The following is a 268,218-nucleotide window of genomic DNA, read 5'->3' as shown; positions in this document are numbered from 1 at the left end:
CAAGTAATTTCAAAGACATCAGTGTGATATATTTTCTTTGCTCTCCAGCTAATTTCTGCCATAGCTCCTCACTTTGTTTTCCATCTGCTGACTGAGAAATACCGTATTTCACAGATTATCAGTGTCCCAGGCAATAGGTGAAGATGTGTTTTTCTGAAATGAAGGGACCCCACCGTGCTATTCTTTCAGTGAACAGTGTGGCAGGAGTTGCCATGGGACCAGGGCTCCTGAGGACTGTGCAGGGCAGAGCAGTACATTGACATTGGGGAAAGCAAAGGGAAAGAGGGAAGAATGAACCAGAGGCAAGAAACATTTCACATCTGAAGTATTCATAGTGTAAACTCTATCATTAGAGATAAATAGGCCATGTTAGGAGGCAGCTCAATTTGTCTCCACACCCAGGGAGTGTAGAGTGCCTGCAGCTTGCTGTCAGGAGAGGTGGATCCTGCCAGATAAAACCATCTTGTACCCTGGGAATGCCTGCCAGCCATCAGACGGTGGGAGTTCAAAGAAACACGTTCACTGAAGGAATAATCTATACACTGAATAACCCTTGTTCCAGCCTGACGGGCAGAAAACTGGCTTCAGAGACATTAATTGAAGCATCTAATTTATATGACATCCATAGAATTTCCTTACTCAATACCTTGTATGTGCAACAAGAGCAGCTCGTATGGTTTATCCATTCGTCTATCCACATACCCATCTGTCCATGGCTTTAATAACCTTACCTCATAAATCCATGATGAAAGCTGTAGGCAAGGTGGGTAATGGGAAGGGTAATGACTGAGGTCTCTGAAGTACTGTGTAAATCTCTGCTGCTCAGAGGCAGCACCAAACATTTCACTGGTCATCCCAATTCATGAAAGTCCTTAAACCTGTGTATTCATCTCAACTCAGCAAAATGTTTATGCTGCTCTCCTAATCTGGTGTTGCATCAGCAACATTGCTCTGTGCAACTCTGCACAGTGAGTATTTGGGAATTCAACAATGCAGCACATTCACAGGGCTGCTTGTGAAGGCAATTCAGAAACTGCCTCTGGCCCCCAAGGAGAGGATGTGTCCAAGCAGATAAATTGGGCAGATGTAGAATTGTAGAATCATAGAATTGCTCAGGTTGGAAAAGTCCTTAAAGATCATCAAGTCCAACCACAACCTGACCATAGTACCCTAACAACCCTCCGCTAAATCATGTCCCTGAGCATCACATCTAAACAGCTCTTAAACACATCCGGGGATGGTGACTCAACCACCTCCCTGGGGAGCCTATTCCAGTGCTTAACCACCCTTTCTGTAAATCAGCTTTTCCTGATATCCAACTTAAACTTACCCTGGCACAACTTGAGGCCATGTACTGTGTGTAAGCTTTGAATCAGGCTGTGAATATTTTGATATGCAGTTTTGCTGTTGAAAATATGATTTGATTCACCTTGGGCTCCACTGGGCTCTGAGGCATGTCTGGTAGGAACAAAGGAAATCTGAGCTGAGGAGGAGTACCCCCATGCCCTGCAGGGAATGGCCCTGACATTTGGCTTGACAAATGACCTTTGGCTTGACAAACGGTAACGATGAAAAGTTCGTCCACATGACAGCCCCGAGGTAATGCTTTGTCAGCCTGATGTCCTACAAGAAACAGCTCACTAATTTACATAGCGGCATGGGGAGCTAGAGGCAAATGATATAAAGATAAAAAAAAAACACCACAGTAGAACTGAATAGGAATATCTAGTCTAGACAATCAAAAACATGAGGAAGCCTGTGTGAAGCTAGCAGTAGGACAGCTGAGCTACTTGAAATTCTCCTTTACATGAAAGATTTCCTTAACATTACGATTACTGGGGCCTTGTTTGCCAGTCCTGCTGTACTTTGACTGCACAGAAAGAAATGTATATAAATTACTTTCCCTATATATATATATATATATCCCTATATAAATCCAGTATACAGACTTGCTGAGCACTTTCTATCTGACTTACTCACACAAACACAAGGTATTCCCACTTACGCCAATCTGTTTCAAAACAATATCTGTAATTATTCTGGATATGCACTCAAGCTACTAGCTTATTCTGTTCTTGTTGTGATATGTACTGTGATATTTAGCTTCTCCTTTGCACTGCCTGGTACAACCAGCCCCAAGCGATCATCTGCAAATTCTGCACCATGAATGAGTACGTTGCTCTGGACTCCAGCACACTCACTGGTGCTTGTGTGACAAACCGTCTGCATTTAAAGTTGTAAGATGTATTGATGAAGAATGCACAGCACTTGTTTTTAATTTAAAGCCGATGTGTATCTGAGTTCTTGACTGAAAAGACATTGACAAAACTCACCTCAGAAAACTGAGCTAAAACAAGATGAAGTTAAGCAGCAGTCTGTAATGCCAGTGGTGGCCTTGTTTCTCCAGCTCTCTCTTGAACAGAAACAGCACCATCTGTTGCTCTCTGTGCCATCAATCACAGCAACTTTTTCACTGCCCAGAGGATGATAAGAAGAAATCAATCATACACAACAGAAATTAAATGAGGAGGAAAATGTTTGCTCTCAAGGTATGATCATACTGGAATAATTTAACCTGATCCGTCTGACATGTCAGGATGAATCACAGCTGCCTTTTCATTTTACAGAAACAATGGACAATCCATGTTGGTTTTTTTTCAAAAATCCAGTAAATGCAGTACTGATTTCACATTTCTCCGGCAGTTTTCCGGTGTAGGAATGACCCTCATAAAATTATAACCACCAGGAATGGAAAATACGTTCTCAGTCTACTCTGATCCCTACATGTCAGCTTGAGATTTCTCAAGATGCATCTTATCCAAACAGCACCATCCATTATTTGGTTGGTCGACACAAGACATTTCCCCAGACTGCTTTCCCAGAAGGGTTAGATGACACTGTGCTGAAAACCCTGCTCCCAGCTGGAAGCTGTTTTACAGCAGGGCTCTCATGTTGCTGCAGCTGAACCCTGGTAGCAATGGTGGAAAATTTCTCTTCATTTTCCTCAGTTCAGTGTGAGTCAGTCAGTCTGTGAAAGAGCATCTGCTCTGGCACACTGCTGATTTGTGGCCAACGTGTCGTCCACCAAAACACCCAGGTCCCTCTCTGCAGAGCTCCTCTCCAGCAGGTCTTCCCCCAGCCTGTACTGGTGCATGCAATTATTTCTACCCAGGTGCAAGACTCTATGCTTGCTTTTGTTATACCTCATCTGGTTTCTTACCACCCAGCTCTCCAGCCTCTCCACTGCTGTTTGTCCCTGTTTTGCTCCCATTTCACGTGTCTCCTCTCAGTGCAGATGGTGTAGGTGCCAAGGTGAGCCTGGAAATCTCTGCATACTCACAATAACCACGTATGGGAGAGGGGACCTTCAGTTTCCATAGGTCTGCAATAAAGAGCGTCTTACAGTATAAGCTATTATGAAAAACAATAGGCAGTTACAGTCTTCGTTATTACCCATTACACGCATGGCAAGGAAAGATCTTTTGCAGTCAGTGCAATAGTAATATTGTTATCCACCCACTGCACCATATGCTTGCCCTGGGCCTGAAGCAATGCTCGAGAGCTGTTTCAGGACGTAAGTGTTGTGCTCACCCATACACAGTCCCAGTGTAAGATACCAGACTCCATGGGATCTTCAGATCCACAAAGCAAACTGGAGGAGAGCACACCCCATTCACAGCCTTCTGTATTCCCTTCCATGGGCCTACTGCCAGTAGTTTCTTTTATTTTATATGAATGTTGAAAATGAAGTGAGAAAAATAAATTACTCTCTTCTTAGTGATTGAAGGAGGGGGCTGAAGGACTCAAAGGAAGCTGGCAGCTGCTGCTCTCTCTCACTGTTAGAGTTGTATATGGAAAATTGGACATTAGGTTATGGTCAAGATACCCTAAGGGTGCCTGGTGGAAAATGTAACTTCCTCCTCTCCACTCTTCTTTCCTCATACTCAGGTGTTTGGTTTCTTTATATAAAATATCAAACTAAAACTGACATTTGTTTCACATCAAGTCTTGGTTTCCATTTCAAGAAAAAAGCAGTTTGCTTTAGCTTTTTTGGAATAGCTTCTTTTCTCATCCCACGGGGAAAAGTGTGAAGGTATTAAAAAGGGGAAGATATGGCAGCTTTAAAAGGAAGAAACAGTAAATTAAAGACTGCAGTGAAACTAAATGTTGCTTTCCTTGTTCTTTAGCTGTTTCTCAAAACTACATTTGGCAATTTATATTTTTTTTCATGCTGATATTTTTGTCAAAAATCAAAGCTTTTCCATAAGGTGTTTAGACATCAACTGCATTGCAGACTCTGATGAAAAAATATTTCATATTTGATGAAAAAATATATGAAGAGCTCTTCCCATGCAGACAGAACTTGTGAGGGCTGTCTGAAATTGGCAGCAACCCTTTGAAACATCGTGTACCGCTGGATGAGTACAGGACACCCAGGCTAGCAGAAGGAGTTCGAAGTGGATTTATTTTTTAGCCACCCCCTTTAAACTTAATGGTGATAGCTGGGGAATTTATCAGCTCCTCTGAATGTGCTTTCATTTCAGAGCTCTCAGTTCATGATTCTTCATTATTTCTGCAGATAAACCATGTGCAGTTGGGCCTTCCCCTTCATCAACACTGCCCACTGCAGCACAGGGTATAACCGCAGCAAAATATCAACTTCCTAACTTGTCCCCATTAGATTAGGAAGCAACTGCTGCTAGAGGATGAAACAGTTGTGCAAAGTTGAGTTAATGCACTCCAGACATAAGTGCATAGTATTGATGTGTTAGTTCTTCCTCTGCGGGGTCTGGAAAACCAAGGAAAGTGTCTACATCAGTGCTTGGCTTTTCTTTATTCTGCTTTTTATTGCCAGCTACAATAACGGGAATACCTCTGAGAAAACCCTCCCCACAAGATTATCAAGAACACTCTGATCTCCAGTAATGATGCATCCATTCTGCAGGATGTGAGGCAACGGCTAATGATGGTCTGCTCTGGGAGAAAACAACCCTGGAGGCTGAGGTGAGACTGACACATAGAAAGGATGGCCAGACCAGAGGTGGTAAAAGACACAGGAAGCTCCGTGCAGCAGACTAGCAGGGTAGTGTAGAAACCAGAGTAAACTCCCTCCAGAAAATCATCAAGACTGTACTTTCCAAAATGCATAAAGCAGAGACCCCACCACTGCTAGGGAGTGTGCGTGCTGGGAAAGACATCTGGGAGGTATTATAATCCTGCAAAGTGGAAGACTGAAAATAATTAAAAAAAAATAAAACTGGGAGCAACACGCCTATTGCACAGAAACCTCTCAGTTTTAGGCCTCTTTCTTAAAAACTAGTGATGTTCATATGAACCTTCTGTCCACCACTTCACTTGCATTTTCCTGATCCCTTTGGGAAATGATGGTCAGATCTCAGGGAAAAAATCCACTTTTCAGTATAACTCTTGAAGGGAAGGAGGTGGATGACAGATTGCTTATAGTGGGTGATCAGCACTGTCTGAATGTTCCCAAGTGCTTCCTCCACAGCACCAGCCAACATCTCTCACTCTCCAACCACTCAGCACTGTTCTCCTCCACTCAGGGTTTCAGTACCTCTGTGATCAAGGGAAACTGTAGCCTGGCTGAGGGGAGTCCCACAGAGCTCAGCCATGCCTGCAGGCAGACCTGAGCCAATCTGTATTCCTTCCCAGTCAATTTGGGCTGTATATTCCTGCTCAAATATGACAACCACAGGCTCCAGTGTGATCCCAGAGGTACATGTATTTCTTAAGACACCTGGGTTGGCTGCTGATGGAGTTATATTATATATATCCATATATTATATGGATATATATAATTATATATATTATATATATATATCCAATATAACTCGGTTATATTGGACCAACCACAGTCCTTTTCAGTACTTAAATTCCAATGTATTCCTCTTCATATGTGTCTTAGACTAGCAAATTCATTATAATCTGAAAAGCAATATTTAGATAATCCTACAAAGCAGTAGAAATGCACACGCTGCACAGCAGAAAATCAGCATCAGTAGATTTTGACAAAACAGTCCCAAGAAACTTGAGTTCCAAGTTAATCGGCACTAGTAAAATGAATTAGAATGATGTATGAAACAATCCCTCTCTCTGTACTGGTCTGAGTGCCGCAAGGAATCACTGCACATACATCTACTCTGCTAGTTCAAGCTGAATTGAGAGCCCTGTAAGACCCTTTTCCACCAGCCATCACCACTTTAACTCTCAGCAGCTCCCCAGCTCCCCTTCTGTAGGCAGTTCATTGGGCTTTCAGATACCAACACCAAAAACCTGATCTATCTCCTCCTGATGCCTTCTGCAGTCACCCATGCTCTCTACTGCTTGCCAGAAGAAATGAGCTCAGGACAGCAAGCCCATGGCTCAGCTCTCTGAAGGGAAGCACACAGAATTTTAGTCAAGAAATGCACAATACAGCATAGACTGCAGTGCTAATCTCAAATTACAAGATAGACAGGGCCTGGAATTCACATGACCAGAGCAAGCTGTGAGCAGCAGCAGTAGCTGGTCTATACTACATATCCACATACTTCTAGGCTCATTGCTGGTCTTAGTTTAAAGAAAATAATCTCTCACAGATATGAAGAGAAGCTGGCACACATGTACTGAGCATGTTCACAGAGGTGTTTTCTCAGTAGGACTGCAATAATTACTTCAGATTAAGTCTAACAGACTGACATAACCACAGATGCACACACCTGAACACAGTAGAACAACTCCACAACTGCACAGCTGTAAATGTCTTCATTTACTGTTACTAACTGGAAGCCTGGCTGCAGCTCCCTAACAAACAGGAGTCGCAGTGTGTCTGCTGCTGATGCTGATGACATTACAGACAGAGTTCTAAGAAAGACTCACATCTCAGAAGCTGTATTATAATTTCAGGTGTCACAGAAGTTCATTTCGTCATGGATTCCCTCCTACAAACTTCTCTACTTTTCCCCATGTCTCTCATGTTCTTACTGCACATCCTCCTCTACCCAACCTGCTGTGTTGATGAGAGGCAAATTGTGCACACCGTCCTCTCTGCAGTGGGGATTTATATGGGGATTTATATATTATACACCTCCCTCTTTGTGGGATATGCAGTGCAATTTGAAATAGGGAGAAATCCCTACAGCTGATAGGTGTATTCCTCCTGTACATTTCCCTATCCTTGTAATGGATGAATGGGACACTGCTGCTGCCTCTGCCTGCATTGCTGAAGACTTCTCCACCATACCTCTGACATTACTCTGGAAAACACCAAGAAAGCCTCAAGTTTCCCTTATTTTGGCTGTAACTGAAGCTGAGTGCAGTGCTCAGCCTGAGCCCTTCCACTGTGCGACTCACTCCTGCAGCAAAAATAAAGGCAGATCAACTATTTATTTCATGTGGGTGAGCCATGTGCTTTGAAAGGTTCCTGGTGGCAGAGAGGAGCTCTGGGAGTGTGCTTGCATGTGAATGCTCCCTGCTTATGGCAGGAAGGAGACCACAGGACTAGTTTAGCCATAATTGTGTAGGGCCCAGACTGGTGACGCCTACTCCCCAGGTACCAGTTAAGTGAAGCAATTAGTGTTATAGATAAAATGAAGTATAATCTACAGAAAGATTAAATGTCTGGTATGGAATGAATCATGATGGAAGATAAGGTCCTCATTGTCTAAGCAGAAGTGGTCACTCTCCATGTTCAACAGGAAATCGATTGGCAACGGCAGCACTTCTTATTCATCTGCCTTAAAGTGTCTGGAAAAATGAATGTGCTTTGCTTTCACATGAAGATCTCCTCAAGATCCACACATACAGATAGTGAGGGGCAAGTGCCTCTGCAGACACTGCGGCACGCTGTTCTCAAAAGGCAGTATCACTGCCAAGGCATGTGGCCAGGAATTCCAGTGTGTGGTGGAATGGAGCAGGAAGCACAAGGAGATTCAGTGGGGATCTGGGAAGGGGCTGTTTTCAGGTCTCTGCAGGAGTTCATGTGGCAGGGAAGTCAATAAGTATGCAGATAACTTCCAGACGCGTGATGTTCACTTGACAAATTGGAGCAGATTCCTTGGAGTTAGGCCAGGCTGTGTCTATGGAACATACATTCTGGGTGAGAAATGCAGGCGAGGTTCTTGCTGCTTTGAAACCTGGTGCCTGTCAGTAATTCGGAGCCGTCCACTCAGAGGGCTTTTCTGGATATTGCAGTTGTTCTTTGGAAAAGAGGCACACTGTGAAAATGTTATAAAATTACATTCTGCTCACACAAAGCAATGTTAAGTAATGCTCCACGGTATTTCTCCCTTGCTGTGGTGAGGACTCCAAGAAATAATGACTCTTCAGGTCAGAGATATGTAGATAAGACGCACAACTGTTGCATTAATACATTACATTAGGTTGCATTATTACATTAGGTTAGAACCATCTTCCTATAATCCATTCATGCATCACAAGATACAGTCAAGACAAGGGTCATTTCAAGAATGCAACACAAGCTTAACTTTAAATGAGAGCTGTGAAAGAGCCCTTATTCCCTGGAATTTTGGTAGTTCACAGATTGTTCACAGAGATTTACTGTATGCAATGACAGTGTATCATAAGGGCTCTCCAATTAGGAGAGAAGGAGCCAAGTCTGAACATTTGCATAAGAGCTGAAAATAATAGGATCAAGTCTGCTAGCATGAGACGTGTAATCTCCTTCGTACAAATTAACTGACAGCAGAAGACAGCTCTCTGTACATCATAAATCCAGTGTATATTTGGTGCATATATGTACAAGAGATGCTCCAAAAGTAATGCCTCCTGTTTCATTATGTTGGCTCAGAACATCAGAGGTGGAGTCTGGTGGTATGGCTGTAGGGGCTGAATCTTCCCTCCAGTATCCCATTACATGCTGTTGCTGTGTGACAGATGGCAGCAGAGGGGCAGTCTGACAGAACAGCATCTGACATGGAGATGCAGATGAAGCAAAGGTGTGTCATTGAATTCTTATACACAAATAATAATAATAGTAATAATCTTTTTATTATTATAATCACAGGGCAGCACGTGCTTGCTCTCAGTGCTTCTTGCTGGCCTATACTGGAATGTACTAGCATGGCGACATCCTCACACAGCTGTTCCTTAAGTGTCTTAATTCAATAAATACATAAACATACATCAGCAAATGTCTGAACATCCTCGGTATTTGGATATGGAAATTTGGACATTTGGAAATTACAGATAGCATCTCCATTTCACAGATGTACTTCTAGCTGCCAGATCCCTGGATGTAACCATCTCTGAATTTAATACAGCTTTACTGCATTAATCAGGCTGTATTTACACAGCATGTGGTCTTGAAATACTGGGAACTAAAGGTAGAGAAAGCCCTAAAGGATACTGGACAGCCTATGGAAACACAGGAGAGTGTATAAGCAGCAGAGGACAGAATACCCCTGGTGAGAGGTGGAAATGGAAGAACTGGAGTTGTAGGAAAGGGGCATTAAGAGCCCTTAGCACAGTGCAGAGACAGGAATGGGGGCACACATGGAAGAAAGTAATGCTACCAATAGAGCACAACATGGTGTCCACACAGCCGCAACACAGGGCAGTGAGTGGAGGGGTCATGGATATCCCAGAAGCAGAAGCAGGCAAGAGAGAAACTCACACTGAGCATGTGGGAGGAACAGAAAGGAGCTGCAGTTGCAGGTGATAAGCATGCCTTGCACACTGGAGCACACAAGTCTTGCTGCATCTTGAGGATTTTGAGCAGTTCAGGTGGAGCTTGAATGGATGAGCTTTGAAGAGATGTGGTCACATCTGTGAAGTGCAATGTTGTGTGCTCCTGGGAGTGTTAACTGAGGACTTCCCGCAAAAACAATCCTTCTTGGCAGATTTTAAGTATTTCATTTTATTCCAAATGTCACCCTTCTGTCATGGGATATCAGAAGATGTGGGACCTGTGACTCTGAAGGCATAGATTAAGTAGGTTGTTTTTTTCTTGAGAGTTCCATAAGCATTTGAAGAATGCTTTTCTATAACCATCTGGACACTGGTGTCCCTGTGTGAACATGGGTTGGAGCAGATGGTCTGTGATGTCCTGACTTTCTGTGGTTCTGTGATTCTAGGTCTGAGTGAAATAGGATGACTGCATACATCTGCATGCAAAGGGGAACTGCAGCATTTTCTGAGGGTTTCACTCAATCACCAACAATCGTTCCACAAATCAGTACTAGAGGGATCTAGTTACATCTCTTTCCCTTCTTCCCAAAGTTTTCTTCCTGATATCCTGTCATAGAAACACGTAGATTTATTTTTCTTTTTCAATTTTTATTTCCTTGGCTAATAACCCACTCTGACAATTCCATACATTAGTATTATCTTTTTTAAAACATAATGGAGATTGTTACCAGGATGTCTCAGGAATGAGGAGGTATGAGACAATGTGCAGAGCAACACAAGCTAATGGGCAAAGGGCTCTGAGAGGCTGCAGTACTTGGTGCAGTGCTTGCATTCGTCAGGAAATGATGAAGGGCTCTGTTTAGCCAGAATGTCTGACTGGAGCTGGAAAAAGGCAGGCTTGTAGTGCTTTGGTGTTTCTAATGGTCTGTGAGAAGTCTGGGAGGTGTTTCTTTAGGTCTCTGGAGAGGCAATGAATCCTGATGATGAAAAGCTTGGTTTGACAGCACGAGAGGCAGCTGCCAGCCACACTGAGAGCTCACACAGCCAGGCAGGGCAGAAGGCCAGGCCCTGTGAAGGGGGCATTTGTGGAAACTTTCTGATCCCAGAAGGGCAAAAGTGACTCTGATTTCAAAGGAGAGCACAGGGCTTCTCTGGCCAGGCCAAACAGCCTTGCAGCTCTGGGAAGGGTGCTCCTCCTGCTGCTGGCAGGTCTGGAGCATTCTGTTGGTGTGGTCCTTGGGGCAGAGCCAGCTGTTTCCCAGACATCAGCACTCCTCCTTTACCATGGTGGTGCTGCAGTAAGGGGATGTTTTCCCCAGGATTGTGGTGGCAACATCAAAACAGCATGCTTTTTGTTAGCTTTTCCTTCTCAAGTCATTTTGCAAGCCGTGACAGCACGGTTCTGTAGTTGTTATCTGACAAGTGGACAAATTAAATATAAAAAATAAGACAGACAGTTTCCACACTGGTCTAAAGCAGTGCTATAACTCAATCCTCAATCTCTCAGCATCTCTAGCTACTAGGACTGAAATTTCACCCTTTCTCTAGAGTAAAGTTTGAAGGAAGCACAAGAGCTTCTTGAGAACAGAATTTGCAGTGATTTTATACATACAACAGTGTATCATGAGCAGTTACATAAATCTAAAAGTATAATTTACCAGAGAAATATAACTACTGAGAACAGCATGATAGCTGAATTTCACGCTATTTGCTGTAATCTTCTCATTTAATATGGCACATATATTTCAGAATGCAAACACTCCAACAGGCTTCTCCTTAGATTTTGAATTGGTAATGTAGTCCACATGACAAAGAGTAGAAAACATGCTGCATATTCATCTGTATTTGCAAATCTGTCCCGAGGACAACCAGGAAAGGTGTAAATATAGCACACAGAACTAATCTTTTCCAAAAGCTTTCATATCATCAAGTAGAAAAATTCCAGAGGCAAAATTTCTAATACTACTGTACTTATTTTGGAATTGCCCTTTAAAAATGTATTTCTAACACAGTTAAAGCAAATGTACAAAGCTATAGACCAAAAAACCAACTCATTTTCTGTCCTAGAAAATTCTGGCAGTGAAACAGAACAACGGACACAGCTCAGCCAAAGCCCCCAGGACAGAGTTAAATCTGTACCCAATGGATAACAACACATGATCAGTGAAGTCGTTTTCATCCTATGTGTAGTCTTAATGAGCTCAGTTCAGGAACTGTGCTAGCAAGTACGCCGGCAGTGTTTTTGAAGGTTTAGAACAAACTGGAGAAGAAGGTCATGAAATTATTCAGAGTGTCTTTAAAAATAACCTTCCTTCACCTCTTTTTTGAAAAGAAAATTGAGTCCTCTCGATTTTCTTTCATATATTGTTTAAAAAACGGAGAGAAAATATCAGTGGGCAAACGCATTGTAAGAACTTGTAACTAGACCATAAAACCAGGTGAATTCAAATCAGAATTATAAAACTATGAAAGTAGAACCTTGTCCGGTGCTTTATATGCTTGAAAGGCATTCTGCTGGAAGACGTGAATTCATATTTCTTCATCATGGAGGAGAAAGAAGTTGTTGTGGAATGGACTAAGATACATGGATCAAAATAAAAGCCACCCCCAGTCTATTCAGCACGTGTCAACAGATCGGTAGCTCTTGTAGTGATCACACCATTTATCACAAATGCCAGTCTCAAGAGGAGATGAATTGCCTTTTAGAGTTGTATTCGTCTGTTGTTTGGAGTAAGAAAACAAACAATCTTGATGCCTAAGCCTCTGAGTAAACTATGCACGGTGAGTCCCAGCACTGCTTGATGGCTCCTCTTGAGCTGAAGGGACCAGGTAGACCATTGCAGTCCTTACTCAGCCATCACACATCGTTTTTGTTTGGCCTCTCTGTTGGTCATGTGGGGAACAGTCACTCCTGGCTGTATTTATACATACATTGCTCAGTATGAACAGATCTCTTGCTTCAAATCCTGCATCCTTCTGCACTTCAATCCTTCTCAGCTTCTTGAATCTTCCTATGGTCGCTCACACTCCTAATCAATGAGACCAGCAGGTACTTCAAGTACTAAAAAAGCACAATATAACTGCTAAAACCTGGTGGGATAATTCCCATGACTGGAGTATGGCTATCAATAGCCATAACCTGAGCATCCACAAGTCTCTGGGTCCCAATGAGATGCATCTAAGAGTCGTGAGGGAATGAGCTGTAGTCCCCAAGCCACTCTTCAAACAGCCAAAGTCCCTGGTGACTGGAAAGAAAGCAACATCACACCCATTTTTACGAAGGGTAAAAAGGATGACCCCAGGAACCACCAATCTGTCAGCCTCATCTCTGTGTCAGGAAAGATCACGGAGCAGATCCTCCTGGAAACTATGCTAAGGCACGTGGAAGGCTGTGAGGTGATAGAGGAGAACCAGCATGGCTTCACCAAGGGCAAATCCTCTCTGACCAACCTTAGTGGCATTTTATGATGGTGTCACTGTATCAGTGGACAAGGGAAGAGCCGCTGATGTCACCTATCTGGACTTCTGTATGCCAGCTGTACCCTGGGCTGCTTTCTAAGAAGCATAGCCAGTAGGGCAAGGGATCCTGCCCCTCTACTCCGTGCTGATGAGGCCTCACCTGGAGCACTTTCTCACATCCTCTTACACGTTTTCTGTAGACCTTAATTTATGCACTGCTTCTCTGCCTTACTGACAGGACACATGAATATTGGTGCCATCTGGCACCACAGGGCTTCATGTTCCTGTGAGGCTGCCTCACATGATCCCAACAGGAGGAGGCCCAGGGCCACCAGGAGCCTGATGTGCTCCATAAGGAAGTATTTCCACTATAATTTCTACCAGAAAGTCCTGGAAAACAGGTGTTTAAGAAGGGGCTCCAGAGCAGTGCTGCAAGACAGTGCTCTATCTCCCTCTAGTGATGCTTGGGAGCAAGAAGGTGGGTGTCTTGGTTCAGGTTCAGTGTGGCTCACCTCCCAGTTTGCCTTATGGCTGAGTCTGGGAGGGCTATTCATCTCTGTAGGACCTCACCTCTCTCCATGGTTTCCCTAAGCATCTTATCACCCTCTTTCCTACCCTGAAGGGGTGATATCAACCATCAAGTCTACAAAAAGGATAAGCAGACCACATTTGATTTTGCAAGTCAAACAGAAACAAAGTAGTTTCACCCTCAGCCCATGCCACAGATGCATCGCACAAGGGTATATGTGATAACACAAGAACCCAGACCATAACCAGACCTACTTTTCCTTCACAAACACATGGTGGGAAGCCCAAGTCCATAAGTGATAAATGGTTTTTATCTTTGTCTCCAGGACAGAACTCTGGCCAAGGCTACATCCATCTAGGCCACATCTATTCGTGTGGGAAGACATCAAATGGAAGAGCTGCAGTTTCTTAGGCAGCCTCATCTAGCAGAGGCCATGTCAGAGCTCAAGCCAGCTGCTTCTGCCAAGGTCATATAGCTGTGGAGATGACTGCCTGTGAAGGTAGTTCACAAGGCAAGAAAGCAGAAGATGCGAAAGAGTCTCACATCTCAAGGGAGTGTGTCCAGTCTCCTTGGTACCATGCACTGGCTCTATGTGATGCACTGCTCAGAAAATACCTTAGATTACTTTCCTTGAGCTGGAGATCTCTCACACTTGCTCTCTCTGTATATTAGCACTTGACAGATTATTGGTGTGGTGTCTTGGATCACACCATGGTCACACATTGTGGCACAAGACTGAGTGTACATCCTCCTGGGCTTCTCTGTGTGCTGGAATGATCTGTCATGCTCCATCCTGTACAGAAGCTGGGTACCATCCACTGGGCTGGGTAATGCAGAGTTAGTGACAACTCCAGCTGAAAATGCCTGTGGGACAGAGCAAGGAGGGTCACAAAGCTCTGGAGATGGGCCAGACCAGGCCAATCTACCAGCTAACTCAGGAAGCAAACAAACGGCACAGCCGCTTCCAGCAGGCTGCTCCAGAACGCACCGGGTCTCCCTTGCGTTTGCATGACAAGCAGAGCCCACTAGGTGGCAGTCACAGGTACACGTTGGCCAAGATCATAGCGCAGGTTCTCAGGTTTAGCTCTGAAGGACTATAACATACCCAAGTGACTGCACCATGAGCACAAGGCTAAATGGATTTCCTAATATTTCTTGAGTGCTTCTTAGGGATAATTCTCTATTAAATGTGAGATTTTATTGCCATATGCTGAATTAGAAGTGCTATGCTTTCCGATTTGTCTCCATACTGGAAGCTTTGCCAGAGTGCAGCTACGTATCTGTTAGAGCTCCCTAGAGAGGCTGCTGTGGCTGAAAGGAAGAAGTCACCTTCTCTGCCTCATCCCTCCTACCTTTAGAGATATTCTCTTCACAAATCTACTTTTATTTGAAGCATACAACACACTTTTTTGGTTGTTTTTCTTTTTTTCCCCCACCTAGTTGCATTCACAGGTATAAAAAAAAGCCAGTTTTGACTTGGGAGGGACATCAAAGTGTAGATCTGGTCCAGCACACCCTGTTCAAGGCAGGTGAGATCAAGTTGCTCAGGTGCTTTTTAGTCTGAGTGTTGAAGATCTGCAGCTATGGAAATTCTCTCCATCACTGTTTGCTGTTTCAGTGTTTGTTCCCGTACACACTGTCACGGGTTACTTAGATTTACCTATGCCCGTGACAGGGGAAGCCACCCCACGCCCCCCCCCCGGGGCCCGGAAAGGAGGGGGAAAAGGGGACTGGGATAAAACAGCGACAATCTAAGGAGGAAAAAACTTATTTTACTAAATATGATATCGAAATACAAGATAACACAATATAATATAATTGAGGCTAACAAAATCGAACGAAACAGAGAGAGAGAGTCTCCGAAAACCGAGAGGCCTACTGTGAACTCTAGGCGACACGGCTGGAACGCTTCCCACTCTCCGAGAAGTTCGAGAGAAGAAGGAGGGCACTCCAGCCTGGGAACGAGATTATATAGAGTCCTGGTCCCGTGACTTATTGTTACTCCTGTTGTTCTCTGGGATATGTAGTCTTCTTCTGTGGACTGCACATTCAACAGAAGTATCCATACTTGACATGATGTTATGATGTGGAATACTGATAGCAAAATTACAAAATTACAAAACCATGACATTCCACCCCTTATTCTACATTATTACATCATGGTTAATATATACATATATATACATATATATACACGTATGTAAAATTGTGATAGCTAAATAGTAGAATTGCATGTAACATAACTAAATGTACAACTATAATAACTGAAATACACTACACATGCAAACATATATATATATATATAGATACATAAAATTATTGACTGCACTCCCCCAGCATCAAATTCCCTTGTGGCACACATTGAACATCCCCATCCTTCTGCATTACCCACCAAGTGCACCCAGGTCCCTGGGCAAAGACAGTTCCACGGATAGGTTTGCCCTTTCCAGAAGCTGGAAGGACCCAAACAGCTTTTCCCAACATGTTCTTTACATGTATAACAGGGACCTTATCTCCTTCTACAGTGTGTAGGGGGCTAGATTGACTAGGACCATCACGATTGACAGATCCTCTAGTATTGACCAACCAAGTGGCTTCTGCCAGATTCTTCTCCCAGTGCTTAAATGTTCCACCACCCATTGCTTTCAACATAGTTTTCAACAACCCATTATATCGTTCAATTTTACCAGAAGCTGGTGCATGGTAGGGAATATGATAAATCCACTCAATGCCATGATCTTTGGCCCAAGTATTTATAAGAGAATTTTTGAAATGTGTCCCATTATCAGATTCAATTCTTTCTGGGGTGCCATGTCGCCACAAGACTTGTTTCTCAAGACCTAATATGGTGTTTCGAGCAGTTGCATGGGGTACTGCGTATGTTTCAAGCCACCCAGTGGTTGCCTCTACCATAGTGAGTACATAACACTTACCACTGCGAGATCGTGGCAAGGTGATATAATCAACCTGCCACGCCTCCCCATATTTATACTTTTGCCATCGCCCTTCCTCCCAGAGAGGTTTCATCCTTCTGGCTTGTTTAATTATGGCACATGTTTCACAATCATGAATAATCTGCGCAATAGCGTCCATGGTTAAGTCCACCCCTCGGTCTCTGGCCCACTTATATGTTGCGTCTCTTCCTTGATGGCCTGAGGTCTCATGAGCCCATCGAGCTAGAAATAATTCACCCTTATTCTGCCAGTCCAAGTCAATTTGAGCCACCTCAATTTTGGCAGCTTTATCTACCTGATGGTTGTTTTGTTGTTCTTCAGTAGCCCGACTTTTGGGCACATGTGCATCCACATGACGCACCTTTACAACCATATTCTTTGTTCGGGAAGCAATGTCCTTCCATAGTTCAGCGGCCCAAACAGATTTTCCCCTCCGTTGCCAGTTATTTTGTTCCCACCGCTGTAACCACCCCCATAAGGCATTTGCCACCATCCATGAGTCAGTATAAAGATACAGCATTGGCCACCTCTCCCGTTCAGCAACATCTAAGGCCAGCTGGACAGCTTTTACCTCTGCAAACTGACTTGATTCTCCCTTACCTTCAGTGGCCTCTGCAACCTGTCGTGTGGGGCTCCACACAGCAGCTTTCCATTTGCGATGCTTCCCTACAATGCGACATGATCCGTCAGTGAATAGGGCATATTTCTTTTCATTTTCTGGTAATTCGTTGTATGGTGGGGCCTCTTTAGCACGTGATACCTCTTCTGCTGGTGATGTTCCAAACTTTTTATCTTCAGGCCAGTCCATGATTACCTCTAGGATTCCTGGACGATTGAGGTTTCCCATTCGTGCTCGCTGTGTAATCAGCGTAATCCACTTGCTCCAGGTGACATCGGTAGCATGATGGGTGGAGGGAACCTGTCCTTTGAACATCCAGTTCAGCACTGGCAGTCGAGGTGCCAAAAGGAGCTGTGTTTCAGTCCCGACTACTTCGGAAGCAGCCCGAACCCCCTCATACGCGGCTAAGATCTCCTTCTCAGTTGGAGTGTAGCACTCTTCAGACCCCTTATATGATCGACTCCAGAATCCCAGGGGTCGGCCTCGGGTCTCTCCTGAGGCTCTTTGCCACAAACTCCAAGTGGGGCCTTTCTCTCCAGCAGCAGTATAGAGGATGTTCTTTACATCCTGTCCAGTCCGTACTGGCCCCAGGGCTACAGCACGGGCTATCTCTTGTTTAATCTGTTCAAAAGCCTGCTGCTGCTCAGGGCCCCATGCAAAATCATTCTTCTTCCGCGTTACCTGATAAAGGGGGCTTACAATGAGGCTGTAGTTTGGAATGTGCATCCTCCAAAAGCCCACTGCACCCAGGAAAGATTGTGTCTCTTTCTTGCTAGTTGGTGGAGACATGGCAGTGATTTTGTCGATCACATCTGCTGGGATGTGACGACGTCCATCCTGCCACTTTATACCTAAGAACTGAATTTCCTGGGCAGGTCCTTTTACTTTGCTTCGCTTAATAGCAAAGCCAGCTTGTAGAAGAATCCGGATTATCTGCTCTCCTTTTGTGAAAACTTCTTCTGCTGTATCACCCCACACAACAATGTCATCAATGTACTGCAGGTGTTCAGGAGCACCACCCTGTTCCAGTACAGTTTGAACCAACCCATGGCAAATGGTTGGGCTGTGTTTCCACCCCTGGGGCAAACGGTTCCAAGTATACTGAATGCCCCTCCAGGTGAAGGCAAACTGTGGCTTGCATTCTGCGGCCAAAGGAATAGAAAAGAAGGCATTGGCAATGTCAATGGTGGCATACCATTTGGCTGCTTTTGACTCCAGCTCGTACTGGAGTTCCAACATGTCCGGCACAGCAGCGCTCAATGGGGGTGTGACCTCATTCAGGCCACGGTAGTCTACTGTCAGCCTCCATTCTCCACTGGCTTTACGCACTGGCCATATGGGGCTGTTAAAAGGTGAGTGAGTTTTACTGATCACTCCCTGATTCTCCAACTGGCGAATCAAATCATGAATGGGGAGCAAGGAATCCCTGTTGGTGCGATACTGCCGTCTGTGCACTGTCTTTGTAGCAATCGGTACCTGCTGCTCTTTTACTCGTAGCAGCCCCACAACAGACGGGTCCTCTGACAGACCAGGCAAAACAGACAGCTGCTTAATGTTGTCCATGTCTACAGCAGCTATCCCAAAGGCCCATCGATACCCCTTAGGATCCTTGAAATGCCCCCTTCTGAGGTAATCAATACCCAGTATACATGGAGCCCCTGGGCCAGTCACAATAGGATGTTTTTGCCAGTCTTTGCCAGTGAGGCTTATTTCAGCCTCCAGCACAGTCAATTCTTGAGAGCCCCCAGTCACTCCAGAAATATGGATTGATTCTGTCCCTTCATGACTGGAGGGCATTAGGGTGCACTGTGCACCGGTATCCACCAGCGCCTTATATTCCTGTGGTTCTGATGTGCCAGGCCATCGAATCCACACAGTCCAATAAACTCTATTATCCCTTTCCCTCCCCTGACTGAGGGCAGGGCCCCTCTATTGGTTACCTGTGATGACTGGAGCAACTCCACTGGTGGTTGGTATGTCTAGTAGTTCTTTCACCCGTGCTCGTAGTGCAGACGTGGGCTGATCATGCCACTTCCTCATGTCTTCTCCACGGTCACGTTCTCCGTGAGCAGCTACGGAAAGATAACACTCCGAACACTCCCGTAACGAAGCTCTTTAAGAGCAAAGAGAGAGTTGTTCTAAAAGCTAAAAAGCTCTATTGCCCGCATTCTCCACCAAAAAATCTGTCACGGGTTACTTAGATTTACCTATGCCCGTGACAGGGGAAGCCACCCCACGCCCCCCCCCCGGGGCCCGGAAAGGAGGGGGAAAAGGGGACTGGGATAAAACAGCGACAATCTAAGGAGGAAAAAACTTATTTTACTAAATATGATATCGAAATACAAGATAACACAATATAATATAATTGAGGCTAACAAAATCGAACGAAACAGAGAGAGAGAGTCTCCGAAAACCGAGAGGCCTACTGTGAACTCTAGGCGACACGGCTGGAACGCTTCCCACTCTCCGAGAAGTTCGAGAGAAGAAGGAGGGCACTCCAGCCTGGGAACGAGATTATATAGAGTCCTGGTCCCGTGACTTATTGTTACTCCTGTTGTTCTCTGGGATATGTAGTCTTCTTCTGTGGACTGCACATTCAACAGAAGTATCCATACTTGACATGATGTTATGATGTGGAATACTGATAGCAAAATTACAAAATTACAAAACCATGACACACACTCACAATGTTTTTTTTCACCTAAATTAAGATTTTTTTATGCTCCAGCTTGTGCCTCTAATCTTTCTTGTCCTACCACTGCAGACCTCCAAGAACTTATAATTGGCTCGCTTTTAGCCTATCTTCAGACAGTTGTAGGCAGCAATAATACCCCCTTCTTCCAAATAATCCACTCCCAGAGGAGTCTTATACCAACAGAGTTCTGCTATCAGATATCATCATGACTGCATTTTGCTTAAAATTATGCTTTCCAGTCTCTAATTAGAACATCTTGCGAAGCACTGGGTAGTTACATAAATAGACCTGGTTAACAGAGAGGTCCTGAAGAAAAGCTTCTTACAGCTCTTCAAGAAAACCAGTGCATGCTCCCCTCATGCTGTTGGTAGGCTACACCCATTCAAGGAAGTGCAGTTTGCAATGCTAGCAGCTGACACCCACACATAAAGCTTTCATGAGTTCAGCTGGGCTGAGGGCTCTAAGCCACAGACAAGGTCTTACCACAAGTTGGGAGAGCTGACCTGACTACTTGCCCCCTTTCACCCCACTCTCTCTCAGAGGTCCCCACCCCAGAGCAGGCCTGGTTAAAAGTCTCCTTAATCACTTCCCAGCTGCCATAAGCTCTAACCCAGCTGTTTATGTGTTTAAGATAAAACAGCAGCAGTCCTGGTTTTCTTTCAAGCACAAGGTCTGTAATTTATTACCCATGAACTGCTTCAACTCCTTGATTATCTGGAAGTTGATGGACGTCTAAAGCTTCATTTCCAGACTCACGGAGCTCTGATAATCAGAGCGCTGAATCATACGGGCTGTATTGCGATTGTGGATGATGTGAGCTACAAGGAGCAGGACAGGTTATCACTGTGCTCACAGACAATGAATCAACAGAGAGACATCATTAAAGAACTAGAACTGAGGGAGGAGAGCAGAAGGAGTTCAAAGTCACTTGAATTCACTGATTATGTTCAAAACAACCACCTGGGAAGTGGGGAGTTCTGGGATACTTGCAATTAACCTCAGCAACATAATATTCCTTCAAAAACAGAGCACAAAATGAATGTTACCACGCTAAAAAACAGTGTTGCTGTCAACTATTTCATTTAGTGTCTCAAATACGTCTCTGTGCACAGGTGCAGTGCAACAGCAAAAGCAGCAGCCTGTCATTCAGAGCTTTTACTCCTGATTAATGCAGAACTCCCATTGAAACGTAAAAGTTTGACTGACTGTGACCTGTATGTAAACATGGCTGTGGTCAGCCTGAAAGATACCCTAAAACAGGAAAGGGAGATGAAAATTTCCCCGAATTGCCATGTTGGTCTGTAATTCATACCATGACATCATGATTCCAGGCACCAACGTTTGCACTCCCTGTCATGTGCTGGATGAATGCTGCACCATTTCACTGCCCCTTTCCCATCTTTCTTGTGCCTTTGATCCAGGCACACAGCTGTGGCAGTGCTAAGTTACATCTGTAAGGAGAAAATTCACTTCTGCAAGAGGCTTGAAGTTTTTTTGATTGATTCATTTGAAGATGAAATAAACGTTCTGGATTTTTGTTATTAAAAACTAACAAACAAACAAAAACAAAACAACAATAAACCAGCACAAACCCCACGTTGTCTCAAGCCCATGCAAATCTCATTTTAATTGACTGGAAGTGCCTGCTTTCTGTATTGCATTATGTAACACACAAATATTTGAATGTTCAAAAAAAAAGTTGAAGGAGAAGTAGTTTAGCATACAAACTAGAACCATATGTTGGAGCAGGATTTCTTCTTCAGTAGTTTGAGCTGAAACCTCAGCAAATTCAATTTCATCTCAAAGAACGTTTCAAATTCCACAGCTGGGCATATTCTTGCCATCTCCTCCACCACAGCTTGTTTCATCCCTTCCACTGCAGACCTCTGGTTTCAGGACTGCTCTGCAACACGACTGGAGTTACAGGAGTCCTTTCACCCAGCATTTCTGTACATGGGGTCACATTTTCAGGGGGATTGTTTTGAGCAAAGCTGCACAAATCTGCTTGCAATGACAACCCCACACAGGTCTGCTCAGGACACAGGCCAGCTCTGCCTGGCATGCAGTGTAGCACAAATGGAGGCTTTTCTCAGCTCTTATAATCGCAGCCAGACTCTGTGCTGCTTAATTTAACAGCTAGGCTTTGAGGCCAAGATTTTCTGCTAGCAGAGTCACGTGGGAATTGTAAAATGCTCCGAACATCTCAAAATCGGTCAGTTTATTCAGATGGCTGAGCAGTGGGCCTCAGGGACACAGCTTTAGGCAGGCAGTTTCAGAAGTCTTGGCACTACCAACTGTAAAAAGGTGATGAGTGCTCTTCCTTAATATGGCTAAAATAAATGCAAGTATTCAAATAAGTGGGTCCCATTGCTAGCTTTAGAAATCTGGCCTTTAATCTAGTGCATGCTGTATTGTCCCCCTTTCATTTGGGTAATCATAATTTTATTGTGCATAAGACAGCCTTTATTGGGGGATGGAAAATAGATCAGAATGAGCCCTTTAATTGTCATTTCTTTATAAGTGGGGAAATTGTTTTCACTGCTACATTCTTGCCGAGCAGAAACTAGAAGTGATATCATGGGAGTGTGTTGGCATGGAGAAATGGTGTTAAGACGAGGAGGAAGCCTCAGGGGAAACAGGGAAATAGACGTTAACATAAGCAGCAAGAGTGTTCTTCTTTGGTCACCTCAGTAGTAAGCCCCAGAAAAAAAACTGTGCTCTGTTCATGACTTCCACCACTGTTCTTCAGGATTTGTTTGAACTGTGTACTTATAATTCTTTATTATTAGAGCAGCTGAGGAGCCCCATCCCTGGAGGCACACAAGGCCAGGTTGGTGGGACCCTTGGCAGTCTGGTCTGGTGGGTGGCAATTTGCTCTTGGCAGGCAGTTGGAACTGAGTTTGCTTTATGGTCTCTTCCAATCCAAGCCATTCTATGATTCTATGGATCATATAGTGGTAAATGTAGTTCAGCTCAGGCAGCAGTGAACAGAGAAGTACAAAGGTGTCAAGAAGTCTGATTGCACTGTCTTCTGGAAGACTCAAATACAATATCCATGCCAAATGATTTCAGTACATGGATTAAGAAAAAATCAATTTACTACTTTTGTTTTTCCTCACAAAATGTATACACTGAAGCCCCATGTCTTTTCAGTAGTATGGTATTCAAGTAAAACAACTAGAAGACTAAAAAGGAAAATTCTAAGACATCGCAAGAATCCACACCATTCCCAGGCAGAAGCATTTCCAATAGAGAGCAAAGCAGTTGAGAACTCCGGGCTGTTCAGGTTTCTTAGCACAAACTAATTGACAGTCTTGTACACGAGCCTTGCCAACAGCCCTGCTAAGTGGTAAATATGAGGAATAAATACCAGCTTCTCAGTGGGAAGGAGTCAGCACTGACTGCTCAGGACAAACAGTTGCAGTCCTCTTCCTCTGCATGCAGGGCTCCAGGCAGTGAACTCTGAACTCATTCAGGAGATACGATATTTATCCTTCTGCAACGCCCTGTAACAGCAGCAAGAGCCATTTCAGTGTGAAAAGGAGCAGCTGAGTTTCACTGTGATTCCCACTGTCCACATGAGCCTGCTCCACAAGCGTTTCAAAGCACTGCTGAGGAAGAGGAAGGTCCCCTTGACAATATGCACAAGCTAGCTTGTACAAGGCATGTGCATTTTATTCACTCTAGTTTGCAGAATGGACATGTTATCTGGGAGCTCTGGCAGACTGCAACTTGCCATGTGCCAGATGTGCCATCCTTGTGCAAAAATACAAGAGCTACACTGAAGGGTAGTAAATATGATCCAAAAGGAATCATTCCCCTCCAGTGAGCACTGGCAGAGCTTCACCTATAGAACCTGTGTCTGTTTGGGGGAAATTATCATCATACAAGCCAGAAACTAAGCGCTGTAGGGATGCCAACAAGAGTAATTAACTGTCTATAGACTGTTACCTTTCCAGAGAAGTTAAGTAATGGGGCAGGTGGCCTTAGGAAGCTGGAGGTTTCTAAAAATAGAGAAATTTTGTCGGAAATGGTTAAATTATATCTGATCTTATCTTGCAACAGAGGAAGGGACTAACTGGCCCTCCAACATCCCTTCCAGAGCTATTTTTGTGTTTCTATGGCAACTCTTCTTCAGATACAATTTTTCATTGTATCACTGGGGTATTCTAAGGTGACTCATGGAAGCAGCTTATGGGGGTTGGTATTTAACACCCACTTGTGAATAGCTAATAACATTTTTTCCTCTAAACTGATCCTCCTATGAATTCTTTGGAGACACTCACTTTCATATGAATCTGCTTTGAAACTGTTTTCATCATGTTTCCATCCCCCTATTCAGCCAAAGATGGGATGACAGCAGCTAGAGCACACCCACTTTTAGTAGGACTGAGAGGGAAGAATAATTTTCCTATAGTTACTACCAAAGGAAGTTCCTTTAAGCAAGATTTTCCAGCTGAAATTTGCCCAGGTATTCCAGTCTCTACAATGCTGCTCTTAAAATTAATTAATTAATTAATTAAACTGCCACAATATAAGAAGAAATGGCCAAAGAAGAAGCTGCAGTCTATTAGAGCACACGTCAGCCAGGACTGATAAATACTCAGTAATCAAATATGTTTGGCCAGAGAGTGAGCTCTTAGGAGAGATTTTCACAAATAGCACTAGCATAAAGGGTGGAAACTGCTACCAACTGGGAGCAGGCTGACAGTACAGGTGTGGAGGATGAGGTCAGATACAGCAGGTAAGGGAGGAAACACACTTTGCCTTTTAAAGACAAGCTGAAATATTCCTCCAAAATTCTACACCCTTCTTAAGTAACTGTAGGAAAATGTTGGTTAAGCAGACTGCTACTACCCTGAGTGATCGCCTAACTGGCCTGGCAGGCAGCTTGGCAATTGCCTTGGATTCAAAAGTCTGGATGGAAAACTATGAAACAGAAGCTGCTTGCCACATAGCATGTTGGCATCCTGCAGAAAAGACTTTGGCTTGAGATCAGGTACTTCTGAGTAACAAAACCAGACGTAGGACAAGCTAGCATCGACACAGTGCATTTCTAATTTGCATACTGCTTAAACAGTTGTAGTTGGTACAGGAGTATTAAGGTCATACAAACACCTAGACAGGCATGAAGACAGTAATTACATATGATGTTATGCATCCATTAAAGAAGCAACTCCTTGCCTCTCCCACTCTCTAAAACTTTCTAATTTTTATTTTTTTTTTTCCCACACATCATGCTCTGGTTTCACAGCAGCTTCCTATGCAGTCAGCCCTTGCCATACATGCACACAGGACCTACTGGGCCTCCAGCATGTGTACTGTGATGTTGTGCAAATCTCACATTGAGGTGCAGCAGCTCAGTGAAAGTCAGTCCATTGGAGCTAGGCAAGGTGTATTCCCCTCCTCCATTCACTCTTAGTGAATCAGCAGGCAGCACTGGTGGTGGGAGGAGGATTCACATCTCACTTGAACTAACATTTCAGTTGGGAATGCATTGCTATGCAGCTGCTGTACGAGAGGTCAAAGTGAGCACAAAAGGAAATACAGAATGGAGGCAGCTCCAGGTCAAAGTCATAGGAAAGGCACTGTGATGCTTAATTGCACACATAGTTACTCTATACATTATACCATACAGTATGTTCTTCCTGCTCCTCCAGGTGGCCAGAAATCCAAGACTAAGTTGCAAAGGAAGTGGCCTTTATGGCTGTTAATTCCCCCACCTGTCAGCAGAGGGGCTTGTGGGATGTTTAATCACGCTGCACCTCTGGGACAGTCATCACTATGCTCATTGCCATCCTGTCTCACTGCTTTTTAAAAGCAACCCTGGCACCCAAGGAAAACACAGAAAGGGAAAATGCAATAGGCCAAAAGGCAGTGGTGATTCCTCCATAGCAGTGTATAGAAATGAGACAAAGTTTTATATATATATTTTAATTATTATTAAGGGTTTTTTTTTGGTTGTTGTTTTTGTTTTCCATATCAGACAACATGCAGGGAGCATAGTGCATTCTTGGTCTGCACTTCTTGGTATTATTGAGAATGAGGGTTCCTAGCTGTAATTCCAGCTACTTCACATTAGGTACCTCTGGTATAAGGGACTTGTTTTGATTCCTTGTGTAGCCAACAGACAGAATGGCAGCTGCAAAGGGAGTGATTCAGCCCACCCTAAAATAGATGGAATGAGTCATCTCCAGACAGGCTTATCGCCTGCTACTGATTATAGGGAAAGACCAGACGAATCACTTAGGTGAGATGCCATGGCTTTTAGATGGCTAAAATTAAATAGGTGGCATCACACTTTGTGGACACAAAGGTCTTTACATTTTCTGGCTCAATTGTTCTGTACATACCTACAGTGAAATGATACCCAGTGCTTTTGCATATTTTGAAAAGCACAGTCCAAACAGAGGTTTCAGCTCTCAGAGCAATTAGCAGGAGCTCCAGAGGAGGATAAATAGAGCTCCAGGCAGCTGACCTAAAGAAAATGCAAGCTAAGTTATCTGTGGTCCACAATCATTTGTCAGAATGCTGAATATTTATTTTTAGAAAAGTGCATTTTGCTGGGACATCTTCCTTCAGCCAACGTGCTCATTGAGAACATGGGAGACAACAGTGGAAGCAAGGATGGGTTTTCCTGGTTCTGAACCACCATGGTGTGAGCAGCACAATGCAAAGCTGAGTGCTGCAGCAGAGGATCCCTGGAGGACATGAGCACATCTGCTGCCCCTGCATGGGTCCCCAGCATCATTTACCACTGTAGTTAAACGCATCACAAGATAGACTGCACTCCAGCACCATTTTCCCTTTCTCCTTTCTGAATGCCTTTCCACTGCAGCTGTGCAGAAAAGCACACATTTCACACAGTCTCTGACCTCCCAACAGCGGACTGCTGTGGCAGAATAGAAATGCAGTCATGTACCTTCTTAAAGATTCAGCTTGTTTTACAGAATGATAACTAATGGGCCATTGCACAGCTGAGGGCGAAGCTGTTAAATCAATTTGTTTCTGCTGGTTAAGGTATGGAGCAGGAAGGTTATGCTAGCAAAGTGTTACAGCCCAGAAAATAAGGGAATGGTGGGATGGAAGGGGTGAGCTGAACTTTTGTGCTGGGGCAGGGAGCAGAAAAATACTTTCACACTGCTGAGCACATTTCCTGCAGCACTGATATTTGCTTTGGATTGCATTTTCCAAGTAGGGCATGCCAAGGCTGCAGAGCTGTAGTAGCGTGAAGTCAAGGGACAGAGGCAGTTTCTGCATGGAGCCTGTGATGGAAGCTGAAGTGTCCCAGTGTAAACAAAAGACTTAGTACTGCAAAGGTCACAGTATCAGCACTGATGAGACGAGGACTGGCACAAACCAAAGCAAAGAAATTTCAACACCGCTGCATTGAGACCAGAGAGGTTTTCGTCTATCCAAAATCTGTAATAGCTGTGAGGGTACAGATGTTTCTGCAACAGCTGTTATGATTTGAGGTGTTGACTCCTGTGGTGATGGACATCCCCATCACTTCTGAGGAAAGGAACAGTTAAAAAAACATCCCACCCTTCCAGAGCTGTTTGAATCTGGGAGGCTTGGACCACCTCACACATAGCTACGTAAGGGAGCAATCCACTGACCAGCTGCACCAGGAAGGAGTTAAAATTGTTCCTTCCCCTTCCTCTAGACAAATAAATCTACTTGTGGTTGCCTTGAAGGAAAAGCAGGCTGTGGTATGTGGGCTTCTGGGACAGACTGAGGCCACCCTTTGTGCTGAGTGTGCTGGGATTTAATGTCTCCGGCATCCTACAGTAGGATGAGATAGGCTTGTCTGCATGTCCTTACTTTGTATTTACCTACCCACCTCTGGAGTCTGCAGCAAACAGAAAAATGACCACAGACAAATCTCATGGAGCAGCACTAGAGGGGGAAAAAGAAAAAAAAAAAAAAAGGAAAAAAAAGGAAAAAAAAAAAAAAGAATAATGAAACCAGTGAATTAACAGCACTTGGAACTTCCCTTCCAGGGGTGCTGGGTGTGTCATCCTACTTGTGCCTGACAGTGTTTCTCTGGCATTACAGGGACAAGGGCAGTGGCACAGACCTCAGGGCTCTGTGCATGTTCTGTTCCTGGGACTGTGCTTCTGTGGAGGGGGCTCTGTCTGAAAACCCCCTCATATCAAAGTAAAAGAAACAACACACTGTGTTAACACACACAGAAAGTTGTTTAGGAAGCTCATCTCTGCCAAGTACAGAAAAAGGCATTTCACCTAAAGGAAATGATTCCTACCAGACAAGGAGCTATCTGATCCCTTCCAGATGGAGTCTGAAGCAGCAGCATGCCCCAGGGAAGTGGGTTACAGAGCAGGAGGCATTGCCTTGGAGAGAGTGGAAAGGTTCAAGCAGCTCTGGTGTATGAAAAGAAGCACAGGGAAGCCACCATAGGACTTGTTTTCTCCCAGGATGAAACAGGGGCAGTTAAATAAGCTGTAGGCACAGGCAGGAGTCCTAAATGCAAAACTGAGCAAAAGAATAATGAATATGGTGCAGTAATTGCAACCCTGAATACCATGAAACCCAGCTGTATAAATCATAGAATAGGTTGGGTTGGAAGGGACCTTCAGTTCCAACAAGCCTGCCATGGGCTGACTGCTACCCCCTAAATCAGGCACCAGATCAGGCTGCCCAGGGTCCCATATAACTAAGATGCTAGTGCTATTGCCATAGCTGTTATATGATCTGCTTCCTCTTTAAAGAATTCTTCCAAGAACAACATTCCTACCCTATTATCTTCTCTTTTCTCTCCTCTCCTCTTCTTCCTAATCCCTTCTCCACAGACCAGACATTTGTCACTGTTTCCTCTGGCTGAATTCCCTACCAAACCCTCCTCCACTGGGGCCTGCAGGTTCCATGCATAGCTGCCCTTGAAGCTTCTAATACCTTGCCACTCTGCCCTCTCCAAAACTGCACTGTTACTCTCCCAAAACATATACTGAGGAATTAAGAGGGCAACAGAATGACTTGTAAATATCAGAAAATCACAGCACGGGATACTGGAGAAGCAGGGCAGGAGTTTGGTCTGCTCCTCTCTGCCTGCAGCTTGCCCAGGTTTTCCACACTAGGCAGCTGGTTGGCTTTTAAAACAACACAACCATCTTGCAACTCCTCTTTGCTTTTTCTTTTGCAGGATGCTGTAAATAACACTGGGTATCTTCTAATGAGAGGTCAGGTATATGGCTTGCTAGTTTTGACAGATGGATCATGAAGAGCTGCAGAGGCTGAAGGCAGAGGGGCAGCCTCACCTCCCTCAAATTCAGTTCTGCCTCAGACTAGGGCTGTTTGCCTGGGAAAAGGGGGCAGGGAAATGAGAGAAACTAGTTTATACACAGACTATTCCAGCTGTGATTTTTGTCTCTCAGGATTAATTAACTTCATTGAAAGCAGCTCTAAGGTACACTGCATTTGCAAGCATGAAGAACAAGAAGTTGCCACTACTCCTCAAGAATCACATAGTTGAAACCAGTTGTCATTGCTCACAGCTAAGGTCTAGAGAGCACGCTTTCATTCATGTCTCTCTGATCAACCACAGCCCACAGCTAAGAAACATCCTTCAGGATGTGGAGGAAAAGTGCCAAGGGCTCTTGCTTAAACCAGCCTGGTGCTTGCATTGCTTTAGAGGAGTCACCCTAACCACCACACATGAAGCAGAGAACAAAGTCAGACCCTCAGGACTTGATCTCACTTCTTGTGAAGTAGTGAGTAACCTGCTAGGTATGGCTGTGGTGGGATTGCTGCTGTCCACAGCTTGCCCTGACCACAGGCTGAGAAGGGCTCTTGGAACAGCCAAGGAGTGCAAATACCATTCATTCTTCCCATTTATCCTTCCCAGCCTGAGCATCTCACCTCTGAACTTCCCAGCATCACTGAGATACTGGATGGAGACTGGGGAGGGAGAGGGCAGAAAAGCATGGAATTAAGTCTTCCGGCAGTGAAGTTTGAAAATTCCTCTTTGGGAGACCCCAGCTCTCCTTGGGCTGAGGGGAGAAATGTCCATCAGGAGTTGCACACTTTATTCTGCAGGCAGAGATGAGACCTTGAACTGACCTTAATTTCTGAAAAATGAGAGCAGGAAGGTGGAAAGACAAAACTTGTTTCATAACATCTTTTGTGCTCTTTGTACCTTAGGACTTCAATTTGTCTAAAATGGGGGGTCTGAAGCTCATATTTCATTTATTAAAGGAGAGTTAGACTGAAACACTCACCCTTTCTCCCTTTCCGATTTAGTGTTTGGAAATGGGAGTCTGCATGTTGGAAAGCCCCCTGCACTCCAGCAGTGACAGAGAAGTCTGGAACACTTCCCTGTTCCTGGAAATCCCCTGCCATCAGCAGCAGTCCAGCTGGGGGTGAGGCAGGGCTGATACACTGGCAGCAGGGCAGAGAAATGTGTACTGCAAAGCAGTAGGGCTGGGGGCTACAGGGACTTTTCCTTCTTACTCCTTTTCCAGCAACCCTTTTGGGACAGAGACACTGGAGTTCATCTGAGACATGGCAGTGCATCGAAGGGACCAGCATCTGCTTCCTCTGCCTTTTTGCTTTGTTTATATATGTACATTACTGTCTGGAAGAAATGTCCTGTACATTCCAGACAGTGATAATGAAATCCATTCGAAGAAGAGGGAATGGGGGTGTTGGGTAAGACAACAAAGGTGGCTCAAGACAAGGCTTCGGCAGTTCATAGGCAACAGAACAGCAGTTCCACATCATCGCTGTGCACCATCATACACAGACATACATACACAGACATACATACGCAGACATACCTCCCTTCCCTTCCCTTCCCTTCCCTTCCCTTCCCTTCCCTTCCCTTCCCTTCCCTTCCCTTCCCTTCCCTTCCCTTCCCTTCCCTTCCCTTCCCTTCCCTTCCCTTCCCTTCCCTTCCCTTCCCTTCCCTTCCCTTCCCTTCCCTTCCCTTCCCTTCCTTTCCCTTTCCCAAGGGAACTCAGGAAGACACAACTCATCAGCATGGGACTTACTCAGAATATTCAGGATCCCTTTCTCATTAGGGTTTTTAACATCAAATTGATATGATAAACGTTTTGACCTTTGCATACCACTGATAAACTCTGGAGGCTGTTCACCCTGCCTTTACCCTCACTGTAAATATCTTGCAGATGCTCTGCTCATTTTTCTTCTATTATAGCCAGCTGGCAACTCTGTTGGCATGCCAAAGAATTCCAGTCATTGTAGTAAAGCAACCTTTTAGTTTTTAGCCCTGGATGTTTTCTTACAAATAGTCCAATCAACTGATAATTTTAAGATTTCTATTTAATTTGGCCATTAGAACAGTGGACAGAAAGTGTTACTTGGAAAACAAACCTTCAGAATAATCATCCTCTGAAAACTCTGTCCACCCGAATGAGAGAATACTAAGCAGACACAGCTGTGAAAGACTATGGAAAAGTCCAAGTGAATTTCACTGAGTGTTAGTGCATTTGAACAAAAAATCAAACCAATGTACAACACCTAATAACAGGGGTGGATTTTTCACTTATATTCCTTAGGTGGAGTTCAAAGTTCTCCTGGATGGATCTCACTTAGTACTGAATTTTCATTTGCTGGGTATATCCTAGATTGGTCCAAATTTGTTTCAATATTATTTCCATTCTTAATAAGTGTAAAATGTTTTCCAGAGGGGGAAAAAGAAATAGCAGCCAGCAGGAGCTACTAGGTAGTGTCACTGCAGTGCATGCAAACTCTGTACAGTCCATGAGACTGACATCCAAAGAATGCACACAAAATCACGGGAAAAATGTTCTGGACACAGTTGATGTGGAGCCCCTGTGGTGCTGTGCGCTGTGAGAGGAAGAGAGCCTGCAGGAGAGGAATTTAGCTCTGTCCATGCCAGTGGTGGGACAAGCACGCAAAGTACAGGGGAGGGTTGCTTGAGGCTGATGCACATCCTGTTGTTAATAGAGCTTGTTAACTGGAACTCTAGGCCACACAAACCCCATCATACACAGCTTCCGGGCAGCAGAGAACACAGGCAAGGCAAGGCAAAGCTCCGTGCGGAGGAGTGCCCAGAGCAAAGTATTTGTCTGAAGGAAACCAAGTGAAGCCTGTGGCTTTCCAGCACACCCAGCACTCATTTGTCTCCGAGCACTGCCCGTGAGTTATTCCCATGCAGCAGCCCAAGGAGCTCAGAAGCAGATTGAACAAGCAATGCCTTTTTCTCCTTTTCGACCTAGGCGTTTAAATTTTAGGAGCTGGCTGATCTGCTCCAACATGTAACACATGTGACACCAGAAACACTTGTTTTAGCATGAAGAATGAGGAGGCATGAGGTTGACACAATCAGGAGTGTGGGTGGGAACTGGTTAGGCAAGTGTAGCTGTTGGGAAAAGCGTCCACGAGATTTGGCTCGGAGAATGGAGAGGCTGATCCATGTGTGGGAAGTCTGAGTGAAAGACAGAAGGAATAGCAATGTGAAAACCAACCTATGATAGAGCAGAGAGACCAAAGACCAGATCACCGAGGGAAATGGGAATCCAGACAGGAAGAGTGGAAGGAAAATCAGAGTTGCCTGAGGAGTGCCAGTAGAGGAAGTAGAAGGAAAACCAAGGCAGGAAAGCTTACTGAGTATGTTTGGTGAGGGAGTGTCAGTGAAGTGAAAGGAGTGGAACTAAGATTGATGGTACATCAGACAGGTCTGGAAGAGATGCATTTGAGATTAAATTATGGATTCTGCTCTTGAGGGAGACGATTTATTTGTGCATCACTGTTGCTTTTATCCAGCCTATGAAATGAAAGGCTGTTGCTGTCACAGTAGGGCTCAGGCATTTTCAAGGACCTGGCCTAGGAGACACGCTATGCCTGTACATCTAATACATGAATGGAAGCACCAGTAAAAAAACAAAACAAAAACAAACAAACAAACAAACAAAAAAACCCAAAAAACTAAGACTGGATCCAAATCTTTAGGGATGCCTAGGTAAAAACTACTCGCACCTGCCCTTCCCTGCTCCACACAGACAATATTTCTGTCTTCCCTTTCCTTTCCAAATACCTTTTCTCATTGACTTGAGGGCTGGATAAAGAGGCAGTCATAGCCAGACAGAGGCCAAGAGATACAGGAACTCTGGCTGTCCAGCTGGCTACTGGCCCCTGGCAAGCAGGTTACACAAATGGATTCACAAGCCACGTATGCACACTCAGCCACAATCTGAAGCATGGATGAGTTACTCACTTTCCCTGGCTCAGCACCACCTCTGAACAACAGACCGATCTGTCAGGTCCTGACAACTGAAATATTATCTCTGAACTCTCCTGAGATTAATCCACGTTGTGCTGCACTGTCAGTTCAGAGCCACTCTGACTGTCCCTGTTGGCATCAGCCCTAACCCAGGGATCTGGACAGGAAGGGCTGAAGCCAATGGGATGATTGTCCCCCTGTACTCGGCTAGGGTGAGGCTGCATCTTGAGTACTGTGTCCAGTTTTGGACCCCTCACATCAAGGCCCTGGAAGGTGTTCAGAGGAGGGCAACAAAGCTGGTGAGGGGTCTGGAGCACAGGCCTTATGAGGAGAGGCCAAAGGAGCTGGGAATGTTTAGCCTGGAGAAGAGGAGGCTCAGAGGAGACCTTATTGCTCTCAGTAACTTCCTGAAGGGAGGTTGTAGTGAGCTGGGGGTCGGCCTCTTCTCTCGTGTCATTAGTGATAGGACCAGAGGGAATGGTTTCAAGCTGTGGCAGGGGAGATTCAGGCTGGACGTTAAGAAATATTGCCTCTCAGAAAGGGTGGTCAGGCAGTAGAATGGACTGCCCAGGGAGATGGTGGAGTCACTGACCCTGGGGGTGTTCAAGAAACAACTGGATGTTGTGCTGAGGGACATGGTTTAGTGGGAGCTATTAGTAATAGGTGAACGGTTGGACTGGATGATCTTGTAGTTCTTTTCTGACCTTGGTGATTCTGTGATTCTATTATTCTATATCACAGTCCTATTGAAGCCATGAAGCTTTTTGTTGGCACAAGAGAGGCCAGTCGAGCTGGAGAGCTGTAGCAGGGTCAGGAGGAACACCTGAGCCTCATGGGCTCACCTGGTGGTGAGGCAGGAGATACAGGAACATGGGCTGCAGGAATTAGAGGTGAGGAACAGAGGATGAAGAAAGATTTTTGATTTTGTGTACTCACTGTAAATTTGTTTCCAGTCTTGTAATGCAAAGCCAGATTGTGTTTCTTCCTGAGTAAACTTTTAATTCTGTCTTTAACCTCACATTTCTCTGAAGCTGGAGAGGACAGTGACTGTGTATGCTCATAGGCACTGTTACAAGCCCCATGCACTGGGGACTGGCCCTTAGCAGTCCACAGGCACGCACCCAGTCAGTCTGCAAAGTTCCTGCAATATCTGCAAATATCTGCAAATGCCTTTTAGTAATTACATCACTGAATTTGCACCTGTAGCTACTAAAAACCTGATGTTTGATTTGATGTAGACTTACAATATATGTATAAAAAAGCCAACAACTTCCTGATTGCATACAAATGTAAACCAGGCTCTCAGGCCACGTATTTGAGTCTGTAACATATTTTATCAAAAATGGCTTTAAATGTTTGACACTTTGCTGCTCTATGTTTTGTAGAGCTCTTAATGTTCCTAAAAGATCTTTTCAGGGAAGCAGAAGTGACACCAACCACTTTAGGAATGGAGGTTTTTCATCCCTCTTCTCTTTCCCTGTGTACTATTCTATCAGCTGCGAGGGAACCAGCAGTCACCCCCCATAAAGACACTCACATTGTGAGCTGCTGCTGCAGCTACCATCCAGATCATAGAATCATACAATCATAGAATCACAGAATCGTAGAATCATAGAATGGCTTGGGTTGGATGGGACCCCAAGGATCATCAGGTTCCAACCCCCCTGCCATAGATAGTATCACCAACCTCCAGAGCTGGTACTAGACCAGGCTGCCCAGAACCCCATCCAACCTGGGTTTGAACAACTCCAGGGACAGCGTGTCCACAACCTCTCTGGGCAGCCTGTTCCAGCAGCTCACTGAATGACTCCCCCCTGACACCCAGTCTAAACCTTCCTTCCTTGATCTTAAAATCATTCCCCCTTGTCCTATCACTGTCTACCCAAGTAAAAAGTTGATTCCCCTCCTGCTTATAATCCTCTTTTAAATCCTGGAAGGCTGCAAAGAGGTCTCCTCGCAGCCTCTCTTCTCCAGGGTAAACAAGCACATCTCCCTCAGCCCATTTTCATAGGGGAGGTGCTCCAGACCTCTGATCATATTCATGGCCCTCTCCAGACACTCTCCAACAGCTCCACATCCTTCCTGTATTGGGGGCCCCAGGCCTGGATGCAGTACTCCAGATAGGGCCTCATGAGGGTCCTTTCTGGCCATCCCTCATCTGATGCAGCCCAAGACATGACTGGTCTCTGGGGCAGGAAGAGCACGCTGCTGGCTCACATACAGTTTTTCATCCACCAGGACCCCCAGGTCCTTCTCCACAGGGCTACTCTCAAGGAGCTCTTTTCCCAGCTTGTATACATACCTGGGGTTACTCTGACCCAAGTGCAAAACCATAGGTTCACATGGCCCACCTCTGGAGTTTGCTGAGGTCCCTCTGGATGGTACCGCTTCTTTCTAATGTGTCAGATGCATCACTCAGCTTGGTGTCTTCGGCAGACTTGCTGAGGGTGTGCTCAAGCCTGTCACTGATATCACTGATGAAGATGCTGAAAAGCACTGATCCCAAGGCTGTATCCTGGGGGATACTGCTCGTCACCACCCTCAACCTGGACATACTGACATTCAACACCATCTGTCTATGGACTTCCAACCAATTTCTTATCCACCGTACAGTTCACCCCTCAAATCTGTATCTCTCCAGTTTAGTGCTAAAGGTGTGGTGGGGGACCATGTCAAATGTCTTGTTTAAGTCCAGGTAGATGACATCAGTTGCCTTCCCTTTGTCTACCAAAGTTGTCGCTTCATCATAGAAGGCCACTGTACTGGCCAAGCAAGACCTTCCCTTGGTAAAGCGATGCTGGCTGTCTCAGATCACTTGCTCAACCCTCATGTGCCTTAGCATGTCTTTAAGGAGGATCTGTTCCATGGTCTTCCCAGATACACTGTAAGACTCACTGGCCTGTAGTTCACCAGTCCTCCTTCCTTCCTGTAAATGGAAGTGATGTTTCCTTTTTTGAAGTCCCCAGGGACTTCTCCCAACAGCTACAGCTTTTCAGATATGATGGAGAGAGGCCCAACAACCACATCAGCCTGCTCCTTTAGGACCCTGGGAATGAGTATGCCAGTTACTCCTCAGTAAGGCAAAGTGTAGTGTGAGTCCTGTGAAAGTTGTTCTTCTCGTATTTAGACAACATTTTTTAGAACAAATTATGTATCTCTTCCCTATCCCTATAACTTATGAATAGAAAAAGGAAAAATAAACATATTTCAGTGTCCTGGATATGGGCCTCACTGGAAAAATCTAAAATGCTTCTGTGGCCTCAGGAACAATTTTCACTTCATGTCTTTGGACTTCTTAACAGACCAGCAAAAGCATTTAACACTGGGAAAGTAAGATCTCTTAATGGAAATATCACAGATCTGCAATTTGCTTAGGCATCAGTTTCTGCAAAAAGATTTCTTACTATTCTAAGGAAATGAAAAACATATGTTTTGTGTTCATACAAAAAGCACAGTTGTTGACAGAGAAAGGCCAGTAAACAGCAAGAGTGTTATAATGCTATTTTAAGGGTGTTTGGGAGCAAGTACACACTGCTCTGCTGAAGGCCCACAGACTTCTGTGGACAAGAAATTTAGCTTCAAGTGTAATGGATAAGATACTCAATATTAAATAAGTAATAAAACTGGTTCATCTTTAAGTTGGACTTCACTTTGAGCTTCACTTCTATTTCCATTTACATAATGGTAATTTCCTTGTCATCAGTGCTGTACTCCAGAAAGTGCAAATCAGAACAAAACCTTTCACTGGCCACATTTAACTTCTATAGTATCATTAAGCCAGAGAGCCTCGCAGAGAGATATTAACTTCACCTTGCCCAGCTTGCTAAAGGGTAGGGGTAGCTAAATTAACGTTTTTTTTACCAAAAATAAATGTTTTTATCTGGCCACCATTAGGATTGCAAGCCAAAGACTCACTGCTTGTGGTGCCGGAATCTGGGGCCAGCCCTGTGCTTATAGGATTTCCTTAGCAGATATTAAACCATAAAATTTTAGTTGACATCTCTAAGTGATTGATGTACATTGTATTGCTGGTAACACTGTAAAGCAAAAACATAGAACTGTGCACACTGAGTTAGGTGTTCAAACAATTAAAATGTGATAGATGAGTTTTTGTGGATAAAATCAGCTTTTCTCTTTTTTAAATTTTTTTTCTTTTTTTTTTTTCTTTTTTCTTTTAGTTTTGTTATATCCATCAATTCTCTGAAGCAATTCAACTACGCGCTGCCCACCACTAAACAGTTCTGTGGAGGAAGAGACTTTTAAACAATGATAAGTGATTTGAGGTGTAAATTTCTCAAGAAAAGCAGGATATTCAAAATGTTTCAAGCACCCACGTCAAAAAAGTCACAATCATTAATTTTATCTCATTTCAAAATGCAGTCATCCAAAGTCACCATTTTGTAATTAAAAACTTGGTTTCAATTCTTTACAAAGTAAAACTTTGTTTTTTAGTTCTGAAACTGAATCACTTTGCAAAGTTTCAGCATGTCTAGATCGGGACACATAGAAGTGGCGCCGCTGAAAGGCTTGGAAAACAATTGAAAGATGGCCAAGGTCAGAGTGCTGGTGAGAATCCAGGTTTTTGATTCTGGCTCCTCTCGAGTTTAAACCCTTTATTTGATGAATTTACTCAGAATCATGAAGGCTGGATGCTACATATGATGGTGGTTATGCCTGAAAAGCAAAATAAATATTTTATCCATGAAGAGCGTACGTTGTTCTTGTAGGAATTTAGACTGACTTCTGCCATTTTTAAGTCTCTGAAGAGAATGCTGCTGTGACAGGGAAATGAGCCAAGCAGAGAACTGCGCTCTATCTGGAATAAAAGCTTTCTGACAACTGAAAATCACCTCAAGTGGGAATTACTTAAATAATATTCTGAGCTAACAGTGAACAAGTTCATATCAGACAGTTAATGGTTTTAACACCACCTCATTTGCTTGCCTGCCCAGCCCCACGCTTTCTACAGTGCCTGCCCATGCTGCTCAGACCGTAAGTTCGCCAGTTCTCAGGCACACAGTGCCTGACCGAAGCCACATGGGACGAGCTGACCGATGGCATGAACTTTTCACGGTGGTTTCTGTGATGTCTGGACCTTCTGGAATGTGAAAGTTTCCTGTTTCACCAGTGTACCATGACTTGCGTTTTGGGCAAAGAAACATGTAAACATAATTAGGGGGCTGGCAGCTAAAATTCCCTTTTAAAACACAGTCAAACACCATGGCTTTCCTTTCTGTTTTATTTGGGACAGATTAATCTGATGCTGATCAAGACAAGCTTGCCTATTGCCTTAAGAATTTGGGAGTTTTCCAGCAGACTGTCTAAGAGTTGAGTGTGCCTATCTGTCCAGAGCAAAGGTGAAGAAAAAATAGGCTGATTTTCAAAAGATGAGCAAAGAATTGTGAGTTATCTTAGGAGGCTACGTGCCCTTCAACTTCTGACTGTCTTCCCACCTAAGCACACAGCTTTTACATTCCCACCAGCAGCAGGGTCCAGGCTTTAATAAATCAAAAAACGTGTCGATCTCCCAGCCACGGTATGGGATGAGAACTATAAACCTGGTCTGGCAACATCTCCTGTGTCTATCAGTGCTGCAGTTGTCTATGGCAGGCTGAGATGTAAGGCCGCCAAATTACTGACCACTTTTTGAGTATGCATGAGAAGATGGAGAGGCTTAGGGGCCCTAGGGAAAGGAAAAGGGAAGTGGTAAGGTCTGTGGCTAAAGACCACAGACAGCCACAGCTGTAGTTAGACAAACACTATCACTTAATTGTGCTAGAAACTACAGACAAAGAATTCCTTTTTCTGCAGAGTCAGGTAGGAAACACGAAGTCCTAGTGTTGCTGACTTGTATGCAACATGAGAACACTGGAACTTGTAAGGATGCTAAAAGTAGTTCTCTAAGGCCAGTGTCTGGAACTAAATAAAAATTTACTGCTCTGTCTGTGATGGGGGAGGAGTATCACAGACAGATTGATTTCAGTGCTTGAGGAATTTCTGTTTATGGAGCCTGTGATTGCATTGAAAGGACAGAGAGGTTTTTCCAAATTGCTTTTCCAGAACACCAAGGAAGGACTTTTGAAAATTAATGTGTGCAATGAGGGTATACTAATTTATCTCCAGCACAGCACTGCTGGTGGGGCTCTGGAATCCAGCCTACAAGAAACTCTTCACACCCAGCACCAGTGATATACATCAGCACCTGTGGAACACAGAGGAATGACCTACTCTCATTTCTTCTTTTGTTGCATTATGCTTTTGTCCTTATACTGATACATATAGAAATGCCATGTAAACTCTGTTTTGCTTAGTTTAGAAGTCCATGTTCTTCTTTCCATTTGTAAATTCTATGCTTGTATTACAACTGCATCACTAGGTCTTAATGTAGATCAGCTCCAGCTTGCTAGTTAGTTTGGGATGCCATACCAATACTGGCAATAGCTAAGGTTTGTTTGTCAAGCAGCTGGACCACAACCTTTCATTTCTCTTTAGTGTTTGCACTGCTTTGGCCTGTGCTAACCTAGGTTAGCAACAAGAAAAAAGAAATGTTGAATCTGTGTTCAGTGCACACTTGTGGACTGAGCTGGTATTTATATTTCAGGATTACTTTTTCATTCACACCCAGAGAACCCACACCCATTTCATTATGTATTTTCAGTGTTAGCTGAATAAAGTTATGCACACAAACAAACAGCATTAAATTTCTGTTTATGCGTGCACATAAGAAATATATTTTTTGTTCATTTTCTGCTTTTGCTGACCTTCCTAAATGTTAATAAGATCAGAAAGTATAAGCAGAAAAAAATCTGACATTCTGCTTCTCTCCCTTCCTCTGTCCCTCTCAGCTACAAATTTTCATGTAAAGCTCAGGGTTATTATGCCGTGTTTATAAATCAAACATACACAAAGGTCAAAATACACAGGCAGCATCGCTTTGAGGATGGAATTTCACATCATTTCCACTTTTCCTCAGCAGTAAGGCCAGCATACAGAGTTTCCATTACACACTGCAGCCTGGAACTTGGGCTTACAGCTCACAGTTTCTTGAGCCGAGCTAAGACAATTACCTTTAAGGCCACACTGTACAGATTTTGTACTGGTATTTATGAAGATGGTGCAGTAAAAGTCTCCCCAGTTTTCAGAAGGCAGAGCATTTTTTTTTTTTTTTTTGAAGCATATTTTTAGTGTAGAGGTTTTATTGAGGAATGACCTTTGTATTTTTATAACTGACTCAGATCTGTGATATCATTAGCTCATCGTTATCTTCAAACACACCCTCCTCACTCATCTCCTCTCAGGCCACCACCGCCTGTAAAACCTTGTACCAGCCACAGAGGAAACTTTTGTTTGAGGCTATGTTGTTTCACTGTCTCAACAGGTAAATTTTCAGATGCTTCCCTTAGCTGATATTCCATCCATTCTGAATATCTACCTGTCCAGTGCTAAAGCTTAAGGAAATCATGATCTAGGCCTACACTCCTGAGAAACTTTTTTTTTTTGATAGAAAAAGAAACTACACTTGAGCGAACAATTTAGTACAATAGGAGAGGTTTTCCAGGCTTATCTGTTTTTACTCATGCGTTTTCATTATTGCTTTAAAACATATTTACAGAGCATTCATAGTGTAATTTCTAAGTTATCACGTATTGCTGTCTCCCGGATCATAACTCTTCTAAGCCAGTGGAGGCTGGAGTGGAGGAATAGAGGCCAAATGGGAAGGACAAGGACTCAAACCCCACAGAGCTGAATTAATCACAGTACATGAATAGCAATGATTTCATCAGTGACCTCGGTGTGAACATGAAGTTTCCATTCAGAATCTGCTTTGGAGACACGTGAGTTTATAAATACAAAACTAGCTTTCTTATTCATATCAACAGTCCTGTGCATAGCTTTTCCTCCTATTTAAGCCTTACTCGTGATTTTCCATGTTAATCCTGTTTAAGGGTAAAAAGAATGTTATTACATCTTTACCCATCTATCACCGTTAAAATGCTGTACCTTTTATAGTTTTGGGGAATCATAAAAATAGAGATAAAGATCTACAAAAATAAAGTATGATGGGTGGATTTTTATGGTTATTAGTTACTACTGTGAGCATTCCATCACATCGTAGGTGTAGTCTGTGCCACAGAATTTCCCCCCACTAACTTCTCCCCCCTTGCAAGGCACCCGGCTCCTCCTGACAGCTCTTGCAGAGCTGGAACTGAATTCCAGGGGCCAGTAACTACTGTGCTCTAACACTCCACCACCTCAGCCTCAGATATTAATATAATTTACAGCCACTCAGAACTCCTCTCTCATTGGCAGAGCTATGTATAGGAGACTTAATGTAAATGCATCAGAGTTCCAAATGCATAAATGACTGAAGACACACTTGTATAAGAGGTCAGCTACAGCTACCTGATGAGCTGGCCAGAGAAGCCCACGGCAAAATTTTCTGTCCAGCCCTAGAAATTCTGCCCACTCTGGCCTGGTAGACAGTGGAAATTTATCACCAGCCTTGGGATATTTTTCACATTCTTTTGACCTTCAGGGAATGCTCATGGGGCTGCTTCTGCTTTCCTAGGTAATTAATGGTGGAAGTGAGGAGATCTGGGCTTTGGGAAAACAGCATAGTTTTCCACTGTGATGGATTGGATAAACAGATTAACTGGTAAATAGAAGCGTATATTTGGCCTTTATAAAGACTCATCTATGATCAACAGCCTTAGAAAAACTGAGTCACACTGCAATTGTGGTCTTTCTTGACATAGTGCTTGAGAAGAAATGGTGGGTGAGTAGATAGAGTGGAGAAGAGAAGCAGGGTGTTAAAATCAGAGTGGGAGACAGTGAGACAAACAGAAAAAAGAAAACACAGGTTGTTGAAAAGTGCAAAGGGGTGACAGGGGATATAAAGGAAAAAAAAAGTCCAGACAGAGAGCAAATGAAACAGAGACAAAGATGGAAGGGAGGGAGTGAAAAGGAGAGAAGGAACAGGATAAACTTATTCCATCAATTATAGTCATAATGAATGGAAATATCTAAAAAAAACCTGATAGATGAATTGTCCTTTCGAAAATGTACATGTGTTCCATGGGAAGATGAATACAGGGCACTTCTTTGCATGTGTGGCTATGAAGCCCAAATTGTCCTCTGATCAGTGAAGGGAACTGTCAGCATAAATGATATTTAATGGCTGCTCTTGACATTAGAAATGATTGCCTACACGCTTGATTTATGACCTCAAGGGGATGGTCTAAGAAAGAATCTTATACTCTGAATTTCCTATTTAGTAGACGGTGCTCCAACATTCAATATAAATGCTCTTTCTCCTATGAATTTCATCTCATCTCAGAGCAGTAAAATCTTAGGTCAGGTTTGTACTGATTAAAATTTAAATTAACATAAATAGGTCTTATTGATTAGCTAATCTATAAAGTCTCAGCCTGCTACTACCAGGGGATTTGATGAGAAGTATTTGCTTGCTTTTGATCTTTAGATCACTTGGGCAGGAAAGAGAGGAACATTTTATATTAATATGTATTCATGAAGTAAAAGGATTGAGGAATACGAACATCTGTTGCAATATTTTCAATTAGTTGTAATACACATATAGTTACAGGCTTTAGCTATTTGTCAGATATTTAGCCACTTCAGTCCTTTTTTATATCTGTAAACCATTTTGTTTTAATAGAAACATTTGCGTGAGAATAAGCTATCTGAGTAAGAAAATGTTTCCAGGTTTGGCCCCTAACTGCTTTTGGTATGGTTATCAACACTGGCCATCTGTGTTTTTTCATTTTAATTCCATAAATGAATGCCTTCCCTTTGAGAATTTCAAGGACCAGGAAATAGCTATAAACCTCTTTTGCAGCTCCAGACCAAATACTCCAACAATTATTAGTTGATGTATTCATATTAAAAAGGTGTTGGTTTTTTTTGTTTGCTTGCTTCTGACACTACAATATATAAATGCAAATTCTTTTTGCTAAGTCGTATAATATCTCTGGTGCAAAGATGTGGCTTACTTAACTGAGGGCTTAACCGGTTTTGATCTGGTTTCTTGTGATGCAACCTAAACAAACAGCAAGTACATAATCAGGTAAGTAGCTCTGCATTAACGGCATGTCCTGATTCAGGAATATTAGGGCTTTTAGTAACTTTTATTTTGTTTTACAGACTGTAAATTCCAAGCCTGTATTTTGCAATTGGTAATTAAGAGGAATTAAAAACCCACAACCAATGAAAAGCAGCAGTCCAATCTGCCATCTATACTGGTATGGTTGGAATGCTGGTAAGAATACAGTCATCATCATGATGATTCAGCACTGACTCAGCTTTTGTTAACTCTCCCATAATTAGTTTCAATATTGAGATAAGACCTAAGGATCCAATCACCAGACTGGTTTTAAAATTACTGTGATCTGTAACTGTGTAAATGAAAGCAGATCTGTCTCCAGGAACAGGCACCTACTTAACATTAGCTTAAGGAAAGCATAAGGACAGATTCTTACTTAAAAGGTGAGTCTAGCAGTGAAAATGTAACTGGATCACTTTTAAGGAACTTTGTGTACAAGAAACAGCATAAATAACTCCTATAAACACAAATTAAAATTCAATTATTGTATTAGGTCTAATTGGCAAAAAATTAAGATTTATATTTTTTCTGAGAGTTCTTGACTAATAAACATTTTTGTTAAATATAAAAAGTTTGTGTTAATGAACCAAATTTCCACATAAAGTACGAGGCTCACAAAGCCAAATTCTGTGCTAATGCTTTTATCTTGAGACTCAGCAACAAATCTCAATTTCTCAAGGAAAGAAACTGTTCTCTAACTGTCCGTAAGAGGAAAAATGAGGAAAAAATGAATTATATCATTTTGTTTTCTAGTGAATCACAAAACCATGCCTAGCAAACCAATGCTTTGTTGGATATCAGTTGTACAGAGCAATGCATGTTTGTAGATTAAATTATCCTAAGTACTGATGTAACTGTCATAAATTGAACTGGGGTTGGATTCAGTTTAATGTGATACAGTCCTTGCACACTGATACATTTATTGTGCAATCCCACCTTCTTTCAGGCAGAGAGGAGATTTGGACAGGCATTTGCCTGCATCACAAGATAAAGCAGCTAACCCAGTCCTGATTCTTAAATCAAGGTGAAACAAACAAATTTAAAGTAAGTCAGGAAAGTCTGTCTGCGTCTATGTCAATATTTTGGTTTGATGTTATTTGGTGTAAATCTTCCATCATGTTGGTTCGATATGCAGAGCAGCTTTGGTGCATATGAATTAAACACAGAAAGATTTCCATTCCAGATTCTCATTGCCTCTTGTATTTTAGATATTTTTGATATCCCTGTGATGGTGATGCTTTTCTCAGAAGACCAGAATGAATGTGCCTGAAGGAAAAACTCATAGCTGCATGCAGTGTAAGTCCAGGAGCTTTGAGCTGCTGCTGTTCTGATCTTGCACCAAATAGTTTGGAGAAGAAGGCACACCTCATTCTCAGCCTGGTGTGGAAGTCTCTTACTGAGAACTTCTATTCACTTGTGTAATGGGCATTTCTTATAGAGGGGAAAAGGTATGGTTTGACATATTCTAAAAGATATTAGAGGAAAGGTCGGTTTCTGGGACCATCAGAATAGCCTTGGGACCAAATGATGTTAATGAAGACAGAGGTTGAGGGAAGTTCAAAAGCTACACAAATGCTCTGTCTGAAATAAAAATAAAAATGAAAATGAAATTCAAAGGCAAGGCTGCCATTCCCAAGGGAATTTCTGATTCCTTTGATTACATTAATAGAGTTTTTCAAAGCAGATGGACTGCAAATGTAATCCTGAAGACAAATCTCATAAAGCACAAAGCATGTTAAAGGAGGTAGACAGTATCAGAGATGGTCATCTTCACCTGTAGGCACCTGATTGCAGCTGCCTACCATCTCTCTGCAATCTCTGAAGAACGAATTTTCCAGGTATGGAAATATGTGAATGTCGTTTCATCATGCAGGTTTCTTCATATGTAAGCTGGACTTACAACTTGCAAGGGAAACATATAGTGCGAAACATATGCAGGATTCATGAGTAAATACTGACAGAATTTAAGAGTAGCTGCATGAATCTATAAGTGATGGGCTTTGAGATTAGCAAAACTTGCTGGAAACATCATGAGACAAATAAATAAATAAATAAAATTACAAAATATATTTTCGTGTTTTAAAATTTGAGAATAAAATAAAATGTCAGGCAAGTACCCAAGTAAGCTATTCCTTCCTAACTATTTTTCTGTAATTTACTATTACACTTCATTGTAAAAAGTTCCATTCCTACTATCATACTTTTAGCCTGAAGGTACAGTTTCTTGGCTTTTATTTTAAATGCATTTAGATTTAATTAATAAACTATAGCCATATATCTCAGTAGTTATGTTTTTCCTTCCAAGGCAGCAGAAAGGACTAACTTGCAATTGACTAGAAACAAATGTTGACTTTTTATATGTAATGATGTTTATTCTATCTGAAAGCCAAAGGAAGTAGAAGCAGCACCAGACTGTCAGCTGGGCTCTCGCAGTCATGGCCTACAAGAAGAGACTGCTGCACCCAGGGCAAAAACTTACAGGATCCAGAGTCTGGCTTTCTAAAGGTAGGTGCTGCTGGACCTCTTCACAACTTTCCTGCATAACCTGGAACCCTTTCTAGAGAGGTGTTCTGCTCATATTTCTTGTACCTAAGTTCAAATTCAGGGAAAGTTTGAAACTGAAAGTGCTGGTATGAGTAAACCTGAAATTTTTGTTTACTGGTCGACTACAGTAAGACACTCCAAAGTGTTACTAGACTTCTAGGAACTCTGAGTACTATCCATCATGTCAATGTGCTTGCTTTGATAGTGGTTATGTACACAGTTTGTCACCTCTCAGCATAAACTTGGTTTGGCTTAAATCTGAGAGCATCTAATCTGGCATCAAATCAATATAGCTACAACATGGTGTTCACATGCAAAAAGAGTACATTGCTGGGTATCCCCTGCATTCCACTTCCTACTCAACAGCTAATGCACTCTGGAAAGTCTCCAAGCCTGCAGTGGATTGTTGCTCCCCTCCCACAATCTTGGCCATTCATTTTGTTGAGTCCTTTTGAATTGCCAGCTCCCAGATTCTTGCCAATTATAAAGAAAATGTCTGCTTCTTGAGTGTCTTCTCTACCAGTTTCCACCTGTCCAAACAGAGAATGAGTGGTTTACGTAACAATCCATGGCAGAAAAAATTCTCCATTCCTCTATACCACAGAGTCTGTTTGGTGGGACAGATAGATCTGTCTGTCTGCCCAGATCTTCATTTGTGAGGGAAAGGGAAGCAGAGGAAGAAGCAGTGATGTTTCCTAGGAAATAAAGACTCATGGCATGGTTGGCATAATGGGAAAGAAAATATGGGTTTGTGGCAAGAGCACACTGGGGCTTTTATTGCACGTATTCCTCTGATTGGGAAAGAAGGGTAAGATTCGGCCTGGACTTGGTAATGAATCTACAGTGGGTCATAAAAGATGGATGAGCGCTAGGGAAGAAGACAGGAATCATTCAGCTGGTGACTACTGTGGCCTTTTGAGGTAATTCTGTGCAGGATGATGTGATCCTGTGAGTCATTACAGGGCTGCAAAGATATTCTGCCCTGAAGGCAAAGGGAACCTGCGTAAGAGACTGAGGCTACTTTGATTGTAGGCCATGAAATGTCTGAAATAGAACATGGAAGTGCCAGTGCAAGTACATAAGATAGAACTGTGAGAGTCAAGAAGTTTCAACATGTCATTGCACAGATGAGCTATGTTCCACATGGCAAAATTCTGCTGGACTAAAGATATCACTTTAAAAATGTATGATCTTTTTCTATGAGTGCAATGAATTAATAGCAGTTCAGGTCTGTGGAAAGTATCTTTGGTTTTTTTTAACCTTGTTATGCTAAACCTAAATCTCATCAGTTCATTAAATTCAGCCCTTGGCTCCACAATCACAGTCTTGCATACACAACTGCATTCCTCCGTGATGTTTTCGCTTGTCACATTGTCTAAGAACTGGTACAATATATCAAAGACTGATCAAAGACTTTCTCTCACTGCTTTGTTTCCTACATATTTGGTGACAACTGGGTGCTTCATCTGTAGAAGCCCCTATGCAAAGCCTCTCTGTTGAAGTAGGACTGCATAAGATTTATGCATCTGTCCTTCTGCAGAGTGCAGAAATCTCCAAGATTTGCATATTAAATCAGAGTCTTAACCTTGGATCCCATCACACTTAGCAACTATTTGCTGTTTTCTCCTTATGATCCAGCATGTACACAGAAATAAAAAGGAAGGTATGTTGCTCATTTACACCAAGTCTGTGTACACCTGGTTCTTTGAATGCACCGCTAGTGAATTAAATGCAAACAAACTGTTGGTTTGGTTACAGAGATACAAAAGAAAGCTTCTTCTTTTTCTGTTTTTCTTTTCGAGAAGTCAGGTTGTTACTATACATAACAAAAGAAAGAGCGCTTATATGATTTTGCACCTCCACAATAAAATCGGCAGCACAAGTTGTGTCGCATGAATAAAGCATGGGATAGAGCTGAAGTTTCAGCTTGCAGATGCCCAGCACATTAAGAAATCCTGTACAGAGCAAAGACATAAAAATCAGCAGTTTGAAATGCCATTTGCAAGGTGCTTGGTTTCTCTGCAATGCAAATAGACATATAAAATATGCAGGAATGTGGTTTTCTTCGGTTTGAATGGGAAGAGGAAATTGATTTACGAATCTTGAATGGAACAGAAACTTTACAGCAAGAGAAGAGACAAAGCAACTCTCGGCATGGTGTGGAGTATATATGCAGTATAACTGCCTCTGCCTGTGGGAACTGCTTTGACTTTTGTGCTATTACAACATAATCAAGGTGCTCTCCAGCGTAACTGAATACTAGGGCTTTACTCTTTAGTGATCCTCAGATTAGTATAATCTCTGTGGTTATTCTTGGGCAACTGGCCTTTCAGGACTTTCAGTGATGGGCCTTCAAAGAACCCTTTATATTTACTGAGAATTTGAAGTCAGCTCTCTGCAAGGTGTGTTCTGCCTGGCTTCCAGTAGCCTGGTAGTTTCACACAGATGTTGCAGGATTGTCAGCCCTCGAGTTTGCAGAGAAGTCTCTGGGTTGCACAGATCCTGGGATGGAAGAGATTTCCTCACGGGTGCTCTTGGTTCCCAACTGTTCCTGGATTATCTGCAGTGTTGAGCAATGAGAAAATCTTCTTGCATGTGGAAGAAAGAAAGGGAAAAAATTCAGCAAGCCAAATCTCAAAGAGTTTCCATAATTCCTTACACCATTAGCAGTGAAGGTGAGGTGCTGTCTTAGTTAAAAAAAAAAAACCAAAAAAACCAAAAAAAAACCAAGGCAGGGATTGCTACACCAGTAAAGTTCATACATAGTATACAAAACTAAAATAGGCCTATTTGATTCTGGGATTTTTAACAAAGCTTTGTTCTTTACCCCCAGAGGTCTTCCCCCTGGTTTGGAGAGCTGCCTTTCTGCTTGCTGAGTTTTTCTGAAAAAAGATACAAAGCATTTTCTTTTTTTTTTTCTTTTTTTAAATTATTCACATAGATCCACTGACATTTTAGGTACAACTTGTGGAAGAAGAGCTTAATCCTCTTTTGTAGTTTCCATGGACTCGTGTTTTGAAAATAATTTAAGAATGAAATATGTTTTGGAGATAATTCTGTAGATGAGTCTCTGGGAAAACTGCATTATATAATCAGGCTCACCACCTTGCAGCTCCAAGCTGTGGTACCCACAGGGAATTTGCATAAGACAGTAAACTTACATTACACTGGATGTTAGTGGAAAGGCCAGGAAATTATTTTTCTCCTAGTAAAGCATAAAGAAAGCACATTCATATCAAAGACACTAACACACAAGCACTAATTTCCATAATAATGTGAGAAAGTGAATAGGAAAAAGAGGATTTTTAGTCTTTGTAGTTAAGAAGGATTGTATTAATTCCTTTTGTATAACCCAATGGGTAAAACTAAACTGAAGAAAAATATATATGTCCAGAGGCAGATAATGTCCTTCTTCTCACAGGGAGAGAAGAGTATACTACATTTCTTGAGAGCTGTTCTACTTCCTAACTGGAAATGAGCTCAGGCATTTATGCTTCCTGTTCCATCCAGGTAAGACTACGTTTTAAGGCATGATCTCTGAGGTCCAGCTGATCTCTGCTGCAAACCCCAAGAAAAGATTTAGCAGTGATGAGAACAGCCTATTTTAGCTCCTATGGCAGATGAGAAATACACAAATTTATGGGATACAGCTGATGGAGCTGATAGCCTTTCCTCTCAAAATATTGTCTCAATTAAGAGCCCTGTTTGAACAGCTCCAGTTGCGACTTTCTTCACTCTTCAGTATTTTCCTGTGCTGCCCCCATACCTCTTTATGCATCAGAAGGACACTCTGCTGCTGCTGTGTGAGTTGCACAGAACAGTAAAGGAGAAAAATTCCTCCCTGGGTTTTCTGAAATGTGCCATACTGTGAACTGAGACACAAGAGATGCATTTACTAACTGGGCTAGCAAGTTATTAAAAAAAAGAAAGCGCTCTGGTGGGAACAGATAAATGAAAAACACACTTTTAAAGTCTCTCTCATTTGTTATGACAGAGATTCCTGCATTTATGAGGGATATCTGTCACAAAGGGTGAAAAAAATATTTCAGTGTGAGCAAAGAAGAACCCAGGAACAAAAGCACACCTCAAAATATAAAAATAATCTTTCTTTAAATTGTTCTTCAGCAAAAAATAAGACATTATTATCAAAACAAGCTATATTCAGACTGCAAGCAATCAATTCAGAACAAGTCCAATGTGGAAAGACAATACAAGACACTTAGAGATAACAGAACAAGTTTCAGCTGCTTTCAAGATAGAAGGGAAGTAATAAACCAGTTCAGGAGCACAATTTCTTTTACAAATAATTTTTAAGAGGAGAAGTGACTGGAGCTTTGAGTACTGCAGAAGGCAATAGCCAGAAGCAGTAAAAAAAAAAGGGTAACAATGCCAAGTAAGATAATTAGCAGATACTATCAAGACAGTAGAGCGATAAGGTGTGATTGAAGACATCTTTAAGCCACTTACGGGCCCCTCCTTTTGGGAGAAGTAGATAGGAAGGCACAGGAGATTTCATTACATCCTCACTGTGGTGAGCAGTGGCTCCAGGTCACTACTGGCTGCAAGCACCTGACCTTTTCCAGGAGGGGCTGAACAGAAGGCAATACTGTCTTCTTCTTTCACCCCCCTTCTCATGTTCCTGGGATAAAGGATTGGAGAGGTATAGGGCATAGCCAGTGTGCTATGTGATAAGCTAAGCTTCTTCCATTTGTATTGAATGCACTCCACCTTGTGAGTTGCTGAATAGACTGTCTCCATTTTGCTGACAACTTTTGACTGTTCACAGGTAGCATTTAATAACTACAGGTCTCAAAGTGCTGCTGTTACAACAGACGGGCAGACAGTAGAGGCACAGGTGGGAAAAAACAGCTAATTCAGTGCTCTACAGCACACAAAATCTCCTGACCCCTGGTCTTGTGCTCTGCCTGGAGAGGTGTGAGCCACAAAATATACATAGGAGTTTTTAGGCAATGCCCTTGGAGAGAAACACTAAAGGGAGCTCAGGGAAGGAAAGGTGAAGGCACTGTCTACCATGGAATGAGACTAGACTGGAGGGCACTCAGGGTCTATGAGGCATCAGCTTAGTTTAACAAATTTAACCTAGCTGCTGCTACAAAGCCCAAATTCTTCTTCTTGGATTGCAGCTTATAATACAGTGAAAAATGCTTCTCTGGGAATTAGTAAATATCATATTTTCCAGTTCTCAAGAACTGTTTTTTTTTTTTCTTTTTTTTTTTTTTTTCTTTTTAAAAATCGTACCACGGCCAAAATATACTTAGTACTAAAGTGATGTCATATGTGACTATCCCATGCAAGCATACCAAACCCATCTTCACGATACTCTGGCACTGAAAACAGAAGTAGACGTTCATAATGGTTGAGACACTCAAAGAGATTGTACTTAAGTATTAAATCATGCTCGTGTTTTGCCAGCATGGGAAGAAGTGGGCAAGGTATTTTCTAACCTCATTATACGCACACACATTACACCAGAATTAAAAATAATTGCATAATAATTGCAACACATTTTGTAGCTGCAGAGCTAACATTGCTGGGCAGGTTGTTTTTACCTATTTTCCTTCTTTCTGTGCAAATTACGTTTTCGGCGTTAACTTTGTTAGGTTAACAGAGGTGTGCGGGTTTTTAAAAGAAAAAGGAGAGGAAATGGTGCTGGCACAATTATGGCCATTCTCAAAGGTGAAACACATGTAAAATAAATCGGCCAGTGTAAGGACTGCACATAAACAGAGGAAAGTACGCTCCCGGGTATAATCAAATGTATTTATTCAATAACAATACTTGCCACCATTACAATACCGGCCTAACATTTTCAAGTGCTCATTTCCTCTCCGTACTGTTTGCCACTTTAGAAGGTGTGGATGGTTGGGAACAGAAAGGAGAGATGGCAAAGATTAAAGGCGAACAGTGAGGTGTGGAATGCGGTTGTTGTGGAGGGACCAGCAGATGGGTTTTGGCGATGGGGTGGAGGGACCAGCAGATGGGTTTTGGTGATGGGGAGGTGGGGAGCGGGCTGGCACCTCTGGTGGTGGAGGAGGTTCACCAACTGGCTGGGACAACTGGTAGGTGAAGCATCCTGGTTTATTGTACAGGGAACGGGACGGTGGTGTTAGAGGTGAGACGCAGAGGTGGGGCAGCGGTTGGCTGCTGATGGCGGTTCAACTTGGAGGAAGAAGACGACTTGTGGAGGGCACCCAGCGAAGCGGTACGTCGGCACAGCCATAAAGCCCACTTGGGACCGTAGAACTGCTGGGCTCCTGTGTCACCAAACTCCACCGTGGTTCAGAATCCAGACATTAAGAGAAACCCACTTTTGTGTTTCCCTTTTGGTGCAGCCCAGGGCTCTGAGAAAGGGGAATCCGAGCAGCGGAGAAGCGCTTGTAGAAGCCCCCACCCCCCTATACGTGACCGCGGAATGATGTCACGCCCCCCGCCCTATCCGCGTGGAGCCGCTGAGTGTCCCGGGGCGCGCGGCGGCGCTGCTCCGCCCTACACAGCGGCGAGCGGAGGGGGACAAGGCTGCAGCCTGCGGTGAGCGCGATGCGATGCGAGGGGGAGGCGGTGTGCTGTGAATAGGGGCTTTGTGCGCGGCGACCACCTGCCCCCGCCCCCGGTAGTGCTGGTGCTGCTGGCGGTGGGTGTACGCGGGGAGCGGCTCCTCCGCGTGGAGCAACAGGAGGAAAGTTCTTCCTTCTCGCCGCGGCCGGAGAGCACGGAGGGGGGAGCGTGGAGCAGCCCGTGAGTCTCCGCCGTTTGGTTGTTCTCCTTGTGTTTATTTTATGTGTTTTATTATTTCCGTGGGGGCTCGGCAGGGCTGACAGGCGGGGGTGGGCGGCGCGGGTCCTCTTTCCCCGATCCTTTGAAGGGAGCGGTTCCGGCGGACCCTGGACCGGACCGGCGGTGTCGGGCGGTGCTTTGGTGGAGCTCTGAACGGCGGCTCCCGAGCCGGGGTCCCATTGCCCATAAAGACCGCGCCGCCCTCCAGCCCTGCGGCCGCAGCGAAGCTTGAAAGGGAACCTCAGGGTTTTTTTTGTGTGTGTGTGTCTGCTTCGAAATACAATTGAGAAAATCCCTAATCGCATCAAGTCCAGCCGGAATCCTTCGCTCCCAACTTCTCACAGAGTTCGCGGGAGGGCTGGCTTTCTCTTGCACGGCGTTCGGCAGCGAGAAGCCTGGAGCCGTCCACTTGTCTCAATCTGAACTTTCCTTACGACTGCCAGAAGTTTGCTACGATTTCTGCTCTGCTGGCACTGTGGCGTTGGAGCGAATTCTTGTCAGTGTTTCTACAGTGAGCTTGCTTGCCGCAGAACTAACGCCGAGCTCTTGCTTAGAGCTGCTGCTGTACAAGCTGGAGGGAGGCCTTTTCTTTCTTCTTTTTGCTTTTTGTATCCCAGCAGGTTTCAGACCAGTGTTTCAATTTTATGTTGTTTGTGTGCATGTCATCTTAGAAAGGCCTTCTGGGTTAACTGGGAGTAAATGAATTTGATAAATATCTGTCACTGACCTGCTTGGCTCTTGTCTCCGGACACTCATTGACTCAGCTGTCAATGGGATTTTATTTACTAATAGAAGAATTGCATAAGAGCTGTATGAACCAGAGTGGAAGAGCTGGATATTAGCTCATGGTTCTCTTGAGTTCAGGCCGAGCTCAGTGCCAGTAAGTCACTGTGCAGTAGCAGGCATCTGTCTGTCCAACCTCTAAAAATATCAGCCCTGTGCTCTTCCCTCTTCCAAGACTGCATCTGCTAGCAAGGCAATAAAACCTCCTCCCCTCTCCTTCCCCAAACCAAGAAACAGTGCACACTGATGGTAGAAGGGACGTGGAAGGAGTCTGCTGATCTCACAGGTGATGCAGGCGTTTCACAGAAGAGTTTACTCATTTGCCCCATCTTTTACTTTTTCTTTTGTATGCTCCCTGCTATGTTGCTTTTCTCTCTCATGGGTAATTACTTCATGCCTCTTTTAAGTGAGAAGTAGTGGCAGGAGGCCACAAAAATGAACTTCTTATGTGAGATGTTAGCAGTTTCTAAATCCCACTGCAACAATACTCTGATCACATTCCTTTTGTGAGCTGGTTGTGGGCTGGTTATTTTTGCATAGGGCTAATACTTGAAACAGCTGTAGAGGAAAGCCAAGCAAAACTAGAACAAATCAGTTGTAGGCTCTGTGCTTCACTTAGTGGTGGAGATAGTGGACTACTGAAAATCCTAGGCAGCTTTTATTAACGGGGTGTTGAGCAGGAACATAGCAATCCATAACATCTTCTGTGCTTATAGATTTGAATAACTGGCTCTCCTGCTGTCTGTATACTTCCTGCTTGTCTGAGAATCCTAGTCCCTGTTACATGTTCCTTGGGGTTGCTGTCTAGGTGCCTGTGAATGCATAAATACTGGTGGTAACTCTGCATGTTCGGTAACTTGGAGATTGTTTTGGAGTTGTCAGTCCTTGCTGAGAGTCACCTAATAGTGCAATTTTAACCTGTAGAGGAGATAGGGCAAGTAGCTGTGATTCAGGTAATATTTTATATTGAAGTTTATTACTGTCAGACTGCCAGAAACAGATGGAAGTCTGTTGGTAAACTGTGGAAGTAATGGAACATCTCCACTTGCACTTAAGATTGTAAGACACACTGCAGAGGAGTGTCAGAGCTTGTCCAGAGTTTGTCCAGTTATTAGGAAGAAAAAACTTGTATGCAAGTCTTTCTATGACCGTAGGTAGATGATGTTCCAGTTTCTTTCCTCATAGATGCTGAGGCTCAGGAAGCTACTGGGAGCTATTGCTGGTAGGCATGCAGAAAGAGTGCCTCACATCTGAATTACCAGAGGCACTGGAATGCCTTGAGATGTCTGTGGGAAATTTGGCACTCAGATGCTTTCTTAGAACCTGGTATGTGAGGTCTGTCTGAATTCCCACCAGGATATCTGTTAGGGCCTTCTAGATGTTCGTAGGTGTCTGAAGCAGAGAAGTATCCTATGTGCTGCACCTTCTCCAGTACCTGTCTAGTGCCTAGTACTGCTGCTACTGAACATGAGTTCCAACAGCATAAATGAAATCAGATAAAATTGATTCGATTATCACTAAGATGTGGATACTGATCTTGCTGATGTTCTACTCATTTATATCACTGACAGTCTTTCAGGGCAGAAAAAAAATCTGAATTCCTAATCACTTTTATGAAATGTGGATGTACTAAATTTTTGGATTCTAAACACATCCAGTTCCCTTTCATTTTCAGACAGTGTTTAAAAATGTAGTGCGCTTTGATCAGCTAAAATGTTTTCCCACCCAAAAACTTGGAAGCTGAATAGAGTAGCTGTGTTATTAGCACCATCTCTGAAAGTATTTGTAGTCTAGAGAGGTTTTCAGTGGGATATTCTTCCAAGGCCTTTCAGCAGTGTAAGGCCTTAGTTAATGGAAGTGGGGTTGGCAGGTGTTTTTGGTAACCTAAATCAGTGTTCTTCTTAGCTCATGCTCTAGTATGATGCTGTTCTGTGTTTGGCTATTTCAGAGTATTTGTCTATAAATTGATGCAGTTGTCTCTTTTCAGACTGAAAGTTTCGTCTATATAGACTCTCATGTTTACTGATTTTTGAAGTGCAATTTATTGAATAATACAGAAATTAGGAAGTTAGTATAAACAAGCTCTCGTTGTTATCTTCTTGGATTTCTCATTTAAATAACTGGCGTTTGCAAAGTGGAACTCTGCAGCCTTTTTCTCTATTTCAGTTTGGATTTGTATGCTTAAGTTCCTGTCTAGTCCTCTTGGACTAAATATTGAACACGGAAAAAGTCTTCAGATTTGCAGTGTGTCTTATCTATGATGAACTGCAGGAATATGGTCTCAAAATGGAGTGACACATAGTGTGGGGGAACCTTTTAGTTTGGAGATGTGGAAATTCAAAGCAGAGAAAGATAACGGTATGTCCTAGTTTATGCAGTAAGTCTTGTCTTGCTTTGAGCTCACCTTTGACAGATAGTTTGAGACAAAGGAACTACAGTAAGAACAGTGAAGTTGTAGCATAATGATTTAAATGACAAAAGTGCTTGGGCTTCACTTGAGATGCAGTTTTGCCTGGAGTTCTGTCCAGTATGTCAAGTAAACAAGTCAGAGCTGTGTCACATTTTAATTATTTCTCTAATCTTCTCTGTAATTAACTACGTACAAAGCCTTGCTCGTACAGACTTTCCCATAGGAGAAAACAGTTTAACAGATTGCACATATCCTAGATTGATAGTTGAGTATTGGTTTGTATTAGTTGTATAACATCCACGGAAACTGGCTATAGCTGTGTCCATTAGAATGAAGTAAAATATTTGCAGTTTTTGAATGTAGAGGATGTATGAGAGTAGAAAGCTGAGGAAAAGCATTCTGGAGGAAGGAGAGATAACTACATTTGTTAGTGATGCAATATCTGTGGAGTTCTTAACTTCTGAGCTCAAATGCTTAAATTTGTACAGTTCAGCACATCCTTGTCAGTGATTTGTGAGCAGATTGAGGGATTGTACTAAGTTACCCAAGGCCCCTGCTATCTCTTATGTCTGATTCTGTTCTGCATGGGATTAACGGTCTATAAATCACTCCCATTTTTGTATAGTATTTGGGCTTCTTGGTGCATTTTTTCAGTATGTTTTCATTGGTAAGTAATAGCAGATTAACCAAGCCAAGAATTATTTGTCTTTATAGGTGACACTAAGTTCCATTTGCTTTTTTTCCTATGATAGGAATAGGAATATAGATTATTCAAAATGGAAGAACTGAGGTGTGTTGACAAAGGCTGTGGAAATGTTCCTGTAACTCTTGATCTGATTGTCTGTTTCTCTGCTTTGGACTGAGAAGTAGAGAAATATGCTCAGCTGGGTGGTAATTAGATGGTAATCATAGATGGAGTGCTTAGTGGATTTCTAAAGTTTATTTACTTTGAGGACACTGTGGATTTACTTGTGTTCACATGCAAACAACTGGAGAGTCTGGGTAGCTGCTAATGCCTTCAGGTTGTCCAGTGGCTTTGGAGAGGCTTGTGTTTTGGCATGTTCTTGGTATAGGTTTGTAGGTCAGGGGAGCTCAGGCATGTGAAGTGTTTGACAAGCTGGGTACAGAAGATGGGCAGCGGCAGAAATGCTGGAGCTGAGAATGCCTCTGGCAGCTCTGCAGAGCTGACTGCTTCAAAGGCTTGTTCTCCTGGGTCACATCAGGGCTCGTGCAGAAAGATGATGATTATTCAGGGAATGAACGATGCTGTTTTGTTGTAGTTGAAGTGACTTCTGGGACTTCTTATTTTCTCCTTTGAGAGTAGTTACATTCACACAAAGAATTATATAGCAGCAATGGTACTTCTCTAGACTTTTTTTTGTTTTCATATGCATCATTTTCCCTTTATGTTGACAGATCTTGCATTGAGTCTCTCTAGTCTGTAGCCACATAAGCTGGAAAAAAAAATCTGGAATTTTTGGGAGTGAATCGGGTAATCAGCTGATGTTATAAATGATGCTTTGCTGCAGAAGAGCATTTTGAGATGGAAACTCTTCAGCGTGTTCTGAAAGATATGCAGGCCCTTTAACACTTAAAATTAATTAAATTCAGCATGCACTAATTGTTAAAGGGTAGCAGTCATTACCATGAACAGTATGCACTGTGTATCCTGAGGCTGTTTTACTATTACATCACTGAATCTTTGGTCATTCAATGTATTAATTGTAGCATCCATACTGGGTGGAGGACCTTGCTTAGGTTTTGCAGCAAAGTGTTGAAAGGAAAAAATAAAAATAAAAGATCAGTACAGTTGTTTATTGTGGTTTGCCAAAATCTTACTGTAAATCAGTGGGGAAGATTATCTTAATCTGCTTTCTACATTTAAACTTAAAGATGCTAGTCTATATAAAAACAGAATTTCAGTGAAATTATTGAGGCTGAATATTACTAATGCATCAATATATCTTGCTTTTTCACTAGATAGGTTTGCCATCAACCTAGGGATGTTTTCTGTGACTTGTGCTCCTGAAAACTCTTTCTTGTTATTATGCTGAGGGAAGATGAGATGGAAGATATTTAATTTTAGATATAGTGGTTGACAGCACGTGATCAGCATTAGCTGTAGGGAATCTCTGGAGTTAAGCAGTTCCGTACTGGTAACTTGCAGCTACAGAATGACAGCACTCAGCATTTATTACACAGTTATTTTGATAAAGGGGGAAATGCCACAATAGGTAGAACTTGCTTCTTGTTAATAGCTGTGATTCATTGCAGAAATAGTTTTGAAGTGTCTTGATTCTCCCTAGTGAATTTCTAGTTGTCATTTCCTGTCTTGTAAAAAAAAGGAGTTTATTAACGGTGCTTCCTTTATTTCCCCCTCTGGCAAATGAGCGGTTGTCATAAAGCTCTGCTGAATCAGGATGCTGACCTCTTTTTGCATCAATTCCAATAATTACACCCTTTGAGAGGTGACTTCCTCCATAAAGCAGAGCCAAGAGAAGACAGCCCTCACTGCTTCATGGGTTTTTATCTCTACAGCTGAAGTGTTTGCGTTTAACTATCTTTTAAAGAAAATAAATATAGATATAACATGCTCTGAACTCAGAAATAGTTTTTTGTGTGTTTTTCCATGCTTCTATTATTATTCTGTGGATTTCATTTTCAAATCCTCTGTATAGAGTGCACTTACACAAGAAGTGAAGTAACTTGTGGAAAAAAATAAGTTGGCTTCTGATGGCATCACAACTCACTTCCCTTCTTCCTACCTCAAGATGGGGAAAAACAGCATACTGGGAGTGCTAACAAAGCTTGTTGATTAGACTGCAATAGGTTCCTCCCCAAAAGAATTCAGCTTTGCATCTCTTCTGAGCATGCATCTATAAGGAGCTACCATTTCTCTTATCACCCCAAAGATGACTACTTCATTTCCATGGAAGCTGTAACAAATATTTTGTTCATGGGAGAAAGAAGAGGTGAGGGCATGGGAAGGGGAAAGACAGCTTATAGCAGACTGTCATCTGACAGTTTGTATACGGTAAGAGATCTGTTATTGATTTCCAGTGCAAAGTGTTTGGTTCTACTTTTTTTTTATTAGTTGGTGTAATTAAACTTTTTTTTAAATTTTTTTTTATTTTTTTTTATTTTATTCAGATAAGCTTAACTTTTAATTTTTAAAAGACCTGTTAAGTTTGTGTTTTGTTGGATATTGCCTGATGTTTCTCAGCCTTTGAAATCTCTCTTGATTTTTTTTTTTTTTTTTCTCCTAGAAGTTTATCTGGTGGGCTATATATATAAAGAAGACCTGCTAACTCTAAAGGCATTTTTCTTGTCTGTACTGTGCCGTTTCTAGTCTTTGTGATGCCCATAATCCTTGGTGATACTAGAGAATGAGTTAGGAGATTATTGGGCTCTTCCTGGGGTTCAGGCTCATTTCTAATGCAAGTCATGACAGCTGTTGTATAGTTTCATGCTTTCTTCAAAATTTCTGTAGGTGTAGCAGATAAGTTCAGCCCAGGAAAATACTAAGGGACAGTCAGTCCAGGGTATGAAAAGCTCTGACAATTGTTTTCCTCCCTTTTTGCATCATAAAGAATTAGACAAAATGCTGCAATCTAGTTTTCCTTATTCTCATATCTTGAGATGAAAAGCAAGAGCTTACAGTAAAACCCTTTCATATACATGGAAGCAGTTAGGAATCTGATGCTACTTTAGAAAGATTATTTAATTAGACTTAGAGTCATATAATTAGAGTTAATAATGTTTTAACAGCCTACAGAATTATCCCATCAAAATTACCTATTGAGGTCTGTATTCTGTGGGAAACCTATTTGTGTATATATAGTGCATGGTGTTTTTTGTTTGGTTGTTTTTTGTTGTTGTATTTTTTTTAAAGAAATGTACTTGTGCATGTCTTAAATGGCTGTCAATTAAGTATGAGGTTGAGCTAAATTACATGTTTACTTAGTTTTAATTCTTCTTCCTGAATGGTGCTCAGTGCTGTGCTTTGTGAAGTGTTTTCATACACTATACCAAGAGTGAACAATGAGGTTTCCTTTTAAAACCTCTTTCATACTCAAGGGAGCATGTAGAATGTAGCAGCATGTTTTCATAACAGTAAGGGACTTTCTCTTAAGGAAGGTGAGCTTTGGTTATTTCATATCAAACCATAATTAAAGGTTTCTGAAGAAGGATGCAGCACATCAGTGACCCACCGTGACCTATTAGAATTTTTAGTCCTCTTCTTTAGTGATTTATCAGCTAGGCTTGTCCTATTATAGATGTATAGATGTATATAGATGTATAGATGCCTTTTTCCTGTCCTTAAGTATATTTCTCTTCCATTAAGTTTTTCTACTGTGGTCTAGGAATAAATACATTGCCCTGCTACTTTGTTGTGTCTTCACTATTTGCATTTATCTTCCATTGTTACATGCTAGAATTTTCCAGGAGTTGGAACTGGGGCCTGTCCTGTTTGGTATCTTTATTGATGACCTGGATGAGGCTATTGAGTTGGATCCTCAGTAAGTTTGCAGATGACACCAAACTGGGAGGACATGTTGATCTGTCTGAGGGTAGGAAGGCCCTACAAAGTGATCAGGACAAGCTGGGTCACTAGGCTGAGACCAGTGGGATAAAGTTCAATGAGACCAAGTGCTGGGTTCTACACTTTGGCCACAACAACCCCATGCAGTGCTTGGGGCAGAGAGGCTGGAAAACTGTGTAGAGGAAGTGGACCTGGGAGTGTTGGTTGATGTTCAGCTGAATATCAGCCAGCGCTGTGCCGTGTGAAGAAGTTTTTCTTGCATACACATAGGGTTCTTTACAGGGAGGAGCATAAAAGTATTCTTCCAGTCATTAACCCTCTTCTTGCTTAGATGGTTCCATCTGTTATATTGTGTTGAGCTGTACTAGTATGTGCCATATATGGTTTACATGTTAGTTTTGAATTAGTGGTTAAACGTGTACGTGTAGTGCTAGTTCTTATAGAACTGTCATTGTAGGGTAGTGAAACTTTAGTTGAATGACTCAACATCCATCTTTCTGCTTCTACCATTTTATAAATGGCTGCCTTGATGTTAATATTAAATAGACTGTGTGCGGAGAGATGCAACATGTATGAACATGTCAGTAATCTGTTTATAGCAAGAGGTAGCTAGTATAAGGTAATGCACATTTGAGATTTTGCTAATGGCTCCTCCTGTTTTTCTGTGGTCAGATTTAGGCTTGCTTTTAAGTTTGGAAATACAGAACATATCTCTTAGCTTGTTGTTAATCTTTGTTAGAGCTTGAGGGCTAAACCCTTGAATGGTAATATATGTGTGTAAATTCAATTCATATTTGTCTGCCTGTGAGCTGAAATATATCAAGTTGAAATCTTCTTTTTTTATTTCTCTTAGATATTGAAGAAGGATTAAAAAAAAAAAAAAACTTCTCAAAGGTTTCGAAGATTGAATGTAACCAGGATGAAGAGCTTAAAAGCAAAGTTCAGGAAGAGTGACGTAAGTATTTCTACTGAGTCTGATTGCTGGTTTCCATGCTGGAAACAAGTTCTTCACTCCCACCTTGATAAGGTGGCAGGTTAATGAATTACAGAGAGGAGCAACTTTTTCCAAAGCACAAAGGCATTAACTGAGTGTAGTACTAGTAGGCTTTTTGAAATGTAGTTCTATGTTAAGTAAAGTGTTTCACTACCTCACTTCCTTCTTAGAATAACCAAATCAAGCATTTACTTGGGGCCTGCAGAATTTCTGTTCAATTGTGCTCATGCATGGATTGAAACTTCATCCCAGGTACAGGATTAGGCCTGGTAAGGACTTTACTGCCCAATTGTATTTCAGTCTAAGTATAAAACCATTTTTATCAGTGTGATGTTTGTGCACGTAACAAAAGGTCTCCTTATCCTGTGGCAGGCTTTTTTTTTTTTTTTTTTTTTTTTTTTTTGGTCAGCAAAGAATACAAGAACCAGCTGTGCAATTAAGATGCAGTTTATCAATTCCAGAGTGACAGGAGGTGTGGATGGAAAGCTCGATCAGTGAAGACAGCAGGCATAAATGTGGCAGTCTGTCTTAAAGTGGACTCCTCAAAACTGTTTATAAAGTAGCAGGCACTTCACATATTGTGTATTGCTAATGACAGTATCAATAGTGACCGAAGCTTGAAGTTGAACAGTGACCCTCCAGATCTGGTTCTGTCCTTTTCTTCCTTCTACTACTCATTCCAGCTTCTTGCTTTTTACTCATGTTGATGCTCATGTGATAGGGCAGTGTATAGTCAATGAAATAAATGAATTTCAAGATCTTACATAGAATTTGTAACAAATATTCATGAAAAATGTGATGTTTCATCTTTCAGAGCAGCAGATAAGTTGGAGAAGGAAAGGATGTTTTTTGTTTTTTTTTTTTTTGGGCAGATTCTCACAGAATTCTAGGGTGGTTGTGTTTGGTGGAGATTCGTTAGTTTTAAAAGTGGAGCTTCTTTAGTGAGATTGGTATTTAGGAAAATTGCCACACACTGCAGGCAGGAGCAGTCCGTGCTGCTCTTTGGTGTGAAGATGATCTTGTAGTGCACTGTTAAAGTGGTCTCTCTATTCTAGTCATCTCAGTTTGTAGCACGCTTTAGTAGCTACGAAAAAGAAGCAGCTGCTGTTACAGTGTGATACGTAGATATGAGGATTACTGCTTACAAAGTAATTGAGCTGCAAGTTAGTATTTGTTGCTGGCAGCTGTTGTACTGGAATCCTAATAGTAGCCCTGTTGGTCGATCTACTTATTCAGATAAGGAAGAGCTCTTCCTAAGGGGACCAACTTTGTAGCCAAGCTCAATATGTCAACCAACCTTTGGGAGCAGAGCTAAACATTTAACTTTCAGACATGTTTTACTTCTGCTAGTGATCAAGCCAACTTGGTTCAGCATCTCGTGCTGCTCTGCAGCAAATGAACAAGTCATGAGTCTTTGGTGTCTTGTCTAGCTGAGTATGCCTCAGTCTACAGTTGCTTATTTGGCGGTCAGAAGTTGTTGCTATTGTGATGAGTAGCAGCAGTCACTGTTTCAGTTCACCTAACAGCAGTTAAAACTTCCTTTAAGCGTCTGTTTAAGTAATGAGAGCAGTCCCTTTGCTAATGTATGGACATACTTGGTATTATGGAAGTTAGGTGTGCCTGTGTGTTTGGATGACTTCATTCACACTTTTATGCTAGTTGGCTGCAATGCTGCTCTAGAGCAAAGTCTAAGTGACATGCTTATGATGCAACTAGATCTTTCTGAAGCTGGTCCACCCACTGCTATTCAAATGTTTCTCTTGTTCCCTACTTACCTGGCCCTGCCTGCTTAATCCCCACCTTTCCCCCAAAACCAAGGAAGTCTGAAAGTAATTGTTGTTTAGGTACTAGGGCTGTCTACTGTCTTGAGACAAAGTTGCAAAGCTGACCACAAAGGATTTTTCAGATAACTAATGGTTAGATACGTGGCTCTAAGAGCACAGCAGCAAAAACTTGAGGGGGTCTGATTTTCTCTGTGTTGAAGCCAAACCTCAAGGGCATAATTCAAAACAGCCAACTAGAGCTGTTGTGTGTTTTGTGCGTGATAACCAAGGAAAATTATCCTCCTTTTTAGTTTCCATATGCTTCTCATAGTTATAATTCAGGAGAAAGAGGAGGTAGTTCTAGTGGAAATTATTTGTATCTCAATTTATAAAGTGTGGTAACTTTCAGGATAAGGATAAGAGGAAAGCTGGCAGGGATGGAGGGGCTCTTTCTCATGCTGGAGGAAGTCTTTAATGTCTTATTAGCTAGAACTGGAAATGTCTTGGTGGAGGAAATGGTACCTTTCCTTTTAGTCTCACTTGTTTGCATTAAATAAATAGGAAGAAGGGGAGGAGTAGAAGTAAGTCTTCAAGGTATGTGTGGGAGACAGGGGTTAGTCAAACAATTCTCCAGGTGATAACATAAAACTGTATTCTAAAATGAACATTGGGTAGGCAACTTCACTGATGCATTAAAATTCTCTAGGCTGTTTTGAAGTGAGTGAATTGAAAGTGAGCACTACTGCTGGTATTTATGCATGTACTAGCTGTCTCCCCGCTGCAGAGCTTTGCTATGGTGCTATTTCGATGTCATTCTTGAAGCTTCGAGAGAGCCAGACCTGCTCCCTTTCCTATTGTCTCTGCCCTTTTGGCTTTAAGGATACCTGACTCTCAGTGAGAGATTCAGTAAGTCAGCTCAGGATCATAAAGTTATGGAAAATTACTTTGTGGGGTTGGTTTTAGCTGATCTAGCTGTTTAACTCCCTGTTGTGTTTCACTGTAGGCCAGCTCTGAGAGAAATGGTGAAACTGGGGAGGAGGTGCAGCAGTACTTCCCTTTCTGCAGCTGTTTTCATGGCTTAGCTGTGTTGTCAGATCACACCTTCAGATTTCTGGCATAAAAAGCTCTGGGTTGGGCATGCTGGCAGTGGAGTTCCGGGAACATACAAATTTATAATGCTGCAAATTCTGAATTTAATAAAAATTGGTGTAGTTTGCACCTGAAAGAGGGGAACGAGACTTATCTTCTGACTTTGAGATTCATGTTTTTGCTACTCAGCTTCCCTGTACCTTACCTGATTCACTGTGTGTGTAGGCAGCTCTGTTAACCAGGAGTCTTTTTTTCCCTTGACACATTTAACTGCAGTGAAATCCTTCCTAGGAGTGACTGTTGCCATGTGAACATGTGTATTTGAGGTGGAGGCGTGAGGTTTAGTGCTCTGTCATAAATGAGTTTTTCAAAGTATGATGTATGTTTACAGGAGAATGTACATAGTCTAGAAATCTGAACAGGATGCCTAAGTGGAGCAAATACTGAAACTAGAAAGTAAGTTGTGAATACTTGAAATATCTGTAGACAAAATGATAGAAATTGCATTTTCATCTTGATGAAGAATTAGGCTATTTTTCTGTCCAAGGACCCATATTTTCTCCACTCATTCTTCACTTATTTGATTAGTTTGTCAAACTAAAATCTACCGCTGATAGCATCTAAAAGCAGACTAAATTGTTGCAAGACACCTCTTACATGTAACAGTTAGAAAAAGTGGTGATATGAGCAGGAGCTATCACTTGAGAACTTACATTTATTTACGGACTGTCAGTAGGAATTTTATCTGTAGGAGTAGGCTGTCTGTAGGAATATTACGCAGTAGAGAATGCTTGTCTCTAAGGATTAAGACTGAAGTTCTTCAGCATTTCTGCTCAGAGAAGTAAAATGTGAAATAATCCAATTTAAACTAGTGCTAGCTACCCATCTGATTGGGCCTCGTAATTTTAGCTAACATTTGTGATTTTAACACCTTCAGTAATAATTAGTTTGTGGCCTGGCTTCAAAAACAACTAGAATCTGCAACAGGGATATGAAGGTCAAGTATGTTTTAAGATGCATAAACATATCCAACCTGTCTAAACATATTTTGTCTGTTTCTTAAATATGACAAGATGCTCATTTACCTTTCTAGGCACCTAAATACATTTACGTATCTAGTTCCTTGACATTAAGGTATTGTAGGAACCTAAGTGATTATTTTTAACTGTGTTTGTAATTCATAATTTCTCTAGAAGAAGAAAATGTGTGAAATTTGATAAGGGCTGAATTGTTTTCACTCTTGACTTTTATCAGTGGGAAAATAACTGAAAAGTTTTAGGACCATTTCTTCATTATTCTGGGAATAATGAAGAATATCAGAAAACCTTTTCCTGGAATTTGACAACAGATTGATTTTCTACTTATTGCTAGGCTGTTGTCTGGGCAAGAGGGAAATTAGAATTGGGATGTATTTCTGAATACTTTTAATAGTGAAGAATTAAATTATTAGGATTTCTTGATTTAAAAAGTTGACTGTGTGATTGAGCAGGAAAATTAGCTGTTGTCAGAAGCAGAGGCAAGACAGGCTGGGGTTTCCTGGTGCTGGTTGCCAGCTCAAACTTCTGGTATTTCTGGAAATTCCTATTTGTTGTGCTATCAAATGTGGGAGGAAAAGTTTTCTGTTCTTATGGAAATTTCTTCTTTTTGGCCTCTAGTGTAGTGATTGTTCCATAAATCTCAAAATAATGAGGCAGTTAGGTACGGTACATTGCTGTGTAAAATATGTCAGTCTTAACCTAGAGGCTATGCTAATTAAGGCTTGGCACTTTTTTAATGCCTAATGTTTTAATTAATAGGTTCCTATTCAACAATTTTTGTAGTATAAAATGCTTTCTGGGGGTCTGGAACTGAAAGTTTACTGTGATACATTCCACTGAAATCACTGTGTTCCTCTGTGCTCTGGAGTGAGTGTGTGGGAGAACAAAATTTGGGTGGGGGAACTTTAAATGAGATTCTGCTCTATTATTTTTAAACGGTCCTTACATTCTTCTATCCTCTGAACACTACGAGTTTCCTAAAAAGGAAGATGGCATTGTTTAAAACTGTAGTATCCACCCTGTGAACATGTGTTACCTCCAGTTGAGGTAATTGTGACTGAAAAACAAAATCATACAGAATTCACTCTGACTAGAAAGTGGAATAGCAGTGCTTTCTGAATGCTCTCCCCAGCTATTTAGAATATGAACTTATGAAACTTGCTTTTGCAAGTGTGGAATCTTGCATCTGGGCAAGAACAATACCAGTACCAGTATAGCCTGGGGACTGAACTGTTGGAGAGCAGCATAGAGGAAAGGGACTTGGGGGTCCTGGTGCACAGCAGGATGACCGTGAGCCAGCACTGTGCCCTTGTTGCCAAGAAGGCCAGTATGATCCTGGGGTGTATTATAAGGGGTGTGGCTAGTAGGTCAAGAGGGGTTCTCCTCCCCCTCTACTCTGCCATGATGAGACTGTATCTGGAGTGTTGTGTTGAGTTCTGGGATTCTCAGTTCAAGAAGGACAAGGAATTGTTTGAGAGAATCCAGTGCAGAGCCACAAAGATGATTAAGGGAGTGGAGCATCTCTCTTATGAGAAAGGGCTGAGGGAAATGAGTCTCTTTAGCTTAGAGAAGGTGACATGGAGAGGTGACCTCATTAATGTTTATTCATATGTAAAGATTGAGTCAGGAATATGAAGCCAGGCAGTGACATCCAGTGATAGGACAAGGGGCAATGGGTGCAAACTGGAACACAGGAAGTTCCACGTAAATAAGAGAAGAAACTTCTTCACAGTAATGGTAACAGGACACTGAAGCAAGCTGCCCAGAGAGGTTGTGCGGTCTTGTTCTTTGGAGTCACTCAAACCTCACCTGGACACACTCCTGTGTGACCTGGTCTAGGTGTTCCTGCTCTGGCAGGGAGATTGGACTCGATGATCTTTTGAGATCCCTTCCAATCCCTGACATTCTGTGTTCTGTGATTTTTCTAGGTGTCCTGGGAGCCTCCTGTACAGTATGTAGGTTGAATCTCAATTTCAGGATTGTATAGGAAATTCCCAACCCCCTCCTCCTCGAAAGATAAGCTTTTTCATTCTCTCTCTCCTGTAGTGACTCCTGTTTCCATGTTCTTCTTTCTGGAATTAATGGCTCAACCCTCCACCACATTTTCAGCTTGGGAACTGTTTGGCTTCATGCCTTTTGTTCTGGACAGCATACAGCTCTGCTCTGTTGAGCCTGCTCTCCCAAAGAAAGCTTAAGTGCTTGTGCAGGAAAGAAGTCAAATGTACTTGAGTCCTTCTGTATATAGAGTAAAACATGCTGCCTGTTGAAGTACACTCAATATGAGCATCTTACCATTGCATAGTGTCTTTTGGTTGGGACAGAAAGAAAAGGGAGTAGGTCAAATGAGAGCCATATAGTGTGTAAGAAGTTATGGGAGAACATGATTTGGAGTTGGCTAGCTTTAAATAAACACTTATTTCCTAGAACAGGATTATAGTCTGGAATGTAGTGGAAAATGTTTTAATTGGGTTCCCAGATGAGCTTTTTCAGTCTACAGCAAAATGTCTCATCAGCTACAAATTCATGATTGCTTTGGTGCTGGTCCTTCGTCTGTTAAGTATGCATTGTCCTCTCAATGGATTGGGCTGGTTATGTACAGTTAAAATCCTGGTCACCTAGACGTTTGGACTAGATGATCTCGTAGGTCATTTCCAACCTTGTGATTCTATGACAGCAAAACACTTTGCAGCTGTGTTCTGCTCATTCCAGGGTGGCTGGAATGGCCATCTTCGTGTGATTCTCTCATTAAAAAGAGCATGTGTAAAACCTCTGTGGAGATGAAGAAAAAAATTCCCATTTAAAAAAAAAAAAAAAAGTTTCAATGGAGTTACACCCTGTAGCAATATGCAGCATTGTGTTAGTATGTGAAACTAGCCAGTTTAATTGACATCTCATTACAAACTCAAGTTCCCAAACTAAGCAGCATGAAGTGAGGGTGGTTAGGAAGTAGAAAGGCAAATTGTCTTTTATTTTTTAATTTATTGCAGCAAGAAAGGAATTTTTGCTGTGTAGAAACATGTCTTTTGTGTCTCTTTAAACAGAGCACAGAAGTTCAAAGCCTTCAGCTTGGAGGAGTTGCAAAAAAGCAATTGTTCTATTTTTTTTTCTCCATTTATTTGTTTATCTTATGCAAGATTTAAATATTAAGTAAAATATAAATAGGAATTAGCTGTCTGTGTTCTTACTGAGGTATGCTGTATGTATGCTCTTCTTTTTTTGGCACTATTTGTACCTAGTGTGATTTTAACAACAAAAAAATCTGTCCAGCTGTCGGTTAAAACGCATGTAAAAGTATTTAGTGAGTGGTCTAGTCTTCATGTCTTCAGTGTTGTCTTATGTCTTACTAAGAATAAAAACATTTGTTGTGAGTAGGCACTGTATGATTAATTAAAGGCTAAACCTCCTATACATCCTACTCTACTGAAGACATTTGAGTCTTTTCATCCCATGCTAATATTTTGAGAGCGTACAACAAATGTTATGGTGTTCAACAAACTGAAGTAGGTGTACTTTAAATCTTGGTTAGCACAGCTTTCAAGCCCTGTTCTTCAAAATGTTGTTCTCCTTGCTTGTTGTCAAATACCCAGATGAGTCTAGCATTAGGGGCATGTTAAGCCCATCTCTATTTCTTTTTTTCAGAGCTATGTAGAAAGAGAAACAAAGCTGGGTGAGTGTAGGGCTTGTGGAAAGTTATTTTTTTGGTAGTGAGAAAATGCTCTGATGTGACAGAGCTTGTATGCTGTAACACAGTGGTGAAAGTGAGTTATGAATGACTACTTAAGTTTTGCTGCCAGAGGATCTTCCTTAATGAGCTTTTGAAGTGCTAGAGACTCTTGAATATTTTACATAATTATGAGTTGATGCAGAGCTAATAGTTTACAGTCATTCATAGTGGGGTGTGATTTGGTTGTATAAATATTCAAAAGCTGACCTGGCAAGATCGCAAGCAACTTGCTTTGGTTGCCCCTCTTTTGAGCAGTGAGGACCACCGAACTTGGCCCTTTTGTGATTCTGTATGAAGGTTTGCTATTTGATGATATTTGGATTTGGGAAGATGACCTAACTTGCAAAACAATCTGAAATTCAAGCTAAACAATGTATTGGAAGCTTGCAATGGTACAGATTCTCACAAAAGATACAAGGTAATCTTAAAAGAGAGAGAGAGACCAAAGCTGTTCTCAGATGACTAAACAAAAAACAACTTCAGGGTTAGCCCAAGGGTGTCCAACCCATGGGCTTCAGGCTGCATGCGGCCCAGCTCTGCTTGCAATGCAATGCAGCCCATCTGCTGCCCTGTGCCACCACAGTGGCAGCTCTGCCCTGGGTGTGTCCCTGTTGCTCATCAAACCATCAGTTTGTGATCCGTGCTGTCTGGGCTGGAACAAGGGGATGAAAAGGATGCAACTCATCGCTGACCGCTATGTCCCTTATGGCAGTTGCATGCACTCAGTTGCATCATGTCCCACATGTATTACATGACACACCCTTGAGGTTCTTGTTGAGAAACACAGCAGTGATTGCTGATGTTGGTATTTGGAGTTGCCTTATGGCATCTCAGTAGAAAACAAAATCCAGGAAAAGAAAAACCTTGGACTAAGGAAGAGAATTCAAGGAAAAATAGACAGGTGAGTACTTTTTTGCTAAGACAAATAATATGGCGGTATGCTTAATTTGTAAGGAAACTGGGTCAGTTTTTAAAGATAACATTTTGAAAAGACATTATCTACAGAAACATGCTGCTAAATTTGATGTGTATCGAGGCGTACTTTGTAAAGAAAAAATTGTGAACCTGAGAAACATGTCTACCATCTCAACAAAGTCCTGGGAAAAAAAAAGTTAAAACTTAAACATGCTCAAAATAGCCATTTATGTAATAGCAAATCTGATTGCAAAAAAAATCAAAACTCTTTACTTATGGTGAGTTTATTAAGCAGTGTTTGGAAAGTGTAGCAAATATAATTTGGCCTGATTAAAAACAAGGCAAAACCAGGTCTTTCTGAAACCAGTTTGTCTCATCAAAATGTCACCAGATGAACTGGAGAAATAGAAAAATCTATCAAAAGAAACATGAAGAGTAAAGCTGCCAATTTCAAATGTTTTGCTTTGGTGATGAATGACAGTTTGTCTCGTCTCAAGCCAAAAGGCTGGACATCAGTGGGCTAGCCTCAGGCAAAGCTATGGTGTCTTTGTCCACATGTTAGCAGTATAACTGCCTGGACTTGTGAAATTGTTCCAACACAGGTATCTAAGGAGGTATCTTAGTTTTACTTCTTGATCTAGACTATCTAGAAGTGGCTATGGACCTAAGCTTTTAAAAGTACTCTTGAAGATGTCTGTGATTGAATACCTTTAACTACAACTGCAGGATGCCTTTTATCTCTTTGACTAACAGTTTTTATTCACATACTCTTCCCTTACTATATTTTACTTTAGTTTTTACCTTCAATTGTTTTGAGGTATCAACCTCTTTATGTGTTGCTCTTGTGCAGTATCTAACACTGATGCTATTTGATGATATTTGGATTTGGGAAGGTGACCTAACTTGCAAAACAATCTGAAATTCAAGCTAAACTCACTGCTGTACAGCTATCTGGGGAGTCTCATTCCCCAGACATGCTGCTTGTGCTTGTCTTAGGTTCAATATACAGTTAACTGTCCAGAACACTTGTGTGCTACCAGTGATGACGGAGACCAAGGTCTTTTCGTAACTTTGCAAATAGTGTGGTTACTAGTGCTTATGTATGTGTCTCATGTGCCCATTTTCCTCTGCTCGCAGGTGTGTGCTTTTCTTTCATCTTTGCTTCTTGTACTGTGCGTGGTGGAAACCTCATAGGAATCCTTTGGGAACTTGTCTGCTTATCCAGAGACTGAAATAGGGCCCTTTGAAGTCAGATAGCAGATTCCAGCCTACTTGACTGAGCTTTGAATGAAAAATTAGAATATTGGTTTTGTGGTAGCAAATGGTGGGGCTTCAGTAACGTCTGGAATTCTCTTGACTCTAGCATAGGAATACATTTACCTGTTGAGAATATCCAATGTGACAAATTATCCTTTAGTGATTTCTTTGTGAGGGCTGTTTTTCTGTTGTTATTTTGCTTCAGGGGGTGATCATTTGTGATCCAACATGAATCTGTTCAATAGGAACTACAGCAACCTCTCACTGACCTTGTGCTCATGATGTGAACCACAGATCTATTAATTATAAATTTGTTAGAAGTCTAAATGAAGTGCACCATTTCAGAAATAGATGAGATGGGGAATTGTATATAAGCAACTGTGTGAGCTTACGGAGTGTTAGTCAGGGCACTGCTTGAAAGAAGTTATATTGCACGCCCCAGTAGTGAACAGATTGCTGTGTTTTTAAAGGAGAAAAAACTGTAACATACAGTCAAACTTACTAGCCAGCTATATGGTAGATCAGTGATGAGAAACTAGTGTAGTATCAGATTCATGTCCTCAATTGCTTTATCTTTGCTGCTTCTTGTCAACATGCATTTAAACATCAGGGGAAAGTTGTGTAGCAATGCAGTCAGATTTGAAACTATGAATCTGAATGCAACCCATTTAATGAGGGAAGAGGAGATTCAGTTGAAGACAGTGATTTGAGAGTGCATTTATAAAGCTGTTTAATGTGGAGGTTGGGTTTTCAATGCATTTGAAATATGGGTTGACTAAATATTTCTGTGTATTTATCAGGTGAAGCTGATTTTTTATTTTTTTTTTAAATAATTCTTCTGGCTATGGGTATTTGAATAGTGTCATATGCTTATGCCTTCTGTTCTTGCTTGAGAAGGCTGCAAATTTCAGCTATCTTAGGGCATGTGTTAAGTGCATTTACTACACAGTAACAGCATACTCAAGGGTGGGATTTTGGTGAATTTCTTTGTGCCCAATCATTTATGTTCCTGTCCCACTTGCTACACTAAGTGGTACAAAGCCTGTTACTTTTTGTTTTTGCTGGACTTCTCACAGTTGTCACCTGTGTCAATGTGTGACGACAATTGCAAGCAGCAGTTATGCACCCTTGCAGTTATGTCGGATTGGTGTGGCGAACAGGACTAAGTATGCCAAGTGTTAAACAGCAACAAAGCTTCCCTGGGCTTGATGTTATGCAGCTCTCTTTTTTGCAGCAGTGAATACTACTGCTTAATGCATATATTGTTTGCTGGTAAACTTGAAGTTGCTCAGACTGTTTTGGTTTTGTTATTCTTAATGTAGGTTCCTTGTTTGCAAGCCAGGTCTCGCTTCAACTGGATTGCTGTGCTGGTTATTTTGCATGCTGTGCTTTCAAGAAGGAGGTTGTCTTATACATGTTTGCGAGGAACATCAGCTCAGATTGTCACAGCAAAAATTTCTTGATCGTTTGCTGTAGTTGTGCATGTCAGCTATCTCCATTAACTCAAAAGATGGTAAGATGCTTGAAGTCTGATGAAGGCTGGATTTTGTTGTGTTTGTGAGTAGTGTTGCTAGATCATTTGAGGTAGAAAATCATTTATATAATGCTGGCTAAACTGTAATACGATGACTGAAATGTGGCAAATGTAAGCACTGTGTGGGGAAAATGGCTACAGTGGAATTTTTTATATGCTTGTTGAAGGGTGACTATCAGTTTGTGCTGTATTGAATAGGACCTTGGGTTAGTGCATAGTACATTACTTCTCATCATTTTAAAGTATGTGTGCTTGCTTTGTTGTTATACGTGAGGTGATAACCACCAAACTCCCCCTTTTTTTCCTTCTTATTTATTTATTTATTTATATATATATTTTTAAATTTGGTGTAACACAAGGCTATGCTGTGGCTGTAGTAGCTTATTTCCAGGCTCTTGTCCTTCAGTGTCTCATTGCATGGTTTCAGGCAAGCAAGTAACTGTGGCTGTTTCAGTTTACAAAATGTGTAGTATCTCCTTTGTATAGCTGTACCATCTTAGTGAAGAGGAGGCATCAAGTCCATTCTATGATTTTTCTGATGAAATGAAATGGAAGAATATTAAGTAAGTAGTCTGCAGGGAGCAGGAGGGGAAGTTTAGTGAGCTAACATATAGCTGAAATGTGCTTGGCGTTGGCTGATGTTTTTTATTCTGGTAGCATAAGAATGTAATTGTTCTGCCATGGTGTATTTTTTCCAATCCATGCAAGGGAGTTTCTGTGTCTGGAGTTTAGATTTATAATTTCCTTTGGCTTTTTGGTGGGGCATTTATTTATTGTTTTCAGTGCATCATTTTCATTTTCCTAGGTTTATGTTTCTATTTTTAAAAGTAATTGCAGTTGTTTTCCTGTTTTGCCCAGTCTGCATCTTTGATCTGTAGATTACACTCGTATTGCTTAGTAGTTTTGGTTTTATGAATGTAGAATTGTCAGTTCTCTGTACATACAGCAAATGCAACTAAAAAATTTCATTATTTGACATAAGCAATGAAAACAAACCAAATTTAAGTTCCTTGTGCATGCATTGAAGTCAGCTGTAAAATATAGTACAGCTTCTTTGAGACAAGGTGAATGGTGTTTGTAAATGTTACTGTCAGGACTCACTTAAGCTGCTAGGAGAACAGCATGTGAACCGAAGCTAGTGTAGTAGGGGAAGGAAAGATTAGAACAGTTCAACCCCTCATTTTTCAATGCAGATTTCTGTGTATGTACTTGTTATTCCACTTTTGCATATTTAAGCTGAGAAAGGAGGTGTGTAAGAATATTTTCGTGGGGTAATTGTTTGGTAACAGAGCAATTGCACAGTGCTCAAATGCTGTGGAAACATGGAAACATGGGGGCTGCACAAACTCTCCTTGAGACAGACAGTTCCTACCTTGTCCAGCTTTATTTCTCACTTAACTCTATGTAGCTTTAGACTTAATAGCCTGTTTTGACTTGATATATCGCTGGCTGTTACTGTAAACTTTATGGCCTTCAGAGGTCCGTTCCAATTCTAAGGATTCTATAATTCCAAGATTCTATGTATGGAAGCCATCATTGACCATAATTATAAAATCTCCTCTAGTGATCTTAGGACCTTGAAGAATAAAGTTTTCTGCATCTTAATCAGTTGTTTTCAGTTACCGCTCCCAGTTCCCATCATTGTGGGATCACAGTCTAATCTGAAACACCCCTCCTGTTTTTTCTGCATGTGTGGGATTTTAGATGAGTTATTAGTTTTCACACAAACAGCTGAAATGCATCCTCTTTTCAAGTATGTTTGAGTAATCCATAGCGATTAAGCAAAACAAGGAGGAAAGAATGTGATCTTGCTATATTCTTGGTATATTCCATGATTGTAATGACCCCCTTTGGAATAAATCAGTTGTCAGAAGACTCATGTCTGCATATGCACATGGCATAGCTGCAGACAGGAAATGCCCTAGTCCGCTGACCTCATCTCCTAGGGAAAATCAAGACTCTCATTAAATTAAAAAAAAAGAAAAAAAAAAAAAAAAAGAAAGAAGAAACCAAAACCAACTTGACTTAGTTGGAGACAAAAGGAATAGTATAATTTTTAATTTATTTTGAGTGTGTATTCTGATATTTAAATTGCTTTCAGTTTTGTTTTGTTTTGTTTTCTAATGCAGCTGAAAAGAGTGAGGTCAGACATATTTTCTTAGGGCTATATTACAGTCCACAAGGATGTAGAGGAAATGGTTTAAAGGAATGCCAAGAAGCCCCTATTCCCTAACCAATTTCCTTGTCGTTTTTTAACCAGCTTTATTTCACACTGCATTCTTCAGCTCCTGTGAGCATTTCTGTGTTTAGAAGATGGGAAGATTTCAATGTGTTCTTAAGTTACATCACTCAAATTCTTTTGCCTGCAGTTTAAAGAAGAAAACTGACTAGATTTTAATACATCTATATACAGACCAGGTGTGGAGAAATTTAAATGATGATTTCATAATCTTTGATCTTTTAGAAGCTTTGGGAATGATATCTTATTAATATCAAAAAATAAAATAATAATAAAAAAAATGGTGCTAGTTTAATGCAGCAAGAATATTCATCTCAGTGCCTAGTTATTACCACTGGTCTCAGGAATTTACAGCTTGAATTTATGCAGTACCAGTCCCATTTACTCACTTTATTCCATTAATTTTATTTTTTATGTTTCTTGCTAGGTTTTTCTTCAAAGTAATCTGATAGTTTTAAAATTCTTTCAAAGACATTTTAAACAGAAGAAAGCAAATCAAATGCTGCAAAATTAATCTTTTTATGAAGTATTAAAAATGAACCAACAACACAAAACACTGGATTTCTGTTCGGTGTTTTTCTACTACATTTTTATTTCTTTTCTGCCTTATCACCCTCATACAATCATAGAAAGGTTTGGGTTGGAAGGGACCTTTAAGATCACCTAGTTCCAACCCCCTGTTATGGGCAGGGATACTTCCCATGAGACCGGGTTGCTCAGGTCCAGCCTGGCCTTGAATGCTTTCAGGAAGGTATCCATAACCTCACTGGGCAACCTGTCCCAGTGTCTCACCACCTTCACAGTAAAGAACTTCTTCCAAATATCTAGTCTAAATCTAAATACCTAGTCTAAAATTAGAGTAAGTCTTGAATATCCAGATCAGATATACAAAGGAAAATCTCCTTGTAGCAAAAAGGGAAGTAAATATTCCAAACTGCTGCAGGAAGAATAGTCTGTTATTTGGAGGTGTGGTGGCTTCTATGCAACGTGGTCTTATACTTTCTGATCCTCATTGGTATGATGGTCTCCTTCACTCTCATGAAGGTTACTTGCTAGGGTAGGTCTTCTTTTTTTGAGGCTTTGAACAGGTAACAAATGCTGTTTTAATACCTGCCTTCTAGTTCATAAATCTCTTCATATTCAGTGTGGCTGCTACAAGTGTTGTGAGTGATGGTTGTACAAGGGCTGCTCTGAAAGTAATGTTTCCCTATGCTAGTATCTTGGCTTAAGACGTCAAAGGCAGATGTTGGTAGTTTGGCAATAGAGGCTGAGCCTTCCTACAAATATCCCATTGCATTTTGTTGCTGTGTGACAGATGGCGGCAGAGGGGCAGCCTGCATGGAAGTGCAGATGAAGCAAATATGGAAAAACTGGCACCCACTGACATTCATCTATGGTTGCTGTGGTCTCTATGGTGGGTGGTGTGTTTCAGCAGTGGTGACAGCGCCAGGAAAGACGAGCCACATTCTGGATGGCCAAGCACAGCTGCAACACCACAAAATGAAGAGCATCTTAGCCAGCTCATCTGTGCAGATTTATGGATTATGATGAGGGAACAGTGTATGTAGTTGAATGTTGGTTTCAGTGTGTTGGAAATAATGGTGGCAATGTTGGAGTACTGCAAAGTTTTGCACCAGGTGGGTCCTACAGATATTCACATTGAAACGGAAAGAAAGTGTCTGCAGGTTTGTCAGGACCTGTTTGAGCCATTGTGAAAGTGAAGATGACAGTTTGCTGGGTTGCGTTGTTGTTGGTGATGTGATATCACCGCTGTGCTGGAGTCAAAACAGCAGGGGTGATCCTTTTGTGCTTCCTGGAACACAGGCAAGCCATCCATTCTGATGATTACATGCTGACACTGATTAGACCAAAGGTTCAAACATCCAGAGTCAGGCTAGAGAAGAAGACAACTTCTCTCTTGCAGCATGGTAAAGCCAGGCCCCATACTGATTTGAAGACTGCCAGTCTTTCTTAGACTCTTGTATCATACCCACCAAATAGTCGGCCTTCTGACTTCCATCTGTTTGAATCAATGAAAGATAGGTTGTGTGGGCAATGTTTTCCTAGCAGTGATGCTCTCATATAGCAGCTGTGAAACAGCTGATCACCTCTGCTGGTGCAGATTTTTACAAATGCAGCATGCAGGATCTTGTTCATCACTGGCAGAAATGCATAGCAAATGGTGGTGACTGTGTGTTGAAAAACAGTGTTCTATATCTGGGAATTTGCTCTATGAGATACTGTTCTTATGTTTTTAGTATCTTCTGTGGTTTGTATGGAAACAAATAGGAGATACTACTTTTGGAGTGACCTACGTATCTATTGTCCAGCTTATAAGGCAAATACTTCACATACTTACTACCTTTTCCAGAATGCTGCCACAAAGAGTTCAAGGCTAAACCAGAAATGTACTGAATTCCTTTATGGTGTATTTTTATAGTCTTGTCTCTTTGTGAGTTTTCTGAAAAACATATGCATAAGTGTAAGTTTCAAAACTAACCTACTGCTTATCTTAAAATATCCTTAAATAGTCACATCAGGGATTATTGTGTGCTCCTACAAACTTGAACGTAAGCCCAAGATGTATGAAGTATGGCAAAACTAGATAAGCTAACTTTTGTAGTGTTTGTACAAATTCAGGAGTTTAAACTTAGTAATGTTTTGCTCCTGTCTTATTCAGAAGACAAAGTTGTAACTTTTTTTTTAGTAGCTCTTAGACACCTTTTTTTTTTTTTTTTGGCTTTCCAGAATTCAGCAGCTTTACTGACTGCCTGACTTAGGTGATCTGCCTTAACAGGGTTTACAGGAGTCCAAAAAATTCATACAACAGTTACTATTAAGGAGAACTGGTTGTGAAATCCAACACCTTTAACAATAATTAGTGTTGAACGCTGGTTGCTGAATGCTCTTAACTCACTAGACATGCATGCAGGACCTTGTAATGAGATTAAAAGATCTTCTTCAGTCTTTCTGATACACATTTTAGTTCTTTGCTAACTGTTTTCCATGCTACTATTCCTTATCAAAGCTGTTAATTGTTGAAGCTTTGAGTTGTATGGGAGACTCCAAGAACATTTGGTGTTACATCAGTCTCTCCCAGTCATTCCTGTTCAGTTTTCTGTTTGCTTCAGTGCTGTCGTGGTGGAAGGGAAGACACTGAATGAGGAAGCAATCTACAACCTTTCAGTCTGCTTCAGGACTGCTCTAGTGAAGTGCTGGAATCACCTCATCTGAATCTCCAGCAGTACCTGTCTCCTACAAGGAGATGAGGTCAGTTCAGTCTTCTTCCCCCTCCAAAAACAACCACCCTGAGATGTTTTAGATTGTTTTTCACAACTAAGCCCTTGAGAACAAATATTGGTTGAAAGAAAAACAAAAATCTTAAGAAAAGACGTGCACTGACACAAAGCCTGAGGTTTTATTTAAAATAGAAAAGTATTATCTTGCACAGGCATGAATATCATCCAGATTCTGTTTCTTGTTTTCTCTTCAGCTGATCATGGGTGGAGTTCTGAAATATTTCAAGCTAACTCCAGAAGACACTGACTTTGGAGAGAGCTTCCATCAGGCTGGGCCTCCATTGTCCTAATGTAGCTTTGAGGATATTTTTGGCATTTCTTCATGTGGCTTTTTCATGCTGCTCTTGAGGCACTGTGCTTACCAATAGATCTTCATTATTACTATAATTAAAGCCGTGCTGCCTTTCCTCTTTCTGTATTCCTATGTTTATTATGTATCTGTAACACAGCAAGCTAGTACTGATCATAGATCTCACTAAGCTTGGTAGTGTTATTTTTATTCTTCTTTCTTGTCTTTACAGTTTGAATTCTATTTTTGCAAAGTTTTGAAAATAAGAGCTACATTTCTCTCTTGTAAAACACCAAATACTTTTCATCATACCTAAAGGAGATGCTGTATGTTTTGTTGAGCAGCGGGTGAACATAATTCGCATTATGCAGACTTGCTGAGAACATTAATAAATTCCAATCAGTGAAGTTGATGAAAGGCGCACATTATCTGTTTCTGGCAAGAATTATTGTGTTGTCTAATTAGTCCCAACTTTAGGCCATGTCATTTCATGAACAAAGTTAATTACAATGTTCTTGGTCTTTGTTACAAGAAAACCTAGTGGTGGGGAGAATCAGCAGTTGATGTTAATTTGTGTTCTCTTACTCAATGCTTAGCTGTCTCAATCTTTCTGTATGTAAGCTTGCCAGACCTGCAGTGTACTGCAGTTGTTGGGGAGAACATAATTTCAGCTGATGAGAATGACAGGGAGAGGATATTATTTCCAGTAGTTGAAAGCAGTGTGGTTAACTGTCTAGTGTTCGTGCACTTCTCTATCTTCAGTGGCAAAATAGAGAGAGTGTTCTTTGAGGAAGATACTTAAATGATTTTGTGTGGAGTTGCTGCTTTTGGTATATAAGACCAAAATCTTTTCCTTCAGAGATTTCCCATACCTTCCTCCTTAATCCAGCAATTTTAACCAGGTGTGTCCAGTATGGCCTGCAGTCCACATGTGGCCCAGGGCAGCCGGTAATGTAGCCCCACAGGGCTGAACTTTTACTGTTGTTTGATTTTTGGGAATATTTTTCATGAGTTGATTGCATGTAGCTTGAGCGTGGACAGCAGAACTGTGGAGGGGATGGTGCAGTGCAGTGTTAACTTTACCTCTCATGCCTGTCATATGCTCAGTCAAATCAAAACGTGTGTGTGGTGCACATGAAATGTACTTGTGCCACTTGGTGAGTACAACAGTGATCACTGTTAATAATATTTAACCTATCTACACATGTGCGCCTATGAAGACGTGTTTTTTGTTACTATGCAGGCATGTAAGTTTTCTTATTGAATTATTTAACTTGAGCAAATCTAATATTGACAGAGAATAACCAGTCAGTAAGACTTTTTCATACAGACTAATAGAATATTGCCTGCTAATAACAAAAATGGATTTGCAATCAGAAATTAACCTCAAATTAAAAAATGATCACATCTCTTTACTAGACTTTTATGACCCCTGTCTCACCAGAGAAAATTGTTTTTCAGCTCACAATCATGCCTTATTCATGTAATTGCTTTTTGGCAGTATGTGTGTTTATGACCAATTGTTTCAAGGATCTAATGCAGGAAATGCACAATTTCATCAAAAATCTCTGACAAACACCTTGAGAACTCACTAATTGCATCCACTACCATGGAGTGAGACATGGATGCATTAGTTTCACAAAACCACGATCAAATAATAAATATATTAAACTACTGGGATGCGGGTTTTTTCTTTTACAATTTTAATAAAAATATAAAAAAGAAGTTTTTTTATATAAATCAAGTGTATTATATATTTTATATGTGGCCTAGGCAAGGCAACCTTGGATACCCATGATTTAAACCTTCTTTCTCAGTACAGTCTATTTGATTTATATTGTAAGTATGACTACATATTTTGTAAAAGCTGTAAAAAAAGAGTAAGACAGCCCTTTCAAGAAACACCATATGAACATTTTGCAGTATTTCTTGAGATTGAACAAAGTCAATCTTAGCTTTCTTAAATTTCACAAGACCTTTCTGGAGCAACAGAACTGGTGAAGCCTGGCCTACCCGTCTAGTTGTTTTGTATTCCTTCTCTATTTCATCACAGTGCTTGTGGCTTTTCCAGTCTGATCTTCCTTGCCTATCCCTTTTGCTCTTTCTCAAGCATATATGCAGAGACAGCTCTCTGCAGTGTCCTTCCTTGGGCCTGCTGGATGTCAAGCAGTGCCAAATTGCTAAAACAGTGCATTTAACTGTTGGTGTTTGTTGGATCAAACAGCTTAACTCATACTGCGGCCTTTGGTGGAAGCACTGTGTTATTCCTGTTCATGTAATCATTGGTTTTCATGGAACTTTATGTGAGCATATTTATCTTGTAAGTTGCTTCCTAGCTGTAAATAAACTGAGAGTAGAATGACTGCATAAACATCATTTTGTGAATGAGATGGAAGCTCAGTTGTGAAACATGAACAGGACCTTCAAACCTTTACTTCTAAGTTTACTCAAGCTAGCCATAGCAAGGGACTGTAAGCTTCTCAGACATTCGGTCATGAATACCATCCATGCTAGCAGAGAGCTACCAGCTGGGTCCAGTTCTTAAAGCTGTTGATTTATATTTAGGAATGGGGATGTGGCTTCTGTCTATGACAGATAAACTTGTAAGGAAATATGATTCCACTCTGAAAAACAGAAGGAACACTAAAATAGCGTTGAATAGAACTTGTTTAATAAAAATACTTAAAATAGCTGTTCTGGAGACTATCGACTTGGGTAAGGATCTATCTGTATTTGAGTATAAGTGTAAGTAGTTTGTTCTCAGTATTGCTGTGTGCAATAGCATTTTCAACCATGACTCGAGCCCTGACATGTTAGGATAATATGAACTCTTAACATGTGTCTAATAGTGTGGTTTCTAAAAGAAAGATATACATGTATCTCAATCTTCTGCTGCTCTGCCTGACTTCTTGCATGGTATGTTTATGGGTGTATCTTCTATCCAAAAGGATTGTGATGTTCTGTTACTGTCTTCTTTTGAGAACTCAAATGGCACATCACTCATTTTTTGCTACTCTTACAGCATTAATGCAGACAAGAGATAAGAGAACAGAGTATTTTGAAATTATCATGGTCTTGCTTCATTGTGTTACATGGAGTTTTCTGTTTTGCCCTTCGAGGATGGAGACTACTGACTCACTTATGTCTGAAGATCGAGTCTCTCACATCCACACCAGTGAGAGGCATTCAGGAATGCTGGCTAGCTAATGTCTGCTTTGTCCATATTCCTGCCTCTTCTAATCCATCTGAGCAGCAGAGGTTTTAGTAGAAAAGAAGAATTTGTAGAGGTTTATTTCAGGAAACTTTGGCTAAAAACAGAAAGTGATTAGATGGCTCACTTGTGAAACCTGCATGTTCTTTACAGGAGATAGGCATAGCATTCTTTCTGATTTGCTCAGGAACTTCTCCTGCAATCCTGTTACCTGAGCAGGATGCAGTAGTATCAGCCAAGATATGCTGCTCTTTTAGTGTCAGACTGATTCCTGTGTCTTAGATAAATATAGATGAGGGTTAGACGACTTGCAGCACAGATTCTTCTGGAGATAGCTTGGGAAACACTCTGTGAGAATGAGCCCTCCTTTACCTCCTATAGCTTCCCTATCTGTCTTTTGAAAAGACTAGCAAGTAAGATGTTCTACTACATGGTACTGAAAATGGTGTTGTTCGGAAGTGCTAACCTGTATAATCTTACTCTGTCAAGTACACATATGGATCTAAGTGCTGGAAAAGATTGTTTAAGCAGAATAAAACAGCTACGAGTTGAGGTGCAAAGAGGTTTTGGCACTATTCTGCAAGGAGTTGTTGGGACTTGCAATTAAGTGCATCAAACCACAGTCTGCATAGCTTTGAGGAACAGAACACAGTTGTGATACCATCTTATTTGAGCTGTACTGTTTCTGCTTGTGTTTCAGTAGTGCAGTTGTTTTGTGAGCTATGCTCTGGAATGGTTTAGAGCATGTGATTGCCCATTGAGTCATCTGTGGCAATGCAAACATTGCAGCAGGAGAGTATGTTCTAAAGCAAATGTTGAAAACTTGCTTTCAGTGGTAAAAGCAGGACTTCACAATCAGTTGGTTGCCTCTTCATTAGTACACTTAAATGCCTGATAAGCTATAAAAATAAGACAGTACAGACTTCTGTAATGTAAAGCTGAGTTCACAAGGAAAAGCTGTTTTCCATTTTCATTCTGAAATATGAACTCTGCTTTACATTCCTGACCTGTAACAGAGCTATTCCAAAAACATGCTTTTTGTCCACTGAAGCAGCATGTGTTGAATTAAAATGGCCCATTCTGCAGTGCAGACCTTTCAGTTTTAAACCAGCATGAACTTCTACAAGGGGGTGAAAGTTCAGGGGGAGAAGGGAACTTAACTGAGAAACTATGAACAGAAATACGTTCCTTTCCAACTGTCTGCTCTTCAGAGCATTCTTACTAAAATTAAAGCCAGAAAGAATTTCAGAACATTTTTTTTCTTGAGGAGAACTTGATGCCTATCTGAATTTTTAGAATATAGGTCATGAATTAAGAGCCTTAATTCAAAATACACTTTTGAAGACTAAAGGGGCTATGTAATTGTATACAAAAGATAAAGATAAGTAACTATCTTTCTTAGCCTTGGCATGCCAGCCTAGAGCAAGGGGAACATCCTGCATTCAGTGCTTACTATTGGAAATGCTGAAGTTCTTCACACCTTGCAAAGAGTACTTTCTGCAAGTTATGTGGATGTAAAGCTAGTTAATTTGGGCTTTGCCTGTATCTGTTGCTCACTACTTGACTGGTTCTGTTCCAAGCAGAAACTGAGCTATTTGCATAATGGCATGTAAAACTCTTGCTGATGCCTTCTGGTTGCAGCTTTCAGTGTGGCCTAAGCAGTAGCTGCTGTAGTAATAAATGTAAAAAAAAATTCTGAACTTCTGAAAATCTTAAGGATGGGGAATTGGATGGGAAAGTCTTGTGCAAATACATGAGGTCGTGAGCTTGGGTGATGATGGACTGTGGTAGAGTGCTAGAAAACTCTGCTGGGCTTCCTCAAAGAAAACCTTTTGTTTTTTGTTTTTGTTTTTGTTTTTTTTGCACAAGTGTCCTGATCATGATATGTCTGTTACAGTAACAATTCCATGTGTCACCAAGGCAGTGGAGATCCCACATGACACATTGTACATCCTCAGGCAGTCTTGTCAAACAGGAGAGTGTTATGTTGTGTGAAATACTATTAATAGAGGACACATCTCTGATGAAAGGATCTAGAAGTTCTGTTTGACATCTCTGTGCGCAGGATTAAAACAACATGGTGGAGCCATCTGTTTTCCTAGAGTATGACTTGTGCTGGAATTGACTTCTGACAGCAAGAGAATTTGGTGACAAAGATTCCTTTGCTTTAAAAAACTATAGCTTCCACTGACCCCCTTTCTCTGGTTTAGGGTTCATCCCTGTGATGTGCAGGGATGCATGTACCTTAATTGTAGGTTAATTTTATATGCCATCTCCCTATGGCAATTTCAAAACACATGCATGGACGTGTGTGCTTTTTTATTTAAAATGAGTGGTTATAGCATCCCATTCTGCACCCTTCTATAAGAAATCTGTTTTAGCAGGGGAAGTTGGACTAGACGGTCTCAAAAGGTCCCCGCCAACCCCTGTGGTTCTGTGATTGTGTAATTCTCCTATCTGTTTAGCTAGTTGTTGTTAAGCTAATGTTTTTTTGGGGTAAAAATATCCTTTTACCTTTTTGAAAGCTACTTGTAGTTGACCCAGCTGTACAGAATGCAGTTATGTGCAGACAATATGGTTAAAATTTCATTGTGGGGAATAGGTCTCACTCCATCTTCCCATGTAAACGGTTAAGGAAACTGGTAGCCTTTAGCTATGTGAATCAAATGTATCATAGCCTTTGATTTATTTATTATTTCCTTCTTTTCAGCTGCTGGTGCAAGAAATTCCCCCTTATGTTGCCTTGAAACAAAATAAGTGTTCTTGAATATGTTATATCATTGTGAATGTGTTGATCTCCATTTTCATAGCTCTTTTCAGTCTTCAGGTGACTGTGTTTGTTGTGGGGCCTTTCAGTGCATTTCACAGATGTAAATTATTTTAGGCTTGGTCTAGAAGAGATAATGTCAAAAAAGATTGCTTTGCTATTCTTTTAAAAATAAACATGAGTCTTCATCAACTTTCTCTCCCTGTCACAGAGATTGTAAGGATTAAATGAACAAAATAATCAGTATATTTTCTACAGCTAGTGGGAAGGTAACCTACACTGAGTATTTTCAGTATCCACTTGTTATCTGCACAGTCTATAACAAACATAATAAAACAAGAAAAGCCTTTGTTTTTAGCAGGTTCCTATTGCACCACAGTTTTAATAGTCCTTCATATACTAGGATCTGGATGCTGTGCTGGGATACCTTGGTCTTTTTCCTTTGTGCTGTTATTCTCTGCTCAAGCACATGGAAGTTATCTGACTGTATCCAGCAGAGTGATGCATTTTGGTTAAATATATCCTGGGAGTTCTGCCAGAACTGCCTCTGAGTGGTCTCCAAGGTAACCAGGCTTTTCGTGGCAGAATGGCTTTGGAGGTGACTGCATTGGTACAGTAGGAGGAAGTGCATAATTTTTAATTTAGATGAAGTAACTGGCTTTCTCTCACCTACATGAGGCAGGAACTGTTATGTCTCTGAGTAGGTTCAGAGTTTAGTCCTAGGTTCATGGTGCTGGAAGAATCCAAGAGTTGAACTGTAATCAGTTTATAGCTTGACAATAAATCTTTGTATGCTTGTTTATTGAAGCTTTTTTTACCCTTAGCCAACTGAAAAAATTGTATTGCCTTGTTACGGTGGGAGGTATGTGTGGAGGCAGTAAAATATGTAATGGAACCTATAGTGTTGCAAGTGCTCTCTTACATTTACATTTTTCTTTTTTTTTTTTTTTTTTTTTTGACGTGTTTGTGAGACTAACATTATATTTATTGAAAAGCCATTTTTGATGGTTTAAAATAATTGAAGTGCTGTCCTACAGCATCTTATTTTTCTAGGTCTGCAGATATGCATGAACTATTTTATTGCCCTTTTGCTGTGTCTTGCAGTCTCATGCAAACATAAACAATGCAGTTTGTTATTTTTGACATTACATTGAAATTCTATTGTTTTTATTTGCAAAATATTACTTCTCTTAAAATAGCATTAGCATGACTGGTTTTAGAGCTTGCAGTAATTCAGAATGTGTATATTGTGTCAGGATGTATGGAGTGTGTTGATAAAGCTCAGTTGAACTGGCTGTCATCCACTTTCCACTTCAGTTTTCCTGTTTGACATAAAACGTTTGGAAAACTTTTTGCACAGGCATAGAAATAATTGAATGACGCACTTTAAAATAAAACAAAGCTAAGGAAGTGGCTGGCTACTGATGGGGCTCAGCATTCAACTAAAACTTGTAATTTGTTTCCAATTAATATAATAGTCTCAAGATTTTCTTCTTTCACCAACATGTTTCTTACCTTCGTTTACTTTTATGAAGGGCAACATAATACAACCAGTTCAGTGGCACTGCAGGCATTAGCAAGCAGCCTGGGGCAACGTGTTGTGTCTAAGTATGAAGCCCAGGACAACTGCAGCCGTTTTATTTACAGCATTGTTGCAGTGTGTGCCAAAACTTCCTTCACTCCCAACACTTTATGGCACAGTCACTCAGCTTCATAGGGCTGTTTGGAGATGCTGAGGACTTCTTTGATAATTCCCCCGTCATCCCCCAAACAGATAGAATACTTTGTGGTGTGATTACAGCAAACTGGATCTTTGTCTTTTTCAAAATTAATGATTTGATTCTGAAACCAGTCTGTTCGCACTTCACTATGATTTCTGGAGTTACTATGGTAATACTACTTATGTATTTTGGTAACAGCAGTATGTTTTTCTTTTCTGGAAAAGTAACAGGCGATAAGTTTCATTTTCTTAGCTTAATCCCATTCCAACAGCATACTAAACCAAAATGCTTGAAATTTGATTTCTTGGAGGTTGTTGTAGGGCAGTTGCAGAATACTGTGCGGAGTTTTCCAAATTCAAGGCCTTGATTTTCAAGTACAGTAAAAGGACAAAACTGAACCTGTATGTGGTAACTAATATCTGATCATTTACTGCAGTGCAATAAAAAGATAAAATAGATATGCGGTAATTGATATTTCAGCTATTTAAAGAAAATAATTTTGCTAATATCCAGGCCAAGATTTTGAGAGTTTCCATTTCAGCTCCATATTTAGATGCAACAAGATAACCAGCTTTAAAAATGGACAGGTGTTCAACAAATAATTCAGTATTTCTATATCTGGACTTTAGTGGCACAAAATATGCTTAATATAACATACAACAAACCACTGAGGTTGTGTTGTTCCATAGTATAGGTGTAATGTCAGCCTCTGTCAGTGGCCATTTTATATGTCCTATGTTTTTAATTCACTCCTGGAGTTATAAGTGTGGCTGCAGCCTCTCCTCGGTTTGTACTTCAACCCTTGACTCAAGTTACCATTACAAGCTCTTGCCAGAAGGTGATAAGAATGGGTGGCTGGTGGCTGGGGTATGTGAATATCATGCAGTCAAAAGCTTTCCAGGCTTCTGTGAGTGTAATTCTCTGTGATTAAGGCATCATGGCCAAATTTGGTGAATTGAAATAACTTTTTTTTTTTTTTTTTTTTTTTTTTTTTTTTACCTACAGTTTTCTTGTAAGTGTTGAGTTGATATTATGGAGTTGGCCTGCTGAATTCAAGGTTATGGTTTTCTTCTCCCAGTTAACTTTGGATTCTTGAAGAGACTATTTGAGTGCAGAAGTTTCTTACCTAAATATGTTGGTGAGGTGAAGCACAGAAAAGGGTGGTGTTTTAATTATTTTTATATTATTATTTAATTATATATATTTATGCCTTTCTGCCTGTTACTGAACAAGAAAATTTGTGCTATCGTGAGTAATTAGCTGCTTCTCTAAGACTATGCTTCTATCATGATTTTATTCTGATGACCATCAGGCTTTAGGGAGGCCAGTATATTTTCTGTTGCAGAGTGGGAGAGCAAGTAAGAAATGTGAAGTTCCTAATGTAAGCCTGTTCTATCCTGTTGCTTCTAGCAACACAATGATTAACAGTTCAGCTTGAGGATTCTTCTGGCCTAATATCTTCAGTGAATCTTTCTGCCTGATGCAGAGTGGGTTTCTCCTTGAACTCACTCATTTATAAGGCTTGCAACTGCAGCATCCTTTGAGTGGAGTTCCACAAGTCAACCACTGACTTTACTATTTGGTTTTGAACTGGTCCCACTTTTATTTGCTGGTACTTCACTGTGCCGGAAACTAAACAGTTGATTCTCATTGACCTTCTCCATGTTGTTGGTAATTCTGATTACCTCATTTCCTCCTTGCCTATCTCTGACGCTAAGGCATCCTAGCCAGTTCATATAGATTCTGTTTTGGATCATCTTTGCACTTTTGAACCCCTTTCAGGTCTACTGTCATTTTAGAAATGAATGGCACCAATACTGCCTGCAAAATGCAGTATTACTTACAGTAGGTGTACAGAGATCATTCCTAAAGCTTATTGACTTGACAAAGATGGGATGCTTTTCCTGGCTCACTTGTTTACTCACTTGGCTTATTGGTTTCTGCTTTATCTCTGAACTCATGCTGGAGTGGTTAAGTGTGAATTCTCTCAGGGAGAAGGATAGATAGTGCAGGACTATGCCTCTGTTGGGGAGCAAGATACCACTATACGGGGCTGAGGGAGGTGTCCTCAGTTAATGTCTCACCAATTTTGTCGATATGAAAAAGGAATGTTCTGCTGCTTATCATTTTCCTTACGTTGATGGAATTGGTTTATTTTTTTCTGGTAGCCTGATTTGAATTGTGTATAGCTTTAAACTAGTATAATGAAAGACATTACAGGCTCACTTAAGATATCTCTGCAGACCTTTTAACATGGAGCCTTAAATACAATGACGTCCAGAGTCGTTAAAGTCTACCAAATAGTCACTGCTAGTTCCAAATGATTATAAAGCACACGAATATTTTTGTTGAGTTCTACTCTGTATGTTTTGATAATAAATAATTTGAGAAGTTTATTTGTTAGAGCTGATGGCTCTGATATATTTCTTAGCAATTCTTTCTGTTCTGCCATTACACCACCGCTCAGTTTATGTCTGCTCTTAAATTATGTATATGCTTTCCCTTTCCCTAGATTTTTTAAAAGGTAAAATTCTTTTGATTTGAAAATAGTCCTTCAAACTCTTTTCTCTGAAATTTTCATGCTCATTGAGAATGGGGCAGTAATCAAGCAAAGACTGTTTTTGAAACTTATAAGTGGAATCTTTATAAAAGATGCATTCTTGTGGAAGTGTGTAACAAGTAAGAAGTTTGTTACAGATATTTAGCTGAACTGTGTTTGTAACAGTAATTAATGATTGATGCATTAGTTTGGACTTGAGGAGATATGCCTATTTCTTTTCCAAGAGAAGACTTGAGAATATTTATGTTGGAGACTTCTAAAAAAACCTTTTAGAAATAGCTAGCCAGATGGATCCAGAGAATGCTTTTGCATGTCACATATGTCTAACGCCTTTCCTTCTCCTGGGACCAAACTAGATTACATCATATTTTATGGTTATGGGACTGAATTTTAGTGGAACTTAGCCATATGGTTGAATCATCTGTTCTCTTCAGTTTTGGAAGGATTATACTAGCATCTTCAAAAGGCTGTTAAATTTATTGGCCTCTTTTAACCCATAAAATTTGGAAACCTTCTGCTGTTTCTGGCAGTGAAAAACACCCAATTTTCAGCTTATTTATACAATTTGCAGTTACTAATTAATACGTTAAAGTTGCTGTTAGGTGGTACAAAAAAGATGCTCGTATCATAGGTTAACCTGGCTTTTAATGTATTGTGAAATAGAAGGGAACTCAAATGTGTATAATGCAGATACTTAAAAATTATACTTTCTTTGCATTTTTGTCATGACCCATGAAGCTCTAAGGATATATCTCTTCTTCTTCGCAGTCTTAAAACCTATTAAAAATCCTTGATCTCTTTCCCTCTCTCTTCAGCTTGTCATATAAGTTACTGAAAAGAGTGAATTTAAATCTCTGGTGACCATTTGCTCCTGTGAGTAGCCCAGATTCAGGGGTTGTTTATTTGTTGTTGTTGTATTAGCTGCTCTCTGCAGAATCCAGCACAGCCTTGGTGCACATTCTCAGTTTTTGAGAAGTATGTAGAGTAAACATGATGGAACAAGGAGTTTGAATATTTAGGAGTATTTGTCAGACCACTCATAAGCGTCAAAGTGGAACAATGGCTTTAAGGGACTGTTTAATGAGATTTACATTATTACTCCATTTTTTTTCCCTCATTTCAGTACCTCTGTGGGCTGTGATAAAGAGGTTCCAGCTGTAACAGGGATGCTTTTTATAAGTGTAAGGGGCTAACAGCACAGTGGGCCCACTTACTTTACGCAGAAATGCTGTGTACTGTGCTGCCCTTCAGGATTTTGTACTTTCAGCACTTTTTCATTGTATCTTTTTAAATTCACAGTGACTTTGTACTGGGAAGATGAAAGTCTCCAGGTAGTTTAGCTGAACTCTCTTAATCCACAATCTGTGCATGGAGCTTGTGAAGAGATTACAATTTAAGACAGGCAGCCCTGGGAGAATTCCTTAGTGTAGCAGCAGTGGTATTCCACACTGCATCAAGACTGCACAGTCAAACCATTGTCAGCCCTAATCTCTACTAACAGTAAATAGTTGGTGGCATGTAAATGTAATTTGGTTTAGGGATAATAGGAGCTGAGTGAATGTTTTTTAATAAAAAAAATAACACACTGAATTGTGATTTCTGTCATTTGTGTGAATGATCCTAGAGTGTCTGGCAAGGTGGAGGTTATCCAAATGAGCAAGAGCATGATAGTGATAGTGCTCAAATAAATAACACTTAGACAAGAATGTTTAGATGTGAAGTGAGGGTTCTTTATGTGTAGGCTAGTCCATTAATGCTAGGCTGGAGTAGTTGTGACAAGCAGCATATGGCTTGATCACTGTTTGAACTGACAAGAGTTAAACTCCTCAGTACCCTGGGGCAAATAGCTGAGTTTCCAGAGGCAGCCTGAAGGGTAGTTTTCTAGCTGCAGCCCCGTGGGATGAAGGATGAGGTCATCTGTGCCTGACAAATAGAAAATCTGCATAAGGGGCATGTGATGCTTTATTCACTCCTGTAGAGAAAGGAAGGAGCTCCTTAGGCAGATGAGCTGTTTCTTTATGGAAGAAATGGACCTGGGAGGTGTTGATTTACTCTCAGCTAAGGATGATCTAGAAGTGTGCTCAGGTTGCCAAGGAAGCCAGTGGCATCCTGGCTTGTATGAGATTGTGCTGCCAGTAGGAGGAGGGAGGTGATCATCCCTCTCTGCTCAGCTCTGTGAGGAGGCTGCACCTCAAGTACTGTGTTCTCACTGCAAGAAAGACATTAAAGATGAGGCCCTAGGGTGTGCACAAAGAAGGGGAATGAAGCTGGTGTGGGTTTTCAAGCACAAGTCTTATGAGAAGCAGTAACCTGAAAAGAGTTTTTGGCAAGGTGGAGGTTAACCTCTTCTCTTGTGTAAGTAGTGACAGCACTAGAACAAATTGGTTCAAATTGTGCCAGGGTAGGTTCGGGTTGGTTCAGTACTAGGAAAGAATTCTTCTCCAAAAGAGTTTTCAGGCGCTACAGTGGGCTGCCCAGGGAGGTGTTGAAGGAACACTTAGATATTGTACTAAGGGTCATTGCTATGGGGAAATATTGGCGGTAGGTGGATGGTTGGGCTGGATGATCTTGGATATCTTTTCCAACCTTGGTAACTATGTGATTCCTTGAGACATGAGGGAAGAAGGTAGTGCGAGTGCCTGCTTTTTATTTCTTCCTTTTACATAAGGTGTCTGCCATGCTTGGGGAGTTGATGTGCGTACAGAGAATCTGATGTAGAAAACCTTGTTTGATTCTCAGTGCATGTCATGTGGAAAATAAATAATGTGAGAAGGTGTGGTGCTGTGAAATCTTTCGTGCTCTTTTTCCCTGTCTGCTTAAGTCAAATTTAATGTAAAACAAAGCTTTCCTTCCAAATGTTTGAGACCTACTGGTAGTGTATTTTAGATATAACTGCCTTATGACTCTTAAATTATCCTTCTGTGCACCGATGCAAGTTAAAACAGATAAGCTTGGCTTGCTAATTTAATATTGGATTTTTGAGACCCAACAGATATTAGATCTAGAGGTCAGTCCATGACACAAATATCTGTCAATAGTCTGTTGAAGATTAGAAAGGTAATGAAATATATTTGCTTTCTTTTGTAGTCATGAAGTACTTTTAGAGACTGAGTTGAGCCCTTAGAAGACTCCAAACAAAATAATTTCTTGGCATTGGGATTCATCTCCATTTATGCGCTGTGTTTAGTTTGGCAATACCATAGGTTTCAGAATAGAAGGCTATAACCCAGTAACTGTGAATAAGTCATTACAAGAGGTATCAATTCAGCTGTAAATAAACTGCTTATCTACTCTGAATAGTTTTGGGATCTTTAACACAGATTTTGTTAGGAATTATGAAATTTTATTACTTCCTAGGAGCTTAGTAAGTGTCAAAAAGAGCGTGAGTTGGTTTGAAAAGCAGCCATCCAAGATGTTTTCTGATGCTTACAAAGAATGGTGGAGATGGTGGATTTTTTGTCAAGTAATCTACTCAAGTTTTGTTAACAGAAAGAAAGAACAAAGCAAAGTGGAAACAGCCTTTATTCTGAGCTGTTGCTACAAGGTAGACATTCGTAAGATTGAAAATGAAGTGCTCTAGTGACTTGTGCCTTACAGCAGTAGTAATATTAATCAACTTGTGTGATTTCTGACTTGGAGCAATTCTACTTGTTGCTGGTGACATTTATTTTTGTTGTCTTCAGACTTCATAATTAGCCTTTGTCTCCCTGTTCTGCTTTACAGAATAATGGGGAAGAAAAAAGGGCAATAGCCCTGAAATTAATCAAAATCGCCTTTATGCAGAACTGGCAACATGAGCAAAGGTTGGAAAGGTTTGGGGGTAGGCAGGAGAAAACACAAAGCCATTTTTCAACAAACTGCCAGTCCTAGGAAGTGAGGTAATATTGCAATTGATTGTGTTTCAGCAAGGGTGGATGTCCTTTTGCTTGTCTGGAAGGAAGAATATCCATCAAAAGCCTGTGGTCTCTGGCTAAGTTCACTAGTCAGCAGAAACTGGAAGATGTTACTGAAGATCTGAGTACTTATAGAGAGCTTAGGTGCTTATACCAGAAAATAACTGGTTCTGATTTTTGAGAACAGTCAGCTAAGGAAGTGGTATGTGTACAGCACTGTATTTTCAAAGATCAGTGGCTGGAGTAGAGACGGTGTTAAGAACACATAGTTTATGACTTGGTCATTAGGCACACTCTGATCCTCAGAGTCCATTGTATCTAACACAGTATGGTGGAATGGAAAACAGTCAACACAATAGCAAAATAAACAAGCTTTGCTTGCAGATGGTTGGCAGTGTCCCTGTATCCTTAAGCCTGTTTATCACTGAAAAATACTTAACAGATTAAAAAGTGAGATTAGATTGTCTAACCAATTTCAAATCTCACAGTTTCTTTATTCCAATGGAAAACAAAGCAGTTGTATAACAGACTTAAAAGATTAAATATCCTTTATGTGAGTTGCAGTTTGACCTTGATACTAGGTAAAAGTCTGTTGATTCAGTTGTTCTTCAGTCTTAAAACTTCATTATAAAGCAGTTGTCTTTCAGGCTGAAGATCAGTTCTATTTATAATACTAATAATGTTATTATAAGTGCATAATATGTAGTGTGTAAGCATATAATAAGTGTAAGGAAAACCTGAAGATTCTCTATGGTCTTTGGCTGGCAATTAAGGAGGTAAGTTTTTTTTTGTAGGTTTTTTCAGTTTTTTTTTTTTTAAGCCCATGTTCTGATACCTCATGGATTTATTTTTTCATTATTATTATTTTATTTATTTTATTTTATTTTTTTTGGAAGTGCTGACATGCTCAACAGTAAATAGTCTGTTAGTCTCATTTTGGGTTTAGTAACATTTATGTAATAATTTCAAGGTGAGAGGAATTATCATCTGAGTGCATTGTAGCTCAAATCCTTAAAATTATGATTGAAGGCAGAACAATGGGAGATGGTAGTTTCAGAGTTGTTTTTACTCTTGCCTTGGCTGCAGTAACCATAAAATAAGATCCTTAGGTCATCAAAGACAATTTGCTGCAAACTCAATACTACTAAAGGAGGGATCTATTTAGCATGGTGTCATGGGAGAAAGACTTGTATGCAAGATGGGCCCAGGAAAGCTGGTCAGTATTCAAAGGACCACCTCCTCCATGCCCTAGAGCAGTGCGTTTCTAAGAGAAAGGAAGAAGGGGAGGAATGCCAGGAGGCCTCAGTGGATTGACAAGGAGTTTATTTGAGCACAGAAGGAAAGTCTATAGGGAGTAGAAGTAAGAATGGGCTTGCTGAGAGGAATGCAAAGAGGCTGCTAAGGCAGCCAAAGACCAGGTCCAGATAGTATTAAATTTAGTGAGGAACATAGAGTGAAAAAAGAATTTCCACAGGAATGTTAGTGATAAAAGGAAGGCTAGGGAAGATGTGGACGCTCTTTAGAAGGAAACTGGAGAGCTGGTCCTGAGAGATGTGGAGAAGGCTGAGGTGCTCAATGACTTCTTTCTCTCAGTCTTCTCCAGTAAGGGCCGTAGCCATGTTGACCAAGCTGCAGAAAGTAAATGTAAGAACTTGGAGAAGTCCACCCACAGTAAGTGAAGATCAGGTTCAAGACCATCTAAAGAACCTGAAGGGTGCACAAGTCCCTGGTGAGATCCATCCATAGGTACTGAGGGAACTGTCAGACAAGATTGCCAAGCCACTGTCCATCATTTTTGAAAGGTCATGGTAGCTGGAGAAGTTGGTAAAGTTCTCAGTGATTCAAAGAGGGGAAACAGGATCCCCATTTTCAACAAGGGAAAAATAAAAGTGGCAGGCCAGTCAGTCTCGCCTCTGTGCCTGGCAAGACTGTGGAACAGACCTAAGGCATATGGAAAATAAAGACGAGGTGACTGGTGGTAATCAGCCTGGCTTCATCAAAGGCAAATCATGCTTAACAAACTTGGTGGCTCTTATTGATGGTGTTGCATCATTAGTGGATAAAGGAAGAGCAACTGACATCATCAACCTAGACTTGTGCAAACCATTTGACACTGTCCTGCAAGACATCCTTGTCACTGAACTGTATTAAAATGGATTTGATGTATGGCCACTCACTGGGTAAGGAATTGGCTGGATGGTCACACTCATAGAGTTCAGTCAGTGGCTCAGTGTCCTAATGGGAACTAATGACAGGTGTTGCTCCTCAGGGATTGGTACTGCGACCAGCATTATTTGACATCTTTCTGGAGACATGAACAGTGGGATCATGTGCACTAGATATGAGCAGTGTTTGAGAGCTGTGTATGTCCCAGCCTTCTTAGAACCCCACAGTGTGTTGCTAAGTGCACTAGATTTGGGCCAGCCGTTTTCTTTGATCTGGCTGGACATATCAATGCATTGGTTTTCCTTGCAGTTTCTTGACTCAGCCTTTTCACTTTCTTACTCTTACATAAATGAAATCTTACACTGAATTTGTGAAGAGGCCACGAATCTCTGTTTTATTAATTGTGCAGATTGTTACCAGTGACCTTATGGCTACCCCGCTTATGAAGTCTGACTGAAATTTGTCAAAAAGTAATGAGAAATTAAAAAAGAATTAAATATCTCAGCTAGGCAGTGATCTGTTATATGCATCTCTTTCCATTTGCATTGTTCTCTTGTGTATTCTTGGAACACAGCTCACAAATGGCCACAGATTCCAGTCATGAATTAAGCAATACCACACTAACTTTTCTCAACATGTCCTAAATTATTTTTTCTCTTCTGCAGGCTTACAGTTTCATATGGCCATTTTTATCAGCCTGTTCTCTGCTGGTGAAAGACTCTTTTATGTCACAGCATGTAGTCACCTTTTGCTGGGAGACTTTCAGGGCAGTCCTGCTGGCTGATAGAAGTGCCCTGCTGAGTGACTTGCTATTCAGTTGTATCCTTCTGGGGGTCAGCATTTAAAAAGGTTTTCTTCAGTAATAATCATTTCTTTATCCACAGAAGTTACTCAATGAATGAGTAATTATCAAGGTTTACTGTCAGTCTACCACTAGTCCCATGCTAACACTGGTGATTTATTCACTTGACTGTTTCCTGTGTCCCGATGAAGTTTTTTCGCTCCTATTCAAATGGAATTTGTGCTTTGACACAAATATGGTCCCTAGCATTAAACGGATCTTGTTCACTTTGCATACTTATTCCAACTGGGCAGTGTAATAGAAGGAGCAAGAGAACAATTGAGTAACACTTCTTATTTGTAGCAGGTTTCACAGAATCATAGGATCACCAAGGTTGGAAAGTTCACAAGTTACTTGCTTTACCACTACTGTTTCCACTTGTAAACTTGTGAACTGCAAATGTTTTTTGTTTGTTTTTTTTTTGTTTGTTTGTTTTTGCTAATATAAATATAATTGATATCATTTCAGGTAGGGAATATGATTGGCCAAGAGAAGCTGGAAAAGACTTTCTGATACAGCAATTATTAATGTACAGATAATATCACTATGAGTTACCTTCAAGGCCTTTGTCACACTTTGCCTTTTTGATAACTTAATTAGACATCAAGACATTATTTGTGGTAAAGTTAATGAACATAGCATCTCTTGGCACAGTGTACAGGATACTGCCTCAGTGGGGTGTGGTGCGGTTAAGGTTAGCTTCCAGTGTCTTTGGAGACTAATGGAGCACCTGAGCAGATTTTGAGTAGTATTTAGGAAAGTGCTGGTTCCCCATCAATTGGCAGGGTTCTTGAAAGTAGCAGCTTCTGGAGACTACTGAGCTCTGAATGTCCTGGGAGCTACTGCTATAGTTTTGGACAAGCTGTTGTTGATAAGTTCGGAAAATCCTTGCCATTCTGCAAAGCAGATTTTCACTCACACCATGCTTGTTTTGCTTCTGGACAATTCAGTCTTGGGAATGGAGGACAGGGGCAATTTTAGATTACTTTACCACTTACTACTGAGTGAAATGTTTTCAGATAAGGCATTCTTTTGAGAAAAGCCATCGTCTGTTATTTTAACTTTGAGAGATGTTTTGTACAGTGAATGCATTCCCTACAATAGCATTGTTCTTAGGACCTCTTGGGAAATCCAGCACATGCGGACTTTTGTAGATGACCTTGTAATGCAGTGGTGTTCAGGGTCTTTGCCATGCAATTGTGACGCCAATTTTTAAGTATTCCTTTCCTTTTCAGACAGCAAGTTGCTGAGTTTGAAGTTACCAGGGATTTCAATTTGCTACTCAGCTTCCCTGCAGTTCTGATTTCAGTGGAGATAATGTAACTCTGTCTCCAATAGGGTTGTAACAATGCAAGGTCACTTAAATCATCTCCTGTAGGCTGCATGCCAAAGATAAAGAAACACAGTTGTTGTCCAATTAATGTTCGCTCGAGCCTTTGCACATGCAATACACTGTGTACAAGTGCTAAGTAGAACTGTCACCTTTTGTTTTATGCTATTGTTTCTTGTGTGGCATTTACTTGTAATCTCAGATTATTGAGAATTAATATTGTGATGTGATCGTGATGGAAAATAAGAAGGTATCTTTCTTAAGCATTTTTTAAATTCTTGAGCTTCTGACCTGGAAGCAAAAAATGTTCATTTTGTCTGAGAAACAAAAACAGTGCTTAAAATAGTTAATGCAAGATTTAACAACAAAAAGAAGGCTTTGATATGAAGGTTTATCTTTGGACTCGAAACAATTTGCCATCTAAGCACGCTGTGTGCGATCACAATGGCAAAGGATTTTTAACACGCATTTCCAGCACCATACAGTAACTATTTGATTAAATGACTGCAGGATACTTATAATTCCTGGGTTTGTAGAGGAGAAATAATTTCTCTGTCTGTGGCTGACGGAGCTGCAGCTGGGACAGTTACACCTATCCTGAAGATTGCTGATGAAGGTACTGCATACGCTTTGCTTTTGTATCTGGTGCTTTGCCCTTTTTAGTGAGTAGTTATAGAACAGTTAGTCAGTCCCCTCCTGCCTTTTTCCTCACTCCCCAAACCTCAGTCTGATGGTGCCTCATGAAGGAGTTCCTTCCCCTCCTGAACCTGCCTTCTGTACTTCTTTCTCAGGTTCCTAAATGTTCTAACATGGAAAAATTTGGCTTCTGTCAGCGTTTCAGCTAGGGCTACTGGTGAGGGATGGATCTGTTCCCCTATATAGATACACCCTTGTTAGTAGGAAGAGATTGCGTATTTGTTACCAAGACAGAAAATTTCCTTTCAAGCAAAAGCGTGCACTTCCTGAGTATTGATCACTATTCATTTCTCTTCATATCCAATGAATGCAATCATGACCTAAATTTAAGAGCACACCGATGTTTAAAAAAATAAAGGGGAGAGAGAGCAGCTGGTAATGTGCACTTTAAGATTCTAGTTCTTCTATGTGAAGCTGAAATATGTCTTATTAGTTTAGTTTTGCATGTTTTTACAAACCATTGTTATTGCAGAATGTTAACTGTTCAGGGGACTTTGATTTGTTCCTGTTGAGGGAGGGATAAAGAAATCTCACATGTACAGTCTTTTCCATGGGGCTTCTACCAGCTTTGCTACGTGGAAATATTTGCCTTTAATACCAAGCTGCTCATTTTTGTGTTGTTATGGTTTTTTTTTAATCTGCATATAGCATGGTGTGCCATAATGTCCAGGTTGCTCAACTAACTTACAAATTTGCAGCAATCTTCAAAAAAAACACAAACAAAACATCCTTTGGCTTTATTGATGACAAAATGCATTACTTAACTGCTTGAGTCTGACAGTTTTGTTACTTTGACATTATACTCAGGAGATTTTCAGAAGATGCTATTGCTCTTCTTTGTTAACATTAGCTTGTGCCTTATGTGAATTTGCTCACTTTAACATATTTAACAGTGACCTGGATTGTGGAATCAAGTGCACTCTCAGCAAGCTTGCAGATGACACCAAGCTTGCAGATAATGCCAAACTAAATGTTACAGTTGATATAATAAAGAAAGGGATGCCATGCAGAGGGACTGGGGCATGCTCAAAAAAAAAAACAAACGTGTATGAGCACTGAATGAGGTTGAACAAGGTGTTGCACTTGGGTCAGGGCATTCCCAGCTAGCACCTCTTCTATAATCATAGAATTACTCAGGTTGGAAAAGACCTCAAAGATCATTAAGTCCAACTGCAGCCTAACCATAGTACCCTAACTCTAACACTCCTCTCCTAAATCATGTTTCTGAGCACCACGTCCAAATGGCTCTTAAACACATCCAGGGACGGTGACTCAACCACCTCCTGGGGGAGCTTATTCCAGTGCTTAACTACCCTTTCTGTAAAGAAGTGTTTCTTAATATCCAACCTAAACTTATCTTGGCGCAACTTGAGACCATTTCCCCTCATTCTGTCACCAGTGAGACCAGCCCCGCTCTTGCTGTAAGCACCTTTCAGATACTGGAAGAGAGCAATAAGATCTCCACTCCTTTTCCCCAAACTAAACAGCCCCAGCTTCCTCAGCCTCTCCTCATAAGGCTGATTTTCCAAGCCCTTCACAAGCCTTGTTGCCCTTCTCTGGACCTGCTCCAGTCCATGTCTTCTTTGTACTGAGGTGCCCAAAACTGAACACAGCACTCCAGGTGAGGCCTCACCAATGCCGAGTACAGGGGCAGGATGACTTCCCTAGTCCTGCTCACCACACCATTCCTGATTCAAGCCAGGATGCCATTGGCCTTCTTGGCCACTTGGGCACACTGCTGGCTCATGTTCAGCTGATTGTCCATCAGCACACCAAGGTCCCTTTCCGTCAGGCAGCTGATGGAAAGGTTGAGAGAGCTGAGCTTGTTTAGCTCAGAAAAAAATGCAGGAATACCTAATTGAAGCCTTTCAGTACTTATGCTTATGAACAGGGGCAGGTAGTGCTAGGACAAGAGGTAGGGGTTGCTGTGAAACCTCCACTGATTTAATTTCTCCAAGTTTGTTCCAGCTATGGGTGCAGTGTCTTTCTGAGCGTGTATTGTTACTTCCAGATATTATTTTCCTGAAGAGGATGAATAGTAGAGCTAAATTTTCCTACAGGAGTAGGTATTTTTTAGAGTCTGTTGTATGCCATTTATTTATTTATTAACTGTCCCTTTAACTTCTGGAATGCATTGTACAAGGCTGCTGTGGAATGCAGTGGAGAACTAAAAACAGCTCAGTTGTATTAGAGAAATACTTAAGCAATAGTCGATACCTGCATAGTTTCTTTTTCTTTTTTTTCCTGTTTGGACAATTATCTTCCCCGTTCCATTTTACAAATTTAAACAGATTTATGTAACTTGCATTATAGTTAAAGGTGTATAATTCTCAGATAGCTTGAAAAGAAACTGGGTCTTTCATCTTTTAAGAATCTTACAGAGAATACAGCTATTTTAATTTTTTAAATGAACCTGTTACACAATGACAAAGGGAAATTGTGTTCTTTTGTCTTTCAGGAGCAAAACAAAAGAGCTGATATGATAGCATTAAAGATGTAGCATCACTAAGGAAATCTGAAAACATGCAATTGAAAAAAGTACAGTTGGATTAAGTATTTGACTGCAAGACTGGTTATTTCTGCAGCAATTCTTAGTCATGCTGTTTGGAAGAAGTGGTACTAATTAGATACAGAATTAGCGCCCTGAAAACAAAGGTCCAAAATGACAGATTTTCCTGTTTTAGTCTCTAGTCTCCATGGCTTTCCTCTAAATAGGGAAAAGAATTACCAGCATTGTGTAAAAAATAAGGAAATGAACATTGGTGGCTGTTCTTTGATGCTGAGATGGAGTTGGTAAACATGAGTTTTTCAGGGTCTTCATAAGAAGCTCGTAATTAGAGCTTTGCCTAACATCTTGTCTGTGATTGACTCTGTTTAATCCATAGACACATGGGATTCTGACAAGAGGTACTTAAGTTAGGGTTATCAGTTACCTGCTGCCTCCTCATTTCTGAAGACTTGGGGGAAAAAAGGTGTGGGATTTAGGTGCTATTAAAGCTTTGTGGTCATCAAGGGATTCACTAAGTATTGTCTATTTAAATGTCTTATATGACTGCATAATAAAAACCCCACAGAATCAGGGACAAGCACTAAAACAAAAGGCACAATGTGTTGTCAGAAAACTGTTAATTTTAAAGCATTTTATTTACAATGAAGATATTTTTTCCTTAACATCTGTTTTTGATAGTAGGCTCTCTTTAAAAGGATAAAAATTCCTAACTGAAGAATATGCAGTGAGTTTCATTTTAGGTGGAGCCTGCTGCTTGAAAGGGTATTCATTGCTTTGGAGTCAAAGTATTGCTAGGGGAAACATCATTTTTTGCAGACAAAACTCTTGCTCTGCAATCTACAGATATATATAATCTTGTTTTATAAGAATAAAGAATGTAACCTGCTCAATGCAGTTACCCACCAGTCATAACAGTGCCATAAGCCTGCAATTGTTCTTTGTCTTCTGCATGCAACATTCTTTGACAGAGCAACTGTTCATATTTTTGGTTCCAGGTACTGCTCTTTCAACTCCTGTCTACTTTCTTGCCTGCACTGTACTCTCACATTAATGTTGTGTTGCTGCTTTTTTAAGTTTGTTTTCTTAAAAAGAAACAAACAAACCAAAAAAATCCACATATTTATTTCACTTTTAATAGCTAGTAAGGTGGAATGCTTTTCTTCCCTTCTACTTTTGAGAAAGTGCAGAGCCTGCAGAGCTGGTTTGTACCAGTGTGCAGCTCATACATCTTTTCTCACAAGCCCACGGCAGAGAATTGAACGTTTTGTTCAGCTAGTGGCAAAAAAAATAAAAAATAAAAAAAATAAAAAAATCTCTACAATGTGATAGAATAGAACAAAGTGCTCTTTAAGCTGCATATTTCTCATGGAGCATATTATTACGATTTCAGTCTTCACCAATGTTGTTTGTGCAGAAGTCCAGTACTCATGAACAGAGAGTTATGCTGGAGATGAGCTAACTGATGTTGAAGAGAAGGCTGTAATCTGTTGAGGATACTTTACTGAGTGTAGCGGGATGTAGTGCTAAGCCAAAAGCAGCTTTTAATTGCATGTGCATCGGATGTTCTTCCTGAAGGCTGTGCCTTATTGTTAGCCCAGTCTAGAAAGCATAGCTGGAACTTTTCCTGAGCTTTATTTTTTTGATGTGATTACATGGGATATAAAAGGTTACTTAGTTTTCTTAGTAACTTTATAGATTCTGGTTACAGATGTGGTAGAAGAAATATGCCATGTCGTGAGAGCCTGGAATTCTAGGGGGCATCATCATATTAGGAAGCAGTGTCCTTTCATTGATACAGGCAGTGAGAATCTCCAAAGAAATATTAGTAAACTGTGTTTAAATGTAAGGTGCTTGTCTTTTGCTTTCAGTAATACTGTGGATGTACTGTCTGTTGTAGCTTGATTCCTTTGTTTTGAAGCCAGACATGGGGATTAAAAACTCAGTAGAATTAGTTACAGCTAGCAAAGGTAAGTCTCTTGGCCTGTTATGCTCCATGAAGTCAGACAATGGGAAAGACCTGAAATATGTAAAGTTTGGCTGGCCTGTGTTTGTAGGGGAGGATGTGAATCAGCTGAGGTAGCTCATCAATTATTCATCTGATGTGTGTGATGAAAATCTTATCGGGCAATTACAGCTCCAAAATAGAAAACAGGACTCGACAAATGATGGAGAACTCTTTCAAATAGAGTAGGAGCAAGTGGACTTACATCTGCACTGCTCTTCTACAGTGTTTCCTAGTTAGAGGTCATCTCTGGTGATGACTTTAGGTCATGGTTTGAGCCATTGACTTCCTGGAAACTTGTGCTACACAGATTGCGATTTTATTTAATGCAGCTTTATCAGTGCCTTCCTTGGGCTTTTGATTCAGCTTTCATTGGTGCTGAATATGTGCAAGATCATTCCAGGAAGCCTGTGCACAGTGCAGGTACTAATAATGTTTCTTTCTCCTTTACAGACTAATGAGTGGAATAAGAATGATGATCGTCTACTGCAGGCAGTGGAGAATGGTGACCCTGAAAAAGTGGCTTCATTGCTGGGTAAAAAGGGAGCCAGTGCCACCAAACAAGATAGCGAGGGCAAAACTGCGTAAGTCTAACTTAAATTTGACATTTAAATATGATAATGGTGAAAAGTAGCCTTGGTTGTGCATGCCACTTCTAAGAATGAAGAACCAGAAACCATTCTGAAAACAAAGGTACCGTTTTTTAATCAGAAATCTATTGAACTGAATTGAAGCTCATATGCTGGACAGATTGATCCTATTTTAGTACAGAGTATTTTGAAACTTGGGAATTTCATGACACTGTACAGATTACACACTCCGAAAGGCATTAATCTTTGGGTCTATTTTTTCCTATGAGCATTAGCTTAATGACATAGAACTGAAGATAATTTTTCTGTTTAATGGTTTAGTTTGAATTAAAGTTTTTGTTATAATTTAAAATCTTGCAGATACTAATGGCTTGTGCAACTCTTCCTTGTTTTGATTGAAATTTGGCAATGAAAGTTTTGTGTGAATGAGATTTCTTTCACAGTCTTCGTATGTTTTGCAATGAGACTCAGTGTATTATTTTCTTCTGTTCTTCCTCCTGTTCTCTGATGAGCAGTCTTAACTGTGGAAGATAAAAGATTCCAGTAAGGAAGTTACAACACGGGATTGCTGTCTAAGCTTTCTTAGGGGACTGGGAGATGATTAAATAAGTGTAAAATAGGCTTCCCATGAGAAAACCAAAACCTTCAAAAATTCTGGATATATGGAGGGAAAGGAAAACAATATTTAGTCTTAGGATAGACAGAATGGGGTGGTTTATAACAAGTGGTAAGTTCTAATGAACTACCTTTGCATAATTTATTGAGTCACATTCTGTTTCTTGCTTGATCTGTTTTGAATTTTCTACATCTGCTTTATTTCTGTTCTGCATCTGAGGAAACTAAATGATGGCAGCAACTCATAATGATCTGCAGCTTCTTACTGCAAAAGTCCACATCTCTTAATTACTTTAAGTGGCCTTTCTCCACACACAGTTTGATTTTTATTTTAAAAGTTGCATGTGTGTGTTTTTCTTTTGAAAAAGACATAATCAGAGCGTGACTTCTTTCAAGTCTTCTGAAACAGAGCTATATTTAGCATTTTGTCTTTTTTCTAGTCAATGTAACCTCGGTGCTGAAGTCTTAAGCTGCGCTGTGTCCAGTGTAACAACAGTATTTTGCAAGTTTTATGTATAATTTGATACTGATTTTTTTTTTTTATAGGAAGCCAAGCAAGACTGAAATTATCAATAAACATACACGAGCCTTTTGACTCTTAATACTGAGATTGTAGCTGTAGGGATTTGGTGCGATGGCTTTCATATTTACAGAAACACACTTGAAAAAGTCAACTATATATTTCTATTGATTACGCAGCTACTAATTATGTAGATACATATACTATTAATTTTGAAATATAATTAGATTGATTTTAGTTCAGAAATATGAATTAATGCTGTAAAGATCTATGTTTTTACTAGTTCAATATACGCAGCTAATTATCAGTTACTTTTAAAGTATTTCTATGTAGTGGCTTAAAAAAATAAAGTTGAGAGAATGCAAAAAATACCACTGCTGTGATACAGAGATACAGCTTGTCAGCTCTCATTCTGTTTGCATTGCTTTGAGAAACTCAGCAGACCTGCTGGAGTTATTTCTTCTTCAGTTTTGAAAGATAGAGACAGACAGGTATAGAAACCATGACACTGATATGGAGAGGTACAGCTACCAAAGAATACTGTGATCCACAAGTGTGTCCTCTAGTATGGCTTATTACTAACAGGCAATTTCTTGTTTTAATTTTCCCAGTTTCAGAGCCTTTTTAATTTTTAGTGTGTCTGTATACATGTATGCTCTAAAACTGAAATACTGTTGCCTAAGCAACATTTCTAAGTACAGCACAGCCATAATTTCCATCCAGATAGGCTTGTGTCTCCTGTGCTTGCAGTGTGATGCCAGGGCTTCATACCTGCACGGTGAATCCTGGGTGCCTAGCACAACTGTTCTGCTCTGCCTCTGGATCTCTGGTTATAGGCGCAGACTTACCTAAAGCCTAGCACTGAGTCTCACAGTGTCCCACAGTAGCATGGTAGTTTTTGGTCAGCTACCTCTTCTGGAGCATGGGAGGCTCATGCTGGGAAAGAGTGATCTGGAGAAGTCTTTCTGGGACAACCCAATACAATTATGCTCTACTAATTAGTTTAGAGTGTGGTCTGCTACGTTATTTGGGAAGGAAGCTTTTCAAATCAGTGGTCTATTGGTTGATTGATCCCCTGTGAGTTTATATCAATGCATTTGTTTATTTAATTAGGCTGGAGGTGACTAATTGGAAGAGTATGATGGATCCAATTATGTAACAACTTACATAATGTGATTACAGCTTTGGAATGTGCTTGAAAGCACAAAAGGAAAAACAATTTGTTTAGCTTTTTGTTACCCTTCACTTAAGATGCAGAGTGATTTTACTTCAGTGTTTTCTTTCTTGTTCTCTTTCTTAATAGTTCTTCAGACAAAATTATTGATATTGCTCAGATCTTTATATGAAGCATAGTTTTTAATATTTATTTTAAGCAAAAGATGGAGAAAACTAATACATTTCAAAGGTGGTTGGCTTTTTGGTGGTGTTCTTTTGTTTGTTTTTGTTTTGTAATCAAATGGTTTCTTAATATAAAATGCTTGATCTAAGAGGAACAGAAACAACCTACATTTTTCTGCATCTGTTCTGTTGGATATTGTGTGTGTCATTCTACTGAGTCCCAATCCAGTGTTCTGCAGTTTTGGCTCAGGTTTGGATATAACTATCTAAATTTTGCCTCTATCTTCGTTTGCTTCAGTCTTACCAATTCTTTTCTCTGTGCATTGCCCGCAGATATATTGTGTGGAGGCAGTGTTAACAGATTTTCATCAGGCTTCTCAACTCCCCAGTAGTACCTATTAATAAAAAAAAAAAAAAAAAAAAAAAAGAAGAAAGAAAAAAAAAATTCAAAGTAGTGAAAGAAGGTTTTTAAGTCTTGCCTGACATCCCTACCACCACCACCATACAGCCTCTGACTCAGACCTTTCTATAAACAATAAATTAGTCTTAAGGCTATGGAGCAAATCCACCTTTGGTGTAAGTTGACACAGCTCCATTGTTGCTCCCACTTACACTGCACAAACCATTGCCAAGTACATTGGTAATGGAACCTGTCTGGAAATCTGATTCTTCCATTGTAGTCCTACTCTGCCAGATGGATGTTGTTTTTTTTCATGTCCAACTTCCTTAAACAGCAAAACAGTGCTTTTTAATTTGGAAGCTGGTCATTTAACTCCCACTTAAACTAACAATAAAGGCTTTTCAAGGAAGGCCTTTTCAGGGGGGGTAGGATTTATTCATGTACTACTCTTTCCACAAGAACAAGTCTTCAAATGGACTGTTATTTAAAGAATTTGCTTTTACTACTAGAACAAAAAACAAAGAAACAACCAAAAAAAAAAAAAAAAGAACAAATCAAATATGGAAATAATTCATAATGTATAAGTGGCAGCACTTCTATGTCCTGAAGGTATTTTGTCTGTGTGCCAGTGCATCAATACCATGTTTGCATGTTTTTTCAAGGTACTGAACTAGAATCAAATGCTTATGGCTATTAAATGAAACAAAAGATGTCTGTAATTTAATTTATTGCAGTTGTATCAGCTGTTGCTTAATGAAATGAGTCAGACAATGATATAAAAAAAAGCTTTAATTCTCTTCAAATGCAGTTTCACAAAACTGTTGTCAATAGCAGTCAGCAGAAATTATGTATTTTCTTTTGAACCAGAATGTTCGTGCCTCAGAGACTGAGCTGAAAATAAATTTTGAAGCGTATTTCAAATCCCAAATTGCTTAACTTGTTCAAAGTATTCGTTTTTCCTTTCTCACTTTTGTATCTTCTTGTATTAGGAGATAAGTGGAGTTGCATGATGGGTATCACCATTTGATGAGTAAATTAGGTATTAAATGGTTTTTTACAAGGGACATTTTCCTTTTATGTATTCATGTTTCCTACTGCATTTACTGTATTTTTGAAGGAATACAGGCTTACTGCAGTTATTATGCTGTCCTGGTTGAGAGAGAAAACCATAGAAATGATTCAGACAGCTCACCTCCAAAACAAGGGAAGTACCTTACTAAATGAGTACAGTATATGAGGAATGGAAGAATTACAGTATCGTCCCTTTATTGATTCAAAACTATATTAATCTTCTAAAAGATCTTCAAAATTAAGGAAGTTTCCACATTTTATTGTGCACATAATGGATCTCCTCAGTAAAACATCATACACTAGGGGATGGTTCTTTTGCACATGCTGTGTTACCTCCAGAAGTCGACTGAACACTTAATCAGAAAAACATCCTAGAATATTGTCTTCTGAAAATTGTAATAGGGTGGGAGCTGCAAGAAATGTCCAGTACCTGAGGATCATCACTTCCCTGGGAATGGAGCTCACTGGTGTTCCAAGAACTTGATAAGTTCTCTGTCAGAAAACAATTTTTGACTAACATTTATCATAGTGACTAATTTATGCTAGTCCAGGTGATAATAACAATGTCTGTTTCAAAAATAAAGACAACCACAGTGATCTCTATTCATGTTTCATTGCTCTAGAACAGGAAAACTGGAATCTGGCTCCTGTCTCAAAATTTCTAGTACAGTTTTTCGTGGGACACTTGTTGTAAATGCTTTTATTTTTCCAAGACTTCCTTGAAGTTCTTCTCACATTAATATCCTGATTGCTCGTTCTAGTTTCCCCTGCTCCCCACAGCACTTTTAAGAACTTGATTCAATTAAGAAGTTAATATTAAATTTCCTGAAAAATTACTTTCCACTTCAGTCTGAAGTTTAGAAAGCTAATGAAATGTCTGGGTGTGGTTCGACAAAATCATCCTCTACCAGAATAGTAAATTGGGCTAATTAACTTACTTGTTATAGTCAGTATGAGCCAGTTGTTACCGTAAAGTGAGGAGAATTGCTTGTGTCTTCACAATGAAGGACCAATAATTAATTTTGATTTTAGAGTTTGGCAATACATGCAGAAATCCATGTATCATACAAGATTTTTTGAACTGACAAGCATAACTTTTGTAGGTTTTTAAGTGATGTCCTTCAAGTGAAGTTCCTGCCAAGAATGTCACGGGTTACTTAGATTTACCTATGCCTGTGACAGGGGAAGCCACCCCGTAGGGCACCCCCGGGGCCTGGAAAGGAGGGGAAAAAGAGGAATGGGATAAAAACAGCGGCAATCTAAGGAGGAAAAACTTATCTTGTATTTCGATATCATATTTAGTAAAATAACACAATATAATTGAGGCTAAAAAATCGAACAAAACAGAGAGAGAGAGTCCCCGAAAACCGAGAGGCCTACTGTGAACTCTAGGTGACACGGCTGGAACGCTTCCCACTCTCCGAGAAGTTCGAGAGAAGAAGAAGAACACTCCAGCCTGGGAACAAGATTATATAGCGTCCTGGTCCCGTGACTTATCACTACCCGTGTTGTTCTCTGGGATATGTAGTCTTCTTCTGTGGACTGCACATTCAGTAAAAGTATCCATGCTTTACATGATGTTATGATGTGGAATACTGATAGCAAAATTACAAAATTACAAAACCATGACAAAGAGCAATCCTGGTTCTTGACTGTAGGATAGCTGCTGATGGTCCGAGTATGCAGCCCCTCAGAGATGTGAAAATGCATCACAATCCTAGAGAGTAGAAGGAACATTTTCACACAGTGGGTGATGACGCACTGGAACAGGCTGCCCAAGGAGGCTGTGGATGCCCCATCCCTGCAGGCATTCAAGGCCAGGCTGGGTGTGGCTCTGGGCAGCCTGGTCTGGTGGCTGGTGACCTTGCACGTAGCTAGATGATCCTTTTCAACCCAGGCCATTCTGTGATTCTGTGATCTTAGTTACATGTTTGACAGGACTTAAATCAAGAATGTTCAAGTTCTGCTATGTGCATTTTCAAAGCATTATTTGGTAAGACATTTTAGTATTTTTGTACCTTCGTATTTAAATAAGAAGTAACAGTCTTGTATAGAAACAGAAATGAATGCTGTCTAGTTAGATTTCAGTTATGAAGATCCTAACCTTCACTTCTGAAAAACTGAAACTTTCTCTTTAATAATTTCATGGGAAAAACAAATTCCACTTATCTGAAAAACAAACTCCCTATTTCGAATAAATTGCTTTGAACACTGAGAAATATCCCATGGGTCTTGTGCATCTTACATGGACAAGACTTCCTGCAGATGACAGCGAGAGTTCAAGGAGGAAACAATCAATCAAGTTCTTCTAGGAGCTAGCCTGCATCTTCTGTATTGTACTTGCTCTTATTCATAGACTGTTAGGATGCCTATTCTTAATAAGAGGTTGCATTTAATTATCTGTATGAGTAGATCTGTTGTCTTGGAGAAACTAGATTTCCTTCTGAAGGACTTCCATGTATGTGTTTGGAGACCCTGTGAGGCACCCATCCCTCTCTGGTAGGATTGGACAAACCTGTCATGCTGCTTCACCAGCATGGTGGAATTCCCTGTAAAACAGGTCCTTCTGCAGGGTTGCCAAATACCCAGCTTTTTACTAGACCTGGCCTGTTTTCAAGAAGCCTGTGAGATGCTTTCATCAGAGCATAGCCTAGATGGTTGGGAGTCTTTTTGTGCCTGGCTTGGAACAGCTGCTGCTTGGCTCGTGTGGAGGCAGAACACTGCTTGCTGCTTCTGTGTTGTGAACACTGTGGCTGCTCTTTTCACTCGTCTTATCCAAGCTGGCAAGGGAGCACAGGAAGCATGCTTCTTGTGGGCTGGGCCAGAACCAGGCTCTGCAGGGCTGGAGGGGACAGGGCAAAGGCTGAAGTTGTTTTTCAGATTTATATCTGTGTAATGGGTTGCAGTTGTTTAACGTGTTTTTCAAAGACTTATGCAATCAAATGAGCTGCATATGTAGATTTTAATTACACTAACTGGCTTCTACTAGCTTAAAGTGCCCCAGCCCAGGGAGGGAAGGAGAACAGATAACTTAAACAAAGTAATATGTAAAAGCTAGTTGTTTTTTCTTCAAAGCACCTACTTGTCTGGCTTATATATCATTCCGTGTCTTGTTTTTACCTACTGTGCAGGTGCATACCTTGAACTACTGTAAGTCAGGGTCCCTGATGATGAATAAGGATATCTGTGCTCTTTGGTTCTTGGAGTACTGTGTACAGTTCATAAGCCGAGCTGGATTTTCATGCAACAAAAATATTTTCTTTAGATTAACTTCTACCCAGTTATTTTCAGCCTTTTCCAGCCCTTTCCTGGCTTCTTGTTATGTTAACATGCTTTGGGATTTCCTAATTCTAATTTCATGACTTTTCATGTAGTAGACATTGTTATTCATGTTTGCTGGCCCATAGGCAGCAGTACCAAGCAGACTATGTTGGAGGATGGACATTGATCGAGGTGCTAGGATTGCTTGGGCTTAATTTTAAGTTTGAACTGTTTTCTGGCCTTGCAAGCCAGGACAGCAAATGAGTAGCTGGTTTTACCTAAAGTGAGGGAAGAAGCTTTAGTGATCTGGGCATCTTTAAAGACTTCATCATATGTTAATGAAGATATTTTGCCAGAAACTGTATATATTGGGAAATTAACTATTTGTTAATTAACAATATATTTAGCTTTGTTTTTTCAGATGTAGGATCTGTTTTAAAGAAATAATTGGTATGAAGTTTCCCTATAACCTAACCTGTGTTAGTCTGATCTACAAGAAGGGCACAAGGGAAGATGTAGGAAACTACAGACATATTTGTCTACCCTTAGTGCCTGAAAAAATTATCCTATGTACTATTAAGAACAAAGGGGCAAACTGCTTTGCAGGGGACACGGAACACAGCACAGCTAGTAGTCAGAAGAGGTGTTTCTTTGCTATGTGTTATGTTGGAGTGGGCTCACCTTGAGTGTTGTGTGCAGTTCTAGGCTCCACAATACAAAAAGGATGTTAGGGTCCTTGAAAGTGTTCTGAAGGTCTTTTGCTGCTGCTGATGTGAGCAACAAAGGTGGTGACATGGCTGAAAGGCATGTCCTATGAGGAGCTGATGTGGACACTTGGGCTGTCCAGCAGAAGAGGAGGCTGAGAGGTGATTTTACTTCTCAGCAGCAAAAAGGGAGGTGACAGGATCTGCTCCTTGAGAGCTGATGTCAGAATGCACAGGAGCAGCACAAAGCTGTGCTGGAAGAGGCTCAGTAGGAAAGTACATTTCTAGTTCTTTAGTATGTAGTAGTAAAGACATTTCTACTGTGAAGAAGTCCAAACGCTCATAACAGGCTTCCCAGAGAAGTAATTGATGTCCACAACTTTGTCAGTGCTCAAGAGGTGTTTGGATAATGCCTTCAATAATATGCTTTAGCTTTTAGTTAAGCCCTGAAGTAGTCAAATAGTTGGACTTAGTAATCTCTGTAGATCTCTTCCAAATGAACTACTCTGTTCTGCTCTAACCTTGGCTTTTTTAGCACAGGCGATGCTGCTCTCGTTTCTGAGCTTTTTAAGCTTTTCTTCACAATTTCTTTCATGTTGTCAATCTTTGTACCCTGAAACAGCAGAAATAGAAGTAGCATTTCAAAGCTTCAGACTTTTCGTCAACACCTATGGGTACGTTGAAGCTGGCCATTGGCAGAATTGGCAATTTGCTGGTGTTGGTTTTTGAGGGTCTTTGAAGAAGGATACTCTAAAGGAAACACAAATTTGAATTGTGAGTACTTTTACTTACAGTTAAGGGCACATAGCAGAGGAATCTTTATGCTTCAGATTTGAGGAGGGAGTTTGTGGCAATGTGGTAATAAAGTTCGCCAAAGAAAACTGTGTGTGAAAATGGAACTGCTGGAACATGCCCTGAGAATGTGCAATATAAAGGTTCTGGGGATCTCTAAAATCTCTCTGAATAACAGGTGGGTGGATGTTTTTGTTGAGTTTGAAGGCAAAGATCAGGGGTCCGTGGCTTGCCAGCTCCTGTACTGCACGATGAAATTGCTTCTTTCCTAATAAGAAAATAGCCATTCAGCAGACTTGCCTTTTTTAATGTCCTATACCTTGAGGTGTGTATGATTGAAACAAGGCTCTTTATACTTTAAATAAAAGCTGGAACCTTTATATGAAAACTGACCTTTTTTTCTTTTTTTTTTAATGAAAGCTTTTGCAAAGTATGTGCTAACAGAAGATCCATGTATGCTTTTTGCCCAGGGGTTTTGTGTGCTAGGGGAAGCTATGTTTAAACAGAGGATAGAAAATAACATTCTGTGTGCATTGCATTATGTTTTAGTGACTGCTACTACAGAGAAAACACCTCCACAGCTCATACTGAATCCATACCTGCTAATGTCACCTTTCTTAAATTCCTAACCTGCCCACACTCAAAAAAAGTACCCGCAGCTAATTACTGAAACGTCTTTTAAATCTCATAGTAGAAAACTCTTTTCTGAGTTTTTAATGACACCAGCTCTAGCTTTAAAACAAAATGTATTTACTGTAATCATTTCTCCTGTTGTGATTTTTGCACTCCTGTAGCACGTGCGTGTCTGACAGGAGCACGATACAGACTGCCTGTACTTAATTAAAAGCCACATTTGTTGCACTTACTCTTGATTGAAGCTGTAATGGATGCACTGTGAAGCTATGAGTTTTATTTATTTAAAACAAAATAGTTAACAAACTACTAACAGTTGATGGTAAGATGTCTGATTTGCCTTTAAGGCAATCTCTGATTTGCTGTACATCAGAATGGGTTTGTTGTAGTATCCATTGGTACTTTGTGTTTGTAGAACAGAAATATCTGTAGTAACTGAAATGTGTCTTCATGAGGGTTTATCTGGTGGTATTCTGCAATTTATCTTTCTCTCTCAGTTTTGATTTGGTTTTCATCCTGAAGCTGGTTCCACTATGCTCTTTCTGTTTGGGATTGCCAATGTAAGGAAGTCCTGTTCCTACATCTTTATTCTCACTTAGGAGTGACTCAAAAAGTCAGTTCCCCAAAACATTTCAGAGCTGGAGGACAGTGCAGCTAAAGGGACTAAGAGGAGCTGTGGAACAGACATAACTTCATTTGGTCCTTCTGCTGCAGTCTGACTCTACTGCTTTCATGCCTAGGTAGTAAGCATGGAAGTGAACACTATTTGTTAAGAGGCAAGGCTGCTTTTGTTCCCAAGTCAAAGGCTGCTAACACATTTGGTACTGACAGTCTTGCCAATACTGACCTTTAGTAGTATTTCCTTTGTAGTAGAATCCCCTGAGTATTTACAAGACTTAAGTCTCTCAAGTGATATGTCACTTGGTAGACAGGGAATGATAAAGATTTGCCAACTTTCACAGGTGAATGTTCAGTATTTAATTTTGGTTTTTAGGCTTAAGGTGAAGCATTACTGCTGCTTTGCTGAGTGCCCTGTCTTGGTTGACAGAGGAAGGCGTAAAAACACTGTCTGTTTTGGGACTGTTATGGGCCATTCCCATTCACAGAATTGTAGAATCACAGAACTGTAGGTGTTGGATGGGACCTCTAGAGATCATTTTCCTCAAAATTAGGTAAATGATGTGTTGAATGCTTTTTTGTTAGGTTTAAAAGGATTAATTTCATAACAGATTTTTGTTGTTGTTGTTGATAAAATCCCAAATCATTCACAGAAAAATAAACTTCATTCAGTAATTACTGGTAATGTATTACATGCCAAAAGAGACCATATTTAGTATATTCCTCTCATTTGTGCACAGAATATGCTGATCTCATTTTACTTACAGCTCTTTCTCACCCAGGTGTACTGGGTACACCTTCTAGTACTTCTGCTACTTGGCCTTGGCCTGTGGTGGAAAACAGTAAAATACAGATAACATTTAATACATTTATTGGTACAGTTTTTGTTGAAGGAAGAAATCAGGGCTTTGAGGAATAATTCTGGCTGTGAGAATCACAGGCATTTTAAGCAAGGTGTAGATGAATACACAGTGTACAAAATGAGCCAGATTACCAATGGTCTCTTCTAGACTGAGGTATCTGGCAAATCACTTTGCTGTCTCACCTGATAGCAGCCAGGGCTGAACGTTTTCTATTTCCATATTTTTTTAGTTGGCATTGCAAATACTCTGAGCGGCTCTGTGTCTTTATTTTATCAGTCTCGTTTGTTTGTATGAAGGTATTGGTCTGCTGGGAAACTGTAAATCATCAAACTGTTGGCAGACAAGCCAGATTTCATGAAAGTCAATAAAGATTTGACATGCGATATAGAAAATGAAGAAGGATGAACTGCTTTGGGGAGGGATGTTTTTACTCAAAATAAACCTTGACAATGAGCGACTTTGAGTTCATAGCATATTTCAAACATTCTTGCACTTAAAATATTTTCAGAGCACTCAGATTAACAGTAGAGAACAATAGCATTGTATGCTCACATACATGTTTTACTTTCTTCTTTGTTCTTTGTTTGTCATAATATTGTATTCGCTATTTTCTGTTTACTTGGCATTCATAATTCAACCGTGTTCTTTATTTTCTTTGGATTTTGATGAAGACTGCGTTAGAGTGCTTTTAGGCTCTGGAGAAATTCCATGTTACAGAGGGTGCTGGTTCTGCTCCAGAGGAGCTCTGGAGCATGATGGTGCCATACAGAACTGCAGCACCCAATAGGATATATTTTTTCTGCTCTTCTGATTGTGCTTTTCTTTAAACAAATGAAAACTTCCCTGTGCTAGAAGGTTACAGTCTTAATTTGAGGCTTTATTTTTTCTTGTTTTATCATGTTCTACTGTACTTTTGTGGTATTTTCCCTAGTTATATGGACCACCCAGTTGTTTTAAGCCAGCTGTCAAAATAACATTCAGTTAGGGGATTGTGCTCAGTTTTGCGGAATGTAGCTATATAGATGGTTAAGCAGAGAATCTGGATTCAGCAGACCCGTGTCTTGGTACTGACAACACCTCAACAAACTCAATTAACTCGTTTTTTACAAGTCTAACCTCTAAATTTTTATTAATTCTGGTATTTTACCTCTTGTGAAATTATTGGTAAATAAATAGTTTATATGAGGTAATTAGTAAAAATTACAGCCCTGTTCTGGTTGAGTTACTGTATGGCAATTAAATAATTCTGGAAATGCTCACCTTGACCTTTTAGCAACGTCTGAACTCTTGCATTCTTGACAGTCACCAACTGAAGAGGGCTCAGTTTCTTCGCTGGCTTGATTTTATTTCATTTTATCTTGTTCAGAATTGAGTAGCTGTGGGACTTGAGCATTCCCACTGGGAGAAAAAGCAGTGTCAACCAGATGATCTTAGTCAGATGCTGTGAGGTGGATCTAAATTCTGACTGGCCTCATTTGTGGATCCAGTGAGAAAACCACTGGGAAGGGTAGCTGCTACTCTGCTGCATTGAATGCTCTGGGGATACTAGTAGAAGTCCATCCTGCCCTACAGGATGCGTTATAGCAGTAGAAGAAACCTGTCTCAAATCATTTCAGGGTGGGGCACCAAGATGTATCTGGAGGTGGTATCAGCAGGGTTCTTGTAAAGGGAAAATGAACTACATTGGAATGGGAACTTAGGCTGAGTGAGAATGTAACCCTCAGCATGGCCCTTGCTCCACATGAAGACTTAAATGTTTGTTTTTGTTTGCCTGACATTGCACTGCGAGGAAGTGGGAGGAAAGTTGTTTGCATACATACAAGGGGAAGTTTATTTAAGAAGGATGGAAGTAAAATGCACCACTGCTCAACACTTCTAGATGGTGAGAACTCAAGGGTTTGGGAACCTGCTACTTTTGCCTTGGGTGTTTTAGGAAACCTTATGTAGCTTGCAAAGAGTTATTCTGCACTGAAATAAATGTCTCCAGGCTTCTTCATGCCCAGAGCCTCTCTTGATACACAGCTGTCTCAAGTATCCACTACTGGTTGAATTTTTTTTTCTTCTTTGGTGGGTGGATTTGGGTTTTTGTTTTGTTTTGTTCTATTTGTTTTTAAACAGATGGGAAAAGAAGAAAAAAGTTGGGGGGTATTAACAGCAGAATAAAACAGAATTATTCTTCGTGGGGAGCTTTTTGTCCATCCAATGCTCTGTAATGTACTTTGACATATGTGTGACTATTGTAGGATCATCCCAGTCTGGAGTAACTCCCTTGTCTTTCATGGGCAGGTCCAATTCCTTGTAAGCCAGTTCAGTTCATGAAAGAGGCAGTTAATTAAACAAGCTTCCCACCCCAATCATTTCTAGATCTTTAAGAAAAAAAAAAAAAAAGAAAAAAAAAAAAGACTTTCAGAGTTATATGATACTTAGTAGCAGTAAGAGAAGGATATGCAGAAAGCATTTGGGAGGTAGTTGTAGCAGCCCCAACACTATTAGGCTTAGGTAACTGTAGGTGAATGTGAGGTAAACCTCATGGTACTCTCCATTCTTGGGACTATCCAGATAACTTATATGCTTTTGTTGGATACTTCACACGTTCTCTCAGCTTTCTCAACACCTGCTCTGCTTACAGGTGATGTTTCTTCACCATAGCAGTTTGGGACAAGAAATCCTTTTTGATTTGATTTTTTTTCTTAACTTGAAAAATTTTGGATACCATGAAACTAAGTATCAGTGACTTGCTGAGAACTTCCTTAGGAAGTATTTGCATTTGTGGGATTTATATATGTGTGTGTGTGTATATATGTATAGCTGCATAGCCTGAAAGGGTTTAAGGTTTTTTCTTCTTTTATTTTTTCTTAATCCTTTTTTTGCAGTCTGATTTATCTAAATCAAACTTCTGTTGCTTTTGCATACTCTTGTGACATTTGGTGCTACTCTCCACAGCACCAAAAATCTCTGTAAAATCTTAATGTCCTAGATTTATCCAAGTTATTGTTATCCAAGTATTTATTATTCTGTGAATATTGTCAAGTGTAAATGAGCAAAGTGCATGCATCACGGTGTTCCTGACATTTAATTGATTTCAGTTGCATTGCGTATCTACACAAATGTTTCTGTTTCAGTATTTGGTGGATATTATGTGCCGGCCAAATTAGAGGTGCTGGAATTTGTCAGGCTCTTTTTGCTCCCTTTTCCAGCAGTATTCCTAAAGCCTGAGAAACCCCTTCTTCTGAAGAAGAATGTTTACACAACTGCATTGATCACCAAGAACATAAAGTTTTTTTTTGAACAACCAGAGGACAGCCAGCAGCAGTACTTGTTGTGCTTTTCAAACTATTTAGTTATGCTTCTGTTCAGTTTGTTTATGGTAGCTGTAAGCATGTGGATGAGCATACAGAATATTTTTTACATTTGCAGAGAACAGTTTGAAGCTTTAAGCATTGCCTGCCTAGTATTTGTAGGCAGCAGCTGGTAGGATGGAAGGGACCCCATGGAGGAAGGGAGGTAGTTGCTGTGTTTGGTACAGGACTTCATGCTCTTCTATTTTGATTAATTCTCAGCTCTTTGCCAGATCTTGTCAGTAGGTCTTTTTCCTCTGCTGTCTTTTCAGTGGGGCTGCAAAGAAAGGTCTACAGCTTAGAGAAATGGTGTTGCAGTTCACTTTGTGCGAGAAATACACATTTCACTCTTGCCTGTTATTCCTTGTTGTTCTACTTAGCAAGCTAAACTTTCAGTATTAGTTTTAGAATTTAAAGGAAATGGTTGTCCAAAGTATAAACTCCTAAATGATATGGAAATATCTACATGATTAGTAAGGTTCCTTTTAGATTCTGGAGGAAAAAGCTTTTAACGTAGGGATGTATGGTATTAAAAAATGAACTTCTCCTTCATAAGATATAAGAAAACACCCCAAGATTACAGGCTTTTTCCATTTGGGTCATGCTTAGGAAGGTACTAGGTGTTCATTCACAATTTAATAGTAATTGTTAGGAATGTTTTATCTCTTTTTTTTGTTTGTTTGGTTTTGTTGTTTTGTTTTGTTTTGTTTTTTCTTTTTTCTTAGCATTATTCCTAATGTATGTTAAGATGATAATAGCAGGATTGTGGGGAAGCAGTAAGTCTGCCTGTGCTTGACTCACTTGTTTTGGCACAGCATGTGTCAGAGGGATACAGACTTCTCCATTTCCATAAGCTTTTTCTTTGAATTTGCTTCTCGGCTTAATTAAGCCAGAAGCATGTGTATGAGATCGCTTCTGTGAATCTGGACATGCTATCAATGACAAAAGATGAACACTCAGTATAAAAAGGCTTTATTATTATGAATTAAGCATAATGTCTTTAGTTTGTTCTGTAATTTTATCTTTGGTAATTGATGCTTTTAAATGCATCCAGTCAAGATCTGGTTTGTAATCCATGCAAACAGATAAAACAAACAAGCAGATAATTCAAGTGAAAAGCAAAACCAAAAATTGAAAAATGCATCCTTAGTATAGTCTCACAAATATCCAGTAGCTTTGGTATCTCCAGGTTGCGCTCATGCACTGTCTCAGGGTTGTGAAGAAAAGTTTACTCTGAAGGGGGCAGTTCAGAAGTGGAACTCGATTTAGTTTAATTTAGGAACCAAATCAACTCCTAGAGGAGTTAGATATTGTCTGCTGAAAGAGGAAAATTAAGATTGCCCTGAGTGCACTGAGCAAAGCCAGTTTTCTTTAGTAATTTCCCAAGCCCGCGCATTCTATGGTGATATGTTGCATCACTAAGGACATTGGTTTAGAAACTCAGTAGATAGATGCACATGAGGTATCTGACATGGGGTTAATGAAACAGCAGCCTATTTAAATACATGAATACAAAAGCTTTTTGATGTGCCTTCTCACTTTCAGAGCTATTATCTTCCTGGGAGGTAGTGGAGGGTTGCCAGAAAGACCTAAGAACAGGAATGGGAGAACTTGCCAGTACTTGGTTTGTGAATAAAAGACAAAGAAGATCTTAGAATCAGAAAAGTGTCATATAAATACTCTCTTCCAGTTTTCACCTGGCAGCCACAAAAGGACATGCAGAATGCCTCAGGATTATGGTGACGCATGGTGCAGATGTGACAGCCCAGGATGGTGCAGGTACGTCTCTGTGAACCTACATATACAATACAATATGCTTCATTTGCCTATAAATCTTGGTGTGCAAATTTGACAACGCTGCTCCCTCCAATTCACAGCACATCATAACCTTTGCAGTTTGGACATACTTGCTTTACTGCATGTAGAATACAGATCTTAAGCCCATATACTATAAATGTCAGCATTTATAGCTGACTCCAGTAATTGCAAAACAGTTAATTTTAGTAATGATTGCTGTTGATATTATTATAATTCCCCTTGTCTCTTCCCTGCCTGCCCCCTCTCCCCTCCCAACTTTTTGGTCATTTCATTTAAGGCTTTGCATAGATTAAATCAAGATCTTGTGTGTTGCTTTTATGTGTATCCAAGCTATTAACCCCATTTAACTGTACTGAAGTTGCAGTTTCCTCAGGATTGTGACATATGAGTGAAAATTGCTGATACAGGCCAAACTGAGCTCAGAACTATTAAGCGTGCTGCTTCAGCCCTCAAAAGTCATGTGCCTTAATTAGTACTCTGCTAGGAGAAGGATGAGAGCTGAATTTGAAACTGGCAAACTCTTCTTTAATAGACTTCAGTTGACCCATCTGTGGTCTGTGCCCAACGTTTCTTGTCTATCAGAATCACCTAAATGAGGTGTCAGTATTCTGTGTATCTTGTAGTGATAAGTAAATGTTGGGTTCACTGGGTCTGTTTTAGCCATTGCTTGCAGCCTGAGTGAATTTGTCATAAACAGAAATTGTATGCCTCTGCAAGAAAGCATCTGTGATACTGGAAGAAACATTCAGATTAAATGTAATGATAAGAGAATATACACACCTGACATGGACTATTATTCAGAATTCGTACTTCATCTTGCCTCAAGATTTATTAGTCACTTGGATAATAGCAGGTTGCCTGCTCACTCCTGAGAGTGTCAACCCTGCATTTCTTAGGTAATGCCATTTCTGCTAATGTCTCATTATTTAATGTGGGGTTCTGTCGTAAGTGGATCTACAGTCTGTACTGATTACTAAATCTTAACTCCTTCTTTTGTGCTTGTACAGAAAACCTAGTCTTCCACTGTCTTTGGCCTTTGAAATTTTTCAGGAGTTATGTAAGAAGGAACTAGAGGGTAGATTGTGAAATCTTTAATCATAAATCAATAGAAAATCACTGTATTGCACTGATATTGCTAAATATGAGCTCATAGATGCTAAGTAAATTAGTAGGAAGAGGAGCCTGTTAAATGCAAAATGAAGTAGTCATGTGTCCTGAGTCTTTAGATGTGTGAATTCTGTGGATGATACAAATTTGTCATAGTGGTAGCTGGTGAATTTTGCTCTTCAAAATGGGTTCCTTTTTAATTTGAAGGGAAAAAAATGTAATGCAGACACCTCTAAAAAGGAGGCAGGGTCTGTCACAAAGATTGTGTCATTACTGTATCTGAAAGTAGACATTAAGATTGTCCTGTTCCCTGCCTGAACAATAGTCTGCTGTAACTATATTCCGCTTGATGTAGGACTTTATTTTATTTGTCCATACTTTCATGTGTTGATGGTCAATTAAAAATCTTGCCGTAGTTATGGAAGAGTTTATTCCAGTGTTTGAGTGACTGAATACTAACTTTGCTTTGCATTTGTTGATTTAGGGCACAGTGCTTTACATCTTGCAGTGAAGAACAGCCACCTTGACTGCATTAAGAGGTTACTTCAGGTAAAGTAAAAAGTAAACTTATTTTGATTTTTTTTCTTTGGTGGTTCTTCACTGGATATTGATGCATTTCCAGCTAATCATAGAATCGTATAATGGCTTGGGATGGAAGGGACCTCAAAGATAATCTGGTTCTAACCAACTGCCATGGGCAGGATTGCCAACCACTAGATCAAGCACTAGATCAGGTTGTCCAGGATACCACCCAACTCAGCCTTGAATACCTCCAGGGACGGAGCATCAACAGCCTCTCTGTCCCTTTATCTTATCATTGCCTTAAGATAACTGCAAATATAAAGTTCATGTCTCTAGTTTATGAGGCCTATGTTGTATGCCTGCCTAGCGTCAGGAGGCATATTCATAGTCTGCATCACACTCCTGTTTCGTTGTCCTTTTTTCCCGCAATTGATAGATGCTATTGAGTTTAAGACATTTTAGGCACTGTGTAGGTAGATGATATAAAACAGTGTGGTTTCTCCTCTGAGTGGTCCACAGTTTCAGTTTTCCCTGTGCAGTGGCTCCAACATGGAAAGACTGGATCTGAAGCAGGTTGCTGCTTGTCATTTGCCAGCTTTAGTCTGTGTGGCTGCATGGGTTGGAAGTAGGTGATATGTAAGAGACACGGGGAAAAAGAATTCTTCATTTTTAATGGGACTTTGATATTGAACGACCAGAATGTTTTCTCTCTGTGCTATACAAAATAAACCATTGTTGACCATGGAAATATTTGTTGAGTCAAAGGGAAAGAAACCAAAGTAGTTTGGATACTAAAATATGGAAATATTCAAATCCTCAGTGAAAGGAGTCAGAGGACAGTGAAAGATTATGAAGGGAGTAGGGAAAAGTGGGTGAGAAAAAGCCAAGAAAAATGGAAGAGAGGAGGAAGAGAAGATTCTTCTGACATTAACACTGAAGTTGTGTGTTAGCAAACAAGAAGGGAACTCCATCTCCATTTCAGATAGACAGGTAAATTCTGGTCATCGGGGTGATCAGAGTAGTGGGTCATATCTTTAGGAATGTAGATTTATCAATAAGACTGTGACAAAGAATTTGGATGAAATAATGAGCCTACGAAATAACACTGAATGAGTGCAGTGGTACAGAAGGAAATTCGATCCTGGATCTCAGCCTCAGAATTGTTTTCCTCTGGTTGCTTCCGGGCTCTCCAGTTAAGTTGTGACTGATCTCTCTGAGTGTCTCTTACCGTATGGGTTCCAGTTTATCTGATTCCCACTCATTTTATTTACTGACATCACTACTTCAGCTGTTCTTGCACACTTGGAAGAGGTTATCATTAAGCAAGGGGATTTTCTGCTTTGGCGTTTCATTAGAAAAATCTAATTCTAGAGTAAACCCATTTTGAGCATAAACAGTGACATCAAGCTGTCATTAATTGTATCGCATGCAGCAGCATACAATCAATGCAGCAGATGAATGTGCTTAATTTAGTACCAGATATTTGCTGCCCATTTACCCGACAGCTACAACCAGGGAGAGCCTTTGTTGATATTTTGTTAATTTTATTAAAAAGTGCATTTCTAAACAAGTTTGTAAGTGCAAACTCTTTGTTAGTACTCTCCAGTGCTCTTGGAAAATGCTCTCGTGCTCTTTGGAATGCTCTGTTGCTTCTGTTGACTGGCTTTGTCATAAAAGCTCTTTCTACGTGTAAGAATTGTCTTGTCTTAGTGGAAATAATTGTTTTACACAGGATGAATCTTGATGTATTTTTAATATAAAATTTGGTGTTTTACATGAAACTGTTTACCTGGGAAATCAAGAAAGTACGGGAGGTGATGCTGACCTGAAAGTCAGAATACATAATATTTCATTTCAGAAATCTATGATTTCAGTGTGATATCTTCATTTGCCATAAACTAAAATTTTCTGTACCAAAGTAAGTCTGGATAAAGATTTGTAATTTGGTATTTTTATGTTTAGTGCTTCAAAGCCTAGCTTGACAAGTAGTAGCACGTGGCTTAAAATACTACAAAATGTAACTGGGTTGTAGATGCTTTCGATCTTACAAATGAAAACAAAGTGTTCCTTGCTTTAACAGGAACAAACTGGGACTAATTGCCTTAGAATAAGTTTGCTCTATCTCTTAGTGAAATGTAAAATAAGAAGCTTTTCTAAGGTACGGAAGTCAGATTCTTAGCTTCTTGGTTTTTGAATATGAATTGTTCCAAAATTATTTTCTATTTTATTTTTTTACATTTCTCTAATGTGTTTTGTTTTGTTTTGTTTCCTCCTTTCTGAACTGCACAGTATAAATGTTCTGTATACAGCACTGATAACTGTGGGAAAACAGCTTTACATTATGCAGGTAACTTCTGTGTTGAAAGCATGTGCTGTTTGTTTTGTTATGCTTGATATTCTCAGCTCTTGATATGGTAGAGCTTTTCACTGATGGGAAAAATAGCGGACAGAAGGGTAAACTATATTAAAGCTGGCTTTATTTCTGCTCTGTCATTTCCCTTTCTCCCTCTCTTTCTTTTAATGTTTGCCTGCTTTCTTTTACTAATCTTCTGATTTTAATTCCAACTTAATATCAACACTTTTTGAAACACCCTCACTCTTTAATCTGGCAATGAAAATTTACTTACTTTTGTAAAATTAGTATATTATTGATTAATTGAAGATTTGAGTAGCTGACTGTTGCATATCCATTCTCATAGATGACGAATTCTAGATACTTCTAGATAAATGCTCTGAATATTTCAGTTAATTGCAGCCAGTGAATACACTCTTGCAAGTGCAAAGCTATTGAAAGACTTAAAAAGTAAGACTAGGCTGATTCTGATTTCAGTGTTTAAAGATTATATGTTCTCATGTTAGTTTGGACTGTAATTGTTGGTTTTGTTTCCGCATACAGCTTGCTTTTCATCATGTTTGTCTTTCTTTCCTTCTTTCTTAAAAATAGAGAAGTACAGTTTAATTTGTTTTTGTTGAACCCCACTGTAATGCTTCAGTATTGCAAGTGTGTGTGCAGAACACAAATTTCAAAAAATGAAGTTTAATGGATTTTCATGTTTTTTACTTCTTTTAGCCACATGTGGTTGTCTTCAGGCAGTTCAGCTTCTCTGCGAACACAAATCTCCAATTAACATCAAAGATTTGGTACGTACCTCTTTGTGCTTTTCCCAAAGCTTTTACTGCCCTCCACTTCAATCAAGTTCAAGTACTGCAGTTGAAACTACTACTGTTCTTCTATTTCATTTTGAATTTCTCTGACAAGGGGCTTTCATGGCTTTCCATAGCACAGCACTTCACTTTAACACACGAGTGGCAAGGTTTGCTGCTAGTTAAATTGCAAGAGTCTTGAAGTAGCTAGAATTAATTTGGATTGTGATGAGGAGGGGTTTGGCCTCTTCTCCCAGGCAACAAACAGGATCCGAGGAAATGGCCACAAGTTGTATCAGATGAGGTTTAGACTGGACATAAGAAGGAACTTTTTCTCTCAGAGAGTTGTCAGGCACTGGGATGGCTGCCCAGGGAGGTGGTGGAGTCGCCATCCCTGGCAGCATTCAAGAGGTGTCTGGATAGGGAGCTAGGAGATGTGGTTTATTAGTGGTTTTCTGTAGGTATGGTAAAGGGAGGATGGTTGGACTAGATGATCTTGTAGTTTGGGCAGTGGAGCTAGTTGGGAAATTCCATTTATGTGTGAAGGAAGAAAATAATTCTTACCATACAGGTGATGAGGCACTGGAAATAGGATGGAGGGACATCATGTTTTCTCTGTCCTGGGACACACTTAAAACCTGCTTGGACAAGTGTCTGAGCAGTGTACCGTAATGTGAAGTTTGCCTTACATTTGACTGAAGACCAAGAGGAAGAAACACCAGATGCTTAATGAACGTGTCTTCCAAAACTGCAGTTGTTCCATGATTATGTGAAATGTTGTGGTTTTGCCTAGTACTTAGTTAAGGTTATCCTTTTGCTGTGGAGATATCCATAGGTATTGTACAGTTCCAAAATCACTGTGTTGTAGCACTAAGCAAACAGAAAATTGAGTACAGACAGCAAAGAGCATTCCTGTTCTCAGTGTTTTGCTGAGTGGATCCATCCCCCGTGCTCCAGGAAGGGATTAAATAAACCCAGCTACGTTTATGATACACGAGAAAAAATATACAATGCCTTGTTTGTGCTGTGTAGAAGAAAAGTTTGTATCTGACCTTTAAACCTCAGAATTGTATTTGTAAGTTGTCAAATTATTGTTTATGGTTTCTTTAAATGCATTCCTAGGATGGGAACATACCTCTGCTGCTTGCAGTCCAAAATGGCCATACAGAAGTCTGTAAATACCTTCTGGATCATGGAGCAGACATCAACACAAGGGATAAAAATGGAAGGTACAGAAGATTAACATCACCGTGTTAATTCTTTCCTGAGGCTGACTGTCAAACGAAGCTCCCTACCTAAAATAGTCATTACAGGAAATAGTGTCCCCAGTAATATAGAACAGTAGTACTAGACATTGTTGTGAAGGCTTATGTAATTCTGCCCAATGAGAAAAGCAAAACAGAAACTCAGTAACTCTAAAACGAGGTGGCCTGTAAGTTTTTTCTTGGGTTACCAGAGTAGCAAATCCCATTTTAAAATCATTCCTAGAAGAATCTGAATGACAGCAGTTATCCACACATTACTTTGCATGTGTCTCATGTTTTCAGTGCTGCTCTCCCTGTTCTTGGCCTGATTAGTTTCATTGACTTAAATCCTAACCTCTTACTTGGGAGTGACATCCACGAGGAGCTCTCATTTCTAACACAGCCACAGCAGCAAGAAAAAATGTAGTAAAGCTATATAGTGGAGATGCTGTCTTCTTAAAAGATGCCATTTAGGAACTTGTTGCATTAATAGACATACAGTATGTCATAGACTTCTGGTATTTCAGAACATGGGTTTTAAATTAGAACATTCTTATTGTGGAAAAAATGCACTTGTTTTGATGATACTGACAAAGTTCCATAAATATTTGGTGAAACTGAAAAGGTAGAGCAGGATGCTGAGAACACTTGGCACCTACAAGTAGTGGCTATTCTTATTATGTGATACAGTACCCATACTGTTCTTCACAAACACGTGAGAGGATAAGACTGGGCTTAGCTTAGTTGGTATGAGTTCAAAGTTTTATTAGTCCACTGTTTGTTCTAAGTTGGTTAAAGAAAACCTCTTTGTCTTCTTGGTTGGTTTGAATGGCCTCACTGGTACTTTGAACTTGAGGTGTTACCTGCTGCGGGACCTTTCCCTCACTAGCTTGCATACAATCAACAGACAGCTTTAGCAGTTTGTAGCTAGAGTGGATGAGGGAATTTCTGTTATAGGTAAGTGCAAAGTACAGTGTGCGCAAGCAAGACAAAACATGTAACATGGAATGTACCACTTTAATTCACCCTATCCTAACAGCAAGGAGAGCGACTACTCTGGCACCTGCTGTTCACAAAAATGTTTATATTTTTCATGAAAAATCAGGTTTCTTAATGGAAGGGGAAAGGGAAAATGTTTGAAAATGATCAATCCCCTCTCTTGTCCAGACTAACCTGGTTATTTTGTTAATCTGAAACTATCCCTTTAGAACTGTTGTCCAAGTTACTTTTTTACACAGTACTGCAACAGCCATCGCTTTGTCAGGGCTCACTGTTATAAACAGTGTGTTTAACTGACTGTCTTAAGATCCAGCAAACATTATCACTGTAGTAACTTTTAGTTTCATATGTATTTGCCAATGTATTTGGCCAGCCTATTTGGTATGTATTTGCATGGAAAAAGGAGAATTATGCTGTGATGGGAAAGCAATATTAGCTCATGTTTGAAAGTGGAATTTTCTGTCTGTAATTATTCTGTATGTATCTTATGATCCCTGCAAGTCAATGAGAAAAAGAGATAAAGCCTTTTAGGCAAACATTCCTGTATGTTATGCCCGCTGTAGGATCTGGCGCTGTGTGGCTGCCCTGTGTTTGAGAGGGCACTGGTTGTGTTCTAAGGAGAATTTTTTTTAGTGTTTTTCTTAAAAAATAGGGCAAGACTTATGGTGAAACTCACTTAACAGTCCCAGCTAAGAGTCTGGTGAAATTGGTTTGGCTTCTGGACTAATACCTCTCTTCTGCCTAAAAGCAACATGTGAAAAGGAGAGAAATGATGAAACAGAAGTCTTTGTGTTGTAATTGGAGCAACACAGTGAAATCTGATAATCTGACTTTATTCTGCAGCCAACTCTTAGACTCAGAAACCCATTTTTAAAAATGTTTGTAATCATGTGCAAAGTGTAGCAGGTTTTTGCAGAAGGATCAGCTGGAATATGTAAGGAAGGGGAAGGAAGGGTAGGAGAGTGTTTGTGTGGAGAGGTGATGGTTACGTGTATATTTCAAGGCACTTACTGATAAAATCTTGGTCTTCATTACACAATGACTGTCACATTTTTCTCCTGGAAAACAAGCTGCTGCTTCAGAAGTTTCTCTTGACATTTTTTCTTTTGTCCAGAACTGCTTTGATGATGGCTTGTGAAGCTGGAAACCTTAACATGGTGGAAGTGTTCCTTAAGAAAGGTGCCGATACCAGTTTAGTAGATGTGTTTGGACAGAATGCCCTGCATTACTCCAAGATCTCTGAGAATATGGGAATCCAGAACCTGTTGTCATCAAAAATAAATCAGGATGTGGGTACGTAAGATATCCTGAACTGCAGTTTATCATTTTGAATTGGCTACTTTTATGTGCAGCAACAAACAAATTTACTTCATGAAGTAACTTCATAGAATCATAGAATGGCCTGGAAAAAGATCATCTACTTTCAACCCCCCAGCTATGTGCAGGGTCACCAACCACCAGACCAGGCTGCCCAGAGCCACATCCAGCCTGGCCTTGAATGCCTCCAGGGATGGGGCATCCACAGCCTCCTTGGGCAGCCTGTTCTAGTGCATCACCACCCTCTGTGTGAAAAACTTCCTCCTCACATCCAACCGAAACCTCCCCCGTATCAGTTTAAAACCATTCCCCCTTGTCCTACACCTGTCTACCCTCATAAACAGCCATTCCCCCTCCTGTTTATATGCTCCCTTCAAGTATTGGAAGGTGACAGTGAGCCTTCACTTTTGCAAGCTCAACAAGCCCAGTTCCCTCAATCCTTCCTCACAAATATCAAAAGCTGTCTTCATGATGGTCTTGCTGAAGCGTCCTAAACCAGGAAGATGTGACACTTGCTACCTACAGTTAATATGTAACGTGAGATAAAATATTCAGCAGGGCAGAAAGAGGTGTTCTGAAGAGAAAAAAAAAAGGTGAGATGGTGAAGAAGCACGGTAAGGTATTGCTTAGAATTTGAAGTAGATCTTCTTTATGATTTGAAAAATTCAGTTCCTCGGTGAATGAGTTCAGAAGGAACTAATGTAGAGAGGGTGTTACAGTCAAGTTGTAAGAGATTTCTGAAATAGGAAGCTGAGGTAAAGAACGGTGAAAGACTATAATAGAAGCAGAATTACCACAATCCTTTGAATTCTGTATCTGAATATCAGGATAAAACATAAATGGAATTTTCAAATACTGCTTAGGTTTCAAACAAATTCAAAAAAAGAAACAAGATTTTTGGTGTGGGACACAAAGCTGGAAAATGGTTTAGAAATGTAACTTTGGTAACTGTTCTTACTTCTGCCTTTTTTCTGCTTCACAGATGCAAAATCACCAACAAAAGCAAAGCAGGTATGTATCCTTTCGGACTTAAAAATACTTGGGATATACAGGGTTGTCACTTACGAAAAAATATTATCTGACTTGACTAGTAGCAGTGGTAAATATCACTGTGAGAGGTACTGCCAGTGACTACTCCGTAACTACTCTGAAAATGTTTTGTTGCTTATTTAAGAAGTGTGTTTCGGGAAATTCATTTTTAGGTTTAGATTCCCCCTGTAACAGCAGCTGTCCTCATCAGTGACAGAAGGGAGGGAAAATGCATGTGTGTGTGCACATATGTACCTGGAATATATTCCACCATTCTCATGTGTAAGGCAGGAGCTTGGCTTTTCAACTCTGTGTCTTCAAACCATAGAGAAAATGATCTAGGGAAAATTTTCTTGTTTCCTAAGCAGATAACTGAAGGCTGTCCCTAGTTGCATCATACAAGTGATACCTATCTTAGAGACTCTCAGCAGATTTAGACAGTTGAATACATTTCTTACATGCATTATCATGGTGTCTTGTAGCGCAGGTGTCTTGTAGAACTGCTAGTGGCTGGAAATTGCATGAGGATGTGATACGTTGGCTCATTCTTTCTCTGAATGGGGAGGTTCAGTGTTTCAGGGAGCTCAGGCAGAAGCTGAAGGAGAGTGAAGATGGTAATCGTTAAGAATGGCATGACTGGACTAAGAATGAATTTACAGGATTATCTGAGATCACTAGTGCTAAACCTGTTGTCAGCCTTGGCTTTTTCACTAAATCTTGTTTGTTTTCACTGAAGCATGGATTACAGGGGAACACATTCTTATTGTCAGGCATATTTAATATTTTTGTGTTAATAAGGATATAGTCTTTACATAGAAGAAAAAGGAACTGCATGAGCTGCTAAAGTTGATATTAATGTGGGATTTTATTATATTACTATTATTATTATTATTATTTGTAAAACAACTTGCTCAGACTTTACTAACCAAACTAACAAACTTACCTTTTCTGGCTGGTGGAACTTTCAGCATGATCAAGGCTCTAAATTAAGTTCAGAAAGAAGTGGAACTCCAAAAAAACGCAAAGCCCCACCTCCTCCTATCAGTCCTATGCAGGTAAAGAAAAGACCGATCTTGAGATACTTTCAGGGGATGGAGAGTGTTTTAGCCATTACGTGAATAATGTGGGCTGAATTTGCTCTGTCACTCTTACTGCATAAACCATATTGTGAGCGTTTCTCCTGACATTAAGATGAAGACGTGTGTTGGTTAGGTTGACTGAGAAAATCGCTCACAATGTTGAATGGTCTGGAATACAACAGTAGAAGTTTTACTGTACAGGTGCTTCTTCCATCCAAAGTTGAAGGTCTTGTGGTTTTGTAGAGTTGCAGAAGTGAATAATTTTATATTTTTTACATCTATGTATGCATATATCCACATTTTTATATGCATATTTACAAAGGACAGTAAAATACTGAAACATATTTATATGGTATCAAAATACAGCTTCACATTTAGGTTAGTCTTTATCTGTTACAACAGCTACTCTGGAAAAGTGATAGAAAAGAGCACTGAATAATTAAATCTGTTCTTTGAAACTTACCCAGAGTTTTAAGAGTTTTCTTGAATGCAAGGAAAAGTGTTAGTGCACATGTGTATTTCTATACTTAGCACATATTGGAGGATTATTCCTATAAATGCATGCATATACTTATTTATATAAAATCTTTTACAGCTTAGTGATTTGTCCTCTCCACGCTCATCAACTTCAACTCCTATGACTGGAAAAGGACAGGCTTTCTTTGCTGACCAAGTATGCAAGATACCAAAGTTCTTTGTTCTTACTAAGTATGGGGGAAGAAAGTGTATTACCTTAATAATTTATTTTGTTGACTGCAGAATGTCCATGAATTAATTAGCTAAGTTTTCGGAAGAGAAAGAATCCAAATCTACAAGGGCTGCTTTGAAGGTAATGCCTTCTATTTATTTCTGTGGAAACAACAGCAGTTACAAAAAGCACGGTATATGGATTCACATCTACAAAACACTGTTTTTCAACACAGTCACCACCATTACCTATGCGTCTGCCAGCCGTGAACAAGCACCTGCATGCCCCACTCATAAAAGTCTGCACCAGCGGATGTGACCCACTGTCACTGACCCCACTGCTGCAGCGTGCCACCCACCACCTCACTGTGCTCACATCCCCTGTTTGGGCTCTAAATGTTTATGTGCCAATGAATGTCAGTGCGTGCCACTTTTTTCCTTATGGAAGAATTCAGTGACACATCTTTTCTGCACCCACACTTTCATGACATCATCAGCCAACATAAGAAAATGGGAGGCATTACTTTCAGAGCAATCCTCATATTTCCATGTAATTTTACAGAGCAGATGTGGATTACTTCAGTGTTTACTGAATATGTAAATAAAATAATTCATAAACTAGTGAAGTGTGTAGGAATATGGTTATGAAAGTATTAATGGTGTGAGAGCTCATTACCTAATACCAGTGAGGTGCATGAGATTACGTGATGCAAAAAGCAGAGGCGCATCACAGAAACTCATCAGTCAGATACTAGAATGTGTGCTGTCTGATGTGTTATTTACATACGCTGCAGTATATTGCAGTCATCTATCTCAGGGTCTGCAGCTTTTCAAACTATCTGTGGGACAGCTCACCCAATATCATTAATATTTAATGAATACTGGCCATCTGCCACAATTAAAGAGGACCCCAGAAACAAAAGAAATCCCCTGTGACAGGTTTCTTCCAGCAAGATTTATGGTATCTATATTTATCTTCTGTGAACTGTCCAACTTTTATCTGCTTTCTGTGAAAGTATTTTCTTTTGATGTCTCAGCAGGAAGACTTCAGCTCCTTGCTTCAAGATAATAAAGACAGACTAAGTGACAGCACTGCAGGTACATGATAAAGCTTAATTCTTATTTTCATATTTAATTAAGTGTTTCGATGTTGCGTGGAAAGTTTAAATCTGGTCAGAAATCCTCTGTGCTTTTCCACGTAGGATGTGGGCTCCAATAAGTGTTGGAGCAACATTCTGTAATTTCTCAGCCACTTCCCCACTGAAAACTTCCTTGTACTTGTTCACCTCACGCGTTTTGGAGGAGATGTCCATTTGTTCACTGCACTTAGTGGCCATGGAAACAAACTGTTAAATTTGAAGTGCAGAGTAACCGTCTGTCTCTGGGATCAGTTCAGCCTTTAAAAGTTTTGGATCTTTTTTTTTGTTTCACTCCAAAGGTGCTGATAGTTTGTTGGATGTGAGTTCTGAAACTGAACAGCAAGATCTACTCATGCTGATGCAAGCAAAAATCGCTTCTTTGACATTACACAATAAGGAACTCCAGGACAAATTACAGGTAGGGTGTTTTGTGCTGTTGTAATGCTCTGCCAGTCTTTTAGCAGAAAAAGAGCTCCTAACCAATTCAAAGAGATGTGCTGTGAAGGTTAAAATAGCTTGTGGTGTTAAGGTCATGGAAGTGCTCTGCTCTGGAAGGATTAGAATTAGTGTTTAGATCTTCTCACTTTTACCTTTGTTTACTACAATAATTGCATTCTAAAATACACTGATAAGAATCGTGTTAGCAGAATTCTAATTTGTGTAGCTTTGATGATTAGTCTGTGTAGATCAATACAGACTTTCAGAAGATGCTATTAGTTACTGCCTTTGCCATCCATCACTGTAGATGTTTAAATGGGATCAGCTGGATTTTGAGTTCTCCTGAAGATTCCTTCTGTTGTGTTTTAATTACCCGCTCTGTAGGATGCAGCAATAATTCCTTGCTTACTCTGTTATAATAAAGGGAAAACGAAAAGAACAGTGTGTACTTGTTTTAATCATGCATTTGTTTGGATTTATTTTTGCACAGGAAAGAACACCTAAAGATGTGGATTCTACTATAGATTCTTATCATTCAACCCAAAGAGAGTTTGATCAAACAGCAGATAAGCAAAGCGAGTTCTCAGCTCAGGAGCTGAAGTCTACCGTAAATGCTACCCAGTCTCAAGAAAAGTTGACAAGCCCCAGTGAAATAAAAATAAAGTACCTCCAGGAGGATTTAAAGGATGCACAGAGGAAATTGGAGAATTCTGAAACCAAAAGAAAGCACTTAGAAGCTCAGGTCCAGTCTAGAGTCCCAGAAGCAGGTTACTTAAATAACGCAGACATCTCAGAAAATGGCTCTGATTCTAACCTGAAAACCCAAGAAACTCAAAACAAGTACGAAGAAGCAGCAAAGGAGGTTTTAAATGTACAAAAGCAAGTGAAACTGGGTCTTGTTTCCTCTGAAAGTGAAGAAGCTTGTTCTGAGCTGAGTAAGTTGAAGGTTACATGTGAAGAAGTTGAAATGCTTAGGCAAGAGTTGAAGAGAGCCTTGGAGGAAGCTGAAAGACAAAAAGAGAAAGTGAGAGAGCTACAGAAAAAGTTTGAAGAAAGAGAGCAGAATGTTACAAGCAAATTGACTGTGGAAGAATGTGAGGAATTAAAGAATTCATACTGCTCAGTTATTGATAACATGAATCAGGAGAAAGCACTGTTGATTGAGAAGTACAAAGAAGGGCAAGAGGAAATTAAAAGGCTACAGGACAAGCTGACAAATCAGACACATTTAGAATCTAGCGCTGAATCCGGAGAAATGAAAGATGCAATGCACAGAATGATAGAGGAGCTCAACAGACAACTTAGTGAATTGTCCCAGCTGTACAAAGAAGCGCAAGCAGAGCTTGAAGATTATAGGAAAAGAAAGACTCTAGATGATGTAGCTGCAGACTACATACATAGAGATGAGCACGAGAATCTGATGGAGGTAGCAAATTCTTTGAAATACAAAGCAGAGAATGAGTTACTAGAAATGAAAACCCAGTACGTAAAAGTATTAGATGAAGCAGAAGAGCTAAAACAGCAGTTAGACACTCAGAAACAAAACTCATTCCCAATTGCTGAACACCAGCAGGTGATGAATGCACTTAGAAATACTCTAAAGGAAATGGAAGAAGAAATAAATGAGCTCAAAGAATTACTTACCAACAAGGAAAGTGAAATAAGAAATCTACAGAAGGAATTATTAGAAGAAAAAGCTGCAATTAATGAAGCAATGGTACCCAGGGCTGCATATGAAAAACTCCAGTCTTCATTAGAAGGTGAAGTTAGTATTTTGTCATCGAAACTGAAGGATGTAATCAAAGAGAAGGAAAATGTGTCATTAGATGTTATGCAACTGAGAAATGAAGTTTTGCATTTGAAAGAAGAGAAGGAAGGTATGCATAATCTGCTTGAAGCAAAGGAACGGGAGGTGAGTGGTCTTCACCAAAAGTATCGTCAGGCTCAAGAAGATCTTCTAGAAATGAAAAGATACTCTGAAAGCTCATCAAAGCTAGAAGAGGATAAAGATAAAAAGGTTAGTGATTGACTGCAGTGGTGGAGAAGGTACATGAATTCAGACTACAAAATATCAGATGGGTCATGAGTTACCGTAACTCTGTATTGTGTCAGTAGTCACAGAGTCAAGAAAAAATCTCTACTTTGACAGTACTGCCCCTCAGATATTAGCCAAAGGAGTTTTTCTTGGACATATTTTGACTTTTTAGTTATCTTCCATCCCTGTAGAGATGCGTGTATTTCAATTCGTGTCTTTTAAGTTCTTTTCAGATTAGGTTTGCAGTTTTCATGTAACTGAAGTCAAAGAAATGTAATGTACAGCAAGAAGAGGTTTCTGAGGAGATGAGGAAACACAGGATAACAAAAAAAACCCAAAAACACAACAACAACAACAACAAAAAAAACAACAGCAGAAATCAACTATTTTAAGTTTACTGAATCCTGACATGGATCAGGCTCTATCAACACAATGACTGTTTTTCCTTGCAACCTCTGCATCTGTAAACATTTGTTTATGAAAAGATTTGTGTTTTGCAAGTTGTGGATAGCCTGTCTCTTTGCAAGTTGCTGTCTTGTGTTTAAAAGCAACATCTGCTAAGGTGGCAAATACAGCCTTTATAAATAATGCTCAGATTTCAGGGCAGTACATACATTTTGAATGACTGCTGTGAGTGAGGTAGAGAAGCGTTATAATTCTTTGCTTACACAATGTCTCTGTTTGTCCACTGAGTTTTCACCTTTCCCCAGCTCTTTCAGTTCATGTCCAAAATATCTGACAGAATAAGATTAATGAGATATAGTATGCATTTAAGCATTTAATGAAAACCTCTTTTTTGCCTTTCTAGATCAATGAAATGTCCAAGGAAGTCAGCAAATTAAAAGAAGCTTTGAACAGCCTTTCTCAGCTTTCCTACTCAACCAGTGCCCCCAAAAGACAAAGTCAGCAGCTGGAGGCATTACAGCAACAAGTGAAGCAGCTGCAAAACCAACTGACTGTAAGTGTGATAATTCACAAACCCACCCTCACTCTCAGCTCTCTGTAGATGTGCACAACATTCTACTATTTTTAAGAGCTTGCCCATCCAAAGTAGCGTTATCACTCATTTTAGAGGAGATGAGAAGGTATTCCTGGCTTTTCAGGAAGAAAAGCAGGCAGATGAAGGAATTAATGTGCATATAGTCCAGAAAAAAATAAATCCCTTGCAATGGGGAGAAATAATGAGGTTGATAGCTAATATGTATATAGCATCCTGTCACTGTAGAGGCCTGTGGGTGTCTCTTGTTCCAGTCAGGTCATGTCTGTAAAGAGCCTTCATTTCCTGTTGCTCAAGGGCCAGGAAAGCAGTGTGAAATGCAGATGCAGTGTGTTAGGGGGGTGGGTAGGATTTAAAATAGGACAGAAGCATTTGTTCCTTCTCTTACACTGGCTTTCCCAACGGCATCTGTCCAAACATTTATTTGGAAAGACTGCTTCTGGTATGTGTTATTCTTATCATGACGAAGAAGGCTGGATTTCCCTCTTTGAACGTATAGTAGTTAACAGGATTTAATGGATTAAGACATTTGGAAGTATCTCTTTCCCCAGGAAGGCATTTGCTGACAGAGGGGTTACTGACATTAGGAAAAGACTCCACTGCAGCCAAGGGTTGGTTTGTCAGAATATTGTCATCTCTCCTCTGCTTTGTTTTCTGATAAACTTATAAACAGAGTATGTTCTCGTTTCACATCTTTACATCAGTGATTCTTACCACTGATACCATCTTACCATTTTCTGGTTGGTACAGTATGAGGCGGGTACAATTACAGCATTTCTGTGGACTGTTTCCCAGCAAATGATGTCTGGTGCAGCTGCCAGCACACAAGAGAGTTTGAGATGGTTTTCCACGCTCGCATTAGATGATCACCTATATTTTTTGCAGAGCTCCATACATCTGAGTGGGGATTTCTGAATTCAGCCATTCTGAATGCTCTGTGACTTTCTGCTTAACTGTTTTCTAGGAAACAAAGAAACAACATCAGGAAACTGTGTCAGTTTACAGGATGCATCTTCTCTATGCTGTGCAGGTAAGGCTCGGTGTTACTGGTTACGCAGTGTTGGTATTTTATTGCCAGATGTTTCTGCTGTAGAACTATTAAGAACACTACAGACTATATTAAAGATGTACCTCCCCAAGCATTTGACTGTTTAAGCATAGATGTATCACTGCTGTCTTGGGAAATCGATGTAATGACCTTAGAAATAGCTTGCAAATCGCTCTAAGGAGCCACAAAATATTTCCACTCAATCATCTTTTCTTCTTTTCTTCCCTTGTCCAGGGTCAAATGGATGAAGATGTCCAGAAGGTGCTTAAACAAATTTTATCCATGTGCAAAAGCCAATCGCAGAAGAAGTAAACAAAAAAAGCAAATCTCCCCATTTCTATTAATGCTGTTATGGGTGTTTATCTAGATTTGCCTTAACGTAAGACTTAAAATTGGCAATTTGCTGCTTTTTTGTTGTTGTGTTGTTTGCGAGGTGGATTTGTTTGTCTGTCTCTACTACTTTCCATGTGCATCTGCATTAGCAGTAACTAAACACATGCCTGCTTTCCATATCCAAAATGCGAGTATGTTCTTCAGACTTAGGCCACTCCACGTCATGTTTACTCTGAAAGTACTTTCTAGCTTCCTCCAAGAGGGAGGTTAATCTGGAGGCAAGCGCTCGTGTCACCTGGATAACGGTGAAATTCTCCATAAGGACTCCTGCACTGTGTATAAGCTGCATCTTGTTAATGGGGATATTTTATTTGCTTGATGGTGCAGCACTTAGATTCCAGACATTTTGCCACATGCAGTCTCTGGCAGAGCAGAAGTGAGCCTTGCAGCAGTGAGCAGAAGTAGATCTTCATGGTGAGCCAGAACATCCAACAGCTCTACTTAGTAACCTAATTTTATTTAAGACCAGCACACCGTAATGTGGCTGTCCCAACCCATCCAATGCACTGAGTACTCAAAAGTCCTACCATGCTTCATAATTTCCTTGAACTAAAACTATTTCAAAAGGTAAAATAAGTAGTTTATTGAAGTTGTCTGTACAAACAACTAATTATAATAGGTTTAGCTATCTATGCAAGTGTTGCCGTGAAGCTCAGGAACAAAACCAGAACATATACTTTAGACAAGGGATTCTAGTGAACACAGGATGTTTACAGTGAATGTTAATGCCTCGTACTTCCTAACCTCACTTTTGTAAAGATCTTCTCTTCAGTCTATTTTTATTGGCCCTCTAATTAATTTTTTTGTAACTAAACCATTTTTCTACGTAATATTTGCATTAAGCTTATTAACAAATATTTTTAGGTAATTGTGTATTAGAAATTCTTTTTATACCCCCAAGTATTCAGTAATAGCGAAGCACAGAGAAGTGCTCTCAGTTTGAACAAGATCTATACAGAATAACCGACCTGTCTGTCAGTGTGGTCCAGAGCAGTGAGGTATAAAATGCAGTTCAGCCTCATGTGGCAACAAATGTAGAAATGATAGGAGGAGAACTCCAAAAGACTCAGAAATCCCTGTATGATGTTTCTAGAGGCCAGGGGCAGCAAGAATCTTTTGTCAGCACTTTCAGATTTAGAAGTCAAATAAAAAAATGCCCAGTGTGGTTTCGTATGAAATTATGGAAGACGTTTTCTAATCACACACTGTGTTTGAGGTGCCATTTGACCGATCTTGCAGCTTCACTGTGCTGTTTGTTTTCTCCCTGCTGGTGGATGCATCTCTACTAGAGAAATCTCCAGAGCTGTATGACCTGTGAAATTAATATAGAGTCATAACAGGACAAGAGCCAGCGGTGCCAGAGGCTGGCTGGACTTAGAGTGCACTTATATCAGATAATTCCCAACCCTGGCAAAACTGAATTGGATTTTTAAAACAAATTAACAAGCAAAACGAGCCTTTACATCAGTTAGACCTTGGTGTTACTTTTCTTGGGTGGTTTAACTAGTGCCTGCTTGTTTTGGACAGTATTTTCTAGTTAGGTGGTTTTGAAAATGCTCCAAAGAAATGTGAAAAGAATTTTGCTGCAGCACTTGAGAATGAACAGCAGAATTGTAAGCATGCTACTGCTGCAAAGTATCAGACTCGGTGAACCATTTTGTAGGTTGCCTGGCGGGTTTTAGTCTTCTACCTTGTTTTGGTTTGTATATTTATTACAATTATCTTTGTGGAATACTGAAAATTATACACTACAGCATAGCAAGTTTCTTTATATGTAATTTACAAGAACTTTCCTTATGCAGCAAATAAACTGTTCCCAATTTTTTCCATCCTGGTTATGTGACTTCAGCTGTTTTTTTTTTTTAATTGAGGGAAATTTTGCTACAGTCACTGCTTTACTGTAGTACAAATGTGTCCAATATTCTATGTATCTAAGCATCTCAGTAGTGCATTTCCTTTGAGCAAGAGTGCTGATAGACTGGTGTGCAGAGTAAATACAGTGAGATCACCTGTTGGGCCAGATTTTGAGTCATTTCATATTGTATATTATTGGTTTCATTTCTGATTGCTGCTGGATTACTAAGCTCACACCTCCTGATGTGGATCAGCAGCCACACTGCGGGTCATCATGTAGTGTGTTGTAGAAGCAGGTGGAAAAGCTCCTGTAGGAGCTGTGCGTTAGGCACAGAGCAGCAGCACAGACAGACATGATGTAACCCAGCACAAATTCTGCAGACAGGCACAAAACTGAGTACTATTTTCCGAGCAAATATGAACTGGTGTAAGGTTTGAAGCCAGATCAGTGGCATAAGTCCTCTGTGTGCTCTGGTTTTGATCTGCTGCAGGGAGAAGTGAAGTGCTCTGCAAGCAATGGGTCCAGAGTTTGATTGCCTTGAAACTTAACTCTCTCTTTATGAAAATGATTGTTAATGCCATTCTTAGAACTACATGCAGTGGTAAACTGCAGCTAAAAGGGATTTAGAGCTGTGATTTAATAGGTTCCCTGTTTGAGGACGTTTAACACGCAGTGCTTGTAGCTGCAGAAAGCTGCTGCTGGCAGACTGTCGCTGGCAAGTGGAGTGCTTTGTCAGATAGCTGCAAAGAGCCACGTTCTCCTGAGCTGTGATATCATGGGAGCCAGTGATGGGTTCCTGGAACAGCATCTCACTGACATCAGGTCTGCCCCTTTGTGGTCCAGGTTTATGCATTTAGTGCTGGAAATGCCAAGTCCAGGGTCCTGGCATTGGCTTCAGGAGCACAGCATGTCTGTGATACAGCGTGTCACTCCTGAAGCATTTTAAGGCAACACATAGTGATTTACAAACCTTTGGCTGCTCTGTCAGACCCGTTTGATGAGTTTAACACGGGTATTTACACAGTCATCGATTTTTCAGTCCATGATTTTAAAGCTCTGTCCAGGCTCCTGGTGCTGGCCCTCCTCTTGCGCTTTCTGCCAGCCTGAAATGCTCAGACGGTTGGTAATGGGGCCTCCTACCAGAAGCTGGAGATTGGAAACAGGCACAGCTCACTGACCTCACCGCCTCCAGGAGCTCTGCTGTGGGAAGCAGCGCTGTGGGCTGTGCCTGACTGGCCGCCCTGGGAGGCGAGCAGCACCCACACCCACAGCTGTGCTGGGCTGCAGCTGCCACGTGGCTGCGCTGCCCTTCAGCTGAACCAAAGCGCTCCCCGGTGGTGGCTGGGCTGGCAGCGCGAGTGCTCATCTTGCACGTCGTGCCATAACACGGCAAGTGCCTTGTATGTGCCAATGCCCTGTCCAAAAATGTTCGTCTGCTTTCGTATCTCTGAAGCAGGAAGAGCACTGGATTAAGCTGCATTTTCCTAACAAATGTCACCAGGGCACCCCTGGACTGTGGCTGTTTGCAAGGAATGCACCCCTCAGTACTATGAAAAAGGTAAAAGCACCCTTAGCTCCTCCAGGACAGCTCTAGATCAGTCCTTTCCTCTGTACAGGCAGCCCAGCATTCTGCAAAGTGAGCTTCCAGCAGTGGAAACCCCAACCTTGCAGCACCTGCTGCCTTTCCTTCTAGGGAGCATCAGCATATGTGGGCATAGTCTGACCTGGGCCATCAGCACAGACACTGCATCAGCAGTGCCCACTGGCAGGCCCAAAGGCCAATGGTATCCTGTACGGCATCAGAAGAGGGATGGCCAGCAGGGACAAGGAGGTGATTGTCCCCCTCTACTCTGCTTGTACCCTGCGTCCAGGTCTGGGAACTGCAACACAAGGACATGGAGCTGTTGGAGCAGGTCCAGAAAAGGGCCCCGGTACCCTGGGCAATCTGCTCTGGTACTTTATCTAGCAGTTGGCAACCCTGCCTGTGGCAGGGGGTTGGAACTTGATGGTCCTTGAGGTCCCTTCCAACCCAAGCCATTCTATGATTCTATGATGAGAAGCCCATTGGTTTCACCAAAACACCACGTCACTGTTTGAAAAAAGAAGGCACCTGCGGCTATCATGAAATGAAACTGAGAATGTCATTCTCTTTCAAGACAAATTTGGTAATTGGAATTTAACTGGCTGCTTAACATACAGTTAGAGCTCACACTTCCCCGTAAGTAGTTGCTTAGAACAAGACCAAAACAAAAGCCAAAACACAAACAAAAATGACAGCTTCAACATGTGTGGTGTCTGTGACTTTTGGAGATTAATACTATTTTCTGCTTCTTTTCTGTCTCAAGGCTGAGAAACAGTAGCAGGGAATTTATGAAAGAAGACTTAGTATTTTTAATCCCACAGCTGTAAAAAAAATACATAAAAGTATTATCAACTCTATCTCTCTTTACAGATTTCAGTCAGTATTATAAACTTACAACACTTCACATATTCATGAATATAATACAGATACCAGAATCAGAATATACAGCTACAATTCTGCTTCAGTGATTTCCTCATTGGGGCAACAATAGTATTCTACAAAACAGATCTGTCCATCTTCATTCCTGATCATATATTGCAGTGAAAGAAATCCTCGGTTATCTGTTCGAATTGAAACTTTACAAGACAAAGCCAGTGCCTTTGTAGATGGTTTAAGCAAAGAAATCTTGTACCTGTAGGGGAGAAAAATAGCATTCAAAAACAGCCCATAAGGAGTAGCTGAAATGCTACTCCCAACAAAACTCATCAGAATAACTACAAAGTAATTAGCAACACTATGTGTTAATCTCTTCATGGCGGCTTCATTGGATAGATACTGCTATCACTTTGCTTAGACAAAGAATTTTACTACAGTAACTCATCATCAGCGTTTTTCGCTTTCTGTCACAAATGAATGAGCTGCTACAGAGCGCACTGATCATGGACTTACTGACCTGTTGGTCTGGGTTTGGTTACAGTGGAATGCTTCAATTAAATCTGAATCCTTGGGATAGTCCAGATGTGCACTTCCTGCGTTTCCAAAAGTGGATAACCTGCAAGACAAGAGGCACCATCCCGTAACAACTGACAGCAGTTACAGAAAAATCACAGAATTACAGAGTTGACTGGGATCTAGTTCCAACCCCCCCGCTATAGGCAGGGATACCTCCCACTAGACCAGGATACTCACAGCTCCATCCAGCCTGGCTTTGAATGCTTCCAGGGAGGGGGACATCCACAACCTCTCTGGGCAACTTGTTCCAGCTTCACAGTAAATACTTTCTTAATATCTAATCTAAATCTACCCTCTGCCAGTTTAAAGACACTTCCACTCATCCTGTTGATGCACACTGTACAGAAAGTCCCTTCCCAACTTCTGCATAGCCCCCTTCAGGTACTGGAAGGCCGCTATAAGGTCCTGCCAGAGCCTTCTCTTCTTCAGGCTGAAGAATCCCAGCTCTCTCAGCCAATCCCTGTAGGGGAGGTGCATCTCCTACTTGTGTTGAGGGCCCCAAACTGGATGCAGTACTCCAGGTGGGGTCTCACAAGAGCACAGTAGAGGGGCAGAATCACCTTCCTTTACCCGCTGGTAACACTTCTCACAATGCAACCCAAGATACAGTTGGCCTTTTGGGCTGCAAGCACACATTGCTGGCTCATGTTGAGTCTTTCATCAACCAACAGCCCCAGACTCTAATTCTCCTAAGAGCTTTTCCTCTTCACTCTGTAAAATTCCAGTCCTTACCGAGGGAAGAGCAAATAGGATGAGCAGGAACACTTGAGTTGAAAATATAGCTTCTAGTACCTGAAATACGGTTTATCTGGAGACATGGTAATCTGCAGAACTTCACTGGTCATATCAAGTTCAGAAAATGCTTCTCGTAGCCCTTCTGACTGCAGGATAATTTTATTGATGACATTGGTGCTGCAGAAATTAAAGTCTAACAAGTCCTCAGGTTCTTGAGTATTAATTCTGCACACTGTCACTACTCCTCCTTCTTCTAAGAACAACATCAAGGGATAGCCATACCCACGATAACACATCCGAAGAGCTGTTGATGTTCCTGAAAAGGAATGTGAAATACATGTTGTTCAGAGAATGTCCATCAGGGCATCTTATCACTTCAGGAAATTCAGGTTTTCCTGTCATATAGCACAACCAAACAAAACTTAACACAGCTTAGCTCGCACTATGGTCGTGTATCTCTTTTTCTTAAACATCTGAATGTTTAGCTTACTAAAATCACAGGGCAGTTCAGGTTTGGGTCTTCAGTTCAGACAGCAGTAACAGTAGAGGAATCTGGAGTTCAACACATAGCTCCAGTGGTAAAGCAGCATGAGAAAGCCCACATCCTTTCACGCTACTCCATATGAATATATAGTGCATCCTGCAGGACCCACACAGCTAACCTAACTATCTTTGTAACAATCTTTGCTTGTGAAAACTTCTTTTTGAACACTCCTTAAGTAAGCAGAAGAAAAAACCTCCCAGGAAACAAAATTTCCCTGCTTTTTTTTTTTTTTTTTAAAAAAGGAATATAATTCAACATTTGTGTTGAAGAGCGAAAAGGACCCCATAATAAAAGGGAACACTTTGCTTCTTTTAAGAAATTTTAAGAAATTCCAAGCTGTATCTGTACTCTCTCTCAATGTGATGACTTCTGCTATGGTTCACAGCAATGGGACACTTGTTCAACAAGTTCTAAACTGCAGGTTCCAACCTCTTAAGGATGAGAGCTTCCACCCTTGGAAGAGCTTGAGGTAAAGAAGTCAGAAGTTTTACTAAGACTGGATATCTACCTATGGACAAGCACAGGTTTCACTGTGCGATTACAGGCTATACATACACACAGTCAAGGAATATATACATATATATACACTATACCTGGCAAAGAACTGGCTCCAAAAATGGTCAAGCAGTCAAGAAGAACTGCCAAATTGATTCGGAACACGACTGATTCTTCCTGAACATGAAACTCCTGAAAAATTTCCGCCTTTGGGAGAAAAGTAAGAGATGAAAACAGTGAAGCTTTTCCAATTACTTCACAACTTACTCATGTCTTACATTTTCAGTGACTGGGAGATCTCTTCACTTGCTTATAACTACCTAAAACATAATCACAGTAATGGAGATGTTTGTTTTCTTAGGTACAAGTGATACGGCACAAGGAAATGATAACAAGTTACACCAGGAGAGGCACAGATGGGTATGAGGAAGACTCTCCTTCTGAAGAGGGTGATCAAGCATTGGACCAGGCTGCTTGGGGCAGTGGTGGAGGTGCTTAAAAAATGTGTCGACGTGGCATTAGGAGACCTGGGTTAATGATGAGAATGAGGAGGTCAGGTTGATGGCTGGACTTAGCATAGAAACATGAAGGTTGGAAAAGACTGCTGAGATCATCTAGTCCAACCATCAGCCATCCCCACAAGACTCCTTAAACCACGTCCTTCAGTGCTACATCTCCTCATTTCTGGACACCTCTGGGGACAATGACTTCAATTCCCTGGGTAGTCTGTTCCAACACCTCTCCACTCTTTCTGAGAATAAGTTTTTCCTTACGTACAACATGAACCTCCCCTGGAACAACTGGATGCCATTACCTCTCATCCCATCAAGGTCTTTTCCAACATGAATGATTTTATGATCTGTCCATGGCAGGATTTGACAATGTGACTGTTCCCAAACACTACATGATTAATTAATGGCCACATTCTAATCACTGCATCTTCCTCACATCAGCTTCTGCAAATACTCTATGGCTTTACTAAAGCTTCCCCTTCCCCACAGCTCATCTTCTGTACACCAGTTCTACCACATCACTTCATCGAGTCCCTATCGCTGCCAGCCCCTTTAACCACGGGTTGCAGCTCAGCCTCCAGACCCTACCTGGATAAACGCATTGGCCTGAATGCATTTGGCATCCTCTACAGTCACCCGAAGCCCGTTGTCTGTGGCGAAGCAAGTGGCGTGATCCTGGAAGTGGACGGCCCTGAGGAGGCTGGACAGATTGCGGGCGTTATCCAGGCTGGCCGTCAGGACGTACTGCTCGCTGCTGCCGGGGGACTGCGTGGAGAACGGCATGGCCGGCTCCTGGAGCCCAACGGGACCGGACCGGGCCTACCGCGGCCTAACGGGACCGGACCGGGCCTACCGCGGCCTAACGGGACCGGACTGGCCTAGCGCGGCCTACACGGGCCTACAGGGCCTGAAGCCACGGCTATCAGCTGCGCCGGCGCTTCCGGTGGCGCGGCGAGCGGGCGGAAGTGCGAGGTGCGCACGGCGCGGTGTGTGTAAGATGGCGGTGTCCAAGAGGAAGCGTGAGCTGCCGGCTGCTGCGAGGCCGAAGAAGCGAGTGAAGGCGGCTCCGGCTGCGAACGAGGCCACCGCTAAGGCTGCCCCGGAGGGAGCGGCTCCGGAGGAGTACAGCATCCCGGCGCCGGTCTCTCAGGTAGCGGCAGGGCGCGTTGGGGCCCAGCTGGGCGGCGCTGGGAGTCGGGGCGCTGAGGGGAGCTCAGGCATTGCGCGGGTTGTGAGGGCTGTAACAGTCTAATTATGTTACTGCAAACAGAAGCAGCGTCCTGGGAAGCGGTTCCATTCTAATTATGTTACTGCAAACAGAAATAGCGTCCTGGGAAGCGCTGACAAAAAAGCGCTGTTCTGGGCCGTTCGATTCAGCTGTATTACCACAATCTAGAAACGCCTTCAGTTGAGTTCTATCCAGACGATTTTACGGATGATGAGTGTGCTTGGTGTCGGAGTTGCTCTGAGGAGCCTCAGGAACGGCTGTAGTTGCTGCTGCTTCTCGTTGAAGCACATTGCGGCCCGAGCACGCAGCACATGTTCATCTGAAGGCAGCCTGTGCCTCTGCCGGGCCCTCTTATTAAAACATCCATTGTGTGCGGAGTTCTTAATGTTGTTATGTGCCTTTTATATATATGCATTGCAGTGAGTAGTAATGTCAGAAGTCGAACCTTTGCAGAGTTTCTGTGCGGGTGATGAGATTGCTCTGAATGCTCTTGCTCATCTTTTCTGTTGTTGCAGTTCAAATGGGTGTTGTTGTAAGAAACTTTAAGAAAATTAAGGTTCTTGCTTAACGCTTTTGTCTGTTTTTAGGGTAAATGGAAGAACAAGGAGCGGGTGCTTATTTTCTCCTCTCGTGGGATTAATTTCAGAACAAGGCACCTAATGCAAGACCTGAGAACGCTGATGCCTCATTCTAAAGCAGGTAGGGCTGAGTGTTATCCATACTGCATTTGCAGGGTGGCCTCAAAGCAAGTACTTCTGAGAATCTGGTACTGACTGACTGTGAATAATGGGACATACAAAATGTAGTCTGAATATCTGTTACAGTGCAGAAAAGCGTCATAGGACACATTCTAGAATTCGGAAAATACATGATAACAAACCAGGCTTATTCAGTTTCAATTGGATTGAACAAATGATTGAAGCCAGGAATTGGACTCCATGATCCTTGTGGATCTTTTGCAACTCAGGATATTCTGTGATAGCATGACGTGGCTAAAAAGCCCTTGGTAGCTGATCTTCCATTCACAGCCAGTAAAAACTCGTGCAAACACCGTTATAAAATGTTGTTGTTTAATTATGTGTTCAGGCCTTCTCAACGTTGTTTTTGTCTTCCAGATACTAAAATGGACCGTAAAGACAAGCTGTTTGTAATTAACGAGGTAATTCTGGTTTTAATCTTTATTTTCTGTGAGCAAGAGGCAACCAAGCTCAAAACATCTCTTTTTAGTTGTAGAGTTGTGTAACTTCATAGCTGAAAATTGATACTGAAAAGGTGGTGATGCCAAAAGAAAGCTGTCTTTTGGTTAAGAGACATTAGAAATTAATATGGAAAATTTCTGAAGCTGTCTTCATGACTGCATAAATAACCCTTTTGATATGTCTTGTGTAGGTGTGTGAAATGAAAAACTGCAATAAGTGCATCTTCTTTGAAGCTAAAAAGAAACAAGATCTTTATATGTGGTAAGTAAATACCATGTTTTGTTTGTTAATTGCATTTGTATATATAACTGACAATGCTTCTGCCTAAAGTTTGTTACCATAATAGTGAGGCTGCTTCAAATACTGCTTAGTTTAAAGTCATAAAGAATACTGCTCTTCTGCTGTATGTAGTACAAACTTAAAACATGTAGTTGGTTCCACAGACCAGTTTACTAAAACTTCTTACAGAGTTGTTTAGAAAGCAAGTATGCATAAGTATCCTAAAGAATATCCTAAAAGTGCTGCTATAAAAGTGACTGAGATTACTTCCGTACAGAAATGATTTGTTGGAGTGTACTGTAGATATCCAGCACAAGTTCATGGCTGCTCTTAAGGTTTTTTTTCTCTCCTGTCTCTGTTCTGCAGGCTTTCAAATACTCCACAGGGACCATCAGCTAAATTCTTAGTGCAGAACAGTAAGTTGTTTGATATTACTATGTTTAATATTACTTTCTTGTCTATTTAACTTTGTCTAAGTAATAAAATGTGGTTTTTTTAATATAAAAAAAAATAAAAAATTACTAGTTCACACGCTGGCAGAATTGAAGATGACAGGAAACTGCTTAAGAGGCTCACGGCCCCTTCTGTCCTTTGATCCAGTAAGTATAGTTCTTATGAACATGTAATACATTAAATATTTACATTACTTGTGCATTTAAGTTTGTATCTAAAATGTGATTTTTGCCATTGTAGACTTTCGACAAGGAGCCACACTATGCCTTGCTGAAGGAGTTGTTTATTCAGGTCAGTATGTAGCATGGACATCATCTTTTGTAAGTTATTTTAATTTCTCTTTTTGTACCCCCATACAAATCGTACACTTCAGAGTCTGCAGAAAATGCTCAAAAGAATTAGGGTTGTTCTTAAAGTCACTTGGACTCTTGTCCTTAAGCTTATTTTATGTAATCTGGAATCAGAGACTTTGTAACTTAAATTAATGCTTGTCCCTTTACAACTACAGTTACTGAGAAGTGCTGCTTTTTATTTCAGATATTTAGTACACCACAGTATCATCCCAAAAGCCAGCCTTTTGTAGATCATGTTTTCACGTTCACCGTCACAGACAAGAGAATATGGTTTCGAAATTACCAGGTTAGTGGTCTTTTTCAGCTCTTTCAGTGGTGCTCAATGGAGTAACTATATCAAATCCATTAATTACAGTAAAACAAGAAGAATAATTATTTATAGAACGTGCCTTTTCCTGTTTCTCTGGAGTTAATTTGTTTCAGTTCTGTCTAGTTCTGCTTGCTCTCTGTTAGTTGTGGTTCTGTGAGTCTCTTAATAAGAGGAATTGGTAGTGAAAGCCTAAGCTTCACTTGACTTTTAAATTCACTTGGTGCTTTATTCCAAAGTATGTTGCTGCTTACTTTCTGAGGAATTCACAGATGTGTGGGATTCTAAAATGCTTGCTTGACCCAAACAGAACATAAAGAATTGTGTTTGTAAAAGTGTGGCTTATAAACAAGGTCATATACATTGATTCAATCAATTTGAAATAAAGTGTTTTTATTTTTTTTTACTGCAGATAATAGAAGAGGATGCATCTCTAGTAGAAATTGGGCCTCGTTTTGTCCTGAATCTCATAAAAATCTTCCAGGGTAGCTTTGGAGGACCAACTCTGTATGAGAATCCCTATTATCAGTCCCCAAACATGGTAAGGAGCCTTGTCTTCTCTTCAGCAGTTACTTTCAAAGCTGCAAGCTGTGTGTATAGGAGAACCATATGTGCCTTCTCCTGAATCTCTTTGCAGTGCCTTAACTGTTGGAGAACAGGGTGATTGGGCAAAAATGTAATGAATACAAAATTCCTGTCAGTGGAAAAGTAATACTATGTGGTGGATTTTGACAATGAAGCAGAGATCCAGCCTGTTGTTATAATATCTGGTTTCTTACATCTTGCTTATTTGAAATGTTCTATTTTAAATCTTTATTTTTGTAGCACCGACGGTTGATAAGACTGTCAATAGCTGCTAAATTTAAGGAGAAACATCAAGTGAAAGAAGTACAAATGATGAAGAAGAAAGAGAGTAAAGTGCTTATTGAAGAGGATCCCACTGAAGTGGTCTTTGAAACTCCAGCTGAAGAAAAGCCAGTGGAAATACAGCTTGTGAAACCAGAGTCAAAGGCAATTGTAAAAGATAAAAGGAAACCGCGCAAAGTTCAGAGGAAGAAGCAGAAAAAGCTTTTCAGAACTGAAGCATAAGCCAAGAAGTTACAGATGGAGATGCCAAAGTCATCTTTTAGTCTAATGTAGCTATATTAAATATTTCTTAGCTACATTGACAGAATATTGGGGATACTTGTTTTCTACTTGTAAAACTAACTGGATTTCAGTTCTAAGTAAATAAATATCAGTTTCTTTATTGAATTTGTGCGTTTTTTATTGTCTCTGAGAGGATTCTGGGTTTTAAAAAACATGAAAATGGGAGATGTGAAATAGGAATATTTGGACCTTGCTTTTGGTAATTGCCCATCGTGCCTCCCCTGCTCTGTGCCCATCACCCCCACAGCCCTCAGCCATCCCTCACACACCTCCCTCTGCACACCCCGCCCATCGCACGTCTCCAGCCGCCCGGCCCCGCCTCCTCTCGCTGCTCCTCCCTCTCGTTGCTCCGCATGGCCGCGCGGTCGGCTCCTTGGCTTCCCGCCGGCTGTCCCGCTGTCGCTGCCGGCCGGCTCTCCTCGCGCCCGTCCCCGCCGCCATGAGGTGCCACTACGAGGTGCTGGGCGTGCGGCGCGACGCGGCCGACGAGGAGCTGAAGCGGGCCTACCGGCGGCTGGCGCTGCGATGGCACCCTGGTACGGCCTGCTGCGGGCCTGGACGGGAGGGAGGGCTGGGCCGGGCCGGGCCGGGGAGGGGGCGACCGGGCGGGGTGGGGAGGGAGTCGAGGGTCGTGTAAAGGCTCGCGGGTGCTTCCAGCCTGGAGGTGGGCCGGGGGCTGCGCTCCCCTGTGTCCTGTGTCAGTCAGCGCCTTTCCTGTTTGCGGGAGGGGTGCTGCTGTTGTGCTTGGAGTTGTTGACGGTTTGTTCGTTTAATTCGTAGATAAAAACCTTGAGAACGCGGAGGAAGCTGCCGAACAGTTCAAATTAATCCAGGCAGCGTACGATGTGCTCAGTGATCCTCAGGAGAGAGCCTGGTGAGTAAATCCACCCGGTAGTGGGCTTGAAAATACTTCTGTGTGTCTGTATTGCTTCTTGTGCTTCGTTTGTTTTCTGTTGTTGTTGTTGTTGCTTGGCTTTTCTCCCTTCCCTTCACAGCAAGGACTTAGAGTTCTCTACTCCCTGGCTTGATTAGAAATGAGGACAGGCCTCTGGCCTGTGGGTCTGCCTTAGCAGTGCTTTACCCTGTGGTAAGGATGGTTTCTTTCATGGTATTGTTTGAGTTGGAGGATACCTATGAAGGCCATCTAGTCAGTTTCCCTGCGGTGAACGAGGTTGCCTACAGCCAGATCTCTGTGCCCAAAGCCTGGTCCAGTCTGACCTTGAATGTCCCCAGAGATGCTGGCATCACTTTCTGCCTCCCATGTGGGAGGCATTGGTATCTATCTGCTCTTGTGTTATCGCCGCAGCCCCACTTTCCTGTGTTCCTGTTATGGTCCTAGTTTGAAATATGCTCAAACATCTCTCTGTAAGAGATTTTTGAGTTTAAATGTTCTGCATAACGTGTTTTTCAAGTGGGATGAAGCATCTACCAGCTTATGAAGCCAGGAGCACCTCCACTAAATTTGTCCGCCTATAAAGGAAAGTAGTTTTTCACTACTATCAGTGTAGTGTGAGGATCTGAAATATCCTTGGTTCTGTACAGCACTGCTCAGCAACAGCTAAGTCATTGCGGTGTTATTGACATTGTTTTTCTCCCAAAGCCAAAACACAGCATCATACCATTTACTGTGAACAAAACCGACTCCTAAACTGCTGGTAACCCTCCTTTCCAGTGCTGCAAATGTAGAGTGAAGCAATACACATGTTTTTACATGTTACTTGTGTCTTATTGTTATTGGAGAATATTCATTTTCTGTACATCATTGATTTTTGCCAGGTATGATAACCACAGGGAAGCACTGCTGAGAGGAGTGGATGGAGATTATCAAGATGATAGTTTGGATCTGCTGCGCTATTTCACTGTTAGCTGTTATTCTGGATATGGAGATGATGAAAAGGTAGTGAATTAATTCATATTCTTAATAAATCAATTTAAATTTATTGAAAAATGTTGTTTCACCCAGCAGGTTGCTGAGAAGCACCCAGTTGTTTGCTCACTCCCCTCTTCCCAGTGGAGTGGGGGAGAGAGTTTAGAAGACGCAAAGTAGAACTTGTGGATTGAGATAAAACTATTCACTAAGGGAAAAAAAAAAAGGAAATGGAAAACAGTTATGGCTCGATAGGTAGGTAGGTAGATAGATAGATAGATAGATAGATAGATAGATAGATAGATAGATAGATAGATAGATAGATAGATAGATATAATAGGTGATGCACAAGCAGTTGCTTACAACCCCACAGCCAATTCCCAGCTAGCCCCCCAGGCAGTGGAATTGAGTGAGATGAATTCTCACCCCCTTCAGAACTCCTTCCTCTTGATGTCATATGGTATGGAATATCACTTTGGCCAGTTTAAGTCAGCTGCCCTAATTCTGTTCCTTCTCATCTCCTTGGGCCCTTTGCTGCTAAAGGCCTTGGCTTTGTACAGCACTGCTTGACAGCAACTATAAACATTATCAGAATTGTTGTCCTAGAACCAAACAGCATCATATCGGGTACTCTGACAAAAACAATTCCATCCCAGCTGAAACTATGACAAATGTCAGTATTTGCTTAGCAGTGGAAAGCTGTGCATGGTGTTGCTGAGCAAAAGTGGTAGTAACAATTTTTTGTACAAGTACCAAACCTATGCTTGATGCTTGGACAAGACTTAATTACTGGTTTTTTTGTCTGGTAATTACTTACTTGTGACTCCTTACTGAACTGTACAACTTCAAAATATGTCTGTATTTTTAATATACATTAAATAGTGAAGTATTCCAGTGCTTTTTAGTAGTAGTTATTTGGAAATGTCTTTCACAAGCTGGAGTGCTTTAAGCTGAGGACAAATGGTAATGTTGCTTGAGGGAAGCATGCTTCCAAAAATTTAATTCCCTGTTGTATTTTAAGATACTCGTGATTTAAAAAGCTCCAGGTGATTAGGAAAACTTCTGTCAGAGAAAATCCCCATCTGTCTTTGTGTTACTATGGTAGGAGTAAGCCAGTATCATCTTAATTTAAAAAGTAAACATATAGTTGGGGTACATTGTAGTAAATTTTATATTTGGAACTTCCTCAAAGCTTAGTAATGTGTAACCAGACTCTAATTAACATTGACTGCATGCTGTAGCATATTTATTTTTTTACTTAGTTTTGGCTACAGATTGTTTGATGTATGAGAAAGGCTACGTAAAGGAGTGACTGCTTACAAGACCTTTCCCCTCACTTTGAATTGCTCTTCAGAGCTGTAATTTTTTTCTGAATTGTTTATGTTCTGTGAAGGGCACTACTAATGTAACAGAGTATTTGTGCATTTATTATTGAACAATGTAGAACAAATAATCATTTGTTTCTTTTAAATAAATTTCAGGGATTCTTTACAGTTTATCGACATGTTTTTGAGCAAATTACAAAAGAAGAGATGGAATATGTGACTCACGAAGACACTGAAGAATTCCCTACGTTTGGGTATTCCCACAGTGACTATGACACGGTAAGAGCAAGTTTAATGCTAAACTCAAAGTAATGTGCTGTCATTACTTTGTCTCACGCTGAAATCAAAGAAAATGTTCTTGGTGATCTCTGAGGCAAACACAAAGCCACATTTCTACTGTGTTTTTTACTGTAGTAGTTCATTACTGTAAAGGAAGTGCTTATATTGTGATTCATAACATTTAGATGAATCAGAATTGTTGTTTCCTGTTGGACTGTAGTAGCCAACAGACTTTTATTGGTAAGTTGTCAAGCAAACATTTTGCTGGGCTAACCATCAGTTATGCCAATGAAACTTAAGTGCAGTGTGCTTGATGCAAGGCCTAAAAAAAACCCAACCAAACAGAGCACCAAACATGCTCACTGAGATGTAAATAGAATAGTTTACCAGTGTTTTAATGCAACGTAGGTTACAGCAATGGATATTATAAATGATTTTTTTAAATAACATGGATAGTATTGTGCTTCATTTAGGGAAATGAAGACTCATTTACAACATAAATGCCTATTGAAAAATAAAGATGTTATAATTGACCTGCCATGTGAGCTCCTGTTGTGGCACTCCTGTGACCTACTATTATTCTCTAGTAATTTTCAGGATATTGCATGTCTGCTTTTGGGATATGAGAAAAAAACAAATGCTTAGAGGACACATGATTTCTGCCCATCTGGTTTACCAGTTATTTATCATAATAGCTATTTTCCTGGTGATTAATTGCACGGTAGCAATATTGCAAATATTCCTCCTAGCTTCCTGCTTCTCCCTTCATTTTTAATAGTAGTATATTGTGTAACATTATTTATGAAATTTAAATTGATATATACAAATGAGATGCTTTGATGGCACAAAAGTTTGTTGGAGTTGGAAACAATTAGCTAGTTTGGCACTAAAAAGGCCCGAACAGGTATTTTAATTTCAGGTTGAACTGCAGGATGGCTTAACAAATAGGTATTAGGTATCTTTCCCAGGGAGCATATATTTCATGTGTGTCTAAAATTGCAGAGCTCCATCTGTTGATGGGTTGGTTGATCTTGGAACATCTTTTGGGAGCTTCCCATGTCAAGACTGTAGAATAGATATGGCCATAAACCAAAAACTACTTTTAATGCTGACAATTAGTAGCTACAAAATCAGCTGTAATTCTGGCACCATTATCGTTAGACATCTGCCTTGTTCGTGTTGTTATGGGAACAGAATATTCTTATTTATTTAATGGGATTATGTGATTCTTGGAATTACATCAAGGAAAATAGCTTTGTTTAACCAGGAAAGTCGTTATCCCTCTGAGTTAACTTGCAAGAGGTTTGGGAGGTGACTCAGTGAGTGCCAGGCAAACAGGGAATATATTCTTAAGTCCACAACTTAACAAGACTTCATGAAAATAGCTGTGGAACAAAAGAAACAAAAGCAGATAGCTTTGAGTATGCATAGTAAGCAACAACCTGAGTGTCCAGCAAGAGATGCTTTACAATGTCCAGGAGACTGACAAGACCAGGGGCTCATGTTTCAGGTGGCCACTGAGGAGGAGGAAAATCTCATAGCTAATAAAGCTGATGAGGGGGTGGATGATACTATGATCAGCTGGTGGCCTTGCATCCTGTCTACTCAAGTTCTCTCATTTTGAAGCATAAATCTCAACTAATAGTCTATCATTGCTTATATTGTTCGACATACACAGCTGGGTTTTAGTGACAGCAGAGGAAAAACTGCATAGCTGTTTATCTGCCAGAGGCCACAGCCTTGAGCCTTCCCACATAGGAAGGACATTTAAAATTAGCGTTGAGGAGTTCGTAGTTGTACCACTGATGTAAGGAGAAGAAATACTAATGGGAAAGTTGTTCAGTTGTTATGTTAAAGTCCAGAACTTGTTCTGTGAAGTATTCAAAAGTAGGAAAAACAGCAGTGTGTGTGGAGATGCAAAGGGGTGTATGCGGGGTGTAGTAAAGAGAAAGTTTAATGGGATGAGTAACTTAAAAAAAAAAGTCTGAACTTCCTGTTTCCCAAATATGCAAAATGCAGAAGGTTAGGAATTATTTGGAGAGAAACAGAGAACAAAACAAAATGATACAAAACAAAGGGATACCAACCTGAGTGGCTGGCACACCAGAAGTCTGTGCTGCCATTCAGCAGAACCTGGACAGACTATGGAGTTGAATGGAGAGGATCCTGATGAGGTTCAACAAGAGTAAGTGTAGTGTCTTGCACCTGGGGAGGAATAAGTATGTGCTCTAGTACAGGTTAGGGGCTGACCTGCTGAAAAAGAGCTCAGTGGAGAAAGACCTGGGTGTCCTGGGTAGCGAACAGGTTGGCCATGAGCCTGTGGTATGCCTGTGTGACCAGGAAAGCCAGTGGTGTCCTCAGGTGTATTAGAAAGAGCGTGGATGGCGTGTCAAGGGAAGTGAGCCTCCTCCCACTCTACTCTGCCCTGGTGAGGTCACACTTGGGAAACTGTGTCTGGTTCTGGGCTCCCCTCTTCTAGAAAGACAGGGAATCTCTGGAGTGAGACCAGCAGAGAATCACAATGATGATTATGGGCCTGTAGTGTCTCCCTTCTGAGGAAAGGCTGAGAGACCTGGGGATGTTCAGCCTGGAGAAGAGAGAGCTGAGAGTGAAGATCTTAAACATCATCGAATCTAGCCATGACCTAACCATACTACCATAACTAACAGCCCTCTGCTAAATCATGTCCCTGAGCACCACATCCAAACAGCTTTTAAACACCTCCATGAATGGTAACTCAGCCACCTCCCTGCGGAGCCTAATTCCAGTGCTTAACAAGCCTTTCTGTAAGGAAGTGGTTCCTGATATCTAACCTAAACTTAACCTGGTGCAACTTGAGGCCATTTCTCCTCATCCTGTCACCAGTGAGAAGAGACCAGCCCTGCTCTTGCTGTAAGCACCTTTCAGATATTGGAAGAAAACAAGGTCTCCCCTCATTTTCCTCAGACTAAACAGCCCCCGTTCCCTTAGCCTGTCCTCATAGGGCTGATCTTTCCAAGCCCTTCACAAGCCTTGTTGCCCTTCTTTGAACCTGCTCCAGCACCTCCATGTCCTTCCTGTACTGAGGTGCCCAAACTTGAACTTGAGGTGAGGAATCACCGGTGCCAAGTACAGAGACAGGATGACTTTCCTAGTCCTGCTCACCACACCATTCCTGATACAAGCCAGGATGCCATTGGCCTTCTTGGCCACTTGGGCGCACTGCTGGCTCATATTCAGCTGACTGTCCATCAGCACACCAAGGTCCCTTTCCGTCAGGCAGCTTTCCAGACACACCTTCCCAACCCTGTAGGGCTGCCTGGGGTTGTTGTGACCAAAATGCAGGACTTGACACTTGGTCCTGTTGAAACTCATGCTGTTAGCCTTGGCCCATCGATCCAGTCTATCCAGGGCTCTCTGTAGTGCCCTTCTCTCCTCAGGCAGATCAACTCTCCTTCCCAACTTGGTGTCGTCTGACGGTGCAGTCAATCCCCTAATCGAGATGGTTAATAAATATGTTAAACAGAAGCAGCCCCAGTACCAAGCCCTGGGGGGCAATGTTCGTGACTGGCTGCCAACTGTATTAAACCCCATTGACCGCAACCCTTTGGGCCCAGCCATCCAGCCAGTGTTTCATCCAGCAGAGCATATGCACATCCAAACCATGGGCAGCCAGTTTCTCCATGAGGATGTTGTAGGGGACAGTATCAAAGGCCTTACTGAAGTCCAGGTAGACCAACCACATCAACAGTCTTACCTTCATCCACTAAGTGAGTCACCTTGTCATAGGATGAAATCAGGTTTGACAGACAGGATCTACTGTTCGTAAACCCATGCTGACTGGGCCTGATCCCCTGGTTGACCTTTAACTGGTCCATGACAGCTCCTGAGGCTGTCCTTTCCATAACCTTCCCTGGCACTGAGGTGAGACTGATAGGTCTGTAGCTACCAGGATTATCTTTCTGTCCCTTTCTGAAGATGGGTGTCACATTTTCCAGTCTACTGGGACATCCCCAGTTAGCCACGACTGCTGAAGGATGATGGAGAGTGGCTTGGGAATCACATCTACAAACTCACTCAGCACTCCAGGGTGCAATCCCTCAGGCCCCATGGACGTGTAAGCATCCAGCTTTTGGAGCAGGTCAAAAACCATCTCATCATGGATCATGCAGGGCTTATTCTGTTCCCCATTCCTATCTACCAGTGCGGGGGGCTGTGTTCCCTGGGAGTAACAAGTCTTACTATTAAAGACTGAGGCAAAGAAGGCATTAAGTACCTCAGCCTTATCCTGATCCTTGGTCACCAAGTTACCCTCTGCATCCAGCAAGGGATGTCAGGACTGTGGGCAGCAAACACAAACTGCAACACAGGAAGTTCTGTCCAAAAGTGAAGAAGAAAATTCTGGAGTTTGAGAGTGACAGAGCTCTGGAATGGGCTGCACAGAGGAGTTCTCTGGAGATATTAAAGACCCATGTGGATGCTTTCCTGTGCAACCTACTCTAGGGAACCTGCTTTAGCAGGGGGTTGGTCTAGATGATCTGCAGTAGTCCCTTTCAACTCTGATTCTGTGGAAACAAAGTCATTATGTCACTTTATTGTTTACTAGTGTTTACTCATGAGTAGTAAAAAAAGAGAATAAGGAAAGATAATTTACTGTTTCTTCTAATGTGAAAGCTAGAGGGCATCATTTTTTTTTCCCCTGCAGTTATATGATACAACAAAACATGAGTAAGTGCATCTTTACAGAACCGCTCATTAAACTGCAAGTCACAGCTTCATGATACTGTATATGATAACATTTTGTAGACATTAAAAAAAGAAAAGCATTCATGAAGGAGAAATTGTCTAGAGCTGTTAAATGTTCTCTCACTTTCTCTGGAAGCAGATGGAGCGTGATGGGAAGAAATACCGCCATGTATTTGCTGTTTGTTTGTTTTGTTTTTGCATAGTGGTTGTTGGCTGCTGTTGGAAACGTGTGGGTGACCTTCGGTGTAATTCGGTGTAGTGGATGTTACACAGTATGTGCTTATTTACACAATGTCTGATTGTGGCTGTGCTTTGAAAGGAAAGGTACAGCAAAGTTAAGCATCTGGCACTACTGTTAGCACGACACAATCCTGAATTTGTGTGTTTTTAGAAGTTGGGTTTTGGAATAGTTTAAATATGAGGCTTTTGATTTGAGAAGCATTGAAGTTTCAAAGATGGCATTAGAGATTTCAGTAGAGCTCATGGTGATTCGTTTATGCTCTGGGTAACAATCTTTGCCTATAGAGAAGACACGGAACTCCTGAGTTATTTGGTAAGGTTTTTGCCACACTCCCTAATAAAGTGACTAATTGGATTTTTAATTCTTTTATTTTAACAGATAGTCCACCCTTTCTATGCCTATTGGCAAAGTTTCTGTACTCAGAAAAGCTTTGCTTGGAAAGAAGAATATGACACACGGCAGGCATCGAACCGCTGGGAGAAACGAGCTATGGAGAAAGAGAACAAGAAAACCAGAGATAAAGCAAAAAAAGAGAGGAACGAACTAGTCCGTCAGTTGGTCGCCTTTATTCGCAAAAGGGACAGAAGAGTACAGGCTCACAGGAAACTTGTAGAAGAACAGAATGCAGAAAAACTTAGGAAAGCAGAGGAAATTCGGAGGCAGCAAAAACTCAAACAAGCCAAGTATGTAAACATGGAAAGAAATGCTTATCTTAAGCCTGGAGAAACTATCACTGTCTACCGTGCAGTTTGGCTATAATGATACAATTATAGCGGTGGCTGTACATGCTCTTTCATAAATCCTTGACCATTTTCTATATTAGTTTTGGTTTCAAGACAAACCTTTTTACTTGTACTGACATCAAAAGAAAAATCCAAGAAAATGAGGGAATAACCTCTGCACACTGCAGGCAACTGGCTGTAATAGCACAGTGTGCTTTCCTTTACCAGGGGAGGAATGTTAGGAGTGAAGCAAAACAGGTCTGTGACAACCTGGGCTTTTATTAGCTTCATTTGCTTTGGAACTTTATCTGCTAAAAAGAATGTATGAAAAACAAATGTAGTCTTGCTTTCCTTTTAATTTGGTAGAGGTACCTTTTAGTGGACTAAATGTACTTTTTTGTGCTTTTGTTTTTCATGAAATATAAAGAAGAGAATGGGAGTCTGCCAGTCTGAGCAGAAGTTCTTTAAACTAGAAGTAATTTTCAGCTGAAAATAAGAGGAAGGAGCTTAAATACTGGTTTTGGAATCGCGCTCCTGTAGCACGTTCATTGAAATCATAATATAATAATTCACATACACGTGAAATACATTATTGCACTTAATTTTTGTTAGTTTACTTTCTTTTTTTTTCCTAAGAAGGAAGCTGAGGCACATGTTTACTGATAAATGGTTTAATGATTTTGTACTCAGGACCCAGCTGTAGAAAATTCCACTATGCTGTGGTGCACTAGTTTGGGTCTCACTTGTTACTAGGAAAACTGAATGGGGACACCCCTGTAGCACAAAGTTAAGCAGTAATTTTCTAGTGGTTTTTGCATTGCTGTGCTGTTTGTTGGTTTGGATCTTAGAGCAGGTAAGAGCAACTGTAGCACTTCTAGGATTGATATGACTTTGTTGTGAGCTTGACATTTACCATGTGGTGGTACATTTCCTGCATGAAATTCAGGCAGGATCCACTTACTTTAATATCTCTTTACTAGCAGTGTCAGTGTGCCTACTGGCATCATAAATTACCTGCTCAGATTTCCAGGCCTAATAAACAGTTCTTTGCTCCATCATAATAAATTCAGGAATTTCCACCTGAAATGCCAGAAAAGACCAAGCTACCTTTTAAATAACAGTTTCTGTAATTCCAGTCTCATAAGTGCCATGTAGAAGTTACTATATTATTCTCTTTAAAGGCTTGCTGAACAGTATAAAGAGCAGAGCTGGATAACTATGTCAGATCTGGAGAAAGAACTGAAGGAGATGGAGGCACAGTATGAAAAGGAATTTGGAGATGGATCAGATGCTGAAGTTGAATTGGAAGGGCACGAAACAAAAGAAGATGCTGAAGGTATGGAGCATGAGGGTGCAACCTGTAATGAACCGCCGCAGTGTGAGTATTGGCTCACTACACTTGGAACCCAGGTACATGTGGTGAAAGTCCTGTTTCTCCAAGACTGGTTTGCCAGGTTAGAGGCTGAGTGCCTGATATTTTCCTTTGAACGTGAGAAGATGTAAAGCCATAGCTGTTAATTTACACTAATATATGATTTGGTGAGATTATATTGATGTCTCTGAATATGAGTAATACTGAAGGGGCTGAATGTCAGTGTTGTGACTGTTTCCTGGGGCTTTTAATAGCAACATCCTTGAAAATTGCTTTTCTGACTTTGTCTCTTCAATCCCCATTGATTTCTTCAGACAGACAGAATGATGTAGCTGAAGAAGCTGAATATGCTGATGATCTCTACTGCCCTGCTTGTGACAAGCTGTTAAAAACTGAGAAGGCGTAAGTGTGTGTGTATATGATTGGGAACTTCTCAGCAGTGCCAGGGGAAGGTGTTGCTTTTTTAAAACAACTTTTTAAAAAGCACTGTAAGAACCTCTTTGCTTCACATAATAGTGTCATCTTTCCATTTGGGACACTAACAGGGCAATATTTTCCACTCTTATTAGTGATAGATAATGGTTCTATTATTAGTTTGCATGTAAGTGTAGCAGTATTTACTCAGAACTACCTGCAGTAACTATTTGATAACCTTCATAGCATGAAGAATCACGAAAAATCAAAGAAGCATCGGGAGATGGTGGCGCTTTTACGGCAGCAACTGGAAGAAGAGGAAGAGAAATTTCCTGCATCTTCAGATGATGCGAACAGAATACATACCAAAGAGGAGGAAGAAACGGGAGAGGTGCCCAAGCAAAAGTACTTACAATTATTTAATTATTTTAAATTTTATTATGATTAATGACTTATTAAATCTTTGAATTCAGAGGGAGTTCTGACTGGATTCCTTGTATTGGAACTCACAGTATTGTTGCCAATTTAAAATATTTCTTCGTATTAGAGTTCCAATAGAAGGCGTACATTAATTTGGCCAGATTCAATCATGGGGTATTTTTCAAAGAGGGAAGTTGGTGCATTTCCATTGTTTACCAGTTTGGTTATGCTACTCTTTGTCAATTGGATGCTGGCATAGATAGAAAATGAGTGTGCTTGAAAATGAGTGGAGCTGGATAAGTTATGTTGTACAACTTCCATTCTTTGAATGCACCAATCTTAATATCAGCTGCCTTTTTGGTATCTTTATGTCCAGTCTGAGCAGAATAAATGTTTTACTAAATGCAGTGAGTAGGTTATGAGAAGTGTTGCTCTCATTTCAGATGAGATTTGTTTTCTAGTTATGGTTCCTGTCTCTCTCATATGTTACAATGTTAAGAAAAATATAACTTGATACCTTCCTAGAAATTGCTTAAATGCTTTCTTTTTTAAAAAAGTCAATTTTATATTCTTATTTTTGCAGACTCTCCAAGAAGCAGAAGAAGAAACAGAAAACAATGATGGTAGGCAGTCAGACAGAATTAAATTCAAAGGACTTTACAGTATGATTTTGTTTCACGTAATATCATAATACATCTCACAGGCCTGACTTGAAATGCAACTGTACAAACAGAAGAAATGTGCTGGTTCCAACAAATTTATTAGTTGAAATGTAAAGAAAAGAGATTGGGATAGACAGAGAATGCAAGGAATTGATCAGCAAGACTGGCAATGGCCGTGGTGCATTAGTGACTGAATTGTTTGGTGATAGTCTTCTGCTTTGATTGATAGACCTGGACAAATGTACTGTTTATGAAGTAACTTTATTAGCATCCTACTGAAGCAAACCAACACCATTCAGTTCACCTCTCACTTGCATTCCAGGCACCAGTGATGCCAATCTGGCATGTTCCAAGATCCCATCTGTGCATGACAGAACAGATCTGTGCTGACAGGAGCAGGCTGGGATTCAAGAATTGCACATTCTATGTCAGCCTTGAGTGTCAGGAGCACCACAGAGGGCAGACTCTTCTTTCTGTCTTTCTCATGAGCGATCCTTTTGCATGATCCTTCCCTAGTTTTACCTCTTTCCTATTCACTACCTCAATCATAGTAATGTCCCACTGAACTACGAACACTAGATCCTGTATCTGACATGTTTCCCAAGATGGCCTCATGTTTTTTTCCCGGCCTAGTCCTTCCAGTGTTATGTGTTCCCCTTCTCTGCCCTCTCTTACAACATTATCTCTTTATCAAGAAACTTCTCCAGCCTTTCAACTGGCTGAATTTTTCTTGCTTCTCTTTGTTTGGTTTTGGATTGTCCAAATTAGAATCGGCTCAGCCTTCTTGTTTCCATGCAGGAAACCAGCCTCTTGTTCAACATTGGCTTCCTCAGTTCCTTTTCAGTTTCCTTGAGATTTCTTTTTCATCTACCTTATGAAGGTTGTGTGTAGGTACCTTGTCTCTCACCCTTCAGTTATCTGATAAGGTCTTCTGCTGCCTAGAATGTGGGCTACACACTCACATGACTGACCTGGAATTTTCTTATGCAGAGATCCTAGAAGCATAACTTCTGTCTGCTGTCAGTCTTTACTGAGTGTTGAGAATCATTGGGATCTTTGTTCTTTTTTCTTGGAGATGAAACTACCTCAGAAGACCTGGCTAAACTATGTTAAGTCTGCAAGAGTTACTGTAGGTGATAAAGTTGTATTAACACAGTGTTACGCTTATTCTACTTTTGGAACTTGAGCTTTGCTTCAGACATGCTCAGATGTTGACCTGTTACTAAACATGTATGATTCTGACCATGATTCTGTACTGGTACTTGGAAAAGGTTGCTGGTGTTTCAGAAGGTAGGGAGGGAAAATACGGTGTGTTTTGCTTCAGTCAGTTGAGTTATTTTGGCTTAAGTGTCCTAATGCAGATGTCTGGCGCAGGAAACTTCAGTCTAAACATCTGTCAAAGTTAAAAACGAAGCTATTATTGTACGATGTGACATGGGACCCTCTGTGCAATTAAAAACCACCACCACAGCTGGTCTTGTCTTTCAGAAAAGAGGGAACTAAGATTTTGCTTGCTGGAATCCCACTGAAAACAGCGTAAAATTCAGAGGCTCTATGGGTTTGCATGTTCTCCCCACACGCTCATATTTTGGAGTAAATGAGTATAAGCATAATCACTAATGAGCATGAAGTAACTTACTTTTATTTCTTCTATTTGGACAGACTTACGAGGACGATTTTGATAAAAGTGCTGATGAGGAAACAATGGAGCAAAAGGAGTTGCCCTGTGTGGACAAGGACAGTGGTCCAACAGAGCAGCCTGTAAATGATGACCAAAGATGTGCTGTGTCAGAGGAAGCAAGTGCTGCAGAAGAAAGTAGCCCAGTGAATGAAGCACAGAGTGAAGTGAAAAGGTGTGCTGACCATGTTGTTCTCTGTCAGGTCTGATGCTGTAAGATAAGCAGATCTTTCTCACTGTTGTGAATTGAGGGCTACTCCACTAACTCAGAGTTGCATAAATACAGTACTGAACGGAGATTTACTTTGGAAATGGTATTAGTCTGCATATCAGTACTGCACCATTCACAAGCAGCTGATTCATCTTTGAGCAGAATCTTGAGATTGACAGTTGGTTACATAAGTGACATGACTTTCTTTTTTGCTGGAACCAGGTTGTATGAAGAGCAGGGGAAAGTAACAGAGACACTGACTTGAAAACAATCAGATTTTTGAACTTTAATTTGAATATTCTTGTGCACTGATCTCAGTTTCTCTGTCTATCAGCAGCACTAAGCCTAAAGGTAAAAAAGCCAAGGATGCAAAAAAGTCTGCTAAGGGATCTTCAGAGCACCAAACAACGGTATGTCAAATTACTTACACTGTTAAAAAAAACAGGGCCATGTCATTGCAAAGAAAGTAGTCTGTTGTACATCCACTTCCCAAATTCTGCTCTGGTTTACTTCTTACTTCTTAATACATAATTTCTCTCCCTATGATTTTATTAGTGTATTGGACATTGGAACATCGGCTCTTGTCTGTGCAGAGAAGTGTAGGACTAAATTGCAGGTGTAGGAGAGTGGCTGGAACTCAGTAATCAAAGCAGTTCAAACCAAGTAATGTAAACACCTGAAGGTGGCTGTTCTCACCAGGCTGGTGGGAGGCAGTTTGCATCTTTCCCAGTACTGGTACTTCCCAGGAGAACAAACCCTTGTCAGAGCTACAGCTAAGACATAAATTCAGCATACCTCAGAACTCAAAATATTACGTGTGTAGTCTTGTTTATTGAGGTGAGATTGAAAGCAATCTTTATCCTTATTTACATTTGGTAAGCTTCTGTTGTATTCTTGGCTTCACTTATTTCTCCATAAAGTTTCACAAAGTTATGCTGTTAATATTCTATTTTAATTGCCAATTAGTAATAGGATATTCATTATAAAAACAAACAATTTCAGTCACATTTCATTCTTTGAAGAGAAGCTGGATAGAGCTAGTTGGTGTTACACCACGTACAAATGTGAACAGTTTGGTTTTTTTTCACCTTTTAGAATGAAGTTCCTATTCACTGTGTAACCTGCAACTGTACGTTTCCATCCCGAAATAAACTGTTTGAACATCTAAAAGCAACAGGACATGCAAAAGCAACACAGGCACCATCTGTAAATGTAGCTGCCCACACCAGAAGCAAAAAAGAGAAACGTAAAAACAGATAGAACTTTGTTACACTGCCAGTCTTCAGAATCATATGTGAAGATTCTCTACAACATTGAACAGTGTGCATCGCCTATTCTGAGGTAAACTGGGAAGGCAGCTCCAGGTTTTGGTGGAGGAAACCAAAAGGAAAAAAGAAAAAAAAGGAAGATGTGAAAGATGTAACAAGAAGAATGTTATCTTGTGAAGCAGTGTTTGCTTTTGTTCGTTTGTACTGTCTTTTCTCTACTGACTGAACTTGACCTACCGTTCTGACAGCTTCCATGGTGAAGGGGCAGTAGTGATTCAAAGTTGCCTTGAATTCCTGTTGAAACTTGCATGGATGGAGTAACTATGCAGAGGGAATAAATTTTTTTACCACGTCACAGTTGTTCTCTTTACAGAGACAGAAAACCAATTTGAGGTTAAGACTCTGCTGTTTTGATCTTCCATCAGAAATGAAATGTGAACAGCACAAGTGGAAAAGTAACCGTCCTCAGTGGCCCCTTCAAATAAACCAGCAGACAAAAAGGGGAATGATGTCAAAGTTGGTTAATTACAGTTTTGACAGTCCCTGTTAGTTTTGGACATGATCCTGTGTGCTAAGGAGCTTGTACTGGGGAGGGAAATCCTGTGGAAGAGCCTTGCTGGAATAAGTGTGGGAGGGAATGGATGATGGCTGAGGTGTCAGTGTTAATGTATGTGAGTTGACAGGGGTTCTGTCCTGTGGTACATGCACACTAAATGCTGCCAATTCAGGAGAGAGTGTTGGGGGATATGCGTTGCTCTCCACGCGTGTTTTGCTTTCCTGATGAAAAACAAAATGGGAGCTGGTATCGCATCTCTGTTTAAATGCATAACTAATTCATTCTGAATGGCACTTAAAGCAAGAACAGATGAACATCTGATTTTGGAGTGCGTGCGTACAAAAGAGTTCTACAAAACAAGCAGTCAGTGAAGTTAGAGAATTCAGTGTTCATGGAGGGCTTGGGGATATGGTATGTTTAGTATACCTATAGAATTTTCTGTATTTCTCTCATTGCATTTTCTAAATGTAATGTATTGCCTTATCTGAGTTGCTCTAGCATTTCAGCTTATCAGACAAAAGGGTGGGACACGGAACTGTTATTAGATCAAGGTATTATTCAAGGATTAAAATTCTCATCAAAGTAAAACGACAAATACATTTTTCTTGGTAACAGACAACAATATTACTTTTATTGGAGAGCGGAGAAGGTAACAAAAAATTTGTTTCAAAAGTGATTATGTTAGAGAAGCTGTACCTTATTCCACCAGTCAGAGTTTGCATCTTTGCTAAATTACTCAAATTCAAAAAGCAGCAGGAAGAAAAGCAAAATATATCTATATATGCAAAATATATCTATATATCTATAATACATAGATATATATAGATATATAGATATATTTTGGGAGGATGATGACTGGATTTGACATCAAAAATAATGACCATAATTAGAAAGTTTCAAATTGTGTGCACAGAGTTTTTAATGCTCTAATTACACTGTATGACCATGATAAAAGTAAACCCTTTTAGCTCTGTTTGAGACCCACACTTACGTTCTGCTCAGAATGCTTCCTAGCCCAAGAGTGACTTTGTGTGAAATCTCACATGGTGGGGTAAGACTTAAACTGCAATATTATCCTTTGAGTTGATTATTTTTGTTATTTAAGTAAAATAAAACAATGATGAAGGATTGGTTTTTATGTATGCTCCTGCTTATTGGGTGTAAAAGGCGAAGTTCTGGTAGCTGCAGAGGTGACCACTGAGGAAGGGGGGAGGGTCTACCCTGTATTGGTCACAGCTGGCTTTGCAGCAGTCCTACCATATGCCAATGTTAGGTCAAGCAGGACTTTGTATTGCCTGTGTTGAAAATGTAGGTAAGAAATGGCAACAAAGAAGATACAGGAACAAGGCTGGAACAAACAAATAACCTCCTATAACCGCACCCAAGGAGACTGCAGCCTGCTAGAGAACTGCTGGAGCATAGAAAACCAGTGAGAGAAAAGCATCAGTGGAAGAGTAAGGAACAAGGAGCAACAGAAATAAACCATTGTGCCTTGACCATTCCCAGCTGTTAGCATTGCCTGCTGCCTTGTTGAGGGCAACTGAAATACTAACCTGTATTTTGATAAAATGGGTTAGAGAGCATTCTTTTAAGTCTGGCTCTGTAACAGTAGCCTTGTGATGCTGACAAGTATTTCATCTTCAGACAGTGCTCTCCTTAGACAGCAAGGGTCAGGTCTGATGTGCATCTCACAAAAAAACAAGTCTAGTTTGCAGCTGCTCTTTCCACGTGTCTCTCTAATGCAGTATGAAGTACTTCAACAGCAAAGTCAACATCCTTTTTAGTAATGCACATAGGAGGTTTAATTCTAAATGTCTGAAGAGAAAGAAAAAGAAAAGACATGCTTAAAATGGTATGGAAAGAACACAAGTTCCAGCAGCCCATCTGGGTCAGCACCATCCTCTGCTAGACAATATAACCAAAAGTATGAAAAACAACAGAGCTGCACTGCTGGGAGTGAGCCCTCTGGAAAACACACCCTGATAAGGGGCACTGACTGCTTCTAATGCCCCACTCTGCTCTAAGGGTTTAACTGACTTACCCGTCCCAAAATCTTTTGCTAATCTGCATGCTTTAATAAGCTTGTGGCACAAAGCCATGAGTACAGAATAATGTATCTTCAAATGGCTGATGCCCATTTGCCTGCAGTTCTCACTTTTATGCTGTATTGCTGAACTTGCTGGTAGGAGCTCTCTTTACATTTATTTTTTATATTAATATCCAGATAGAATATTATCAGTGTTCTAGAATGAAAGAACTAGCAAGAATAAACTTGTTTCTCTGTCATCAGAGCAGGTTATAACTTCAAAGGTAACCAAAGCTTAGCACTGCTGATTCCCTCTAATTTGCTTATATTATAGTGTGCTGCTTTTCTAGGTGAAATTGTCCTTCCAAAGGAAAACTGCAAGCTTGAAGGAAGTTCAGCCCACTTGAAAATGAAACTTGAAAATGAAACAAACAGCTCCTGTCTGTTTTGTAAACCAAGAAAAATTAAGCAGGGAGAGCTTCTAAATATATGTTTTCTAGTTCATTTCCTAAAGTTAATTTAACCAGAAGTTCAGTACCTGATTGTAGAGTCCTCCTCTGCCAATCAAAACACCCATGTCTTTACAGTCCTCCCAGATCTGATTGATTTCTTCAGGTGGAAGAGGGTGGCGACTGGCCTATGGAAAGTGAATAGTAAACTTCACTAAGATATTCTAAATTAATTCTAGGAAAAAGACGTATTATTCCAGTTCTTCCAATAAATCCCACACCCATCTCTGTCCAAAAACATCAGCTGCAAAAGGTAACTGCCACGCTACAGGCTATGGGAATAGTAGCTGGAAAGCTGCCCAGAGAAAAAGCACCTGGGGATACTGGTTGTTAGCTGGCAGAACACAAGCAAACAGTGGCTAAGAAACCCAATGACATGCTGATACAAGCCAGGATGTGATTGTTCCCTTGTAGTTGGCACTGGTGAGGCTGTACTTTGGATACTGCGTTCAGTTTTGAGACCCTTATTACAAGAAAGACTTTGAGGAGCTGGAGCGTGTCCAGAGAGGGGCAGCAAAGCTGGTGAGGGGTCTAGAGCAGAGGTCTTATGGGGAGTGGATGAGGGAAGTGGGGTTATTTAGCCTACAGTGATCAGGGGAGACCTCAGTGCTCTCTACGGTGATGTCAAAGGAGGCTGTAGTGAGGTGGGGGTTGGCCTCTCTTCCCCAGGTAGCTAATGATGGGACAAGAGGGAATGGCCTTAAGTTGCACAAGGGGAGGTGCAGGTTGGATACCAGGAAAAATAGTCATTACTGAAGGGGTTGTAAAGCATTGGATCATTGCACCACCATCCCTGGAGGTATTTATAAAGCATAGATGTGGTGCATAGGAACGTGGTTTAGTGTTAGACTCGGCAGTGCTGGGATAACAGCTGGGTTTGATCTTAGAGGTCTTTTCAAACCTAACTGATTCAATGATAATTTATCTGCTATCTATGAATAATTTCTGTAATTGAAGTACACAAGTCACTGTTTACTCAAAACTTGTGGAATATTTGAAATGCTGGAATGTTTCGGCTCAGTTTTAGCCAGAGCAGTGTTTTCTGACTCCATCATTCATATTTAAGATATAATCTTCATACTATCACATTTCATTTCAGTTGAAATAAAACTCGCAATGGCGCTGTAAGTCAAAAGGTATAAAGTATATCACCAACCTTATCTGTCACCATTTCTATCCCAATCATGAGTCCCTTGCCACGGACATCTCCAACAATCTCAAATTTATCCCGTAGTTTAGCAAGCTCTAGTAACATGTATGTTCCCACATCCTTGCTGTTTTTTTGAAGACCATCTTCTTCAATAGCCTGGTAAAAAGGACATACATACAATGACAAAACTACAGGAGAAGCTTCCTGTACATCTGGTTAATCCCCATATAGGTTGGTGATATTACGTTTATTTCACTCTCTCTCACAGATTTGCATACTGTGTTCCTTCATGGCTAAAGTACTGAAATCTCTTCTCTCTTGCACTTAACTAGTGGCATCAGGTTAAAACTGAACGTAATGTTTTGATGTTGCTTTGTTCTTTTGCATGTTTCACTTATTTCTCAACAGTCGTAATTTAGAAATTTATGATCACAAATCATCGTAGCTGAAAAATACCTGGCCTACATAATTGTTTGCAAAATCTTGCGTACTTTAACTCTTTCTCCACCATCATGAAAAGAATAAAACTTGGCACTTCTGTGTAAGGCAGCATTTTAGTGAAGTCTGAGTGCTTTAACTGTTAAATGCACTCCTTACTGTTAGAGGGCACTTTTAATCAAAGTACTGACATGCTGCCAGCTATCAGCTCTGAAATGCACAAATCATTCCACAAACTTAAAATTGGCTTTAAGAAAATTTGTGAATGAAATAAAAAAATACAATTTTAGAAGTAAACATCAGTGTTTTTCCTTCCTGTTTTCTTGCTGTTGTTCAATTCTTTGCTCGTGTCTCCTCCTTCTCTTCCAGTTCCATTCTATTTTTCCTGATTCTGACCATCTCCTTGCTCCAGATGCGGGCTCCAGCTTATTTCAAAGATGACATTACAGATGTTTCATATTCTTACAGTTGGGATGGAGTTTTGCAGTGGAGATCATCAGAATCCTTTTTCCCCGCACACAGGGTATCATAGCTATGTACAAATAATACTTGTGGATGTTTATAAATTTGATACAGCTGTAAAACTGCCAACATGCAATTTTGCAGTAGGAACAAATGCAACCATTTCTTATCTATCTTTTGCTACATTAAAAAAAAAAAACAAAAAAACAAAAAACAAAAAACATAACATTCTCCCTACATCAAGAACTGCAGATCCCACGACGCAGGCCACAGGATTTCCTCCAAAGGTATTAAAATGAAGGTTTTGAGCCAACGAATTTGCTATCTCTTAAAAGAAGAAAATAATAATAGTTAGTCTTACGGTTTCCTTAAATTTGTTAACAACAGTTATCTACTTTAACTTAAAATACACTGCTGTTCTCCTATCCTGACTCTGAGTGAGTGAAGTGATAGAAAGGCTGCAATACACTGCAAAAATTGTAGAGTCTAAATGCTAAAGACAGACTTAAAAAGCAAAACACAAAACCAACGTCACACTTAATAGAATTAGTTAGTTGTGGCCCTAGGGCATCACCTACAAATTTTCTTCACCAGATTTATTCATATGAATAATAATAATAATACTGAAGTAGTCAGTTAACATGCTGCCTTAGTTACTCGTGCATTATTCATTAAAATGGTGCATTCAGAGAGGAGTTCCAGGATCTATTACCATTTCTATCCATGACTCACAAGGTCATCTCTGCTCTAGTTGTACTACAAACCTAATTCAAATACATCTTTGCACTAGTATAGCACAGCACTTGATAAAATAACTCAGAATTGATAAACCAATTATTTCAACTCAAAAACAGCTTGAGACTGAGATTTATTAATAATCTTAGTTGTCTGAACACGCACCTCTATGGTTAGTAATTATTGTGCAGTATATTATGTATTTTTCCTATTTAGATCTTCAGCAGAACAGAATGCTTATACCTTTTGTTGTAACAACAGCTGCCATTGGAAAGCCATTACCAATTCCTTTTGCTAAAGTAATTATGTCAGGGACTACATCATGTGTTTGAAATCCCCAGAAATGGCTGCCTGTCCGTCCAAATCCCGTCTGTACCTTTCAAAGGAAAAATCCACAGAGATACCTGTTATCTTCTCACATTTTACAATATGGTTCATTTTTCTTTTCTTTCAATTATTGCTGATCTGCAAGTATTGCTATTGTTGCTGTTCTTTAGCAGGTGGAATAGCTAACATCTCACCATATCGTAGGCAGGCTGAGATGTACAGACACACTGCAGCATCCATTTAAAAAGGGAGAGGAAATGCAATTGCTTAGCATGTTTCAAAATAGCAATCCTACTCCTGATTTATTCTATCCGAGGCAAGTATCACAGTCCCATGAGTTCACCCGTATTTCAAACTGGCAATAGGCAAATTTTATTTAGAAAATATAGTTGAAGAGGAATGGCAAAATAAACCCATTCTAGAGTTTACATACACCAACAGCAGCTGTAAGAATGAGTAAGTGTTACTGTGAAAATAACCCCATCACAGCTGCCATTAATTAACTGTGTGTTTTTGTAAATTTACTCTTTGCTACTTCTAAAACCTAAAGACTCAAGCCTGCTACAAGCCTTATGGGTGTCTAAAATTAGAATACCACATTGCAGTGAAAACCAGGAGCCTTGGAAGAAGGTGCTGTGATAACCTTAATCTATGAAACATTTGGTATTTCCCTTATTTATAGAGTTCCAGTTCATTTTTACGTGTATTCTTTTCAGAAGTCTTATAGAGGGAGACAAAACTATGCTTTTAGGTAAAAACACTCACTTCATCTGAAATACAAACACCTCCTCTTTCCCGTACTAGCCGATAAGCTTCCTTTAAGAAACCTTTTGGGTACTGAACAGCTCCATTAATGCCCTGCCAAGACAAAAAAAGAAAACATCTTCAGGAACAGAAAAAAGAAACGGGAATTGTGCTGGGTGACTGTCCCACAGTGAGGAAAAATATCAGCTGCCTTCAGGTAATAGCAAGAATGTTGTCTCAAATTTCCAGCTTCAGCACTGAAGCTGCTCAGGTCAAGTATTCCCATCCCATGGGGTAGGATTTTGTTCTGTGAACTGTGCTTGTATAAATGTGAGGCCATAGTGTAAAATCAGTCGCTGTATGACAGAACAGATTAAAGATAAAATGCCAAAACATGTACCTAGAAAATCTGTGCACTGAGAAAAATGTAAATTGATTGATGGGAAAACTAACTAGGGATCTGACGTCCCTTCTTTGGTAAAGTTGTTTAGAATGCCATTTCCTAAACTTCTATTCACCTTCCCAGGTTTCTTTTGAATCAGAAATCCTACTCCATACCTACAATGGCTCCTTAGATCAGGGCTTAGCAAGTAAAAACAGAGCTAAAACAAAACAAAACAAAGCAAAACAGAGAACACCTGAGATCATAGACACAGTGCATGTTTCTCCTCCCCCTTTCTGTCCCTGGGATATATTCTCAATTCCTTGTATTAAAAAAATAAACACATATACATTAGTTTTGAAACTGAGATTAGTTTTGAAAATAAATTAGTTTTGAAACTGAGGTGAAGCACTGCAATTAATCCCACAACTGGTTGCCACTGTTCCACCAAAATCAGTGACAAAAGCAGAAATTTTATGGGTGCATCCTTTTTTTCTTCTTCAAATATTTAAAGTGCTTAAGGCAAGTAGATATCTATATTTTGAATGTAGCTAAAATACACCAGATCTTAGTAGTTCACACTATACCGCTGTACATGCTATAACATTTGAGAAATGGCAAACTACCTACTTGAATTGCTTCTGCAATAAATCCAGCTATTGTCTTTGGCACCGAAGTGTTCAGAGTATCTTTGAACTGTTCAATGTACTGCTCATTTGCATGACATACACCTGTTTAGAGGGAAAATGTTTTAGAGATAATTTACTTAAAGTAGTAGAAGCAGCACCAAAACATGAAATTGCACATCTTATCTACAAGTACTGTTGGACCATATGGTAAATATCACCTCCCAAATACATTGAAAAGTTTAAATCTTACAAGAAGGAACCTCTAATTTTCTCTTAAACCATTTATACTCTACAGACTGCCAGTTTTGAAACAGGCAAAGCTGACAGACTTTGTTACATATTACACAACTAAATAATCTGTACAATGGAGAAGGTGTTTCTGAATCACTCACATGAGCAGAAGAAATAAGCAGACCCTTTCTCAGGGGTTAATAAATGTCAGCATAAGGCATAAGGAATCATTAGGTTAGTGCAGATACGAGGATTCTGGAGAATAGTTGCATATCAATCTATGCTGTAATGAAGAATAGAGCAATTAGTATAGCTAATCTTCCCAATCACTATAGAGGGAAAAACTAAGAAGAAAATATTTTACATGCATGTGAATTAAAACAATAAAACATGCCTACTGAAACAGTGGAAAAAATACAGAATTTGCTACTAAAAGGAGAGCACTAAAGGAGCTTCCACATTGTAAGACATGCACGATACATAACCAACATTCTTTCCCATGTACAAAGGTTTTAGTTCCACAGGTTCCCAAATATCAGAGCTGATCTCGAAAAATGCTAGAAGTGGGATTTGGGGAAAAAATCTGAGCATATGACCAATATTTTTTTTTTCCATGGGAGGCTGGTACATGAGGTCTTTGCAATATTTGCTTTAATTACCCTTGCAAATCCTAACCAGACATCTGTTGAGGAATGGCCATCTTTCTGGTTATAAGTAAATCAACTTAAACAATAATCTGAGCATAGAGTTTATTCCTACGGCCCCCTAGTATTCTCTAATCTGAAATACACATACTTTTTACCATTTACCAACCTTCAGCACAACTGCATTTTCGAACAGTTTGCACTGGTGAATCTCTGCAATTGCTGCCTCCCCATGGACCACGAAAAACATCTGGCAACATTGTCTGTGAAGGACAGAAGAAATACCTGATGACAGCTTTTTAAGAGATATGCTAATCATACATGGGGATGTTTCTAATGAAAACAAACAAACAAACAACAGTAATGACAGAACACTGCTAAAGCGCATATCTACTTCCAGTGACTCATCCAAAGATCACTAATAAAATAATATCAAAGTTCCCCCACATGGGTATTCCTGCAGTAGTGATCAACTGATAACATCCTTTTTAGTTTGCTCTTTGAGTTAGTCAGCCCTTATGGTTACCTAAGATTAATGGCAGTGCTGTAAGAGTTGCCAGTAGTACTTCAGTAATCTAAAGTATGACAAAAACTCAAAATCAAAAAGGCTGTCTGATATTACAGCAGATTATTGAAAATAGGGAATTCCTGCCTTCTAATCCTGCTGATAAGTTGGCTGAAGACATGGAATGTTTCATCTAGTGAACCAGGTTGTAAGTCCACTCTAAAGTGCCTTCCTAGAGCTCATGCTGTGGCTGTACTGCCAGCTCAGACCAGATCTCAAAGGCACAGATGTAACTTACTGCCATTTTTCATCAATAGATTTCAGAAATACATCTCTCTTCTTTCTGACATAAAGAATGGGTTCATTTTCATTCCTGGACAGAATCATCTTCAGATCAGCAGAAATCAGCTTTGCACAGATATGTCAAAGCAAACATGAGAAAAGGGATCTTGACTATTATTACTTTGCACATAGACAAACTTCCATGAGAGTACCAAGCAAAAATAAAGTACTGCAATTCACAGTGACTCATGTTATGATTGTCCCAAATCCAAACTAGTGTAAGCAAATCAACATGAAGCATCCGGCTCTTGCTGCAGGAACATGCTGTAATGTGATCAGTAACTATTAAGCACTTTGAAGACAGAAACTTGCTAATCATTGAAACATTCAAATACATTTCTATTTACTCAGGTTATTATTATTATATTAAATAAAATATATATGTATCTCACTGTTGAGCAGCCAATGCCATTGGCAACACCATGTTTATAAGAACCGATAGACGTCAATCCCAGAGCATAAGGGCTGCCTCCGTGGTATGCTCCTCTGTGCAAACAGATAAAGTACAAGAACATTACTCACTTCCAAAAAGAGGCTGTAGCACTATCAGTTCTGAGAAGGCATGCCTCTGAGCTACACATTATTAGGAGAAGTGTTTACTGCTGCACTTGAAACAAGAAGATTCATACTGCCTTTTTTTGCTCTATTTTTGAAAGCTCTATGACTGCCCGTCTATATCAGTTTCCTGCAGTTTCACATGTAATTGTGAGGTGATGCTCATAAAGAGTATGAGGACTTGAATTGGTAGCAATTCAGACAGGTTTTATGTAAGTGCTTCACAAAGCTCTTCTGCAGCACCTGAACCCTACAGAGTAAACATCTGTGTTCTTTCAATCACAGGCAATGATAATCTCTCAAACAGATGCTGCCAATCATTAAACTGCATAGCAGTTTATTGCTAGTTTTATACACAAATAAGAAGTTCATTATGTAGAATATATAAGCCAGGTAGATACTCGATGTCCTGCTGAACAGAATGGAAGAAAAATATAGCTCTTCATAACATGGCCTTTTTTTCTTTTAATCTATTAACTGTGGCTGTCTGTCTGAAAGCACAGTAACAAGAATAATCGCTTACGTTGGTGCTTACGTAGCCCTCACCTCTGCACTACCCCTGTAGTTAAGTCAGAAGAACTGTTTGTGTAGCTGTGCAGTGAACTGTGGTTCAGGGATCTGGCAGAAATATAAGGCAACAAAACAAACAAAGCCAGAAGATCTTTCCTGCAGGATAGCTTTCAGCCAGATCAGTTCCCTGCTGCAGTTCACTGCACTGCTATTCCAGAGGTACCTTTGAACTCCCACAGATGAATGCAGAGGAGAGTCAGAACAAATGAGGAAAGCAGCAATTGCTGAAGACTGCCCTGACCCTGAATGGAGGTCCACCATGGCACAGCCTGAGCTAGAGTCCTTTACTAAATAAGAAAAGCAGAAATTGCAGGTTGTTTTTCCTATGCAAATAAGTCCTAATGTAATGCATCAAATACTCAACCCCTGTTCTACTTCCTTGCCCAGTGGAGTGTCCTCAGCAGATCTGGTGTTAGATGTTTCCACTATTTTCTGCTTTAGGCATATAGAAACCAATCACACACACAGGTAGTTTGATTAGAACAATCCCATTACCTGAAACAGATGACATCAAAGTTCCGTGTATATAATCTTGCCATGAACATGGCCAAATCATTGGCTTCTGATCCACTGTTGGTTAGATAAACCACCTACAGAAGAATGCTTAGGGTCAGTATAGTGCACAACCACAACCTGCTTAGATGTCACTTCCTAACACTATGAACAACTTCTGCTGCAACAAAGTGACCTCACTGCAGTAAACCTAGTGCTGCCCGCAGACTACAGAAGGGAATGAGAATCAAGATGGTCTGTCTACTAAGGGACAATATAGAAAATCTTTAATGCCAGGAATATTCAGGTTTTCCATCTCACACCTAAGATGTAACGATGGTTTTGAGAAAAAGCGTTTAGGTAAAACTGAGCTGAATAACTGAATAACTTTCACACAGGCAAAAATAGCTGTGTGTTACCCTTGTGCAACAGTTACATGGAGTGAAAGACAGACACAACAGCAGAAGAGGTACAAAGAGCCTGCTTACTTGTTGCAAATGAAAATTAAAGGGATCTTTTTCCCTTGTTTTCCCCTTTTGTTCATTTCCCCCTTGTTTCACAGAATCACAGAGTTGCAGGGGTTGGAAGGGACCATTAACTGAATGGGTCTATTGGAGCTCAGGTCTGTGAGGTACTTAGTCTCCTGTCAAGCAAGGAGTCTCTGCTTCTTGAAATGGGTCCCATCAAGGCCATTCTCTTCATTTCACCTCTTTTCAGGAAGCACGGCTTTTAGATTTTGTTTTCAGAAGAGACTGAGATACTCCATTGCTTATTCTATGCAGATGCTTTACACTCATTTATTTTTAAACCTTCCATTTTCTAAGACTCCAATAGCATCACGCATTTCTTGCAACCAAATTTCATGTTATGACTGGTTACTTTTACCTGAAAAAATCACAGTACTTTTCCTACTGATTCTGTGAACATGACACATGACATTGATTTGGTTTGTTTACTTAAACAGCAGTAACACTCGCTACCCAAGACACAGTCAAGTACTTTTCTCTTAGAATTTTTGCAAGATTCAGGACAAGGCTGACTACATGTAACACCAGTTAACATCATCTTGGTTCCTTCAGTCATTTTTAAACTGGCATCATCCCTTCAGAGTGTTAAGTGGAGAGAAAGACCCAAGCAGAACAGCAGCGGCTTGGCTTATTACACTTGTCTACATCTGAGTGAGTCTAAAGAAAAAGCCTAGAGGCTCATCATGCTCACTTTACCTGACAGCCTGTGAAGAGGGTTTCCCTCTGAAGATACTGTGGCACTTGTTTATGTGTGCAGTAAATACTTCCATTTAATAAACACACCCCATCTCCCACCCCTGCTGCTGTCAGAAGTGAAGTACCTTAAGTGGATCAGGAAGAAATGAAGTTAGCTTCTCAGCATATTCATGGATAGATGGATGCATGTAAATATTAGTGGTATGCCAAAGGCGAGCAAGTTGTTTCTGGGCAGCCATAGTTACCTTCCTGCAGGTAGAACAAGAAGAGACACAGGGGTTTAATTCAACACAGATGTATGCAAGCACACACACCCCTGCTTCTGTTACTATGCTGAAAAGCCAGACACAGCTGCATTTGCCATATGGATGAGCAAATAAATGAATGAATTATTCAAAATATTGTGGAAATTGACCTCAATATGTCATACATAAAAACCCAGCGAATTATATCCTGGCTTTTGGCACACAGTACCTCAGATTAACAAAGAACAAAGCCATCAAAAGCACCTCTCCTACATTCTGTATTGCATTTCTGTAAGTCAATCAGTAACATACTTACGGATGACAGTGACCAACGCTGACAGTAACAATTCCAGCAAAGAGATCAAGATATCTTTGTCCTTTATAATCAAACAGCCACTGCATATGTCCTTGATGCAGCAACAAAGGCTTCTTGTAATACATTCGCAGTGAAGGAGCGATATTTTGTTCACGAATCTTCAGCATACGTTCATATGGATATGACTAAAGGGAATAAAAAAGTCAACATCTGCTCATGCATTCTAAGAATCCATACAAATGCAACAGCAGTGGTTGTTCACAGAACAAAATTTTAACACACAAACTAACTTTCTGAAACAAGAATCTCATACTGCAGTCTTACATAAATTCAAGTGCAGTGTGACTTACTTGGTATTTTTCAGGTACAAAGTCGCAAGGAGGCATTTTTGCCCTCATGGACATAGAGCTTTTCCATTTCTGCTGCCTAAAGACAACTACAAAATAGTAACAGAATTATCAAGCACGTATCAAAGTGCACATCTGAAACAGTTTCTCAATGAGCTTGTTCACAGAACACACAGACTACCATTAAGGCAAGTATATATATATATATATATATATATATATATATATTTTCTTCCTGAGAAATTTCCATTGGGTGGAAAAAAATTACTTAAATACTCTATTCTTGTAAAGGCGAAATGTGTCTTGATTTATTTTTTGATGGATAAATAAATAAATAAGTAAATAAATCAGTGTCTGATAGCTGTCATCGAGGAGCAGCATGAGCACAGCTCTTTCCTCCAGGGCTGCAGAGCAGACCTGAGCAAGGTGGGCTGCCACCATACAGGGTTTACATGATCCCTGACACACGTTAAGCCATGAAGGAATGAAAAATAAAGCTCCCTGAAATAAATCAGGTACGAGCCGCTCAGAAAATACGAATTAAAACCCATCAATCCTGACAAGCTCGGCTTCCACAGGAACCCACATCCCTTCTCGAAGAGCTCCTTTCCCCCCTCACAACAAAGTCATCCCCTCTCTACGGCCGGCCGGACCCCCAGCCCCTGCCCGGGACTCCCAGGGCTTCGGAGCCTTGTTCCTGCTGCCAAGATCCATCTGAGCCCCGTCAGGCCGCTATCACCGCCCGTCCCTCCCCTCAGCAGCTCCCTCACCGCCGCCGAGCCGCCCGCCCGCCATGCCCGCCGCCACAACCGCCTCAGGGGCCGCTGCCTTCGCTCCGCCTCTCGGTGCTCAAGGCTGAAGGCCACCGGGGTGTCACTGACTTCAGGCTGGCCGTGGTTTGCAGGGCCGTGACACAGCTGCTAGTGCTGCTTGCATTTCTGTTTTTTTTTCTTCCCTGAACCTCCTCTGAACAGCCCAGTTTCCTCAGCTGTCCCCCATAAATCCTGTGCTCCAGACCCTTCACAGCTCCACTGCCCTTCTCAGGATGCACTCTTGCACCTCAGGATCTTTCTTGTCGTGGGGGGCTAAAAACTGAACACAGTGCTCAAGGTGTGGCCTCAGCAGTACCGAGTACAGAGGGATGGTCACCTCCTGCTCCTTCTGGCTGCACTATTTCTGACACAAGCCAGGATACCTTTGGCTTTCTTGGCCACTGGAACAGGTTGCCAAAGGAGGTTGTGGATGCCCCATCCCTGGAGGCATTCAAGACCAGGTTGGATGTGGCTCTAGACAGCCTGGTCTGGTGGTTGGAAGCCCTGCACATAGCAGGGGGGTTGAAACTGGATGATCTTTGAGATCCATTTCATCCCAGGCCACTTTAATGACCACTCCAGGACCCAACCCAGGGAGGTTCTGGATGCCCCGTCCTTGGAGGTGTTCAAGATCAGGTTGGACGGGGCCCTGGGCAACCTGATCTAGTAAATGTGTATGTTTGGTGGCCCTTCTAGGCAGGGGGGTTGGAACTACATGATCCTTGAGGTCCCTTCCAACCCGGGTCATTCTGTGATTCTGTGTGATTCTGTGATAACAGATAGGGGGAGCTTCTCATTCACAAAACATGGTCCACATTGGGGACTTCAGCCTCCCCAAAATTTGTTGGAGGAACAACACAACTGGGCACCAACAATCAAAGAGAGTCCTGGAATGTGTGTTGTTGGTAACTTCTCTTCCATATTGTACAGGAACCTATGGGAAAAGGTGATTTGCTGGACCTTGTCCTCACCAACAAGGAGAAACAAATGAATAATGTAAAACCCAGGGGCAGCCTTGGCTGCAGTGACCCTGAAATTGTGGAGTTAATGATCCTTAAGGCATCAAAGAGGGTGCTCAGCTGGCTTGCTGCTTGGGATGTCAGGAGAGCAGACTTTGACCTCTTCAGGGAACTGCTTGGCAGGGTGACATGGGATAAGGTCCTGGAGGGAAGAAGAGCCCAAGAAAGCTGGTCAGTACTGAAGTACCATTTCCTCCAAGCCCAGAAGGAGTGCATCCCAAGAAAAAGGAATGCCAGGAGGTCTCCATGGATGAACATGGAGGAAGTAAGTCCAATACTGGACTTACTTAAGTGCAAAAAGAATGTCTGTAAGAAGTGGAAGGAGGAAAGGATTACCTAGGAGGACTACAAAAAGTTGTGCACACAGCCAGGGATCAGGTTTGGAAAGGTAAAACCCAGATGGAAATAAATTTAGCCAGGGACATAAAGGGGAACAAGAAGAAATTTTATAGGTGTATCAGTCATAAAAGGAAAGCCAGGTAAGATCTGGGCATTCTCTGAAGGAAACTGTGGTCATTTGGAATATGGTCAGAGATTAGTGCTTTCTGCTAACCAGTGATGTACGTAAACATGTTTGTACTTCCACATTCTCAAACTTCTTCAGTCAAACTACGCTTGTGAAAACTCACGCTGCCTGAATTTCAATGAAAGAAAAGAGAGCTGTAAGGAAACATGAGCCTAAAAGTAGTGACCTTGTGAAGGAGCCATCTGCATTTACTCTGTAGTTTCATGATACCTCAAATCCAATGTAGGTGATAGCAACTCTCACACCTCAATTCAGCTCTGCCTTTTCTCACACAAGCTTGGATTAGGTAAATATACTCCTTGATTTGTTCTCTGAAGAATATATTCTAGGAGTGAGAATAAACATGAGTAAGCCAACCAGCTTCTCCAAGAAGTCAGAAGTCCTTCTGCTTCACAAATTAGATTCTTTTATACCCAGGTTTGAATGCCTGGATCTACATGGCTCCTTCAGTACATGTGGTATGAAGTCTCCTGCATGCTCAGCGGGCTAAACATATCTATCACTGGGCCTTCAACTTGTGGAATATGTGGGAACCTGTCCTATAAACTGTGCTGAATTCTGATTTTTCTTTTTTTCCTTGATATATTTAACGGATTTTCTATTTTATTTATTTATTTATTTATTTATTTTAGGAGGAAAACTAGAAGATTTTGTGAATTCTATTCAAGAGCTTTTATTAAATTGAAATGCGAACACCATTGCAAAGAGATTTTACAATGACAAAATATAGAAAAGTCCACCAGAAAGCTACAGACTTCAGTAACAATATTGATCTTACAAGTGAAATTGCTACCAGATTTTATTAAAGCCAGCATTTTCCATATCAAGAACTTAAAAAATACATCATTTTAAAGCATTTCCCTTCAAATACACTTAGAAACAATGAAGATATTCCTGAGCAACTGTTTTTATACCAGTACGTCCCAACCAATGTACATACTGAATATGAAATCTACGTTCTATAATTTTTTTAATTTTTAAAAATTTACAAAACGTTTGGGTCCGCTTCATAGAATAGTTGTGCTTCAAGTCATTGTGCTGTTAAAGGAACGACACTACAATAACTTGAATATTCCGGATAGCATGCAAATTCTGAAAATGAAACTGAGAAATAAAAAAATCACCTAGCTTATATTGCAAGGCTGAGAATGAATTTGCTTACACAAGTATATATATATACATACATACATATATATATATATAGCTTTAAATATTGGACTGGCTCTTTCTTAGTTGGGAAGCATGTCGTATACTGTGCATGCTGTTTAGAATACACAATTTGATTTGTACCTAAGTTTCTCTGGGAGACCTGCTGCCACTATCAAAGACAAGGAAATTCCAGAGACTTTCCCCTGCATTTAACAGCATGCCAGAAATTTGAACGAATACAATTAATTGTTGATTCCTGATATATGTATATTTTTCCTGGGCAGAACCTATTCATAGCAGGAACTCTGATATTGCTGTTTTATACACTGACTCAAAAAAGAAACAATTACATGAAGCACAATATAAAGATTTCAGAAATTCAGACAGTGCTGAGTATCTCTGAGAAATATAATGCATTCACACAACTGATGGCTGCGTCATTCCAGATGAAGAGTGGTATTTGTGGTCAGAATTAAAAGCTGCTTTACATGATGCAAAATGAACAGCAGTGTAGCAGCCCAGGGGATCCCTTCTGAATATATCTGAGTAGTAGTTTTTCCTCTTCCTTTTGGAATGACAGACCTGGGGATGAGTATTCAGAGAAGTCTACAGCATTATGAACATTGAAACATATTGTTTGACATCATAACACTTTCACCTGTATTTTGTAGAAAAATCTGTGTATTACTTAACATATATATATATATTTTCTGTCCTACTCAAAGGATACTTTCTATGAGTGCCATCTACAAAGATTCCCAGAATCCTCTAAAAATTCTACTCAGTGCTGTGTCTTTAAACCCCAACACTACGATTCTTGTAGGAAATGAAGCAAAATCTGTCCATTTTTACTTATGTCAAAATGAGGTGAAGGTACTCAGCAGCTCACTAAAACAGAAGCAGCATTCTCCAAAGAAAAATTCACCAGATAAAGACATAGACCAAAACAAGCAGCACCACAGAGTAAAACTGCCTAATAGCTCTGAATTCTGAAAACAAAAAAAAAAAAGTGAAAAATCTTCCTTATTTCTAACTTCTCTGTGCACCAATGTTGAGTATACACCCATGTTTTTAGCCTATCAGCGTGGCAAGAGGCCATACAAATAATTCAGGCATCTTTAGAATTACTTCTGATGTACATCGTCTCTGTTAAAAGCTTATATGAAGTGGCAGAAATGTATTTTAAATGTCTTGGCAAATCTCAAGAATTTATCACCAAGAAACAGACTTTGTGGTTAAGGAAAATGTTAATGTTTTGATTGCCACAGGTACAAACTAAACAATGCCCAGAAATGTCTACAGACCATGTGCTAGTAGCCACAAAATGCTTTATCCCTTGGAGCCTACAGCTCATTTAACCAGTAGAAGAATGCTTAGGAATGGTAAGTGTACCTGCGAGACATTGTAAATAGATAAATAAAAATCATCTGGAAAAAGAAATAATAACAAAAATTGAAGTTTTATTTAAAGACAGTGTGGTGCACTTTGTTTTTTTGAATTTTTTCCTAATGAATGTAGGAAATACAACAGCAGATTAGAGGAGGGGCCTGGCTGTACAAACACAGTTTGCCAGGAACCAATTCCAGATTATTGAGAGAAAATGCCATAATTATTATAAACAGAGTGACCAACTTGCATGTGTAAGTCTTTTTCACTTTGTATGTAACAGATGATCTGTGTAGCCAATTTCAGCATCTTACCAGCTGGTTAGCACATAATGAAGCATGACTATCTTTTGTGGACTATCTCAAGTAGCTGAACACATTCCCATTTTGATGTAGAAGTATTTTTTTTTCCCCTTAAGAACATGTTTACCACTTTACTGCTTTTTGTTTTTTGTTTTTTTTTTTAACTACTCACACATTTTATTCTTTTGCTTTTATTTTTTGTTCTCCCTCCCTGTCTTCTCAACTGCAGTCACCATTCTACAGCGTCCTGACTGTATTCGTCTGCTCCGACACATGCAGCAACCATGTCACTTCTCCAATCATAAGCCACTCTTTCTTTCATCATACACAGCGTGTTTCTGTATTCCATTTATCCTTATCTCCTGCTTGACATACACAGGAAAGATGAAGAAATTCCTTTATTTGTTTTAAAACGATTTTCAAGACCGAGCCACGAGGTTTTTCCAGCTCAGTGTAATTCAGTCAATCCTTCCACACCACTATCAGTGGAACTGAAGGAAGTCAGTGACTTGGTTTTCAGTATGTGTTTTGGGACAGCTGGAACTGGGACTAGTCTCTGTTTTCACTCACTCAGGAACGGTTTGAAGATTTCCTTCTAAGAAACTCAACTGAAAGCAGGTCTTACTAAACAGTAAGTACTAACAAGTGATCGGTTCCATTGGTGGGATCCAGAATCAGAGCATCTCTGAGAGCTCAGCTTGCTCAGTCCTAGAGAGTTGAGCACACAGGCAGTGGCAGAAAACAGGAAGGGGAAAAATGGTGACTGCCAAGCTGGTCAGCATGGCTTTCCCTACAAGATGAAAACTTCTTTGTTGTTTTTCTCCCCTCTTCTTATTTAGCTATGCATCTCTCACATCCCATCATACCAGCAGGACAAAGCCAATGATTTCATGACAAGCTGTCCATTACAAACAATTCAGACATGACAAACAACATTTTAAATCAATTTGCAGTTTGACACACAAAAGGAAAATGCTTGTCTGCCTTTTAAAAGGGAGTGGGGGAAAAAAAACCCAAAAAAACAACCACAAAACATCTGAGGTAGTGATTCTTTAAGAATATGGTGCCTGATCTCATGAAACTTTCATTTCATTTGTCTTTATGGCTTTGTAGAAAATTTCTACTGTTCATAAACCGGCTTAGATGACTTTGGTATCCTCGCCCAACACTTTCAAACTCGTTACAGTTGATGAGAGATTACCAAACACACTTACAGGCTTAATGATGTGAACTCCACATGTACAGTGCTTCAGAGATAACAAATAAAATGGTTCTTATTCGCTTTTAACATCTGCTGCTACTACTACACTTTAAATACTTAAATGACATTTAAAGCAGTTATAGATTTTCCAGCCATCTAAACATATACACATAAACAAATACACCACAGAACTCACTGCTTTAATATAAACTGATTAGCACTATATTTTTGTGTTTCAGTTTGTTCTATAAACACATATATCCCCTTATTAGTATTATATAAGGTCAAATGACTACAATGTAATTAAATAATCCTTTGTAGTTACAGAGTATCATCACGAGCATTCCTCAAACCTTCATTTTATGTGAAAGTAAGTTTTTTTGGCAGCACATGTCCACTTCAGTAAATGAGATTTCTTCAAGTCAGGAACACCATACTGAAATATTAGAATTGTGAATCAATGTTGTCCTCGCTAAAAGAACAGGTCTAATTTGAAAAGTGAGAACGAGTTGCATTTCTCAATACTGAAGAAAACTGTCAATAAGAGTATTAAAATATATATTCAAATTAATGAATTTATAAAATTAATTTTCTGAAAAGACTTTTATGCTACTGAAACTTAAAAGTGATACATTTAACATACACACACACACATACACAGAAAACCCTAAACATTCAAACTTCACTCAAAGTGAGAAATTTGGTGCAAGACCGAGGGGGCTCATCCCAGTTCCTGGGGTAAACTCTGTTACATGCTTAACCACTGTATATTGAAAGGGGTGTCAGGAACCTGTTATTACATGAGGGTATATCATAACTTTACAAGAATTCACTGTGTACAATTGCTACAAAATCTCATCTATTTAATAATAAAAAGCTATTCCTTGAAGAGCTGTAATAAAAAAATAATGTTGTGAACAAGACAGAATGAAACATTTCAACACCCAAAGGCCCTCAAACTTCGCTGAAGATTATTCTGATTTTACAGAATTTTATTCTCCTTTGATGTGCAAAAGTTCTGTAAAGATGTTCAAGGCCACTTTTAGAAGGTGCTACTCCCACCTGGGAAGTAACAGGTTGTTTTGGACAATGAAAGTGCATCCAAAGGAAAAATAATCCAACTGCACATTTGTTCAGCTTAAAGGATGATGTATGTTCATGAAAAATGTGTGTTCAAGTCATATTGAGCTAGCAGATTCTCCAAAAAGCTGGGTTACTCACAAGCAACCAAAAACGTGCCATTTCCACTCGGGTAGAATTCCTGACTTCACAGAAAGCCATGATGATTTGGCATCACGGGACTCTCACTGGCAAAGGTGGGAAAGCACTTATGCCCCATAAGGTAACTGAAGCTACAGCTATCTGGCAGTTTCAGAACTAATCTATGGATAGGCATAGAAAAACTCTGACTCAGTTTTCTTGCTGATGGAGAATCTTTGAACTACTGGCGGGGCTTCTTCTTAGTACCTTTCAATTTTGGTGCTGTTTTTTTTTTGTTGTTGTTTGTTTGTTTTTATTTTTTTTTTTTCCCTATGCAAAAATACTCCTTTTTTTGTTTGTTTATTTGGTTGATTGTTTTTTTCTTCTGGCAACTTAGAAGAAAAGCTGATCTTTTGGGCTTTATGAACTCAAGGTGATAAAGTTGATGATGTTCCTGGGACCCAACAGCTGCAATAGAATTGGACATACCTCACAGTACTAACACAGCCTGTATTTTTCACTTTAAGCAATGTCAATTCAGAAAATATTTTTGAAAAAATAAATAAAATGAAAAAAATATTTAAATTTTTATTTTTAGGCTAGAGAGCCACACACTCTGATTCGAGCAATCTAGGATAGACAAACATAGTAACAGCCAATGGAGTCTGAAGCATATCGTCCTGAAGCAGAAACAATTATTTTTCAGGCAAATCATGCTCTAGACTCTATGCCTATATTATAAACTAAGTACGCATACAGATACTTTCAGTTAGGCAGGACAAATAATATATTTAACATCTGCTAGAAGTTGTATCTGCCTGCCTATGATCAAACGTAGCCCATAGAATAGCAACAGCCTGCTGCTGACACCTTGTCACATACTCCACAACAACCTGTATATGGTCCAAAAAATGCACTATGTAAGGAACATCATCAAGCTGTATTCTGATAAGATTCTATAGCCTCTATGCATCACTAGAGGGAGAAAACAAAGGCCTGCAGCAACACATCCTTATACTTGCTGCTAGGAGTGAGAAATAACTGCTTGGTTCAGGTATGGCTATCTGTGTAAGGTAAGAGAATATGTCTTATATGAATCAGCTCTTTGAGATTCAACCAGAAAAATGGAGCTTTATGACCAGAAGAATGAAGCACTGTCAAAAGGAGATAGTACACTATCAGCTTAAACACGTGGACACACAGATTTTACTGTCCTGCAAAACATTCCAGTTTTGACTGATAGCTCGACACTTTCTTTTCAGTACTTCTTAATATTTCTAGAAAATCTATAAGATATAGTACAAATGCTACAATAAAATAGTCCCGCTACCGATAACAAAATTTTATGCTTGGCTGCTCTCTGAAGTAGCCACTTCATGTCTTCAAGTGCTAAACTGAGTGGCTGGATTAAGAATTTAAGATCTCTCGCTACACATTCAGCAGAACATCCGAACTGCCCTGATCATCCTCCAGAAGTGGGCAGCACATTGCAAGTAGAGTTCACAGACTCTACATTTGATACCTAAAGTAAAAGTTGCAGTATCCCCAACACGTGTTTATATACACACACGGATAATTAGTTAAAATCTAAAGTCCTGCCAGTGAAAGACAGACAGCTTAACAGATCTGTATTTGAGCAGTTCCATGGCATGGAAGTATATAATATGAGAATCTGATTTGACAAAGTAGATGCAGCCTTCTGTAACCTTCAAAATCAGAGCATCTGTTCTGTGTGGCTCTGAAGAAGGTTACCTGATACTGCAGGAAGGCTGGCTCAGTGCAAAAAAATCATAAAAAGCTAGAGAAATATGATGCTGTACAGGAAGGACAAGAAAGAAGAGAGCTCATCTATGGTAAATATACTTTCCACAACATGTACAGTACAATTTTGTTTACCTTATGCTCCTAATTCTCCCTGGAAGCTAGTGCTATTTGCTAAATACTTGACCCAGCTTTAATCAGCCATCACTTATTAATAACTTTCCTGGAGTATATTTAACTTTTGTTTCAAGAAGGGCCATAGTGAGTTCATAGTGATTCCATTGCCATTTTGATTCCACCTCCAGTTACACACGGAAAGAAGAATCTGCAGTGTTTCCACTGCTGTTCCTTGGGCAGTTGTCTAGCCCACCGACATGGACTCTTGTCTCACTCCCATCACTATTTCAGCAGAGCACTGGATATGCCTCATATTCTGATTGTGGAGAATGGATTCCAGAATTCATTTTGGTATGTTGATTGTGATAAGTCTGACTTCAAACCTGCCTTCCCAGCTCAGATAAAGATGTACACAATGGCTAAGGATGCAGATGATCGTGACTGACAACAGAGTACAAACCAAGTGGGAAAGAAGCTTTACTCTCAAAACCTAGACTCTACTTTAATTTTATAATAACAGCTGGTAAAAAACATCTGAAATAAATAATTTACAATTCAAATAGTAATACATCAGCAATATATTAGAAATATAGTTTAAAAATTACTTCATATTCTTAATTAGTATAAAGTTTAATTTTATGCTTTGTATAGAAATGGCAGCTTTACTTGTTACTTCTGTTTCAGCAGAAGGAAACAGAAAAGTTGCTAATTAGCAAAATAACATTGGGAAATTAAAAAATATTTTATTTTGCTTTTTCTTTTTTTGTTTTTTTGGTAATAGAAAAATAGCCTTTAAAAATACATTGTTAATTGTATGGGACTGTACTAAAGTAGAATTGTATAATATATACAGTAAGGCAGTGCATCAAATAGTGTCCTCCTATCTTTTCGTGTTTGGTTTGATTGGAACAGGATGCAAAGTTTTCTGTCATATTGTGAAGAATTTGTTATTTTAATGCTATCAGTTAAACATATTGTCTTTCATATATGGTTTTTCATACACAAGAGGTTCATTTTTTCTTAAGAACTGATAAAGAATATAAAGAAAACTTAATCTAATGTCACAATACATTCAGAAAAAAATACATTGCAGATCAGTGTTACTGTGTAATGATTTATCTGATTTAGAAACTGCTCAGACAATTATGGTGTACCAAGCCATAACAATCTCAGTCTTTGTTGAATCTGCAAAATTCCCTTAGGTTTGATCAAATAACAGAAGAACTGCAGAACTGAATAATTAATTCACAATGTATTTTTCACGACATGTAGTACCATGTCCACATTTCCTTCTGTAAGAAACGCGTGTCAGTGATCCAGGATTTACTGATACAATTATTATCTCAACCCACAGTTTATTCTGTTCTTTATATAATACACATCCAAGGCTATTTTTTAAAGGAACTATATGCTATGTGGTTTTTGTTGGTTTTTTTTTGTTTGTTTTGTTTTTTTACTGTACATAACTATTAACAAAATCATATGTAAATCACACTTACCAGCTAGGAAAAGGTACAAGCTACAGTTGTGATGTAGTAGCATAATCTTAACCCATAGCATTATCATACTGATTGTATTTGATTCATTCTGTAGCATTACCTGATGAAGAGTGATCAAACTTTTAGTTATTTAAAGGAGGGCATAAATGAGGACGGGTCCATGTACTCTGATCCACTAGTTTCTCTTTTGCAGTCACTTGGAGCTGTCAGACAGTAGCTCATGTTTTTTTCGACTTGACCTTGCTGAAGGTTCTGAGACGTTTCTTTTGCAGGTTCTTGAGGTGCAGGTGTGTGCAGAACTCGTGAATCTGGCATTAATACTAGAATATTATGGTCCATAACTGTGGAAACCTTTGTGTATTCTTTGCTGGCTCCTGAAATAGTGTATTTTTCAATCTTTCCACTGTTTTCTTTATGTTTCAGTAATACTGCTGGTTCCTCATCCTGTCTGACTTTGTGAACTTCTACATAATCCATGAGTGCAGCATCCAAAAATGGTGACTTCTCATTAGACCTGTTTTGTTTGACCTGCACTGTGGTTTGCTCAGTACTGGAATGCAAATTCTCCATCTCTCCTTGCTTTTCCATGTCTCCAGGGACGGTTTCAGGGATAGAATACCGTGATTGTTGTTTTTCTTCATTTTCCATCAAAACTGCTGCAACATTCATATTTGTGGTACTCAGTGTTATCTTATGCGCATCTACAATGCTGTGATATGCAAACATAGGAGGCTGATTGTTAGGTAACTGAACTGCAGGCCATGTGGATGATTTTGCACTCTCACTGCTAAAAAGGAGTGATTTACTTTCTGAGGCTACACACTGAGTTTCCCAGCTCCTCTTCCCTGCTTTCTTTTCTTGAACTTCTCTTACATCTTGTGTCTGAAGCATTGACGGAAGGGTGCAGGTCACCCTGCACTTTTCAGAAAGCAGGGAAGGGCTGTCACAGCTCCCTCGTCCCGAGTCACTGTCTGTTTCCTTGGGTGTAATTTTTGCATTTTTACTGGGATGACCATTGTCATGACTTGGCATGAGCTGCTGATCCTCGCTGTCCTCTACTTCCAGATACTCTATCAGTAGTTCCTCACAGTCTGATGTTGGAGGGAAACCATGGCAACCAAGCGCACTCAACAGTTCTTCAGATTTCCCTGCCTAAGGGCGTATCAGATAAGACAATGTTAATCTTTCACTACTAACAGTAGGGATTATTTGACTAGTACAATTATAAACACTTTACATATTTAACATGCAAACACTTTGTTACATCTCTAGACCTAAAATGAATTTACACTACTGCAGAAAACAGTGAAAGAACAAAAGAACTTCCCCTGAGTTCCCTCCAGAGGGAGACAATTACAGACTTCATGTCTCTAAAATGGAAGGACTGGGGAGCTTCTGAAAATAAGGGCTTCAAAGATTTGGCAAGGAGGAAATGGAGGAGAATGACAGATCAGCTATGCCCTTGTCTCCTCAATGTAACAAGAGACTGTGGAGAATTACTTCCACAAGAACTGCTTAGGTCACATAGGAATTAAAATCTTGTGGTGCCACAGGAAGAAACTGCAGTCATACACCCTGTCATCAAATGTCCTACTGCTGCTAGTGCCAGTCAAAACCATATCTCATACATAACCTCCCTGATGATCAACCTGAAAGTTTTGCTTATTTTGAATGTTAATTAAATTAAATCTGTTTTATACTTAATTATGGTAATTATTTTTACTGTTACAGAACCTGGGAAGGTAAGTAACAGCAAATTCCTTTGCTGTTATCAGTGCAACTCACCTCTAACAGATGTGTATCTATGCCTTTTATCTTTGGTCCTGGAACTGGTGGTAGGATAAAAGTTACCATTCTAAAAAACAAAACAAAACACAAACAGAACAAATACAGAAGATATAAGTATGGGCCCTCTCCTACCCATTCCATCTCTTTCATGAATGTACCAATGATGTGGCAACAGGAAGCCTAAAGTCTATCAGAAGTCGGCCCCAGGGGGATAATTAAAAGAAAAGAATGACTAAATAAAAAAGCTCAGCAGAGTCGCCACCCTGAACTTGAAAAAAGCAAATCTTAAACTTCTCAAGGATCTAGTTAGCACAATACCCCAGCAATCTACTCTATAGATAGAGATACAGACAGATAAATATAGATGGATACAGAACTGGTCACTTTTCAACAACTAAATTCTAAAAGCCCAGGAGCAGGCAATCTCATTGTGTTGTTCATCAAGCAAGTGGGGCAGAAGACCAGCATGGCTGAATAGGGTAGAAAAAGAAAGCATATGATTTCTGGAAGCAAGGTCATGCTTCAAAAAACAGAACAGAGCTGCAGTTAATGTCTAGAGAGAAACCAAGAAAACTGTAGCTTGCATTCACATTGACCACTGGGGTGCCAGGCAACAAAACAGACTTTTTAAAGTATTTCAAAAGTAAAAGGAAGTCAAAGGAAAACACTAGACTGATACTTGTGGTGTTTAGTCACCTAGCAATTAAGAATTAAGGAAGAGGAAGAAGTGGAAACATTTAATGAATTTTTTTTGCCTCAGTCTTTAGCAGTAACAACAGACCTTGGTCTGCTCAGACCTCAGAGTAAAGCTGTTACAGGACATGGTGAACATGGGGTCATGAAGGAAAAGTCCTGTCTTAAGCTCCCTCTTTGATAAAGTCAATTGGTTGGAAAGGACCTTAGAGATCATCGAGTCCAACCCCCAGGATTCGAGACTCTGTGTAGCAGAGCGGCACTTCTACCACTTGTGCCACAGGGGGGATTCAAACCCGGGCCCCAGTGTTGCAAGGCGGCATTCTCTACCAATAGCAAATATAAAGTATTAAATCTGTAATTAATGCTATGCAACTCTCCCATAAAAAAGCACAAAATCTATATGAAAGTAAATGAAATGTTAATAGCTTATTTTTGGAAAAAATTGATGAAATTTACAGCTACACAGAATTATGAGACTTCTGACTTACCTGTACCCTTTTAAAACCATCGTCCAGCTCATGATTAAACATATGAGAGATGACAAGACACCCAGGATGATCCACACAATCATATCTTTTACTCTGAAGTCTAAGAAACAAAGGGAATTATTTAAGGATGCATCTAGAAAATACATTCAGAATGCACAAAAAGTATCAAATTACTTTTATTTGAAGAAGTGGTTTAACCCTCCAAAGTTGGTATTGAATCTATGAGGCCTCAACTAGCACAAACATATCTCAATAATCACTGCAACATCTGGTAATTAATATACTTCAAATTAACAGCATTGTAAAGGAAATGAACTCCTGTGAAAAAGGCATCAAAATGCATGAAGATGGAGAAGTTTTTCACAGGGTTCAAGCCCATGTAGGCTAACATAAGTAATTTCATTATCAAATACAGGTACAGAATCACAGAATCACAGAATTGTAGGGGTTGGAAGGGACCTCTAGAGAGCATCGAGTCCAACCCCCCTGCCAAAGCAGGCTCCCTACACCATGTCGCACAGGAAGGCATCCAGGTGGGTCTTGAATATCTCCAGAGAAGAAGACTCCACCACCTCCCTGGGCAGCCTGTTCCAGTGCTCCGTCACCCTCACTGTAAAGAAGTTCTTACGCACATTTGTGCAGAACTTCCTATGCTGTACTTTCATCCAATTACCCCTAGTCCTATCCCCATGCACTACTGAAAAGAGATCAGACTCACCACTATGGCTCCCACACCTCAGGTATTTATAAACCTGGATCAAGTCCCCTCTCAGCCTTCTTTTCTCAAGGCTAAACAGACCCAGTTCCCTAAGTCTCTCCTCATAGGGGAGATGCTCCAGGCCCTTCACCATCTTAGTGGCCCTCCGCTGGACTCTTTCCAAGAGATCCCCGTCTTTTTTGTACTGGGGAGCTCAGAACTGGACACAATATTCCAGATGAGGCCTCACCAGGGCAGAGTAGAGGGGGAGGATCACCTCCTTCGACCTGCTGGACACGCTGTTTTTAATACACCCCAGTATGCCATTGGCTTTTTTGGCTACAAGGGCACACTGCTGGCTCATGGTCAATCTGTCGTCCAGCAGGACGCCCAGGTCCCTCTCAGCAGAGCTCCTCTCCAGCAGGTCTTCCCCCAGCCTGTACTGGTGCATGCAATTATTTCCACCCAGGTGCAAGACTCTACACTTGCTTTTGTTAAACCTCATCCGGTTTCTTACTGCCCAGCTCTCCAGCCTGTCCAGGTCTCGCTGAATGGCAGCACAGCCTTCAGGCGTGTCAGCCAATCCTCCCAACTTCGTGTCATCACAAACTTGCTGAGGGTGGTCACTATCCCCTCATCAAGGTCGTTGATGAAGATGTTGAACAAGACCGGACCCAGCACAGACCCCTGGGGGACACCGCTAGTTACAGGCCTCCAGCCAGACACCGCACCGCCAACGACAACCCTCTGCACTCTGCCAGTCACCCAATTCTCAACCCACTTCACTGTCCACTCATCTATCCCATACTTCCTCAGCTTGTTATAAGGATGTCATGGGGGACAGTATCAAAAGCCTTACTGAAATCAAGGTAGACTACATCTACCGCCCTCCCCCTGTCCACCCAGCTAGTGACATGTTCATAAAAGGCCACCAGGTTGGTCGAGCACGACCTCCCCTTGGTGAACCCATGCTGGGTACTCCTGATAACCTCCTTATCACCCAGTTGTCTGGAGATGGCATCCAGCACAAGCTGTTCCATCACCTTCCCTGGGACAGAGGTGAGGCTGACTGGCCTATAGCTACCTGGGTCTTCCTTCTTGCCCTTTTTGAAGACTGGAGTGACATTGGCCGTCCTCCAGTCTTCAGGCACCTCCCCAGTTCTCCAAGACCTCTGAAAATAAATAAATTTTAGTACAAATAAATTTTGGGTAGAATGGTCTATGACAATATGTTTTTAAAGATTTCTATTTAACATGGCACTTCTTACACTGAGATGTTTATTCATGATAACAAATATAAATGAGGCAATAAACAGAAAGAATGTGCTTTACGTTTGTAAGAAAACTGATTCATCTGTTTAACTCCTAAGATTAATGAAGAGTACAGCTGACTGTATGGTGCAGGGAAGCTGAGAAGTTACCTTAGCAATGACATTCCTACCTGTAGAAAACAGTGGGATGTCAACCTGTATGGGTGCTACTGACAGCTGACAGAAGTATTACAAGAACCTTCATAAAATAACAGCTATTGAAGGCATGTAAGGCCACTCACCATTAGGAATCTGAATATACTTTTCAGAGCTCCATTCACTCCATGATCCATGGTGGTCTGGTTTGCAGTGAATCTGTACAATATACTTCTTTCCTGGATTTAAACTAAACATTTTATATTGTGTTTGCTGTCCAACAAAAATAGTCTGAAAATGAATTAAAAATCATAAAATCCATATAAAATTTAGATATTTTTTCAAAGAAAATCACTGCTAGTCTAGTCCTGATAATCAAGTTGGGAACATATCAAGGCTGTTCTGTAAGTAATGCGTTCTATTTTATGATGTTTGATCATGATGTCAGAGGTGGAGACAACAGTTTGTCCCCTACTTGTATGAGTTGCAGATCCTGAGTGTGGCGAATAATTATTATGTGGAGATAACAACTATTACCTAATGGTTATTTGCACAAATATGCATAATGTCATTGTTATATACAATATTTGTATAAATATATAGTATATATATATACATAATGTCATCCTGTTATATAAGAAGTATTTGTGGCTGAGAACAAATTATCAAAAAAATAAGCCTGGCAGAACAAGAGCTAACAATTTAAACTACTATGTCAATATGATTAATATATAATGGCCACAATTAAAAACAAGTACTTCATCACCTGCTGCCACACAGCAGCATCTGAGATACTAGCCTTCTCAATAGGAATATGTGGAACACACAAGCACTGCTTTTGAAAAAGGACGAATTATTCCATGTGCCTGCTTCATTATGGTCAGGCATGGGACATAACTAACAAACTCTAACTGATCAAGAAAAACTGTGAGTAAAAACATGCAAGATCCTTACCTCCCATTCCTCTCCTTCTTCAGGCTTCAGTCGCAATTCATACTCAAGGGTAAGCCATCCAGATCTGACATCAGCCAGTGGGGGTGGAGACCATGTCAGTACCAGATACGGTTTTCTATTTGTTGGCTTTTTTAATTCTAGAGTTACATTCACAGGAGGATCAGGCTGTACTGTTAAAATAAGAGAACTGATAAAATAAACAAGGATTTAAAATTTGAAGGCACTGAAGAACACAAAATAAGTGGAGTTCATATTGAAGTTTTCCTGGTTCATTTACCACCTAAACCATACTTTGTTTTTTCACATCACCATTTATCCTTGCTGTTCTCCACACTCTATTTCAAAGCTAATAGAAACACATATAAAAAAATATAACAAAACAACATCTTCAATGGTGTGTTATAAAAGTTGTTTTGTATCATAATCTTACCAAATTTGGTATATACCATTAGGGATGCTGAAAACACAGATTTAAATTATAAAACTTGTCCCCTTCAATTGTTAACACTGGGAAAATACAGCAGCATTATCCCAGTGTGCATTGGCAGGGATACATAAAAGAATAAAGTCCTTTCCATGCTTCAAAAATAAAACAAAATGGAATGTAGCTTTCTGCCAGCCAGGCCTGCAGCTGCCTCAGTTCACAGGTAGAGCTCCTGCATACAATGCATGTGTTTTACCACTGTCTGATGCAAAGTTTCACCAAGTAAGTAGTCAGGGCATAGAGGTAAAATATGCTTTTTTTTTTTTTTTCTCCACAAGCCCTTTTTCAGTTATCAGGCTCTCAGCAGTCTCATCTTTGATACAAAAATCATTATTTGCAGTAATATTCTTTCCCTTAGAAAATTACATAAATACTTGCACACAGTCACTCTGTGGAAAAAGTCTGAGAGATTATCAGTGCATTGCTATAAAAACAGTTTCAGCTTCTCCTGGGAAAAGCAAATCTCAGAAAACCGCTTTCAGGTAGTAAAATTTAAGTTTTATTGGTTAAAAGATCAATTTGAATTCAACTGCTGATAGAGTGGAAAAGGATTTTAGCAAGATGGCGTTTCTTATGGCTTGACTGGAGGAAATATGTGGATCCAATAAATGATTATCTGAATGCAGTGTTAAAGCTTTCAGCACTTTTGTCCTTCAAATGCTAGGAGGATGAATTTTGACTTACTACAAACAAGATCTTATCTTATATTACATATTTTTAACTGGGGTGTACTACAATCCATGAGAAGAGCTGGAAGAAAAAAGATTGTATCAAAACCCATAATCCTGAATTAATCGGTTTCACAGAAAACACTGTCTCTTACCTATGTAGGTCACATCCACATAATGAGGATCTGAGCTGTTACTTCCCATTTCATTAGTTGCCCTGACAGTAATATTGTATATGGTCCAGAAGGAAGTGTGCTTTTTATCAAAGTAGCAGGAATTGGGGCCTGCAGTTTTGTAATCTGGACATTCATAAACTTGTTCCTCTCTGAAATGAAAGAATCACAGTGATTACACAGACTAAAACACGTGACTTTGTTTACAAGTAGTTGCATCTGTAGTAACATTCTTTAGGGCTGGATTTGAGTCTATATAACTGAGAATATGAAGGAAATCACCATACCTGGAAAGATCCAGGATACTCTGAGAATTGATAGTACAAAAGTTATGCCTTTGATACTGCCCCTCACAGGACTTTTCTGGATAAATTGTTCAACTGTGAGATAAGATTGTTCAACTGTCCCTGTCACAGCAAGTGCTGACATGTCTCAGTGGCAGAGATCAAAGGGCTGTAGGGGATGGGGTACACCCTGCTGCCAGTTCATCACCAGTAGTGTTCCCCAAGGCTCAGTTCTAGGTTCATTTCTGTTCAATATTGTTACCAATGTTGTAGGATGCAGGAGTGGAACGTGTCCTCAGCATGTTCACCAGTGACACTTAACTGGGAGCTGCTGACTGCCTGGTGGTATGAGAGGCCTATGAGTTGTGTGCTCTACCATACAAAAAGGATGTTAAGGTACTTAACAGGGGAGGTTCAGACTGTACATTAGAAAAAACTGTTTACAGTGAGAATGGTCAAACCCTGGAACAGGTTTCCTGGAGCAGTGGTTGATGTCCCATGCCTGTCAGTGTTGAAGAGGCAGTTGGATAGTGCCCTCAGTAACAGGTTTTAACCTTTAGTTAGCCCTGAATTAGCAAACTCTGGTCATTTTGGAAAACTATTTTCCCTGGAGCTGTGAAGGCAAGGTGTTACACAGCTGTGCCTTTGTTTTGCAAATAATGTCATGCAGCTCCTGCACCACTGCAACTTCCAAGGCAGTTTATCTATGCCATTACAATTCACAGCAATCTGAAAAAGCCAACAGTATAGAGAGATAGTCTTTCACCCTTAAATATGCTGTTGCTAGTACCATTCCAGAATATGTCACTTGAACAAAAGACCTGACATTCAGAAAACCATCTCTCTGAAATGCCAAAACCAATTAAGCATGATTTTCTCATAAAATAGTGAATAATTATACACAGCCTTTTACCCTTCTTTGCTGTAAAGTAAAGTGTAGTTAGTAGGATGCCCTCCATCTAAACCAGGTTTCCACCAACAGGTAAATGTTTCCTTTTCTGGGGAACGGCATTTTATTATTGTAGGCTTTTCAGGAGGTGACTGTCCTGCAAGAGATATATGAATGAAATAATTAGTACGTTTAATGCATCAAGTCAACTCCAGAGCTTATAAAACATAAAAGGAGCACTAGAAAATACATCTTTTTTTTTTTTTTTTCCTTACAAGGCATGAAAAAATGTTGCCTCATTATTATCATATATCATATTATCATTATATTGTGTATCATTATACAAATGGTGTTCAGTGGGTAGGGCAGCAGCCTGCAACTTCAACCTGGATTCAAAACTCTTTCCCACTGAAGATATACCAAGGAATGATGTTTTTATTCTCTAGCTGTGGCTTTCCTCTGCATCCCAAATCTGATAAAGGATGATTAATACTGTCATACTAGGTTATATAAAACGATTTAAACTACACTCTGCTACACAATCTAAGCCTTTTATTTTCTTAAAAAAAAAAATAATGTGTTTTAAGATGCTGCTATTATTCCAGAAAAAAATGTTTTCATTTGTTTTGGTTTTACAGGAAAAAAAAAAAAAAAAAGAAGAAGAATTTGTTTGCCTGTGTGTTTATGTCCCTGCCAGTAATTCTCTTCTGAAGTGCCTATACTGAGATCACCTAAAAGACACAAAGTAGTTCTTGTATTTCCTCCTACAGTGACGTCATGCTCAGCAATCGGTCTAATTGCCTGATTCCTGCCAAGCAATTTACAACAATGTGGATTCCTGACGATGTTACTATAGACTCAAGGAAAGCATTTGGGCAAAAAATAGGGCTGAGATGATGCTTAAGTTCTGAATAGTTGGATTCTAGTAAAAACTCTAATGTGCTTGAAACATTAGTAATTATGTATCCATGGCAAAATATGGTCTTATTACGTCAAAAATATATATTATCTATTATTTGGGGAGGGTCATTGATTTACCAGATTTATAATTGCCTAGAGCATATCTGAAAGTGGAACATTTAAAAAACACTTTTCTCTTAAGAGCACTTCAGCAATCTCCACGTCAAACAATGAATAATACAATTAGTGGTAGAAGAAGATTTGAGGCAACCTGGCTAAAGTGTCTGACAACAAGAAATGAAGTCATCGACATTTAATGTCCCAACGGAATACAGATAATTACCCCCATGTGATGGTAGCTGCTATGTCATGGTCTCTTAGGCAGGGCAATGATTTCAGTCCAGTTGTTAACGAACAAGTGAGTGACTCTTACAGAAGTACTATTACCTGGTATCTTTAGTTACAGGTGAAATCATCACAATTTTTAAGTGGTAGGACATGACCAAAAACTTATGTAAGCACACCTGTATCACAAAGTGACTTCCTAGTAAATTCCAGACTGTGTGTCACACTTTTGCAAGATGCTAAGTGGATCAGCAAGATCAAATATGTAGCTACACATGAAATATGGTAAGATGCACTAAGTTGTTCCTCCATCACTATGAAGCATCTGTGTGAGGAAGCAGGTTTTCAGGGAGAGCATTTAGGTACCTTTTGCAACACTAACCTACTTGTATTTTAAACGCAGCTGACAGAACAACTATCATCCACTCACCACTGGGGATCAGAATCCGTCTTTCAGAGCTCCATTCACTCCATTCTCCAGGGTCCAACACACAACGGACCTGCACAACGTACCTCACGCCAGCATTTAACCTATTTATTTTGCACTGTGTCTCTACTCCAACAGATATTGTCTGGAAAAACAATACGGAATTAGGCCATTTTAACAAATCAGCCATTAAGAAGTAAGCTTATGTCACTGACTTCTAAAAGGCAAGATTTTTAGTCCCTCTCATTGGAGTACAGTTTAGTGTACTCTAGGATTGAGAGTGGGTTTGTATTAAGTCAAAGCTGGATGTGCCTGTCAGAAGGGAATCTCTGCTTATAGCATATTTCTGTGATTAGTTATAGATATGCATTCAGAAATCTGTAGGTGCCCTTTGAGTGCCTAGTACTGTGACTTATCTCACGTATTGCTGATACTGACTTTTGATTCATAGTTAACTGATTTTATTAATAATATTTTAATGAATCACCAAACTGCTCTGATCATGATTTTGATTCAAGTTTGCAAACCAAGCAGACTCTTACTGTGATACTCAGCAGTAGACAAACTGATGAAAATCATGATTACAAATTCAACCAGTGGGCTAAATAGATTTATTTATTTTTCATTTTAGTATATAACATTCTTAGGATAGTTTGCGAATACTGTTACCTTCACTCTCTACAAACTGACAGATTTTTTCTTTATATAATGATATTTCATTACAGTAATTCTGCTATCCTTACAGAAACTAAGATTTTTATAATACAAACTAAATTCTGACAGTAGAACTCACTGAAAAGCATTTATGCATATAATATATTTTTCTCTTACCTCCCACTCTTCCTTTTCCTCAGGTTTTAGTCGTAGCTCATAGCGATATAAATGATTTGAGCTGGCAGCAGCTAATAGAGGTGGAGACCATTTGGCCCAAAGGTACATTATATTAGCAGATCTTTTCGTTTCTAGAGTGAGATTCACAGGAGAACCTGGCTGAGCTGTGCAAATGAAAAGTTTGCCATTAATGATTCAGTTTTCTATCTGAAAAGATACCTCCCTTGTTGCTTTGTTGTTTTTTGTTTTGTTTTGTTTTCATAGCAGTGATGGATGGGGTTGCTGAACAAAGGGCATGGAGTGTTGTAATAGGGATCACAAAATTAATAAAAACGGATTAAGCAAGGTCACCTCCAGCACTTACAGGTTAGCCAGGAAATGGCTAATGGCCAGCATTATGGATAAATTCCCAAACACTCTCTAAGAAGACAACATGGGGGTGCCTCTGTTACATGCCTATACACTAATGCACACAGTATAGGGAATAAACAAGAGGAGTATGACACCTGCAAATGGCTACATTCTCATTGGGATCACAGAGCAGTAATGGGGTGGCTACCATGACTGGCCCTGCCTGGGGACGGATGAGAAGATGACCGAGAGTTTATGGAAACACATGGCTAAGTGAGGTGACCTTATAGTGAAAATCTGCTACAGACCATACGACCACAAAGACTGTGCAGATGAGGCCCGTGACACAGAAGTGGCCTCATGTTCACAAGCTCTTGTCATGTGGGACTTGAACCAACACATTTGCTTTGGAGGGACAACACAGCAGGACATGAACAACCTAGAGGTTCCTGGAATGTGATGATGATAACTCCTTCCTCCAAGCAATAGAGGAACCAACAAGAAGAAGCACTATGCTGGACCTTGTTCTCACCAACAAGGAAGAGTTCTTTGCAATAACACTCTGGAAGGAAGAGGGGCCAAAGAAAGCTGATTATTATTAAAAGATTGCTTTTTCCAAGCTCAAAAGCAATGCATTCCAACAAAGAGGATGTCAGGCAACTTTCCAGGAGGCCTGCATGAATGAAGAAGGATCTCTTGACCCAACTCGAAAAGAAAATGTAAAACTATAGATGGTGTAAGCAAGGACTGGTAAGCTGGGAAGAATACAGAGATACAGTCAGAGCATCTGAGAATGGAATTAGGAAAGCTAAAGCTCAAATGGAATTGAATCTGGTCAGAGGTGTCAAAGACAACAAGAGCTCCTACAAGTGCATGAGTGACAAAAGGAAGATGAGAGAAAATGTGGTCTCCCTGATGAATGAACAGGCAAACATGGTTGAATAAGACATTGAGAATGCTTTCCTTGTCTCAGTCTTCACCAGAAAGACTGGCCTGCAGGAATCTAAGTTCCCCGAAGCCAGGCCAAAAGGCTGAGGCAAGGAGGCTGTTCCCTTGGTCGAAGAGGATCAGGTCAGGGAATAACTGAGCAAACTGGACATTTGTACAGTCATAAGCTCTGATGTGATGCATCTGCGGGCGCTGAAGGAGGTGGCAGTTGTGATTGCAAGGCTTCTCAATAAATTTTGGTTTCATGGGAACTGAAATAAGTGCTTGAAGCCTGGAGGAAATAAAGTATCACTCTTCTATAAAAGAACAAGGAGGAAGACCCAGAGAACTAAAGGCTGGTCAGCTTCACACTGATCCCTGGGAAGGCAATGGAATAGCTAATTCTGGAAACCATTTCCAGGCACTTGAAAGAGAAGAAAATCAGAGGTGTCCATGGTGGATTCAGCAAGGCAAAGTTATGCTTCACTAGCCTGTTAAGGTTCTGCAATTAAATGACCTGCCCGATGGATGAGGGGAAAACAGTAAATACTGTCCTCCTGGACTTCAATAAGGCCTTTGACACTGATCCCCATGTGATTATCTTAGAAAAGCTGTTAAGGTATGGGTTGGAGGAACAGACAGTGAGGTAGATCGAAAACTGGCTAAATGGCCAGGCCAGATAGTACAGGTCAGTGGTGCAAAGCCAATATGGAAACTAATAACAAGCAGAATACCCCAGGGGTCAATACTGGGTCCAGTTCTGTTCAATATCTTTGTTAATGATTTAATGAGGGCGTAGAGCTCAGCCTCATTAAATTTGCAGATGACAAAAAACCTGGGGTACATACTGGATAACAAGATGCTCTGTCTGAACATCAGGAAGCACTTCTGTACTGCACAGCTGATTGAGCACTGATACAAACTGCCCAGAGTGGTAATGGAGTCTCCTCCTTGAAGATCTTCCTAGGCATGATTCTGGCAACTTGGTCCAAGTGTCCCTGCTTGAGCACAGATTAGACAATATACAAGAATTCCCTTCTTGCTTGTTCTGGTTTTAGATGAGACAGAATTGATCTTAATTCATAGTGCCTGGTATGAAACCGTGTTTTGGTTTTAGATGAAAAACAATGTCGACAACATTGCAGTGGTTTAGTAGTTGTTGAGCAGTGCTGCATATTTAACACATTAATGCTGGACATTTTAACTTCTTGTACTGTTCTGCCAGTGAACTGGACTAGGGTGGGGCACAGGGAGCAACTGTGGGAATTGTTGTGGGCAATTTATTTGTAAATATAGAAAATTATCGTTACTATTGTTTTCCTTTTCTCTTCCTTTCCTGTCTTAGTACATTGTTTTTGATGTCAACCCATGAGTTCTACTTTATGTTATTTTTACAGTTCTCTTCCCTATGCTCATATTTTCAGCTGGGATAGAACTGTCTTCTTCATAGTGTCTGGTATGATGCTGTTTTGGTTCTAGGAGAAAAACAACGTTGATAATACACCAAGGTTTATAGTTGCTGCTAAGCAGCGTTGTACAGAATAATGCAGTTTTTAGTGAAAGGCTCAAGGAGCGGGGACAAAATTAGGACAGCTGATGTAAACTCGCAAAGGGATATTTCATACCACACGACATCAAGCAGAAGAGTTTTGGAGGGGGTGAGAGTTCTTCTGGCCCTCTTCTACAACTTGGGGTCTAGTTGGGCAGGAGGAAATGGCAAGCAGTTCCTTGTGCCTCATTCTTTCTGCACATTCAGATATATACACACACATATACAGTATTTTCTTTTTCCTTTTCTCTTAATAGTTTCTATGTGCATACATGAGCTCTACTTTGTTGGTTGGTTTTTTTTTGGTTTTTTTTTCCATTTTGATTCTCTTCTCCCTCCCATTGGGAAAGGGGGGAGTGAGCAAATGCCTGCGTGGTGCTCAGCCATCTGCTACACTAAACCACAATACTGATCCATTGGGAGAAGGATGTGAGCTGTATGGTTCTTAGCTGCCTGCTGGGATAAACCACAGCACCACCTCAACCATTCTGTCATCTTTCTGTTATCTGTTTTGTAATTCATCATATTAATTTCTGTTCGTTCAGCCTGTCCACGAAGATATAGTACAACAGACTTTTTTTTTGCCTTTTCTCCCTAATGGTGTCAACTGGCTACTAATTTATGACAGTATCAGCAAATCTTAAGACTTAACTCTGAATTTATAAGGCTAAGGAAACAGAAATAATAATAATAATAATTCAGCCACTCTTGTATAATGAAAATGTGGCCAAAAAGACTGAGTACACTGTAGAATATGTATGCAGAAAACAGAAAGAAGTTAAGAATATGAAATACTGCACAAAAGAAGCAAAAAATGTGAGGATTTTAGGCATATTTTTACCCTTCCAAGGCTGCAATTCCAACAACCAGTAAGATGTTTACACTGGGAAAATGTAGTCTTGAACAATTCTGACAGTTTAACCCAATTTGAAAGTTTGATAATCTGCAGTGCTAGGAGCCCACAGAACTGTTTAGACTCAGATGACTCTAACTGAAATACTGGAGTTAATTAGAAACTGGAGCAATTTTTCACCACAATTAAGGCAGTGCTGGCATATGATATTACCTGATTTGTAAGTAAAATGCAGTTTCCACATACATTAGAGATATATACTTCACTTCAGATCATTGTCAGATAAACACTCCTCTATTAGCAACTTTCATATCATGAGGAAAGAAATCATTCACCACTACTTGTTCTTGAAAAACAGGTATGTCTTGATCTAGATTGCTTTTTTTTTTTTTCTTTTCTTTTCTTTTGCATTTCATTCTTCCCTTTTTACCTATGGAGGTCACATCCACATACTGAGGATCCGAGCTGTTACTTCCAATCTCATTCGTTGCTGTTACAGTGATATTATATGTTGTCCATGGATTAGTGTGGTTTTTATTGAAGTAGCAGGAATTGGGACCTGATGTTCTGTAGTCTGGACATTCATAGATTTTTTCTTCACTGAAATAAAATGATTTAAAAAGTTCAAAGTTTAGGAAATGAATCAAAGTAGATAATTTTCTTGTAATGGCCTAAGTTCAGCACAGAACTTTAAAATGTTAAACTTTAAGCCTATATATAATCCCATCTCTGGGAAACATTTCAGTGAACGTCAAATGCTATTACCATAAATGCTCCATTGACTCATAAGCTATTTTTACTGCAGTTGTTCAGGACAAAAGTTTTTATCTGCTTTTTTATACACAGGAATTTGTTGCCAAAAGAATGGAAAAAGAAATTTCCAGAGACAATACAAGGTAATTCAAAAAACATTCAGAAGCAAGTTAAACCTTTTATCTAATGAAGGAAAATTGCTAAATGCCTTCTTTACACATTTTCACTGGAAAGTAACCTGATGGGCTCTATGGCAGAATGGTGTTTTATTACTTATTTTGTTTTCAGTAATGTGTTCATTTATCTGCTTTGATGGCCATATCTCTTACACACTGTCTTCTAACTTAGGAGCCTTCACCTTTTTTTAGAGGAGTGCTTTGTACTCATTAAAGCTGAACTGGGTGATGTGCTCAGACTTTTTCTAGGTGTGAAGAACAGCAGAAACATAAAGCATCATCTCAGAAGGCTCAGGGACACACTTTAGTCAATTCATTGTCATGATCTACATGCCAGTTGTAACAAGATCTTTCAGTGTCCATGCAGCTTTGTCCCAGTTCACAAAGCTTATATTCAGTGAATGTAAGAGGACTGCACCCGAGACAACAAGCTAAGAAACATAACTCTGGCCTAGATCTGGAGTGCTTAGCAACACTTGTGTTTCAGCAGATTTAATAAAAATGATAAGCATCTATATCCATCTTCAGGCAGGACTCTTCTGGGCTGTGACAGGTATGATGTAAGATGCTCATAAAAAGTTCTATTCTGATCAAGATCTAAACACCTGAACTTTCATAAAACAGAAGTTCTACAGATATGCATAGAAAGCGTCATCTCTCTCAGTTCATTCTCAATTGTGGCAACTTCATTAAAAGCTGTACCCTTATCAATGAATACAAGTGATCTGGAGTTGGTTTAATTTAAGCAGGGACGTCTGAGGCTTTACCTTATCTATTTTGAACCTCACTGGATTTATTCAATGAAATTCAATATCAGCTTCCCTGCTTGTGCATATTATGAGACCTCTTTTTAAAGGAAGAAAGGGCTCTTATATTATGAAGCACAGGTTATGCAAAGTGGCTAAGCATATGCACATTCTATTCTTAAACAGTATGAGGGTGTTTTGGTGATTTACCAAACCACTAAATTTTGAGATGCAGTACCCACATCTGATTTTATCCCATTTTGTGAACCACCAGGTTGGCTATGAATTCAAATAGGGAAGTCTCTAAAATAGACTTTCTCCAGATGTATGTTAGCTCTTTGGAAAGCCTGAAGGCCTAAGGGCACCTCTGAGCCTCCCCCACTCTACCTTTGGCCAAGACTCCATTTCAGCCCACAGCAGCAGGGCTCATCTCAAGCTCCCTGCAGCTTGACCATAGGCCCCACTGAGCTGGCTTTGATCCATGAGCTGACATCCTTTCCCAACACAACCTTGGTCTGTCCCCATCCTCTGGATTGTGCCCAATGCCTCGGGCTGAGGTTGTCCCACCATCAACCCTGCTTCCCTTCAGCCCTGGCTGATGGCTTTGCTTTGCCTGCCCCAGAGAAGCTCCCACAGACCCCAGCCCTCATACTGCCCTGATGCTTCCCTCCTCAGAGAAGCATGCTGTTCAATTTAAAGCTGTGTGCCTTCTAATAAGAGGGACAAATTGCATCTTTCCCTGTATGTGTTTAGACAAGGAAATTTCAGCTCATTTGAGTTTTGTTAGGGACAGGCTGAAGTAATGTTTTTTCCATTGAGGGAAACCCATTCATAGTCCTTGTTGGCAATCTGAAGTTTCATGGATTCAAAAAAAATAGCTTTCATAAATTAATGTTATCAGTCCCTCATTCTGTCATAATCACCACTTGATAACTTACTTATTCACCGCTTTTTACCTGTCCTTGCTGTAGAACAGGGTGTAATTGGTAGGAAGTCCTCCATCTGAACCAGGCTTCCACCAACAAGAAAAGGTTTCCTTTTCTAGAGAACGACATCTTATTATCTTAGGTTTTCCAGGGAATGATTGACCTAGGGAAGTGCAGAAATCCAGCTAGTTATATTAGGGTTGGACAGTGGGTTTTTCTGTTGTTATAGTTGTTACTGAATGGCAAATTAAACATTAAATCCTTGAGAAGAATAAAATTAATTTAAACAAAGAACTGAATTTGGTAAATAAATCTTCCTGGAAAAGGGTCAAGACATTCAGAAAAGTGCATATATTTTATCTCAAATTTCTGAAACAGCTGCTATTACATATTTATGCCATTTTCCAAATGAAAATTTCATTTTTGCCTAAATTTCAGAAGTGTTCATTAATCTTGCAAATACATTAAAAAGCATGGAATCCAATGCATGATTTACTGTTTTGTATTTCCTAATACATCTAAAATCCTTATCTTCAGGGCATCTTAGAATTAAACTTTCCCATCAGCTTTCTTATAGATTAAAAACTCCTTTATTTACACATCTCTAAAAGTATCAAATATTAAAGGGAAATTATAGATAATACAGATTATAAAAAGAAGGAATCAATGAGATGGACATAATATTTTGTGTCCTGAACTTGTTTGGTTACTTTATGAACATTTCATAACAATCCTAATACATTTTAGAATACTTCCTGTTAAGATTACTTGCCATTAACTTCCAACATGAAAATAGACCATAAATTTACATACTTTTTTTTTCCCCACAGGAAGAACATGTGGCTTTTCAACCTAAGTTTACCCTTACTTCATTAAACTTCCACACCATATCTTTAGCAGTGTTACTACTCATATGATGCTAAGGATGGAGTGAGCACGGGGAGAGAGTGAATACCTTTCATCATCACCACCACATTATCATTAAATTAATACTACATAAAGAAAAGAGGACTCAAGCCATTTTCAAGGCCTCCATACAAAACTTGGAAAGAAAGAAGTTCAAATGTGCACAGGTTCCAGTGATGGTCAGGATAGATCAAGTAAAGCCTCAGACTTTTCTGAAAGAAGTGTTTCAAGGAAAACAAGTGTTCTGGGAAATTCTGTACTTACCTGTCAGGCCCGCTGTTGACAGAGGAAGTAACAATAGAATTTGAACTGACAATATCAAATTCTGTTTCATGATTTCCACTTCTCCCTGGGAAGGAGTATCACATCAAGGACTCACTGAAAAACATGCAATCATGCAAAAGTAAACAGAAGTGTTAACATGCAACATATATCCGCTTTGATCAAAGTCCTTTCTGAATTGCAGCTAATTGATCCTCGTTATTACTCTGACAGGTGTGGCGCGAGTACATTTTTACTTCAGAGGAAGAAAACCTGAATTGGAGAGTAGTAAACAGATCTTTCCTCAAGCCTTTGAGCAGACATCAGAGTTGGAATTAGGCTTCCAGTGCAGTAACTCATCTTCCACATTTATTTGGCACCTTGGAACACAGAATGCTGTTCATAAAGCTCTAACATCTGATGTTAATTTACCTGAGAAATCAGTCTCTTAATAACAAAAAGTATTATTTTATCTTAGATGATGAGAAGAGCTCAACACATTTGAAACCTGAAGGTTCTGAAAACTGAACATAAATAGAAAAGATCAACATTTTACGTAACTGTTGGGAATTTTTTTAGCCAGTCTCGTGACTTCTGAGTATCTGGGACTGGCAATGTCAAATTCAGGCCACTCAGCCTGAAGAACGATACTCATTCCACGTGTTCAGCTCCTCGTTTTTACTGCATTTAATTCTGCGGAAAAGTGAGAAGTGCGAGAAGAGAGAAGAGAGAACCACGGGATAAGTAGATAACTTCACAGTTAACTTTTATCCGGTGAAAATGTCAGACGAGGAGCAATTGTCGTGCCTCTTTCTTCAGCCTGCAAAGGCAGCGCAGAACTCCGGCGCCATGCAGTGAGGCTGTGGAGCCCAGTGGCTGCAGAGGCTGACACCGCTAGGTGTCCTCAGCACTCAGGGTACAGGTCGGGGCGACCGGTAGCCCCAGCTGCTCCTTAGTCTGCTTAGGCTGAAGAAAAGGCAGAATGAATGGAAGCAAGCCTCTTGCTTCCCCCACCAATACACTTTGCTGCTTGGAGGTGGTGAGTGGAGTTGGTAGCCAGCCTTACTCTTGGAAAATGAAGAATAAACATTAATTATCTGAAGAGGTAACTCCTTACATCAGCTTTCCACTCCTAACAAGTATATCTGTCAGGTATTTTGTGCTCAAAACCATTCAGTGTAGTACAGCGTGAGAACAAGATGTCTCTTTACAGAGGAAAAATTCTTTGTGGTTTATCAGATGACTCAATTTTCATTATGCAACTCATTTTCTGTATCAAGAAACTATAGCCGGTCAGAACATAAATGTTTTTCAAGTGCAAAGGGAAATGAGGTATCAGTTAACTTTACTGATACTAAAATGTATTGACTGAGGACAAAGTGCTCCTGAATACCCAGGCACACCTCATGCACACATCTGAGAAACACTCTGCACAACTGCATCTGTGTTTGTTTTAAACTCACTCGCAGCGATCGGAGTGCACACAGCTGGTGCAGGGAAGAACACCTCAGTATGAACTCTGTTTCTGTGTGAGTGCATGCAAATTTTATGACTGTAAGAAAGCCATAGGCACAACTGCTAGTGTTGTTTCAGAAATGAGCTGTAAACGTGGTATTACATAAAGCTGAATGCAGACCATTTTGAGCACCAAGGCAAATTTTTCCCAAGTGAAATAACTGTAAACAGTAACCATTTCATGTGCATACAATAATATAGCTTTTTTTTATCATAAAAAAAAATGGGTGAACAAAACACAGCACTTTCAATCTGAGATTCACACTGTGATTGCCAAAAGGGTGCTGACAGCACTGTTATTGTTTGTTTGTTTTTTTCTCTTTTAAAAAGAGACATATCTTTTCTGTGTGAAAAAAGAGAGAAGCATCATCAAGAAAGAACTGAAGGAGAGCTCTCTACAAGGAAAATAGGATCATTCTGGAAACTGAAGACCCAAAGAATCAAATTAATAGAAATAGGATTTAATTAGTGCATTTATAAGCAAGTTTTTTTTGTTTTGTTTTTGTTTTTGTTTTTTTTTGTTTTTGTTTTTTTCCTCAGGATCATTCATTATTTTAAAATTACATGATCACAAACCACCTCTGTGACATGGCTATGAAGAAGGAGAGATACAAGAAAGGAGGGATATGAACTTGTTGTTGCAACACACACAGCATTTGGGGCATAAAAAAATCCATGCAAAATTCTGGTCATCTATATACTGAAAACAGCCCTGTCCACTCTTCCTACAGAAGGTGGATAACAGAAGTAAACAGGTTAATATGTTTAGAACAGACTTAGCAAACAGCTGCTAACACAAACAGGGAACACAGAGGCTGCATCATGATGGAGAGTTAAGAAATTGGGTTTTTATTCCATGGAAGGATCTGATTGTCCTCTGTAAACATACCAAGGGATTATCATCAAAAGACGGGGAAAAAGAATGTATAAACATTAAAAATGTTGAAACAAGAATAAATGTCTGTAATTAACTCAAAAGAAGTTAGAAAGAAAGAAAGAGAGAAAGAAAGAGAGAAGGAAAGAGAGAAGGAAAGAGAGAGAGAAAGAGAGAGAGAAAGAGAGAGAGAAAGAGAGAAAGAAAGAGGAAGGGAGGGAAGGAAGGAAGGAAGGAAGGAAGGAAGGAAGGAAGGAAGGAAGGAAGGAAGGAAGGAAGGAAGGAAGGAAGGAAGGAAGGAAGGAAGGAAGGAAGGAAGGAAGGAAGGAAGGAAGGAAGGAAGGAAGGAAGGAAGGAAGGAAGGAAGGAAGGAAGGAAGGAAGGAAGGAAGGAAGGAAGGAAGGAAGGAAGGAAGGAAGGAAGGAAGGAAGGAAGGAAGGAAGGAAGGAAGGAAGGAAGGAAGGAAGGAAGGAAGGACATGAATGTTCATTATAGCTGGGAAGTGGTCTTTATAACCCCGTGTCTGTTTTCCTGGTTTGTGTTTCAATGCCATTTAAATATCTTGAATTATTATTCTTTAGGAAACTGCCCGCAAACATACAATGGCTGGATAGACTATTTTACACACAGAATGTAATGCTTTCAAATGCTTTCAAAACATTTTCTATTAAAGAATAATCACAACGTCCAGTTATTTGCTCATAAATATGTGTTAAAAAGCATCTAAGAAAAGCATCATTCTGATGTTTGCATTGCTTTGTGAAGGAATGTCAGCAGCAGCAGAGAAGTGGCCAGGAGGCTCCAGGCGTATTAACCATATTCCATTTGTTCTGGAGCCTGCGTTTCCATGGTTGCTTGGTATTTGGTATTTTTGATTCAGATATTGTTTATAGGGATCCTGAAGAGACCACTTGTTTTTAAAAATATCTCCTTTAATAGAAAAAATAAGGTCCACTGTGTCATAACTCTATCAAAAGTGTACCTTCCCTATATCTCCCTAGAAAATCATTTTCTAAAAGAATAACTAGTGTTAATGAACATGCCGCAGGGAATGCCTCACTTTTAGAACTAAATACATTCTTCAATAAGGGACAAAGTAGACACTGATTTCCCAGAACGTCATGCAAAACCAAGGGTACTGAACTGATAATTAAAGATCACAGACAGAATTTGCTTCCAGGGTTTTAGAATGCACAGAAGTGAGCAGTGCTACATTTTACTGTACAATAATAGTACTGCATAATTAATAAAAATATGAAATTGTAGAGTTGAAAACTGCTTACAGTGCTGCTAGATGAAGCTGGAAGTTAAACAGAAATAATGTAATCAGGTGCTATGAAGCAGAGTTTAAAGAAGAATGTCCCCATCCTACTTCATTTACAGCTTTTATGTTCTTTGTATCTTTCTCACCTATACTGATAGATATATTCCTTGAGACTGGCAGAGGACTCTTTGTCTAGTTCTGCACAGAAGAAAAGATTTCCTATCTGTGATGTTTTTGGGCTTGCAGGAATGGAAAACAATGGTACAGCATCCACTCTCAGTCATATTCTGTCCATCACAATCTTTATTACCAGAGGATTCTAAAGCCTGAAGTGTTTCAGCAATCTGTACTGAACAAGACTCACATTCCTACTAGTTAACAACAATAAATAAGGTTTGCCTCTGATGCCCGGGGAAAGGCAATTTGAAGAGTCTCAGAACACAACAATAAATTACCATTGAAAGGCTTAACTACACCTTTATGAAACCAAATATAAATAAATAATAGAACAAATTTTTACTATACCATCCAGAATCCTACTGAGCTTACATTCAAGTATATGGTAGACGTTGTATGACTGCACTGCCCCATGCTGATTTTCGTGTCAACATAGATGACATATATTCAGGTTGGAAAAGACCTTAAAGATCATTAAGTCCAACCACAACCTAACCATAGTACCATAACTCTAACAACCCTCTGCTAAATCATGTCCCTGAGCACCACATCCAAATGGTTTTTAAACACATCCAGGGGTAGTGACTCAACCACCTCCCTGGGGAGCTTATTCCAGTGCTTAACCACCCTTTTTGTAAAGAATTTTGTTTTTTAATATCCAACCTAAACTTACCCCGGTGCAACTTGAGGCCATTTCCCCTTATCCTGTCATCTGTCACCAGTGAGAAGAGACCAGCCCAGCTCTTGCTGTGAGCACATTTCAGGTACTGGAAGAGAGCAATAAGGTCTCCCCTAACCTCCTTTTCCTCAGACTAAACAGCCTCAGTTCCATAAGCCTCTCCTTCTCCAAGCTCTTCACAAGCCTTGTTGCCCTTCTTTGGACCTGCTCCAGCACCTCCATGTCCTTCCTGTACTGAGGTGCCCAAAACTGAACGCAGTACTTGAGGTGAGGAATCACCAGTGCCAAGTACAGAGACAGGATGACTTTCCTAGTCCTGCTCACCACACCATTCCTGATACAAGCCAGGATGCCATCGGCCTTCTTGGCCACCTGGGCGCACTGCTGGCTCATATTCAGCCGACTGTCCATCAGTACACCAAGGTCCCTTTACATCAGGCAGCTTTCCAGCCACCCCTCCCAATGCCTGTAGGGCTGCCTGGGGTTGTTGTGTCCAAAATGCAGGACCGGACACTTGGACCTATTGAAACTCATGCAGTTTGCCTTGGCCCATCAATCCAGTCTATCCAGGTCCCTCTGTAGTGCCCTTTTCCTCTCTCCTAACTTGATGTCACCTGCAGACTTACTGAGGGCGCACTCAATCTGCTCATCAAGATGGTTTATAAAGATGTTAAACAGAAGTGGCCCCAGTACTGAGCCCTGGGGGACACCTCTCGTGACTGGCTACCAACTGGATTGAACCCCATTGACCACAACATTTGGGCTCGGCCATACAGCCAGTGTTTCATCCAGCAGAACATATGCCCATCCAAACCACGGGCAGCCAGCTTCTCCACGAGGATGTTGTAGGGGACAGTATCAAAGGCCTTACTGAAGTCCAGGTAGACCAACCACATCAACAGCCCTACCTTCATCCACTAAGTGAATCACCTTGTCATAGAATGAAATCAGGTTTGACAGACAGGATCTACCATTCGTAAACCTGTGCTGACTGGGCCTGATCCCCTGGTTGACCTTTAACTGGTCCATGACGGCTCCTGAGGTTATCCATTCCATAACCTTCCCTGGCACTGAGGTGAGACTGATAAGTCTGTAGCTACCAGAATCATCTTGCTGGTCCTTTTTGAAGATGGGCGTCACATTTGTCAGTCTTCAGTCTGCTGGGACATCCCCAGGATCAGGAGGCACCTCTAAGTTCTTTAAGATTTCACCTGAAAAGCCTACATCTGAGTTTCTAATATATTTATTCCTATGTTCTTATCAAACAAATCTCATTCTAAGAGCCCCTTTTAGCTCTTTTTCTTACCATCAGTCAGTATGTGATGATGATTGGAACAAATTCTCTTAGAGATAGAGAAGAACTCAGTCTACAAGACTTAAATTATATTTGGAAAATAAAAATGATAAAAGCCCATGTTCTTGAAAATGTTTCAGATACTGAACCGCCTCTCAAAGAATTTATGCACCTCATCTAACTTATGCCTATTGATATTATAGAATTGAGCCTGGAATTCTTTTTAAAACTCTCAACATCTTTACTGACAAGGTAGGCCAAGAAAACTGCAAGATGCTATCATCACCCATCCTTAGCAGATTGGGAATGAGGACAGAGAAAGAAAAAGGACTGAAAGGACTTTGCTAAAACTCACACTAGAAATGCACCAAAGGCCACCATTGTAAACCTTGATATCACTAACAATGGCGATTTTCTGCCACCTGTTTCATGGCTCCTGAATACTCAGTTTTCTTCTGTGGTGGTCTGTATGCTTAGCCACAATCTCATGACTTTTTATTCTTACAGTATTTCCTTACAGACAAGAAAAGGGTAAATTGTGAGGAGGAAAATTCTAAAGGCTGAAAATCTGAATTTAAATTAGAACATGGTGGTTGCTCTTGAAGTTCACCCCCAGTAAGTACTAAGCCCCACTTCCCAGTAATTATCCTCCTATGATACTTTAAAATACTATTTATAAATAGCACAATCATGAAATATAAAGTCTGGTTTCCTACCGAAAGGATTCATGTGTGCACAGAATTTTGTTCCTCTCATTCATGAACGTCAGATCAATTGATTATCTGCAAGAAAACAGAAGTAATTCCACAATAAGTATATTACTAGGAGTATCATGACTTAATTCCTAAAACACAAGGAGCAAAAAAAAAAAACAACCCAAAAAAACAAATAAACAAATTAAAAAATCACCATATTCCTGCTGATTCAGACACACACACTCTAAGTCAGTTAAACACTGAGAGCTCACATTTCAACGCTGACAGCAATAACAGCTATGGTAAAATAACACGTTGCTGAACAGTCTTTCCATTATCTGTTTCAATTACAGCACAAAACTTTTTAGCAATTTAGGATGCAGTCCAGCTTTAGACCATGCTAGGCTGTGATTAAAGGCTAATCACCATATACACAAAAGCTGGGACAGGATGAAAAATGACGGGGTTGGGGGAGGAACCCTGGCAACCTAATCAGTGGAAATAGGGCACAGGGCAGTGGCTACGCCTAAGTCTACCAAAGAAAACAATCGTCCCATTGTCCCTTGTGTAGAACCCACCAGAAGGAGTCCATCAAACAAACTCCCTTCCCTGTACACCTTGCAGAGGGAAGGAGGGGTAGCAGTTGTAACAGGATGCACTGGGAAAGAATCTGGGGAATGTGACAAGCTTATTATGATACATTTAGGGGAAAGAGAAATAGCAGGGAAAGGAAGGGACAGAAGTAGACTGGGGTAAACTTGCAAGAGAAAACAAGGAAATAAGGAGAAGAAGGAAACAAAGGGGACAGTCAAGTGTACACTGGACAGTAAGCTTGTCTGACTGGGATGTGAGCCTGATCAACTTAGTCTACCCCATACCCTCATGAAGTCCTATTCCTGTTCTCTGAATGTGTTCTGTTCCACATGTATCTGGATGCTAACTTCCACCTAGACTAGGCAGTGAGCACAGTAAGAGCTTTGGGTAAGGCTATAGACCTCTGGGCTCAATCACAGCCCAGCCTGCAACTGGGAGATTGTTGAGTATGCGGCCAGCTGCTGGATATGCTGACAACCTGAGCTACCAGAATGATCCATGTTTTATACAAATATATGCTCAAATACCTGGCATTAGTAAACTTACATCTGTGCTGACACTGTGCCTGCGCGTGTTTATGGTTTACTGAGGGCAGGTGCCCAGCTTTGCTACTGGCACAGCTTGACAACACCTATTGAGCTGATTCACCTATGCCTATCAGAACAAAATCCAGTGTTTTACTAAAAAAGCCTCTATGTTCAGTTGACTGTTTATTGTCACCCATGTGCCTGCACACTGCTGTGAAGAACTAATTTAGATTGGCTTTGGTGGGCAATTAATCTGCCAGAGCAAAAAAAAAACCCAACTTCTTTATATACAAAAATAATAACTTTGGAATTACTAGATTTGAAACAATTAACTCTTTCAATTTCTTATGAATTTGCCTCTCTTCAAATACTTTGAAACAAAGTAGAATATTTTTTTTGCCACGAGCATCCATAATGGTCTGAATCTACCAGGAGACCAGGTCAGAAGCCATATTACTCAGTTAGTAGGGTATTCTTTTGTTTGGCTCCATTTCAGGAAAGATAATAGAAACAATAAAAATACCATGAAATAATCAGGCACCTGTTACAGAGGAACAGCTTTAGTTGAGGGCACAGTTTCCTTTATATGTGCATATACATAATGGTTAGGTAATAGACAACTGAATATGTCAAAATTATATTTGCAAAGTAGTTACTCAGCAATGGTATAGGTAAAAAGTAGTTCAAAGGCAGAGTTCAAAGGAATCCTTTCTGTTTTAAGGAGGGTAGGAAAGTGGTTATCTGTTTCAGAGGAACAGAGGAATAGAGTTTGATTCATTAGCTTAGTACATTAATTCTCCCAAAATACAATCTGCCTTGTAGATCTTGATCCCTTCATAGGCAATTCTTAAAAGTTAAGCAGTTGTTCTATATTAAAAAGGAAGTCTAGTTCTAAGAAAAAATGTATGGGTATAATTGCTAAAATAATAATTTTAAAAAGTGAAAATCATTTTCTTCTTGCAGTCATTTATGTTTGGAAATAAAACTTCTTTTTTTTTTTTTTTTAATTTTATTTTTATTTATTTATATATATATTTTTTCTGCTTCCTGTACCTTACTGCTACAAAAACATATAGCTATGCTCTACTGCCAAGTTTTATTCTGTTCTCGTGACTGCTTTCATCAGTAAAGGGTATCACGGACTAGTGATAGATTCTTATGTAATATTACTGACTGCGAAAGGTCATTTTTACTACAGCTACAGTAGTGCCATAAGCAGTGGATTGTTCATATCCCAGAGTTCAGCAAGGTTAACAACAGAATTGATCATATCTCCAGCGTGAACCAGAACAATGGGTCTCGTCCAAGGCATTTCTGTATCAATTAATCATTATTCAGATCTTACTTATCAGAATAATCTTAAGAACAAAGACAGGATCACATCATGTTAGATATTGTACAAAGAATAATTTCTGCTCATAAGAACAGAAAATGTAAATAATGAAGAAATACTATGGAGTGGGAGGAGGGGAAAGTCAGAACTTGATTTTTTTATTTTTTTTTTGAGTTTTTGAAACCCTTACAGAGGGATAAAAATGTTCTTCAATCACAAATGCTCTCAATAATTAACAACAGCAGCAGAGAAAACTATTGGACAAAAAATTGTCCTCTGTTTCAATGTTCTCTTCTTTTTTCAAGAGGTCCTGTAAGACGTCATGACAGTGGCTGCTTCTTTGTCTTTTTCCCAGTACATGCTGTACACATAAACTTGTACTGCTTAAGAGACTCTAGAGTTACTCAGTAAACAACGCAACTATGAAAAATTGTTCCTCCAATCAAAATACTCAATTTCCTAAGATTTGTGATTAGGAAAATTTCTCTAACACGCTCAGCAAACTTTAAACCTGATAGAAGAGCTTAGTAATTGCACGCTAAAGACTACCAATGCCACGCACAGCTGAAATGGCACACAGGTTTGCTAAGAGAATTAAATCATATTATTCTGGTAATCTACAATGGAGGGAAAAAAACACAATTATGAGAGAGAAAAGGCTGACAGGAAAATGAATGAAGCAATATCTATCCTTCCATTTTCATTTTCCTTAGCTTAAAATAATTTCTTACTTCTGACCTAAAGCATTATACCTCCTTTAGTACAGAAACACATAGGTATGCAGGGATGTCCCTCCTAGCTTCAAACTTGGTAGCACTTTATAAATATATTTTGTCAACACTAAATCCTAAGTAACTCAGAGTTTAACACATTTTACAAAACTGTTTTTTGCAGATCTTTAAATGGGTGATGATAAGCCCTACTGTCAGTACAAACTACACAGCTTCCTGGTGGAGACTGTGTGCAGAAAGTCAAATGTCCAAATCGCTCTGGACTTTCCAGAGGTCAAACCAGTAAAAGTATTAATGCTGCTGTATCACAGCCCTCCAGAATGCCACATCTTGTAGCAAAAATGTCTTTACTTACAGCTTCATGAGGAAAACAGACTACACCCAGAACAGTTTCAAAACACATTTCTGAAGGAACTGCATTCTCTCTTTAATTAGCAGCACGAATTTCCCTTATTTTCTAATTTCTTCATGATGAATATATAAACTGAGTGAAGTATGGCACTGACCTGATCTACCCCCTATCTTCATCCCGGGCTGTAACTCCTAGCAGATTCTCAGTTAAGGTGAACTCTGTTTTAGATTTTTCTTTTGTTTTGTAAGTATAAGGAAGTGACCCTGAGGTTGTAGACTGTGAGGCTTTTATGCACTTGTTTACAGAATTAAAACTTACACTGTAATCCCCAGAGGTTAAAGGTAAGTTTATTAATGCATTCATTCATTAACCCATTCATTCATTAACTCACTTCTTCTTACAGACTGTGAGGACTGTAACGTGTCACCTACTGATGAATGTATTTCTAACGGGTGATACATGCATCCCTGAGGGGCAAACAAAATGTGTCAGAAGGGAATTGAAGAAATCCATTTTGCAAAGACAGAGATACTCATTGTGCAGCAAACGCGAGCAGATGGCTTCACAAGCACGGATTAGTACAGAATATCAGGTTTCATACCGTGGGTAGTGTTTAGCTTTAACAAACTAAGAACATAAGAATGCCTCTCCCTTACCTCTGCTGTATAACAAATACGTCCAATTACACTGAACATGACTGTTTCAGTTGGCCTGACTCCTGTCTGGAGGTAGCACATTCCTTGGTTAAATAATGAGAAATAGCTACTCAGCAGAACTCGGAGAAGAAAAGCTTTCACTGTATAAAAAATACATTCTGTACTGAAGTAAAACCTACTCTAGAACTTTCCTTCTATATATGTTCCTGTTGTTTGGTTATAAAAACCTCTCAGACTGAAATGGAGGACTTCTGGTTACAGCATGTATCAATGCATTACACTAAACTGACTTTTTTCAGTAAGTGTTCTTTATTCACTCTCTACTACCTGCGTTTACTGACTGTGGAATTTTTCCTTTGTGCTCAGTCTCAGAACAGACCCATGGTGCATACTATGACTATCAAGTTTTATGTGCTTTATTATACAGGGTCATGACTTTACCTTGGAGACAACACTGGAATTCTCCCCATTTAAAATAGTGTGCTTCTCCAACATGATAAAAGTTCCATATACTCCAGGGCTACAGGGGGTACTGGAGGGGTCACTCCAGAGCTGCCTGCAAGCAAAGCCATCTTCACATCAATGAAAACTTTGAAATTCAAAAGTTTTGCTGGCTGCATGTAGACAAAGATGACTTTTTATACCAAAGCGTCCAAAATGTAAGATCCACATGCTTTATTTGGACAAAAGCAATCTCACAAAAATGTCGGGGGGGGGAGGGGGAGTATGATGGTTATAAATCTTAAACATCAACAATGTTTCTTTCACAAATATTTGATATCTGCATGAAATCAAAGTGAAGGCACAAGCATCAAGAGCCTTCATGCTTTCCCTTGGTATAGTGGACTTCATGGTATACTGCATTAAGTTCGTAAATTTTACTAACAGCTGGAAATCAACCATTAGTCCCTGTAATTAACATCAGTACACTTTTTTAATATCCCATTACAATCAATTTTAATTACCCAATTATAGTTGCCCAATCATATTTCAGTTGTTAATAATGTTCATTTTGAGTTTAATCCACAACATTGCTTCCATAATCCCTAAAATAAAAACCTTATGCTGACATTTAAGCACAAAGAAATGCCAGGATGAAAAAAAAAATGCTGTAACTGTCGGTTTTACTTTAGGTAATAACACAGCACAGGCTCTTAAATCCTTGCTTACATAAAGCCTGACCTTTTCACTTGATATAAAAGTCATTTTTATTGAAACTTGGATCCACACCTTCCATCATTATTGTTACCTGCCTCTTTCCATGTTGTATTTTCAGTGATGCCTTTTACGGTCATATGCCTGTGTCTTCCTGGCTGTGTGTCCTACTTAGAGGCACATTTTATACAACATAAATGGAAAAAATTGTTGAAGAATAACACAGCCACATTTTAAACTACTCTTTTCATTTAATTCCAAAACTATGTTAAATATATTGTTTGTCACTTACAGTAGCACCAGACTTCCCAATCCTGTACAAACTGTTTAAAGGGGCATGGTGCAGCCCTTGAGCCAGAACAATCAGATCTCACTCTTTTTCCTCCTTTTAAAAATGGTGGGGCCCTCAGAGTGCCTTTGACAAGGCTGCCAATGCTTAGAGTCTCGGTGCTGACACCAACATGGAACTAAACAGCTCAAGTACACAGAAATCCTAAGAAGCAGCCAGCAGATCAAGAGTCTTTTGTCCCCTTCCCTTTCTCCTGACTTGAGTTTTGTCCCAGCTGCTGCTCAGAGAGTACAGGACAGTCAGATTGTGAATGGTTTACCTGGATGAAGAACAGTTTTTGAGTGTTGCTTCTAGGTAGTCTTCCAAGACAGTGCAAATAGCACTTTACTTTAACAGAGTAAATTAGTTGCAGAAGTATGGGTGGGCAATTCAGATATTTAGAAACCCTTAGATGTAAACAAAAGTTTTAGAAATATGACAAGTGAGTCACAGAAGCCCACTGGATTACAGGGAGCTATTCAGTATACTGTGTCTCTGATTTTTTTCTTTCCTTCCTTTAAAAATATTTTTGTTCAGATTTATTCAAACTGATTTTTACTACACTTTGAAAGCCCTGCCTACTTGTGAACATTTACTATCCTACTTCTTATTTACATGGCTGTCTTTTCTGAAGCATGTTGAGAGGTACACAAAACTACCAGTAACACAGATATGTTCTTCATTGTTAAATGATGTGCAATGAAATACACTAAGGACATATTTGGTTCAAAAAGCACCTCTGCTCTGTTCCCAAACTGTTTCAGACATCTACTGCCAATGAAACAGCATGCAGATGCAAGTCTGACTTGTCTTTTCTATATTGTAAGCTACTTAAGACAGGCATTAAGAATCACAAGACTGAGAGTCACTGGCATACAGATCTGAACACACATCCTTTAACCCTTTCTCTGGGTACATTACTGCTCTAAAGAAAGCATAAGTACAGTCCGAATATTGCATCATCAAGAGATAAACAACATCCCGGTACTGGAAGGTTAAGTAAGCACAGTAGTAATTGCTCACTTTCAAAAGTCTGTGTTTTGTCTTTGACATGAAAACCAAACCAACAGGGCAGGTTTTTTTTTAAACAGAGTACAGATCTCCTTTAGTGAAGCATAAGCACTCTGGATCTGTAAGTTGCTGATGGGCACTGCGTTTCAAAAACTACTCCACTATTTCAGTTCCCAACCCTATTTTAATTGTCCAATTCTTTAAATGCACAAACAAAATTCAATCTTTGAAAGGTGGACTTTGTATTGAAAATACTTCTTTATGCACAGAAACATCTAAACAGAAAGGTCTACCATCTCTTTTTCAGTTTTCAAAACCTCTGATTTAAGCAGAACTGCTCACTTTATCCCTGAGTATGCCTGGAGTAGTTTCACAAATACGTGTAAGCAGTTGGAGACTCAAATAGACAACCTCCAGATAAACGTGCAGACAGTAACAATGCACACTGCTATGCAAAGTATGAGCACTTACTTATTCTTAGACGAATGTTTATTAACCTAAGCTTACTCCTTTTCATTTTAGTACTCAATCTCAAATCACTTTCTTAGCTTCAAATAACTTACAACATTCAAAAGCATAAACAAAAACTGTGATTCATTTTACAGAATCAAAATCTGAGCAGATTGTTTGTGAGACCTAATGCACATGTACATTTTCTTTGAGCATAGTATTAAAAGTGTATTATATATCAATTATTTATTCATGAACAACTGAAAATAGTCAGGTGCAAGGTAAAGCAATCTTAACATCTTTTATGTGCCAAAGACATGACTCTCCTATTAAGGAAAGCAATATTAAGGCCAGCTATTTTTCATAAATCACTCTTGATTCTGTTTGTCCATGCAATGGATTTTTACATGTGATACTAAACTTTCCTTCCATGCTCTATATGTAGCACTTTCACTTGTTAAGAGTAACTTATACTAATGAGGATTTCACAGTCCAACCAGATTTGTATTTTGGTGTTATTACCAAACATTCTAGGAACCATAATACACAGCTCAGCAACCAAATACACAGCCTTAGTCCTGTCTGCACGAACATCTTTACTCTTATAGAGCCCTGCTGATACTGATCTGAACTTACTCACCTAGATCTATCAGCCTTATCTGGGAAAAGTGTATTGGGAAATACATGCTGCTTTGTTTAGACTGTTTTGTAATCCTAAGTATCATAGCACCTGAAGATTTTTTCACATAGTACCTACAAAATATTCACTGCTACAAGTAAAATATACAATATTACACGAGCCCTAAAAGAACAGCAAGAACATGGACATGAATTATTGCAAGATTTTACAAATTAACTCCTTCTTTGACACAATCTTTTTTCAAATTCTTCAGGAAGCAAGCATTACCCTCCAGGAATAAGAATACATAGTAACAGCTTCTCAGTTTTCTAATGGAATTTAATTCACTCTGATACAAAATCAATTTTATTTCACTTAGTGTATTCATTTTTGCCACACAGTGAATTTAGTAATTATGCATAAACCATCCATTACCAGAAGCTAAATGTAGTAGGAAAGGTATTGTGCTTTTGGTATTGTGACAGGAGAAATACTCTAGATTACAGACTGAATGCACTGACTATATACATAAACAACCAGAAAGAAGCAGTGCTAGCACTGCTAATACCATTATCTTAAAAATTACTCAGTAATACAGGTGGGAGCTGCTACAGTCGAATTCATTTCTACAAGCTATTTACAAGTGAAATTGGTAAGAATCTCAATGCCTCAAAGGCCCTAAAATTAAACTTTGAGGTGGGAGCTTGCTGCTGGTGCTTAAGAGATCAAACTATATTTATTTCCCATAGGGAAAACACTGATCCAGGTGTAGAAATCCATGAACTGGAAAAGAAAATAAATTTTATGGATGAAAAATAATGGAGGACACCCAGCCTTCCTTATAGTGTCCAAGAGGTGGAGAAGACAGAAGTATGGGAAAGCAAACGTATGTTCTGCTGGTGAAAGAGAGGACTAGAGGTTGGCTCCAGAGTGCTTGTTCCCAGCAACAGCTCAGTCTCTGCTTTTGGGCTTCACCACCTGCATAATAGGTATACACTAGATCTTATTGAGATGTGTATCTTATTTTTAATCAGAGTTGTAATTTCCATGTTCAGGTTTCCAAGAAATGTTGAGGTTTTAAGACTGGTGTTTGTAAGCAAAAATACTGCTAATGGAAATATAGTTGTAATTAAAAAAGAAAAAAAAAAAAAAAAGAAAAAAAAAAAAGAAAAAGAAAAAAAAAAAAGAAAAAAAAAAACCAAAATAATCATAGAATGGATGAGGCTGGGTGGGACCATTGGAGACTGTCTAGTCCAACACCACTGCTCAAAGCAAGATCAACTAGAGCAGGTTGCCCAGCACCATGCTTAGTTCAGTGGATGGAGTGCACCTGACACTTTTTCCGTAAGACCCTTCAGAAGAACACTCCAAAAACAAAACTATAATATACTACTAATTCCATCTATTGAGAGAGATTATGAGACCAGTTCTGAAAAAATCTTGTGCTGGAGCTCCACTCTGCTCATTTTCCACTGGTGAATATGTACAAGAACTGGCACTGAGGATCAGGAAATTCTGGTTCTAATTCTGAATCTCTTTTTACTTTCTTTTATATGATATTTTTTCCATTAGTTGAATTCTGATTCCTTTTTTTAGTGGAGCTATGTTCATAACAAGAGCAGCAGCCAATGACTGAATTCCTTTACAAACCACTTTATTTTTGACTTTACAGCCAAACCATTAAATAAGCCATATAAATTCTCAACCTGGGAACAAACTGTCATTCTTTAGAAAGTTCATTTGTTTGTGTTTGGCTAACTGCATGGAAAATAAAGGCTCTATCAGTTCTTGATACTTTTTTTCTATCTCTACATTATCATGCAGGTTGGTAACCCCTAGCAAGAATTATATGTCTGGTTTTTCTTTTTGAATAATTGCACTGAAATTGCATCTCAGAACACTTTTATGTCTGTCACTTTACAAAAAGCTCAAAATGAGAGCACACTTCACATTACTGAGAAACATAAATCCTCATCCTTTTTAGCATCTACGAAATGTGAAGATCTGTATTTTTCCTGCAGCTTTAATTTTATGACAGCATTTGACATTAAAATCCAGTAAACCCTCCAACTTACATGATGAAAGTAGTATTAGCTTATGAAGTCTGGGTGGAGTACCTGACTAAGGACAGTGTGAATTAGTGAGATGGGCTCTGTGCCAGCTATGATGATGGCAGAACAGAATAAGAGAATAATTATCCTGGATTTTGTAATGATTTTTGTTCCATCCTTCTTCTCAAGCCAAGAGATGAGGTTTGACTCATAGGCAGTTGGTATGAAACAAAGTTATTTTCAAGTTTTGTTTTGCATCTTTGCTGAATAGTGTCAAGGTGTGATGAGTGGCCTACAGACTTCTCCTTTATTCCCACACAAGTACCAAAAGTTTCTTGCCCACTGCTGACACTCTGCACCCATGAATAAAATAAGTCTGCAATTCTAAGAGAAGAAAAGCTTTTTCAGAAAAGGTTTTGCAATACTGACTCAACAGGAGTTAAGTCATAAAATGTGGCAATAACTTATGATTAAAGCAGAGAAAAAAACCCATGTTCTTCCATGAGCAGCAAAATTAATAATTTTCTAAGAATTTGGTTCACCTTGCCACTGTAATACCAGCCTCCTCCTTCCTGACATCCTCCATGATACTCCAGTGGCCAGCAGATGGAAAGGCTGGAGCTAAACTCACCCTCGTGGAGCAGACTCAAAGTGAGTTGGTTTGGTGGGCCTGCATGTACATGCAGACTGTACAGCTAGTTTTGTCTAATGGAATGTAGTCTTGTTGAAATTCTGCACAACCATGCTCCAGTGTAATTGGAATATCTCCCTTCCACTTGACAATGTTCAGAAAAATTGTACATTTCCATTATCTCTGAGAATTCTATCCTACTTAAATGTGATTTAACCTGAGCAACAGGACAATGCAATATTGGAGGGAATAGGGTCTATAGACTGTGAGATCAGATAGCATCACTTCCTTTGTAAAGCAAATTGAAAGCAGAATTGCCAATGATTATTTTGTAATTTTAGAGTGATTTTGATTTTAATTTTCTGGGATGTCTGTATCTGGCATGATCCAAGTTCCTGTTCACTCTGAGCATAAAGTTCTATTTTATAGGTAACCACCAGAGCAACAGGGTGTAGGCTTTAAGAAACATGGGGACTTCCTCCCTTGAATAAAAATATACCTGGCCATTCATATATAACCCAGGAGGCATAGACTGAACTATCATCATCTTGTCTTGCTGAAAGTCAATCCCAACCTATTTTTTTTATTTTTTTATTTTTCATTTCGATTCTGGCATGAACTATAAGGTTCTTTCAGGATCGAAAGGGGAGCTACAAGAAAGAAGGTGACAGACTCTTCAGCAGACTGTTGTGACTGTATAAGGGGAAATGGTTTCTAACTAAAAGAGGAGAGATTTAGATTGAATTCAAGGAAGAAGTCTTATACACTAAGGGTAGTGAGACTTTGAAACAGGCTGACCAGAGATGTGGTGAATGCTTTGTCCCTGGAGACTTTCAAGGCCAGGATGGACAAGGCTCTGAGAAACCCGAGCTAGATGCAGATGTCCCTGGTCATTGCAGGGAATTTGGATCAGATGACCTTTAAAGATCCATTCTAACTTAAGAATTCTGTGGTTCTAAAAAAACAGAAGCAGAAGAGACTATGACTACAGTGTAGAGTTCAGAATACTTGGTTAGGAAATAATGAGGTTTGCTTCCCTCTTGCCCAAATTGACTGTTTACCATTCAGTGGCTACTTGATGTAAAATAAATGAAGAGATATAATCAGAATAAAAGACAGCATTTTATAACAGCAGAACAGTGTGTTTCCACCTTCCATAGCAGTTAAGAAAAATAATGAGAAGCAAAGGCTTTGTCTGAGTGATCAAGAACCACTCTTGAGCCAAGTCTAGCTTGTTATTATTAGTGATAAATTCACAAATAAATGTATAGAAAGATAGGCCAATATCCTTGTTTGTACAAAAGTCAAATGGAAAAGTTTGGAGATTTAGATTCATAGGTAATTATGGCAAAGAAGACAGATGGAGTTGTCTTTTCAGATGCAGAATGAGACGTGGAATAGAATAAGAAGAAAGAAGTCGCTGATATAGTCAGAGCAAGTCTGATAGAGATAAAAGAAAAATCTTTCATCCTCATCACATGCATGTGTGTGTGCACATGGAAGGCAGGGGAGGCTGAGGAAGAGGGGAAGAAGAAAGAAGAAGGAAGAAAAGAATGAAAGCTACATGTGTTTTGCAATTATTTTTATAGAGAAATTAGTTACTTGGCAATTTAATTGATATTTCACAAGCTCTGAATTAAATTGTAAAAGCTTGCACAGGAGAGCTTGCGGAGTCATCATCCTTAGAGAATGAAATTAGCCAGCTATCCATGTTTCTCAAATTAGACAAGCAGAAGCATATCTTTGTTTAACTTTCCATTCAAAAGAAATGTTCAAAAATGAGTCTGGAAGAACAAATAGTGGTGTTTGCCTGAACACAAGTTGGAAAGCCAAGTTAGTTGACCTTAACTCTAGACACACAACAGCTGTTTAAGTTAGGAAAGTGGAAAACCAAATACAGCTTGTTTATTTACAATTTCATGTAGTTATGTGAACATTTGGAGCTATGTACTATGCAGTAAACACATCTGCAAGGTTTATGTTTATGAAATGTTTGTTTACAAAGCACCTATTCTCTCCTGTGCTTTGATTACACAAAGTGAGATGACTGTGGCAGTTAGACCTTATTGCAAGACACGATCAGATGGATACAATAAGTTCTACTTTTATTCAGGGCGCTGCAAGTGAAGAGTTCCAAAAGAGGAGGTAACTGTGTCTCACACATAGAAATAGTTAAATTCAGGAAATTATGCACACAGAAAAAAATGTGTCTGCATAGAAGCAGAAGGAACCCTTCCCCTCCTACACCCCCAACCAAAAACAACAACAAAAACACACACAAAAACCCCCCAAGAAAACAAAGAAACCCAACCCCCTTAAAAACAGAGAAGAAGTAGAAAGACCAAACAGGGACACCTAAATTTCATGAGCCCTACAACAGTTGAGTAGAGCAGCAAAGAACAAAGAATAATTTGGAAATTACTGTTTTGGAAAAGAACTTGAGAGATCTTTAATCCAAGCCCTGCTCAAACCAGAGTCACCTAAGAGATCAGATGAGGTTGTGTAGAGCAAATACCATACCACTTTTTCGGGGCAACATTTCAGTGCTTGAATGACCTCATAGCGAACAAATTCCTCTTTATATTCAGTTGAAACCTCTCTTACTGCAATACATGCTTGTCATATTAGTCCCCTTACTGTGCACTGCAGCAAGACTATGGGTTCATCTTCTTAAGCTCCTTAAAGCAACTAGAAGGCCGTCATCAAGAAGACGCAGACCCATACTTCTGTTTATTCCTCCATCGTCTTGTTGTTACTCTCCAGTTTTACTACAGAAATTTTCCTCTCTAAGTGCATATCTGAATTTTAGACTGAGCTCCTAGCACAGTAATTACACATTCATTTAGGCTGCAATGATGCCTCTGACCCTTTCTCACTCTCAGAAGCATGTGAAAATTGCTAAAGCTAAAAACTTGCTTCTTCACTCAAGTTGGCTAAGTACCATCAATTGAGGAAAAAGGAAAAAGGCACTTAATCTACATAAAAAACAGTCAGTCAGCAGCAACTTAATAAGAACATGCACATTTCTAAAAAGGAAACAAGATACTTGTAGATCATGTAAGAGAACTCAAGACAGCTACTGCTATTTCTTCATAGCCCTCTCAGCATGAAACAAAAATGTTGATTATTTTTTTCTGAAATGAGTTATATAAGCAAGATCAGCTTTCATTAACTCCCAGAGAACTGTCAACTGCAACACTGAGGAGATCTAAAAAATTACCAAAATAGACACGTATGAAATAATTGGCAGGTCATATTTTGACACAAACTTGTTAGCTGGAAGGGACCTTCACAGATTACCAAGTCCAACTGCCTGAGTGCTTCAGGGTAAACAGAAGTTAAAACATGTTACTGAGGGTATTACCAAATGCCTCTTGAACGCTGACAGCCATGCGTCACCAACCACCCCTCTATGAAGACTGTTTCAGGGTTTGGGATCCCTCATAATAAAAACATTTTTCTCACTGTCGTGTCTGAACAATTCTGTGCCATTCCCATTCTGCCATCAGTTCCTAGGAGCAAAGCCCAGCACATCTCTCTGCTTCCTCTTCTAAGAGAGCTGCAGAGAGTGAGGTCTTCTCTCAGCTTCCTCCATACTGGCCAGTCCAAGTGTCCTCACATGACACTTCTTCCAGCTCATTTACGGCTTTGCTGCCCTCCTGGACCTCCTTCAAGGAATTAACATCCTTTTTGAAGCAGGGAACTGCACACAGCATTCAAGGTGAGCCCACACCAACACTGTTTATAGTGAAAAATCACCTCTTCTGACCACTAGCTGTGCTGTGTTCAGTGCCCCCAACAAGGCAGTTTGCCCTCTTGGCTTCCTCGGCACACTGCTGGCTGATGCTGAGCTGCTGTCCCAGCAACTGTAGGTCCCTTCCTGCTAAGCTGCTATCCAGCCACTCATCTCCCAGATGTGCCTGAGTCCAGCAAACCTCCGTCCCAGGTGCAGAACCAGGCATTTTCCCATGCTGAACTTCATGCCATTGCTTACTATCTAAAGCTCCAGTTATATCTCTCTGCAAGGCCTTGTTACAATGAGCATGTGACCAACAATCTCTACATACATTCTATGGATGCAATTAGAAACCTGTTTTGCTGCAAATATAATGGTGGCCTCAGTAGAGGGCTGAGTAAACATTATCAGGAGCTCAGAAAAGAATGGAAACCACCTTGATGGTTCTCATGATCTCAAGAGATATGGCTGACAATGAACCAGTCTTGAAATTAGCGATTTCACTACAGGCTCAGAAAAGGACTTCATTTCTTGATTGAAACTGTATTATCAGTCTTCTCCAGTATGATTGGGATGAATGCTCCAAAAATAATATGAGAACAAATGGACATAAGATGATCATTGTGGCTAAACAAAACCTACTTAAATTTTGCCTGTGAGAGAAATCATTCAAGAATATTTCAAATTTATGTAAAAAGAGCTTTAGTTTGAGACAGCTACTTTTTGTTTCAGGTGAAAGAGATTGCTATAGGTGGTTGTTCACTTTTAATTCATTTTTATAAGAGCTGCATGTTTCCAGGTCTAGTCCATTCCTTTTAACATCACTGCATTTTCCCACAGAGATACAGTTATTCTGCATGTGTCCATTTATCCCTACAGCTTCAGAATAAAAGACAATTTACTGCATTAACATCTCACTAAACTGAACAGCTTTGAAAGAATAAAGCCCATTACATCATGATTATTTGCCTGTCAAATAGTTAGCAGACAAAACGTATTTAGGTTTGAAACTGCTGAAGTGAATGGAATTATACAAGTAACTAGTAAACCACTGTTCACTAAAATCAAGAAACACAAGACATCATGGCCCTGGGATTACATACACTGTTCTTTTTTGTGCGGTGATAGGCAGAAGTCAGCAGAGCTGCTTCAAAAGTAAGACCTCCTATTTAATACTGTTGGCCCACATCAGAGGTAGATGTTGATGGGATGGCAGTAGAGGTTGATTTTTCCTTCTGTTACTGTTCCATGTTGTTGCCTTGGGACAGATGGCAGCAAAGGGCAGTCTGACAGAAAGGCGTCTGACATAGAAGTACACGTGAAGCAAAGGTGAGTTATTGAATTCCTCCACACAGAAAAAATGGCACCCACTGACCCACTCTGATGCTTGCTGAATGCTTAGATAAACTAAACTGTGGATGCGAGCACAATGAGGTGGTGGGTGATGTGTTTTAGTAATGGCAGCAAACCATGATCTGGACAGCTGTGCACAGCTGTCAAACCACAAAATGAAGAGCATTGTGATCAGTTCATCTATATGAACTGGCAGATTAAGACCAGGAAAATGCATATGGGAGCTGAATAACAGCTTTGACGCATTGGAAACAAGGATGGCAATGTTAGAATATTGTAAAGTTTGTGCCAGTCAAGAAAGCTCACATAGGAACAGAAAGAATGCTGTGGAAGTTCATCTGGACCTACTGAGCCAATACAACACTGAAGGTGACAGCTTTCAGGAATGCATCATTACTGGTGACAAGATATGGTGTCATCACTACAGGCTGGAGTCAAAACTGCAGTCCATGGGGTGGTGATGTTAATTCTATGTTGATGTATAAGTTCATGAAACAGCACTCAGTGTGTAAAGTCATATGCACTAGGAAAGGAGTGATCCTTCTGGATTTGCTGGAACACAGGCAAACCATCAACTCTGACCACTACATTGAGATGCTGACTAAGCTGAAGGACCAGACTTCCAGAGTCCTGAAAAATAACCCTTCTCTTGCGGCAAGATAATGCCAGGCCCCAAATCAGTTTGAAGACCATGGAATACATTGCCAATCTTGGCTGGACTAACCTATGACAGGCACTGTATAGTCTTAATTTGGTGCCTTCTGACTTTCACCTGTTCAGGCCAATATCTAACAAATGGCATGGTCAACATTTTTCCAGCAGATACATCATCGCAGCAGCTGTGCAATAGTGGACCACATCTGCTGGTGTACATTTTTGCAAGCATGGTAAATGGGCTCTTGCTCATTGCTGGTGAAAATGCACAGCTAATGGTGGTGACTATGTTGAAAAACAGGTTTTGTAGCTGAGAATTTGCCATATGAAACAGCGTTAGTGTGCTCTTTGTATCTAATGTAGTTTCTATGGGAATGAATAGGGGGCATCACTTTTAGACCTACATACTTCCTCAAGGAGGGATTTTTATATGTAGAGAAAAGGTAGCACCCTGCCTTCACTCAGCAACAGAAAGTGTTTGAGATCCTCATACAGTTTTCTCACTTTTCTTTTAGTTGTAGCATGTGCTTATTTGGTGTACACTCTGTAATTTTCACTGATGTTGATGGATTTTCCACCTGTAAAACAAGTGCAGTGCCATTTTGCATGCCACATGCCTGCAGAATATAAGTAGCCTGTGAATCTCTGAGAGGACAAAAAAGTTGCACTCTGACACTAGATCCCACTGTCCACGTTGCCTACAAGGATGTTAAGTAGCAGTGGTCCAGACACCAGTTTCTGAGGAATGACACTCACCACCAGTCTTCACTTGGACAGTGAGCTGTTGACTGCAACCCTATGAGTGCACCAATCCAGCCAACTCCTCATTCAATGCTTGATCCATCTATCCATCAAATCCATTTTTCTCCAATTTGGTGACCAGACAATGACAAACACTTTGCACAAGTCCAGGCAGATCATGTCAGTTTCTCTTTCTTTATCCACTGATGCTGTAACTCCACCATCAAATGCTACCAAGTTTGTCAGGCATGACTTGCCCTTGGTGAAGCCATGTTGGTTACCACCAATCACCTCATCTTTATTTTCTATGTCCATTAGTAGGGCCTTCAGGAGGATCTGCACCATGATCTTGTCAGGCATAGAGGATATTTGTGTTCTTCGTATCTGTCTAGCCTGAATTAACACAGCTTTGCTTGCCCTGTAACACAGTGACTGCTTATGGGCTGCTGGTGACTGCTGACAAATGCAGCCTCTAGCTTTGTGTTCCTGGCAACGCTCCCATGTTCAAGGCACCCCTACAGATTGCATAAAAAATCTTTTTGGACATAACATGAAGAACCATTTCAGCTTCATGTGGGGAGTCTGAACACATCTGCTGCACTCAGATGGCACAAACAGAACAGAATTAAATATATATATATATATATCATACCTTTTAATATAATTCACAACTTCCTGTCCCAGGACTGTTTCATCTTAGCTATGGAGATTTGTGCCACAGTTTAACATGTCCAAACAGTAAATACATTCCTTTTACTTCCTGCTCATCCTTATGATTCCTCTATCTACATTCTGCGTTTTTGAATCTACATATCTGGTCTTTGCTCTGCTGGCTGGATTTTTCTCCATTTTCTTCAAGGACTCTAGAAGAAAACGTAATACCTAGTATTTTTCAGACGCTTCCCCTCATTAAGGTAAATACACAACTATTTCTCTACTAGCAGCAATATTATATAGCTGTTAGAGTAAGAAGGCAATTTCGACTTCGCTGAAGTAATTGCAACACAAAACAAACAAACAAACAAACCAACACAGAAACAAGCAAACAAACAAACAAACAAAAAAAACACAACCAAAAACAACCAGTAAGACCTGATCATTCCCCACCACAAATATCGTAATAACTTGAGAATTTTTCTCACATGTTATCAAATTACCATTATTATTTCCATTTACTAGGAAGGTCTAGCAAGTAAACAAAGGACGAAAGGAGGACCTTTTGCCATCAAAATTTGTATGGCAAATACTATACTGCTTCCTGTAATATAAAAAAAAGTTAAGTGAAATATTAACCTTTATTTTGAAAGACATTTGCTTTACTCCTTTTCTTCCATTCTCTTTTTAAGCAGATATACAGTTTAATAATTTTAAGGATTAAAATGAAGTTAACTCGAACTATTTTTACACTGCATGATGTTCTTAAACAAGCTGCAGATAAAAATAACTTGTATAACATTGCAATTTTATAAGCTATTTTTCACATTTCAGGTTAAGACACATTCCTGTGGATCATGCCTTAAAAGTTAATAAGAATCAAGCTAGGAAGCACAATTAGAATGGAGTTTGTAAGAAATTCCAGAAGAAATCACTGTACATAGAACTACCCTTGGAAATGTTGAATTAAGAGACTGGTATAAAAAAATCTCTGTGAAAAAATAATTCTGAATATCACAATACTAACTGTATGTGTTGAAGTCTTCCCTGCATGTCCTAGCCAGATCAAGCACTTACTTGTCCCTTAAATGTCTTTTATACTAAGGAGGGGAAGAGAAAATATAAATGTTTACATTGACCTTAACACATTGGATAGAAATAGGTGCAGAACAATAACCTTCACAAAAAGGTATAGAATGGAGCCACGGGTAAGGGAGGGGTTGTATGAGTAACAGAGTGCGACTGTACAGCCCTCAAGGGTGAGGACAAAGCAGCTTAAATTTTCCCTAAGAAAATACAGGGACTGGGTGGACTGACTCCAAGAGGGAAGGGTAAAGTAGGAAAAGAAGATTATTTTAAGCAGATTCTCTGCACAAGCTGCTTTTTAGCTGCTGGACTTATCTAAAAGGATATATATATATATATATTGAACATTGTACATAAAAGATAGAAATTTCCAGATTTAATTTTTGCTTCTAAGGAAGAGGTACTGCTGATTTTGAACGTCTACCAGTTTCATGCTTTTCTATATCCACATAGATAAAAGCAAGAATCACTTGCAATGTAAACTGACTACTGACCACAAATATTGTTCGGTTAATGATTTACATGTCCAGGAAAAATGTCCTCAGGTTTAGTACACCGCCACTGTAAAGCACATTTACAAGACATTCTGCAGCCATGAGGTAACAAAGAAAGTATTTTCTTTTACTGCTCTGTTTCTACAAAAGCATTGCAACCCTCTTGCCAGCTACAAGCCAGCCAGTCTGCCCTGTAACAGGATCATGCAAAAGAAAAACAGGGTCAGAATGAGAAGAAACTACCTTGTTGTCTTTGTTATTCTAAAACCTCATTGGCAAAGAAACACCACGTAGACAAATATGAAGTTGAAAGAAGAACAGCCGATCAGATTACAGAAGCTATGAGGAAGACTGGAAAAAAACTAAGTTAGGAAGGGTTTCTAGAAGTAGATGCACATAAAGACATATTTGGGACTGAATGTAACACAAAATTCATGAAAAAGTGAACTCAAACATCAAGGAGCTCAGTGCTGTAAGGACAAGCCCTCAGCCTCTCCCAGAATGGAAAACAGCACTGGTACTAACACAGAGGGCTGGAAAACTTCATATAAAAAAAGTGGAATATATATATATATATATATATATATATATATATATATATATATATATATATATATCCATTATGCTTTTTTGTTTGTTTGTTTGTTTTGCTACAGTCTGTGTTTCAGTCACAAAGGCACTGACCCTTCCTGCTAAATCCCCTAATTACTACTATCTTACTTCAGAGGAGCACCTTTTCAATGCAGCAACTCTTTCAGCTGAATGTAGATATTTGCTATAAGGCTGAATAAAGCAGGACACACATACTTACAAATGAACCAGTTCACCATAACATATTAGAGTTGTCTTATTGAGAAATACCAATTTTTAACCATCTTGTTTTCTATATGGAAGACAGCAAAGAAAAAAAAAATAGACAATACAGGCAAGCTGCCAAGACAAAAAGAGTTACTTTAAAGAAAGTACTATTGGAGACAGAGTAATCAAGTCACTGAATGCCTTATCTTCTTTAAAACCTTGGAAAAATGTCTATCGGTATTCTTTTAACCTTGGTTTTATTTGAACAAGATTATAAATATGAGATGAACTGGGACAAACTGATACAAAATATGTAACTGAGACTCAATTAAAATAACAACTTCTTATTTCATAGCAATGAGACAAAGAGCTTTTGTGGGCTGTCAAAGCAGATCTCTCACACTCTTAAAAGAGATACATTAATTTAGTTTAGAGATATTAATTAAAAATTTTCTCCAATTTTTTTTAAAATTTATTTATTTATTTATTTTTTGAAATGAGTTCCTGAGCTTTTATTTTTTCCTACTGTATGCAATAGCAGAGCAAGAGAGGCAGTAGGTGGGTAATACTGATACAGATCAAGCTCCTGTTGCAGCTCTTGATCTTATTGCAGTCCAGAAAGAGGAGATCTTCAGCAAGGAACTAGAAAGGCAACTGGGGTTGCAAAGCAACAGCCCAAGGAGTCTGGTACACGAGATAGAAGATTTGTGCTCTAGTGATTGAAGTCTTCCTATAGTTCTACATATAAGACTCAAGATATAACACTCAAACTTCAGGGAAAGGACAAGTTGTTCAGGAGTGCTCTTGAACAAAGAATGCATTTTATAGCTGGGAAATGAGAGATCATACTGCTGGCGAGAATTAGGCATGTTTTCAGGATGCTGGATACTAGCTAGAAATAGCTACACCATTGGCACATATGCAGAAGCCTAAGCTTGGACACCTTGGGAACTTTCAAAATCAAAATAAAAGCACCTGACAGATTTTGCAAATGCTGGATTTATATGCTTTGATTTTGTCTAAGTGCAATGCTCAGCACTTGCAAACTACAGGGGATAGTTCAGAAGATTGTTTTTATCTAGATGTAACATACCCTAACAGACACAGTGCTCTCCAGCTTAACTTATGCCTGCTTTTTCCTGGTAGCTTCCATAAGTTTGCAATAATTCCCTACTTGCTGGATGTTATTTTCAAATTCAGTATCATATTAGTTATACAATCAGTGGAAAGTGTTTATTATCTTGCCAAAAGCCAATTAATTGGTCCAAATTTAAAATTATAAAGGTACTGTGTTCTATTCTGCTTAATTGTTCCAAAACCTAATAATCATCTGGGTAAACATGCATCCTGACTAAAATACTGATCATTAAGGTTGGTGTGATATAAGAACAGGATAAGCTAATCTTAAAATCTGAAGGAGGAAGAGATTAATCATGAAATTGCCTGGCTGAGATGTGCATATCTTTAAAATGTCTTAAAAGTTTATCCAACATCATTTTGTCCAGGAAAACAACTGTTATTAATAGTATATTGATACTGTGAATAATACTTATTTCCTCATTCTGTATTACAAATACAGATTTTCCTTCTTGCCTACTCTCTTTCTAATTAAGCTAACTATTACATCTACTTCTAAGAAACAAAGAGTTGGCTTTGAAGTGTTCTTTCAACATAACAGTGACTGCTCAAAGTGGAGCTCATACTGCACCAGCAAGACTGCAACAAGTCTAAGACTCCTGTAAGACTATTTAAAATCTTGCAAAACTGTCTGGACTAACTACCGCTACCAAAATCAGCCTTACTGTGTCCCAAAGCAAAAGATTTCAGTGTCTTCACTTTTCCCTTTTGAGTACAAACCATTCATTTGAATTATTTCTAATTTTTAGATCATTATTCTTGGTGTCTTTTAAAACTAACTCATTATTTTTCCACTGATAGAAGTTGGATACAGAACTGCTAACAGCATTTGGTAACCACAGGCAAATAAGTCAACTAAACCTTGCAATTAAATTGAAAAGAAAGTATATCTGCAATAGGGGAGTTATTCTAGTTTTAATCTACCACTTAAAAATACCACAAGGAAAAATAATAAAGTAAGATACTCACTTTTTTCCTATCTAAATGAATGGATTTTCTCTAATGAGTCAGAAAGAATTTCACCTAGGTCATTATCTTATCTATAATGATCGGTAATAAAAATATGGAAAATAGTTCTCTAAGATAATATACTAAGCTATTGAACCTGCTACACCAATCCCTTGTACACTTCCATCTCTTTTTCTTTTGCTCCATGTTGACCATACGGAAGAGTTTCACTGAATTTTGAGACAGCTGGAAATGAACACAGTATTCTAAATTGGAGTTAGCGCATTTCTGCTCTGTTGGGTAGAATATCAAAAGCCCACAAAACTGTAATTAACAGGTTCTCCATGGAACAGAATTTGTCGAAAACTTGCATAACAAAGAAATTATATGACTGAAGACCAGAAGTGTCTCCTTGATCTCACTGCCACTTGTGCCAACTTTAATTGGAATAATTCTCACATAGTAAGGACATGTTCTCAAACAAGAGGAAAACTGTGATGCAGCAGAAGAGAACAATTAATCAGAAATTAATGATCAAGCTGTCTGAAGTTTTCACCCATATCTCCATATTCACTGTCATCCTTGAAAGTCAGTCTTGAAGTGGTTGCTAATTAGAGTGCAATTCAAGCAACTTTTTAGGCTAGCCAATTTATTTTTCTTTTTATAGTTAAATCACAAATGTATTTCTCATTCAGATGAACCATAGTTCAGAAAAGTTCACTATGGAGGGATTAATTAAGTAAAAACCTACCAAGTGAACAAGAAATTCAAATATTTTCCTTCAAGAATGGCAACACTGAGTATTTGCATTAGTTGCCTTGCATTTACTTACAAGCAAAATGATAAATCCATGTCTGTAAGAATATTTGTTATTCTTGATATTGATTTAATGCGAAAATTCCCATTTCATTTTTCCCCTCCACAATTCACAATATTTTAAATCACTGCACCCTGAACACTTGTCATACAGTAGCAAGGATCGGATTCAATCTCAAATTCATTTTCATTTTTCTCTCAGAGTTGTTTTTCCTTACTGGAGCCCTGCTGCTCTGTAAACATGCCATGAAGGGGCTTTGTAAGGTCTCAAGACAGATGCCTGCTAGGCTTATTTTGGGCTTGTGTTGGCTTGTCTAACTTTTTTTACTTTTTTTTTGGTCTTGTTTAGCTGTAGAGAGTTGTTTTTTCTTTTATTTTTTTTTTTTTTATTATTATTAGTAGCAACTAATTATTGATGATGAAATACTTAATAATAATTTAAATGACAGAGTGCAGTGGAGTACAGGCATTGGGGGTGCAAGATGTCACTTGAGATCTCAGGGGCTATAAACAGAAGTACACACTAGGAAATGTATGCATAAAAATATTTAACTGCATTAATATTACTGAGAGTTTTTCTTAAATTGTATCATTTATATTCCTTCTGTTTTTCTGTAAGAATTACTTAATTCGACTACTAAGATTCCTATTATAGTAAAATAAACCCACAGCTTTACATGTAAGCAGAGTTTCTACTTTGCCTATTACAAAATTCAGAACACAGCATTACTCCTTTTACCTTGAGCTTATTTAAGCACTCCATTTTATTTTTTTTTTTGTAGTTTTCTGACTAATTCTCCTTAATACCTCATGTTATTTCTGACAGGAGAGATGTTCGATAGCTGTTTTTCATGTGTAATCTCCTTGATTTCCCTAAACTCTGTGTCATATTACATGTAGAAACAAAATGACCATAACAAATACAATAACATCATGTGATTGTATTTCTGATACAGAACAGAGATACATAAGTCATAACAGCTCCTACTCCTTTGCTTTTAGAGACTCTTGACGTATGTTTTTTTCCTAATAGAAACAAAATGATACGTGTAGTTGCTGGGAGAAACAGGAAAAGAGGGAAATTTGAAAGTTTTATCTGTGAAGCTTAATTTACAGGCTGAATTTTACAACCAGTTGATGTAGTGCGTTCTCATGTACATTCTTCGGCTGGAACTGCTTATGTAGTCAATTATCCGTTTTAGCATTTGTTTCTAATAGTGTTCATAATGCGTAAACCATGCTTTAGAAACAAGACAGTTGCTGGACTGGACAACTGACTAATGCGTAGTTTAGTGTGATGTTGCTACAGCAACCAAAAAGATGAAATAGTATGTCATATATTATTTACACATTGCTTGGAACATACAGCTTTCTAAAATCCATTAGCCAAGCAGAGGGTGCTGTTATGGAGGAGACAAGGATGTCTTAAAGCATTCTAAAATAGTTTCCACTGTTCTGGAGGTTCAGGAACGTAAATAAATCAGAGCGAAGTACTGAAAAATAAAGGAGCCTTCCTTTCTGAGCGCATGATATCAGTATTTCTGATTTTATGGTTACCAGAAGATTTGTGAGCATACGTCACTGACAAATAACACAGACTTCTTACTTCAGAAGTGCACATTTGTGTTTCACAGCAAGGCATGCAGAAATCTTGTACACCTCATGATACACACAAAGGAACTGCTCCTGTCTGAATGAAGGCTTGAGGAGTTCTCAAAATGGAGGCTACGACTTTGCTTCAAACAGATCTCATCAGCACATACCTGTACCACTCCTCTACTACAGATAATTGCCTCTCCTACTCCCTGCAGTTGCACACAGAAACTGATATGAAAACAAAACCAGTGTGTTGGTGGTGGTGAGGGAAAATAAGCATAACAGACATGTTGGGAAATACATACTGGCAGATTTCATGAAGGAATCTATTTATGCATTGTTTGCAAGTAATCTGGAAATCACGCAGTTTATAATGTTATTATGAGAAACAGTATCCAAGATAGGGTTAAAATTTTAGATTCACCAACAAAGTGCACATTTTGGATAAGGCAGTGAACAAAACATCTGGAAAGGAGTCTGGAGATGTTTTCCAGACCACAGCAGAAAGATTAATGACCCAGTCTGTCAAGCTAAAATGGAAGCTTACAGAGAGACTGGAGAAGGTTTTGATTTAAGAAAAAAAGGAAAGAAAAAAAAAAGAAAGAAAAGGAAGAGCAGTAAAACAATCTATAGAGTGGATAGGCCTGCTGCTCATTGTCAGAAATGGATATAATTCTTTGCTTATGTACAAACACAAGAGAGTTTCATAATTATGTAAAAAGGGAACATTTTGTGCTGCCAGCAGAAGAAATTCTGTAAGCAATGTATGATGCCCAGTCTTTTTCTACATCTGAAGTACCAGAGGGATTCTGGCAGTTGTATTCAGAAGAGAGACAAGTTTCTGCACATTTGAGACACTCCCTGACAGCACTAAAACAGTGAAATGTCTTTGGTGCCCAATGCTTACTATACTTTCTGTAGCATCCTTTTTCACCATGAACAACATGGTACAATATATCATTTCAGGGTTGGAGGTAAAGGGAACTAGTCCAAATGGAGTAAAGTACCTTCCTTATTTTATTTAAGAAGTTTGAATGGGATCATATTTTTGAAAATGCTGTTACATGGCCATCTGCTACAAATGGACTGGGACAGCAGTGTAAGATAAAAGTTAAAAACTGAGTCTGAGGACTGGGAAGAAGAGTTGCAAGGAAGAGGTCTTGTTAGAAGCCTTCACCCTGGAGAGAACTACAAAACCCGTAACTGTGCCCTAATTAATGTGACAATGACTTCCTTGGAAGTCAATGGCAAAAATTTTATTCACATAACTGTTGGTATTCTTTTACTGTGGTACATCACCATTCCAATAGATAAATAAATAAATAAATACAAATCTCAACATGAATCCATCTAGTTTTACATCTCAGAAATGTGACACAACTAAATGCTAAATTCACTCAGCTTGGACATCCCTTTTTCATTCTGGCAAGAATATCTATGCTACTGAGCTTACTGGCCTCTGCCCAGGCTGTATGTTGGCTCACATTTAAAGAGATCCCTTTCTCTGTGGAAGAATCCATCTGAAAAAGACTGAGCCAACCAAGAAAGGAAACAGATCTCCAGTCTATTGTAATGCTCTAGTATCACCTAATACAAGTGACGAAGATCCCAAGACAGTGCAGTAGATAATGGATCATGAGATCATGAGAAGGAGTCCCAAAGAACTTCACAAAGGATGGTGCAGAGCTCTGAATAGGACACAAGCTCAATGTCATGCCTAGTCATGCTCTTGCAGTGAAATCTTCACTGCAACACTTGCTGAACGTGCTTTCTGCCAGTAAAGAAAACCACGTGTGTTAACAAGTATACACATGCAAAGCTGTCAGGAGGTACTCTGGCCAAATGGAGGTGGTTTATTAGAACAAGGACTGGCAGCCTTGCCCAATCATTTTTTTTCCAAATAATCCTTCCAGATGGAGGCCAGGGACCCTGCCATATCATGCCATCTCTTCTTGTAAGGCATTCCAAGCTGTACATGTAATCTCTTCACTCAAACAATAATATTATATTGCCCAGCAAAGGGAGTCCTGGCTTTGTCTGAGTGCATCATGACCTAAATTAAAGGCAGGTCTGTAGTGTCCCATAGAAGACAGGGTAGCTTCAATTCTGTGCTCTACAAACATCAGAGGAAGTCGGTATAGGGTAACTACATACTGGAAAGGGGTAAATATGCATATAATTCCTCAGTCTTTACTGAGTGTTACCTTTCATGGAACCTGCTAATTTACAGAGAAGCAATCACAGTCTGTGTAGCAATGAAAAAGACTTACCAAAAAAAAAAGAAAGAAAAAAAAATCTCTGATGAAATAAATAATTGGAAGAAAAAAAACCAAATAAATCATTCATATATGGCTAAGTGTTTTGCATTCTCCCATCACACTGTTCCTTGGACAAAGCACATCCAGAACCTAGACACAGATTAATGCTACCTAAGTATTGTAGTTCCGTCTGGCAGACAGCTAAGCACCAAAAGAGTGTTCACCTCTCTGCACAGCAGGATGGAGGAAAGAACTGGAAAAGAGTGAAAGTGTGAGAACTTGTGGTCAGAGATAAAGACAGTTTACTAAGAACAAATGAACAAGTGAGAGAAGGGAAGAAAGATAGAAAGGAAGAAAGAGCAGAAATTAAGAAAAAAGAAAGAAAAGAATCAAAGAAGGAACAGAAACAAACGAAAGAGGAAGGAAACTCTTGTTATGCACAATGCTATTGCTTATCACCGGTCCTAAACAATGCCCAGCAATACCCTCAGAAGTAGCCACCCCTAAGCCAACTTTATGAGTTTTTAATGGTTCAGCATGATACCATGTGGTATCAGCCATCCCTTTGGCCAGCTGAGGTCAGCTGCCCCGCTTTTGTTACTTTCCACATCCTTGTGCACCCCCAGCCTCCCTGCTGTCAGGGCAGAGTGAGAAGTGGAAGTCGTTTAGTCGGTGAAAGCACTGCTCAGCAGCAACTGAAGCATCGGTGTGTGATCAACGTTAATCTTGTCTTAAATCCAAACCACAGTGCCATATCACCAATTAGGAAGAAAATTAACTCTACTCCATCTGAAATTAAGACACTGAGAATGACTGTAAATGTGCTAAGAATTTAAGCAAGTCCTTGTACTTGCTGGGAAAAAAATAAAATGTTGAAACAAAACCCTAGAGAAAGCCTTTTCTTTTTTTTTTTTTTTAAATGTGGTGAGCTGTCTGTGAGTCAGCTGCCAAATGCCCACCCAGCAACTTTCAGCACTCCCAACAGGAAAGGAGAAGATAAGATGAAAAATGTTCCTGTGCTGAGAAGAAATAGAAACAAAATGCAAGAACAATCACAGTGCTGAAAGTCCTAAGGAAAATCATAAGAGAATGCTGGCTTTGTAACCAAAGTCAGTTTCAGGCTTGACAGCAGCTTAGAAGAAGTCCTTGAAGGCAAAAGAAGGAAGGGTTATTACTTGTCCTTTTATGGACTGCAGGGTCTAGCTGCTTTCTGATAGATTTATCAGACTTCGTATTGTTTGCATTAATATTAGTTAGTATTAATAGAAACTTTGTATTAGGTTTTATCAACAATACTAATAGGCCTTAAACCATCTGATAGTGCACTCAGTAGATACGTTATAAGAAGTTGTTATCAGAATAGAACATCCCATATGACAGCAGATGTATGCATAAGTAGTAAAAATCTAAGATAACGTTCATGTCTAGACTGTAAATCTCTGTGTGGGAAAGTTAACAACACAGCCTCTAAGGAAATATCCTAATCACAATGTTTCTCAAACTACATTATAAAGCTGAGCATGAATTGCTTATAAATGCTTGTAGTATACCAGAGTATGACACAATGATGCCAGCAGAACCATAGCTTCCCCAGAGAACAGCTACAGCTACATCACCAAATTCATCCTGCAGTCTACACTGATATCGAAGATTGCCCTGATCAAGGCACAGGACCTTGCGCTTGGCCTTATAGAAACCTCATGAGGTTCACTATAGCAATGGTTAGGCTAACAGAGCTTACAAACAGTAAAACAGCCCCAAATCATTAAACATTATGTTGTCATAAAATTCCAAGGAGTGTTGTCTACCCACTTCTTTATCAGTGTTGAGCCCAGGAGCTGTTCAGTCCAGAAACAGCTCTGAAAAGGCAGAATACCTGATTTGGAATTTGTGAAATAAGGCCCAGAACAGTCTTCACATCCTGGAATCACAGAATCACAGAATCACAGAATGACCCGGGTTGGAAGGGACCTCAAGGATCATGTAGTTCCAACCCCCCTGCCTGGCAGGGCCACCAAACATACACCTTTACTAGATCAGGTTGCCCAGGGCCCTGTCCAACCTGGTCTTGAACACCTCCAAGGACGGGGCATCCACAACCTCCCTGGGCAGCCTGTTCCAGGGCCTAACCACTCTCCTAGTGAAGAACTTCCCCCTAACATCCAACCTAAATCTTTCCTCTTTTAACTTAAAACCATTTCCCCATGTCCTGCTATTGTCAGTCCTTTTGAAGAGTTTCCTCCCCTCCTGGGAGTAAGTTCCCTTCAGGTATTGAAAGGCTGCAATGAGGTCACCTCGCAACCTTCTCTTCTCTAGGCTGAACAGGCCCAACTCCCTCAGCCTGTCCTCACAGGGGAGGTGCTCCAGCCCCCTGATCATCTTCGTGGCCCTCCTCTGGACCCTTTCCAAAATCTACATGTCTTTAATGGAGGAATGATCATACTAAACTGTTCAGTGTCTGAAAGAATGATGCGATCTATCTGCAGATTCTAGTGTGATCCCACTGTTGCCATCACTATACAGTTCAGTTGTTTTCTTAGTGAAATGGTCAGCAAGCAGTTTTGCATTGCTGAGTGATACTGTCTCACGGACAAAAAAATAAGTAAACTTGCTGTCTTTTCAGTCAGCCTGACAGCTTCTTTTCCCTTTCCAGTTTGATGTCTACCAGTTTATTGACAGCAAAGTGACCCAACAAAATCAAATGTTGACATCTAACTAATTAGGGCAACCTATACAGGCTTACATGTTTAAGTTAAGAAGTAATCTAGTACAAATGAGGCCAGTACCCTGTGATTATTAGCAGTAATGCAGAATTTCTGGGATGGCTCAGAAATGCTCAGACATTTTCTATCCAATTTGGATGGAGCTAGAGAATTCTGAATTGTCTAAGTAACTCTGTACGTCTTAGATTCTGAATGATGAAACAGCTGTTTCATAAAACAGTGACTTCTAGCATGACTGCAGGGACATCAGTCAACAGAGAGAAGCTGCTGGGCATGATAAATTTACAACCAACCTACCTGTTTTCAAGTACTGGAAAGAAGCAAGTATTAGAGTGTGTGGCCTTATGATCTTATTAGGGAAATTTGTGCCTGATGTTCTTTCTAAAGTACACAACCTAGGCACAGTATTTTTTCTAGAAGTGTGGCATTGATTACCAAAGAGATTTTGAAAGACATGAATTTAATCAACAAAGTTTAATTCCTAAAATATGAGGACAGCAAGTAACAAATACAATCAGAACCACAGATTCCTGAGTTGGAAGGGACCTGCAAGAATCACTGAATCAGAATGGTAGAGGTTGGAAAGGAGCTCTAGGGATTACTGAGATCAAATCCCCTGCTAAAGCAGGTTCCCTATAGTAGCTTGCACAGTTAGGCACCTAGACAGGTCTTGACAATCCCCAAAGGAGGAGATTTCACAGCCTCTCTGGGCAGCTTGTTCCAGTGCTGTCACCTTCATTGTAAAGAAGTTCTTTTGCATATTTGTGTGGAACTTCCTATGTTCCTGTTTTTGTCCATTGCAATTGGTCCTATCACAACACCCAACTGAAAAGAGACTGGCCTCATCCAACTGACCTCCTTTACAGCAGGTCAACACCTAACCTATATTCCTCCCTAGGTGCATATTCCTCCCTAGGTGCAGGACTCTACGCTTGCTCTTGTTATATCTCATCTCCACCCAATTCTCCAGTCTGTCCAGGATCATCAAGTCCAGCTCCTGGGTCCATGCAGGTCCATCCAAAATCCAAACCCCATGTCTGAGAGTGTTGTCCAAATGTTCTGTGAGCTCCAGCAGTTCAGGGCCATGCCTGCTGTCCCAGGCAGCCCGTTCCATGCCCACTGCCCTCAGGTGCAGAACCTTTCCTGAACCCCCTGCCCTTCCTTGGCACAGCTCCATGCCGTTCCCTCAGGCCCTGTTGCTGTCTCACACAGCAGAGCTCGGCACTGTCCTACGCACCCTGTGGGGAGCCATGGTGTATCCCCATGCAGCCTCCATGAGGCCTCCCTGCAGCTCCTTTGCCCTGGGTATCACAATAAAGAATATACACCAAATCTAGTACATAGCAGATGATTAGGTTTTGTAGGTTAAGGGAAAAAAAAAAAAAAAAAAAAAAAAAAAAAAAAAAGAAAAAAGTGGTGTGGACTTTCAAACATAAAACTGTGATTTTAAGGGAAAGGTATGTAAGCCCTTCCATAGCTTATGCTTTTCCTTTTAAGCATCACTCACATTTGCAGCTTGTAAAAGTAATAGTTTTGGTGAGTGCTGGCTACAGAGCTTCCTTCCAACAATGTATTATATTTTGGATTAACTTATCCTAAAAAGTCTGTGTACATACTTGTTTTCTCTAAGCCCCACCATTCTCTGAGAGCCAGGAAAGGCCTGGAGAGGCCTTCTGCTACCTTCCTGTGCTCCAAAGAGAATACTGCCTGACAAGTATACCCTCCCCATTTCTTAATACAATTGTTTATTTTTTTTAATTTTTATTTTATTTTTTTTTTATTTTTAAACTTCTTTCTTTTTTCCTTTCTTCCTTTCTTATTGTATTTCCAGCCTTAAATACACAACTATGTCACTTTGGCCATAATCCTGAAAGTGCATTACTGTTCAGAAGACATAATCCTAAAATATCTGTTTGGAAGACGTTCATTTCAGAATGCATTTAAGTGGCTTCAGGTTTATTCTTCTCACAGTTCCTGTAAAGCTTGATGAATATGCACTCAATGCATTCTTAAAACCAAAACTGTCATAATTGCACTGCATAGGATAAAGGCATATTAAAGTATTCATAAAATTAAATCATTCTTCTTAAATCACTGTTTAGCAGTCTTCTATGCATACCTCCCTCTTTTCCTGATACAGTACAGTTGGAAATCAGGAACCTCGGTGTAAGTACAGAAAAGAGAAATAGTTGCAGAAGCTGAAGTTGCAAGGGCTGCTGCTGCTGAGCTCCTGTCAAATCCGACTGCGAATTAAGAGGGTGGTTGCAATCAGTAGGAATCTTGCAGTTGCTTGAACTGTTAATACTCTTTTGAAACAGCACTTGTTACTATTGTAATGCAGAATAAATCCCATCTTTATCATGCTGTTCCAGATCCCCTCAAAGATTAGCTTTGTCTAAAAGAGTTTACTAAGATTATCAAGGACATATTAACTCGGGAATTTTCTATCCTGACAGTAGTAAAATCAAATTCTTTGTACACTGAAGTGAAAATCACCTGTTTCATCTCTGCCGATGGGAGTGAATTGAGCCGAACCATGAAAGTCAATGAAAAAAAAAGGAAACCCTTGATTGTCGCTTGCACAAGGAGGGGTGGGAAAAGAAAAACACTCAGAGGTTAGCATAGCTCTAATGAGAGGCATTCCTATGGAAATTAGGGCAGGCATCACCACTCTCAATACCCCATACATACTACACCACACTCAACTTGTTGCACAGGATTATCTCTGTCACACTGGGGCAGAGTCACAGATAAAGCAATTGCTAACTCTCTGCCTACTTTGCCACCACTGTTCAACTCTCAGCTCTCCTTGCAGTGCCGTACTGGTTCTCATTGCTCCTGACAACAATAATGTGGACATATCCTGGTTGATTTGCTATTAAAAAGAATCTGGGACAATGCCTTCCTAGTGCAGTTGCTTCCAATTAACTGCTTGTGCAATTTCTCCTAAGCTAATAGCTATCAACTCTTTAGATCACTATTTAACTTTTCCACTTAAAATTCTATTATGAACTAATCATGAACACATACACCTGGCACACTTTCACATTTGTATGTCTCTACCTCCTGTTTGCTGAGCAGCACATCATGTATTTGGCACTGCAGCAAGGGCATCCTGGCAGCATGACAAAGCTTGTAACAGAACAGGGGAGGTCTCACTTCCTTCACCCTCCTTGCTTCTGTACATGTACCACCATTTTCCATGCACCAGGTCAACTGCACAGTGACAAGCAATTACCTTAACAAAAAATTTGTTGGATTAGCAAGTTCAATCAGTTTCATAAAGTTTCCCATATGCGTTTAAGACAAGCACAGTGGTGGTCAGTGGCAGGTAGTAATAACAGAGGTCGGAGAAATGAGTGAACTCCCCTTTTACAGAGATATTCATTAGATTAACTCTACCACAGTGCCAAAGCCAATTCTGTGACACTGTACTCAGTTGAACAATAGCACAGTTTTATTTTACAGTGATCCACTCCAATGCTCTAAGAGTTTGCAAAGAGGGACAAAAAACCCATAGGAAATTGTTCAGATCTTTGAACAGCCTGCATTAATGGTCTCACTGAGCTTTCTACATAGTTAAATAAGCTTTGGCAGTCCTTATCTCACTCAACCCAACCCTTCCTGCACTTGCCAATGACAAAAAGCATAGAGCTGCACTTTGTAGAGCTCAGGCAAGCTACCTCCTTCTCCCTTCCCCAATAAAGGATCTTGCTGCATTTTGATGATTAATGCTTATACTTCACTGAGAAATATTAATATTCTCCTAATATTCTCATATTCTTCACTGAGGAATATTACTGCACCGAGTGCTTAAGAGGTTTGTAGGAAGCACAGAAAAACCAGAAGTGTTATGTAATTACCACTGTACATAGATGTATATTGCAGGATACAAATAAGTTGAACAAATTTAGGAACACCACGGGATTCCTGAAAAAAACCTGGGTTAGCAAACTAAGAGAATAAAGTTAGAGGCTTATCTTCACCATACAGAGCTGGGATACATAAACACAAATAACACTTCTCTTTTCATTTCCCTACGTATCTTGGCAGTTAAACATGCAAGTTCACTATGCAAAGCTCCTCCAAACCTGAGCAGGAGTTTTATGTGTGGAAGAAAAGCAACAGAGCATAGATAGAAAAGAACAAGTTCATAACAGCTGGTCCCACTTATCAGTTTAGAAACCTGTACCAATCTAAGCAAGCAGTAAACAATATGAAGCTTTATAAACTCAGCAGCTGTCACCAACAGTAAGAATAATAATGACTCTTGAAGAGGTGCCTTTTTTATCTTTTCCCTTTCCTTTCACTTTTCTAAGCTCCTTCCACTCAAACATAATCAGGACAGTTAGGAAAACTGATGGAATATCAGCCAGACCAGGCAGACTATAGGTGCTGACCAGTTTCTCATCCACAGAGATGGAGGGGAATTAAGCTTCCCCAGGTGCCATAAAGCACTTCCCACCACAGGCAGAAACTTAGCTTCACAAAGGCATAATTAAACCTTTCACATTCTTCATTTATACTGCAAAAGCTCACAAGTGAGAAAAATGTACTCACGCATACATGAACCGGCTCTGACCACTGCCTAGGCCTGCAAAGAAAATATGTGCCGCAGGCAATTGAAATAATATCTGAACCATACAATTCCAAAGAGCTGATACTCACATAATGGTTCAGTCTTCATAAAATCGTTTTCCAGTTAAGGTAGATCTGTAACATACCAGTGATCAACCAGGGTAATTCTCCAAATCTCTCTGCAGATCTACACTCACAAAGACAGCAATTAGAGGTAAAGGCTGGAAGAAACCACCTGATTCAGTCAGGCCACTTACTAAAATAAACAAACATACTGCATAATTCTGTTAATGAATCAATGAAGATACATTTGAAATCAGCTACTTCTTTAGTGCTCACTGTTTATACTGGGAGGTGATCCAGCCCTTCAGTGTTTGTGGCTCAGACTGTTTAAAGAGCTTTGCATTTTCTTTTCCTTTCTGTCCTTAGTGTTCCAGCCTCCCCTTGGCATTCTTCATTCTTTGTGTGATATGTTATAGAGAGATACAATCCCTTCTCACACAGCAGCCATATATTTATTCTCAGGTATTTTGCTAGGCTAAACAAATCATTTTTCAGGTATTTTCTTGTAAGAAAGGCTAATAGAATAAGAATAGCAGCTTTCTTTGTGTCTGCTCTAATTTTAATTAATGTTTCTTGAATATGAATGGATGAATTATTTTGATGTGTCCACTAGGACTTTGCATAACATCATTAATACTACTGTAATTCTGATAGAAATAACTCAGCTAAAGCAATCTAAAGCTCCTAGGACTGTGTTTGCCAAAGTAATTTGCCTGTTTTTCCAACTAATGAGCTTCTTGCTGAAACAGTAATCTTTGTTATTAGTCCACTCTCAGTTCGTGCATTCCATTCTGTTAAGATTTGCATTTTGTATTACTGAATTTCATCCTGTTTACACTACTGTAGCTCCCAAGGTCACCTAGTTCTTCCCTTGATATTAACAGTGCGCTTTGCATAACTGAGAAATGTTATAAATGTATTTCTACCTAGATTCAGATCCACCACTCACCCTGAGGAATTCCAAAGCTAACCCTCTTCCATGCCATTTGTTCCCTTTCATTAGAGAATCACTGAAGCACAAAATGGTCCAAGTCCACAGCACCTCGAGTCCATCTGGTCCAACCCTTGCTCAAGCAGGAGCATCCTTTTGAAGATCTCCAGTGAGAAGATTCCACAACCCCTCTGGGCAATCCATGCCAGTCCTCTGTCACCTGCACAGTACATCCATACTTACTGGTGTTCAGATGGAACCCCTAGCGTTCCTCTTGTCCTGGCATTGAGCAAAACTGAAAACAGCCTGGCTCCATCCTCTCTGCACTCTCTGTTTAGGTCTTTATCAATACTAATGAGATTCCCTCCCTCTGAGCCTCTTCTTCTCCAGGCTGAACAGTCCCAGCTCTCTCACCCTCTCCTACTAAGAGAAGTGGTCCAGGCTTTCATCATCTTAGTGGTCCTTTGCTGGACTTTTTCCAGCATGTCCACATCTCTCTTGTACTTGGTGGGCCCAGAAATGGGCATACTACTCCAGATGTGGCCTTGGTGGTGCTGAGTAGAGGGGAAGGACCTCTGGCAGAAAGGCCCTTAGCAGAAAGTGCACACTGTTCATGCATGTTCAATTTGGACCAAGATTGCTAGGCCCTTTTTTTTTACAAAGCTGACTTCTAGCTAGGTGGTCTCTAACAGATGCTGGTGCCTGGACTTGTTTGCTTCTAGTTGCAGGACTCTGCAGTTCTCCTCCTTGAACTTCAGGAGATTTTTGTCAGTCCACATCTCCAACCTGTTGAAGTACCTCTTGATAGCTGAGAAGCGCTCTGCTGAATCAGCCACTCTGCCAGGTTGGAATCATCTGTGAATTTATTGAAGGTGCACTCTGCCTCACTGTCTGGATCATTAATAAAGATGTTAAACAGATCTGGACCCAGAACTGACCCCTGGAGTGCTCTGCTTACTACTGGCCTCCAACCAGACTTTGCACCTCTGACCCGCTGAGCCTACCCATTCAGCCAGTTGTCCCCTGCTCCAGGAGTTTCAGCAACTCCTCTATGAGGATCTTCTAGTTGTTAGTTTCAAAAGTGCTTACTGAAGTCCAGGATGACACTATACACTGCTTTCCCTTCATGCATCATGCTGCTCATTTCATTATAGAAGCTCATCAGGCTACTGAAGTTTGACTTTCCATTGATGAAACCAAACTGACTACCTGTCAGTGTGATGACTTTCTTCTCCTTGAGGTGCTGGAAACTGGTTTCCAGGATCAACAGTGACAGTATTTATAGAGGTATAGCCTTATAAATTTCTTACTAAATCCTACCTTCCAATCCCATAGTTTCATATGTGTCAAGAAAATACATGCGTTACTGAAGTTATTACTGCATTTCTAGGTACATCAGTGCAGACTGCTTGAACATTTCATTCTACTCTACTGTCACTTCTATATATAATTATTGTTTCATTAAAAATTTGTTTTAAAGTTCTTCATATTTTCCAGATTACTTTAACCAGTCTACAGCTGCCTACATCTTCTTCTCCCATCCCTTTAATGCAGATTCTCTATCCAATACCAATCTTAATCTATCACAAAATATCCCAGATTAACAGACTTTATAATTACATACTCTGCTTTCTTATGCCATTTCTACAAAACTACATCCTGCAGCTTAAGTGGAAGAACTGAGAAGTCTAAAAAGCAGTTGTAAAAAGAAATCTTGTGTGAAACCTTGAAAAAAACAAAAATTCTGGGTGATTTATAATGGTACAAATCAATGCTGGAGAAAAGTTAAACATCTACTTTTAAATCTGCACAAGTTTATGAAATGAAGAATAATGTTGAAATCTGTCTCTTTGTGTTGCTGCATGTTAGTAATTTGGGGCACTGTTCTCAGATCCATATGCAGTGTGTTTTGTATTAGCATAGGCTGTATTTCTGTCACTGTATCCACAATACCATGGTTTTTGTGGCTATGAAATTGTTATTTAAAATTGTTTTCTGGCATTGTCTTACAAAGATTGGTTTTAGCACAGTTGTTTGTCAGTTCATCCTTTCAGCTACTTTCAAAATGCTCTTCAATTTTAAAAGCAAAGGTTTTTCTTTTTTACTTAAATATCCTAATTTCTCACATATATAGTTTCAAGTTAAAAACTGGAGGTTTTTCTTCCTATTGAAGGAATAAAATTGTCACAAAAAACACACACTTATACACATTCACATCGAACTGAAAATGCCAAACAAACACAAAGAACCCTTCTGAGAACAAATTATTTTCAACAGATAACTGGTATTCATTTTTTTCATTCTTTTTTCCTGGTGACACTACTTTCCAAAGAAATACCTATTTTCAAATGCCCTTTGAGGCTTCCCTTGTACAAATTCATTCTATAAATAGAGTGAACATACTTGAAAAGAAATTCCACACATACATAGATGTAGCACTATCTCTTTCTTTAAGAAAAAAAAAACTGACACCATCCCAGCATCCCATTCTTTACAGGCAATCCATATCTGTTTCCACTGCTCATACTTTTCATTTTTCCCTCCTCAGACTGACCAGAATGTCCTTGCCTGGTCATGCTGGTCTCCTGCCTGACTTATTTGGAGGGATGGAGATCTCTTGTGCTCTCAGAAACGCATCCTTAAAGAGCTGTCAGCCTTGTCTGTTCCTTTGTCCCTAAGGGTCTGTCCAATACCTGAACCAGACAGTTGTCATCAACAGACTCCAGGAATCCCCTGGAGTGTTTCCAGCCCACTTTGTTATTTTCCCAGCAGATATCTGGGTGGTGGAAAGACAGCTCCTGGGTCAGAATTCTTTTTCTTCCATGACCTAGGTCACAGTGTGCTGAGGCATCCCATCAGCAGCCATTAGACCAGGCAGCAGGTAATTTAGCCCACAGTCAAAAAAGCCAGAATCCCAAAAGTAGGACCAGCCTCTCAGTTCTGTATTTATTAGGTAGGTTTTCCTTGTCCTCTCAGTATTCCTTCCTGACACTGAAGGGATAGAAGAAAATACCACTTTTGTTTCCACTCTGTCCAATAACCATCCTACTCTCCCAAAGTCCCCTTTGACAGCCCTCAGGCTTCTCTCACCAACTTTATAGCTTCCAGCCTGAACTAATGGTAAAGGATAATAATCAGATGAGCAAACTGGGGAATCTCCTAGTAACATCTCTGACCAGGGCCCTAGGGAAATAAACAGCACACTTTCCTATGGGTCAACACAGGGGGCCCTTTGTTCCTCATAGAAGGGAGTCACCCATGATGATAACGCTTCTTTCATTTTTAGTGGAGGCATTATTGAGGCATGGAGTTGACCTCCTTGACCTAGAACACTTCTTGGGTGGATTCTGTACCACATCCCAGCTTCCTTGTCCCTTGAGTTCCAGCCCTTTAAACCTATTAAAGGTGAGTCTTTGCTTCAGTGTGGAACACAACTGTCATGGAGTTTTGTGCCTGTGGAGAAAGTCCTATCTCCTAGTTAAAGAATCTGGATCATAAGCTCTACACTGTAAGTACCTGAATTTGGATGTGATTACATATTTGTGTCAAGCACAATCCATTTAACAATGGTCAGAATGAGAAAAAACTGTTCCTCTGAAAGCCATCTAGGCCAGCTCCCTTGCAATGAAGACAGACACCCACAGCTAGATCAAGTTGGTTGGGGCTTGATCTAGCCTGACCTTGAAAGTCTCCAGGGACAGGGCATCAATCTCATCACTGGGCAACCTGTTCCAATACCTCACTACCCTCACTGCAAAGTAGTTTTTCCCTATATCTAACCTAAATCTACCCTCTCTGACATCCTCATCACACCCCACAGTTTGGTGTCATCAGCAAACTTGCTGAGGGTTCACTTGACCCCACTGCTGATGTCACTGATATTAAAGTGACACCATTGATGTCAACATATTAAAGAGTATCAACCTCAGCACTGACTCCTGGGGGACACCACTTGTCGCTGATCTTCATCCAGACACTGAGCCATTGAACACCACTTTCGAGACTCCATCTTGAAGCCAGTTCTTCGTCCATCAAACAGTCCGCTCATAAAATTAATATCTTTACAATTTGTGGAAAACGATGCTGTGGGATACCATGTCAGAGGCCTTAATGAGGTCCAGATAGATGACAACAGTGGCTGTCCATTGATGCAGAGACACCACCATAGATGGCCACTAAGGTTGGTAAAGCAGGATTTGCTCTTGATGAAGCCATACTGGCTCTTCTGTATCACCTCACTGCTGTCCTAATGATGACACTGTAATTCTGCAGTGCACTGATGTACATTGATTTAGATATCTTAGCTTTTCTAGCTGAACTTATTGCACTTTCCATACTGCAGTTGACTCCACAGTCAGTTAGGTTTAAACAGCTGCTCATGGATCTGTGAGGCCATCATGGAAAAGTTTTGTACTATAAAAATAACCTCAAATTTTTGTTAAAGCATGAGTCATCTCAGTGATTCACTTTATACTTTCACTAAACAAACAGCTATATTTGCACAACAGAGTGATAATGAACTACAAGACAGTGGTAGGAACTAAAAGGTGAAACCTGGAATTCCACTCACTTGCTATGCAATGTCATGGAAATACCTCTTAGCTGATACCTATTCAAGGTGTCAAATAAGTCAGCATTCCTCTTTGCTTGACATCAGGTGTTAAAACAACTCCCACTAAGGATATCCTTGAGTAATGTACACTAAAGTCACTGTATTTCTGGTCATAATGTATCTTCCATCTCCAATGCAGCGCAATGACTTTGAATCAAGTGAAGTTAATCTCTTGCATCTAGAAGAAATTACAATTTTTATCTAAAAGAGGACAGTCAACATTTCCACTTGAGATTGCTGGCTAATTGCAGAAAAACTCTTTCATTCACTGTTTCTACTTTCTTGCATTAGCCTGTAAATCAGTTCAGGCTGCTGCTGCTCAGCTGGCCCTGTACTGTAGGAACAAGGAGAGGGAGAAGAAAAGTTAATTCTTTCCTACTTTTGGAGCATTCCTAAGTTCTGGTCTGAACCTGCTGATTAACATTTAGTGGAGACAGGAAACAGCAATCAGGTATTCATCACTTTTTTGTTTCCAGGATCCACTTAGTAGTGCCAGCTACCCAGGTATATTTCATTGTACACTGAGTTTCTTGCATTGCAAAGGATCAACAGGGTTCAAGACCCTGATACTGGATCATTCAGGGATTAATTTTTGGATACTGAGAATGGAACTCAAACCTCAGTTCCAACACAGGATTAACAGATCTTAGAAGACGTGGACAAATTAGATTTGCTAAGTACTGCAGCTCAAAATGGAGCTTTCATTGCTCTTTGACAGATCCAGGTTTGAGATGGCCAGGAAAAGTTAGCCTTTCAAATTAACTGTTTCTCCAGCCTTTTACTCAGCCAGGAGACAGAGAAATTCTTACCCTTCCACCCTGCCTGTCAAATGTAAAAATGAAGTCAGACACAGCTAACAGAGCATGTAAACGACCTGACAGCTGCCATCAAGAGCATACATGGTTAGGACTGACCCTTAAAATCATACAATGTCTCAAACCTCAGCCAATGCTATTACGACTGAGTTATGGTGAAGTCTCAACTTCTTTATCTAAACTCAACCTGCTTAAAACAGTCCCCATTTATATAGTTTTTAAATATTACAGAAGAAAAAGGGCAAAACATAATCCAGCAGCAAAAACACTCATCTATGATGCTGGACTGTCTGCAATAGTCCAGTAGTCCACTGAAACCTGAATTGCTTATGCAGGATGGGACTGACAGACAAAGTTTTCATAAATATTAAACATGAATCCTACGTAGCTACTTGGATATAGGAGCTGAAACAAATCTATAGTAGTTATTCACACAGCTTTCAAACAGGAGGGAAAAAAAAAAGCATAGTATTTCTATCCTAGAGGGTAAGATAGTCAACTAGGTCACTGGGTATTGTATTTAAAGCCTGTACTCAAGTTCACAGAGTCTGGTGTACAACTGGAGATGATTACCTAAAATCCCACGAGAACTAATGCTCTAGCCTCTTAAATATTTTAACTAGACTTACTGGTTAAGAATGATAATGAGAAACATCTTCCTTCTGAACACAAAACATTATTTTTTTAATACTCCCATTGAAATTTTATGTCTTAGCAAATAAACCTTACCAACATTTTACGGCAAACTTTCTCATATCTGTCACGAATTTATACGCAGTTTTTGCAGTCCAAAAGGCCAATGGTATAATTATCTGGTTCCACCAGAAAAGGAGTGTCCTGCAGGGTGAGAGAGTGGATTATCTTCCTCTGTTCTGCCTTTGTGAGCCCCCTGATGGAGTACTACATCCAAGTCTGGTGTCCCCAGCACAGGAAAGATGTGGAGCTGTTGGATAAGGTGCAGCGGGGGGCTACAAAGGTGATAGAAGGACTGGAGAACCTCTCCAATGATAACAAGCTGAAAGGACTGGCCTTATTCAGCCTGGAAAAGAGAAGGCTGTAGGGAGACTCACTGAGATGTTCCTATATTTAAATGGAATTTACAAACAGAGAAATCAACTTTTTAAATGTGTAATGATAGGACAAGGGGGAATGGTTTTGAACTAAATGAAGGGAGATTTAGATTATGTATCAGTGGGAAGTTTTTTTTTGTTTTTTTTTTTGTTTTTACTGAAATTGTAGAGAGGTACTGGAACAGGCTGACCAGCAGAGAAATGCATACATTCAAGTTTGACACAGAAAGAGAATGGTCTAAAGTGAAACTGGTCTTCAAGAGATTATGAAATCATTTAAAGAAATGACTATACCATTCTTTATGTAAACCATCTCTGAGTTCAAAAATTGGAAAGACACTAAAACACAATATTCAAAGCCTGTGCTTTCTTCTCATGCTCTTTATGGAGTCAAACAATGCACTTATCAAGTGTATGTCTTTATAAAGACTTGTTTTAAAACATACCCTGCTTGAAACCATAAAGGACCTCTTTACTCCAATAAGTATACCCTGATTTATACTGTTGCTGTGAAAACATCATCTCATTTCTTGCACTTGAAATAGAAAATTATGGGTTTACCTACATGTATCAGTACCATCCAAAGATAATGAATCTACTTCTGAGCAAATTAGCTAGAGCATTTAATTTAGAATTGTTGCATTATTATAACAATATACAGGGGCTAATACACTCTAAATTTCAGCCTTCTTTAATATAGATGCCTTCATATTTGATAACTTCTTTCTACCATAATCTCCAGTATTAGACCCTAATTCCTATTCAAGAAAATATTACTCACCAATTAACAAATACTCCATACAATTTTTATTAATGAAAGACTCTTATCAACATTTTCTGAAAACTGATGTGTAACATCACTGTGTGCTGCTCATTTCCATCTGTTGCCTGAATTGATTTCCCCAATCTGCTTCAGTCTGTAAAGTGTTTGCTTTATAGGTTATCCCTCAGCATAAAGTACATATTAACACAGTCACAGAGTACCATCCTTTCTAGACTACAGTTGTAATTAAGTGACAGACAGTTGCATGTAAACATGATAGCGTTAATATAAACAACTTCTTAGTAGTCAAATGGTCTAAAGTAGTACAAATAAAAGCCATTTTAACTAAGATATTAAGATCATTCATTATGTCATTATTTCTCTTTATCAGGGGGTTGAACAGCACTACAATAGAGATATCTGCTACGTTATTGATTGTATGGTAATTGATGGATATAGCGAAGAATTAAGAATCCCCTGAGTTCAATGGAACATAGTATTATTAATCATGTGATCTGAGTAACATTTCCTCAGTGCTCTGGTAGAAAAAGAAATTCTAAAGGTCCTTCACATATGATACTTAAAGAATCATTCTTATCTCCAGACTCAGCAATGAATTCAATGACATAACCGCAGATTTAGTATCTTAAAAACCTAGCACCCAAATGTTAGCACAAAATAAAGAATATCTCACTGGTTCTTGAAAGGAAGCACATGTATTCAGGCAGATCATTCCATGGATGGACTCCACCTTCTCACTTTACTCCACTGCAACACAGCCCAGAAAAAGGCTTTCATCAAAATACCATGGCACTTTTAGCAACAAGTGCATTTTCAGGCATTAGATACACAGAATCACAGAATTATCAAGGTTGGAAAAGACCTACAAGATCATCTAGTCCAACCATTACTGATACTTCTCAGCTAAATCATATTCCTCAACACAACATCCAAATGTTTCTTGAACACTCCCATGGTCGGTGACTCCACCACCTCCCTGGGCAGTGCATTCCAATGCCTGACTACCCTTTCCAAGAAGTAATACTTCCTAATGTCCAGCCTGAATCTCCCCTGGCACAGCTTAAAACCATTCCCTCTAGTTCTATCACTGATTACACAAGAGTCCAACCCCCAGCTCACTACAACCCCCCTTCAGGAAGTTATAGAGAGCTATAAGGTATCCCCTGAGCCTCCTCTTCTCCAGGCTGAACAATACCAGCTCTCTCAGCCGCTCCTCATAAGGCCTGTGCTCCACACCCCTCACCAGCTTCATAGCCCTCCTCTGAACGCGTTCCAGGGCCGCAATGTCTTTCTTGCAGTGAGGGGACCAAAACTGAACACAGTACTCAAGGTGCGGCCACACCAATGCCGAGTACAGGGGGACAATTACCTCCCTGTTCCTGATAGTAACACTGTTTTTGATGCAAGCCAGGATGCCGCTGGCCTTCTTGGCCACCCGGGCACACTGTCAGCTCACGTTCAGCTGAGCATCAATCAGTACCCCCAGATCCATTTCCTCAACACAGTCTAGCCACTCCGCCCCAAGCCTATAGCGCTGCCTGGGGTTGTTGTGGCCAAAGTGCAGGACCCAGCATTTGGTCTTGTTGAACCTCATCTCATTGGCTTTGGCCCAGCTCTCCAGCCTATCCAGATCCCTCTGCAGGGCCTCTCTACCCTCAAGCAGATCGACACTCCCAGCCAATTTGGCATCATCCGCGAACTTACTGAGGGCGCACTCAATGCCCTCATCCAAGTCATCAATAAAGATGTTGAAGAGGACAGGCCCCAGCACTGACCCCTGGGGAACACCACTCATGACTGGTGTCCAACTGGATTTAACTCCATTTACCACCACTCTCTGGGCCCGGCCCTCCAGCCAGCTCCTTACCCAGCCGAGAGATAGTTTAATTTGGCATTAGAATTAAACCAAAATGGAGTCTTTGACATTCTGATGATATGCTACGTTATTATGGGTATCTCATATCATAGCTTTTGTACCTAGGTCAAAGTCTTCCTATAAATGGGGACAAATGACAATCTAGATTTGCAAGGAGCAGTGACTGAATAGTAAATGTAAGGAAGTTACAAAAAGATAATCTAAAAAGACTAGTATGTCACCTAGCTGATCCTTGTATTACAAATCATATTACAGCATGATTACCTATGCCACTCACTGTCACAGATTCCAATCAGATTCATATTAGCAGATATTATTTGAATGACGCCAGGTAATTCTGAAATATGGCTCTCACTGGAAGCACAGAGACAGTTTTACACTTATGTTCCAACAGTACAAAACATAGCATGATAATCAGATACCATGATTACTATATAGTTTCTATAATGACTACAGTCTTTAGACTGGATTGCTTTGTTGTGTGCAGTACAAATACAGAAGATACTGTTCCTGTTTCAAAGAACATATGACCTAGTAACTTTGTGCATGAAACTCTAAATAAATTATAGACTAGAAGAGGTTGCAGGAGGTCATTTAGATAATCTTAGTGCCCCAAGGAGGGATCCCAGAACAGATACCCTCCAATCCCAAAGAGAGATTAACAATGCCAGTTTCATTCCTGAGATTTGCTTAATTTGTTCTTTAAAATTCCCAGTTACGGGAATTTCACAATCTCCTTAGGCAATAAATGTTACTGATTTGTTATCTTTATTGTTATAACCTTCTTAATATTTGATCCGTATCTTCCTTACAGCAACATAATCCAGTTATTTCTTTAGCAGCCTAACAAAAACAAGAACAACAGGCTATTGACTCACTGCAGAGCTAAGAAACACTACTTTGAGCAGATCAACTGTATCACTTTTGTCTTCTCTTATTTAGATTTAACAGTCTCATATTCTCATATGCCACATTTTCCAGACTTTCATAGAATCATAGAATGGCCTGGACTGAAAAAGGACCTCAAAGTTTCATCTAGTTTCTACCCCTAGCTATGTGCAGGATTGTCAACCGCCAGACCAGGCTGCCCAGTGCCACATCCAGCCTGGCCTGGAGTGCCTTCAGGGACGGGGCATCTACAACCTCTCTGGCGTCCCAGAATGACAATATGTTTAAGTCGAATATGTTGAGAATAAAATGATTACTTCGTACACTGTCAGCCAGACTGCTGTTTACAAATCCTGGCATGATATTTACTTTTTGCACAGCAGGATGACATTACTGATTTCCACTCCTCTTGGGTATCATCATAACTCCTATTTATACAAAAGATCTTCCTGGCGTACTAATGTGATCCTGTATTTGTGTGACTGAGACCCCATTTTGAAGAGCAGCACCTTGCTCATCACTTGTTCTTCAGAAACAACCCAGCTCCCTATAAAAATCATCGTTTTCTCTCTGTGTTCACCAGTAAATGAAGACCCTCTCATCTCACTGTAGTTTTACTAATATATTTACTGATACCTCTGGTACGATATTATCCAAGTCACTAAACAAATACTGACTATTCTCTTTGCCAAAGAACATAGTGCAGCTTGTTTCAAACTGTTTTCATACTAAAAATGACCTGCTGATAACCAATTCTTCATAGAATTCCTAAGATTGATGCATTCAGGAAAGTATTACATTTGACTGCATTTTTCTAGTTAATTTATGAAAATTTCATGAAAAGCCTCAAAATAGTCCTCAAGTATGATATCACTGCCTCAAGGCTCATCCTTCTTTAGAAGGAAACTGGACTACTCTGATAATATTGCTTATTTTATTCAGGAACCTATGTTGCTGTCACTTATCTCTGGGCTTTCTTACATTAATTTCAGTTTCTTCCATCAGTTTCTAGTCAAGTTATCAACACATAGATGGTAAAGGTCTCTCAGTTTTCATTGCCTAGGAATGGATGATTCGGTAAGAGAAAGGTGCACAATAATTTTAGCAAGTTTTTCTTCACTCTCCTGCTCCTAAATTACATCTGTTAAATTTATTTTTGTTATATTTTTTTCCCCCTTCCTATCACTAAGCAGATCCAAGAGTTAAAACTCTGCACATGAAAGAAGCATACAGGCACTAAGTACAAACTGACTGCCTATTCTGTTGACTAAAGAAAAGATTTATTTGTCCATTTCCCCGTGGTATTTCAGATTCTGAAAAGAGCCAAGCACTCAGCTCAACAAAAAGGGCTGGATCCTGGCTAGAAGACCCTTTCTACTGAATATTTACCTAACAGAGAGCCCATCTGTGCTGAGGCACTGCTGCCAGGTGAGTTTGCACTTCCTCCTTGCCCCCAAGAGGCAAGTTGTCAGAGAATAACTGTAACCCAGATAGGACACAGTAAGCATCCAGCACCCTCTTTCATGCTGAAGTCCAACCCCTCATGGGTGCATGACTCATTTGACCACAAGCCCCTTTGTTTTCCAGAACAAGTCAACAAACTGTGTCATCTTGCCATTTTGGTACAGCCATAACCCACGTGGTATCACTGTACTGGGTCTGTCTGGCATCTGAATCCACACCATTGTTGATCAAGACCTAAAAGTGTCATCCCAGTATGGGGCTACCATTTTGTCAAAGCTACCATTTTGTTAATAACAACCTTGAGATCCCAGCGCACCTGGTGACTGGTTGACAGACAAAACTTTGCCATCCTCTTCACCTGGAATTTTCTCATGGGCCTTCTTTTATTCCTGATATTTCTGACATATAGCCATGTGAATATTTCTATACATATGCATGGAAAGGAGTATAGGAATATATCTAAATGTATTAATACACTTCTTTATATACATATTACTAAACCAGTTTGTATTTGCACAAGAGTATATATATAAGACTGCTTAATAAGAGGTACTGAAATTAAAAGTTTACCTGTAACTATCACCTATCAATGGTGATCAACAACAGGAATCAAGAGAACAGCACGGAGCTGTGTCAATGGAGGTTCAGGTGGGTGTTAAGAAAATGTTCTTCACCAGAGGGTGGTGGGCTCAGAATAGTAAAGAAATAGCAATAAAGAAAATTAAATGAAAACAAAATATTGTTGCGGAACCACCAGCTTACAAGCCTGCTGTAAAATTCCTAAAATATCTAAAGTGATCCAAGTTGAAAGGGACTGGGAGGGTACAAGAGAACAGGTGGGTGCATTAAAAAATTTTATGGTTTGAAGGCAACTAGCTCATTTTGTCAATGTGACCAAAAGACTCTTCCATCTTACTTCAAATCAGCCAGATCACCATACTGTGTTATCACTGTTGCACTGCTTGGACTTTGCACTCTGCGACAAAATACCATCTATACTGCCTATAGAAAGCCAAATTAAAAATCAGTTCTTCAAAAACGTGTGTGGGAATACCAAGAAAAATTTGCAACTTCTCTTCTTTCTTTCTTCCTTCCTTTCTTCCTTCCTTCCTTTCTTCCTTCCTTCCTTTCTTTCTTTCTTTCTTTCTTTCTTTCTTTCTTTCTTTCTTTCTTTCTTTCTTTCTTTCTTTCTTTCTTTCTTTCTTTCTTTCTTTCTTTCTTTCTTTCTTTCTTTCTTTCTTTCTTTCTTTCTTTCTTTCTTTCTTTCTTTCTTTCTTTCTTTCTTTCTTTCTTTCTTTCTTTCTTTCTTTCTTTCTTTCTTTCTTTCTTTCTTTCTTTCTTTCTTTCCTTTCTTTCTTTCTTTCCTTTCTTTCTTTCTTTCCTTTCTTTCTTTCTTTCCTTTCTTTCTTTCTTTCCTTTCTTTCTTCCTTTCCTTTCTTCCTTTCCTTTCTAGCTTTCCTTTCTTTCCTTTCCTTTCTTTCCTTTCCTTTCTTTCCTTTCCTTTCTTTCCTTTCCTTTCTTTCTTTCCTTTCCTTTCTTTCCTTTCCTTTCTTTCCTTTCCTTTCTTCCTTTCCTTTCTTTCCTTTCTTTCCTTTCTTTCCCTTCCTTCCCTTCCTTCTCTTCCTTCTCTTCCTTCTCTTCCTTCTCTTCCTTCTCTTCCTTCTCTTCCTTCCCTTCCTTCCCTTCCTTCCTTCCCTTCCTTCCTTCCTTCCTTCCTTCCTTCCTTCCTTCCTTCCTTCCTTCCTTCCTTCCTTCCTTCCTTCCTTCCTTCCTTCCTTCCTTCCTTCCTTCCTTCCTTCCTTCCTTCCTTCCTTCCTTCCTTCCTTCCTTCCTTCCTTCCTTCCTTCCTTCCTTCCTTCCTTCCTTCCTTCCTTCCTTCCTTCCTTCCTTCCTTCCTTCCTTCCTTCCTTCCTTCCTTCCTTCCTTCCTTCCTTCCTTTCTTTTTCTTCCCCCCCAAAGATGACATACATCAGATAAATTGCAGCTGGGCTAAGATTTTTGGTAGAAAAGCAAATAAATAATTTAGTATGATAAAGGTGGGGGGTTACACTTACCAAAAGACCTCTCTAGTGTGAATTGCTCTTCTGAACCTGAGGCAGCAGTAAACACGCCTCTTGTGAGGAAGAAAATGAAGTCTTGATGGCCAATTCCAGGTCATCTACTCCTAACATATCAGACTGTGCATTACGAACTCAGAATAGGTATGTCTCCTAATGTGACATCCAACTGGCTGGAAATAGATGGCAATGGGTAATTCACCTCTTTTCTTCCAGTTTTGCTGCAGAGCTTTGTTGTTCAGAGCTACACAACCTTCCCCATTCTCAGCTGTGAAAAAAATTCCTGCAAGCAATCTCTGCTATAGCTGCAACTAATGGCATCTTAATGGACAAGCTCTTCTTGATGCTTGTCTTACCAGTGCCAAATAAATCTACTTTGGATTTGTTAAATTCTTCTGAGCAGCCATGAACAAAAATCAGCCCTGTTTATATTCTGTCTTCTCTTCTAGTGGCAGAATGGGCCATCCCACTCTCTATTTCTTGTTTTTATCCCACTCTTCAGTAGAGTTTGTTATTCTCTTACTTCTTCCTGCTGTGGATGGAATGCAGTGTAGCTCTACCCATCCTTTTCCTTTTAAGGGTCTGAGGAAGGCCTCTGCTTCATAGCTGTGACGTGTCTCTTTTTAAAAGCTGTCTCCTAATATAAATAAGGCCTGAGACCTCTTGCTTTGCCAATGTTTGCAACTTGGCCACAACCACTCAGAAGTTACATCTGATCACATCCTTGGCTGTTTTCAGCAGCACTTTTAACATGTGACTTAGTAAATTCCAAACTCCTTTATAAAGATGCTACAGCTTTTGAAAAGAGGCTTCTACTTCAAAGTAATGTCCCGAAAAACAGGGATACCATTGCCAACTTGGGCTTTGTAATAGTTCACATACAAGCATAGGACATTTATTCCTTCACACTTTAGTCTTTACTACATTATAGGGTATTTTCTTAAGATGTCAGAACCTTCTAGAGTGACAGATGCAACTTAACAAGGTGAAATATAGAGATGCTTGTTTTCATTTCAGTGCTGCATGTATTAATATGAAGTTGGTTTGCCTGCAGATAATGTAGCTTGTACTTTGTTGTTTGTAATGATTCAACTACTACTGTCATTTGCCAGAGCACAGACTGATAATGGGACTGATAAATCTGTAACCACCTGGTGCTCAGCATATTTTGAGTAGAAGTAGATTGAGATAAACCTTCCAATGATGTCATCTGAAAAGAGAAATTGTCACTGGCAACCCCAGGAGAAGATTCCAAAAGAATGTGCCAACTCTCAGGCTGTAAGAATTTTCATCTGTTTAATCCCTCGTCTTCTTAATTGCAGGATTATCAACCAGGCTTATGAGTGGTTAGTAGTTAGAACTCTGATACTGGAGCTAGGAAACATTTATACATCCCAGCAACATGGATGTGGATGAATAATGGACTCGCTTCAGTAGTGTTACTTCCAACACTATGAATATTATTTCAGCTGTCAGGGCATTGTATTTCTGCAAGTCCCACTTCCCACTCACCTGACAGCTCCCAGGTCCTTTGATACCCGTTTCATCATGTTCAAATTGCTGCTTTGTGGAAAAATCCTGGTGCAGGCATTGTTGGGGAGCACAATATAAAAATCAGTTTCCCATCCTTTTTCCTTCTCCTCTGGCTCTAACTGCTAACCTCATGGGACTTGAGAGGCTTTTATCAAGCTGTTAAATTTCTAGGGTCAGCTACGCCACAAACAACTGTTTTCCTTCCTTCCCCCCCACTCTTCCTTCTCGCTTGTTCTTTACCTTACTTTCTTCCTTGTCACCTTGGATGAAAGTTGTTTTTCAACAGATACCAACTACATTCCTTTAGATGGCTGCCATTCCTTGCCCTCTCCTCCATCTTTCTGAACTGCAATACAGTGCCATGCTGCTACTACTCAAATATAACATATCTATATTTGACATAAAATAATCTATACACTAATTGCCTAGTAGTATCATTAGAGAGGGGATTTACTTATAAGCAGCATTTTAACACATATTAGTAATTATTACAAGCACTTTGGGTTAATTTAGCATTACTTAGGCTGAGCAGATACTTGATGATCAGGGTATAATACAATACGCAAGGCAGGGTTTTTCCTTTGGGGGGAAGACTGGAATAAATAACTTGAAAGAAAGAATCATAGAATCAAAGAATCCAGAACATTCACAGTTAGAAGAGACCCACAAGGATCACTGAGTCCAACTCCCAGCTCCACAAAGCACCACCCAAACCCAAACCCAGTGTCTGAGGGTGGTGTCCAAATGTCTCAGGGCTGTGCCTGCTGCCCTGGACAGCTTGTTCCATGCCCACCATCCTCTGGGGCAGAGTTTCCCTCCGGCCCTGTCGCTGTTGCACAGAGCAGAGTTCAGTGCTGCCCTCTGCTCCCTTTGAGGAGCTGCAGCCGCCATGAGGCCTCCCCTCAGCTCCACCACTCTGGGCCCAGCACACCCAGGGCCCTCAGCTACTCCTCAAGTGTTTTGCCCTATAGCATCTTCCATTTGTTGCCCTCCTTGGCATGCTATCTAACAGTATTATATTACCATTATGTTATTATGGTGCTCAGAGCCATGCCCAGTGCTGGAGGTGAGGCTGCATAACACAGAGAAGACAACCTCTCCCTTCACCTGGTGGCAGTGCTGTACCAGAGGCACACAGGGTATGGTTGGCCCTTTTGTCTGCAGAGCATGCATCTTAATAAGTAATTTCCCTATTAACATATTTTTTAAAGTCTTTATTCTTCACTTAGCGTATGCAACTTTGTTCTATTTTAAAGTATTTTTCATTATTATTCTGTATTCACACAACCACTTACCTACCTACCATATTACCATAGCACATGACTCTGCCCTACTGAACTGTTCTTTATTTTCCTTTTGCATCAGATGACCAAATAAAACTTGCATTTTAAAGAAAAAGCCTACTCATTTTAGATTGGCATTTCCCAGCTAGTGTTGTGGGGTCAAAAAGTAGCAAAAGCAGTGATCTTTTTTTTTTTTTTTGGATCAAGCTGGGAGCAGATGTACGAGATCTGGCTACATGTCACACTTACTTTTCCAAAGACTAGCTCTTGTTTCCTTCAAGGAGGAAGTCTGACACCATATGGAGGCATCCAGCACATGGAATTCATCAAAAAGACCATTCTGTCCTAAATTATACAAATTCTGGTTTTATATTGTGATTGTTCCTTTTTGTTCTTGCTTCAGCTGGAGGCCTGAAAGTTTTCTGAAATTACCAGTGCAGAGTTTGTAAGTGTTTTTATGAACTGGTACATACTTGCTCAGAGACACTGTAATGTATCATATGTACACTAAAAGTGGAAATGTAAGAAATTAGAAACACTATTAATAAGAAATGACCTTACCCCAGGGGAACAATGAATGTGTTGCGATTTCCTGTCCTATACAAGAGGTTCCTTCACATTGTCAGGGGACTGAAAATCAGGAGATTGAAAAATTCCTCAAGACAAAGACATCATTAACTGTGAAGCTAAGGGGATCATGATGGTAGTCTAATATACATGGGAGGCTGACATGATTTCCTTAAATGTGGCCATAAACTGTAGAGATCTTTCAGAAAACTGTATTTTTAACATTTGTTTTACACTTTCATCCTTTCACATTTTAATGCACCAAGATAGAGGCAAGAAGAGCAAACAAAATAAAGTAGAATGTCCCTGGGTTTTCAGAAGACAGATTAAAATTCTAGTGGTCTCATCAAAATGTAGAATAATCTTCTAGCTCCTTTTTGGTGCAATATGTTTGCCCACCTGAAAAGCAGTGGGTTGAACTCGATGATCTCCAGCGGTCAGTTCCAAACTTTATGATTCTGAGTCTAAGCAGGGCACCTCTGCTTGGATGGTCATATGTTGTTGCAAGGTATGGGAGTATTTACAGGACAGGAAGGGTCACCAGGCAGATCCGCAGCTGCACCTGGCAGATATGGGCAGCAGGTAGGATAATCATAGAATGGTTTGGGTTGGAAGGGACCTTTAAGATCACCCATTTCCAACCCCCTGTTATAGGTAGGGTTACCTCCTTCAAGACCAGGTTGCTCACAGCCCCATCTGGCCTTCAGTGCTTCTAGGGAGGAGGCATCCACAACCTCACTGGACAACTTGTTCCAGTGACTCATCACCCTCACAGTAAAGAATTTCTTCCTAATACTGGCTCCTATGGTAAGTCCAGGCTTAATCTGCCCCACAGAGCATGTCGCAGAGATCATCTAAAGCCTCCTGCACTCTCCACAAGTGTGCAAATGAGTGAACATGTTCAAAAAACTTCTGAATACTCTTCTGTAATGCTTATGTGTTTCAAATGCTTCTGGGGGGAGTATTCAATCCCGTACAACATCCATGTCATAAGACAAGAGGTTTGGAGTATGGAAATATGTGAATGCTTGAGATTTATACTTACTTGTATCTCTGAGTCAATTTTTTAAACTTTTTTTCTTATCTACCAATTTCACAATTCTCAGTGAAATAGTGAAATATGGAAAATAACACATAATAAAGTATTCAGAGTCCAGAGTCTGGAAACCTTTGAATACTGCACTGCACAGCCTTTTCAATCTCTTTTTCTGTCAGATGGTCTTGTTTAGAGACTCCATAATTACCAAAACTGCTGAGTCTGATTTCCTGTGGATTTATATCTTCTAGCTGGTTGGAATATTTAATTTAAAAATTAAATTTATATACATGTATATTAAAAACAAGACAGACAAATATAATTGCTTTCTACCAAATGATTTGTTAGTGACGTGTAGCCTGCCACTCTGAATTGACAAACTTCTCTAACATAATCAAGTGACTGCAAAAATTCTAACTCTATTTTTCTCTTACACCTTTTTTCTACAAATTTTGATGGTATACCTTTGCTTTCAAATTTCCTTGCAATTAGATACCAATTTTAACGAAAATTATCTGTGTAAATGTTGCTTCTATGGTGAAATATGTTTTTGGTTCTGTATAACAGAGTGACATAACATATTATGGGATAATTTAATACCCAAACTAAATGCAAATATGCTGTAACATTTTGTTTATTTTATTGAGTAAATAAGCTCATATAAAAACAGGTCTTCAAATAACAGGAAAATAATATTATAATTGCAAATGAATTTGCCATCATGAAGAGGACTTTCAAGGCCTGAACAACAGCAGATCTCAATTGGAGCTGTTCAGTGGAAGTGAGCTGTGTTCGTGAATACTGTAATTTGAAACAAAATTGATGGCTTTGCCTTTCAAATCTCTGTTCTCCCTCTTCTAGTCACCTCATTGTATAACCCAAGGAATGTTCCTATCAGAAATCAATTTTGAGTTAACAATTTGATGGAAAAAGGGATATCTGTTTTCAAGTAAAAGTCAGATTATTTTATGTTTTCTAAGATTTAATGTCCAGATAAGCCTTACAGCTGACTAATTATAGTTACAACTAGATTCCTTATTCATATAGTCAGAAACTGATCTAATTTTCATCCTGGTTCAATGAACCCTAATTTTTTATTTTAAGAATCCCAATCCAAATTCTACCCAGTCTCCCATTCAAACATCCTACGCAAACAGTTTTGGAAGTTCACAACCTATTCTGTAACTCAAAACATAAAAGTGCAAGAAAGAGATCCAAGATAAGATAGTTTATACAGAAAACATTATTATTAGTGCAGAATTCTACTACACATATTCTTCTGGGAATAAGAAATGGCTTTGAATACACTACAAATTAAAGTTTTCATTCCTTAACAAAATGCTATCATCAGTTGTCGAGAACTGCCATGCAATTTGACTGAATTTCAAAGGACTAAAATCTGTAATTTCTAAAGCAAAAGTAAGTAGAATGCAAGTTCCAAGTAAGATGAGATAACTTGGTGTTTTGACATCTTGGTGTTTATCAATATCCAAACCTGACAAAGAGAGAGGAATATTTTGATGGAGGATACAACAGCTGCAAGTGTCTAAAATTACGTGATTTGGAGATGTTCCTTCCTGATCACTCATAACAGACAAGAAGCAATTTGAAAAGTAGTCACAAGATTCTCAGAAGAATGTTTGTACTAGTTAAGTCCATGCCAAAAAGGATGGATGGTTTTAGAAAAGGAAGAGGAGAAATCTAATTTACATTGAGCAAAGTTTTTGGCTGAGGTTTTTATCCAGCCACACAGACTGCAGTCAGCTGAAACATGCATGCAAGCTTTATGAAACTGTTACAAAAGAGAAGGAAAACAGAACCAGTCTTCTGAAACATGCAAATATTTAATTACGGTTTTTATAAAGAAAATTTATGTTCTGCATACATACGACACATGCATAATTTGCTTATTTCTGAAGGAAATCTGGAAAATGAAATGGTTTTCTTTCAGATTTGGCAGCTTTAGCTGAATGCTTAGTTCAGCATGAAGTTTGTCTTTTCAATTTGCCAAAACACAATTAAGAAAACCTGTTAATTTCAATTACTTGGTCCTTAAAGATAGTTTTCAGAACTGCCAATGAACTGAAAATTCAGTTACATAAAAGTCCAGTTATGCTGTCTGCAAAACCAAGAGAAGAAGCTGTAGCTCTGATAGAAGTTACATAAAGGCAAACTGTACAGATAAAAAGTGATTGTGTAAAAAAAAAAAAAAAAAAAGTCTGCTAGATATGAAAGCTCCTTAGCAAGTAAATTTTTACAGGGATTAAAGGTCAAGTTAAATTGAACCTGTATCTACCAGAACTGTGAGATACTATTCTATCAGAGGTTAGGTCTTTACCTCTTCAATGGGGTGGGGCAATAAAAAGATATAGGAAGGAGGAAGGTCAAGAAAGTGAGATACCTTCCTCATGGAAAAACTGGAGTCTTTGATTTCATAATGGTTTATTAAATTGTTCCGCAATTAGAAAGTGGTGTGGAGAAGGACAGCAAGCTACTGCTGAACAGTCAATAAAAGTTACTGTAATAACATGAGCTGGTTCTTTGAAAGCAGTCAGGATGAGAGAAAATGAGATAGTACAGTGCAAAGTAGGAATGGGGACCTTACCAGGGAATTAAGGCATCCCCCT

General features: G+C 40.0%; 6 protein-coding genes across 22 annotated transcripts; 3 read left to right on the top strand and 3 right to left on the bottom strand.

The window, feature by feature from the left end:
* Positions 1–52,297: 52,297 nt before the first annotated feature.
* Positions 52,298–137,728, top strand: RAI14 (retinoic acid induced 14). 10 transcript variants are annotated; one of them, XM_015848305.3, is made up of 18 exons: positions 52,298–52,342; positions 61,178–61,279; positions 102,614–102,744; positions 118,594–118,682; positions 120,313–120,377; positions 122,640–122,697; positions 123,421–123,491; positions 124,617–124,723; positions 126,852–127,030; positions 128,037–128,065; positions 129,052–129,138; positions 129,758–129,835; positions 130,890–130,947; positions 131,288–131,406; positions 131,917–133,443; positions 134,270–134,419; positions 135,423–135,488; positions 135,741–137,728. In XM_015848305.3, exons 2-18 carry the CDS (start codon positions 61,244–61,246, stop codon positions 135,816–135,818), a joined length of 2,928 nt encoding a protein of 975 aa, XP_015703791.2. In that variant the 5' UTR covers positions 52,298–52,342; positions 61,178–61,243; the 3' UTR covers positions 135,819–137,728. The 10 variants fall into 10 exon arrangements, with proteins under 10 accessions (XP_015703791.2, XP_015703789.2, XP_085386022.1 ...); XM_015848303.3 differs by having other exon boundaries at positions 130,887–130,947; XM_085529896.1 differs by having other exon boundaries at positions 52,298–52,549.
* A 2,393-nt stretch (positions 137,729–140,121) lies between these two features.
* On the bottom strand, positions 140,122–144,022 carry RAD1 (RAD1 checkpoint DNA exonuclease). Of its 2 annotated transcripts, XM_015848313.3 has the most exons (5): positions 143,663–144,022; positions 142,661–142,769; positions 141,581–141,839; positions 140,730–140,828; positions 140,122–140,468 (listed from the first exon to the last, which is right to left on the bottom strand). In XM_015848313.3, exons 1-5 carry the CDS (start codon positions 143,855–143,857, stop codon positions 140,285–140,287), a joined length of 846 nt encoding a protein of 281 aa, XP_015703799.1. In that variant the 5' UTR covers positions 143,858–144,022; the 3' UTR covers positions 140,122–140,284. The 2 variants fall into 2 exon arrangements, with proteins under 2 accessions (XP_015703799.1, XP_085386025.1); XM_085529899.1 differs by lacking the exon at positions 142,661–142,769.
* A 21-nt stretch (positions 144,023–144,043) lies between these two features.
* On the top strand, positions 144,044–148,147 carry BRIX1 (biogenesis of ribosomes BRX1). The gene is made up of 10 exons (XM_015848312.3): positions 144,044–144,224; positions 144,890–145,001; positions 145,418–145,461; positions 145,692–145,762; positions 146,147–146,196; positions 146,306–146,379; positions 146,474–146,524; positions 146,771–146,872; positions 147,306–147,434; positions 147,719–148,147. The coding sequence occupies exons 1-10, from the start codon at positions 144,072–144,074 to the stop codon at positions 147,980–147,982; spliced, it is 1,050 nt and encodes a 349-aa protein (XP_015703798.2). The 5' UTR covers positions 144,044–144,071; the 3' UTR covers positions 147,983–148,147.
* Positions 148,148–148,372: 225 nt separating this feature from the next.
* Positions 148,373–164,913, top strand: DNAJC21 (DnaJ heat shock protein family (Hsp40) member C21). Of its 2 annotated transcripts, none has more exons than XM_015848310.3 (12): positions 148,373–148,578; positions 148,823–148,916; positions 149,819–149,939; positions 151,391–151,513; positions 156,858–157,162; positions 158,383–158,537; positions 158,888–158,975; positions 159,234–159,392; positions 159,991–160,030; positions 161,732–161,922; positions 162,296–162,368; positions 163,054–164,913. In XM_015848310.3, the coding sequence occupies exons 1-12, from the start codon at positions 148,482–148,484 to the stop codon at positions 163,216–163,218; spliced, it is 1,611 nt and encodes a 536-aa protein (XP_015703796.1). In that variant the 5' UTR covers positions 148,373–148,481; the 3' UTR covers positions 163,219–164,913. The 2 variants fall into 2 exon arrangements, with proteins under 2 accessions (XP_015703796.1, XP_015703795.1); XM_015848309.3 differs by having other exon boundaries at positions 162,293–162,368.
* Positions 164,382–177,594, bottom strand: AGXT2 (alanine--glyoxylate aminotransferase 2). Its single transcript, XM_015848311.3, has 14 exons — positions 177,425–177,594; positions 176,658–176,743; positions 176,308–176,492; positions 175,872–175,995; positions 174,527–174,621; positions 173,299–173,392; positions 172,229–172,322; positions 171,186–171,286; positions 170,195–170,287; positions 169,346–169,478; positions 168,606–168,694; positions 167,474–167,623; positions 166,347–166,445; positions 164,382–165,597 (listed from the first exon to the last, which is right to left on the bottom strand). Exons 1-14 carry the CDS (start codon positions 177,447–177,449, stop codon positions 165,487–165,489), a joined length of 1,479 nt encoding a protein of 492 aa, XP_015703797.2. The 5' UTR covers positions 177,450–177,594; the 3' UTR covers positions 164,382–165,486.
* An 8,997-nt stretch (positions 177,595–186,591) lies between these two features.
* PRLR (prolactin receptor) lies at positions 186,592–247,355 on the bottom strand. Of its 6 annotated transcripts, none has more exons than XM_085527884.1 (14): positions 246,703–246,974; positions 212,624–212,689; positions 206,108–206,221; positions 204,968–205,100; positions 202,767–202,936; positions 198,657–198,820; positions 197,829–197,970; positions 196,178–196,310; positions 194,963–195,132; positions 193,656–193,825; positions 192,848–192,992; positions 190,599–190,698; positions 189,412–189,481; positions 186,592–188,778 (listed from the first exon to the last, which is right to left on the bottom strand). In XM_085527884.1, the coding sequence occupies exons 3-14, from the start codon at positions 206,175–206,177 to the stop codon at positions 187,753–187,755; spliced, it is 2,493 nt and encodes an 830-aa protein (XP_085384010.1). In that variant the 5' UTR covers positions 206,178–206,221; positions 212,624–212,689; positions 246,703–246,974; the 3' UTR covers positions 186,592–187,752.
* Positions 247,356–268,218: the final 20,863 nt, after the last annotated feature.

The sequence above is a fragment of the Coturnix japonica genome, chromosome Z, assembly GCF_054131305.1.
Source record: "Coturnix japonica strain WE chromosome Z, WE-NBRP24, whole genome shotgun sequence".
Classification (NCBI taxonomy): Eukaryota; Metazoa; Chordata; class Aves; order Galliformes; family Phasianidae; genus Coturnix; species Coturnix japonica.
This window is presented reverse-complemented; position numbering and strand designations above follow the sequence as displayed.

Coding starts and splice junctions, on each gene's coding strand:
- RAD1 (XM_015848313.3), bottom strand. CDS start 143,857: ATGCCGTTCTCCACGCAGTCCCCCGGCAGCAGCGAGCAGTACGTCCTG. Junction 141,840..142,660: donor TGGAGCCAGTTCTTTGCCAG/GTATAGTGTATA, acceptor ATTCCTTTTCAG/GAACATCAACAGCTCTTCGG. Junction 140,469..140,729: donor AACCAAACCCAGACCAACAG/GTCAGTAAGTCC, acceptor TCTCCCCTACAG/GTACAAGATTTCTTTGCTTA.
- PRLR (XM_085527884.1), bottom strand. CDS start 206,177: ATGAAACAGAATTTGATATTGTCAGTTCAAATTCTATTGTTACTTCCT. Junction 193,826..194,962: donor TGTGGATGTGACCTACATAG/GTAAGAGACAGT, acceptor TTATTTTAACAG/TACAGCCTGATCCTCCTGTG. Junction 188,779..189,411: donor TAGATACACATCTGTTAGAG/GTGAGTTGCACT, acceptor ATACGCCCTTAG/GCAGGGAAATCTGAAGAACT.
- BRIX1 (XM_015848312.3), top strand. CDS start 144,072: ATGGCGGTGTCCAAGAGGAAGCGTGAGCTGCCGGCTGCTGCGAGGCCG. Junction 144,225..144,889: donor TCCCGGCGCCGGTCTCTCAG/GTAGCGGCAGGG, acceptor GTCTGTTTTTAG/GGTAAATGGAAGAACAAGGA. Junction 147,435..147,718: donor ATTATCAGTCCCCAAACATG/GTAAGGAGCCTT, acceptor TTATTTTTGTAG/CACCGACGGTTGATAAGACT.
- RAI14 (XM_015848303.3), top strand. CDS start 61,244: ATGAAGAGCTTAAAAGCAAAGTTCAGGAAGAGTGAC. Junction 120,378..122,639: donor GCATTAAGAGGTTACTTCAG/GTAAAGTAAAAA, acceptor TGAACTGCACAG/TATAAATGTTCTGTATACAG. Junction 135,489..135,740: donor ATCTTCTCTATGCTGTGCAG/GTAAGGCTCGGT, acceptor TCCCTTGTCCAG/GGTCAAATGGATGAAGATGT.
- DNAJC21 (XM_015848309.3), top strand. CDS start 148,482: ATGAGGTGCCACTACGAGGTGCTGGGCGTGCGGCGCGACGCGGCCGAC. Junction 149,940..151,390: donor GATATGGAGATGATGAAAAG/GTAGTGAATTAA, acceptor AATAAATTTCAG/GGATTCTTTACAGTTTATCG. Junction 160,031..161,731: donor AGAAACAGAAAACAATGATG/GTAGGCAGTCAG, acceptor CTATTTGGACAG/ACTTACGAGGACGATTTTGA.
- AGXT2 (XM_015848311.3), bottom strand. CDS start 177,449: ATGGCGGGCGGGCGGCTCGGCGGCG. Junction 171,287..172,228: donor AAAATGCAGTTGTGCTGAAG/GTTGGTAAATGG, acceptor CCCTCTAAACAG/GTGTATGTCATGCAAATGAG. Junction 165,598..166,346: donor GAGGAGGACTCTACAATCAG/GTACTGAACTTC, acceptor CTTTCTCTTCAG/ACATTTAGAATTAAACCTCC.